This window comes from Eptesicus fuscus, chromosome 10 (genome assembly GCF_027574615.1).
Source record: "Eptesicus fuscus isolate TK198812 chromosome 10, DD_ASM_mEF_20220401, whole genome shotgun sequence".
NCBI classification, from domain to species: Eukaryota; Metazoa; Chordata; class Mammalia; order Chiroptera; family Vespertilionidae; genus Eptesicus; species Eptesicus fuscus.
The window spans coordinates 16,688,681-16,929,108 of NC_072482.1; the positions used below are offsets into that span (position 1 = coordinate 16,688,681).

The following is a 240,428-nucleotide window of genomic DNA, read 5'->3' on the forward strand; positions in this document are numbered from 1 at the left end:
TCCCTGGGTCCGGGTGAGACCATGTGTCCCTGGATCCGGGTGAGGCCGCGTGCACCTAGGCCCGGGTGAGCCCAAGTGGCCCTGGGTCTGGGAGAGGCCAAGCGTCCCTGGGTCCGGGTGCGACCATGTGTCCCTGGATCCGGATGAGGCCTCGTGCACCTAGGCCCGGGTGAGCCCAAGTGGCCCTGGGTCTGGGAGAGGCCAAGCGTCCCTGGGTCCGGGTGAGACCATGTGTCCCTGGATCCGGGTGAGACCGCAAGCCCCTAGACCCGGGTGAGCCCAAGTGGCCCTGGGTCTGGGAGAGGCCAAGCGTCCCTGGGTCCGGGTGAGACCATGTGTCCCTGGATCCGGATGAGGCCTTGTGCACCTAGGCCCGGGTGAGCCCAAGTGGCCCTGGGTCTGGGAGAGGCCAAGCGTCCCTGGGTCCGGGTGAGACCATGTGTCCCTGGATTCGGGTGAGGCCGCGTGCACCTAGGCCCGGGTGAGCCCAAGTGGCCCTGGGTCTGGGAGAGGCCAAGCGTCGCTGGGTACGGGTGAAGCCAGATCCTGGGTCCGGGTGAGGCCGTGCGCCCCTGGATCCATCCGGGTGAGGCTGGGTCCCAGGCCCGGATGAGACCACGCGCCCCTTGGGTATGGGTGAGGCCACGTGCCCCTTAGTCTGGGTGACGCCGTGCCCCTGGGTTCGGCCGAGACCAAACCAGAGGGAGTCGGATCTCCATTACCACCATTTGTCCACCATCCAGAGCTGAGAGGTCAGTGCTGACATGTACACATAAGGAACTACTGGACATTGAAATTGGGTCTCAAAAGAACTGTTGGTCCAGGGGGAAGCTCGCTACAGATTGATTCATTTGCCTGTCAGCATAACTATTATTGCTCGTCTCACATTCAGTTCTTATTAGTATATATCTAGTGACATATGATCTCGCTCATCTAGGGGAAATGATGAACAACATAGACTGAGGAACAAGAACAGAACCAGAAGCAAGGAGGCATCGATCGGACTATCGGGCCTCAGAGGGAGGATAGGGGAGGGTAGGGGGAGGGTGGGGGGAGGGGGAGAGTTCAACCAAAGGACCTGTATGCATGCATATAAGCCTATCCAACGGTTAAGTTCAACAGGGGATTGGGGCATGCGTGGGGAGAGGGGTGGGATGGAAATGGGGAGATGAGGACAAATATGTGACACCTTAATCAATAAAGAAATTAAAAAAAAAAAAAAAGAGTAAAGCAAAAAAAAAAAAAAAAAAGAAGAAATATATTACCTGAATAGCCTATATTAAAGATATTGTACTTGCAATGAAAAACTTTCCTACATTCTTCACCAAAGAAGATATACAGATGGCAAATAAGCATATGAAAAGGTTCTCCACATCATATGTCATCAGAGAAATGTAAATTAAAACAATGAGATATCACTACACACCTACTAGAATAGCCAAAATCCAGAATACTGATAATTCCAAATGCTAGCAAGAATGTGGAGCAATAGGAACTTATTCATTGCTGGTGAAGATGCAAAATGATACAGCCACTTTGGAAGACAGTTTGGCAGTTTCTTACAAAACTAAAGATACTCTTATCATACATTTCAGCAATTGCGCTTCTTGATAATTAACCCAAAGGAGTTACAAAAGTTATGTCCACACAAAAACCTGCACATGAGTGTTTATAGCAGCTTTATTCATAATTGCCAAAGCTTGGAAGCAACCAAGATGTCCTTCAATAGGTGAATGGATAATAAACTATGATGCATCCAGATAATGAAATATTATTCAACACTAAAAACAAATGAGCTGTCAGGCTATAAGAAGACATGGAGGAACCATAAGTACATATTTCTAAGTGAAAGAAGTCCATATGAAAATGTTACCTACTGTTTGATTCCACCTATAAGACATTCTGGAAAAGGCAAAACTATAGAGACAGTAAAAAGATCAGCGGTTACCAGGGGTTAGAGGGAGAGCAGGTGAATAGATCAAAAGAGCTCTTTCTCACAATAAAGGACTTAGGTTTGCTGAAGTGAATATAAAGAGTCATAAAACATAGTCCTGCCCAAACTGGTTTGGCTCAATAGATAGAGCATCGGCCTGTGGACTGAAGGGTCCAGGTTTGATTCCGGTCAAGGGCACATGCCCATGCCAGGTTGTGGGCTCAATTCCCAGTAGGAGTAGTGCAAGAGGCAGCCAATCAATGATTCTCTTTCATCATTATGTTTCTATCTCTGTCTCCCTCTCCCTTTCTCTCTGAAATCAATAATATATATATATATATATATATATATATATATATATATATATGTATATATATATATATATATATATATATATATATATATATATACATATATATATATATATATGTAGTCCTCTTTTTCTGCCATTATGAGATTCATTTTCTAATCATGGAAAAAGGAAAAATATTCAGCCCTAGCCTGGTGGCTCAGTTGATTGGAGTGTCAGCCATACACCAAAAGGTTGCAGGTTCGATTCCCAGTCAGGGCACTTACCGCGGTTTTGGGGTCAATCCCAGTTTAGGCACATAAGGGAGGCAACCAATTGATGTTTCTCTCTCACATCAATGTTTTTCTCTCTCTTTCTTTCTTTCCTTCTCTCTTTCTCTCTCTCTCCCTTCCTCTCTCTAAAAATAAATAAAAACATATGCTCAGGTGAGGGTTTAAAAATAAAAAGGAAAGAAAAAGGAAAAATACTAAATATGATAGATATATTTATACATGCACACAACAGTATGTAACAGCATCTACTGTGCAATGGTTAATTTTATGGTCAACTGGATCATGGGATGCCTAGATATTCAGCTAAACATTATGTCTGAGTGTGTGTGAGAGGGTATTTCCAGATCAAATTAGTATCTGAGTTAGTGGACTCAGTAAATTGGTTTGCCCTCCCCAGTGTGGGTGGGCATCACCTAATCTGTTGAGGGCCTGAACAGAACAGAGAGGCTGAGAAAGGAATTAATTGGTCTTTTTCCTGCCCAATTGAGCTGGAACATCAATCTTCTCTTGCTCTTGGTTGTCCTGGTTTTCAGGCCTTCGAACTCAGACCAAATTGCACCACTGGCTTTCCTGGGTCTCTGGCTTGCAGACTGCAGACTGTGAGACTTCTCAGCCCCCATGGGCCAATTCCTTACAACAAATATACTCCTGTAGATTTCCTATTGATTTTGTTTCTCAAGAGGACCCTAACTAATATCCACTAATAGCCAAGTAGTTTGTTTAGATGCTAAGTGCAAAACTGGTTCAGTGGGTGAACATTACAATGAATTGGGCTGTACAGGAAGGGTTACCAGATTCTAAAAATTAACAGAAGAGTGAATTTTTAGGAATTTTGTTCAGTGAGAATTTTGTGTCTCCTATGTGACAGATTACAACTAAGTCTGCTAGTAAGTGGTGAAGCCCAGATTTAAGTTCATGGTTGTCTGATTCCCTTGTTTATGCCCTTTTACATAAGCAGAGTTATTTAAACTCATCTACAGTATGCCCTTTCTAGTCCATTCTATGCCCTTTCTACTCCATATTGCATATTCTTTTCTTTAATATATATTTCACTCTAAAACTCCCATATTCACTTAACAGTAAACCACATCACCCCCAAATGGGGAAGTAATTGTTCTTCAGAGCATACCCTATTCACATCCGTGGGCCGCTGCAGAGGATGCTGGAGGCCAGCTCCCCCTAGAACATGTTGGCAGTAAGTGTCCAGCTGTCGGCCTGGACACTCGCCAGGTCCTGCCTCCTTGATCTCTGTAGCCTGTTCCCATTCATATTATGGTGAGAGGATGGCCCCTGGGCATGTTCTCCCTCACAGCTAAAAATCAAAGTCACTGTGGTTCCTCTGGATTCCAGCTTCCCACACTGCTATCCACCTGGATAAAAGCAAAAGAAGTTGCTAGGATAACAGGAAACAAGCAGAGGCATCTACGAGTGGGAGTATGGCATGCCATCATGGCCGTATTTTTAGGTTGGTAACTTAATGCTAGAAGGGATATCCTCTTGAGCTATGTTGCTTGTACCGACACCAGGAAAACAGTCATGGTCTGGGTAAGCACCTGGAGAAACAGGAGTCTTTGCCATGGACGTGGTTTGCTCGAGCTGGAAATTTTGACATAATTAAAACAAAAACAGAACTGTACTTAAAAATAGCTAACTTCATCAAGTATTACTAAGTTATACTAAGTCTGTTGACCAAAGTTTAAGAATAGAAACTACTAGACTCAGCCAGATTGTTGTCCTGAAAAACAAAAAGGTTGTAGTTTTGATTCCTAACCAATGAGCATATCTAGGTTTTGGGTTTGATCACCAATCACTGGAGGCAACCGCTTTCTCTCTCCCTTCCTCTCTCTCTAAATTAATAAACATATCCTCAGGTGATAATTGGGGGAAAAAAAGAATAGAAACAAATATTTATTTGTACCCAGCCAGTGTGGCTCAGTGGTTGATCAAGGACCCATGAACCAGGAGGTCACAGTTCGATTCCCAGTCAGGACACATACCTGGTTTGTGGGCTCGATCCCCAGTCAGGGAGTGCAGGAGGCAGTTGATCCATGATTCTCTCTCATTATTGATGTTTCTATCTCTCTCTTCCTCTTCCTTCCTCTCTCTGTAGTCAATAAAAATATATTTTAAAAAAACATTTACTTGGTCTTTTATTCACTTATTCTTACTAAATTCTTATGATCCTGAATCATTTTGCCCAGTCTTCTTTTCTCCTTTGTTTCCAAAGAGAAACCCTTAAACCTTTGTTGTCACTCACTTGACTCCATTCTCAGAATTTTGTCTGTTCATCCTTCAACTCTGTGGAAATTGGGAAGTAAAAACTCAGATTCTATGGAGAATGGCAATAAGCCAGACCTCCATCTCTTCTTCCCTTAGCCGGCAGGAGACTTGCTGGGATAAAGACATTGCCTCTTTATGTGCCTCTGTCTTAGCCTGTTCTTAGTTTTCCTTTTAATGACAGAAGGTTAAGAGCTAATAGACACGTGGAACCTGTAATGGAATACATTAGATCATCTTCCCTCTCCAAGATTTCCTGACAGTGGCACTTTGGGAAGAATCAAATGACTTCTCTTGCCTTAGATTTCTAGATGCCATTAAGAGTTTATTGGTCATATAAATACTATATTTTCCTTTGCTGACAAGTTTGGGCCTAGCAACCTACTTTCACATATCAACAAATATAGTTACTGTTTTATTATTATTACTAGTGGCCCAGTGCATGAAATTTGTGCATGGGAAGGGGGGGGTTTCCCTCAGCCTAGCCTGTACCCTCTCCAATTGGGGACCCCTTGGGAATCCCTTGTGGGATCAGGCCTAAACTGGCAGTCAGACATCCCTCTCGCAATCTGGGACCACTGGCTCCTAACTGTTCACCTGCCTGCCTGATCACCCCTAACTGCCTCTGCCTGCCTGCTTGATTGCCCCTAACCCCTCTGCCTGCCTGCCTGATTGCCCCTAAACTCTCTGCCTGCCTGCCTGATCTCCCCTAACTGCCTCTGCCTGCCTGCCTGCCTGATTGTCCCTAACTGCCCTTCCCTGATGGCCTGATCTCGCCCCCAACTGCCCTCCCCTGCCAGCTTGATCTCACCCCCAACTACCCTTCCCTGCCAGCCTGATTGCCCCTAACTGCCTTTGCCTGCCTGATCTCGCCCCCAACTGCCCTCCCCTGCCAGTCAATTTGGTTCTGATTGGTCGGTTTCTATGCCAGTCAGTGTCAAAAGCTCTGCCTCCTAGGCAGCCATTGGCTCCTCACAGTTCACCCAATTTTGGTTCTGATTGGTCAGTTTCTATGCCAGTCAGCATCTCCGGACCTATCTCTGGGCCTGATCAGAGAGGCAGGGCTGATCAACAGCCCCTGTGGAGGCCCAGAGAGAAACTGAGGTGCAGCTGCTGACGAAGCCCGAAAAGACAGAGGCAACAGCTGATCAACATGGGGACTGCAGATCAGACCCTGCCTCTCTCTCTGGGCCTCTCTCCAGGCCTGATCTGCAGCCCCCTCGGCAGTCAGTGCTGGGTCATCACGGCAAACAAGCATGGACTGTAGGGCTAACTTACAGTGTTCGGCCATTTTGGACATTATGGACCCTGGGTTTTTATATATTAGGAATTATTATTATTTTAATCCTCACCTGAGGATTTTTTTTTTCCCATTGATTTTTAGAGAGAGTGGAAGGGGGGAAAGAGGGAGAGAGAGAGAAACATTGACATGAAAGAGACAGATCAATTGGTTGCCTCCCACACTCACCCTGGCCAGGGCTGAGATTGAACCTGCCACTGAGGTAAATGCCCTTGACCAGGAATCAAACCTGTGACTGTTTGGTCCAAGGGCCAACACCCTAACCACTGAACAAACTGGCCAGGGCTAAAATCAAGTTAACACCAGGGATACCCTTTTAGAAGATAATTGAAGTAAAGTTTAACAAAGTGTCTTTAAAAAAAAAAAAAAAGTAACAGAGATGTCAGGGGTTTCTTTTTGCTGCCAAGTAGTTCCTTAGTAAATTGCCCTGAATTGTAAATCTGCATGCATATATGCAAGAATTAAGTAATATTTCTCCAGATTCCCTGAGTTTATGCTCTCCACCAACATCCACCCATGTGTTTCCACACAAATGTTATTCATACCCAAACTATAAGCAAGGCCACATGGTGAACTGTGAAGATGACCAGTTCAACAGGACAGATCTCACGCTATACGGAAACCTGTACAAGCTGCTGGGAAAATAAATATCCTGCAACTCACTATAAAAGTGGAGAGGTTCCATGATGAGAGTGTCTGGGTATGTCTGTGTGAAAGGAGCCTTAAGGCTCCTTTGTTAGACTGGATTACAAAATAGATAATAGGGTGTGTCTTCTTCTGGCTGTGAAATATTACATGAAATATGCAGATATACTTCTAGGAGTATTTAAACATGTTTTTGGAAAAGACCAGGCTATTGAAACATTGGTGCAGATTATCTTAGCTGTCCCTTTGGAAAGAGGGGAGAAGAGGCTGAGAAAGGGCAGCAGAAGAGAAAGGGCAGCGGTAGTCAGTGCTGGGTCATCACGGCAAACAAGCATGGACTCTAGGGCTAACTTACAGTGTTCGGCCATTGGAAGGTCTGGAAGAGAGGGATATAGAATCATCTGAAAACTGGACTCTTCACAGAAAGGCCAGGCAATGATGAGGCAGGAAGGGATGCCTGTATTAGCCAGGTCCCCAGAGACAGGCACCCAACTCAATTTAGTTTAAGAGGGGAAATAAAAGGGAAATGTATTAGCTTTGTTACCACATTGTGGCATATCTGACGCTCTTTGGTGTTCAATAAATGCTGCCTTCAGAGTTAATGCTCTCTTATTGATGTCTCTGGTTGCTATGAAGCCTTTACTCCAGAGTTCTCTGTAAGACTATGGGCATTATACCTTGTTCATAATTAGATTATGCTCTAGGGACCTATGGATGAAAGTAAGCCTGTCTCAAATGTCATGTTTCAGAATCCTAACTATAAAAATCTATAATTGACTGCCTCCTTAGGAACAAAGAGAATGATGGCTTGTCTGCCCCATGAAGGATATGCTAGAGGAACACAAAGAATTGTTGCTGCTGGGAAATGAGATTTTTTCAATGAGCTGGGGAAAACTGATGGTATGGCTCATGGGAGTAAACTCTGTGAATATAAAAACCAAGCTGGGGACGAGGCCAATCAGTGCTTATACAGAGCACTCTGAAACTAATGTTGGTTCCCTCAGGATGCTGGGAAGTTTGAAGGTAATTACCTGTGACACTCAGCCTTTCCTTGGGACACAATTTTAAACAACTGACCTAATTTCTGAGCTGAGTGAATGCCAACATTGAATTTCTGCTCAGTTGGAACCAATTTCATTTCTAGCCATCTCTCAAGTGAGTTGGCAGTACTTGCTTCGAATTCTTTATTCTACTTATGCAGAAGTAATTTGGGGTCATGTTTAAGTCTTTCTCCTTTGGGCTGGGAAGTGGTGAGGGAGGCGCAGTGTGTGGCATTGAGGTCCCTATTTACCTCTTTGGCTACGTGGCTGCTTGCGTTTCTTCTTCCACTGAAGTCCTGTTCACTTAATATGGTGAACAAGTCTGTACTTGGGTTCACCTCAATTCCATGAGCAGTTGTTGAGGAATCATCATGGGTTTGGGTACTCTGTTAAATGCTGGAGTGGCAGGTCTGGAGGAGGAACAGTATGGTTTAAAGAGAATGTGTGATTTCCCTGGCTGGTTTGGCTCAGTGGATAGAGCATCAGCCCTCAGACTGAAGGGACCTGGGTTATATTTTGGTCAAGAGCAAATACCTCAGTTGCAGGCTCAATCCCCGGTCCTGGTTGGGACATGGGTGGGAGGCAACCAATTGATGTGTCTCTCTTACATTGATGTTTCTCTCTCTCTGTCTCTCCTCCTCCATCCCACTCTCCCTAAAAATTAATGGAAAATATCCTCAGGTGAGGATTTAAAAGAATTCTCTCTGAAAAGAGTGTGTGATGGAGGAAAGAATCCTGGCACTGGAGTCAGACTGTCTTCTAGCCCTGGCTTCCCTACCTACCAGGAAGAAGAACTTGGGCAAGTTATATACACACTGTGAAGTCAGGGTCATAATTCCAAATTTGAGAAAATTGTATCTTTAAACAAACTCAAAACCATATATCCTATCTAATAAAGAGGAACTATGCTAATTGACCCTCAAACCATCACAAAGATGGCGGCTCCCACAGCCAATAAGGAGAGAATATGCTAATTGACTGTCCCACCCTCAAAGATGGCGGCTCCCACAGCCAATAAGGAGGGAATATGCTAATTGACTGCCCCACCCTCAAAGATGGCGGCTCCCACAGCCAATAAGGAGGGAATATGCTAATTGACTGCCATGCCCTCAAAGATGGCGGCACCCACAGCCACAAGATGGTGGTGCCCAACCACCCAGGGCTGGCCCGAGGTGCAGGCAAGCCTCGGGTGGCAGCTGCCCAGCCGCCCAGGGCCACCCGAAGCTCAGGTAACCAGGGCCAGCCGTGGCTTGTGCTACTGGCAGTGACAGCATCAGAGGTGTGATGGGGCGTCGCCTTCCCCTGATCACCAGGTGGCCTCCTGCCCTTGAGGGCTCCCAGACTGTGAGAGGGGGCAGGCCTGGCTGAGGGACACCTCCTCCAGTGCATGAATTTTCATGCACCGGGCCTCTAGTATTTCTATAATAGCAGAGCCTATAATCTTTAAAAAATTTTTAAAAGCACATCACAATGCCTGCCTAGATGTTCCCATCATCTATCATCCAAGCCTCGGTGCTCACCTAATTAGGAAATGCGGGGTGTTTGGTTCTCTCTGTGGTGCCTAGTTTAAGTTCCACTGCATTCTAGCCCACATGAAATCAACATATAAACTGAGAGCTGTTTGAATCTCTGAGATGAGGCAACTGTGGCTTTTCTATTTGAAGGAACAGTGTCATTGCTCCTCTATTAAATACCAAAAAAAGGTAAGTTTTCCCCCCTCTCCCTCATGAATTATGAAATCAAAAGGGAAAGCCATGCCCAAAATTTGACTGGTGAATAGTCTGTTTTCCCAATACAATTGCTCCTAGTAGTTGTAATAATGAATAGATGTGCATGCAATAGTAATACACACATATATAATGTATATGTATGTATATGTAAAAAAGGAATATGTGTGTAATGGTATACTGACATAGCAACCATCATCAGTGGCCAATCTATGTCACTTCTAGAGGATAGCTTTTTGCACCTGGGAGGTCTTCTAAGGTCAGTGATCCTCTAAATATAAAACAGAGCACATGAAACCCCACCTAGGGTTGTTCCCAGCTCCAGGAAACAGGTGACATGGGAGGGAAACTAAGATATTTAAGGCATCGACTGTCCTCCACAAGTGAGCCTTTCTGGTTTTCTGACTTGAAGATGTGGATATTTTCAACCTTTTAATTCTAGGCTGCCTTGCGCCTGTCTCCTCTGGTGGGGCCTGTTTTATCCCAGGAAAACAGTCTTTGACAGGCCACTTCCTCACAGCTCACCTGATGCACACCAGTTGGCCTGTCTTTGCCTGATGTCAACACATTTAAAGGTGCACAAATGGCCATTTTACTCCTAAAGTGTCCATTGAAGACTAATTTTATCTTAATTTGATAATACCAGTCTCTTTTAAAACCAGTTTCTGGCCAGTAAAACACTTGAGTCAAACAACTGTGTAATCAAATTCTTCCCATATCCGGCAAGCATAGCTTGATGATTTTAATGAGTGATAATTTTGTTGTTCTTAATCCTCTCACCTGGAGATATTTTTCCATTGCTTTTTTTTTTTTTTTTTAGAGAGAGAGAGGGAGAATGGAAGGGAGCGGTGGAGACAGAGAGAGAGAAATATCAATGTGAGAAAGACACATCAATTGGTTGCAGGGCCCGGGATAGAGCCTGCAACCAATGCTCCCTTTTTAAGGAAGTAGATTAATTGAAGGTGGGGAAAGTGTGGGTGTATAACCAGAAAATTGCCCTTGACTGGAATCAAACCTGGGACCCTTGGGTCCACAGGTCGACGCTCTATCCAATGAACCAAACCGGCTAGGGCTGATCATTTTTTTAACTATTTCATACAGACAGATTTTTTTCCCCCCTAAGTCATTTACGATGCCAAGATTTCAGATAGATATTGATCCTCCCAGCAGCTTTGGCAGACCATACATTTCCTTTCCAAGGCGAGCTTATGTTGGCTATATTTTCATAGTGTTGCTGATACAATGCTCCCTTTTTAAGGAAGTAGATTAATTGAAGGTGGGAAAAGTGTGGGTGTGTAACCAGAAAGTTGTTCTCTTTTTATAGAACTATTGAGTCATTTGGAAGACACTGTAGAAAGCATCTAGGTCTCCTCTGTAAAATGAGGGGCTGAATTGGATTTCCCTTGTGTCTTTCCCCGCTTTAGCATCCTGTGAGTCTATCACCCACTCGACTTTGAACTCCTGGAGAACATCACCAGGCCTTAATCACCTCCGTATTTCCAAAGGCCTAACACCCAAAAGGGCCTCTTTACTTATTTGTTAATGGATTAATTATCTTGCCTTTTTATGTGGTTCATTCTAATACCTTCTGAACAGAGCAAGAATCAAATATTTCCAGGAATGGCTCACAATATAAGATTTTCCCATTTTGTATTTTGTTCCTATGCTGTAAGGCACATACACAATATACCACTATCAGTGATGGTGATTTTGGTTGAGGTGAGTCAGTTCATTAACTCACACAAAAATATTTGCAGAACACCTACCAGATATGGGACCAAGGTGCTGAACTAGACTCAGTTTCCTCCCTCCTGGCACGTAGAGTATGATGAAGAAGACAGGCAGGTAGGTGTAAAATAATACAAGTGCCATGAAGGCTAAGCACAAGGAGCTGTGGGAACAGAGGAATGCAGGGAAGGTTTCCCAGAGGAAATAATAAACAAACTCAACCCTTACCGTTAAATAGGAGTTAGCCAAGTACAAGTGAGGAGAAGAGGGTGTGGGTGGCATTGGAGGAACTGAGAACTATTGGTTGCTGAGATAGTGTTTATTTAGACGACAATAAAGGACTTTGGAAAGAGTTCAAGCAGAGGAGTGATATGATCCGAATTGTGTTTTAATTGCACTTAGACAATTAAAAAGGGTCAAGATCCAGAGCTAGACGTGTAGGAAGCTTTGGGAGGAGTGGCAGTGAAGGTGAAGAGAGTGGCCGTGGATATGAAAAGAATTAAATGAATTCTGGAAATAACCAGGAAGATAGAGAATGGAGGTATATTTGTGCATGTTGGAGGGTGATGTAGGAAATAAGGAGTCGAGTCTGATACTTGCTTGGAGAACCGGGTGGATGGTGTGTCCCTCACGGGAGTAGACACGCCTGCTAAGGCTGCCGCACTCTGGGAGGGGAGGGAGGGGATGATGAATTCAACGGGATAGCCAAGGGACATCCAACAGGAGAGGCCTTCTAGCCTGTGGGTTATGTGGAACTAAACCTCAGGAGAGAGTTCTGGGTTGAAATTATAGAATTGATAATCATCAATATATGGATAGAATCTGAAGGTATTAGAATGAATATCCTGGGGAGGATAAGAGGGCTGAGAAACCCCAAGAAATGCCAGGCTTAAGGCATTTATTTTGCTTGCTGATTAGTATCACCTGCTTAGCCCTCACTGCTAAGGGCCAGGTTCAGTCGGTCATAAAGGACCCGACAAGGCCCTTTCCACTGTGGTCCCAACCAGGAGCTTCTGTGGAGGACAAAGCCAGGCCCTGAGCACTCAAGGACGCCTCACATAAATTATCAAGTTCGCAGTCAAAATGATTTGCAAATATTGCTTGCTCATGTGGGTGTGGAGAAGAGGAAATATGATTATGAAGTATACGGGAGCTAAGGCATGTTCCTGAGCTTAATGTAAGAATGCTTTTTGTAGATTGCATTGAGCAATACAGACAGAAGGTCCGATGTCATAAAAATCCATCCAGGATGGAGATCTCCATGTTTGTCACTGAGCTACCACTGGGGAGTGATGTGGAGCAGAAGCAACACAAGTCTCTGCTTTCACCATCTTCCCAAATCACAGACACAACTTGATCAAGGACGAGGAGCAGATGGAGCAGAGGGCAGCTGTGATGGTATTGGCAAGAATGAGGTCTGCAAAGAGCCACAACCCAAGGGAGCACTTGCATCCTTGATAACAAACTGAAATCAAGAGCTTTCGGCATAGTACCTGAGTCACACAGTTGGCCCTCTGTACCCGTGGGTTTCACATCAGCTGATTCAACCAACTGCAGATCCAAAATATTAGGCTTAGATGTTGCTGTACCAAACATGTACAGACTTTATTTTTTTGTCACTATTCCCTAAACAATACTGCGTAACAACTATTTTCATATCATTTACATTATATTCGGTGTTATAAATAATCTAGAGATGATTTCAGTATATGGGAGGATGTGTATAGGTTACATGCGAAAACTATGCCAGCTTATTTAAGGGACTTGAGCATCTGCAGATTTTGGCATCCGTGGGAAGTTGTGGAACAATTCCCAGTGGATACTGAGGAACAACTATAGACGTATGATGTCCCAGCCATCATAAGTGCTGGTCTCAGAAGGATGTCTGTAAACTAACTGGTTTAGGCAGAAATCCATAACTAAGCAAATAGTCGTTTATTTTATAATTTTATAAAACCCTGGAAAGATTATAGTTATTTTTTAAATTTCTTTTTGTTTTCTTTTGTTTTGTTTCACATAAGCTGACGTATCCCAGAGCTATTTAAAAATCCCATCTGTTGAAACCTTCCAAGCTGGTTGTCGACTTCAGGACAAATATTTTGATTTACTAAGGAGCTTAAATCAGATAAGACATCCTGGGGGATGTGGAACCATCTAAAAATTGTTATCTTAAGAGATTTAGTTATTTTTTTAGCCTTACATCTGCTACAAACTTCATGTCTTAAAAACTTAACTTTTTGCAGGCACTCCAGTTCTGAGGATACAGTGAATCCCTGGGATTAGACCTCTTGGTAAAAATAGACATGTGGATTAGTGGCAGATAACAGGGTACCCAAAATGGAATCACACATCCTGCTTAAAATCCTACCAACACTGTGGACTCTATGAACTTTGACAGGAAACTGGATATTATACATTGGCCCAAGATGATTTTATGAATAAAAATCCACCAGTTTTCATTTCCTTTGTAGTGGGGTGTTTTAACTAAAGGGAATCTCTATTTTGTTTAAATTATTTTTATTGTGGTATAATTGACATATAACATTGTATTTGCTTTAGGTGTACAACGATGATTTGATAGTTGTGTATTTTGCAAAATGATGACCACAATAAGTCTAGTTAACATCTGCCACCCTACATAGCTGCAAATAATTTCTTTCATGTGATGAGCACTTTTAAGATCTATTCTTTTAGGAACTTTCAGAAAAGCAATCCAGCGTTGTTACCTATGGTCATCATGCTCCACATTACATTCCCATGGCTTATCAGTTTTATAACTGGATGTCTGCACCTTTTGACCTCCACCCATGTTGCCCACCCCTCACCCCACCCCTACCTCTGCCTCCAGCAACCACCAGTCTGTTCTCTGTATCAATGAGTATTGGATGTTTGTTATAGTTCAAGCACTTTACATCTATCAACTCATCCAATCCTCACAACAGATCTAGAAAATGAGCACCATGGCCCTGGACAGCAGCACAGTGGTTAGAGCGCCGGCAGGTTTGATTCCCAGTCAAGGGCACTACCTGGGTTGGAGGTTCCATCCTCACCCCCCAGTCGGGATGCATGCAGGAGGCAACCAATTGATTTGTCTCTCTCACATCTATGTTTCTCTCTCTTTCCTTCCCCTCCTCCCCGTTTCCTTCCACTCTCTCTAAAAATCAATGGAAAACATATCTTCGGGTGAGGATTAACAACAACACAAAGACCCAATTCCTAAGGGAAAACTAACCCTCCATGCTCCGTCTGACAGGTGGCCCATCTTCCTTTCCCTTGGGGGCAGGGTGGGAAAGGAGAGTTACTTCAAATAAAGGCCAAGTTTCTTTGGAGCCTGACTGAAACATTCTAGAATTAGATTGTGGTGATGGTTGAATAACTTTGTAAATTTACTAAAAATCATTGACTTGTGCACTTAAATGAGTGAATTTTATTTCTGTAAATTTCAATAAATTTGTTTTAATAAAAAACAAACCTATAATCAGCAAAGTCTCTCTATTCCTACACTGAGCTCTGATCTCTCTCATGCCTTATAGAAGTCATTTGTGTTAGTTCTTGGTTTATCTTACCAATTTTCCGTTGACAAATATCAGCAAACACATCTGTATAAGTAATATTTTAATTGATTTTAAAATGTTGCCTTAAATACTGGTGATTGAGGAAAACAAATCTAACCTAATCTCTTTAAAGCTTACGGGGATTCTGAAAGATGGGCAATTCTGGGCGCCACAAAAGTTTTAGACTTTATTACATTGGTTTCAGTGTGTCTAATAATGCCTGAAAAATACAAATTTTATTAACTTGAGTGAGAGGTTCACAGATTAAGGGGGAGGGGGAATGAAAAAAAGAGAGGTTTTGGAAATGACAAAACTGCGTTGTGGGAAAACAGGAAGAATAGCAATAGTTGGAGGTTGTAAAGGTAGGGGGTGGGAGGAGAGAGAGGAGAGAGAGAGAGAGAGAGAGAGAGAGAGAGAGAGATTATCTTTAGTGGCATTTGCTGAGCTGTGAGTTGTGAATATCTGAAAGCAAGTCTGGTATATTACAAGTTTTCCTGACTGAAAAAGAAGGCAGTCTTGCGTTTGGTAGTTCCCCAAGATAGCCACTAGGTGGCAAAATCGATCCAAGACAGTTGTCGTCTGTAAAAGGAACTGCTGTGCAGGAGGTATAAGTGTACAATAGTTAAACATACAATACACTTTTAAAATATATATATGTTTTTATTGATTTTTTTTAGAGAGAGAGGAAGGGAAAGGGAGAGAAGATAGAAACATCGATAATAGAGAAACATTGATGGGCTGCCTCCTGCATACCTCCTACTGGGGATTGAGCCCCCAACAGGGCATATGCCCTGGTGGGAAATCAAACAAGCAACCTCTTGGTGCATTGAAAGATGCTCAATCCACTGAGCCACGCTGGCCAAGCCACATTTTAAAATATATATACTTTAATTTTTTTTTTTTTATTATATTTATTTATTTATTTATTTTCTGTGAATCCATTTACTGCTTTAAAGTTGTCAACTGTTCAGCAGGTACAAGAAAGTGTTTTTAATCAAGAAGAAAAATATTTACATTGCTAATACAAAGAACATTTGGAATTACTCCTGGCTGGCCTCAGGCCTGCCGCCCGCACACCCAGGACCCTGTGTCCGCGCACCATGTGCATCCTGTGTACTCACTGAGCAGTTAGCTGCACCTGCATTTTCTGCCGCTTTTACTTTGATGTGGGGTTTCTTTAAAAGCGCTCTGAGTTTGTCCAGCGAAAAACCTCACGTTTTTTGGAAAACCAATGCAGCCACACTGTTTCCAGACCGGCCTCCAAAGCTGAACGTGGGTGTTGGCCACACTTCGAAAAGTTCAAATCCTTCATGGAACTGGAACTCGTTCAGCAGCTCTTCCTTGGTCCAATTACAGGAGGTTATTAGAAAAAAGCCTTTCACTTTCAACACCCTGGAGAGAGAGTTCACATATTGCTTCCTCTTCTCAACTGCACTGTCAGGATTCAGGCTGATAGCATCAAAAGTCCCTTTGTCAATACAGACGTGAAAGTCAGACAGCTCTGTGGGAAGATTCAGGAAGTCTTCTACCTTCAACGTAATGTTAGATAACCCTTCTTTCTCTATAATACTTCCTGAAAGCTGTATTGCAGAAGGCGAGTAATCAATGCCAGTAATATTAGAGAAACCGAGCTTTGCAAGTTCAACCAGGAGAGCACCATTTCCGGTTCCAATATCAAGCACCGAAGCATCCAGTGGAATCTTGTGTTTCTGCATCCACCTTACGAGTCGATTCATACTCTCCTCCCCAAACCAGATTTCTTCTGTGTCTCCATATTCTTGGAAAGTGTGCAGTTCTCGCTCATACACAGCATCCCAATGCTCTCGGGTCAACCCGGAGGAGCCGCCCGCTCCGGGACTGCCCTCCCGGGATGGCGCCCTACTTTAATTTTTAAAGCAATTTTAGGTTCACAGCAGTATTGAGCAGAGGTAGATAGATTTCCCATATAACCTGTGTCCCTACGCATGCACTGCCTTGCCTGTTACCAACATCCCCCCTCAGAATGATGTCTGTTAAAACTGGTGAATCTATATTGGAACATCATTATCACCCAAAGTCCCTACTTACATTAGGGTTCACTCTTGGTGTTGAACATTCTATGGATTTGGACAAATGTATAATGACGTATATATACTATTATAATACATACAGTAGTCTCACTGCCCTAAAAATCCCTGTGTTCTGCCTATTCATCCCTTCCCACTCCCACCCCAAACCCTTGGCAACCACTGATCGCTTTACTGTCTCCATAGTTTTGCCTTTTCCAGAATATCATATTTGGAATCATACAGTCTGTAGCCTTTCCAGGTTGGCTTCTTGCACTTAGTAATATGCATTTAAGTTTCCTCCACGTCTTTTCATGGCTTAACAGCTCATACAGTATCCTTCTAAGCCAAGTATTCATGCCGCAGGAAGGGCAGGTATACATTTATTCATGTATAAATCTAAGAATACAAGCCGGGCAGGTAACTGAAAAGCAAAATTTCCTCAATGGGTAACATTCATGTCTCCTCTCACTAACTCTTCCAGCTGAGGAATTCCTTTACATAAAAATGGGTTTGGGCCTGACCAGTGTGGCTCAGTGGTTGAGCATCGACCTATGAACCAGGAGGTCGCGGTTCAATTTCCGGTCAGGGCACATGCCCAGGTTACTGGCTCGATCCCCAGTGGAGGGCGTGCAGGAGGCAGCGATCACTGATTCTCTCTCATCATTGATGTTTCTGTCTCCCTTCCTCTCTGAAATCAATAAAAATATATATTTTTACAAATGGGTTTGGCCCTAACCGGTTTGGCTCAGTGGATAGAGCGTCGGCCTGCAGACTGAAGGGTCCCAGGTTTGATTCCAGTCAAGGGCATGTACCTTGGTTGCAGGCACATCCCCAGTAGGGGTGTGCAGGACGCAGCTGATCGATGTTTCTCTCTCATCGATGTTTCTAACTCTGTAAAAATAAGTAAATAAATAAATAAAATATATATTTTTTTAAAGAAATGGGTTTGGCCCCCAAAGGGAGAAATGGTAAGACATTAGATCTTCAGACAAAACCTATTTAAACTGTACATTTACTGTCAGCATCTCAGAACCCAGCTCTCACATTTAAAAGTGTTTCCAGGTTTTGATTTCAACTTAATATCCCAAGAGACTTCTTGTCTCCCCACTTTCTCAGACAGCAAGGATTTCTTCAGCTTTAAGCCAGCGAGGCCACTTACTGTGGATGTTGTGGCTCCTTCATGCATCCCACCTCATTAGGACGGGACCATCGGCCCATCTTCAGTGGTGTCTCCACGAGGATTCTAATCCTGCCAGCGTCCCACACACCAGAAAAAATTTTTTGACCCATAACCACCTTGAAATCACATAACCTTTTGAAGGTTTTCCAAGGACTTTTTGTTTAGTGAGGTTTGGTTTTACTGTTAAATATAACAGGAAACAGGAAAAGGATGGAAACAGCAAAGAGAGAAAGTTGCAAAGTTGCAAACAATTCCACACACACACACACACAAAGTCTCACAAGGAGCGTTGTCCCTCGTGTTCATTGAAACATAAATGAAATTAAGCTTTGACCATTCTCTAGACAACTTAGCTTTGTTCTCCAAGAGATTTTTTTCACTATCTTTGCCTCCCCTTCCTCCCACAGGAAGAGCTGGAGATACATATGGACATTTTCGGATATAAAAATAACTACATGAGATTTAATAGCATTCAGAAGAACACTGCGATTTTTCACCCAAGTTTTCCTTCTTTAGAAGACTGTTGTGTGCTCTTCCGTACTTGAGCAGGGGATGAGGAGCAAATTGGGAAGCGAAGACTTGGACTGACGCTAAGGATGTAGACAGTTCAAAGACAGAGTTACAGGGACTGATGGGGTGCCTGGTAAATGCTTCCCATCCAGTAAGTCCTAAAGTATGTTATTAAACACCTTCCTAATAAAGAAACCTCTTCCAATTCAAATGAATTAATGTAATCCCATTTGAATTAGTAATAAAAGTCTGAATTAAATACATTGAGGCAGATACTGTCAGTGCCTCAGCCTTCACTATGTCTGGCTGCCAGCATTAGGGTCCCTTTGCCCAAGGACTTTATCTAGACACGGGAGCTCACTCTGCTGCACCTGGCTCACATAGACATCTAGGGAGCAGACCTTAAAAATGACTGATGGAAACTGGTAGAACAATATTCCATTGCTTCACTTCATCAGGGAGTTGGCTCTGAAGTTTGTGTTATACTGGATCCCAAGTCCCCAGCTGGATTAAGTCTCAGTTGTTCATAGCGGTTACTGTATCGATAACACAAATCATCTGGATTGCTTTTTCTTCCTTGCCTCTCTCTTTTCTTAATATAATTTTTTACTTATTTCAGAGAAGAAGGGAGAGAGAGGTAGAAACATCAATGGTGAGAGAGAATCTTTGTCAGCTGCCTCCTACACACCCCACGCTGGGGATCGAGCTCACAACCCAGCACGTGCCCTGACCAGGAATCGAACTGTGACCTTCTGGTTCATAGGTCGATGCTCAACCACTGAGCCAGGCCTGCCAAGCTTCCTTGCCTCTCTTCCCCACTTACTAATATTTCTTAGTTTCCCAAGTAAACCACATATTCTTTTTGGTTATTGTTGACACTATTACAGATTTCCACCACCACTCTTTTGCCCACCTCCACCCAGCCCTTGCCCCACCCTGGCCTGCCCACACTGCTGTCTGTGTCCGTGGGCTATGTATATATGTTCTTTGGCTAACCTCTTCACCTTCTTTAATCCAGTACCTCCTGTCCCCCTCCCTTCTAAGATCTGTCAGGCTGTTCCATGCTTCCGTGTCTTTGGACCTATTTTGTTCGTCAGTTTATGTTGTTCATTAGATTCCACATATTAGTGAGATCATATGGTATCTGTCTTTCTCTGGCTGTCTTATTTCACTTAGCATAACAATCTCCAAGTCCATTCATGCCATTGTAAAGGGTAAGAGTTTCTTCTTTTTTATAGTCAAATAGTATTCCATTGTGTAAACATACCACAGCTTTTTAAAAAATATAAATATATATATATATAAATATATGTGTATTTTTTATTGATTTCAGAAAGGAAGGAGAGAGAGATAGAAACATCAAGTATGAGAGATAATAATCCATCCGCTGCCTCTTGCATGCCCCTTACTGGGGATTGAGCCCTCAACCCAGGTATGTCACTTAACCCGGAATTGAACTGTGACCTCCTGGTTCATAGGTTGATGCTCAACCACTGAGCCATGCCTGGCAGGTATACCACAGCTTTTTTATCCACTCAACTGCTGATGGGCACTTGGGCTGTTTCCAGATCTTGATTATTATAAATTAGCTTCTATGAAGATAGAAGTGTATATATATTTTCTGATTGGTATTTTGGGATTCTTAGGATATATTCCTAGAAGTGTTATCACTGGGTCAAAAGCAGTTTATTTTTAATTTTTTGAGGAAACTCCATACCATTTTCCACAGTGGCTGCACCAGTCTGCATTCCCATCAGCAGTGTGCCAGGGTTCCTTTTTCTCTGCATCCTCTCCAGTACTTGTTGTTTGTTGATTTATTTATTTATTCATTCATTCTGGCAGGTGTGAGGTGCTGCCTCATTGTACTTCTAATTTGTATCTCTCTGATTATTAGTGACTAGTAGCCCGTTTGCACGAAGATTCGTGCAATAGACCTTCATTCACCTGGCTGCTGCACCAGTTTTCTGCCGGCACCGGGGACCCAGGCCTTGGCTGTGGCCACCGCCTTCTGCCTTCTTTCAGGGTCGGGGCTTGGCCCCTGGCGGTGGCCTTGGGCTCGGCTGCACCCAACATCCCTGCAACCCAATTGCAGGAGCCGACCCCCAGTGGTTTCCTGTGATCCGTGCAGGCTCCCCACTGGTGCCCAAGGCCGGGAAAGCCTTGGGCTCCGCCACACCCCAACGTCCCTGCAAAGGTTTTCTGGTGGGCGTGGTTGGTGGGCGTGGCTTGGTTGGTGGGCGTGGCTTGGGCGTAGCGAAGGTGCGGTCAATTTGCATATTTGTCTATTATAAGGTAAGATGTTGAGCATTTTTTCACATATCTACTGGCCATCTCTGTGTCCTCTTTGGAGAAGTGTCTAACTCATAAGGTTCTTTGCCCATTTTTTAATTGGATTGTTTGTCTTCCTGGTGTTGAGTTATATAAGTTCTTTATATATTTTGGAGATTAATCCCCTATCAGATGTATCATTGGTGAGTATGTTCTCCCATACAGTGGGCTCCCTTTTCATTTTGTTGATGGTTTCTTTTGCTGTAGAGAAGCTTTTTAGTTTGATGTAATAAAAAACATAGTGTTATAGTTTTAAGTCTTATGTTTCAGTCTTTGATTAATCTTTAGTTAAGTTCTTAAAAGTACATAATTAAGAGTTTTTTTAAATGATTTTTTAGAGAAAGAAAGGAAGGGAGAGAGAGAGAGAAACTACAATTTGTTGTTCCACTTACCTATGCATTCATTGGTTGACGCATATGTGTCCTGACCAGAGATCAAACCTACAAGCTTGGCCTATCGGGACAATGCTCTAACCAACTGAGCTATTCAGCCAGGGAGTTATTTCACTGGATTTTTTTTTGTTGTTGTTGTTATGTGATATAAGGTAAGGGTCTAACTTAATTTTTTGATAAATAATGTGGTAAATAATTTTTTAAATAAGCCTCAATTATTATGAATTAATATGAATAGTTTTACTAAAGGAGAGGGAGGACCATTTATTATCTTTAATAGTCCTCCTAAATTCTGTTTACATTGTGGATTTCTGGTCAATTGCCCATAATTGTAAGAGAACTAATTCAATGGCCGGTACAGAATGATAATTCTGAACTCTAGGTTGTTTGTTTAACATTTTTATTGTTTTCAGAGAAGAAGGGAGAGGGAGAAAGCAATAGAAACATCAATGGTGAGAGCCAAAACTGGTTTGGCTCAGTGGATAGAGCGTCGGTCTGCGGACTGAAGGGTCCCAGGTTCGATTCCAGTCAAAGGGCATGTACATTGGTTGCGGGCACATCCCCGGTAGGGGGTGTGCAGGAGGCAGCTGGTCGATGTTTCTCTCTCATTGATGTTTCTAGCTCTCTATCCCTCTCCCTTCCTCTCTGTAAAAAATCAATAAAATATATTTTTTTAAAAAACATCAATGATGAGAGTTATTAATCGGCTGCCTCCTACATGCCCCCCTCACTGGGGATCGAGCCCACAACCCAGTGCCCTGACTGGGAATCGAACTGTAACCTCCTGGTTCATAGATCAATGCTCAACCACTAAGACCCACTGGCTGGGATCTGACTGGCACACAAATGAGTGGTTAATGTCAATGTCTCTTTCCTGACTTTAGACGGGCAAATTGATTGTGATATTTAAGGAATAAGGACATACTTTATAAAAGATAGAAAGAAGCCAAATTAGATGACATCCATTCCCAGTTGAAAGCAGGCTTAACAATAACTTGAGATCAACAGAAGCATCCAGACAGAACCTGTTTCATCCCATTACATACACAAATGTACCCAATTTTATCCCAAATAGAATACTTCAGGCTACCAACAGAACCGCTGGAAGAGTCCCTGGTGGTATGCCAGTGTGTGAGGTAGGTTCTCAGGGAGTCACCAGGTATGGGTGAGTGGTGTTCACAGAGTTGATACGATTCAAATCCAGCTCCAGTGTTGGGTCTACGGCCTCTCAGGAGAAGTCTCAGGGTGCCCCAAGGCCAGCGCCATCCTCCTGGTGCCTACAGACCTTTGTGGCGGAGAGGGGCCCCAGGGAGTCGTCAAGGTGAGGCCAGTAGTATTTATTAGGCCAGTGGTCGGCAAACTCATTAGTCAACAGAGCCAGATATCAACAGTACAACGATTGAAATTTCTTTTGAGAGCCAAATTTTTTAAACTTAAACTTCTTCTAACGCCACTTCTTCAAAATAGACTCACCCAGGCCGTGGTATTTTGTAGAAGAGCCACACTCAAGGGGCCAAAGAGCCGCATGTGGCTCGCGAGCCGCAGTTTGCCGACCACGGCATTAGGCTAAAACAGACTGAGATGTGGCCATGTGGAGGGATGGTGCTGCACAGCCACCGTGGTGCCCAGTTGTGGTGCACGGAGTGGGGGGGGGCGGGGGAGGGTGGAGAATGGCCCTTGCTCTAGAGCCACACAACTCAGTCTCTCCCTGTGCATCTCTGTCACCCCCTGAGTCTGCCTGGTCCTCATCAAGAGCCTTCCAAGAAAGGCTGCAATGGACGCTGGCCCAAAGATCAAAGTTGTCTCGGATTCGATTCCCAATCAAGGGCCCTGGTCAGCCTGGGATTTCATGTGCATGTAGGAAGCAACCAATCCATTTGTCTCTCTCACACCTATGTTTTCTCTCTCTCCCCCTCTCCCTTCCACTCTTTCTAAACATCAATGGAAAAAAATATCCTCAGGTGAAGATTAACAACATCAAAAAAGACTGCCCAGGCTTCCCATGGCTAGTTGATGCCTCGACAGATCACAAGCTTGGCAGAGCCAGCCACAGGGTGTGGGATGGGGTCTGTGGATCTCTGAGGCCGACTCAATGTAGAGGCGAGTGCCTGAACCCAGGAAGATGGCCATCTGTGGGCAGCTTGGGAGAGGGACTCAGCACAGGGGCAATGGTGCTGTCCCTCTAGGCCTCTCTCAAAGCCATGCCACCCAATCTCTCCCTGTATGACTCCAGTCTGTTCTGAGTCACTGTCCTTTAGGGTGAGTGCCCGGGAACACAATTTTCTGTGCTGGCCCTTTAGGAGGGCACCTGGGTCTCTGGCAGACTCCTCTCTCTCCCTGGTGGGCAGGATCCCCGCTGATTTTCACAGCCAGATGGTATGTGAGCTCCTCTTCCGGGGGCTGGTGTTGCTGGCTGGGGAGCCCAGCAGGGGGTTGAAATCCCAGGCTCCTCAAGGGGAACCTTTGCAGCTGGGATATCCCTCCAGACCCTCACTAACTACATGTGGGTGCTAGGCCAGCCTTTTTCTCATCTCCACCCTTCCTGCCAGTCTTGACATGGCTTCTTCCATATGTTCTTAATGGTAATGCTTCTGTTCAGCTCGTCTTCAGTGGTTATTCAGGTTGATTCTTCTATAACTTAGTTGTCATTCTGACTTGGTCCTAGGAGAAGGTGAGAGTAACATCCACCTACTCCTCTGACACCTTGGATTCCCCCCAAACCACCTTATTTTAAACTTCAAATCATTCCTATGTCTTGTGAAAAACAAAACAAAATACTATAAAACACATTTAATTTTTTAGAACTTTGGGAAAAGAGCTTTACAAAACTAGTTTGGTTTTTTAAATCCTAAAGAAGGGAACAAAAAGCTTAGAAAACTGCCTTTCTGCATTAATAGGAAATACTAAAATATGTTTTCTAAGCCTAAGGTACCTTATGAAAAATGTGTATTACAACGAATCACTAAGAGGAAGATAACAATTTTAAAAAATTAAGTAGAAGGTCAAAAATAAACATTTCAGAACCGCACATGTTTAGTTTAAACAAAGTTGTCTCCTCATTAGCCGTTCTCTCCGTTCTAAAAGTTAAGAACAATAACGTTTCCTGCAAAGGAAATAAAGGGACAGGTACATGAAGGCAATTCACTTTTTAAGTGTCTTTTCTACATAAAGTATTACTAGGCTTTGCATCCAATTAAAGAAGAGGAAATCCCCCCAATTATCAGGCTCTTTGAAAGCACTTTGGCTGTTATTGTGTCCTGTGCTGAAATAGTTTGGGTCTGAATAAGCCTGGAAAACCCTCCTGCCCAGTGGGTAATCATTAACCAGCTTATCAAATCCCAATCATTTACAGTTAGATCACACGGACTCTCCCCTCCCAGAACCACAGCAAGTGTGTGTGTGTGTGTGTGTGTGTGGGGGGGGGGGGGGGGGGGGGGGAAGGAAGGAGGCAATGACTAGTAAAAAGCAAACTTAATTTCTTCTCATTTTCTAGAACTGGATAACTTCAGCTTTCTTCATCTTTTCCAAGAAATAGCCCAAATGATTGTACAATTAGGAATCACACTATTTTTAAAAAATAATAAGCTTCCCTTAGAGATCCTATGCCCAAATTGGATAAAAGACAGAACAAAAATAAACCAACACATATGTATTAGCTATGGTACTTAGTACAGTATGCTCAACTATGTTGCCAAAATTTTATCCTCTGTTAGCTGCATTTGGCTGGAAGCTTTGTACAGTGCAGCTCAGCTTCAGTATCTCCCGCTTTTGATCTTTGCAAATATTTTATCAACAAGCTGAAAAAACAAACAGCATCCCTGCCTCCGGCCCTCATCTTTCTCCTTCGTGTTTTGTCTGCTTTGCTCTGTCCTGTTAAAGAGCAAGCAGGTGAGATTCTTGACCTCTCCTTCTCCACCTCCACCCTCCACCAGCTCCGAAGCTGGAGGGCAGGTAGGAAGCAGCGTAGCTTCCAGGTATGATATCCGGTGCTCAATTAATCAGAACATCGGGATTAAAATATTTAGAATCGCCTGGAAATCACTTGTGTGTGGCTGAGACACCAACCTTATGAATTCTGAGTCATCTGGCTGGAATGGAATCCAGGGCAAATATGTTCACACCCACCCAATTTATCTCCACCTCTGGAAATTATCTTGAATAAAGCAGGCATTTTTCACTACATTGGCGCTTGGGCTTGCCCTCCTGGGAACAAATCTTTCTCGGTGGGAAGGATCAGACGTATTTGCCAAGAAAGCCGAACCACCAGGAATCCTGAAGGCAGGCCCGGTGCTCCTGCAGTCCACCCACTCTGTCGGAGGAAAGATGTAGTAGCTAAGCTCTAACTTAGAGTCTCTTTCAACCTGTTCAGCTGAATTGCAAAATGTAAGCTATGTTTCTTGGTGAGGAATTGACATACAGGAAGCTGGCATGCATAACTAACGCGCTATTATTTATGTGCAGAAACCTGCTTACTCTGACATTTCCGTAGCCCTTTGGCCCTGGTGAGAACAGCCCTCTACCATTTTATTTCTGAACCGTCTCTCGGTGGCATAACTGAACGTGTGCTCAAGGAATAAAATGCATTATAATGTTCATTTGAATGAGTAAAATAACATATATAATAAAATTATATTAAAAGCAAAGCATATGCATTATTAATCATTATTTTAAAATTGCTTCCTCCATTGAGTTCATTGCCTGTCAATTTAAATATATGTATTTACACTTCGCAACTACTTTTACTGATTCTTACCCTTAGTTTGGTATTACTATCTCAGTTCTAAGAGGTATTTAAATTAAAGGGGGGGAAAAGTGTGTGTGAAGGTAAAAAGATCAATGAAATTATACAAATAATCCATTCCAAAACTGGAATATGTTTTCCTCCTTCATTTTGCTTCTTAGTGCATACTAATCAAGGTAATTCATTACCCAAAGTACAATAAAACCACACACTCCATTCAAGGGGCATTTACTATTCTCCATTGCTGGTTATGCTCTCCCTCATCCCTCCCCAAAATGTAACATCACTGTCATTCATATGGCATTTCTTTGCATTTTTAAATTTTATTTATTGTCTAAAGTTTTACATATGTCTCTTTTTTCCCTGCTTGACCCTCCCCCTCCAGCCCCCACCGCCCCAGTGTCTGTGTCCATTGATTATGCTAATATGCATGCATACAAGTCCTTTGGTTGCTTTCTAACCACCCCCCTCCCCTGCCATTTGTCTCTGGATTTATTCTTGTTCATCAGATTATGTTGATCATTATATCCCACATATGAGTGAGATCATGTGATATTTATCTTTCTCCGACTGGCTTATTTTGCTTAGCATAATGCTCTCCAGTTCCATTCATGCTGTTGTAAATGGTAAAAGTTCCTTCCTTTTTATAGTGGCATAGTATTCCATTGTGTAGATGTACCACAGTTTTTTAATCCACTCATTTGCTGATGGGCATTTCTTTGCATTTTATAGCTGGGCCTGATTGGCTCTGCACATGGTTTTCTCTTCATGTTTACACAGTGGCAGCCTGGGAAAAATCCTTATCGTTAATGCTATTAAACTACACTGGAGCTTACTGCAAGGTGGCTTTGGGTCTGATGAAAGTCCGTGTATCATGTGTTCTGTACCAAGATCCATTGTTGAAAGACCTCGCTACTTGTAGCTCAGCGTATGCCCGAAGAACACATTAAAGAGAAGTTCCCTGAACTACTTATTAACTCATTTTGAGAACTGAATGTGCACCTCACCTAACCTCATCATGGAAAGGGAAGCAAAACTTTTCTAGGTATAAATTTCCTCATTTGTCACATAAGGGAGCTGGGCTAAATGACCTTAAGGTCACTTGAGCTCTGTGAATGCTTATTATTACTCTGTCATATTTTAAGACCTTACAGCCACTGAATGGGATATATCTTTAGAGATTTATTTTACATTTTTGCTCCTAATGAGATTTCTCCCTTTCAGAGAGCTTTTTTTGTTTTGCTTTTTGTTTTTTTAATCCTCTCCAGAGGATATTTTTCCCATTGATTTTTAGAGAGAGTTGGTGCGGTGTGGGGGGAGAGAAACATCAACATGAGAGACACACATTGATTGGTTGCCTCCCACATGCACCCTGACCTGGGCCGGGAGGGAACCCGAAACCCAGGTACGTGCCTTTGATTGGAAATCAAAACCGAGGCTCTTCGGTGCGAGGCCCAATGCTCTAACCACTGAACCACACCATCCAGGACTTCAGAAGAGCTTTTAATTTCTCACCTCTCAACCTTCTTACCAAGGTTAGTTAGGAATTGCTTTACATTAAGTAGATGGTGGGACAGCTCATTTATTATAAGATAAAATAGAACCCAGGCCCAGAAGTTAAATGTCTTTCTTTGGCCCTAGCCAGTTTGGCTCAGTGGATAGATTGGCCCTAGCTGTTTTGGCTCAGTGAATAGAGCGTCGGCCTGCGGACTGAATGGTCCCAGTTTCGATTCCAGTCAAGGGCATATGCCCGGGTTGCAGGCTGGATCCCCAATATAGGAGGTGCAGGAGGCAGCTGATCAATGACTCTATCTCATCATTGATGTTTCTCTCTCTCCCTCTCTGTTCCTCTCTGAAATCAATAAAAATATGTATTTTTAAAAAATGTCTTTCTTTGGCCTTCTGAAAAGGTCAGTTACAGTCCAAATGTGCAATAGATTCCAAGTCCAGTGTGGGAGGTTCTGTTTTTATTAGGAAATACGCTGCTCAGATAATTATTCTCCTTTATTTAGTGACTAGTGAACTGGATCCGGCTGGTCATTTCTATTTCCTGTTAAATGAAAATGCAAGAACTATGCCCCAGCATGAGTCAGTCTAAAATGTTTACTGAGTAAAAAATAGCTACAGCTCTCAAAGGCAGGAGTATGAGGAAATAGGATGGAAATAAAAGATACATATCTCTTCTGGGCAACTTTCAATCTTATAGAAAAAAATAGAGATACATACTTTTGTTTCCTCTGAACTTTTGAAATTCACACAAAGCATAGTATTGACATTATACAAAACCAATACTATGTGGCTGTGTGTGGTTATTGAGTAACTGAGACAGGTTGTGGTGAGGAAGAACACTTTTTCTGGAGCAGAATGAGTTTGCAAGTGAGGGAAGGACATGCTTCGGTGGGAGAAGGATGAGCCATCTGGGGCAGAACGATGGTATGTGTTACGCCGGCTCCTCCATAGTGAGAGCATGCAAAGAATAATAGGCAATTCAATTTAAAAGAGATAATAACTTTGCCTTCCCATATTTGGTATCTTAGTAACTCTCATTCAGGTACTCATATAGGAAGTATGGAGTGGCTATGATATAACATTCTTTGTGCTGGGTATTGTGTAATTACATATAAATGTCACTACTGTGATGATGAGCTCCAAATAAGTACCCTCCCTTTCCAACACTTCCAAGCTCTTTTTATGAGGCCAGCATTATCTTAATTCCAAAACCAGATAAAGACACAACAAAAAAAGAGAGAGAATTACAAGTCAATATCCCTGATGATCATAGATACTAAAATCCTCAACAAAATATTAGCAAATCAGATCCAGCAATATATTAAAAAGATCATCCACCATGACCACGTGGGATTTATTCCAGGGATGTAAGTACCCTCCCTTTCCAACTCCATTCTTGTCATCTCGCTGCACATTGGCTTAACCGATGCACCATGCCACCGAGGGGGAGCAGAGTTTGCTGCCCCCAAATATGCCTTTTGGGGGGTATTGGTTATTTTAAGCTGGTTACTTTCAAGAAACGGAAGACGCAGGAGAAACCTTTGACCTTTCCCCTAACTGCCTTGAAGAACTTAGCTAGAGGACCTTCTCCGGGAAGGGTGCTGCCGTCAGAGGTCACTGGACTTGAATGTGAACTACTCTGTGATAGACAGGGAGACTTAGCAAGGCCCCTTCCATCAAAGCCCTCTGGGTCCCACTGTTCCACTGTTAGAGCTGGCTCAGCAAACGTTTGTTTACCAAACATTTGGTTTTCCAGCTCCAGATTTATAACCTTTCTCCCCTTTGAAGTCCAAACCACAATGCCCTTTTCTTCTTAGCTCAACACGGCTTATAAACCTTAACTGCCTGACTTGTCCCAGGGGCCCCATATTCTTATGGAACCTGCATATGTACATACGTCATTAAATTTGGTTCTTTTCTCTGGTTAATCTGTCCCAGGTCATTTTGATTATTAGACCAGTCAGAAGACGTAGGAGGGAAAAGAGGGGCCATTTTCCCCCCACACACCCCCACCACCACCACTGTATCAGTCTTTCCGGTGTAATTCCTCCCAGAATCCCAGGGAATGGCTAATTAGCACTTCAGGTTCAGGTCTGCTGTTCTAAGCCTGGAGATTTAAGTTACTTCTTTAGGCCATTGTTTCACCATTCTCCCCTGTTGTGTATACAATGTGAGGCTTGTGTTCTGGAATCTCAAGGTGTACTCCAAGGCTATCCCCTGTCTCAAAAGACAGCACCCTTCAACTTCTGCTCTTCATATTTTTTTTTGTGCCATTTCTGCCCTCTCACACATGGTCTCACAGTTCCTTTTAACCCTTTAGCTCCTATATAAGATAGGGGGTGTGCTCAAATGTATACAACAAAAACCCAGGGCCCTGGCCAAGTAGCTCAGTTGGTTAGAGAATCGTCCAGTATATTAAAGTGGCAGGTTAGATCCCCAGTTAGGGCACATTGAGGAAGCAACCATATGATTACATAAATACATGGAAAAAACTAATTGATATCTCTCTCTCCGCCCCCCTTCCTTTCTCTCTCTCTTTTCAAATCAATTTTTTTAAAAACAATCTGTACATGAATATTTTGTTTAGTTAATCCTCATCAGAGGATGTTTCTTTCCATTGATATTTTTAGAGAGAGTGGAAGGGAGGGAGGGTGAGAGAGACACCTAGATTGGTTGCCTCAGATGGATTGCTTGCCTCCCACGCATTCCCCAACCTGCAACCCAGGTACGTGCCCTTGACTGGAATTGAACCTGCTACCCTTCTCAGTCGTTGCTCTAACCATTTAGCAACACAGGCCAAGGCTGTACATGAGTGTTAGCCTTGTAGGTCTATTCCTAATAACCACAAACTGAAAACAACCCAAATGTCCTTCAATGAGTGAATGTCTCAACAAGCTGTGGTACATCCACAAAATAAAATAATACAGCAGCTGCCGAAACCGGTTTGGCTCAGTGGATAGAGCATCGGCCTGAGGACTGAAGGGTCCCAGGTTTGATTCCGGTCAAGGGCATGTACCTTGGTTGCGGGCACATCCCCAGTAGTGGGTGTGCAGGAGGCAGCTAATCGATGCTTCTCTCTCATCGATGTTTCTAACTCTCTATCCCTCTCCCTTCCTCTCTGTAAAAAATCAATAAAATATATTTTAAAAAATAATACAGCAACATAAAGGAATAAACTATTGAAACATGCAGCAATTTGGATGAATCTCAACAGCAGCATGCTGGATGAAAAAAAAAAAGCCAGTTTTAAAAGCTTATGGACTATACAAACACATTTATACCATTCTCAAAAGGATAAAACTATACAGTTGAAGGATAGATCAGGAATTGCCAGTATAGGGATGGGAGGTGATATAACTATGAAAGAATAGCATGGGAAACTTTTGGGGGATAATGAAACTTTTCTGTATCTTAATTATGGTGGTGGTTATACTAATCTGTACAATATGTCAAAATTCATACAACTGTACACTTAAAAAGTCTATTTTTAATATGTCATTACTGTAACAAATACTCTTAACACAGACAATTCAATGGATGGGAGTAGAAAGTAGTGAATTAGCCATAAGCAATTTGCATGACAGTATGCCATGGGCATCTGCCAGGATGTCACAGTGAGAATGGAGAAGTTTGGCTGGCCTAGAGAGTTGGGTCAGTGGAGGTCTAAAAGATCCTCTACTGTACTTTCATAATTTCACTCTTTCTTTAATAAATCTATTCTGGTTGTTTGAAATCTCTAAATTTAAAGACGTCAGTGTAAATGTTCTTTTTTTTTTTTTTTAAGTAACATGATTAAGCATGTTTTCTCCCTCTTGTGTTTTTGTTTTGTTTTTAATCAATCCTCACCCAAGAATATTTTTTCCATTGATTTTTAGAGAGAATAAAAGGAAGGGGGAGAGAAAGAGGAACATCGATGTGAGAGAGACACATCGATTAGTTGCCTCTGGCACATGCCCCAACCAGGGCTGGGGATTGAGCTTGCAACCGAGGTAGGGGCGTGCCCTTGGCCAGAATCGAACCTATAACCCTTCAGTCCATGGGCCAATGCCGTAGCCACTGAGCCAAATCAGCTGGGGCTCCTTCTCCTTTTGATTACTGAAAATCAAAAACACTTTTTCCGAGCACATGAACTTTCATATGTACTTCCCACAAGAACTATCTCAAAGTTCTCAGTTCCTCTTCACTACCCTCACTTAACGTGGGTGACCTCTCTTACCCTCCTCAGGGAGGATGGCATCTGTAGTGTGAGGATGACTAAGATCTCCATTGACTGGGAGCAACCTGCCAACCCTGACGGTCACTCTCACAGGGGCTCGCTGATTTCACAAATGGATGACACACGACAGAATGAAATAGTAAATCTGTGGGAGCATTCACTTGCACTCAAAACATAATTTTGGATACAGGCTCTGCTGAGGCCAGACCTTGAGAATGTTCCTTTTGAGACAGATCAAGAAATACCTGTCATGGAAACTCTAGCTAACTTTCCACCTCAATATTTCCCTGAGTCCATCATCTTTTCCTTCTACAAAAATCTCAAAGAAAACGTGGACCCTTCTTAGAGGATAATAACCCCCCTCTGTTGTGATTCTATGAAGTTCTTGTAGTCAAATCTCCTTCTTTTTCCAATGGAACACATTTTTCTATGCTCCAAAACCAGTTACTCTTCTTTAATCATTCCTATGATCATTTAGATCATCTTATTGAGAAATATGGGGATATATTTTCATACCTCATCTGTAGACATCTGTTAAATCATTCTATTCCTTATAGTTGTTATTGCTTTACCTGGAAACTTTTCTGATCAATAGGTCGAAATCCCATCTAGGTCGAATGTGCTATTAAGAGTGTTTCTGGGAGAAACCAAGATGGCGGCATAGGTGAAACACCTAACCTGCAGCCGGGCACAACAATTTCAAAGGCACAACTAGAGGTCAGAACGGACATCGTCCAGAACCACAGGAGAGCTGGCGGACTGAAATGCCCACAGCTGGGGGGAAGGAGAGGGCCACGGGGACAATCGGGGGAGCCGTAAAAGCCTGAGGTATGGAGAAACTGGCGGAGACACGAGCGCGCGAGCCTGCGGGGAGGATGGAGCCGGAGAGGAAGGGGCGGCTGACGGCCTGGCCGGCGTTCACTGGCAGGAAGGAGATAAAGGCTCCGGAGTGCGCTAAGCGCCGGCTCCGACTGCACTGAGCGCCAGTTCCGGGCGAAACCCTGGGAAGCCAGGCGCACGCTGGGGGAATGAATCTGGGCTGTGGGGCGCAGGCACAGAGGAGCGGGGGAAGGCAGAGCTCCAGAGGCGCGCACGGGAAGGGGCGCAAAGGACGGACTGTTGCCTGCGCCACTGAACTGCCCTAGCGGGAAGGAGACATAAGCTCAGGACCGTGCTGAACCCCAGTTCCGACTGCACTGAACCCCAGTTCCGGGCGAAACCCTGGGAAGCCAGGCGCATGCTGGGGGAATGAATTTGGGCTGTGGTGGCGGAGGCACAGAGAAGCGGCGGCTCCAGACGCGCGCACTGGAAGGTGCGCAGAGGACGGACTTTTGCCTGCGCCACTGGGTGGCCCTGCTGGGAAGGAGACAGGGACGCCAGACTGCGCTGAGACCCAGTTCCAACTGCACTGAAACCCAGTTCCAGGCGAGAATCTGGGAGTCCAGATTCATTAGGGGAGGGACTGGACTGTTTGGCAGTGGGCGAAATTCAAGGGCGCGTTTCTCTCAGAGGTGTTTAAAAGGAATACAGAGGGACACAGACACAGGAGCCTCATAGGGCGGGGCTGACAGGAAGCCAAGGTTGTAGGCTCCACCCTGTAGCTCCGCCCCAGCCAAGCTGAGCAGAAGCTTTTTCCTGCTGAGTGCCTCAGGTAGTGGCTGACCCACACTGCATTGGAGACCCAGAAACGAGGGCATCTAGTGGTTGGTGGGAGATGACACCAGATTTCAATCACTTGCATAAGGGAGGCATTCTAGAGGCAGACTCAGTGAGCGCCAAGGCATTGCTGCATCAAGACCCGGCCTACAAACATGTCTCCTGCACAGCAACTCTTCCTATATGGACAAAGAGGGTCCTCACGGCCAATTGGCCTGGAGGACAATTCCTCCCAGTGACACCAACAACAATCAAGACTTAACTGTACAAAGGAGGACCAAGATGGAGACATAGGGCGGCAGCCTGATCGTTGCCTACCACAACAATATTGAGACTACGACGGGAGAGCAGAGCAGACACCAGCCAGAAAGACCGGGGGGCTGGCTGAGCAGATGCTCTACAACTAGAATAAAAGAGAGGGGTACGCAGGATGATGCTGATGCTGGTGACCCAAAGTCCACACTTTAAGAACTATGGCTCAGGCGACACAACGGTGGCCTGGAACGTGCTCGGCGCAGTTCCCCTGGCGGTCTCCGGCTGAGGGGACGGCTCCACTCGCTGCCGAGCACGGACAGACGAGCCCCTGGGAGACATGGGGTGGGAGACTCCGTGCTTGCTGACCTCCGAGTCCTTCAAGAATCTCAATGCCCCGAAGTGGCCAGGTGCGCACGCTCAGCGACTGGCCACCGTTGCAGACCCAAGGGCCGACGCAGCGACACCGGACCAGCCCACCGCCGAGCACCGGGCACACCGGAGCCTTGCCGAGCCCGCCGCCCAACGAGTTCTGCGGCAGCCGCCCTGGAGCTCTGAGAAAATGACCGAAGGAATTGCTGAGAGGGAATTGACCAACAGGAATTGGGATCAAGAAGACGAAACCCCGCTGAGACCCGAGTCCAGGCGAGCCTTCGAGCCTCTGGGCTCAGATGTGGTCACACGCCTCTGGGTCTAGGTGAGGCCTCACGCCCCTGGGTTTGGGTGAGGCCACACGCCCCTGGGTCCAGGTGAAGCTGGATTCCGGGTTCGGGTGAGGCCATGTGCCCCTGGGTCCGGGCGAATCTGAACCCTGGGTCCGGGTGAGGCCGTGGGCCCCTGGATCCGGGTAAGGCTGGGTCCCGAGTACGGGTGAGGCCGTGAGCCCCTGGATCCGGGTGAGACCACGCGACCAGGGGTCTGAGAGAGGTAACGCGCCCCTGGGTCCGGGTGGCTTCGTGCACCTAGGTCCAGGTGAGGCCACGTGCCCCTGGGTCTGAGAGAGGCCACGCACCCCTAGGTCCGGGCGAGACCATATGTCCCTGGATCCGGGTGGGGCCTCGTGCACCTAGGCCCGGGTGGTGCCGCGTGCCCCTGGGTCTGGGGGAGGCCAGGCGTCCCTGGGTCCGGGTGAGACCGTGTGTCCCTGGATCCGGGTGAGGCCTCGTGCGCCTAGGCCCGGGTGAGGCCACGTGCCCCTGGGTCTGGGGGAGGCCAGGCGTCCCTGGGTCTGGGTGAGACCGTGTGTCCCTGGATCCGGGTGAGACCTCGTGCACCTAGGCATGGGTGAGGTCACGTGCCCCGGGGTCTGAGAGGCCAAGCGTCCCTGGGTCCGGGTGAGAACATGTGTCCCTGGATCCAGGTGAGGCCGCGTGCACCTAGACCCGGGTGAGCCCAAGTGGCCCTGGGTCTGGGAGAGGCCAAGCGTCCCTGGGTCCGGGTGCGACCATGTGTCCCTGGAGCCAGATGAGGCCTCGTGCACCTAGGCCCAGGTGAGGCCACGTGCCCCTGGGTCTGGGAGAGGCCAAGCGTCCCTGGGTCCAGGTGAGACCATGTGTCCCTGGATCCGGGTGAGGCCTCGTGCACCCAGGCCCGGGTGAGCCCAAGTGGCCCTGGGTCTGGAAGAGGCCAGGCGTCCCTGGGTCCGGGAGAGACCATGTGTCCCTGGATCCGGGTGAGGCCTCGTGCACCTAGGCCCGGGTGAGGCCACGTGCCCCTGGGTCTGGGAGAGGCCAAGCGTCCCTGGGTCCGGGTGAGACCATGCGTCCCTGGATCCGGATGAGGCCTCATGCACCTAGGCCCGGGTGAGCCCAAGTGGCCCCGGGTCTGGGAGAGGCCAAGCGTCCCTGGGTCCGGGTGAGACCATGTGTCCCAGGATCCGGGTGAGGCCTCGTGCACCTAGGCCCAGGTGAGCCCAAGTGGCCCTGGGTCTGGGAGAGGCCAAGCGTCCCTGGGTCCGGGTGCGACCATGTGTCCCTGGAGCCAGATGAGGCCTCGTGCACCTAGGCCCGGGTGAGGCCACGTGCCCCTGGGTCTGGGAGAGGCCAAGCATCCCTGGGTCCAGGTGAGACCATGTGTCCCTGGATCCGGGTGAGGCCTCGTGCACCTAGGCCCGGGTGAGCCCAAGTGGCCCTGGGTCTGGGAGAGGCCAAGCGTCCCTGGGTCCGGGTGAGACCATGTGTCCCTGGATCCGGGTGAGGCCTCGTGCACCTAGGCCCGGGTGAGGCCACGTGCCCCTGGGTCTGGGAGAGGCCAAGCGTCCCTGGGTCCGGGTGAGACCATGCGTCCCTGGATCCGGATGAGGCCTCATGCACCTAGGCCCGGGTGAGCCCAAGTGGCCCCGGGTCTGGGAGAGGCCAAGCGTCCCTGGGTCCGGGTGAGACCATGTGTCCCAGGATCCGGGTGAGGCCTCGTGCACCTAGGCCCAGGTGAGCCCTAGTGGCACTGGGTCTGGGAGTGGCCAAGCATCCCTGAGTCCGGGCGAGACCATGTGTCCCTGGATCCGGGTGAGGCCGCGTGCACCTAGGCCCGGGTGAGCCCACGTGGCCCTGGGTCTGGGAGAGGCCAAGCGTCCCTGGGTCCGGGTGAGACCATGTGTCCCTGGATCCGGGTGAGGCCTCGTGCACCTAGGCCCGGGTGAGCCCAAGTGGCCCTGGGTCTGGGAGAGGCCAAGCATCCCTGGGTCCGGGTGAGACCATGTGTCCCTGGATCCGGGTGAGGCCTCGTGCACCTAGGCCCGGGTGAGCCCAAGTGGCCCTGGGTCTGGGAGAGGCCAAGCGTCCCTGGGTCCGGGTGAGACCATGTGTCCCTGGATCCGGGTGAGGCCTCGTGCACCTAGGCCCGGGTGAGCCCAAGTGGCCCTGGGTCTGGGAGAGGCCAAGCGTCCCTCGGTCCGGGTGAGACCATGTGTCCCTGGATCCGGGTGAGGCCTCGTGCACCTAGGCCCGGGTGAGCCCAAGTGGCCCTGGGTCTGGGAGAGGCCAAGCGTCCCTGGGTCAGGGTGCGACCATGTGTCCCTGGATCCGGATGAGGCCTCGTGCACCTAGGCCCGGGTGAGCCCAAGTGGCCCTGGGTCTGGGAGAGGCCAAGCGTCCCTGGGTCTGGGTGAGACCATGTGTCCCTGGATCCGGGTGAGGCCTCGTACACCTAGGCCCGGGTGAGCCCAAGTGGCCCTGGGTCTGGGAGAGGCCAAGCGTCCCTGGGTCCGGGTGCGACCATGTGTCCCTGGATCCGGATGAGGCCTCGTGCACCAGGCCCGGGTGAGGCCACGTGCCCCTGGGTCTGGGAGAGGCCAAGCGTCCCTGGGTACGGGTGAAGCCAGATCCTGGGTCCGGGTGAGGCCGTGCGCCCCTGGATCCATCCGGGTGAGGCTGGGTCCCAGGCCCGGGTGAGACCACGCGCCCCTTGGGTATGGGTGAGCCCACGTGCCCCTTAGTCCGGGTGACGCCGTGCCCCTGGGTTCGGCCGAGACCAAACCAGAGGGAGTCGGAACTCCATTACCACCATTTGTCCACCATCCAGAGCTGAGGGGTCAGTGCTGACATGTACACATAAGGAACTACTGGACATTGAAATTGGGTCTCAAAAGAACTGTTGGTCCAGGGGGAAGCTCGCTACAGATTGATTCATTTGCCTGTCAGCATAACTATTATTGCTCGTCTCACATTCAGTTCTTATTAGTATATATCTAGTGACATATGATCTCGCTCATCTAGGGGAAATGATGAACAACATAGACTGAGGAACAAGAACAGAACCAGAAGCAAGGAGGCATCGATCGGACTATCGGGCCTCAGAGGGAGGATAGGGGAGGATAGGGGGAGGGTGGGGGGAGGGGGAGAGTTCAACCAAAGGACCTGTATGCATGCATATAAGCCTATCCAACGGTTAAGTTCAACAGGGGATTGGGGCATGCGTGGGGAGAGGGGTGGGATGGGAATGGGGGGATGAGGACAAATATGTGACACCTTAATCAATAAAGAAATTTAAAAAAAAAAAAAAAAAAAAGAGTGTTTCTGTCTACATAAACCAACACATGGGAATCTTGTGCCATTTGAGATATATAGAAGAGGAGAACGAGGTATACAGAACACAGTGCAGCGTGAAATGCCCTTGAAGAACTTCGTATTGAATGTTTCCTCGCAGGACCATGGTACTTAAAGCATAAGGTTGAGAAATCAGTGAGCACCAGAGCATGACCGTGGCATTTCTTCTTTTTCTGTAGAACCATTTGAGGTTGTGACCCTTCATGAGAGGAAGCCACAGGAAAAAGTCTTGGGCTGGGGAAATAGAAAGAGGCCACAAGAAATGCCCACTGTCTTAACGATTTTCAGCTGTCCCAAGTCTGGCCTAAAAGGAACCCAATATTAGTCTGTTAGGAGGTCAGACATGGAGCCTGTCTGGCCACAAATGGATCCTCCTATGAAATGACTGAAAGCCACCGAACCTGTCTTCTCCCACACTTTACACCCACTCACAAGCTCTCCTCGGCTGTCAGGGCCTTGAGCTGCTCAGATTCAAGTCTGAGTTCATGCAGAAGATATAACATTACCTAAAGAAGGATATCGGGTAAGTAACATGAGAATAACAAGAAAATTCTGATGTACATGCTATGTGCCAGTTTTTATATTAGGCATATTTCACAGAGATAGCTAAATGTCAACACTAGCTAACGGTAACGGAGCAGCTTTCTGAAAAATAGAGAAGGTAACTTTGCTTCTGAGTGGTGACCTTGATAATTTACATATGTATTCTTAGCCCCACTTGCCAAGCTTCCTTCAGAAAAAAATTTCCTCTACATAATTCCCTTTCTTCAACTCTCCTTCCCCCTCCTTTAAAGGAATGACAGCACAATGTGGACCGTGACTGTCATGACTAAGGCAAATGAAGGGTTGATTCCTCAAAATACTTCTTATGCCTGTTCTTGGTACTACACATCGCTAGACACTAGGGCTACAATCTATAAGGATCTGCAGGTCCTGTCCTTCTGAAGCTTAACTCCTATAATAGTCCTTTTCTACCTTTTTTCGTTATTCCCCTCCATCAATGAAACTTTTTAGTGTTTTTACCTAACCACCTCCACCATGAAATGTTAATACCACAGACATACTGTGTATCTGTTTGTGTACTGTCTATGTATATATATATATAAAAAAAAACTAAGATTTTTTTTTTTTTTTTTGCCCTTTCAAGAACCACGTTGTATCCTATTGGGGGTGATATTATCCTTGTGAAAAACGCACGCTCTAGGAGAAAGACAGATAATTAGCAACTAAGTAAGAAAAGTAATTGTGATAAATAAAATGAAGGAAAATAAAGGGGCTAAAAACTGGGGCATGCTTACTTTGTACCCAGTTGCTTGCACCACCGATGGAGAAAAAGGAAACAGTTTATCTGCAGCCTCTCCTTATCTCTATTTCTTCTCTATCTCAGTTGTTCTGGGAACCCAGGGCTGTGTCTTTGCACCTGTGCAACCACATGCCTGCAGGCAAGCTCCCGAGGCCCATCTTGCCTGGAGCCCAGCTGCTCAAGTCCCCCATCTGAAAAACCTGAAAGGGAAAGCACGGCTGAATGTACTCCGTGGTGTAAAAATAATTTCTCTCTTGCAATTTTTCCGACAAATTCCGGTGAAGTTGTGCTGCCTCCCTTAAACAAGCTCTGCCAGGAATCCAAGCTGCTTGGTCATTTGTTTCTGTGCAACTCTGAATGGGCCATTGTTCCTTCGCGTGGGGTGAGACTATCAACGATAAATTTAACTTGCCAGGGTGGTGGGGGAACAAAGCATACATCTCTGCACCATGCTCTCTCAAAGAGGTGTGCTTCAGCAAAAATAATGAAGGCTGGATAGCTGAATGCTGGAAAGCAACATAATGCTCTGGTTTTAGAGTCCAGACCACTGTTGGTGAGTTGACAGGCAATTGAAACACTCTGAGACTCAGTTTACCCCATGTTCGTTGCAGCATGATTCACGGTAGCCAAGACGTGGAAACAACCTAAGTGTCCTTCAATGGATGGCAGAAGGAGATGAGACGATGGGTGAGCACACAATGCAACATACAGATGATGTACAATGCTATGTATATAATTTAATTTCAAAAAGAGTCTACCCATATGTAAGAGGAGAATAATGACACTAACGTATTGGGTTGTAATAAGGACTAATGAAAGTAATATGTATAAACAATTTGGCATAATACTTAGAGCATAGTAAGCCCTCTATAAATAGTTGCTCTTGTTATAACTGTTTCTGTAGGCCAACCATATTTTTTGTTTTGGTAATCATTCCTTCTTTTGCTATTTTTGAGAATGAAAAGTTAAAATTGGGTTAAAATCAAAGCAAGATCTCTGGTATTTAGTGTGGTATTTATAGGCATTGGCCTAACATGCCTCTCAGATACACTTGCCCTTCAGTTATATTTGTCGATACTCTTCTAAGTCAATTTATTACTTTATTTTCCTACTTTGGCTGTTAAATTACACTTTATAAATGTAATTTTTGCTACCCTTCATCCAGCACAATGAGATGGTGAATTAACAGTGGTAGATCTGCTAACTTTAGTTTTTACAGAGACTTATTCTGTAAAAATTTTAGTCCTAGAAAGTTCAAAAGCACAGTTCCTCCTTGAACCTGTATCAGCTGTGAGATCTCTACCTTGATTAGGAGCACCGCATTCCTGATCATTATCTATGCTAATCCTCAGAATCTCTTCTCATGCACAGTCCAGTTTCTTACCACATCCAGGCAATATTTCTGTTCTGTGTTCCTGCCTTTTCATTCCTTTTCCAAAACCTATCAAATTATATTTCCTCAAGAGAGGTGTTGTTTCCACAGGCCAGACAAATGTTCAAGCACTGTGGAAGGGACATTCATCATGTCTGGGGCCACCCCACATGTTTAAACACCCTTTTGATGTTTCGGGAATTTCCCACAGCTCTTAGCCTGTTTAGCGAGGGCTCATGGATTTGGCCAGGAGCAAAACCTAGTTGTGTGGGGCTTGAAGCTAATACAATTATGGGACTCTTTAAGAAAAAAAGCAACAAAATTATAAATTTAAAATTAGGTTACAAATTAAGTACTTATTTAGATTTAGAAAAAAATAAAACAAATTATAAATTTTTAAAAGTTGACCAGTATTACAACCATCACAAACCTAGGGGGAAAAAAAGTAATGTTAAGCCCGGTTGGCTTGGATCAGTGACTAAGCATCGAACCTATGAACCAAGAGGTCACTGATTTGATTCCCAGTCAGGGCACGGGCCTGGGTTGTGGCCTCAATCCCCATTGGGGGGTGTGCAGGAGGCAGCCAATCAATGATTCTCTCCTCAGTGATGTTTCAATCTCTCCGTCTCCCTTCCTCTGAAAATCGATTTAAAAAATATATTTTTTAAGGTAATGTTAAAAGTAATTGTCTAATACACCTCTTTAATACTTTCCTTTTTTATTTTAGCTGTGTACTCTCTGTGTCTTCACATACAATGATTTTGTATTATTTTTTAAAATTCTTTATTGTTTAAAGTATTACATATTTCTCCTTTTCTCCCCCATTGACCTCTCCCCGGACACTCCCACTCCCCAGCACAGTAATATTTTTTATTAAAAAAATAAATATATGCTTTCTTCTTTCCTTTAACAAGGTTGGTCTTTTATATATATATTATTGATATTGGTAGTTCAGTAAAGTTTCTTTAAACTTTCACAGCTTATGGTTGATAATATGTAAATTTAGTAAGTGGGACAGGGAAGGCAGATTTGTAGTTATAGTATCTTTTGTAAATTTTCCCAAACTTATGACATTTCTAGGACTCTTCCAGGTCTGGGGGAAGGGGTATGCAATTGAGGAGTCCTGAAGCTCCCCCTTCATTAGCTCTATGGCACCTCCATCTCTGCGTGCACTTAGCCTTCACCAATCATTCATAATCATAAAGATTCCACACCAGAGTGGAATAACTGGGGAAGCAGGAGCCCTTACAATCTTCCATTAAAATAATTTTCTAACCTTGGCCAGTGAGCTCAATGGTTAGAGCATTGACCCATGTGCTGAAGGTCTCATGTTCAATTCCCAGTCAAGGGCACATACCTCAGTTGCAGGTTCGGTCCCTGCCCTGGTTGGGCCCGTGGGGGAGGCAACCAATGGATGTGTGTCTCTCTCTCTCTCACATCGATGTTTCTTTCTTTCACTCTCTCCTACCCCCACCCCTAGCCCTCACTTCCACTCTCTCTAAAAAGCAATGGGGAAAAAAATCCTCTGGTGAGGATTTTAAAAATAATTTTTAAAGAGTTTTTATTGATTTTTTTTTTTTCTTGAGAGAAAGAGAGAAAGGGAGAGGGGAGAGAGAGAGAAACAACAACGTGAGAGCAAAACATTGATCAGCTGCCTCCTGCACAACCCCCACCAGGGATCGAACCCGCAACCTGGGCATGTGTTCCAACCAGGAATCCAACCCGCAACTCCTCAGTGCACAGGACAAGACCCAACGAACTGAGCCACACAGACCAGGGCCTTACAAACTTCCATTTCACAAGAATGACCACAGGGGCTCACTCTTCCAGGACCTCCTTGGGGACATTTCTTGGGTGGAGTCCCCCCAGTCACTGGCCGGGGCTGTGGCGCCGTGCTGAGCCCCAGTACTGCTCTCTCCCCTCCGCAGCCCTCACAACATGATGTGGGCGTGATCCTGGCTGCAGAGCCTCTCGCCTGACTCCCCAGCCCTCGTGGAGATTCCAGGAGATACCAGACATCCTTTATTAAATTAAAATTTTGTTTTCCTGCCAAAACTAGCTAGAGTAGTTTCTGTTTGCAACCGCGAACCCTCGCTGATACATGTGGGAGTGGCTCTGGGACTCGACAGGGCTGAGGCCCGGGCTGAGGCATCGGGAGATGATGGAATAACCCAAGGATGGAAACGTGAATCAGAGCCGAGTGCACGGGAGAAAGCTAGGGTCCAAATACCAGAGAAGTAAGGATGAAGGCCAAATGCTTGGGGCCCGGAGTTGAAGGTAAAAGTCAGGGAGCCAAGAATCTTAATTGATGAGAAGAGGTGAGGCAAAGGAGATTGGCGGGGGAAGCAAAGAGGTCTTGCATCTGGGTCACAGACATGCCATCCAGACTGAGGAAGACCCGGAAACTTCTGGGCCACGTGAGCCACAGCCATGGCCTCATCGCAAGCACGGGAAGGGGAGTGAGGGGGGTAAGGGGGGTGGGTGGGGGGGGGGCAGGTAATGCTGGTGGCTTGCATCATCCCAGGATGAACTTGGACATATATCACCCAGGCTACTTTGGGGAAGCTGGTGGGAGGCATCACCGCTTACTAGTAAAGAGGAAACAGAGCTTCTGCCCAACTGTCAACCTTGATAAACTGTTCACCCTGGTCAGTGAGCAGACACGGGGAAAGGCTGCCAAAAGCAAGACTGGAGCCGCTCCTTCCATGGATGTGGTGCCATCCGGCTACTGCAAAGGTCTGGGGAAGGGAAAGCTCCCAAGGCCGCCTGTCATTGTGAAGGCCAAGTTCTCCGGCAGAAGAGCTGAGGAGGAGATGAAGGGTGTTGGTGGGGCCTGTGTGCTGGTAGCCTGAAGCCACATGGAGGGAAGTTCATTAAAATGCCCACAAGTTAAAAAAAAAAAAAAAAAGGCAAAGAAGGGTAGGTCAAGATTCCATTTGCTGGGCTGGAAGAGAGACCAAAGTGAGAGGAAAGGCTTGGCATGCTCCAGTGAAAGAGAGAGAGCGGGTGTGGGGTTCCTATCTTACGGGCTTTTATCTGGAAGTTGCAGGGGAGTATTTCAATAGAATATTCATCGGCCTCCCAGGTGTGCCACCTCAAGGTCGTGGTCTCCACTGATTGGTTGGCACCAGAAGAGGGGGGTCATTAGTCAATGCAGCTGGTCTGGCAGCCATGGCATAGCTCTGTCTGATTTTGCTGCTTCTCTGGGTCTGGAGCTGAAACACAAGGGTTAATGCTTAAGGGAGTGGTCATGCAAGGGCTTGTCCTTTTGCCTGTTGCTAGGCACCTGGAGCTCTCTGCCCTGGTAACCCTCTGCACCTGACTTATCCTTCCCACTCTGCTCACGCCTGTCTGACTACCTACTACAACAGGGTATCTCAAGTGTGACCTGACCAGTTCATAGCACAGTGAGACTATTACTTGGCATGATCTGGAACCTATACTTCTATTTTTACAGTACAGGATAGCCATATCAGACGTTGACTAATTTTAAGCTTGTGATTAACTAAAATCTTCAGAGTTTTTGAAGAACAACCTACCTTCAGGTCACAAGTCCCTTTCATACTCGAAGCTAAATGCAAATGCTTACACTTATCTCTGTTATGTTTCAACTAATTTATTTAAGCCCAGAATTTTACTTTACCAAAACAACTTTCGGCCTTGGTTTTAATAATTTTTAAAAAGGCACGGCAGGGGGGGAGGTGGAGGCGGGGGGGGGGGGGGGGAAGGGGGAGGGAAGGAAGGTAATGGGAGTGACCCTATGCAATAACTTCAGAACATTCTCCTTAATCTTATTTAATTGCAAAATAAACACCTCCCACAGTGGTCTCTCATGCAAGCCAACATTTGTGAGTATGTGGAGAAAAAAATTAACTTCTATCTTTGCCTCTGCTAATCATAGCCATGTAAGTAATCAAACTTCAACAAAGTAATTGAATAATAGAAATATATTTTTTAGAGGTCAACTTAAGGAAAATGAAAAAGATGACATTCCTTTAATTTCTCAAATAGAAGAAATTATCCTGTGTTTTAATTAAACACTATATTCTTTCACCATCAGCACTGCCCCAAAACTTGATTATCAACAATATTCTTGCTCTATTGCACAAATTTAAGAAATTTAAAATTTCAGAGTCTGTGCAGATAAAATTACATTTTTCTTTGAGAACATGTAAAATAAACAAAACATATAAGTTTAAAACCTTTATCTTAGGTTCTTCTGGAAAACTGCTCCATAGAGAAACCATTAGTAATGTTTTTATTATTGGAAATTTATAGGAAATATTCTTGGGAGGCTTCCATTTTCCCTTATCAATGTAAATCCTACATACACCAAATGTATGTTTAGAGGGAAATATATTAAAAATAAAGAGAAACTTCTTCAACACAATTTCTAGAAAGTAAAATAACTTTAGTAGAGTGAAGAAGAAAAATTCTGATAAAATTTATTTTCAAATCTCTGCCACATTTTACAAGGAAATGAGATTAAAGTCTAAACCAACAAGAAGCTTACGGGATTCATGGAGTCTAGGGCCAATATTTTTTTAACATTAAGGACTATCTGGAACATTGAATTTATACTTAAAATATTTTTTAAAAAATTCTAACCCAAGGTCCAAACAAAATTAACCCAAGAAATCAGTCTTGGGATTTCAGTGCCAATAAAGTTAGAAGATAGGGAAGGTGGGACTGGGCATTGGAATGGGACCCATTTGAGCTAAGGAGAGAGGGTTTTTGGTAACCTCTAGGAAAAGAATAGTTCTTGTCTAAAGAGAGCAGCAGGAGAGATACTCTTTTTTCTTCTGGAAAACAGGGATGTGAAGCTTGTACATTCTGCATGCATTCTGTCATCAAGAGGGATGCTATCTTGAGAATGAGTCAGTACTCAGAGATGAGCATAGCCAGGAGGATTGTGAAAACAGGAGCTGCAGTTACTTAATTAAACCAACCTCAGAGCCTGCTCAACCTCTGAACTTCAGTTATGTGAGCCAATAAATCGGAGCTATGTTACCCACCCCTTCATTTTACAAAGAGAGACTGCATCCTCTTCGAATTTAAGTGACTTGTCTGATGAAGCAGAACATAGATTAGAAGGCCTGGGGCAGGGAGGAGGGGATGGGGGTGGGCTGGAGGGAGTCGATGGGGGAAAAAGCGGGACATATGTAATATTTTCAACAATAAAGAATTTAAAGAAGAAAAGAAAGAACATAAATTAAATAACTCAAAGCAATTTTCTTTCCTTACCACAGCCAGATTAAATATTGAGGGTTCATACATAATTGATAGGAACATTAAGAAGTATAGCCCTGACCGGTTTGGCTCAGTGGATAGAGCATCGGCCTGCGGACTGAAGGGTCCCAGGTTCGATTCCAGTCAAGGGCATGTACCTTGGTTGCGGGCACATCCTCAGTAGGAGGTGTGCAGGAGGCAGCTAATCGATGTTTCTCTCTCATCAATGTTTCTAACTCTCTATCCCTCTCCCTTCCTCCCTGTAAAAAAAAAAAAAGTATACAAGTGAAGTGTTTCATGATCAGGATGAAGAAAACATTCCCACTTATCTGATCAATCCAGGAAGGCTAAAGAAAGAATGGGAAGTATCGGAAAGGAGAAGAGATCTAAAAATGAGCCTTTTGCCCTAGCTGGTTTGGCTCAGTGCATAGAGCGTCAGCCCACAGACTGAAGGGTCCCAGGTTTGATTCCGGTCCAGAGCACATACCCTTGGATGCCAGCTCTATCCCAGCCCTGGTAGGGGCGCTTGCAGAAGCCAACCAATCAATGTGTCTCTCACATTGATATTTCTCTCTGTGTCTCTCCACCCCCCCTTACACTCTCTCTAAAAATCAACGGGAAAAATATCCTCGGGTGAGGATTAACCAAAAAATAAAATAAATAAAAACGAGCCTTTTTTATAAGTAAGTCAACTCTTATGTCTCAACTTTAGTCTCTTTAGTAGGCACTCTGCCCTACCCAACATTTACCCCCTCTATTTCTTTCATTGCCCTCCTGATTATGGGTCTCAAGATTTCTGTGCTGCTCCAAACATTTTTCCACCTGGGCATAACCCACCTGCACCTCTGCCCAGTTTTGAATACCTGAGCTCCTATATTTGTATCCTCTCCTATAATCTGTAAATCATAATTACGTTTTCAAAGTAGCTTCCATATTTTTAAGTGGTTAAGACATATGCTTTATGAAAATGCACTGTGTTAATTTTCTATATAAAGAAATCTCATTAACCAGTTGATAAGTAGAAACTTTACCATATTTGGCCCCTTTAAATTTTATTTTGTTGGAGAGAGAGAGAGAGAGAGAGAGAGAGAGAGAGAAACATCGATTTGTTGTTTCACTTATTTATGCATTCGTTGGTTGCTTCTTGTATGTTCCCTGACTGGGGATAGAACCCGAAAGGTTGGTGTATTGGGATGAAGCTCTAACCAACTGAGCTATCCAGCCAGGGCCATATTTGGCCACTTTAAACTTCGTGGCAGTTTCAAGCCACTCTATCTCACTAAGATTAACATTTCTATTCCAGAAAGTGGGTAATGTCACACTGAGATACTATCAATTTATACATTCTAGGTCATGCTTTTGTGATTAAAGTTTTTTCTTTTAAGTCTTGGCAAATTAAATTATGAATTGGGATGATCAATCAAATTTAAATTTTATTTTTAACAAGCATACTATAATTATAATGAGAGCAGGAAAATCTCTTCAGAGCTTAGAACTGTGCCTGGCATATAGTACATGACAAATAAATATTCATTGAATAAATATTTGAATGAATGATTTCTTTTTGTTCCTTTTGTTTTTGTTTCTAATTTTTGTGTTTGCTTGTGTGTTTACTCCCTTGACCCAAATGAATGATTTTGACACAACTTTGTGATATATTTATGCATTTCAAGTTACTGAATAATTTTATTTTAAAAATTACCTCTTGGGTCATTTTAATATCAAATCTTTAAAGTTTCACATCAATATATATGCTAGGAAATGGTAAGCTGTGCTATCAAGTTGTTGGGCTATACATGTGATGTTGTTATTTGAACCTGTCGATTAGTAATAGAGTTGAACAGACATCACAGAAAGCCTTGACTTAACGGGATATGATTATGCAAGGAACCATAGAAGGTAGCCTTTCCTCCCTGGGAGGGTACATAACAATTAGTGTTACAATTCATCTACTAGTAAATTGCTACATGTCCTCATCCACACGTGGGTATGTCACTTTCTTGCCACCCATTCGTATGCTGTAGCTCAAATCAATAACATCAATCTTGGTTTTTATAGTTGTCATGGATAGAGCATGATACCTTTGTCTTCTGAATGTTTCCAAGTTTGCTGTGGGGTAACACTATTGAGTATTTAAGGGAAACAGAAGTTGAAAGTACAGTTCTATACTAGAAAAATATGAGAAATTTTGTTTGTTTTTTAATAAATCAGGCATAGTCAAAATCCTGCTGCTGTTTTCATTTTGATAGTTTATATTCTTCTCATGGTTAATTCTTTTTTTTGTTGTTGTTCTTCTTTTAATGATTTCAAACTTTAAATTGCTTATTACCTTAAAGTACAATTGGGATTATATCTAAATGTATGGCTATATCCTCATTATTCAGGAAAAAATGGAAAAAGTATCATTTTATTCGTGTCCAATTATACCTTTCTAGAAACTCTAGTCTAAAACTTGGGTATGAATATCCTAGAAACTATGGTCCAGAATTTCTTCATTCATAATTTAAAATCCTAAATATCCAGAACACCAACCTTTGAAGTAAGCCATGAGTGGTCACTGATGCACAAGTTGATTTTGTATTTTAACATACTTTGCCTTCTTTTTTCATGAAAGAAACAAAATCATTCCTGAAACAAATGTTAACCTCTTGATCAAAGGCTGAAAAGGAAATGCATCTAAGTCTCATTCAACAGTGTCCATGCTTCATTGCCCCTAGCTCTGCCTACTTTCCCTAATTTTGTGTATCCAGGGCCACATTTGCATAGATATTTGAAGACAAGGTTTACAAAAAAAGTGTCCTGTTTTTTAAGAGAAACTGGCAAGGACTAAAAAGCGTGCCACTTGGCAGCCGATCACCTATCATTTTTCCCCCTTCATGCTCAGTGTTCACATAACAAGGTGAATTTAATCTCCTAGCCAAGTTTTACTAACTGCGGTGGTGAGCTCTTTCTGACCTTTGCTGTTCTAAGAACTATAGTCATGGAATCATTTCCTTACTAAATTACATGGTAAACAAGTTATCTTCAGTTTTAGGCTATCAAGGAGACTGACAAGTTACTACGTATTCCACTTGTTTGCCCAGGGCAATGATTTTCTGCTCAAACCACCATTGTTGTTTCCGATCACTGAGCTCCAAGATGTTAAATGAGACCAGAAGTGTCAATGACATTTGGGAACCCAACAATGGGCCACTAGAAGTCCTTGAAAGTGGGTGTTAATTTTCCTATAGACTCTAGAAAATAGCACTTGAAAAGAAATTTCCATCCAGGAGCATGAAAACACAAGCAAACAACTTTTCATTTGTGGCCTCCTTACTGGCTGCGGATTTAGGATTGAGTGAACATGCCAGAAGCTGCCAGCCAGGTCGTATGACTCACAGACACATGATGCTTCTGCTTGGGAGCACCGACAGGTGGATACAGACCTCACCTGTTCACCAACTTTGTTCTGAGATTTCAAATAGATCGCCCACTAGTTGGTGGAAAATGATTCCATCTGCATTTTTTTTTTCAACAAATGCTTGTAGACTCCAAGTAACTTTGAAAAAGGAAGAGAACAAACCTTAAAATCAAATAAGTTGTGTGACAGCAGCCTTAGTGTGAAGGGTTTTCTTTTAGGGGTGATTTAGGTCATTGTCCTTACCTTCTTTGTACCTCAAAATGGAGTATTCCTACAACAAACTGCTGCTGGGCTCCATCCCTAGAGACTCTAAATCATTGATCCAACAATCCCACTTCTAGAAGGGAGGCAGAAGAGATTTCACTTTCATTTTGTAACTTTTGTATACTGTTCGAGTGTTTCCATGCTTATATCGATTTTTTTATTTTAAAACTTAATTTGAAAAGCATTTGTGCTCAATGTGGCCTTTCCTGGCCAAACCCCACTGCTAGTGGTTCTAGTTCTTCTAGGTACTAAAAATACCTACCCAAACAGACTTCTATCTGTAGCTTTCAATACATTGGACTGGCGTTCTAAATTGTTACAATACAAAAAAGGATTTGAAAGTCTGGCTCTGCCAATGAGTAAATTTAGGCAAGGTCTATAACCTCTGAGCCTCAGATTGATCGACTGTGTGATGGGTACTTTGATTCTGTACTTAGTTCTCAAGGTTGAGTGGATATTAAATGATACAATACATGTAAATCAGTTTTATGTAGTAGGTGTTCAATAATGGTTTCTAGCCATTATCCATCCTAACCCCCATTCCCACCCCAACAATAAAAGGTAGTTTATGAATTCATTGATTCAGGTCATTTTTTCTTTTCTTTTTTTAAAAAACCCTTCCTTTTATTTATTTAGTTGGTTTTATTGAGTTCAGAGAGAGAGGAAGGGAGCGGGAGAGATAGAAACATCAATGATGAAAGAGAATCATTGATCAGCTGCCTCCTGCATGCCCAACCCGGGCGTGTGCCCTGACCAGGAATTGAACCCTGACCTCCTAGTTCATAGGTCGATGCTCAACCACTAGCCACACTGGCCGGGCACATATGGCTCTTTTAATTACAAGTGTAGAAAATACACAAACATTTCTTAAACAGAGTATCTCGTCTGAACCCAAAGGCAAATATGAGTTATTATATAAGATTTTTTTCCAGTTATAAAATGCTCTCTGATTCCTTTCTGTTAGCTTTTCCTCATCACCTGCCATTTGTAGACCTATCTTTTTCCATTGGTGTTTGTTTACATACAACCCCAGCTTTTACAGCTTCACAAAACCCAAGTAATGTTTCCGTGGGTGGTGTGTTTTTAGGTAGGGGACAGATGGATTGGGGGTATGAATGAGTCTTTGTTTTGTGGTGTTGATAGGAGCGTTTCATGCCTGCCAGGTAGACACACAGTTCAGGGACTGAAATGAAACAAGGAAACAGATAGGTTATACTAACATGCTATGTGGTCTGTATCTGGGCTTTATAGTTTTCCCCTATACTTTCCCTCATGGAACCAGTTTAATGTTGTTATTCCCCATTCTCCCCCTGAGGGTGGACCAGCGTCGGCATCACCTGGACACTTGGTAGAAATGCAGAATCTCAGCTGCCCCTCCCCCAGTTGCTGAATCAGAATCTGCGTTTCAGTAATATCCCCACGAGTACTTTTTCCTTTTATACTGGGCATTACAGTCACCCTCTGTGCATAGTCCCACTGCGCCATTTCTCTGGTCCCCCCGAGAAAAGGCCTGAGCCATCTGGAGGTCTGGACGCCTCGGTCCCAGGTGAGCGGCCCTTCTCCTGTTTCCCACAGTTCTTCCTGCTAAACATTTGAGATCGCATCTGACAGTGTGTGCAATGTTGTCCTTGGTGGAATCAGATTTCTGGTCACAGGTCAGCTCACTGCTTGGAGCAGTTTCTTCCGCCACACCCAGTGAATTCTCCAGGGAGTCGGTGAGGGGTGGAGGGGCCATGCAGATTTCTGGGGCCCGCCTGCTTGGATTGGTAATAAGGAGAGCAGCAGAGAATTGTCTTCCTGGTTCTAGTCAGTGATTAACTTTCTTTCTTTTTCTTTTTTTTTTTTTGTAGTGATTAACATTTGAAGGCAACTCTTCTACGGCTAGCCTAAGTGTGTGAGTGGGGTGTGTGTGTGTGTGTGTGTGTGTGTGTGTGTGTGTGTAAGCCATAGAGGACCTGCTTTAAGTGTTTTCACACAGAGTTACACTCCCCTTTTCCTTATCAATCAATGGCCCAGTTTCAAAGGGTTGTGACTACTATCATTGAGTCAGTAGTAATATGAGTAAATTCCAGGGATCTTCTGTACAAATTAGTGCCTGTGTTGTTAACAATAAGGTATTATGTACTTAAAAATGTGTTGAGACGATAGATGTTACCACAAGAAAAAAAAAAAGAAAAGGAGGGGCAGGGACATAAGGAAACTTTTGGAGGCAATTCATATGTGTATTACCTAGATTGTGGTGATGATAACACGAGTGTGTACGTATGTCCAGACTCACCATTAAATTATATACGTGTATTATGTGCAGTTTTTTTTTGAGTGTGTGTTTTTTGGTGTTTGGTTTTTTGTATGCCAATTATACCTCCATAAAGCTGGGAGTGGGGAAATAATAAAGTCCTGTTCTCTCAGAAATCTCTCAATTGCCATAGAAGGGAAATTGGCCTACGGTTTCCCTGATGGGGCACTGTAGTGATGTAGGGCTGACTAAACTTGTCTATGTAGCCTGTGGGAGTCCACAGGCCAATACAGTGGGAAGTGCCCAAAGGGTTCAACAATCTGATTGCAGTTATGCCCGTCTGCCACATTTCTAAGAGAGGAAGCCTCAGGTTACCATATCTACTCACTTCCTTTTGAAGTCATATGTGTTCATTTAATATTACTAAGAATGAGCACAGATCACTATGTATGTTGGAAACCTGTTTTCAACAGATTTCATCAAGACCTTCATAATGGTTTGGGTGATTATTGAATGCATATGTCCAGCAGGCTTGCCCTCTCTTAAATTTCAGTTCTTCATTTCAACAGACTGCCCAGACTCTGCTACTTGAAAGACCATCTCCAACTACCAACCCCAGTGCTGCATAAATCAACTCATTTTTCTTCCCCAGACAAAATACCACTTCCTCTGGATTCCCCATTTCGGTCCCCACTTCTTTAAATAAATCCTTTTTATACTCTTTCAAGCTCAGCATTATATGTAATTTACTCCTCAAAACACTTTTATAAAAGTTTAATAGGTTTTATTTTCGTAAGATGATCCTATAGAACTAGAGAACTGTTCGGTTTTGGCATCATGCCTGTAATCTTTTACAGGTACGAACAGTGGAATTGTGGTTCTCGGCTATGGAGTTCAGCCCAAATGGTTAGCCTTATTCAAGTGATGGGTAACTGAAACTAAGTCTTTTGTGTATATATTTGTTAACGAGTCACACTAAGAAAGGGCTAAGTAACAAGTGAGAGCAAAATGCAAGGTCAATAAAATATATAGAGATTACTTTTTACCTATCACTCATGTAAAAAATATATGAAACTGAATTCCAATAATGATCAATTATTGCTTCACCTATGTTCTTCCTCCACTAGACCAAATAGAAATATTTATTTTACCAAGTACTGGTGTGGTTACCCTGGTCTGTGGACCAGCTTTATCAGCATGATTGGAGATATTTTTATTTATTTTTAAGTTTACTTGGCTTCATTTTGCCCTATACCACTTAAAATTTATTTAATTGTGAATAACCAACATGTGCAAAGTACCAACTTCAGTGGTTACAAAGGATATACAATAGATATAAAGTGTCCCTCCATCCCATCCTGCAGCCACTCAGCTGCCCTCCTGAGCTACATCCACTCTACCAGCTTCTTGTGTTTCCTTACAGAAATATACCAGTGTGCTTCCAGCAGATATTTGGTTCATTTGTTTAATATCCATTCTCAACTTCCTGTCGGTATGCCTTCTGGTGTTGCAGACACTAGAAAGCTAAAAATAACATCTCCCAGACTCCACTATAACCAGAGTTCCTGCAGTGATTAAGGTTCCTCTAAACAGATACACTGTATGACACTCGCTTTTGAAACGGAGCTATATGAGTAGAGAGACAGGGCAAGCGACAACCACTTTGCTGGTAGAATCATGGCAGACGCTGCAAGATCAGCAGTGCAGTCTGGATTCCCAATTTAGCAGAGGCAGCTTTCTAATTGTAGTGGAGCTGATAGCTTTTACAGACAACGACCCCACCCACAGCTTCCAGATTCCATAGACACGTGTACCTGATTACATGTCAGCTCTCTGGTGGCCTAGTTCTGCACTGTGCTCTTTGGAAATGACTCCTGGAAGTTTAAATGAAGTCTAGTTAGTTATTCAACCAACAGTTCTAATGCCATTGAAATAGGTTCTAGAGTAGATTATGCTCTCTGCAACTGAATGTTGATTTGTAACATGTCCGTAAATGTATATGCTGCAGTAGGCAGAATAATGGCCCCTCCAAAATGTCCATGTCCTAATCCTTGGCACCTGTGCATAGACCAAAGGGAATTGGATGGAATTAATGTTGCTAATCAACTGATGCTAAAATAGGGAGAGTGTTTTATATTTATTCAGTGGGCCCAATGTAATTACAAGGATTCTTAAAAGTAAGAGAGAGAGGCAAAGAAAATAGTCAGAGGAGATATGACTACTGAAGAATGATCAGAGAGATGCAAAGTTGCTGGATTTGAGGATAGAGACAGGAGCCACTAGTCAAGGAATGAACTAAATTGAGAGTAAAAATTAATATCAAGAAAGACTTTGGGCCCTGGCCGGTTTGGCTCAGTGGATCAAGCGTCGGCCTGTGGACTGAAGGGTCCCACGTTCGATGCCAAACAAGGACATGTACCTTGGTTGCAGGCTCGATTCCTGGCCTCCATTGCGGCCCAACACAATCAATGTGTCTCTCTCTTGTTTCTCTCTCTCTCTGTCTCTCTCCCTCCCTTCCAATCTCTTTAAAAATCAATGGAAAAAATATCCTTGGGTAAGGATTAACAACAACCAACCACACACACACACACACACACACACACACACACACACACACACATATATATATATATATATATATATATATATATATATATATATATAGTGAAAGACTTTGGGAAGAACACTGTATCCTTTGTGTGCCATAAATGTTTATAAAGTTTTAAATAGCAATAGGAGGAATAAAAAAGAGATAGTCTTTTTAAATTACAATTTTTGTAGAAGTGTTGGAAATGCTGACAGTCACAGCATTAAAGAAAATGTTTATGAAGTATATTAATTTTTATTTATTTATTTACAATTAAACAATTGATCTTTCAAGATAAATTCTTTTTTTTAAAATATATTTTATTGATTTTTTACAGAGAAGAAGGGAGAGGGAGAGAGAGTTAGAAACATCGATCAGCTGCCTCTTGCACACTCCCCACTGGGGATGTGCCCGCAACCAAGGTATATGCCCTTGACCTGAATCGAACCTGGGACCCTTCAGTGCACAGGCTGACGCTCTATCCACTGAGTCAAACTAGTTAGGGCACAAGATAAATTCTTGTTTGGGAATCCTTTCCATTGTGTGAAAAGTAATTAAAGTCAGGCTGTCAATTCCACCATTTCAATGTTCTATGAAGAGGAAAAACTTCAAAATCACATACAATGGTATCCATATTAAATTATCTAGATTCAGACATAGTGAAGACTTTGAAAAAAAATTAAAAATAACAAACACAATTTTGCCACTAATCAAACAATAAAACAAGATTTTAAAAATGCTCTGAGGAGATAATTCCATATACTTTAAAGCTATGGAGACATTGTCCTAGTCCATTACCAATGGAGAAGGAAGAAAACTTGAAAACTTTGTGGTTGGCTAAAAGTAACTTGCCTACCCACTGATTACTGTTAAAATGAGCATATATTTAGCATCATAAAATATGCATAACAATGACCACAGGAGCAACTGAGCTGGCACGAGCACTGATACATTATTGTTCCTTCTCTATAAGGTCAAACTTAAAAATCTGACTTCTAAATTTTTAAATAAGATAATAATTTTAATGAAAAATTCAGATTTATTCTTGTATGCCAGAAATTCAGTCTGTGACCAGCTCTGATCACGAGTTCTGATAACGATTGATTTTAATACTCAATCAGTTGGAATTTAGCTAAAATGTGCAGTTGGTGTACTTTTTTCTGCTCAGCCAGGTTTGGAAACCACTTATTCACTTAATGTTTACATGTACCAAGTCCTGGCTAAATGGGCAATAGAAAGATAAATATCTGAATAGAGTTACACAAGACAATTTATTAACTATGTTAGCCGGTCTGGAGCTTGTGTTTGATATTAACTCATTCTTTCTTGCAGGGGCAAAGCCCTTCTGTAAACATTTAAAACAGTTCACATTCTGAGGCTATGTAACTAGGGTGAGGGAGGGTTATTTAGCACAATTTTACAATAAAACATTAAGAAATAGTGAAATAGGCCCAGCTGGTGTGGCTCAGTGGTTGAGTGTTGACCCATAAACCAAGAGATCATCGGTTCAATTCCTGGTCAGGGCACATGCTTGGGTTTCAGGCTCAGTCCTCACTAGGGAGCCTGCAGGAGGCAGTCAATTGATACTGATGTTTCTCTATCATCAATGTTTCTATTTCTCTATTCCTCTCCCTTCTTCTCTCTCTAAAAATCAATAAAAACATATTTTAATAAAAGAAATAGTGAAATACTAACATAGGTAAGATAGATCAGAGTCCAGAAATTGATCAAGTACATGCAGAATTAAGATTTGATAAAGATGGCATTGCAAATCCATAGGAGAAATATAGCTGACTGATCTCAATTATGAATTGCTAATTATTGAAGGGAAAATGAATCTGAATTTCAATCTTACTCTATACACCTCAAATCAATATCACTCTAAATATAAAACGTGAAATTATAACATGACTAGAAATTTATAGTTTATAAAAATTCAGCAAGCAGAACACCTCTGATACATACTTTTGTGATTGTATATTATTTATCAATAAACATTTTAAAACTATTTAAAAGTTTAATTACATGCAAATTTAAACTTTCTGAATGGCATAAAAGCACCATAAAAACACACACACACAAGCCCGGCTGGTGTGGTTCAGTGGTTGAGCATCAACCTATGAACCAGAAGGTCACAGTTTGATTCCCCATCAGGGCGCTTGCTCAGGTTTCTGGCTCAATCCCCAGTGTAGGGCATACAGGAGGCAGCTGATTAATGATTCTCTCTCATCATTGATGTTTCTATCTCTCTATCTCCCTCTCCCTTCCTCTCTGAAATCAATCAAAATATATTTTTTAAAAAAGAAAAGAAAATTCATCCTGAGTCATGGTTAAAATTCTCCTTCCAAAATGAATGAATGAATGAGTAAATAGAGATTTTTCCCTCAGGCCTCTTGTGGCTGGCATTTCTCTCAATAAATTTGTTTCGAAAGTTCCTCTTTCTCAGGGTTCTCCCCCCACAGATGAAACTGTCCCTATGTGCTTTCAATTCCTGTCTCTGCAAAGTGTCTGTCATGAAGTTCCTTTCCCTTTCATTCCTTTGGTTTAAGCAGTATTCAAATGCAATCATTAATTAATACTTTCATTTGGGAACGAGATCTGTATGTGAGCTTAAATTAGAAATGGTAATTCCTCTAAGACTGTTTCTCTTGGCACAGTATCCCTTTCCTGGGCCTTGGAAACCTGCTGGCCTTTTAACAAAACTGCTGTGTGGTGATCACAGCATCTTTCTCTTTTGCAAATGTTTTACTTAATTGTTTAATTGGATTCTGAAACATTGAACTCATCTCTTAATCCTGGATTCTCGTTTGTTACCTGATCTGAGGCAAAACGGTGCACACGGGTGAGTGACTAGTTTCCTTACCAGCAAGTCATGACTCTTTAATATGTTTGAACACAACTTTTTAGTGTTATAATAGCCTGGAGTTCTACATCCTTTATATACTTTTTAAGGGTGGGAGGTGATGTTTGAAGAACAAGGGGGGATTCCACAGTGGAAAGAGAGCATGCACATGTGTAGAAACACTAGGATGTGTCTACGCTGAGGTCGGACCCTGACATTTTTAGGCTAGAACTGATTATAAAATCTTTTATCTTTTCTTTTCTTTTTAATCCTCACCTGAGGATTAAACTGAGGCATCACCTGTCAGGAGTGGCTGCTCTGATGTGGACCGTAAAATAGATAAGATTGTTCCAGCATTTCTTTCTATCAGCATTTATTTCACTACTTTCTCCCACCTCCCACCCCATAATTCTTAGAAAAAAATATGATGTAATAAATGAATGTGTTTCTCTAAACATATTTCTTTAGATTTTTTGACATGATATTTTTAATAAAATTCAGGTATGCAAAAATGAACTTAAAATTATTATTTAATTGTTTAGGAAGGTCTGTCTTCACTATAAAAGATAAGGGGGCACTTAGCCAAGCATATGTCTTAGGTAATCTTGGCTTACCACTCCAAGAAGAGTTTACCACAAGGTGACAAAGATCTCATTTATAATAAGACAGTATTCATAAGAAGAATCTGATCCAAGCACTGAAATAACATTCTTTGATTTGAAATCTTGAGGACACAGAAATAATTTTACAGTGTCTTTCTATTGATACATGTGATACATAATTATTGAGAGCCTCCTACATGTTAATAACTGGCAAAAATGCAAAGATAGGGAGGAAATAGTCCCAATTTTCAAGGCCATCACTATCATGACAGGAAATGAAAGTTGTATGAAAATGACTATACTACGAGAGAAAATACATCAAATGTCCTAGGAGAGGTATAAACACAGTGTTTATGAGGAAAGGAGCCAAAGAAGGCATGTGAGAAATAACAGAGATGATTTATTTCGTGTACTTGAGAAATACAACTTCCTCCTTTAGACCATAAGCTCCATGAAGGTAGGGAGCATGTCTCCTTCATACACCCATCTTCTACAGTACCTGGCACAGAGTAGGTCCTCAATGAATGCTTAATGGTGGGAAAGAAATTAGCCTCAAGTATCTACTCTGTGTTAGGTCTTTTTCTGGTTGATCTACATAACAAGCCACTGAAGGAGAATTCCTTTAGGTGCTCCTCCTACCCTTTTCTCTCTTTCCCCCACCTTCTCTTTAAACAAAATGAGGAGGGAGCTGAAATCATGGCTCAAGGAGCAAATGGACTTGAGTTCGGCTGGAACATTAGCTGTAGAATTAGTGCTGCATTCAAGCATAGGCTCTGCTACTAATAGTTATGTGATCTTAGGCAGGGTAATTACTGGTTTCAGTTTCCTGCTCTTTAAAAAGTCGTTTAAAAAACCCCACAATAACACAAAAAACGACTCATAGAATTGTAATGAGGATCATATTAGATGAGGTCTATGAAGTGTGTAGTTCAGTGCTCAAGACTTAAAACGGTCAGATCGTGTTAGCTGTTAATCACGCTGCTTTGATGCTAATGTAAAACAAGAAGTAGTATGAGCTACTTCACTGATTTACTTTAAGGACTACATTGAGATTATGTGCTATTAATGTGTAAAAACCTTTGTTACCTTATAATAGATTCAGTAAGGTCCAAGATTATTCTGTGAGAAGGTTTGGGGTGGTGAAGGAGAGTTAGGAGATCAAAGAGGCTGCAAGTGTAGAGGTTACTAGACTGGGCAAACTGGATTGAGGATCAAAGGACAGTGTTAAAGAGTTAGTAGAGACATGCTGTAAGATAGCGAAAAAGGGTGGGAAGGAAGAATGAAAAAAGGAGGAAGAGGATACAATCTAGGAAATTAAGAGTGAAGAAAAGGAATAAAGTATAATGTATAAAGTTATGAGGGTGGGTCCAAATAAGAGATATGACTGTTCAGAGAACAAAAGGAGCCATCTTGATGTTGAAGAAGAATCAATTGTGTAGATCAGGTGTAGGGAGCGTCCGGCCTGAGGAAGGTATAATCATTTGGTCTGGCCCTGCCAAGGCATTAGGGGCGAGTTAATTAAATATTTGATCAAATATAGCAGGCTAACTTTTAAGTTGATAAATTTGTATGGACCTTGAATGTTGTTATAAATATTCAAATGGCCCTTGGCAGAAAGAAAGGTTCCCCATCCCTGGTGTAGACAGAGTATGCAGAAGATCATTTAGAATGCCTCCATTTACCTGGTTGTAAACTGGAGGTATTAGCATAAGCTTCAGGAATAAGGAAGTTGTACTGTACTAGGTTTCACTTGAATTCACCCTCAGATATTGAAGGAGATCAGAGAAAAGACAAAACTGGGCAAGGAGGTGTGGGCTGACAAGGAGGTTGAGGAGACCTGCTTAGGAGCCACATATGCAACGTGGTACAGTAGGGGGAGTGGTGAGATGTGGCCCGGAACCAGCAGAACGGAATGTGAAGTCTCAGGAATATGCAGAGAAGAACATCTTGGGTTATGAGCTTCTTTTGCTTTGGCAGGCATTTGATTTGAGGCATCAAAATAGTGGCAGAGCACACAGTTTAAAGGCTCCATTGTCAGATGGGACATAACCCACACTGTCATCTGTGCAGTTGGGGGAGTTACAGGGTTTGTAATAAAGTTTCCACTTCTTGTTTCAGAAGCACAGAAATATAATAATTTGATGAGTGCCTTTTAGTGTCACATTAGGCCAGATGTAGAAATGATAGTGCCCAAAGGATAATGATTATAGATGGAATCCTCTGTTGAGTATTCTCTTGGGTTATTTTTTTATTTCTTTTTTTGTCATCTATACAAATTCACAAAGGAAGAAAACACACATTACTAATATTTTTGTTTTTAAAAAGGCTATTTTGGGCTATTAACTTGTGATATGTTCAAGTATCTTCTGAATATTGGGCAACAGGTCATTTGTATTTACAGCTTAAAATTTGCAAAGTGATCTAAATAAGAATAGCGAAAATTCATGACTAAAATGAGAATGTGCCTAGTTTGGTAGTTGTGCCATGATGATTCTAAATGCAGACTCGCTGCATGAGGTGAATTTTACTTCAATAAGCATAAGTTCAGCCCTAACCGGTTTGGCTCAGTGGATAAAGCGTCGGCCTGCGGACTAAAGGGTCCCGGGTTCGATTCCTGTCAAGGGCATGTACCTGGGTTGCGGGCACATCCCCAGTGGGAGGTGTGCAGGAGGCAGCTGATCAATTTTTCTCTCTCATCGATGTTTCTAGCTCACTATCCCTCTCCCTTCCTCTCTGTAAAAAAATCAATAAAATATATTTTTAAAAATAAGCATAAGTTCAAAACAGTTAATCATATCTTAAACATCTTAGCTGGAAATCACATTCCTTAAAAGCAGAGGTTGTGTTTGCTGTGTTGAATCTCAGAATACATAGTGCCTTGTATATTATATTAGCTTAAATATTTTTATATTAGTAAAAACATATTTACTAATTGATCAAGAGTATGGGTGTTTAGTCAATGCTTATTGAACCAAATGTTTCATAACTAAATTTTTGAAAGGTATGATTTTTTTTCCTGTGACTGTAGACATGGTTGAAAGAGCAAATCCATTACCTACTTAAAATTTTTCATTAACTACCTATAACTTCTAGAATAACATCACAAATCATTCCCATAACTCATGGGGCCCTCTGTGTTAGACTCTCGTTCCCTGAGCCTGGCCCCCCAAAAGGCATCCTAGGGCTTTGATGGTACACCTGCCTGTTGTCCTGGCTGTCTGAATACACTTCCTTATCCTTATTGGGCAACTCCAATGTCCCTCAAAGACTCTCCAATACTTCCTGTTTTGGAGGCAGGGACTGTATTTTCTATCTCTATATTTATCACCGAGCAGGTGCTGACCTATACTGGGTGATCAGTTAATGTTTGTGGAGTTGAATGAATGTGTATGCATGACTGGAAATTCTTTACATAATATTGTGTGTATCATTGAATTGCCTGATATTTGAAAACGCAAATGTATTTGAGATTGCTTAAAATACTGACACTTCATCAGAGTCTAGCTTTAACATTTTGAAAAAGTAATCCTTCTTGAAAGAGACGCTCCTTGAGAACCTACAAAGCTCTATGACTTACCTGTCATATATCAACTCTATAATGACACTACAATCAGAATAAAGTGCCAATGCCATTATTAAAAAGGTCCTTTCAGTTGGCAAAGTGGTGAGACATTTGGCTGGCCTCATCATGTTTTTAATTAAACGTTTTCTTAATGTGCAATAATGAAAAGTGCTGGGAGTGGTTATCTGTTTGAGCACATCCCCAAAATTGCTAGCAGAGTAGCAGGATTTTGTTCCAAGATGATGGGTCAGTCTGAGTGGGGCTATTTTCCAGCTTTAATGACACCACAGTATAGGCATTGTGTTTGAGATGATTATTTTCTGCAATTGGTTTCTAAAGAATGATTTTTTAAAAATTCAGATTATACATTGATGTAATTTGTGCTTAAGTACAGTATACCGTAAACTAGCCAAGCCAAAACAAGATAATAAAAAAAAAATGTCTAGGAAATATCATACTGTGAAACTAAGACTAAAGACACAAAAAAACAATTAGTTACCTGTATATAGTTATAAGATTTGAGCTAAAAGAGTGTTTTAAAAATAACACATTTGAATTGATATTTAATTGAATTTTCTTCAGAATGATCTTCCTGGTTAGAATAGTTTTTACCAGAAGGAAAGAAAGTAGACAATGTTTTCAATATATTTATCTTCTGATAAATTTCTAAGGAAATATTAGGAAGAAATGATGGCAGTTTAACATGATTAGGTTGGTGTGAAATTGTATCATTTTCACAGAGATTGTAATATTATCTTTGATACCAGATTGACACATTAGCAGATTTTTTTTTAAAAAGAGAGAGTATTTGTCTACTTGTCTGGGAATACAAAGAAGATTGAGGCCAGATGAATGGAAAAAAATCTAATCTATACTAATAATAGAGGGATATGCAAATTGTCTGGGATGCCATCACAGTAACAGTAATGACCAGCAGGCTGCCAGGGGCAACCAGGCTGGCAGGGGGGTTAGTGAGGGACAACCAAACAGCTGAACAGCAGGCTGTGTGGGGCAACCAGGCCAGCAGAGGGGGGCATTTGGGGGTGACCAAGCCAGCAGGGGGGGCAGTAAGGGGCAACCAGGCTGGCAGGCAGAGGTGGTTAGAAGTGATCAGGCTGGTGTGTGTGTGTGTGTGGGGGCAGTTAGGGGCAATTAGGAAGGCAGGCAGGTGAGCAGTTAGCAGCCAGCAGTCCCAGATTGTGAGAGGGATGTCCGAGGGGTCCTGGATTGGAGAGGGTACAGGCTGGGCTGAGGGGACCCCCCCCACCCCCCCCATGCACGAATTTTGTGTACCAGGCTTCTAGTTCATTATAAGATAACAATAAAGGAAATAGAGGCCAAAAGAAAAATAATCTGTTTTTAGCTGAAAGGAATTTGAGGTTAAATCTAAAATGTGTGATAAATATGAGATTATCTTCTCACCATATTTTCTGATAGTTATTGCTGAGGAAAGCAGCATTTTGAGCTTAATAAAGTGCTAGCTATATAAAAGTGTATAAAATACTAGAGGCCTGGTGCATGGATTCGTGCACTGGAGGGGTCCTTTGGTGTGGCCTGTGGGGATCGGCCTGTGGGGATCGGGCAAGACCGGCAGTCCAATGCTGCCTGCCGCTCTCGCCTCTGCTCCCACTCCCACTCCCACTCCCACCGACCCCGCTGCGCCTGCCGTGTGCTAGTGCCCATCAGTCCCGATCCAGAGGCTCGCGCTGCTGCAGCAGCACTCACCAGCTGTGAGCCCTGCATCTGGCACCCGTTGATCAGCTGAGCAGCATTCCACTGTGGGAGTGCACTGACCACCAGGGGGCAGCTCCTGCATTGAGCGTCTGCTCCCTGGTGGTCAGTGCGCATCATAGCAACCGGTCATTCGGTCATTCGGTCGCTTAGGCTTTTATATATATAGATAGTGCATACTTTGAAGGTCTCATTGGGGAGGTAAGACAAGATGAAAAGAACTCCATGGAGTAATTAATAGGTAATATTTGCCTAGTACTTGGAATTTGGAATATAGTTTTACATACCATTTTGTAAATTTAAAAAATACATTTCTGGTTTCATTCTTCTATTGGGGTTTCCTTTGGCTTTACCTGTAGAAGATAGGATTAACTCTAGGATTGTGGTTATTTTATAGCTTTACTTCAGTTTTTTTTTTTAATTTTCATTTATTTATTTTTTCTGTTAATCCTCACCCGAGGATATTTTACCATTGATTTTTTTATTTTATTTTATTTTTTTAGGGAGAGTGGAAGAAAGAGGGAAAGACAGAGAGAAACATTGATGTGAGAGAAGCACATTGATTGGTTGCCTCCTGCAGGTGTTCCAACAAGGCCAGGGCCAGGCCAGGGAGGAGCCCGCAACCCGGCTAGGGCACTTTACTTCAGTTTTCTCAACCTTTCTTATGGGTCCTATTCCCCTGATCCTGTCAATTCTTTTATGATCCAATATTTCAGCAATACCTCATGGGATACTGTCCTCTGAATTTGCAATGATTTTGCTTATTTTAATTTTCTAACATCTAAAGTACATGACTTATTATGGAAATAATACAGATTCTGACATTTCTAGGCTAGAACTGATTGTAAATGTTTTATCTTTTCTTTTCTTTCTTTTTAAATCCTCACCCAAGGATATGCTTTAGAGTGAGAGAGAGAAAGAGAGAGGGAGAGAGATTAGTTGTCCCTTGAACACACCCCAACTGAGGATTGAACCTGAAACCTAGGTATGTGCCCTGACTGGGAATCGAAGCAACCACCTTTTGTTGTACAGGAGACACTTGGCCAGGGCTAAATGTTTTTTGTTAAAAAATATTTTCATTGATTTCAGAGAGGAAGGAAGAGGGAGAGAGATAGAAACATCAATGATGAGAGAAAATCATTGATCAGCTGCCTTCTGCATGTCCCACACTGGGGATCCAGCCCGCAACCCGGGCATCAGAATCCAACTGTTACCTCCTGGGTTCATGAGTCAACGCTCAACCACTGAGCCACGCCAGCTGGGGGCAGGGCTAAATGTTTTATCTGGTTGTCAGATCATATGACCTGACTTCTGGTTAAGAAAATATGGTCACCTTATCTCTTTGTGGCCTCCACTCCTTACCTCTCATTTAGTCACTAAAACCTTTAACTGACTTTTAACTTTTCTGTTACATATTCTATATATTCAGAATATATAGTTATATATTATATTCTGAAATTACACTTTTAAAGGTAACCTTATTGTCAAATCCAGTGGTCTTTTTTTTTTTTTTTCCAGAGGTTAGTTTTCATTAACCTCTATTCAATTCTATTCATTTGCCTTTCTTCTTGAAATGTCTAGGATTCTAGAGACCTGGGAATTTAGTTCTTTTCCAATATACTATTATTCTTTGTCTCCTTTCATGAATTTTCTTTTGCCTCCCACCATCCCATTCTTCTAAATCTGAAATTGTTTACTTTCTTAGGGGCAGCTGGAGCCACAAAGATTTCTTTAAGGCTCAGGAATGTTCTTTTTGTATGTCCACTTCGTCTTACTTCTAGGACTCCTCCAGGCCGAAATTATTGCCTTCTCCCAAGCTTTAGTTCTATTTATACCCTCTTCCTGAAACTTGCCTTGCCCATAGTAATTTATTTTCCTTTAAATTCTCAGGCATTTGACCCTCCCTACCCCATACTATTAATAAACTGTGTTAATGTGTCACTTCCTAGTTAGAGTGCAAAATCTTTGAGGATAAGGGCTGTACTTCAGGTTTTGTTTTGTTTTGTTTTTGGTTTGCTTGGTAGGGGACAATGAACATAATTCTCAAATATTTGATTGAAAAAGGCACAATATATTCTATGGTTTCAATACAACACAACTAATACATACATGTTGTTTAGGTGTGCATATTAAATTATTTTCTTTTCTCCTTTCTGGCTTCTGATTATAACTGGCAATCCTTTTTATAAAGGTACCATATGCAACATTTTAGAAGTCATAACGGAATTAAAAGTTCGCAAAAGCCGGCCTATAGGAAACAGCGGGAATTGATATTTACAAGGCTGCTACATTGTGCCAGACACTGCTTTGCATTGTGAAGATTTTTTTTTCAAAAGACTCAAGAAACTGAAGTCCAGGGAGGTTAGTTAATTTATCCAAGATTCCACAAAAAGTAAATGGCTGTGCTGAGTTTCTGAAACCTAGGTCTGTCTGGTTTCAAAGGGCAAGGCAGTTTTACTATTGGATGATTGCTAGAATTAGATGACACTATTTTTTTAAAAAAGCACTATGCACAGTACTTGGCATTCAACAAATGTTGCTGTCACACACTTCTGTCTGGGGGTTGGGTATACTTAAACAAGAAGGGAAAAAAGTTGGCTTTTATACTTTCCCCCTCCTGTTAGTTTTCCTTAACCTCTATTGAGAGTTTCTAATTCTAAGAAAGATTGTTTGAGCCCAGCCTCTGTGACTCTGTAGTTGAGCGTGGACCCATGCACCAGGTTAGTCAGAGGTTGTGCTTGGATTCTGGTGAGGGCACATGCCGGGTTGCCTGCGGGCTGGATTCCCTGTTGGGGGCATGCAGGAGGCAGACAATGGGTGTTTCTCTCTTTCCCTTACTCTCTCTGAAATCAATAAAAATCTTTCATAAACACAAAAACAAACACAAAAACACACTGGGATTTAGTGAAGGTGTAACTGCAACCAATGTTTCATTAAAAAAAAAGAAAAGAAACACTATTTGATTACAATAATCTTTTGCCCTTCTTCATGCTGCGGATAGAAAAATATACCTGGCAATATTTCAAATTATGAATATCATGTAACCAATTATACTTATAAAAGAAAAAAAGGGATTTAAAAATTGTCTTATAGGAAGCCACTAATTTATTCCTGTAAAATATAATTTATTTTGTGCTTCGGGGTTTTTTTTTCCCCCAGGAAGAAATGCGGCTTTGCAAGGAACTTTGCAAGGTAAATTGCGGAGTCCTGGTAGCAGCCGGGCCTCGGAAGGTGGAAAGCCAGGGGATCGCTACCTCGCCGCCTCTTTTCCTTGAGGTCCCCCAGAGCCTCTGCTCTGCAGCCCCGCCTCGCCGCCGCGGAAAGTGGGGCAACCAGGCTCACTTTGCCGGTCAGCAAACTCTTTGTATTCATCCGAGGCGCCCAACCAAACCAACCCCCTCCCAGCTGTCCCCAACTTGAGCGCGGAGGGTTAACCGCAGTCCCTCCGGCTTCCTCCGACATCCGCCCGCCGCACCTGGATGCGGGCGGCGCGCGACCTCCGGCCGTGACGTCACCGCACCTGGCACGGGCCCGCGGGCCGGGTGGCGAGCCGGCACCCGGCGGGGCGGGAGGGCCAGGGAGTGCGAGGGGATCTCGCGAGATTTGCCTCCTCCCGGGCCCAGCTCCCGACACCTTCCCGGCCTCGGTCCGCGTCTCCACCTCAGTCTTTGGCGTCGCGCTCGCACTGAACGGCGCGCATTGAAGGGGAGGCGCGGGGCGGGCTCCTCGGCTCGGCGGGTTGGAGCCAGCGGCCTAGAGGAGCCGGCCGGTCCCATCCCCCTGCGGGAGCCACGCCGGGTGGGAAAGCCGCCGAGTGGGCGGGCGGGGGCGGGCCAGGCGCCAGGAGCCGCCGCCGCCTCCCCCTCGCCGGCCGCGCCGACGGGACTGTCCGGGGAGCGCCGCGGGCAGATGGAGGCACCTCCTCGCCCCGCCTGAGCTCAGGAGGGGCAAGAGCGGGGCGCAGGGCCCGCCTCCGGCCGCCAGAGCGGCGGCGCGAGCAGCTGGAGGAGGAGCGGCAGCGCCGGGCTTCTCCCCGCGGGGGCCCCCAGCATGGGTAAGAAACGGGGGCGCTCCCCACCGGCCGCCGGCCCGGCCCGGCCCATTCGGGAGGGCGGTGTCCCGGCTCGGTCTCCGCGCGGAAGGGACGGGGGGCGGCCAGCCCCTGCGCGGCCACACCGAGCCTTTCCCCCGCCCCTGCGTCCTGCCGGCCACCTTGCTCTCCCCGGGGAGAGGCTAGTCGGAGGGCTCGCGGGTGCGCCTCGCGCCCCCCTTCCCGCCTTTTCCTGCTCAGGGCAAGGTGAGGGGGGAATGGGGCGCCCGGGCGCGTCTCCTCGCCCACCACCCCGCTTGGCTCAGCTCGAGCTGCCCTCTCTCCCCGGTCCCTTCCTCTCCCCCCATGGGGAAGGGTGATCGAAAAACCGGACAAAGTTACCCTTTCAACTTCTTTCTCTTCTGCGAGGCTTTTAAAGTTTGTTTTTGGTTGGGAAAGGCAATCATCCCCTCGGTAAAAACTCGCCAGGGATGCCTCAGGGCCCGGGAAGCTTGAGTTATTTGCTCCGTTTCTACCTAAGCGAGTGTGTTGGCATTTAAATATTAAATCCCCGAGGACTGGGTTGGGGTTTGGTAGGATTTCTGTGTTGAGCCCTGTGAGAAGCAGTTTCCTGTTTGGGAATTTAGACTTCCTCGCTAGAGGAGGGAAAAGGACAAGGCCTTATATGTTATTTACTGTGTATGCTTTCAAAGTTTTGTTCGGATCTAGGGAGAGCAGTGTGCGGTGCAGCCGGGTGTGAAAGGGAGTGTTGCTGAGCTGTGTGTGTAGCAACTCTGCTGATAACGAAGTGCCGCGATCTCCCTCAGTCCTTTAAAAATCAAAAACAGTTTGAAAGAGAACTGCTTCAAAAAAAAAAAATCAAAGTGTGCCACCTGAAAGCATAAGTTTGCGTCACCATAAGGCATAAGCATATTCTGCTGTCAGCGTCATCTTGATTTTGGTCTTGGACAGTAAATGAAAGAGAGTGCTATCACTTCTTGCTGTTGAGGAGAGTTGGAAACTGCTTCACACGGACACACTATTAACCCAAGTGAATAATTTATGAAACTAACAAATGATTTAGAAGCAGGACATCTACACAAAATACTGCTGATGTGGCTCCTCCTTGCCCACACATTGCTTTGTGGGAAATGCTCTAAGCATAGTGTTTATAGACACTCACCTTGCTCTTCTGTGTTTTCCGAGGCTTGCCACGTTCATGTTCCCCCACCTGCCTCTAACTTTCAGGTGACTTTTGTACACAAAGTGCTCTTAAACCCAGAAACAGTAAAGCCTTTGGTATTTGGAACTTTCAGATGAATTCCTTTCTAATGGTTTGGTTGAGCTTATTGGGTCATTGAGGGATTATTCCTTTAAGCACCAAATTATAAAATCACTTTAATTGCTTTGAATGAAAATCATACTGAAATCAAATATGTAATTCTTTTCTGTCTTGAGTGGGAGATGCAGAATGTAATTAATCTTCTTGATGACTTAGGGTCATAGTTTCAGGTCTGTCAGGTACTGTCATGCCTTGAGTATCTGTTGATTGTATATAGGCATGTTGATCAGATTCCTTTACATTTTGATGTTATTTAAGTACTTTTCTGCTTTGCTGTTGGGTGTGCTTGTCAGTGAGATCAATGTCCCCCTTCCCACCTCTGCTCTCTTAAATTTTCTACAAGTGTGGAGATCATGCTCATATTTGTAGTTCTGTATAAAGGAAAAGTAAAGTAGACCCTTAGGTAGTGTGTGAGATCCTCTCTTGAGAAAAGGAAATGAGTATTAATAATTGGGTATTGGAGTATCTATTTTGATTGTCCAGAGGTCTTTTCTTAGTGACTTTTTCATTGTGTTCTGGTTAGATGAGTTGCCAAATTATCTTGGTAAAGTGTGATTGCTGCATACTTTCACTTTGACAACCCAGAATGTGTTTCTCGAAGGTTGATTTATTGGGGCATATGTCATTAATTTTTTAAAGGTATTTGCCAGACATTTCCATATGAATGTATACTTTAAATTTATTGGTCCTGTAGTAATCATATTAAAATTATTAAAATCATTTAAAGGGCGTTTCCTCTTATAATAGAAATCTCATTTGCTTGGTTATCAGCAATCTTTTCTTATTCCTCATGCTTTAGGATATTTTTTACATTAATTCTAAAGAAGGTGGAAGGGAGAGGGAGGGGGAAAAGAGAGAGAAGGGAGGGAGAGAGAGAAACATTGATGTGACAGAGATATGTCCATTGGCTGCCTTCCACATGCGCCTCCTGCACACCCTGATTTGGGCGGGATTGGACCTGCCCTGCAACCCAGGTACATGCCCTTGATGGGAAAGTGAACCCTCGGGTGTACAGGCTGATGCTCTAACCATTGAACATGCCTACTAGGGCAGCAGTCTTTATTTCTTATGCTTTCAGATGACAGCTTAAAATATTTACATGGTATTTTATTTGGTTTGTCACAAAATGAAAAAATCTTTAATTTCTTTGTTTTGAATTTGAAAGCATTTAATATAAAAAATTATAAAACATGAATTACTTATGGTTCATTCCATATTACCAATCAAAAATACGTACAAGCCCTAGCATGTGTGGCTCAGCTGGTTGAGCGTCATCCCATGCACCAAGATGCATGCGTCCAGGAAGCAGCCCATCGATGTTTTTCTCATGGAATTCTCTCTCTTTTTCCCTTCCTCTCTAAAATTAATAAAAACATATTTTGAAAAATAAAACAATGCCAGTGTTCTAAAAAAATTTTTTTAAAATAATACAGCATGTGTTCTTGTTTTTTAAAAAATACCTTCAAATTTTTATTGCTACATAATCCAAATTTGTTATTTTTTTTCTCCCTTAATCATGGAACATCCTCCCCTATTAATTGTATTTTAAGTGTGATAACTGTTTAATTTTCTAATGTATATGAAGAAATGGTGTTTTGTAAAGGGCCTGAAGGTAGGCAAGGAAAGAGCTGTAATGATTCTTGATTTGGATGAAAATAGGACAGAACTGCAAATCTGCTTCCTAGGTAAACTGGTAAAGCAAGTTGTGAGAGATCTGAAAGTTTTCGTTTGTGTTCTGAAAAGAAAGGGTGAATAAAACCTAATATATGACTGAAAGTTAGGTAAATTGGGTAATCATGATGATTGAGCTATGACTTTAGTTGTAGAATTTGATATCCATTACTACTAGGCAGATTGACCTCAAATAGAACGTATGTCTTTTTAGATGGAGAAAACTGGTCTGGAAAGTCTGGATGGAGGTTCGTCCATATATATCTACAGTCAGCTTGTCAGCATGAGGGATATGTGTAGCAAAAGGTAGTGTGTAGACAGATAGATGAAGCAGGACAGCTTGGTGAGGGAGTGGGATGGTTGTTGGTAGCAGGCACTAAGTAGCAGTTCAGATTGGTATCTTGGGGGAAAGGGAAGGATGTGGGGTTTGGTAGTATATAGACCTTGAAGACCTAGCCACAGGGAAACAAAACCAGAGAGAGTCCAGGTTTCTTGTGAGAGATACAAGGTAGATATTTGTTTCCAGGATGAGCTTGGTTATTGGAATTATTTAAGATAGAGGCACAATGCACGAATTCTTGCCCCAGTGGGGTCCCTCGGCCTGGCCTGCAGGATTAGGCTGAAACCAGCTCTCTGACATCCCCCGAGAGGTCCCAGATTGTGAGAGGGCGCAGGCCAGGCCGAGGGACCCCACGGGTGCATGATCAGGGTCGGGGAGGGACGCAGGAGGTTGGCCAACAAGGGAGGGACCGCGGGAGGGCTCCAGGGCCTGTCCGGCACATCTTGCTCAGTCCCGATCGGCCAGACCCCAGCAGCAAGCTAACCTACTGGTCGAAGCGTCTGCCCCCTGGTGGTCAGTGCACGTCGTAGTGAGCGGTTGAGTGGCCTTAGCATATCATTAGCATATTATGCTTTGATTGGTTGAACCGACAACTGGACACTTAGCATATTAGGCTTTTATTATATAGGATGAGCCAAGCAGTAAAACTGACAGGATGTTGGACTCCTGTATTTTTTGTCTTGGGACCACATTAGTTGTCTATTAGTAGTTGGATCTATAAACATGGTATAAATTGTCCTAGGTAAGTGGAATGAAATGAGATCACCTATCTAAATGTTTGAGGATATTCCCTGGTCACAATTTGGCATTCCCTTTGTGCATTTGGTCCCAGGACTTAATGCCTGCTTTTTCTTTGCTGCTGTCTATTTTTCACATGAGTCAACTCCTTTCAGACCCAGTGCAAAGCAGATTACAAAGTTTCAGCATACCCTTCAGTTTCAGAAATAAGCACACAATCTTTAATAGTGTCAAGTATTCATAACTGCCAACATAATAAACAAGCAAGTGGGCATAAGAAACTTGAAAGTACTAATTGTTGGCCCCTTGATTTCACTGAAGTGGTGTTGACTGGGTATTAGAAAGACCTATTTGGTGTTTTTTTTGGTAGTATGTGCTTGTCCTTTTCAGTCCTTCCCCACGTCATTTCTTCCAGCTTTCTTTAGGTTTATGTTAAATATTCAAACTTAATAGAGTAATTTATTACCATTATTAAGCAGATAGAATCTCTTTCATAATCTTATGGGGCTTTTCTGTCCTGAGACCTTGCTATATGTAATACTTTTATTTTTCAGTCATAACTTTGGCTTTTAGCCCAAGTGAGGTAGGCCTTTTCCTTTGGGCTTCAAATGTTTCCTCCTTTGGAGTAAATTGACATTACTTCTGGTTTGTTTTGAATTTTGTTTTAGTTTCTGAAGGTCTCAGGTGTCTGGATGTTCCACTCCCTCACCGTTTTCATTCAGCCAAAATATAACTTACTAGTTGTTTGTATTTAAAGAAGCTATTACTCTAAGAAGAAACTCTCCTTTTAAAAAAGTAATTATTCTAAATTTCTATCTAGCCTAAGATGTTGATCTAGTGTCAGATATGGCAGTGTTATGGATTCATTCTTTCCTAAAACCTACTTGTGCTATGTCAGTCCTTCCCAATGCCTCCAAGTAGACTTTCATCTCATAATCTTTCAAATTTTTTATACTTTGTTAAACTTCCCATCATGATCACATTCTAGACTGAGATGGAATCCTAAATTCCAGTGTCTATTTTAGTGTCACTTAGTTCAGGTTCTTTTTTGATGGTTCAGTGTTCAGGTAATTGCAAGAGAGTGACTGTGTGGCATCTAACCACTAGGAGTTTCTAGTAGAAAAATACTTTAAGCATAGTAACATAACAAACAGTTACCACCAACACTAAGAGAAAGTTTCTATCACATCATTAAGAAAAGGAGCATTCGATGAGAGATTAATGAAGAAGAATTTGTGTTATTATGAGCAATGTGATTAATGCCATGCTAGACATTAAGGAACTTAGGACAAATTTAAAATTTTGGTGCATCACATGGTTTACAGAAGTATTGGGGGGTTGGGTATATTATTAGAATAATCTAGATTTTTAAAAAAAAATTTCCACAACCCCTGAAAACTGATATAAATGCTTTTGCCTCTCTTTCCCTCCATTTGTTGATGAGTGCCATGAATGTACGGGGATAGTTTACAGTGTTGAGATAGGAATAAAACTTAACAGGTGAATCATTGGAAATCCAAACAAGAGAGGAAATATATAGTACATTAACATATGCTAAGTCAGATATGTTAAAATGTACTAGGAGTAACATAAGGAAGATGAGGATATAGATTCCTACATTGAAAGGTAAGTAGGATTTGTTCATCTCTCTTTAGTTTGACCAGCCACATAGTGAGTACTTGGCATAGCCAAGATATCTTTTTTTTTCTACTCCTGTCACTGAATCTCTAGAGTGAAGCATACCTTTAGTTGAACTGATGTCTTTAAGATCCTTATACTTAACTATTCTAACTGTCTTAACTTTCTTAGTATCCATCAGTGCCCCAGAACTGAAGCCAAAAATTTACCCAGCATCTAGACTGACTTTATTAACTATAACAGTGTGATTCCTAGAGTATTAATTTATCATGATCATTATAATAATCAAGTGCCAAATTATTTGTTTTGGATCATAAGTTTAGAAGTTTATATATTTGTGAAATTAAGACTACATATTCATAATGTTTTTAGGAAACATTTAAAGTTGGTCTTTGAAATGTATAATCTTTCTGTATTTTGTAACTTAATTTATTGAGAAATGTGTTTTACTGATATCAAAGTTTTTGTATTAGATTTCCATTAAAATTTCTGCTCTGCTGCAGTGGGTTGTGCTCTGATGAGTATTTTATCTTGCTATATTGGAGTGTGTATGTGTGTTTGTGCACTTGTATGTGCTATTTAAGATGAAGATTCCATTTTACTTACCTACTAATTAGACCATTCTTATCAAGCACACTTTCTGAAGCAATTTAAGAAAATTACTTTAAATAATGAAAATAGGTCTGTTGAGAGTACAGAATTTTCAGAATGAATGTCAAATGGAAATGTAAAACCTTTGCCAAGAAAATTTCCTAAATTTCTTATCCTGTGTAATCCTATATAATAAAAGCCTAGTATGCTAAGTGTCCGACCATCCGTTCGACCAGTTGCTATGATGGGCACTGACCACCAGGGAGCAGATGATCTGACCAATAGGTTAGCTTGCTGCTGGGATCTGGCCAATCCGGACTGGGCGAGACAGGCCGGACATGCCCTGGAGCCCTCCCGCAGTCCCTTCCCCGCCCCAATTGTGCACCAGTGGGGTCCCTTGGCCTGGCCTGCGCCCTCTCACAATCTGGACCCCTCAGGGGATGTTGAAGAGCCAGTTCCGGCCTGATCCCCGCAGGCCAGGTAGAGGGACCCCACCGGTGCACGAATTTGTGCATTGGGTGCACTGGGCCTCTAATAGTCTATAAAATTCAGTTGAACTTACTTATTTTTTAATTTTATTTATTTTTAAAATTTTTAAATATTCAACACAAAATAATCCCTCCAACTTACTGAGGTGATTGACCACGTCCACAACGAAATCCTGGAATTTGGCTGCTAACCCAGCCCCAGCCTCAGCTTTCTTGTTAGCACCAGCAGGCACAGCACTCCTTCTGTAGTCTGTAGATGTCTCTGTTGGCTTCCTCTCATGTGACTCTTGCAGGTTGCATATCCTACAGACCTTCGAGTCTTGGCCTGTCAGTCTCAGGCCAGCTATAGGCAAAGTGGCAGGCAAAATCTCGAGGCAGGTGGAGATAACCAGGGAAATACTGGATGCCCTCATTGGTAAGGTAGCAGTAATAATGTCTCCAGGCAAACATTGTGATTTGAGAGACTGCATGACCTTCATGACATGAAGATTAGGCACATTCTTGTCTGCAAGCTGGGAGTATTTAAGCATGTGAACATCATTCTTCGCCACCATCACTTCCTCCTTAAAAAGGAGTTCATAGTCCTAGCCGGTTTGGCTCAGTGGATAGAGTGTTGTTGGCCTGTGCACTGAAGTTTCCTGAGTTCGATTCCTGTCAAGGGCATGTATCTCGGTTGCAGGCTTCTCCCCAGTCCAGCCCTGGTCGGGGCGCATGCAGGAGGCAACCAATTGATGTGTTTCTCTCACATCGATATTTCTCTCTCTCTCTTTCCCTCTCTCTTCCACTCTCCCTAAAAGTCAATGGAAAAAATATCCTCAGGTGAGGGTTAAAAAAATAAAAAACAAAATAAAATAAATAAATTTTTTTAAAAAAGGAGTTCATAAATGGCAATCTGGTTTTTTTGGGCATTAACTTTGCAATGATTCTAGTGTCTGGGGCCAGAGCTGAAAAGAAAGGGACCAAAACCCAATTGAATTTATAATTTAGAAGCTCATAGTTTAAAGCCAAAATAAAAACTCTTTTTAAAAAATATTTTTTTATTGATTTCCGAGGAAGGGAGAGGGAGAGAGACATAGAAACATCAGTGATGAGAGAGAATCATTGATCGGCTGCCTCCTGCACGCTCCACACTGGGGATTGAGTCCTGCAACCCGGGCATGTACCCTGACCAGGAATTGGGAATCTGTGACCTCCTGGTCCATAGGTCAATGCTCAACCACTGAGCCATGGCAGTCAGGCTAAAATCAAAACTCTTGTTGTTCTCTTCATTTCATATGTAATGACCTTACTTGCCCTGAGCCCATTGATGCCAGAAACTACATCACTTGTTTTATTCTATTTAAAAAATTTAACACCCTTAATAAATAACAAAAAATTGAGAGCCTACTATGCGTTCACTAAGTCAATATTACTTTCACTAATTTCAATAGTACTTTAATTTGAAATAGTTGGGAAGAGGGGATCAATTTAATGAATAATACAAAATTTAAATATATCGAAATATGTCCACCTAAACCAGATTAACAGAATGCTGCCTAAGTGGAGCTCCTGTTTCAAGTTGGTGGATGAGGTGTATCATTTTAAAAAGAAACTATTTAATCTTTCTGTCTGACTCATTGTGGCTCTTTAGTCCCTTTGGTAGAAAGTCAGTGATCTGGGACAGTGGTGAGCAAACCGCGGCTCTTGAGCCACATGCGGCTCTTTGGCCCCTTGAGTGTTGCTCTTCCACAAAATACCACGGCCTGGGTGAGTCTATTTTGAAGAAGTGGCGTTAGAAGAAGTTTAAGTTTAATAAATTTGGCTCTCAAAAGAAACTTCAATCGTTGTACTGTTGATATTTGACTCTGTTGACTAATGAGTTTGCCGACCACTAATCTGGGATACTAAGCATCTTGTCAGGTGGATCTGCTGATTGCCTACTCCATGTATGTTACATTGATGTTACATCTAGTAAGTAAAGTAAAAATTACTGATTTTGCAGATGAGACATTTCTATATGACTATTTTATCATGTTAAACAAATTTAGGCATAAGAATTAATTTGCTTAAAAATGTTTGTCTGATAACTTGAACAGTGTTGGTTGAACTATAAAATTATATTATCTTCAGTGGGTGCTGCAAAGCAAGTGTACATATGTTCTTTGAAGTATACTGAATTGATAAATTACATACCAATAAGTTTGCTAGTAGCTATGTTAAACAAAAAGGAATAGGTGAAATTAGTACATTATTTCAAAATATATGTAATATGTTATTAATGAGATAGTTTACTTTTTTTCCCCTGGTTTTGAAATCTGGTGTGTATTTTATAAAACATCTTGGTTTGGACTATTCACAGTTCAGGTACTCAGTAAACACCTGTGCTCGTGGTTAGCAGCTGAACAGTGCAGTTTTAGTTTTAGAGTGTAAACTTTATAGATTTGTTGTGAATCTAAGGAGCATTTATGAAAATATTTTTAAAGTATTATACAATTTTAAATTATTATAAGGAATTGTACTGTTTTAGGGTTTGTTAATGATAAGTCGTTTTTGTCCTTATTTGATTAATCCTGCATTACATATTTAATTAATGATAATTTATTATAATTAAATAGCAAGTGTATTTTCTAATGGAAAAAATGTTCAATTTAGTGTGTTACATATAATAAGCCTGGAGTTTATTTCATTCTGTTTTCTAAATAAAATGTGGTTTTGGGCACTTGGCCTACTTGTGTGAGAGAATTTGAGGCCTTTGAATGGCATTTGGATTGTTACTTGAAAGTATAATTTGGCCTTAATAATAAGAGAGCTGTTCTTTCAGTTTAGAATGCTTATCTTTAGAAATAAGTAAGATTAAGAGTCACATTTTACAAATAAATGAATGCTGTTGGCCAAAAACTCAAAAGGAGAACACAAATAATTATTGGAGTATGTTAGTCCTCAGAAATGATATGGGAAAACATGTGAGAAGCCTGTCAGTTGTAAACATAAAATTTTGGCCCAGCCAGCATGGCTCAGTGGTTGAGTGTTGACCTATGACCAGGAGGTCACAGTTCGATTTCGGTCAGGATAAATGCCCAGGTTGCGGGCTCGATCCCCATTGTGGGGTGTGCAGGAGGCAGCAGATCCATGGTTCTCTCTCTTCATTGATGTTTCTCTCTCCCTTTCCCTACCTCTCTAAAATCAATAAAAATATATTTAAAAATTTTTGAACAGATCTTTCTGATGGAATTGTTACAGCTAAAGGGTTTGTATCTTTTATTAGCTTTTCTGTGAGCTCTATGATATGAAAAAATTCTGAAGGACTGTTAATAGCTATTACGTGATTTCTTCCCCACAATCAAACATTTCTACTTCTTTTTAATCAGTCATAGCCCATATTAATTGTATTTTCCTCCAGGAAAATAGTTAAAATTTTATCTTCTTAGTAAATACTTTGGTTTAAATTTGGTAAATGTTTCTTTAAGTCTTTATCAGCAAAGACGAAAGCACTCAAAATAAAAAGGTGGGCAAGATTCTTGAAGAACTTCTATTAATATTTCTTTCATGGCAGGTCTGCTGGCAATGAGTTCTTGTGGTAAAATATCTATATATATAAAAGCCTAAGCAAACATCTGACTGGTAGCTATGATATGCACTGACCACCAGGGGGTAGACGCTCAGTGCAGGAGCTGCTGAGCTGTGGTGACTTGGCAGCTGCAGTTCTCGGGTGATGCACCCAGACCAGAGAGGAGGGAGTGCCGGGGTTCTTGTCCCAGCCTTACAAAGGGTTCAGTATTCTGGAGAAAGGCTATGCGTAGATGATTAAAGAGTCCAAAGACCAAAGATAAATTTGAAAGGCATTGGGGGTCAGAGGATCTTCAGCTAAAGGAGCTAGAAGACTACCCTTGACTAAGGACCCATGCTCTTATTAACACAATTTGTCCTAAGGCAAGGTGGAAATAATACACTTCAAAGGGTAGGGTACAGAAGCATTGTCAGTTTGGGGAATAGCCTACAGCTTTCAGGTGTTTGGCCAACAGGGGGCAATAAAATGCCCTGAGCTGTCTGGCAGCAAGCGATTATCCTATTCAGGTTTGGGGGAAGTGCCGTTTAGCCATTTCCAACAGGTAAACTACATATGTGGCTCAGCCATTGTTGAGTCCACCAAGCTTCACCAACCTTTTGATGAAACTCTTGTAATTATTACATTCTGGAATTGGTTCCCGGCAAGGGAGCCCGATTCTGGACTGTGTCACCTGAGAACTACCCTATCGCAATCTGGGACCCCTCGGGGGATGTCAGAGAGCTAGTTTCAGCCCGATCCCTGCAGGCCAGGCCAAGGGACCCCACCGGTGCACAAGTCCATGCACCAGGCCTCTAGTCTGACTATAAGAACAACTGATGGCATGAATTATACATTGTATTGAATCTACTACTTAAAACTCATACTATGTTTTATATAAGGTAATCAAGAAATTTATGAATATAGCCAAATATTTAAAACCACCGAGGTAAGCCTTAATGATATCTTTGTAATATTCATTATTGTTGCTAAACAGGTTCCTTAGTTTAGTAATAGGTTTAATAGTATTTTATGAATTAAGTTTTAGACATTAATCTATTGTTTCTTTTTTTAGTTGACTATATTGTGGAGTATGACTATGATGCTGTACATGATGATGAATTAACTATTCGAGTTGGGGAGATCATCAGGAATGTGAAAAAACTACAGGAGGAAGGATGGCTAGAAGGAGAACTAAATGGGAGAAGAGGAATGTTTCCTGATAATTTTGTTAAGGTAAGTATTTTCAGTTAAAACATCTATCTTTTGCTTTATAGAATTTAACCTTTAGCATTATTTCTTAACTAGAGGCCTGGTGCACAAATTCATACACTGGTGGGGTCCCTCAGCCTGGCCTGCGCCCTCTTCGCAATCCGGGACCCCTCGGGGAATGTCAGACTGCTGGTTTCAGCCTGATCCCCAGCATTCCAACATCCCCTGAGGGATGTAGTAGTGTGTCAAGTGGCAGGCAGCTGGGGAGGAGCCGGAGCCCAGGCCGGGTGCTGTGCCGCTCCCGCTCATCCCAGCTCTGCTGTGCCTGCTGCTGCCGCTCAGTAAGCTTGCTCTTTTGTTGAATGTCTGCCCCCTGGTGGTCAGTGCGCATCATAGTGACCAGTTAATCAGTTGACCGGTTGAACAGTCAATATGTAAAAGTTGCTTAGGCTTTTATATATATATAGATGTTACATATAAGTATAACCACAATGTTTTAGATAAATTTTTACTCTGCAGAATTTAAAAAACAAGTACCTCTGTAATGGATGTCATTGTTTCTTAGTGTCTTGGTAGATAACAAGACTGTGTGTTTCTGTATGTCTGTATGTATCTACCTGTCTGTCTTTTTAAATAAATAGTAGTTTGCATTTGGGTAGCACTTCATAATTTAAAAAGAAGTGTTACCATGAAATTCTTATTTGAGCCTTCAAAAGTCTTGTGAAATAAGTGGGATATAATAAAGAGGTAATATGCAGATTAACCCTCATGCCCTCACAAGATGGCTGCCTAGGACCAGGCCAGCAGGGGGGTTATTGAGGGATGACCAAACAACTGAAAAAGCAGGCTGCGTGGGGCGACCAGGCTGACGGGGGGATTAGTGAGGGACGACCAAACACTGAACAGCAGGCTGTGTGGGGCAACCAGGCCGGCAGGTGGGCTGTGAGAGGTTACCAGGTCGGCGGGGGTGGGCAGTTGGGGGCGATCAGGCCAGCAGGGGGGTGCAGTTAAGGACAACCAGGCAGGCAGGCAGGCAGGCGAGCAATTAGGAGCCAGCGGTCCAGGATTGTGAGAGGGATGTCCGACTGCTGTCCGGCAGTCAGACATCTCCCGAGGGGTCCCGGATTGGAGAGGGTGCAGGCTGGGCTGAGGGGATCCCCACCCCCACCCCCCTGTGCACAAATTTCGTGCACCGGGCCACTAGTTTTTCATAACAAGACACTGTGGCTGGGCCACAGAAATATTTGTTGTGGGCCACATGCAACCTGCGGGCCATGAGTTTGACATGGTTGCTCTAGAGCATTCATTTCTTCCTATGTAAGAGTGATATTCCACCTGTTTGGGTTATTGGTAGGAATTTGATTATGTGTCTTGCATGTAGATATATGATGGAATTTATTATTTCATCCATTTTGGAAAGGGGAAATGGGAGAAGAAAATCAGCTAAATTGTTAATTTAGTCAACATATATGTAGTTTTTTTTGTGTGTGTGTTTTTTTTTAGTGCCTGTAATAGTCCAGGTACTATTAAATGTTAATAATAAAAATAGGTAAATAAGGTAGAACTTTACTAATTGCCCTTTAGAAAAAGTGAATAGTTTTAAAGGAAGGACAAAAATAATGAAGAAAGTAATTAAAATGAGAAAATATGGAACAAGCAGTTAGCCTGGTTAGCCTATGTGCCTAGGGCCTTGGTCAGCAAACTGCGGCTCACGAGCCACATGTGGCTTTTTGGCCCCTTGAGTGTGGCTCTTCCACAAAATACCACGGCCTGGGCGAGTCTATTTTGAAGAAGTGGTGTTAGAAGAAGTTTAAGTTTAAAAAATTTGGCTCTCAAAAGAAATTTCAATCGTTGTACTATTGATATCTGGCTCTGTTGACTAATAAGTTTGCTGACCACTGGCTTAGGGAAATCATCTTGTCTCGGTGGTGGTAGTAGTGATAGAACAGATTAAGTTTATTTAAAAGTGGACCAAGTGGATGAAAAACTAGACACTAAAAAAAGCTTTTGGTGTGTTAGGATTTGGGTAAGCTCTAGTTCCTTAGGATAACACTAATTGTGACAGGTCTTTTCTGTGTAGCTAGTCTTATATTTATAGAAAAATAACCTGGTGGAAATTATCTTTTTTTGTTGTTATTGAGTCCTTTGGGGGAAAAAAGTTTGTTTTTTGAAGATGAGGGGGCTAAGATAAAATGCCTTTAGAAGGTTGCCTCAGTTATAAGAAGAGAAAGCAGACATCGGTGGTAAAAATATTTTTTAAAAAATCAGAATATTGGTTGAGGACCTGGGATCAAAATCTAAACTTTATTTAACTAAAGGGGAACCTGTGCTGGGGAAAAAAAAAAGTTACCTCCAATTCCGATTCCCTACTTGGTCTCCATTGACACTTGGAGCGGGAGGAGCTTCTTGTTAATTCTGAGTGAGTAGGAGTTCAGGCTCCAGTAGCCTCCACTGATACCCTCCTTGCTGGAGGGGCAGGTGTGCCTCAGTGTTGCCTTGTGGCCTGCCTTCACAGCAGGTGGGAGAGGAGGGCTCATTCCTACCTGGTTGGGAGGGGAATTCTGGCTCTGCATTTGGCCTTCTCTGATACTACCCTGGCTGGGGATATGGGGGAGGGGTGATAGTTGGGGTATCTCATTACAGCCTGCTAAGGATGGAAATGTAGGCTCCCTACTTGGCCTTTGCTGGTATGGGTGAGGAAGGGGCTGTATTTTTTCCCCTGTGATTATTTGACTGCAGTGTAGTGGCTATTGTCTAAGAGCTTTCTGTCTTGCTAGACTATCCTTTCCTTGGTCCTTTGGCTAAAGAGAGAAAGCTTTTCTTGGAGCTTTTTTTTCTCTCTGCCTATTTGCATTTCCAGGTTGCCAGCTTCTCCAGTACTCAGTCTGGAATATATGAGGCAAAAAGAAAATCCAGTGAACTCAGCAGGTTCAGAGGAACCTGGTCTCTTTGGCTTGTGTTACCTTCTTTCCTCCACTTTTCACAATACTTTTATCTATTTTTAAAAATATGTAATATCTAGAGTTTTTAACTGTACTTAATTGGAAGAATAGGGAAAAATACATCTATCTGTAAGGGGAAAGCAAGATGATGATGCCTTTAAGTAGAGATTGTAATGTACATCCTTAACAGTCTAAAATCTCACAATCTAGAAGAGTTTCTTCTTTTTTGAAGTGGTGTAGGAGTAGTGTTTTCTTAAGCCATTGTTATAAAGTGCTAAGAAAGATGTAATATTAGCTATTAACACAAGAATAGACTAGCATTCAGTAAAAAGGTAATAAGCGATACCTTTTTAAGCGATACCTAAAAAGGTAATAGTTGATACCTTTATTTTCTTTTATGACTTGCTTCTGAAGATTAAGATAACACATGAAAGTAGGTGATAGTGCAGTTGACTATTTATAGGCATTTAATAAATGTTAGTGAACTCTGCTCCTTGAGTTTCATATATGATAGAGTGCATAGTCTGATGACCTGAGTAAATGAGTCAGAGGAAGTTGGGGAGGGAAGAGGGTTGGGCATCAATGTAGAAGGCACATTGGGTAGTTTTACAAGTATTGGAACACAGAAGGTCATGGGGGAAAGCAGAAAAATATCAGTGAAATAAGATATCAAAAGAAGTCAGCAGAAACATTAGTTGTATTTAAAGCGTGTTAGGACAGTAGTTTTGGATTGGGCATGCCAGCTTCCAAGCAGCTTTCTTATGGGCTTTATACTGATCTTGGAGGTGCTACAAGTTTTTATAGGACCTGTTACTGTTATGGTGATTAAAGTGTTTTAAAAAACAAGTGGATATGTTTACAGAAGATGTCTCAGGTGTTGGTAAGTGAATTATTATATTTAACATTTTTAAATGCAAGTTTGATCCCCTTTGAAGAGTCCTTGGAACTTTATAAAGTATTTTAACCTTTTTGATATAATAAGAAACAAAAGTCATTCACATGTGCTACAGGAAGCTGACAAGTAAATAAAAATCATTTGGATATGTTTTGACCTAAATTTCTAGCAGTTTTTTTTTTTTTTTTCACATTTAGGAAAAAGATTTAAATTATCGAATCTGCTTTTTTTAAGATTAAAAAATAGGCAGTTTGACAACTTATCTTGCATTTTAAAATGTTATTTTATTTCTAGATTATATAGGTTACAGATGTATTTAAAAATCTTTTAAAAGGCTTCCTTCAAAATGCTAAGTAGCAAAATGGGGAATAAGATGATCTGATATACATGGCTACTTTGGAAAGGGTCTTAAAGATTTTTTTTGTTTTTTAAATACAACTTCTTTTTCTGGAAGAGTGCTGATATTGTGTTTTAATCTTATGGTATTCCACTGTTTCAACAAGAGGAATTATTATTTGAGTGAAGGAAGTGACAATTTTATTTTATTTTTTAAATCCCTTACTTTGTGAAAACTATTAATTTGCTTAGATAAACCTCAGTGATCTTGTTGAGCAGTACGAGATTTGTTGGTAGCTTTAATAAAATAGTTCAGAAAGCTAGCTTTAAATCAGGAGAAGAACACTTGGTGTTTGATTTATTTTCATAAATCAGAAACACAGGAGAGGAGAAAACAACTCTGTAGATGATAGAATATTAAATGGAAGACAATTTTTATTTGCTTATTGGGAATTACAATAAAAATAGCAGATATAATGTAAAAGTTGTGTATAGTTATTCATGACACTTCATAGTACATTTTCTGTTACATATTGTAAAACATTAACTATACTTTACACACTGATTAGAGCAATTTGTTTTGTGACTTGGGTTACTTTTGATAATATTTTGAATCCCATATGTACTATATTTACTGAGAGAAATAGTTTAATACAGGTAAGTGTTAGAAAAGAGGTATAAGGATTTAGATTTTGTAATGTGTGTTCACACACCTAAGATCTTTCTAAATGCTCTAAAACAATTTGACTTACAGTGCTATTATTTGTGGGCACACCAAGTTTTTTTAAATTAAATACTAGAGGCCCGGTGCATGAAATTCATGCACAGATAGGGTCCCTAGGCCTGGCCAGCGATCAGCGCAAATCAGTTTCCTCGCCTCCTCCTTCCCTCGCCGCCCACGTGCTGCCACCACGCGGTTCCCTGCCTCCCGAGCTCCCTGCCTGCTCCTTCCCTCGCTCCCTCAGCGCCCTGCCACTGCTGCTGGTCACCTGCCATGTTCCGCGCCAACTCCCTGGTGGTCAGCGCACATCATAGCGATCAATTGAACTCCCAGTCTGCCAGTAGAACTCCTGAGGGGACAATTTGCATGTTAGTCTTTTATTATATAGGACTAGAGGCCCGGTGCACGAAATTCGTGCACGGCAGGGTGGGGGGGGCTGTCCCTCAGCCCAGCCTGCACCCTCTCCAATCTGGGACCCCTTGAGGGATGTCTGACTGCCCGTTTAGGCCAGATCCCGGTGGGATTGGGCCTAAACGGGTAGTCGGACATCCCTCTCACAATCCAGGACTGCTGGCTCCCAACTGCTCGCCTGCCTGCCTTTCTGATTGCCCCTAACCGCTTCCACTTGCCAGTCTGATCACCCCCTAACCACTCCCCTGCCAGCCTGATTGATGCCTAACTGCTCCCCTGCCAGCCTGTTTGCCCTGAACTGCCCTCCCCTGCAGGCCTGGTCACCCCTAACTGCCCTCCCCTGCAGGCCTGGTCACCCATAACTGCCATCCCCTGCAGGCTTGGTCCCCCCCAATTGCCCTCCCCTGCAGGCCTGGTCCCCCCCAACTGCTCTCCCCTGCAGGCCTGGGTCACTTCCAACTGCCCTCCCCTGCTGCCCATCTTGTGGTGCCCATCTTGTGTCCACATAGGGGCAGGATCTTTGACCACATGGGGGCAGCCATCTTGTGTGTTGGAGTGATGGTCAATTTGCATATTAGTCTTTTATTAGATAGGATAAGTAATACAGCCCTAGTCGGTTTGGCTCAGTGGATAGAGCGTTGGCCTATAGACTGAAGGGTCTCAGATTCGATTCCGGCCAAGGGCACATGCCTGGGTTGCGGGCTCAATCCCCAGTGGGAGGCAGGAGGCAGCCAATCAATGATTCTCATCATTGATGTTTCTCTCTCTCTCCCCCTCTCCCTTCCTCTCTGAAATCAATAAAAGAAATTACTTTTGAAATAAAATAAGTAATATATGCTGAAACAAAATTCAAGCAGTATGGAAGTATTTATTGGGAAAAAATACATTTCTTAAAACCCTCCTTTAAAAACCTCCTTTTACATTTAGGAATTTGGTAGATATTTATTTTATAGACTGTTATCCCCTATTTTTCACACCTTAAATTTCAAGTTGAGACATTGTGATATAAATCATGTTAGTGTTTACCAGGAACTTACCTGGAAAGTTAAAATCTAATTTTTTCCCCTTAAACAGTTAATATATTTTGTTTCTGCAAAAGGTATTTCAAGCTGTAATGATTTAAACCAGGAAAGTTTGATTGGCAGAACGTGGGCTTCTGGGATATCTCCTGGTTTTGCTTTTTATTAGGTCAGTACTCATTGCCTGCTTGTCACTGTCATCTGTGGCCTCAAGGGAGTCTAGGAGCCTTGAGAGAAGGATCTACATGTAGGCTTGGTGTCTTTTGAGTCAGAGACTAGCTCTAATCCCCTGCTGTTCTTATCCTAAAACTCCTTTATCCTAGTGCTGAAAACACAAATAGCATTTTTTTAAACAAATAGCACTTTTTTTTTTTAAATTAATAAAAAGGGTGACCATTATAAACTATTGAGGTATTTTCAGTTCATTTCGATCAGTGTGGTATGTCTGAAAGAATATGGGTAGGAGAAGAGTTCTTTATTTAGTGTTTTTTCTAATCTACTTCACTTGGCTGTCATTAGCATTCTTGTGATTGGAAAAGGAAAGGAGTAGGATGCCAATAAATGTACATAAATCCTCCCACCCCTTTTCCTACTCTTCCCTTTTACAAATGGGGGAGGGACAGTTGAAATAGGGAGGCCCTTTGTCCAAATTGAAGAGACAGTGGTTTCATGGAGAATAGCTTATTTGGGGAAAGAGAAAAGTAAGTTTAGAAACTTTCAAAATGGCCTTCCTACATTATATTTTTACTGTTTTTCTTGATAATTCTGATATGCTAGCATTCAGAAGTACAAATAGATTTCATAGTAAGATTTTTAAGAATGGGGTTAATTATCTTGGTAGCTTGAACAGCATATGGTACCAAATAAACATTTAATTTTATTTTCCTTATTATTAATGTCACTTTTCCATACATTCTGATTTATGCTTCAGTAAAGTTAGAGGTCACATTCAGGATTTCCAACACTTTTTGCAAATCCTGAATGTAAACTTTAAAATAATTATGTATATTCCTTAATTTTATTTTATTTTTTATTATTTTTATTTATTTTTTTTTATTATTTTTTAAATTTCTTTATTGATTAAGGTATCACATATTTGTCCTCTTCCCCCCATTCCCATCCCACACCCCTCCCCACGCATGCCCCCACCCCCCTGTTGTCCTTAACCACTGGTTAAGCTCATATGCATGCACACAAGTCCTTTGGTTGATCTCTCCCCTATATCCCCACCCTCCCCTACCCTCCCTCTGAGGCCTGACAGTCTGATCCATTCCTCCTTGTTTCTGGATCTGTTCTTGTTCATCAGTCTATGTTGTTCATCATTTCCCCTAGATGAGTGAGATCATGTGCTACTAGAAATACACTTATAAGAACCAAAAATGAGACAAGCAATAATGGTTATGCTGAAAGGCAAATGAATCAGTCTGTTGTGAGTTTCTTTCTGGGCCAACAGTTCTTTTGAGGCCCAATTTCAATGTCAAACAGTTCCTTATGTGCTCATGTCAGCAATGATATTTCAGTTCTGGATGGTGCACAAATGGTGGTAATGCAGGTCCGACCCTCTGTGGTTTGGTCCTGGGCAACCTGCAGTGACGCACAGCTGCTGACTGCTAGTATGGCAATGCGACGTCAGCGTCTTCCATCTTTGGACTGCTTCTTTTCTGTCTTCATGGCTGGAGTAGTCCTGTCAATTCCTCTCTGTTGCCGGAATCCACATGGTCTCGGAGTTGTTTTCTGAAAATATACAAACATATTCTCGACCAAAAGTTAATAAAGGAATATTTCCTATAAATTTGACTTGGGATCCTTTTTCATTTTTTGCCCAAATGATTTTCCTCTGGCTTGTTCTGACACCATGTGTGTTTTTCATGGGTGTCTTGCTTTTAGCCTTACAATTAATTTTCTAAAGTATAAATTTTCTAGATGTAATTTACTTACAGGATATTTTACCTTACATGATATTCTTCTACTATCCCCCCTTTTTTTGATTTAAATATTAGGAGGCTTTTGAAAATTTCTAAATGTAGTCTTGATAGCTTTTAAATTTTATTTTTTGCACTATAATATGACTGCTTTAGGTTCATTACATGTTATGCAATTTTATCATGAGATGAACTATCAATAAAAATTTTAGTTAGCCGAAACCGGTTTGGCTCAGTGGATAAAGCATCGGTCTGCGGACTGAAAGGTCCCAGGTTTGATTCCGGTCAAGGGCATATACATTGGTTGCGGGCACGTCCCCAGTGGGGGACGTGCAGGAGGCAGCTGGTTGATGTTTCTCTCTCATCGATGTTTCTAGCTCTCTATCCTTCTCCCTTCCTCTCTGTAAAAAATCAATGAAATATATTTAAAAAAAAATTTTTAGTTAACACTTTAGGAACTGTTTTTTGTCCAGTACTATTAATTTTTCTAGAATATTCGCTTGTTTCAATTAGCCAATTTAAATTAGCCTGAAAACTTGACTACTATTTTACTGTCAAATTTTTTACTCTAACAACAATCTTATTTTACCCTATAAATATTAGTGGAAAGGATTATTTGCCTTCTTGAGTAGGCCCTGAGCATTCCTGGTGGTAGGCTGGATTTAGATATAAAAAACCCACTTCCCCTCACAATGGGTTCAAGACAACTCAAACAATTCTTGTTGCAGTGAGAGGGCAGCTGCTGTCCGCCAAGTCTCTGTCTGTTACCCGGGTCCCGATTTGAGCTGGGCATGGGACGTTAAGCAGCCATTGGGGCAGGAGACTTCCTTCAGAAGGGGTGAGGGTTCAGGCCCCTGCTAAGTTAGGGGGGTGAGGGTCTGTGCCCCACCTCTGTTGACCCCCAAGTTCTCTCCTGATGGCCCCTCTGCGACTGTGCCTGTCTTAGGTTGTTCCTTCCCTGAGGAATCTTACCCGTCTCTGGCTAACCATATTCCTTAATTTTAATTAACATAAACACATCTGTAACTGTTTAGGAATTTAGTGATTAGATATCCTCTCTTTCATTTAAGAAAAAAGAAGCTCTTACCTAGTTTTTATTCTTTGTGACCTTTGATTTTATAATATGGAACTTAAGTGATTTCTATTTTCAAATCATGATCATGGCACTGGCCATGATCAGAAAACCAAATTATTGTATAGATATATTGCAACATGAAGGAGAGGTTGTGAATTTTGGATTGATAATCTTTCAGGTTACCTGGTTTTGCTTAGTGCAATCACAGTTAAGTATCTTTGATTACCTTAATAGGTGAAGAATAACTATATTCTCTCCCATCTTTTTAGCTTCCTCATTTGCTTATATTTCTCAGGTTCCTTTAGTTCTACTTTTTACTTCCTTTAATTGTTACTTTTTACCCCTTATGAAATAAAATAAATCAGTATAATACATTCTTATCTGGAAATTATCCCTATCGTGTATTTTTTTCTTGGCCAATTTTGGATTGAAAAATTGGATTACTTGTTATGTAAGAGGCTTTCCTCATTTGTGGAATGAGATTCAGAGTTTTTCTGAGTGTACTTTGTCAAGACAGGATACTCTCTGAGTGAGGACTCTTTTTTTTTTTTTTTTACTGGATCTCCTGAAGTCATTTTCAAAATCAGGAAAAAAAGTGAAGTTGGTAGACAATGGATGCTACGGGATTAATATGTATTTTATTTACTGGCTAATTAAGTAAAGGCAGTAAAGGGAAAAGAAGGAAGAAACACTAGAAGCCTTACTAATAAATAAGTACTCAATAAAACTGCTGTTGAAGATGATAGCCAAAGAGTAATTTGGGGGCACTAGGTGTCCAGGAACTAGAAAAGAGAGTTAGGTTAGTACAGTAGTCGGCAAACCGCGGCTCGCAAGCCACATGCGGCTCTTTGGCCCCTTGAGTGTGGCTCTTCCACAAAATACTCTGCCTGCCTGCCTGATTGCCCCTAACCACTCTGCCTGCCTGATCACCCCTAATTGCTTGCCGGCCTACCTGACCACCCCTAACTGCTCACCTGCCTGCCTGATCGCCCCTAACTACTCTGCCTGCCTGCCTGATCGCCCCTAACCATTTTGACTGCCTGACTCAGCCCCTGCTGGGGCAGTTTCGTCCGGAAGGACGTCTGGAAAGTCATTTGGCTGTCCAGTCTAATCAGCATATTACACTTTTATTATTATAGATCACTTACCTGTGTTTTGGCATTTTACAATAGAGAATTTAATAAAATATAACTTAATTTGCCTATTTCCTAATTTTCCCTTTTATAGGAAATTAAGAGAGAAACAGAATCCAAGGATGACAATTTGCCCATCAGACGGGAAAGGCATGGGAATGTAGCAAGTCTTGTACAACGAATAAGCACCTATGGACTTCCAGCTGGAGGAATTCAGCCACATCCACCAACTAAAAACATTAAAAAAAGTATGTACATAATTCCTTTACTTTTAAATTGAATCAAAATAGAAGGATGTCTTGTAGCTGTTCATAAATTATGTTATGAAAAATTAGCTCAGTCTTTTGCAGCTGAGTGGAGAAACTTCCCACTTACTCTCATGTTACCAGTTACTGGCCCATGTATATTCAATTCTTTATATCAGTTGCTGACAACTATGTGTGGGAGTTGTTTTCTTATTATTGTTATAGGCTCTGTTGACTTGTTAACACTTTGCCTTAAATTTATTTTAATATCATTTATTTACTGAAATGCTTAAGTGTCTGCTTATCCTTAAGCAGTATAGGTAGATGCAAGAATTTTGATAGTATGTTTCTTTAGTGGTTAGACATCTGAACATAAATATTCAGTTTTCCAAGGTGATTGCCCCAAGAGAGTGCCTTTTAAATATTTGGTACTCTGCAAATGTTAGAACAGTTTAGCATAGAGGGACAGCACCACATTTGAAATCAGACATGAGTTGGAGTCCATCTTATTACCTTAGAATAGATCATTTAAACCAGTGGTGGGGAACCTTTTTTCTGCCAAGGGCCATTTGGATATTTATAATATCATTTGCAGGCCATACAAAATTATCAACTTGAAAATCAGCCTGCTATATTTGGTCAAACATTTAATTAATTCACCCCTAATGCCTTGGCAGGGCCAGACCAAGTGATTTCTTGGGCCTTATACAGCCCAAGATGTTCCCCACCCTGAAACTCTTGAGTTTTATTTTGTTGCTTGTGAGAAAGTGTTAGAAAAAGATGGATAATATTGCTGTTCTAAAAGAGCTTGACATCTTGAGAAAGACTGTACCAAAAAGTATTAAACATGTACAAAGAAGTGCAACATTTATGGGAGCAGATAGCATTTTATCGTAGTAAAACCAGAAACTCCTTGAGAGATTGATTACTAATTACTTTGTTCAATTTAATTTAATAAGTAGTAAATTAGTGTTCAACCACATTTATCTTAGTGTCTTTGATATTGTGGTCTTCAAATCTCTTGTAGTACCAAGTACTCTACTGTAAACAAATTATATTTACATACATTTCACAAATGTAAGAGAAATGTATGACTTTTATAGTCTCCTTATATCTCAACTTTTTACTTTCTATGCTACTGTCTGAAGTTTAGAGAAACCTGTACTTTCTGGGTTATATTACCTTTTGATTACTTTCATAAAATAAAACCAAATTTTCATAAAAATGCAACAGATTTTATGACACTGAGACAGATCAATAAAAGGGTTCTATGTGTTCTTTGTATCCCAGTAAATGCAACGTACAAACCATGTTTAGATATCACCTGTACTCTTTTCAGTGCACTAGCTGAAGATGGAGAGTTTCAGTAGTTTTAATTGTCCTGAATTCTGAAATTCTATTTGTTTGGAGATTGAGGAGAATTAACGGAGTGTCCACATCCTACAGGTGAAGCTCTATGTAGAATTTCTGTGCACAAGGAGAATTTTCAGGCCCACAGAAGGACTATTTATGACTTATGCCTACTCTAAAATTCACTTACCACTTTCTTTAGCTTTACTGAGCTATAAAGAGACAAGTTTCTTCTTAAGTGAAGGCTAAACAAAGGGCTTTAAAGTTATGAGTATTTTATTTTATCTCCTAATAGGAAAAGACACACTAAATTTTATCTTCCTCATATGGGTCGTAATTCCTTTTTTTTTTTTTTTTTTGTAAGAAAGAAAAAAACACACATTATGTCATTGGTGCCAGGAAGCTTAGGTTTTTTCCTAAGGATCTTCTATAACTAGTTTTTAAGTTCCTGTGCCAGAAGGACTAAATTGGTCATTTGGTGCTAGCTAACATTTAAAACAGGATGCAGGTTATTTTTGCTTTCAGATTACTTTTCCAGGAAAAGCAAGCTTATGTGTGTGTTTTTTTTTTAAATCTGATTTTTGTTATTGTTAGTTTGCATCATATCCTTCAATCACAAAATAGACTAGTTTTAAAAAGTGGTTCATTGCAATCTATATATATATAAAAGCTTAAGCAACTGTTACGGCTGAAGGACCAAACAACCAGAACGACTGGTTGCTATGACTCACACTGACCACCCCGATTGCCTGATCAGGGCCTGCTGGCCAACCTCCTGATGGGGAATGGGGAATCAGGGGTGGGTGGCAGGAGGCACCAGGCTAAGGTGGGTGCGGCCGGGGGGCAGGGCCAGCAGCTGGCAGCCAGGGGAAGGATGGCCCTGGCCAGCTAACCTCCTGGTCCCTGAAGGCTTTTAAAAAACCTCTTTCTGGGGAGGCTTTTCTTTCCCCCCAGAAGCATGCAATTTAAAGGTGCTAGCCGTGGAGCTGCCTGCTGCAGAGCCACCCAATCTCTCCCTACACCCAGTTGGATTGAGTCTGGCGCAGCGGGGCAGAACACCTTGAACTGCTGCCCACAGGCTGCCTCAGAGCTGGACCACCCGGCCCCCAGCACGCTCTCCACCTGGAGGCGTCCAGCTGCAGACCTCCGACCCCATTAACTGGATTAATGGTGGGGTAGAAAGCAACCCAGGAGGGTGAGGAAATGAAATTTGGGGCGATACCACGGGTGCAGTCCCCATGACCTTCCCCTCCGAGGATAATGCTGTGCTCCCTAACTTCCCATGCGCCAAGAGATAAATGTGGATTCACAAAGAGGCAAGCCCCCGAGGAGCTTCAGCTGGGGGGACGAGAGGAGTTACTCACTTCTTACACCCCCACCCTTTGCTTTAAGGCTGCATTCTTCTTCCCTAATACATGTTGCTTGAAGTACATGATGGTTTGTGTTTAGACATGTGATAAATATGGGGAAAGCTAAGTTTTGTGCTTTAGAACAAAAGAGTCTCGAGTCTTTGGGGGTGTGTGTGTGTCTCTCTCTCTCACACACACACACACACACACACACACACACACACGCATGCGCGCGCGCGCGCACACACACACACACACACACACGCACGCACTCTCACACAGTCGCTCCTTCCTCCCCTCTTCCCTGGCATGGCAAATCTTCACGCAGAAAGTTAACCCTAGCTCCTCAGAACCCAACCTTGCTGGAGTGGCCTCTGTTTTTTTTTTTTGTTTGTTTTCTTTATCTCACAAGGTTTTTTTTTCTAACCTCTAAACTGGCCATTGGACATCCCCTGAGGGGTACCAGATTGCGAGAAGGCACAGGCCAGGCTGAGGGACACCCCCCTCTTGCTCCCCCCCTAAACACACACACACACACACACACACACACACACACACACACACACACACACGAATTTCGTGCACTGGACCTCTAGTGTTAAATAACAGTTCACGCTGTTAACCAATAAAATGTAATTTAAAAAAAATCACACCTTAAGCCCTGGCCACTGTGGTTAAATGGTTAGAGTGTTGACCTGCACACCAAAGAGTCGCGCGTTTGATTCCCGGTCAAGGGCACATATCTGGGTTGTGGGTTCACTCTCCACCTCTGGTCTGGGCATATGCAAGAGGCAACCAGTTGCTCTGTCTCTCTCACATCGATGTTTCTCTCCCTGCACTTCTCCCCTTCACTCTCTGAAAAGCAATGGAACCCTGGTCGGTTTGGCTCAGTGGATAGTTGACCTGCGCACCAAAGGGTCAAAGGTTTGATTCTAGTTAAGGGCCCGTACCTCATTTGCAGGCTAGAATCCTGGCCTTGGTCAGGGCGTGTTTGGGAAGCAACCAATCAATGTGTCTCTTTCACTTGAATGTTTCTCTCTCTCTCCCTCTCCTTCTTCCCCTCCCCCTCCCTTCCACTCTCTCTGAAAATCAATGGAAAAGTATCCTCGGGTGAGCATTAACAACAACAACAAGAAAAATCGATGGAAAAAATATCCTCATGTGAGGATAACAAAAAAAACAACAACCCTTAAAACCATTTTGTGAAAGTTTATAGTGATAAACATTGCAGAGTGAATATTCTATTTAAATCTTGTGTGCCAAGACAAGTGAATTGGATGTGTTGAATTTTGAATAAGCAACTAAGGACAAGCTCAAATAGATAATATGATGTTAAATATCTGGAAGCTACTTGTTAGCTACTTTTTTTTATAGTCTCTAAAGCCAAAAAAGTATTGGCTTTTTTGTGAAGTCTAGTCATGAAGCTATTGAAACTTTTCTTTGTGCCCTGCCTGGTGTGGCTCAGTTGGTTGAGTGTCATCTTATGCACCAAGAGGTTGCCAGTTTTGTTTGGTTTTTAAATATATTTTATTGATTTTTTACAGAGAGGAAGGGAGAGGGATAGAGGGTTAGAAACATCGATGGGAGAGAAACATCGATCAGCTGCCTCCTGTACACTCCCCACTGGGTATGTGCCCGCAACCAAGGTACATGCCCTTGACCGGAATCGAACCTGGGAGCCTTCAGTCCTCAGGCCGACGCTCTATCCACTGAGCCAATCTGGTTAGGGCAAGAGGTTGGCAGTTTGATTCTGGTCATGGCACATGTCAGGGTTGTGGGCTCCATCCCCAGTAGGGGCCTGCAGAAGGCAGCTGATTGATGTTTCTCTCTCATCAATGTTTCTCTGTCTGTCTCCCTCTCCCTCTAAAAAAAATATATATCAATAAAAACATATTTAAAAATAGAAAGAAAGAAACTGCGTGTAAGTTAAGCATGATAACTTCTTCAGTCAAACAAACAGGTATTTTCTAGAACTAGTATTAAATAATGTTTTCCAGGACAAAGTTGACTGTTATAAGTTGCTGAAGTTATAGAAGAGCAAAACAGATACAAGTCTCACATTACTTCTGAGATCCTTGTAAAATCAGGCACAAAGATAGTGGATGGTGTAGAGTATTTTATTTAGAGAGTAAAGATTTGACATCTTTCAGCATCACAACTCTGTCTAACATTAATTGTGGAATATTAGTAGATATTTCACTTTATATGTGGAAGAAATGGGTGTCAGATGAGAATCTACACTTAGCATGTGTGAGGGAAGGTTATCAGTGCTTGTAAATTTCTATTCCTTATTAATGGGAACTCATGCTACAGAAGTGCTTTTTTTGCATGTAAACAGATACATTGAGGTTGATAGTGATAGATCACTAGTAGCTGTGCTGAAAGAAATGATGTTGCTACATGAAAAATTAGTTGACTAGAATGCCAATCTACACATTGTTTCATTCCCAGTAAACAGTTGGTAGTAAATGGTATGCCTCCTGATTTTGAGTAAGCACTGGAGAAAGTAATGAAAATTCTGAATACTATCAAAATATGGTCACTGACAATACATCTTGCAGTTTACATTTTTTAAAAAATGAGCATATTAGTTCAGGCTCTGCTCTTTGACACTAAAATATTCTGACTCATAAGGAGAAAAAGACCCATTCAGATGACTCCTCCCCAGCTACAGCCTCTCAGACGAATGGGGTAGGGTGTTCTGTCTCTTTTTTTACATCATATTTTATTTTATTTATTTATCTCTCATTGAACCCTTCCACCCTGCTCTTACCTGCTCCCCAGGCCTTCACTGCACTGTTGTCTGTGTCCATGAGTTATGTTGCACTATTATCTGGTCCATGAGTTATGCATATCCTATCTAATAAAAGAGTAATATGCAAATTAACCATCATCCCACTATGCCCACAAGCCACGCCCACCAGCCAATCAGAGCGAGTATGCAAATTAACCCCAGCCAAGATGGCTGCGGCCACAGAGAGCAGGAGGGAGGCTTGGGTTTCCCTGGCAATGGAGGAAGCCAAGCTTTCCACACACCCTGGCAGGCCCAGGCCTCCACTCAAGGGTACAAAGTTTCAATTATAGAAGGTAAATAAATTCCAACAGAAATGGCGGCAGCCACGGAGCTGGAAGAGCAGAAGGCTAGGGTTGCCCTGGGCGATTGAGGAAGCCAAGCTTCTGTAGCCTTGGCCAGCTCAGGCCTTCACTCCAGGCTACAAAGTTTCAATAATAGAAGATACATAAATTCCAACATAAATGGCTGCCGCCATGGAGCGAGCAGGAGGCTTGGCTCCGCTCCAGGTTACAAAGTTTCAGTTGTAGAAGATAAATAAATTCCAGATACCAGGGCCTCTGCTTGGGTCACCTGGGGGCGTGGCTGGCCTGAAAACCACCACAGGCCCCTCACCCAGGCCGCCCCACGCCCCACGCCCCAAGGGAACCCCCACCCTGATCCGGGACACCCTTCAGGGCAAACCAGCTGGCCTTCCACCCATGCATCAGGCCTCTATCCTATCTAATAAAAGGGTAATATGCAGATTGACCATCATTCCAACTCACAAGATGGCTGCCCCCATGTGGTCAAAGATCCTGCCCCCATGTGGACACAAGATGGCCACCACAAGATGGCCAGCAGAGGAGGGCAGTTGGGAGGCACCAGGCCTGCAAGGGAGGACAGTTGGGGGCGATCAAGCCTGCAGGGAAGGGCAGTTAGGAGTGACCAGGCCAGCAGAGGAGGCAAGTTGGGGGCAAACAGGCTGGCAGGGGAGCAGTTAGACATCAATCAGGCTGGCATGGGAGTGGTTAGGGAGTGATCAGGCTGGCAGGCAGAAGCAGTTAGGGGCAATCAGGAAGGCAGGCAAGCAAGCAGTTGGGAGCCAGCAGTCCTGTATTGTGAGAGGGATCCCAGATTGGAGAGGGTGCAGGCTGGGCTGAGGGACACCCCACCCCCCAACCCGTGCACTAATTTCGTGCACTGGGCCTCTAGTATGCATATAAGTTGTTTGGTTAATTTTTTCCCTACCCTCCCTCCCAACTTTCTATTTTATTTTGAAAATTTTAAAATTTTATGGAAACGTTGAAAGAATAATTGTGCAGTGAACATGGTATGCTCTGCACCTAAATTTGCTGTTTATATTTTGTCAAATTAGCTTTATACCTGTATGTATAAATAAACAAATACCTATTTTCAGCTGAGTCAGTTGAAAGTATATTGTAGACATGATACTGCATCCCTAATCATAAGAGTTTTTGCTTCATAATGGTGATAATGATAATATTTTCTAAGGTTTTGATTGTCTCAAATAAGGTGGTATATCTCAGCAATATAGCTAGAATCTTGAACAGCTTGAATCTTTCTTTAATGGCCTAGGTCAGTGGTCGGCAAACCGCAGCTTGCAAGCCACATGCGGCTCTTTGGCTCCTTGAGTGTGGCTCTTCCACAAAATACCACGGCCTGGGCGACTCTATTTTGAAGAAGTGGCATTAGAAGAAGTTTAAGTTTTACAAATTTGGCTCTCAAAAGAAATTTCAATTGATGTACTGTTGATATTTGGCTCTGTTGACTAATGAGTTTGCTGACCACTGGCCTAGGTGTTGTGATTTTTTATTAGATGAGGGTAAGAAAGAATTTTGCAGAAGATTCACCATATACATAACAAATAACTCAATCCATGTGTTTCTTAACTTTTGATGGTTTTCTTTGGGGGTTATGGAGTTCCAGGTAGAATTGCTACCTTTGTTAGACCGCTGGAGAGAAGCAAGTACATAGTATTTTCAGTGAATGAGGATCCAACATGACTGGACTGCATGAACTATGTTAAAGAACTGTTGTCAGTAAAGAAGACAACATAATGATATAGTAGAAAGATAAAAGACTTGAGTCAGAACTAGATGTAATTCTAGTTTTGCCTCTCTTTAGCTCTGCGGTCTTGGACAGGTTAATCTCTTGAGTTTCTGTTTCTCATTGGTAAAATGATGATAATACATTTTCTTTCTTCTTCTTCTTCTTTTTTTTTTTAATCCTCACACGAGGACACTATCCATTGATTTTTAGAGAGAGTGGAAGAGAGAGGGAAGGACAGAGAGAAACATCGATGTGAGAGAAACACATCGACTGGTTGCCTCCTACACATGCCCCAACCAGGGCTCAGGCCACGGAGGAGCCTGTGACCGAGGTACATGCCTTTGAATGGAATCGAACCTGAGACCCTGCACTCCGCAGGCCAGTGCTCTATCCACTGAGCCAAACTGGCCAGCGCTGATAATACATTTTTCATGGTCTGCTGTGTGGAAGATGTTTGTGAAAGACTTAGAATAGTAGTGGTACATAAAGTCATGGAATATGTCCCTGCCTTTGTTGTATCGCCTTTATTCTCTTCCTTGTTAATAGTTTTATTTATTAACTAGTGAGTAAGCACTGGATTAAAAGGGGATTAATTAGAGGAAATAATTTAATATTGCTATTTGCCCTTTCTCTATAATAGAAGTGTCAGAGATGAAAGAAAATTAGTAAAATGTATATGAAAACCTTCCTCCTGTCATAGTCTGGGGCTCACAATGGGACCCAGAGTCAAGTCCCCGCCCACCCACATGTACCTCAAAATCACGTGAGATGCAGACCTGGCCGGCCCCCCTCCCCTCATTGGGCTAGATCCAGACCTGGCCAGTCCCACCCTTGTCAAGCCCCGCCAGGTAGCGGGGCACAGCCTCAGGCCCCCGGCCCAGCACCGGCAGGGGGTGCAGCCTCAGGTCCCCCGTCACGCCCTTCTGGGCGGGGGCGCGGCCTGAGTTCCCCTGACCCAGCACTGGGGGTGCACCTTGAGGTCCCCTGTCAAGCCCCACCTGGTGGGGGATGCGGCCTGAGGTCCCCCGGCCTGCCGCTGGGGTGGGGGGAGCAGCCTGAGGTCCCCTAGCCCAGCACCAGGATGGGAAGCGCACCTTGAGGTCCCACACCAAGCCCTGCTGGGCAGGGGGCATGGCCTCAGGTCCCCTGGCCTGGCACTGGGGCGGGGGAGTGCGGCCTGAGGTCCCCCAGCCTGATGCCAGGGCGGGGGGCGCAGCCTGAAGTTCCCTGTCAAGCCCCACCAGGTAAGGGAGGGCATAGCCTCAGGTCCCTGCTGATTGCTCGTTAAGGCTCCTTATGGGAACGTGGCCTCAGCTGTGGGTGCAGCCATCTTTGTGACAGATTGATGGTCAATTAGCATATTCCCTCTTTATTAGATAGGATTGTCAATTTAAAAAACTTTCTTGACATTGTAGATATGAAAAGCTATGTAGAAATAACTTGTGATAAGAAAATACTGGTTACTACTTTCAGATAGTATTATGCAAAGTAAAATAAGCCAGTTGAAAGAAAAGTACCATATGATATCACTTATATGTAGAATCTAATGAACAAAATAAACTAAGAAAGTGGAGACAAACTCATGTATACAGAAAACAGACTAGCAGCTCCCAGAGGGGAGTGGTTGGGGGCTGGGTGAGAAGGGCCAGGGGATTAAGCAAAGCAAAAAATAAGAAGGAAGACTCATGGACACAGACAACAGTATAGAGATTGCCAGAGGGAAGTGGGGGAGAAAGGAGGTAAAAGAGGGTAAAGGGGGTATAAATGATGATGAAAGGAGACTTGACTTGGCATGGTAAACACACACAACAGTATACAAATTAATGTATAATTGTCTACCTGAAACCTATCTAATTTCACTAACAATGTCACCCCAATAAATTCAATTTAAAAAAAAGAGCACTGGCTGGTTAGCTCAGTTGGTTATAGTGTTGCCCCGATATGCCAAGATTGCTGGTTTGATCCCTGGTCATAATACATATAAGAATCCGCCAGTGGGAATTCCAAGATGGCAGCAGATTAAGTGGAAGCTACACTGACATTCCCCCCGCCCCCCCACTCCCAGTACCAAACTGGAATTACAACTGAAATATAGAAAAACCATCCTGAATTACCAATTGAAGCCTAGCTGGGAAGAACCCTTATAACCAAAGATGGAAAGTGGAGACCGCATAAAGACTGGTAGGAAGGGCAGAGGCGTTTGAGGGCTGGCTGGGCTTCAGTAGACAACAGCTGAAGTTTCGGCAGGATATCTCAGCTGCAGGGGCCTGAGGGGTTCCCTATTGAGAACTCTGGGGTCTAAACCCCAAGATGGGCCCAGGACACCAGAACTGAGAAATGTGCCCACATAACATCTGGTTGTGAAAAGCATCAGGGTTTCTATCTGCCAGGGAGAGATGGCTAGAAATGCAGACACCCTCTTAAAGGGCCAGTGTACAAAATTTTGTGTGCAGCCACTCACCTTGGGTTCCAGCAGATGGAGGATAGAGTGGACTAGAGCTGTGTAAGGAGAATTTACAGTTGGTGGCTCTGGGAATATTCTATATATATAAAAGGCTAAGTTGACGTGCGAATGCGCGATACATATAAAGCTCTCACTGGCACCAATCACACGCATGTGTTTCAATCTGTCATTGTCCATTGTGAATTTGGTTGACACTTCTATTATAGAGAAAGGATGAGTAGTGATATTAAAATATTTCTTCTAATTAATTTCCTTTCACTGTGCACAAATTCATGCACCAGGCCTCTAGTCAATAATAGCCTTACATGTAAATGAATTAAATGCTCCAATCAAAAGACAGAGCAGCTAAGTGGATACAAAAACATGACCCAGTTATATGCTGTCTACAAGAGACTCACCTCAGAACAGCAGAACAAAAGACTCATACAGGATGAGAAAATGTGCCATGCAGATGGAAAAGAAAAAAAAAGCTGGGGTAGTAATACTCATATCTGACAAAATAGACTTCAAAATGAAGGCCATCAGAAGAGACAATAAAGGTCACTACATAATAGTAAAGGGATTGATCCAAGGGAATGTAAACCTGGTAAACATATATGCACCCAATATAAGAGCACCTAAATATATTTAAAACAAACTTCTGGAGGACTTTAAGGGAGAGATTCACAGCAATACAGTCATAGTAGGGGACTTTTAACACCCCACTGACTTCACTAGATCTTCCAGACAAAGCATCAACAAGACAACAGTGACTTTAAATGACATACTAGGTCAGATGGATGTAATTGACATTTACAGAACATTTCATCCCAAATCTGCAGAATAAACATTCTTCTCAAGTGCTCATGGGACATTTTCAAAGATAGACCACATGTTAGAACCAAAAAAAAGTCTACAAGTTCAAGAGAATTGAAATTATATCAGGTGTCTTCATGGATCACAATGGCATAAAATTAGAAATCAACTACAGTAAAAACAGTCAAAAACATTCAAACAAATGGAGGCTAAATAGCATGTTATTAAACAATGAATGGGTTACCAATGAGATCAAGAAAGAAATAAAAAATTCCTGGAAACAAATGAAAATGAAGACACAACCCAAAATCTCTGGGAACACAGTAAAAGCAGTCCTGAGAGGCAAGTTTATAGCACTACAGGCCTACCTGAAGAAGAAACAAAAAGTAGTTAACCCTACAACTTAAAGAATTAGAGAATAAGAAAAGCACAGAGTAAGTAGAAGGAAGGAAATAGTAACATCACAGTGGAAATAACATTGAGACTAAACAAGAACAATATAAAAGATCAATGAAACGAAGAGCTGGTTCTTTGAAAAGACAAACAAAATTGATGAACCTTTAGCCAGACTCATCAAGAAACAAAGGGGGCAAAAAAGAAAGAAACAGAGAGGACCCAAATAAAATCAGAAACAAAAGAGGTGTAGTAACAGCTGACATCACAGAAATATAAAGGATTGTAAGAAAATACTATGAACAACTATATACCAACAAGATGGACACATGGGCGAAATGGACAAATTCTGAGAAAAATACAGTCTTCTAAAACTGAATCAGAAGAAGCAGAAAGCCTGAGTAGGCCAGTAATAACAGATGAAAGGGAAGCAGTAATAAAAAAACAAAAACACACACACACAAAAAAAAACCAGCAAAGAAAAGCCCTGATCCGAATGGCTTCATTAGGGGAATTTTACCAAACATTCAAAGAATTAATACATATCCTCCTCAAACTATTCAAAAAGATCCAAGTGAAGGGAGCTCTTTTTATGAGGCCACATTATCCTAATTCCAAAACCAGAAAAAGACACTACAAAGAAAGAATTATAGGCCAATATCCCTGATAAATATAGATGCTAAAATCCTGAATAAAATGTTAGCAAATTGGATCCAGCAAATATTAAAAAGATCATACACCATGACCAAGTGGGATTTATTCTAGTGATGCAAGCTGGTACAATATTTGCAAATCAATAAATGTGATACATCACATAAACAACTTGAAAGACAAATCACATTATATCAATAGATGCAGAAAAAGCATTCGACAAAATTCAACACCCATTTTTGATAAAACTCTCAGCAAAATGGGAATAGAGGGATCATACCTCAGTATAATAAAGGCCAGGTACTTGCAAGAAAACCCTAAAGATTCCACCAAAAAACTAAACTTACAGCCAACATCCTACTCAATAGGCAAAAACTAAAATCATTTTTCCTAAGAGCAGGAACGAGACAAGGATGTCTGCTTTCACCACACTTATTCAACATGGTTGTGGAAGTCCTGGCCACAGCCATCAGACAAGAAGAAAATGTAAAAAGCATCTAAATTGAAAAGGAGGAAGTAAAACTTATTATTCACAGATGACATGGTATTTTACATAGAAAACCCTAAAGATTCCACAAAAAAACTAAAGATTTAATAAATGAATTTAGCAATGTTGCAGGATGCAAAATTTCCCCCCAGAAACCGATGGCATTTAAAATATATATATATACATATATTTTATTGATTTTTACAGAGAGGAATGGAGAGGGCTAGAGAGTTAGAAACATCGATGAGAGAGCAAGATTGATCAGCTTCCTCCTGCACACCGCCTACTGGGGATGTGCCCCAAACCAAGGTACATGCCCTTGACCGGAATTGAACCTGGGACCCTTCAGTCCGCAGGCCGTCACTATCCACTGAGCCAAACCAGTTAGGGCTTGATGGCATTTTTATATACTAATAATATACTCTCAGAATAAAAACTAAAAAAAAAATCCCATTTACCATTGCAACAACAACAACAAAAAGATTTTTAGGAATAAACTTAACCAAGTAGGTAAAAGACCTCTATTGGGAAAACTACAGGATGTTGAAAAAGGGGATAGAGGAAGATACAAACTAATGGAAAAATGACTGTGTTCTTGGATTGGTAGAATTAACATGATTAAAATGTCCATACTACCCAAAGGAGTCTATAGATTCAATGCAATTCTGATTCAAATTCCAACAGCATATTTCACAGATTGAGAACAAATACTCCAAAAATTTACCTGAAACCGAAAAAGACTTCCAGTAGCCACAGCAATCTTAAGAAAGAAGAGCAAAGTTTGGAATCACAATACCAGATACCAAGTTTTACTACAGAACCACTGTAATCAAAACAGCCTGGTATTGGCCCAAGAAAAGGCATATAGATTAGTAGAGCAGAACAGAGAACCCATAAGTTGACCCTAGCTATTATGCTCAATTAATATTTGACGAAGCAAGAGCACACAATGGAGTAAAGATAATCTCTTCAATAAATGATGCTGGGAAAATTGGACAGGTACATACAAAAAAAAAAAAAAAAAAGAAGAAGAAGAAAGAAACTAGTCCACCAACTTACACCATACATAAGAATAAGCTCAAAATGGAGAAAAGACTTAAATGTTGGTCATGAATCAAAAATCCTAGAAGGAACCATAGGCAGGAAAATTTCAGACATCTCTTGCAGCACTGTGTTTGCCAATACATCTCCTAGGGCAAGGGAAACTAAGAGGAAATAAATTGTACTACATCAAAATAAAAAGCTTCTGCACTACAAAAGAAACCATCAACAAAATGAAAAGGGAGTCCTAACTTGTTTGGCTCAGTGAATAGGGCGTCAGCCTGTGTACTGAAGGGTCAAATAGTTGAATTTAAAAATGGGCAAAGGACCTACTAAATAGACACTTGTCCAAAGAGGACATACAGATAGATGACCAAGAGACATTTAAAAAAATGCTCAGTTACTAATCATCAAAGATGCAAATTAAAACAACAATGAAGTATCATATGTGTCAGAATGGCTACCATCAACAAATGATGGACACCAAGACTAAGATCACCCACACTCTCATATTCCCACTTACTATCTACAAATATGAAAGTTGGACAGTGAAAAAGGCGGAGAGAAAATTAAATCAATTCTTTTGAAATATGATGTTGCAGGAGAGCTGTATAATACCCTGAACCACCAGAAAAATGAACATGTGGGTCCTAGATCAAATTAAGCCTGAAACATTGCTGGGGTCAAAAATGACAAAACTGAAGCTGTACTATTTTGGGCACATCATAAGAAGGCAGTTACTTCAGCTCTGACATTCTGTGGATCTATGAAATTATCAACACAGGACATTTGAAAAAGACATAGGAAGATATTAATAAGTGGAAGAATATACTGTGTTCATGGAACAGTAGAATTAACATCAATGAAATGTCCACACTATCCAAAGCAATCTATAGATTCAATGCAATCCCTCTTAAAATACCAACAGCACATTTCACAGATCTAGAACAAATACTCCAAAAATTTATGTGGAACCAAAAAAGTCCCTGAATAGCCACAGCGATCTTGAGAAAGAAGAACAAAGTTAGAGGGATCACAATACCACATAAGTTATCCTACAAAGCCACTGTATTCTGAACAGCCTGGCAATGGCATAAGAACAGGCATATAGATCAATGGAACAGAACAGAGAACCTAGAAATCAATCCAAGTCATTACACTCAATATTTGACAAAGGAGGCAAGAGCATACAGTGGAGTAAAGACAGTCTCGTCAATAAATGGTGCTGGGGAAATTGTACAGGTACATGCATAAAAATGAAACTAGACCACCAACTTACACCATATACAAGAATAAACTCAAAATAGATAAAAGACTTAAATGTAAGTTGTGAAACCATAAAAATCTAGAAGAAACCATAGGCAGTCAAATCTCAGATCTCTCGTTGCAGATTTTTTTACTGTAAATTCTAGGCTCGTTATAAAAGTAAGGTCAGTTTAAAAATGATTTTTGTTGTTATCCTCACCTGAGGATATTTTTTCCTTATTTTTTAGAAAGAGGAAGGGAGGGGGAGAGGAGAGAGAGAAACATCGATGTGAGAGAGACACATCAATTGGTTGCCTCCCATATGGGACAGGGATTGATCTTGCAACAAGCTATGTTCTCTTGATTGGAATCAAACCCACGAACTTTCATTCCGCAGGCTGACGCTCTAACCACTGAGTAAACTAGCCAGGGCTAAAAATGTTTTGTCATGAAAAGAACCATTCCTTTAGGAAAGGGGAAAACTATTCCTGAAATGTAACTGTTTCTTTTTTTTTTTTTTTTAATTCGTTATTGTTTAACCCTTTGCACTCGCTTGCTTTTTCCTCGATTCCTTTATTCTACTCAGGATTTAATTTTTTAAATGCCCCAGATTTTACAAAGCGCGGCAGTAGAATAAAAAACTGGAGTTTCTTTTCATACAAACTTATTTATTTGGATTTTTTTATATTTCAAATTATTGATACATTCAATACAATTTGACATACGAGCTGCTACCGATGCTAACCATGTCGAGTCACACTTGACATCCGAGTGCAAAATTAAAGTATTACATAAGTCTCCTTTTTCCCTCATTGACCTCTTCCCAGCCGCCCCCACCCCCCAGACATGCTCTCATCCCCCTACTGTCTGTGTCCATTGGTTATGCTCATATGCATGCATACAAGTCCTTTGGTTGTTCTCTTACTCCCTCATCCCCCGCCTTCCCTCATGTGTTGGACAGTCTGTTCGATGCTTCTATGACACTTGTTCTATTTTTGTTCATCAGTTTATGTTGTTCATTATATTCCACAAATTAGTGAGATCATGTGATATTTATCTTTCTCAGACTGGCTTATTTCGCTTAGCATAATGCTCTCCAGTTCCATCCATGCTGTTGCAAATGGTAAGAATTCCTTCTTTTTTTACAGCAGTATAGTATTCCATTGTGTAGATGTACCACAGTTTTCTAATCCACTCATCTGCTGATGGGCACTTAGGCTGTTTCCAAATCTTAGCTATTGTAAATTGTGCTGCTATGAATATAGGGGTGCATATATCCTTTCTGATTGGTGTTTCTGTTTTCTTGGGATATATTCCTAGAAGTGGGATTACTGGGTCAAATGGAAGTTTCATTTTTAATTTTTTGAGGAAACGCCATACTGTTTTCCACAATGGCTGCACCAGTCTGCATTCCCACCAGCAGTGCAAGAGGGTTCCTTTTCCTCCGCATCCTCTCCAGCTCTTGTTGTCGTAACTGTTTCTTATTTGAGATTATAGATTCTTCTATCTACCTGATTGTCATGTCTGTTTTGCACCTCTTCACAATGTTGGTTATGATGTTCTTTTGTTGTTTTGATGGTTCAATTGGATTTACTTTTTGTGTTGATAATTTCATAGATACATAGAATGTGAGAGCTAAAGTAACTGCCTTCTCATGATGTGCCCAAAGTAGAACAGCTTCAGCTTTGTCATTTTTGCCCCCAGCATAGTAATCCATGGTGTAAATGTACCACAGCTTTTTTATCCACTCATCCGCTGATGGACACGTGGGCTGTTTCTGGTCTTAACTCTTGCACATTGCGCTGCTATGAACATAGAGGTGCATGTATTCTGTCTGATTGGTGTTTCGGGTTTCTTAGGATATATTTCTAGAAGTAGGACCACTGGGTCAAATGCCTGTCACATTTTTAAATTTTTGAGGAAACTCCATACTGTTTTCCATAGTGGCTGCATCATTCTGCATTCCCACCAGCAATGTACTAGGGTTCCCTTTTCTCCACATCCTCACTACCACTTGTTTTTCATGATTTCTCTGAATTCTTCCATTACAACTCTTCCAAGTCTTAGCCTCCTCTTGATTTCTTTGAGTAGCAAGAAGCAGTCCTTTAATTAACCATACCTGGTCACCTACCCATAGCTGCTTTAATGATTCACTGTTAAAGATGGGAGTGATTCTGAGTTCCCAGTTATTAAGAGTTTGAAAGAAGTTGAGAAACACAAACCTGGATGGTTATAAATTATCATTATTTGTCTGAATAAATGAACTTTATTTGAAAAGCTAATGCAAAAAATTTTTAAAAATATATGTTTTTAACCTTTTGCACTCGGATGTCGAGTGTGACTCAACACGGTTAGCATTAGAATAAAGGAATCGAGAAAAAAAGCAAGCGAGTGCAAAGGGTTAATGATTTTTAGAGAGAGGAAGTGAGAGGGAGAGATAAAATCATTGATGAGAGAGAAACATCATTGATCAGCTGCCTCCTGCATGCCCGCTACCAGGGATTGAGCCCACATGTGCCCTACTAGAATTAACCAGTGACCTCTTGGTTCATAGGTCAATGCTCCACCTCTGAGCCACACCAGCTGGGCTAAAAATAAAACTATTTTTATCTTTTCCTATACGAGTTTGATTTCTATCTGTCAAGATAAAGTACATTGTAGACTTGTGTATTTTATCTCTTTAAATAGGTACTCTTAAATTAGTGCATTTTAAGTATTCCTAGGATTTGATCAGTATGTAGTCTGAAAATCACTGGCTTGGAGGACTTGCATGTGATACATTTTTTGTGCCAATAGTATCTTTTATTATCTGTACTAGAGGCCCGGTGCATGAAAATTCATGCACTGGAGGGAACTCCCTCAGCCTGGCCTGCCCCCTTTCACAGTCTGGAAGCCCTCAGGGGCGGGAGGCGACCCGGCAATCAGGGGAAGGCGATGCTCCCATCACACCTCTGCTGCTGCCACTGCTGGCAGTGCAAGCCAATGGCTGGTCTTGGTTACCTGAGCCTTGGGCGGCCCTGGGCAGCTGTGCAACTGCCATCTGAGGCTTGCCTGTGCCTCAGGTGTTGGCTGGGCAGCCGCCATCCGAGGCTTGCCTGCACTTCAGGCAGGCCCTGGGCAGCTGGGGTCTGAGGGGACTGGGGAACTCCTGAGGCAGGCACTCAGAGCAGCTGGACCCGCCTGGGGGTGGGCCCGGCCATGCCACGCGCCTGCCGCCCCAGCGGGGCTGAGGTGACTGGGCGCTGCCATCTTGTGGCTGTGGGTGCCGCCATCTCTGAGGGGATGGCAGTCAATTAGCATATTCCTTCCTTATTGGCTGTGGGTGCCACCATCTTTGTGAGGGCATGATGGTCAATTTGCATATTCCCTCTTTATTGGATAGGATTTTTAGTCTCAAAAGTGGCATTTGGCATTTTACTTTTGTGTAATCAGTGGGATCAATTGTATAAATGATTTCATTGCTGTGATCCTTATATATTATTTGTAGTTGGTTTGAATTTATTTGGGGCTGAATAGATTGTAACTTGGGGGCAAGGTGGAAAGCCAACAAGAACTGATTGTGGTTAGTTGTTTAGAATGCTTACATGTTCTGTTTTTGTTCACGTATATAAATACTCTAACAACGAACATAGTATGTAAATAAAGGTGCTATTGCTTATTTTAATGATCTTTCTTAACCTAATTTTTTTAATATTACTTTTTTTAGAGATCAAGAAGCGGCAATGTAAGGTTCTCTTTGAGTACATTCCACAAAATGATGATGAACTGGAGTTGAAAGTGGGAGATATTATTGATATTAATGACGAGGTAAGGAAAACATGTTAGAGATAAAGCAGCAATAGGAATTGATGCTCTGGGTATCATAAAAATGCTTTGTAAGGATATTAAATTTTTTCAATTTTTTGCAAGTTTATTGGTTTTCTTTTTTAATAAATTTTTAAGATACAGACTTCAAAATGAATCTTTAATGACTTAATATCTCATTGTCTTATACGTAGAAATAAAATTTCACCCATCCTTGCTATATCTAATGTTTGTGTACTGTATTTGTTAACTTTAGGAAGTCAAAACCTTGTTAAACTAAAAATTAATGTAACATGAGTGGTTAAGAATATAAATAAACCTTGCCTTTGATTCTGAATTGACTTTAGGTACAAAGCAGTAAAATAGAAGGAATTTTCCCTTTTACATAGCAAAGGAATACTAAAGTAGAATCTTTAAAAAGCTTTGCATTGTTTGAATTATCACATTGAAATATTGCCCAAAAACATGTTTCCCTCATTTTAATGATTTGGAATGATATTTAAAAATATTTTAGCCCTAGCCAGTTTGGCTCAGTGGATAGAGCGTTGGCCCTTGGACTTAAGAGTCCCAGGTTGGATTCCGGTCAAGGGCACGTACCTCGGTTGCAGGCTCTATCCCTGGCCCTGGTCAGGGGCATGTGCGGGAGGCAACCAGTTGATGTGTCTAACATCGATGTTTCTCTCTCTGTCTCTTCCCCCTTCCTTCCACAAAAATTCAGTGGAAAGATATCCTCAGGGGAGGTTTAATGACAACAACAAAAATAATAATTTCACATCTTTGCTTTTACCATTAAAGGAATATTCAAGTTTTACTTGGCAGTTGAAATTCTCATTTTCAGAGTATATGTTTTCATATCATATAGTGCCATAGGGATTGATATTGTGTCCTAACATGTAATGTAGTTTATCACTTAGGTTTATGTTAAGTTCAATGTGTTTATACAAAGGGCAATTCTGTTTTATTTCTACTAGTTGGCAATGATAATATTTATTGAACCTATATTATGCCTGAAAAAATGTTTCATATGTATTATTTCCTTTAAAATTTTAAACAACCTAGAGATAGGCATTTTTATCCCAGTTTTACATATGAAGAGATTGAGTCATAGAAGGTAAGTGATTGGCTGTTCCATTTACTGTTGTGGTAAAGTCAGGTTCATGTGTGTGTGGGTCTGGAATTCAGATAGGGCACAGTAAGGATGACTTGTGTCTGTTCTTTGATGTCTTGGGGCCTCCTGGAAAGATTCAAGGTTGAGTGCTTATGGAATCATGAGAAGGCCTCTTCACTCACATGTCTGGTGCTTAGAAGACTTGAAGGTTAGGACTGCCTATGGAGAGTCTTTATGTAGCTTCTCCATCAGGCTTGGCTTTTTTACTGTAGTCGGGGGAGGTCTCACGATAGTTGGACTTAATACAAAGCAGTTCACAGCTCTTAAAGTGTAAGCATTTCAGCAAACATAACCTTTTATAATCTAACTTTCACCACATTCTGTTGGTTACAAGCAAGATTGAAGGGGGTGGGGACAAAGGCCACCACTTCTTGGTGGGAGGACTGTATCAAGTTTATTTTATAGGTGAGCATCTGGGGTAGATCTTGTTTCAGACATCTTTGCCCAAGTTCATATGCCTGGCATGCAGAGAAGCTGGAATCTGAATCCACACAGTTTATTTTTGAATCAGTGTTCTTTACCACCATACTACCTACCTCTTAAGAATTCCTTAATTAATAGGAACTATTAATAGGGTTATTTACCTAACTACCCAGTTGCTGCCAATTTGGGATTCCAGGTGTAGATAATAGTTTTTTTGATGTTTTCCTCTTTGTTGTGTCTGTTCAGTTTGGTCTACCTTCACAATTGAGTCCCCCTGAAAATGCTCAGGTTTTAAATTTTAGTTTATTTCTGAGAATTGTCTTCTCCTTATGTGCCTCTTAGTACCTAGTAGTTATAATGCACCAAGCCAACTTTCCCTTCTTTTGGGTGTATGGATGCCTTCGAGCAGGGATCCCAAGTTAATCTTTCAGCACTCACTCCTGCAATCAGGTAAAGAGATCGGCTACTCAAAATTATTCATCAACAGAATCAGGTGCCTTTATTGTTGGTATTTTTTCCTAGTCTTTTTTAAAAAATCTAAGTATAGTAAAGAAAAGGGTTCACTTTAACCAAACAGCTTGTTTCAAAATCTAATAAGGGATTGATTTTACTAGTGATATTCCCTTTAATGTGTTCCTATACATAATATTAAAAATTAACCTGAAAAATATAAATTATTCTAAAGAGTTTGGTTTCTGAAGATATTTTTGGTTGTGGTGGAGGGAGTGATTAGTAGAGCCTGAAATCTTGACTTTTTAAAAGTAAATGATTCTTTTTCATACTTGGGTTAAGACTTGCTATTCAAGTAAAAGGCTGAGGAATTTCATGTGTTAATTAGGAGGGCATATTCTAATATTCATCAAACTTTTTCCAAATCAAAAATTTACAAATACTTAAATATTATGTCATAATTATAAACCAAGGCTCAGTAGTCTTTAAAAGAGTAACATTCCAGAAGAAAACTATTTTCTTGCTATTAATACATTATTCTTGGTTATCTGATACTTTCATGAAAATTATTTCTTTATAGATTACAATTACAAGTTCTCATAGCAAATGTTTCAAAGTGCTGTTGATATGGTTAATCCAATCCATTTAGATTTAATCTACTTAAATATATTTTCCCATTGTATTTTTTTATAGGTTTAAAGGAATTATTTTGCCTTACTAACTTTGTGCTCATTCACTTCTGTAGCTTAAATTTTCCCATAGGGGAAGATTTTCATTTAGGAGAAAATTTTTAAAAATTTTTGAGTTGTGAACTCTTTCAGGTAGAAGAAGGCTGGTGGAGTGGAACCCTGAACAATAAGTTGGGACTGTTTCCCTCAAATTTTGTGAAAGAATTAGAGATAACAGATGATGGTGAAACTCATGAAGCCCAGGAGGATTCAGGTAAACTCTAAAAATGTTTAATAGATTTAAATAAACTTATATATCATCTAGTGTTTATACTAGAGGCCCAGTGCACAAAATTCGTGCATGGGGGGAGGAGGGGAGGGAGTATCCCTCAGCCCAACCTGCACCCTATCCAATCTGGGACCCCTCGAGGGATGTCCGACTACCCTCTCACAATCCAGGACTGCTGGCTCCCAACCGCTTGCCTGCCTGATTGCCCCTAACCACTTCTGCCTACCAGCCTGATCACCCCCTAACCACTCCCCTGCCAGCCTGTTTGATGCCTAACTGCTCCTCTGCTGGCCCAATTGCCCCTAACTGTCCTCCCCTGCAGGCCTGATTGCCCCCAACTGCCCTCCCCTGCTGGCCCGGTTACCCCTACCTGCCCTCCCCTGCTGGCCTGGTCACCCCCAACTGCCCTCCCCTGCAGGCCTGGTCACCCCCAACTGCCCTCCCCTGCTGGCCTGGTCACCCCCAACTGCCCTCCCCTGCTGGCCTGGTTGCCCCCAACTGCCTTCCCCTGTAGGCATGATTCCCCCCAACTGCCCTCTCCTGCAGGCCTGGTTGCCCCCAACTCCCCGCCCCTGCAGGCCTGGTCCCCGCCAACTGTCCCCTCCTGCAGGCCTGGTCCCCCCCCAACTGCCCTCCCCTGTAGGCATGGTTCCCCCCATCTGCCCTCCCCTGCAGGCCTGGTCCCCCCCAACTGCCCTCCCCTGTAGGCCTGGTTGCCCCCAACTCCCCTCCCCTGCAGGCCTGGTCCCCCCCAGCTGCCCTCCTCTGCCAGCCCGGTCACCCCTAACTGCCCTCCCCTGCAGGCCTGGTCCCCCCCAACTGCCTTCCCCTGCAGGCCTGGGTCCCCCCCAGCTGTCCTCCCCTGCAGGCCCGGTCCCCCCAGCTGTCCTCCCCTGCAGGCCCATTCCCCCCCAACTGCCCTCCCCTATAGGCCTGGTCACCCCAACTGCCCTCCTCTGCCAGCCCGCTCACCCCTAACTGCCCTCCCCTGCAGGCCTGGTCCCTTCCAACTCTCCTCTCCTGCTGGTCTGATCGCCCACAACTGCCCTCCCCTGCTGGCCATCTTGTGTGTTGGAGTGATGGTCAATTTGCATATTACCTCTTTATTATATGGGATTTTTAGAAACTCTTTTCTTACTTTTGAACTGTGAGCTTTGGTTTATCTACTTTAAGAAAAACCCCCACTAACAACAACTTATGACAGGGTCTCAAAATGAGCGAAGTAGGCAAAATAACTTAATGTTTTTTTTCCTCTGATGTCTGCTTTAGCCTGAAGTAAACCAGTAGTACCGTACTCTGATTGTGAAGTGATAATACTTATGTTATTGTATTTCTTCCTACTTAAGATATGCTTACGTACAGTTTTTTTTAAATACATATTTTTATTGATTTTAGAGAGGAAGGGAGAGGGAGAGAAAGAAACATCAATGAAAAGAATCATTGATTGCCTGCCTCCTGCATGCCCCTCATTTGGGAATCTAGCCTGTAACCCAAGTATGTGGCCTGATGGATGAATCAAACCATGACCTCCTGGTTCATTGGTGGATGCTCAACCACTGAGCCACACTGGCCAGGATTTACATACAGTTTTGATCTGATTTTGCAAATATCCTATCCACAATTTTAGAAATTCCTCAAGTCAAAGATGCTGAAGTCAGTCTTCAGTGTGGATACTGATTCCATTGAAAGGCAGAAAATCTTTGAGATAGGAATAAATAGAGGAGTCATAACAAATAGACTTAGTATTTTATGTTACACTTATTTGAGAATGTTCGGTACCAGTTCTGAAGTCAAAACTTATGTTTTAAGGATGTATAGTTACCATTAAAGAACAAACAAGTACTGAAAACATCTGGCTTAAATTTAATGGTACATTTACTCCTTAGCAGACTGTCCCCTAATTTACTTCTGTTCCATATTGGTATTTCTTATGTTTTATAGTTATTGGGTTCTCTGATATTTGTTCTTAACATTAGAATTTGGTATTAAAACTTATCATGAAATGATTTTTATAATGCTATATAAATTGAGCCCTTAAAATATGTACAAAATTTAAAGTTCATGTGGGACCACTAGCAAAAGAAATCAAATTTAAATTTGGATGTAAATAATTGTAAATATTTTGGGCATTTTTCTCACATTGTTTAGCCTTATTTGAATTTTGGTAACCTTGCAGTTATATCTGTTAAAAATACACTTCCTTGCTTGTTTAACCTGTTTACAATAACAAGCATTCTAAATGTGGAGCTTTGTGATTATGGGGTGGTAAGTCAGCAGTTTAAGTGCACTATAATTCCTTTTTTTTAAACTTTTAAGTTTTAGGCAGAGGGCATTTGTTTGAATATTGCTTTAAATGCCAGGAAGTGAGTGTGCTATAAAGATTTTAGAACTTTAGTGATAAAAGTATATAATCTTTTAAGTTTTAATTTAAGAGTTTGATCTTATTCATTAAAGAATTGACCTTCACTCTTCTTGTGTCCTAACAAAGTGTAATAGCCTCCGTTGATAATCAATATTTTGACAGTCTTTTTAGGTAGTAGTGTGTATTTCTAATAGCTGTTATAAGAATTATAGTTGACTATATATTATGAAATGTTATTTTTTACTTATAGTATTATAATGCCATATCCACCACAATTTGATTATTTTACATAGTTTCTCCTTACCCTCTTTTCATTTAGTAGAGCTCTTCTGTTCTTTTAATCAATAAACTGAAATAAATGGGGTAATGTTCTTGGTTTCACCAGTTAAACTCTGGCTGTCATGTTAAGGAGATAATTCTGATTCTAAACAAAAGCTAGACAATATTTCCTGATCCTTCAGGGTAATTTATTTTTATACCCTCAGTTTTTATTGAAGGACCATAGAATAAAAGTTATAAGAGCCACTATTACATTTTTATAGGAATGTGGTAAATTCATATTTTGTTCTGTTCTGTTCTGATTGGTTTCTATATAAAATCTCAAGATAAAAATCTTTTTTAGTATTTTCATGAAAATTAAATTCTCAAGGGAAGTGTTATACTTCCATTTTTATAATGAATATATGTAACCTTTTTTGTTTAGAGTGCCCTTTTGCCACTTACAGATTCCACTTATTTGCTAACACTTGCTTTCAATTTCCCCCTTATTCTATAAAGCCCGTGACTATATCTGCTGGAATTTTTCTCCCTTGTATATATAATCTTTTCCCCATCCTAAACCTATCAAAATCTCCATTTATGTCTAATAAGTATCTTAAACTTAAGATGGTCAAAACTGGTCATCTGTTCTTTTCTTGGCACCCAAATCTGCTCTATACAGTCTTTTTTATCCAAGTTAATGACAACTCCATCTCTTTTTTACTTAGACCAGTGGTCGGCAAACCGTGGCTCGCGAGCCACATGCGGCTCTTTGGCCCCTTGAGTGTGGCTTTTTCACAAAATACCACGGCCTGAGCAAGTCTATTTTGAAGAAGTGGCATTAGAAGAAGTTTAAGTTTAAAAAATTTGGCTCTCAAAAGAAATTTCAATCGTTGTACTGTTGATATTTGGCTCTGTTGACTAATGAGTTTGCTAACCACTGACTTAGACCAAAGACTTGGATTCACCTTTTACTCTTCTTTTTAATCTCATACTCTACTTTTCACCTACTAAATAAATGTGCAGAATCTGTTTTCATTTACTATCTCCACTGCTGCTACCCTGGTGTAAGTTTTATTTTGCTGTATATTTGTAGCGGCCTGTTATTGCCATTTCCCTTCTGAACGTTCAAGTGTTCACCTCTAGTAGTTACGCGTTTTAGGAAGTCAGGAACATTTTGGTCTCACAGCCTTTATACTTGCTGTATATCTTTGAGAATGTTCTTTGAGATCTCCTTATGGCTTTTGGTCTGATTTCAGTAGTCTGCTCAGAAGTCACCTTTTCAGTTAGGCCTTTCCTGATAGCTCTGGATAAAACAGCAAAAAGCTCCCATCCTCCACTCTAATTTCCTTTTCTTCTTTGATAATATTTGTTATTGCTCCTTATTAATTTTCTTATTGTTTGTCTACCCCTGTGTTAAATATACATTATGTTTTGTTCATTGCTGCATACCCAGTTTCTAGAACATTGGCACATTGATAGCTCAATGAATGAATGGTCTTTTGTGGTTTACAGAGAACTTTTCAAACACTTTGTCATGTTAAAGTCTCATAACTTTGGAGGAGATTAGTTCACTCCTATTTTAAAGGTGAAGATATTGTAACTCTGAGATCATTTATCCATGGAGTGGTAAAAATCACAATTGGAATTCTGTTCTGATCTTTTTAATTCACTATGCTATTTTAACATGTGAGGGTATGGATATTAGATGATTCTCACTCTTTTATCGCTTTTGTTTGCCAGTTGTCTTTTAATTAAAAAAAAAAATCATGCCTGTAGAATTGTCTTCTTATGTACTTTTATTCCTATGCAAGTTATGGGCAGTGATATCAGTGGCATTTCCTATGGAGTCAATGTATTCTTAAATCTAAATTTAAAAGTCAAAGCAAGTGAAGGAAAATTCCTAATATAAATACTACTATTTAATTAATTCAAAATTCATATATTTGTTTATTCAATATATTGAGTGCTTATTGGTGAGCATATTATGCAAGGTTCTGAGGATACAGTAGTGAGCAACATAGGCAAGATTCTTCTCCATATTTGAAGCTTTTGGTCCTTTGGGAAAGAAGACTTAAACGAGTGATTATAATTCCACATGAGAACTGTTTGTGACAGGAAACTTTAGGGTGCTATAGATGTATGTTAGAGAAACCAAATTTAGCAGGATATGAGGGAATGTGCCTTAGAGGAAGTTACAGATTGAGATCCCAAAATAGGTGGGAGATCCCTAGGCAAGTTTGTGTCAGAGGATAAAGAAAGAGCATAGTATTTTCAAGATCCTGAAAGAGATTCAATTCAGAGGGATTGTAGAGTGTATAGTTGTATGTGGTGAGTGTTGAAGCTGGAGAAATTATTGGGTCAGGTTAAGAAAGCATTGCAAAAATGCTAAATCCAGGCACCAAGAATGAAATGATTAGATTGTTTTTAGATAGATCGGTTTGGTTGCATTCTTGAAAGTGGTTTAGAGAAGAGTAAAGACTAGATAAAGGAGATTAGCTGAGAATGTTTTGATAATTAAGGTAGAAATAGTATCAGCTTAAACTAGAGGAGTGATCATAGGAATGAAGAAACATGGGTAGAATAGGAGCTAAATAGGTGATATAAAGAACTGCACCGTGTGATGATGGGAAATGTGAATGATTGAGAAGGAAGAGCCAGTGGCTACCTGGTTTGGGGCTCAAGAAGCTTTGTTATTGAATCATTATACTAAAATGTTTAAAATGGTTTTGGGCTCATCTAGAATTACATTCAAATGTTGGCTTTGTTACCGTGGTCTTGGGAAAGTTCTTAACATCTCTTTGCCTAGTTTACTTATTTTCAAAATGAGGAGTAATAGTGCTAATGTTAAGCCTATGGGTAGTTATACAAATTAGATATAATTCATGTATAGTGCTTAGAAAGTGCCTGGTACAGATTAAGCCAGGAGTAAATGGTACTACCATTTTAATTATTACTCATTTATTTCTTACTGTTAAATATCAATGAGCTGATCATCACAGATTTTTAGGGAAATGATTTTTTAATTTTCTTTGATGATTGACTTTAGAACTTAATTTCTTAGATTATAAGGCCCTTTGAGAATCTGTTATGAGCTGTGCTTTTACCCAGAAAAATGAACTGAAAAAATACCCACACAGTTTTCCTTGGGATTGGTCATGGACTCATTGAGGCCTCTGAATAAGAACCTTTGCTACTGAGGAAGCATGTAGAAACAACTTTCTTACCCATATAACATTAGGCTTTCTTTAATATTTTTACCATTATAATGTAAAATTTCATGGACTTACATTACTTTATCCATGAGTTAAAAGGACAGATCTTGAACTGTTGACTTTTTAAGATAAAAATTTTCTAATATTACCAGTTTTTGTATTTGGAAACTTACCCTAACTTTGATTAGATTAATACACTTTTAAAAATGATTAACTTTATCTCTTTTAATGCTTCAGTCTTACATTTCATATCTTTGCCCAAAGCTGTAAATTTAAAAAATATATATATTTGTTGATTTCAGGGAGGAAGGGAGAGGGAGAGAGAGATAGGAACATTAATGGTGAGAGAGAATCATTGACTGGCTGCCTCCTGCACACCCCACCCTGGGGATTGAGCCCATAACTCCTACATGTGTCCTGCCTGGCAATCGAACCCTGACTTCCTGGTTCATGGGTTAATGCTCAACCACTGAGCCACACTGGCTGGACACAGAGCTGTAAATTTGACATGCTCTTGTTAAGGATTTTGTATATTATGATTTCTTGGATTTCTTAATTAGCATTTCACTAATTGAAAATACCTAAATTGTTATTGTTTCACACAACATCCAGAAAAATATCAGGATAAAGTACATCTTACTCTTTTGAATATGTTAGTACTCAGTAATTTAATTTATTATTTTTATTTGACATTTTTTATTAGGAGGCATAGAATGTAAACACTATGGAAGGGGAGTATCAAGATTTTCATGTCATGCTTCAAAAACGAATTATTCTTTCAGAAACTGTTTGGACTGGGCCCACCTTGTCTTTCCCGTCTCAGGGGAATGGGAATGAAACTTCGCCTGGATCAGTGACACAGCCAAAGAAAATTCGAGGGATTGGGTTTGGAGATATTTTTAAAGAAGGCTCTGTGAAACTTAGGACAAGAGCATCCAGTAGTGAAACAGAAGAGAAAAAATCAGAAAAGGTAATATCGATAAACTTTACTTAGATTAATATTATCATTTCTCTCATTAAGCATTTTTTTTTTAAATTTCTTTATTGATTAAGGTGTCACATATTTGTCCTCATCCCCCCATTCCCATCCCACCCCTCTCCCCAAGCATGCCCCAATCCCCTGTTGAACTTAACCGTTGGATAGGCTTATATGCATGCATACAGGTCCTTTGGTTGAACTCTCCCCCTCCCCCCACCCTCCCCCTACCCTCCCCTATCCTCCCTCTGAGGCCCGATAGTCCGATCGATGCCTCCTTGCTTCTGGTTCTGTTCTTGTTCCTCAGTCTATGTTGTTCATCATTTCCCCTAGATGAGCGAGATCATATGTCACTAGATATATACTAATAAGAACTGAATGTGAGACGAGCAATAATAGTTATGCTGACAGGCAAATGAATCAATCTGTAGCGAGCTTCCCCCTGGACCAACAGTTCTTTTGAGACCCAATTTCAATGTCCAGTAGTTCCTTATGTGTACATGTCAGCACTGACCCCTCAGCTCTGGATGGTGGACAAATGGTGGTAATGGAGGTCCGACTCCCTCTGGTTTGGTCTCGGCCGAACCCAGGGGCACGGCGTCACCCGGACTAAGGGGCACGTGGCCTCACCCATACCCAAGGGGCGCGTGGTCTCACCCGGGCCTGGGACCCAGCTTCACCCGGATGGATCCAGGGGCGCACGGCCTCACCCGGACCCAGGATCTGGCTTCACCCGTACCCAGGGACGCTTGGCCTCTCCCAGACCCAGGGGCACGTGGCCTCACCCGGGCTTAGTTGCACAAGGCCTCACCTGGTTCTAGGGACACATGGTCTCTCCCGGACCCAGGGACGCTTGGCCTCTCCCAGACCCAGGGCCACTTGGGCTCACCCGGGCCTAGGTGCACGAGGCCTCAGCCGGATCCTGGGACACATTGTCGCACCCGGACCCAGGGACGCTTGGCCTCTCCCAGACCCAGGGCCACTTGGGCTCACCCGGGCCTAGGTGCACGAGGCCTCATCCGGATCCAGGGACAAATGGTCTCACCCGGATCCAGGGACGCATGGCCTCTCCCAGACCCAGGGCCACTTGGGCTCACCCGGGCCTAGGTGCACGAGGCCCCACCTGGATCCAGGGACACATGGTCTCACCCGGACCCAGGGACGCTTGGCCTCTCCCAGACCCAGGGCCACTTGGGCTCACCCGGGCCTAGGTGCGCGAGGCCTCACCCGGATCCTGGGACACATGGTCTCACCCGGACCCAGGGACGCTTGGCCTCTCCCAGACCCAGGGCCACTTGGGCTCACCCGGGCCTAGGTGCACGAGGCCTCACCTGGATCCAGGGACACATGGTCTCACCCGGATCCAGGGACGCTTGGCCTCTCCCAGACCCAGGGGCACGAGGCCTCCCCCGGATCCAGGGACACATGGACTCACCCGGACCCAGGGACGCTTGGCCTCTCCCAGACCCAGGGCCACTTGGGCTCACCCGGGCCTAGGTGCACGAGGCCTCACTCAGATCCGGGGACACATGGTCTCACCCGGACCCAGGGACGCTTGGCCTCTCCCAGACCCAGGGGCACGTGGCCTCACCCGGGCCTAGGTGCACGAGGCCTCATCCGGCTCCAGGGACACATGGTCGCACCCGGACCCAGGGACGCTTGGCCTCTCAGACCCCGGGGCACGTGACCTCACCCATGCCTAGGTGCACGAGGTCTCACCCGGATCCAGGGACACACGGTCTCACCCGGACCCAGGGACGCCTGGCCTCCCCCAGACCCAGGGGCACGTGGCCTCACCCGGGCCTAGGCGCACGAGGCCTCACCCGGATCCAGGGACACACGGTCTCACCCGGACCCAGTGACGCCTGGCCTCCCCCAGACCCAGGGGCACGTGGCCTCACCTGGGCCTAGGCGCACGAGGCCTCACCCGGATCCAGGGACTCACGGTCTCACCCGGACCCAGGGACGCCTGGCCTCCCCCAGACCCAGGGGCACGCGGCCCCACCCGGGCCTAGGTGCACGAGGCCCCACCCGGATCCAGGGACACATGGTCTCGCCCGGACCTAGGGGTGCGTGGCCTCTCTCAGACCCAGGGGCACGTGGCCTCACCTGGACCTAGGTGCATGAAGCCACCCGTACCCAGGGGCGCGTTACCTCTCTCAGACCCCTGGTCGCGTGGTCTCACCCGGATCCAGGGGCTCACGGCCTCACCTGTACTCGGGACCCAGCCTTACCCGGATCCAGGGGCCCACGGCCTCACCCGGACCCAGGGTTCAGATTCGCCCGGACCCAGGGGCACATGGCCTCACCCGAACCCGGAATCCAGCTTCACCTGGACCCAGGGGCGCGTGGCCTCACCCAAACCCAGGGGCGTGAGGCCTCACCTAGACCCAGAGGCGTGTGACCACATCTGAGCCCAGAGGCTCACAGGCTCGCCTGGACTCGGGTCTCAGCGGGGTTTCGTCTTCTTGATCCCAATTCCTGTTGGTCAATTCCCTCTCAGCAATTCCTTCGGTCATTTTCTCAGAGCTCCAGGGCGGCTGCCGCAGAACTCGTTGGGCGGCGGGCTCGGCAAGGCTCTGGTGTGCCCGGTGCCCGGCGGTGGGCTGGTCCGGTGTCGCTGCGTCGGCCCTTGGGTCTGCAACGGTGGCCAGTCGCTGAGCGTGCGCACCTGGCCACTTCGGGGCATTGAGATTCTTGAAGGACTCGGAGGTCAGCAAGCACGGAGTCTCCCTCCCCATGTCTCCCAGGGGCTCGTCTGTCCGTGCTCAGCATCGAGTGGAGCCATCCCCTCAGCCGGAGACCGCCGGGGGAACTGCGCCGAGCACGTTCCAGGCCACCATTGTGTCGCCTGAGCCATAGTTCTTAAAGTGTGGACTTTGGGTCACCGGCATCAGCATCATCCTGCGTACCCCTCTCTTTTATTCTAGTTGTAGAGCATCTGCTCAGCCAGCCCCCCGGTCTTTCTGGCTGGTGTCTGCTCTGCTCTCCCGTCGTAGTCTCAATATTGTGGTAGGCAACGATCAGGCTGCCGCCCTATGTCTCCATCTTGGTCCTCCTTTGTACAGTTAAGTCTTGATTGTTGTTGGTGTCACTGGGAGGAATTGTCCTCTAGGCCAATTGGCCGTGAGGACCCTCTTTGTCTATATAGGAAGAGTTGCTGTGCAGGAGACATGTTTGTGGGCCGGGTCTTGATGCAGCAATGCCTTGGTGCTCACTGAGTCTGCCTCTAGAATGCCTCCCTTATGCAAGTGATTGAAATCTGGTGTCATCTCCCACCAACCACTAGATGCCCTCGTTTCTGGGTCTCCAATGTAGTGTGGGTCAGCCACTACCTGAGGCACTCAGCAGGAAAAAGCTTCTGCTCAGCTTGGCTGGGGCGGAGCTACAGGGTGGAGCCTACAACCTTGGCTTCCTGTCAGCCCCGCCCTATGAGGCTCCTGTGTCTGTGTCCCTCTGTATTCCTTGCAAACACCTCTGAGAGAAACGCGCCCTGGAGTTTCGCCCACTGCCAAACAGTCCAGTCCCTCCCCTAATGAATCTGGACTCCCAGATTCTCGCCTGGAACTGGGTTTCAGTGTAGTTGGAACTGGGTCTCAGCGCAGTCTGGCGTCCCTGTCTCCTTCCCAGCAGGGCCACCCAGTGGCGCAGGCAAAAGTCCGTCCTCTGCGCACCTTCCAGTGCGCGCGTCTGGAGCCGCCGCTTCTCTGTGCCTCCGCCACCACAGCCCAAATTCATTCCCCCAGCGTGCGCCTGGCTTCCCAGGGTTTCGCCTGGCTTCCCAGGGTTTCGCCCGGAACTGGGGTTCAGTGCAGTCGGAACTGGGGTTCAGCACGGTCCTGAGCTTATGTCTCCTTCCCGCTAGGGCAGTTCAGTGGCGCAGGCAACAGTCCGTCCTTTGCGCCCCTTCCCGTGCGCGCCTCTGGAGCTCTGCCTTCCCCCGCTCCTCTGTGCCTGTGCCCCACAGCCCAGATTCATTCCCCCAGCCTGCGCCTGGCTTCCCAGGGTTTCGCCCGGAACTGGCGCTCAGTGCAGTCGGAGCCGGCGCTTAGCACACTCCGGAGCCTTTATCTCCTTCCTGCCAGTGAACGCCGGCCAGGCCATCAGCCGCCCCTTCCTCTCCGGCTCCATCCTCCCCGCAGGCGCGCGTGCTCCTGTCTCCGCCAGTTTCTCCATACCTCAGGCTTTTACGGCTCCCCCGATTGTCCCCGTGGCCTTCTCCTTCCCCCCAGCTGTGGGCATTTCAGTCCGCCAGCTCTCCTGTGGTTCTGGACGATGTCCGTTCTGACCTCTAGTTGTGCCTTTGAAATTGTTGTGCCCGGCTGCAGGTTAGGTGTTTCACCTATGCCGCCATCTTGGTTTCTCATTAAGCATTTTTTAAAATGCAAAAATCACTTTGCAACTCGTAAATTTTTTTTTTTTTTTTGAGATCGCTGGTCATTGGTTAAGAAGACTGGGACTCTTAAGTTTACAGTGATTAATGTTTACATTTGATTTTTATTAAATTAGAATGTTTTGTGGTAAATTTAACACAAACTCTCCTTAGTGGAAGCCTTAGAGTTTTAGTTATCACAGTTTAAAAATAGAAAAGGCAAGTCTTTTTTTTTCCTTTTAAAACTAAAATTATATATTTAATTTGAAGTAGGCCTCAACTGGACCATTTTAAAATGGCTTTAAAATGAGATATGAAGTGTATTAGGCACTGCTTAACTTTTCTCTGGCATTGTAAAATAGGTCAAAGTGAATTTAACATACATTATAAGCTCTAATAAGAGATTTAAAACTAAATCTTTATTTTTTGGGGAAAATAGCTACAATCTGAAGGGCATTTATTTCAAAGCTGTCGTTCCTGGTGTTAATATCTAGTAGCTTCAGATCAAGTACTTGTTTCAGATAGATGTTTACGGCATTGTTTCCTTTTTAGTTCTCATTTGTATGTCTATTTAACTCTTAAGAGTTTAAAATATTTCACTCTTTACTTGCCTTGTTTAGCTGTATTTCACTTTAAGACTGTTTTGGTTGGTGAAATATATATTTAAGTTTTCTCCTAACATGTTTAGTTACAACTTTTTTTTTTTCTTTCTTTCTTAGCTTGTTACATATTTTCTCATGTAATTGTGATTTGGGTTCAGGAAAGAAAACGTGTATTTTGTATCTTATCTTCTCCTAGCTATGAGACTTCTAGCCTTAAGATTATGGGGCCTAATTGATTCTTGGTTTTCAAGATAAAGATTGGAATTCTTGTGGATTTTGGAGTGGCACTGTAGCCATTACAGCTAGTAATGTTGGAGAGGCAATGTCTGCATTGGAGAGCCATTAGAATAGATGATATGGGGCCTCTTTCCAACTCTACAGTTTAGGATTATATTGAAACACTTCATTTGATTAGTGATGACACTAACATTTTTTAATTATTAAGAATATTTTTATTAAACAAAGTAAAACTGCAAAAATAAATATGTGCCTTTTCCCTAAAGGCCACTGTTTCAAAGTGCCATTTTATCCCTGGCTTGAGAATCGTCTATTTTGCTTTGGAAGGTCTTTCAGGAAAACTTGAACACTCTTGTCAGGTGGGAGTAGTAAAGGTGAATATGTATGCAAAACATTAGCAATGGCACTTAGAAGATGATGCCCAGGACCACCAGTTGCAGGTCCAGGTGGATTAATAAGAGAAACAGCTGTAGAACAGGGATTCACACCTGTTTTTGGGTGTGGCTCCTCGGGAAGGTTGAATAGTGGCACATTTTTAGCTTGTTTTATCTTTCCTGTTGAATCTCAAGGCTTCCTATCACAAAGCGGAGTGTTTTGCTGTTGGAAAAGCTGAATGAAATTTTGCTTCTAGGTATTTAACAAAAAGTTCTGAAAAAGAACCTTCATGCACAACTGCTGTATTGGTCTCAGAGCTGAATCAGTTTGTTCACATTTTCTTTCTGGTTCAGAGGTGGCAGCAATTGAATCAATCTCTGGTGATCTTTCTCTCTTTCTCGGTGGTTCTAATTGTTTCTCCTTTTTCCTGCATTGATTTTCTCAGCCCTTGAAGCCCTTCTGGGAGCAATTTAGAAGACTCACTGAGTTCATCAGATTCCGTTGCCTTCAGAGAGACTGCATTCTGTGGTCATTGACCCAGTGGAGGGCTGTGGTGAAATAAGCTCAGACTGACCTAAAAGAGCAGAGCTACCTTACACTGAGCTGAATTAATGCTGGTTCCTTTTCCAAACGTTGGTTGTTTTCAATGAGATTGTTACCTTGGTTTAAGCTACTCCGTCTCATTATTTTATTTTCAGCAGCAGACAGTGCTTGTTGCACTCAGTGATTCTTCCACAAATGTACTTTGGGGAAAAACTTTTTTCTTTTTTGTCACACTATTTTGCTTTGTAACATCAGGCTTCAATTCATATTCTTCAGCTGTTTTCCTTTTCCTCATTCTTCTCGTCTTGTTCTCTTCTTGAAACATCTCTCATTTTGTACAGAAAGTAATTTTTTCTTGAGGGATTTAATTCTGATTTAAAGTCCTTTGGTCTTTTTCGTGAACTGTTTTGTTGTTTTTTTTTTTTTCTGTTTGTAGAACTTGAATAGATTTTTGCATATCATGAATTTTAGATTTTGTGATATTTAGAGAACTTTCTCAGATTCCCCAGTCACCCTGCTGTAACAGATTTTAAAGTTATTCAACTTTTTCTTCATATTTATTTATGATACCTATCCCTTACTTATTCTACTTTTTGTTTGTAAACATTCTGCAGTATTGCCATTTCAAATTGATGTTCATCAGTATACTTGTTTTGCTTCTGTTTAAGTTTCTTGATGGTTTATTGGAATTTGTAGAATTCATGGTGATCATAGCTTTTGGCTGTGGAAGTCTGAACAAAGCACCTCCAATGACTAACTTCAGCCTCAAGTATTACAGTTTTATTTGACGGTTTATTTCCTTGTGATGAAATCAGGTTAGGAAAGTCCATGTCATCTCCATTGTAAGCTGAACCATGAAGGTTGATGTCATCACCACTGAAGGTGATGCAGGGGTGATGGTACAAGGCCAGCTCCAGAATTTCTCACTGAGTGGCTGACTGCAGCTTCTGCACCTTGTTCTTTAACACGACCTGTCTTCCTTCCAAAAGTTTGATTTCCAAGTCTTTTTGTTGTAGTTGATGTCAGAAAAGAGCATTTTTGTTGCTTTATTTGAAGCTCTCACGTTTCATATTCCTGTTCTAGTCACCACAGAGAGTTTCAGGTCTCTCATTCTCTGCTCTTGAAATTTAACTTCAGAGAGGAAGAGAGAGATGGAAACATCAATGATAAGAGAGAAGCATTGATTGGCTGCCTCGTGCATGCCCCACACTGGGGATCTAGCCCGAAACCTGGGCATGTGCCCTGACTGGGAATCGAACCGTGACCTCCTGGCTCATAGGTTGATGTTCAACCATCTGAGCCACGCCAGCCAGGCTCTTCCTCTTCTTTTTTATTTTATTATTTCATCAACACCTCTTTTGTGAAGTTAGAGATATGTCTCTGAATGGAGCCACGGTGCTGCCCACTTGCCCCAGGGAATGGCCTTAGCCAGAGCCAAGGTTACCAAACATAGGACTGACCTGATCCGCCTGCCAAAGGGGGCTCCTCTGTCCCAGTAACTATTTCCACTCCACAAACATAGACTCTACTGCCACTATGGCCACTACGAAGGCATTGCCTTTAAACACTCCCTACACGAAGGCAAACAGAAAATACACATTCCCTTCGACTTTTTTGTCACACAGCTCATGTTGTCCTGCAGCTTGTGATTTCCACACCATTTTTATTTTTTATTTTTATGTTTACATTTGCGGTAGAATTCACACAGTGACACATTCATCTTAAGAGCACAAATGGGTGATATTGGATAGATATCTGTGCCTGCGTATTGAATCCTACACTATTGATGTTTTAATTGCCATTTATAATGTCCACTACTCCAGAGTTGTGATTATGATAGTAGTCTCAGGGTCACCCTACATGATGGGCTTGCGAGGCTTGCTTAGATCACTGACCTAGGAATTGATAAAGTAGGGAGCACATTTGCTATGTTTGTAGATGACACCAGATTGGAAGATATGGTGGTTAGAATTGGGAGGAATTAAAGTGAGTGTCTTAAAATTTAAACAGAACAGCCCTGGCCGGGTGGGTTTGATTCTCATTCAGGACACATACCTAGATTGTTGGTTCGATCCCTGGTCAGGGCATGTATGAGAGGCAAACCCTTTTTTTTATTTTTACATTTTTAAAAATATATTTTTATTGATTTCAGAGAGGAAGGGAGAGGGGAAAAGAGAGATAGAAACATCAATGATGAGAGAGAGTCATTGATTGGCTGCTTCCTGCATATCCCCTACTGGGGATCAAGCCCGCAAACCAGACATGTGCCCTTGACTGGAATCGAACCTGGGACCCTTCAGTCCACAGGCCGACGCTCTATTCACTGAGCCAAACCAGCTAGGGCAAGGCAAACCTATTGATGTTTTTATCTCACATAGATGTTTCTCTCTCTGCCTCCCTCCCCCTTCCTCTCTCTAAAGTCAGTGGGTAAGTTAGCAGTGTGTTCAGATTTTTAACTGAAGCAATGAAATCTAAGGTCAAATAGAATGTTATTTCTGGCAATAGGACTCAAGGAATTGGTATAAAATGGCAAAGGACTTAAATGTGTAAATTATAGTGGAAAATTGTCTACTAGACTATAGTTATATTAAGACTAGAGGCCCAGTGCATGATTGAATCATGCACGTGTAGGGTCCCCTACACGCTTTCGCTTTCGATCACGGGGGAGCTGGGTGCCTGTCTGCTGGTGCACCAGGCCTTTCAGAAGCCTCCGACATGGTGAAGGCTTCTGAAAGGCCTGGTGCCTGAGCAGACAAGCACACAGCTCCCCCTCTTTTGATGGTCCGCGGTGGGACGTGAGCTCGCTGCCCCAGAGGCCCCTCCTGTGCTGCAGCACAGCCATGGCGCAGATGCTGAGCTCCAGCTGCTGCTTGTGTCGCGAGCTCAGCGTCCTGCCGGCCCAATCAGCCACCCCGGCCACCCCGAGTCCCGCCCCCCCGCGCCTCCTGGCCAATTTCGGGCATAGCGAAGGTACGGTCAATTTGCATATTTGTCTATTATTAGGTAGGACTATAGTTATAATGACCTTAATGGTATTTTCATTTCGATAGGAGCAATGAAGTACCAAGACTCTTTTTTTTTTTTTAGCCTCTGTCTCATTGTAAGGAAGTTTAATGATGTTTAAGAGCTCACTTTCTGGAGTTATACTTTCTGGGTTTCAATCTGGGTTCTACTAACTTACTCTTCTCATGGTCGCACTATGTAACTGTTTCCTAGTCTATAAAAGGAATAAATGATAGTGCCTGCCTTATGCAGGGTGTTCTGCAGACTAAGTTATAATGAATGTAAAGTTCTTAGCTCAGGGATTGGCCCATAGTAAGTATTTAAATGCTGTTGTTATTTTAGAGGTTCTAAAATTAGGGTAATGTGTTACGGGTATCAGAATATTTTTTATCATAAAACCAGGAAGTTTTAAAAGTTAGATGTTCTGAGCTATCATTTCAGTCACTTTTGAAATCTTTCTCTTTCATATGGCAGAATTTTCAGTCACGTTACTGAGTACTATTAGTGAAAACTGGATACCTGTAAATGGAAACTTTGTTTAACAGCGTTTTCTTTATTCTAAATTAAAATAGTTGATTTCATCCTTTTCTGTTGTAGCCCTCAATCATACAATCACTAGGATCCAGAACTCAGAACACGGAGATAACAAAATCAGACACTGAAGGTAAAACAAAATGTAAGTGTTTCAATAAAATCTTCATATTAGGAATGAAACATATTCAGAATTTTATTATTATATTTGTTGAAGGCATTTGTCAACACCATACCACTTGATCATTGTATTAAATCCTGCTAGCTATAGGTATCATGAGGTCAAAGATTTTAATATGCTTTGTTCACTGATGTTCTACCCTGACAGATAGAACTGTGCCTAGAGCATAACAGGAACTTTGTAAGCAGTTGAATGAATGATTAATGAAATTGTTACTTAATTTCACATATGGTATTGGCTGAAATTATTAAATTCATTTTTATAGTTTCTAGTATACATTTCTTTGCACTAGATAGAAACAAGTATTTGTGGAAAGAATCAATGTATATAAGTTATATTATTTACATTCTTTATTTTAGCTAAGGAATATTGTAGAGCATTATTTGCCTATGAAGGTACTAATGAAGATGAACTTACTTTTAAAGAGGGGGACATAATCCACTTGATAAGTAAGGTAAGATCTTTCTCTGGTTTGAAAATCATGTGTAATTTATTCATAGAAACATTTTTTCAGTATTCTTATATTCCCCCTGGCAGCGCGCGCGCGCGCGTGTGTGTGTGTGTGTGTGTGTGTGTGTGTGTGTATTTAGGAAACTTTGTCTTTGTTATAATTGATATTATTGGGATTTATTTTTACTGTCATGTTGCGTTTTTCTTTAACCTTAACCCACCTTCACGTTTTTTGTTCTTACTTTCTCTTTTACCTCATCCCATTTTATTTGAACCTACTGTTTGTTGTATTGTTTTTAATATATATTAAAAAAAAAAACCCACAAGGAATAATGAGGAAACAATTTAAATGTCCCTCAACATGTAAAAATTATACAGTGAAAAGTTGTGCAGCTAAACAGTATTATTGGGATGTAGGCAAAATCCTATAATTAGTCTTTGTAAGAGAGCAAAATTATAAATATTTTGTTTTTGGTGTAATATCTTTGAATCATTTTTGAAATTTATTTCTATTGTTTTAAATTAATGACCAGCTGGTTCACTGTATGCCATTTTGAATATTCATACAGTTTGGACTAATTTCTCATGGAAGGATAGCATTTGGAAGGAATTGAAGAAGAGCTTGTTAATTTCTAAACCAAATGAATAATGTGATTGATATTAAGTATTAAAATGTTAGGAAGAATGTTTAGTAAGATACAGTTTGGAAATTCATATTCTCTTTTTCACCCTCCTCTCCTACTTTTCTTTTTCCTTTCTCCTCCCCAAGAACTTTTTATCCTTGTAAATTAAATTTAAAACACTTAACTTATAAACCCAACTTTATAACTACTGCTAGAAGCAATATTGAGGAATATACTTTATTAGGATGATCTCATGATGTGTTTAGGTATTTCTTTCTCTTGTAAAAATAATGGGATTCAATAATTTCTATAATTTTTTACTTATTTAAAGATAACCCTTATTATCTTAATTATTCTTCATGTTGAATTTTAGGAGACTGGAGAAACTGGCTGGTGGAAGGGTGAACTTAATGGTAAAGAAGGAGTATTTCCGGACAATTTTGCTGTTCAGATAAATGAACTGGATAAGGACTTTCCAGTAAGCTTTATTTTTCAATGATGATATAGTATAAAGAACCTTTTATCAATATTTTTTAAAAAAACAGGATTTTTACATTGTTACTGAATACTGTTATGAGGATATTTTAGATTCATATCTTCAAGTAACTTATTTGAATTATAGTAAAAACAAAACAATATTTCAGTTCTGTGCTTTATTCCTGGTTTTCTTTCCCCACTGATAATATTGGAGAGTAATCTTTGACTCATTACTTTTTTTTATTTTTAATATTTTCTATTGATTTCGGAGGGGAAGGGAGAGAGAGAGAGAAACATTAATGATGAGAGAGAATCATTGATCGGCCGCCTCCTGCATTCCCCTGCTAGGGAACGAGCCTGCAACCTAGGCATGTGCCCTGACTGGGAATCAAACCGAGACCTCCTCGTTCATAGGTGAATGCTCAACCTCTGAGCCATACCAGCTGGGCTTATTACTTTATTATAATTAAGTGGGAAGGGAGTCAGAGGTGGTGGAGATGGGAAAAGCGGTGGGGGGAGAGGGATACCTGTAATAATGTCAACATTAAAAGTTTTTTTTAAAGGACAGAAAAGTAACACCAACACACACACATCTTTTAATGTGGAAACAGATACCCTTAATAAATTATTTAAAAAAATATTACATGCAGTGGAAAAAGAAAAAGACAGAAAGCTGTCCATACTAGTTAGATAAATTAGCACTTAGCTGGAAGGCATTATATTTTTATTTAATTTGTTGAGAATAAGGCAATGTAGATCTTACTGTTCCTCTGTCAGTTCATTTTTTGGTAGGATAAAAAGCAGTCTTGGCCTCCTTATAGGATTTAATATATCTATTTTATTTCTCACGGTGAATAAAGTGAATCTGAGTTTCATCAGTCATCTTTTGTTTTTGTGCACCTTGATCCCTTCTTCCCCCCATGGAGTGATGGACCTAATTGAGTTTTAAAAATATATAGGGAGAAAGGGAGTTAGAGTGCAGATACACAGCAAGGCAGTCTACCACATTTGATTTAAGCAATGCAGAACTCTCTGATCTTTTCAGTCTTTCATTTAGTTAAGTAAATTACCAGAGGTTACTCTGTGGAGGCTCACACTGTTTGAGACCCTTCCTTAGCTGGATTTGATTCACTATTGATTCAGCCTCCAGTGTGCTTTATTTTTATACTTTTTTTTCCTGCTTACTGAATTTAGGGAGAGAAAGAAACATCGATTTGTTGTTCGATTAATTTATGCATTTATTGGTTGACCCTTGTATGTGCCCTGACTGGGGATTGAACTTGCAACCTTAGTGGAGATAATGCTCTGATCCACTGAACTACCTAGCCAGGGCCTTTTCTTAATGAATACCTTTTTTTTTTTTTTTTTTTTTTTGGTCTTTTATTGGATGCTTATACCCTGTTGATTATTAGTTATTTTAAATTTGGAAAAACCAAATTCACATACTTAGAAAGGTGCCTCGAGTTTTTTAACTTATTAGGTAAATCCTTCTAAATCTAAGAGAATTTTAATAAATTAAGGAAAGACATACCTTTGCTGTTGTCTCCTTTTTTTTTTTTTCTTTTTTTTTTTTAATATATTTTATTGATTTTTTACAGAGAGGAAGGGAGAGGGATAGAGAGCTAGAAACATCGATGAGAGAGAAACATCGACCAGCTGCCTCCTGCACACCCTCTACCAGGGATGTGCCCGCAGCCAATGTACATGCCCTTGACCGGAATCGAACCTGGGACCTTTCAGTCCGCAGACCGACGCTCTATCCTTTGAGCCAAACCGGTTTCGGCTGCTGTTGTCTCCTTTTTGAGCGTTCTGAAGAATCAAGAATGAAAGCTACATATATTTACTAGCTGCTCTTTTTTGTTGTTTAAACAATGAGTATTTCTTTCCCTTCCCCTGCCACTCCTCCCCACCCAAGTGTCAACTGCTACACACAGTGAAATGGTTCATAGGACTCTTAAACTACCGGAAGCAGGACAGAACAGTTTTGCTCTTCAAGGATTTGTAGGTTTATCTAACACTGATAAATTTTGAATTTTGATCAAGGAGGTATTATAATAGAATAAAATTTTCTCCATGACCTTTTGTGTCATTGTTAGGATTTTATTTTATAATTTGCAGGTAGGGGTTGAGAGATGTTCATATAATTTTGATTTTTAATGATCAGAATTTATTTTAAGTATATTTAATATGTAAGTATTTAACTGTTTTCACCATTATTATTTTAATAGAAACCAAAGAAACCACCACCTCCTGCTAAGGGTCCAGGTATGTAAGAAAACTGTTTTTTAGTTTGCTATTCTCATATCTTTAAATTCTAAAATGGTGAAATTTGGTTTTCTGTACACCATTTATTTTTATTAGCATAAAAAGTATGTGCTCTGTATCAATTTTTAGAAATACATAGAAACTGAGTGTTCACATGCATTAATATCTGTTAGTATTTTTCAACAGATAGTAATACAAGGTATATGAAATAGGAATGTTGAAAAATAATTTATATAGTTTAGTTCTATGTCATTTTTATTAAGAGACTTGACTAAGTTAACCCTTTGCACTCGCTTGCTTTTTTCTCGATTCCTGCTACCGATGCTAACCGTGTTGAGTCACACTCGACATCTGAGTGCAAAAGGTTAAGATCTGCTGAAAAACTTAATATATTGACCTGACAAATTATTTTTTCTGTCTATTCAAATGAAATCCATTTTTTTAAGTCTCAAACAAATACTGATTTTTTTATGTACTCTTCCTTAAGAGAGTGTGTTAGGGATTAAAGAAACTAGAAGAGTTTATTTTTTTAAACTGTTGAATTAAACAAACCTAGAAGCATTTTCCAGAGTTGATGTTTTATAATCTGGATCTTTGTCTATGTCTGTGAATTTCAAAGCATCCAACTTCTGATGTTGATAAATACAGTACAATTTTTTTCTGAAAGATCTGCTCTTTTTAGAATAATGCAAGTCCTTTCCTGCTCAATAGTTTTAGCTTTGTATCTGCTGACCTAATCCCAGACCATGGAAAACACAAAAATAACTTTTATATAAGATAGTGTTGGAGGCTTTTTAGACACTAGTTAAATTGGTCCTACAAAGTTAATTAAAATCTTCTATGTATATAAAAGGCTAATATTCCAAGTGTCCCCTTGGGAGTTCAACCAGGAGTTCGATCGCTCCCTATGACGTTCACTGACCAGCAGGGGGCGGTGCGGAATGAAGGAAGGGCCTGGCCGGCAGCTGGAAGGCCCCGATCGGCCCTGATTGCCGGCCAGGCCTAGGGAACCTACCTGTGCACAAGTTTTGTGCACCGGGCCTCTAGTTATCTATAGATATAATAGAGAAATATGCTAATTAACTGGGACGCCATAACGGGTCAACTGGACAGAAGGAGGTTGGGAGCGGGGCGGCAGGGGCCTCCATGCATCTGTGCTGGGGAAGGGCCTGATCAGCAGCAGCCGCGGCTGCTTCCAGGGCCGGAGAGGGAGGCAGGGCCAGACCGGCAGCGGCCACGGCTGCTGCGGGGCCTGGAGAGCGAGGCAGGGCCAGACTGGCGACTTGAGGGTGGGCGACACCGCACGATTTCGAATCACGCGCTGGGCTCCTAGTATAAAATAAAACACTTTAATTCCACAGTTGCATTAGCAGCATTTCAAGTCTCAACAGTCAATATCAGACAGCACAGCAATAGAATATTTCCATCATTGTAGTTCTCTGGACAATGGTGGTGTAGAGGACATAAATACCTTCATTTGACAAAAAAAAAGAACTGAGATTACAGAGTTATTACTCATGCTAACAGTGGGAGGTTTAGCATTAAATTGAGCCTAGTGATTCTGCTTTATTGTTCTTTCTGTTGAACCATGTTTTCATATGATATTATTTTTAAATGAACCCTTACTTTACTAAAATTGTTTTTGTGCTCTAAAATGATTTTTTTTAAGGTATGAACTTTGTTTTTTTTCCTTAGCCCCAAAGCCTGAGCTGATATCTACAGAGAAAAAGTATTTTCCTGGAAAGCCTGAAGAAAGAGGTGTGCTTAATATTTCCACTTCAAAAAAATATAGCTTTCTTTTGTTGTCGCTCCACACTGAGCCATTTACATTGATATTTAATAAATGTTTAGTATTTACTTTGCAATGTTTAGTGTTTTCTGGGAGGAATAGTTTGTCAAGATCCATAAGAAGTTAAGATTTTACTCAAACTGACCCCAATTTATATCCATTAAAATGTTAAACCATTTTTTAGTAAGGGTATAGTATTTATTCATAGTTATTTCAAATAATGTATAAGAAAACTAAGCATAAACATTCATACTTTTATTATTTTTATATTGCCCCAGTTGAGAAACATTTTTAAAATATATCTTAGGGTTATTTAAAACATGGAATTGATTAATTATGTATTGTTCAATTTTCACTTCACTTGTCATGTAATCTTGAACATTATTTAGGATACCTGTATGTATTTTGTTAAAAAACATTACTTTAACTCAGCCAGTGTGTCTCAGTGGTTGTGCATCCACCTATGAACCAGGAGGTCCCAGTCAGGACACATGTCCAGGTTGCAGGCTCAATCCACAGTGTGGGTCATGCAGGAGGCAGCCGATCAATGATTCTCTCTCATCATTGATGTTTCTATTCCCCCTCCTTCTCTAATATCAATAAAAATATATTTTTTAAAAAACAAACAAAAAACATTACTTCATTACTTACTTTGTATGGTTACTATTAGTTTGTAGAATATAACTCCTTTGTACAGAAAGATCTGGAATGGTTATGGTTATATCTAGTAGATGAGGCTATATGTACCTGCAAAAACATGAATACTGTTTTAGAATGGTTTTGTTTCTACTGCCTTTCTTTGTTTCTTACCTAATGTGTGACTGACCTCTTTTAACTGATTTCACCTACTTTAGATCCTTGTCTTGCTTATATTTTACATCTTTACAGAATTCATTTTTTTAGTAGACTATTTTTTAAAACAGTTTTTTTTTTAATTTATTGATTTGGAAGAGAGAAAGAAAATTGATTTGAGAGAGAGAAAGAGAATTGATTTGTTGTTCTACTTATTTATGCATTCATTGATTGATACTTGTATGTGCCCTGTCTTGGGATTGAACCTGAAACCTTGGCTTATTGGGACAATGCTCTAACCAACTGAGCAACCCATCCAGGGCTTAGCACAGTTTTAGAGTTGAGCAAAATTGAATAGAAGGCACAGAGTTCCCATATACTAATTACCTGCACACATGTACAAACTTCCCCACTATCAACATCTCCATCAGAGTGGTACGGTACTACATTTGTTATAATCATTTCACCTCCATTGACACATCATTGTCATCCAAAGATTATAGTTTTCATTAGGGTTCATTCCTGGTGTACATTTTACAAATTTTGACAAGTGTGTAATTTGGTAAATGTACATTTTTAATATCATACAAAATAGTCTCGCTGCCCTAAAAATCCTGTGGGAGAGGCCTTTTCATTTCTTCCTGCTCCAAATTCCTGACAACCACTGATCTTTTCATTTTCTCCATAGTTTTGCTTTTTTCAGAATGTCATATAGTTATAATCATACAGTGTGTAGCTTTTCACATTGGCTTCTTTTATTTTGTAATATGTCTTTAAAGCTCCTTCAAGTCTTTCAGAGTTTAATTGCTCATTTCTTTTTAGTGCTGATTAATATTCTATTATCCGGGGCTGTTTACCTACTAAAGGGTTGCTTCCAGCTTTGGCAGTTATGAATAAAGCTGCCCTTCACATCTCCTTGAAGGTTTTTGTGTATATATATGTTTTCATTACACCAGGTTAAATACCAAGGAGTGTGATTGTTAGATCATATGGTAAGAGTACACTGAGTGGCCAGATTATTATGATCTCTGAACGCATAATAATCTGGCTACTCAGTGTATATCCTATATCAGGGGTCCTCAAACTTTTTAAACAGGGGGCCAGTTCACTGTCCCTCAGACCGTTGGAGGGCCGGACTATAGTTTAAAAAAAACTATGAACAAATTCCTATGCACACTGCACATATCTTATTTTGAAGTAAAAAAACAAAATGGCAAAAACACCCACATGTGGCCCGCGGGCCGTAGTTTGAGGATGCCTGTCCTATATAATAAAAGGCTAATATGCAAATTGTCCCCTCGACCAGGAGTTCAACCAGCAGGCAGGCCGGCCAACCCCCCATGTCCCCTCCCCCTGGCCAGGCTGGCTGGACCACACCCATGCACGAATTCATGCACCAGGCCTCTAATATACAAACACACACACACACACACACACACATATATATATATATATTCTGAGTGGCCAGATTATTATGCATTCAGAGATCATAATAATCTGGCCACTCGGTATATGTTTTGTTTTATAAGAAACCACTAAACTGTCTTCCAAAGTGTGTACCATTTTGCATTCCCACCAACAGTGATTGAGAGCTTCTATTGCTCAATATTCTGTCCAGTATTTGGTATTGTTGAGAACTGATTCCAAATTATATATATATTTTAAAAAATATATATATATTTTATTGATTTTTTCCAGAGAGGAAGGGAGAGAGATAGAGAGTTAGAAACACCAATGAGAGAGAAACATGATCAGCTGCTTCCTGCACATCTCCTACTGGGGATGTGCCCGCAACCCAGGTACATGCCCTTGACCGGAATTGAACCTGGGACCTTTCAGTCCGCAGGCCGACACTCTATCCACTGAGCCAAACCAGTTAGGGCCCAAATTATATTTTTGTTACCATCTTCTACTACTGTTTTCACTCACTAAATGCAACAACCAAAATCTTTTCCCTGAATATGTTATGCATCTTCATAGCTTTATCTCTTATTTAGTAATTGAGTTCTGTGTGTGTAATGCAAAGCGCTGAGGTTTGGCAAAACCTCAGGGTAACGCTTGCCGATTCCAAAGAAATAACCTGGAGGACTGGCTGTGAAAGAAATGGATTTATTAGGACTACTGGTACGTGCACACTGGGGTTGGCCATGCGGTAAAGTTTTTCCCACTGCACCAGCTACCACTTGTGAAGTTGAGCCCTTAAGTCCCATCTGGCCTACAGATAGGCCACACAGGGGGCGGGCGGCCAGTACTATTGTTTTGCTGCCAACCAGACTTTGCCAACACAAGATTTTATAGAGCAAAGAAAAAAGAGAAAAACAGAGCCTGCAAGGGGAGGAGGACAGCCACTGTGTGAGATCAAAATACTAGCTGTTTTCTTGATTGAGGACCTGGCTCATCTCCCAAGGTCTCACAGTCCACTTACTGATGACCTTCACTATATTCCCCACAGGGTGGGAGGGGGAGGGGGAGCATGGGAAGGGGCCCATGTTCCCATTTACCATAAAATGTGTAAGATTTCTGTATTCCTTTTTTTTTACATTTGAGAATTTTATTTATGATGTAAAAGTAATTTATCCTATATAATAAAAGGATAATATGCAAATCGACCAAGTGGCAGAACGACCAGTTGCTATTACGCGCACTGACCACCAGGGGTCGGGCAGACAACGCAGGAGCTGCCCCCAGTGTTCAGTGTGTTCCCACAGGGGGAGCGCCGCTCAGCCAGAAGCTGGGCTCACAGCTGGCGAGCACAGTGGCAGTGGCGGGAGCCTCTCTTGCCTTCCCAGCAGTGCTAAGAATGTCCGACTGACGGCTTAGGGGGAGTGGGCCTAAGCTGTCAGTTGGACATCCCCCTAAGGCTCCTGGACTAAGAGAGGTACAGGAGAGGCTGATGGACCTCCCTTCCCCACCCTGAGTGCACAAAGTTCATGCACCGGGACTCTAGTACTTAATAAAAGCATTTCTTTCTTTTTTTTTTATTGATTTTAGAGAGGAAGGGAAAGGAAGAGGGGGATAGAAACATCAATGATGAGAGAGAATCATTGATCGGCTGCCTCCTGCATACCCCCAACTGGGGATCGAGCCTGCATCCCAGACATGTGCCCTTGGCCGGAATCAAACCTGGCACCCTTCAGTCCGCAGGCCCACGCTCTATCCATTGAGCCAAACCAACCAGGGCAATAAAAGCATTTCTTAATCTCAGATTAGTTTTTTGTGGTATCACTATTATTAGGTATGATTTTTGGATCAGTTCATTATAGTACTTGGTTATAATATCTGTCCCTCATGAAACTCATGTACAGATATGTAGAAGTGTGTTGCTGGTTTCATCTACATTATAATATTCCTTTTATAGTCCTCTCCATCAAATAGCAGTTTGTTAAAATTCAGATACCTACTTCTCATATTTTCTGAGATCAGAGAGTTGATGTTATAAACAAAATCAAAGATATTGCTTTTTTACATTTATTTCCTCAGAATCCTGACCACAATGAAGTAGCAAAGACTGAATTTTCTCTCCTGAGTTAAACAACTAGGAAACAACAAAATATTTGACAGTTTCAGATACTGAACAACAAGTAGCATAGGATTGTTATACTGAGAAAAATTTCCACTGAAACAAGTAAGGCAAGCCCTGAAATTATTGCCAGCTTATTGTCTAGAAGCATCTTATAAGCAACAGAAAAGAGGAAGCAGACAGAGCTTAGTTTTTCTGCAGAGTTGAGGAGATTGGAGTTTAGGTAGGCCAAGGCAGCTACAGTGTGGGGGCAGAGTGCCAGATGGCTGTAACTGCATAAGAGAGAGCACTCAGAGATCCTGTAGAACTTACCATGAGGCTTGCTTTGGCTGAGTACTGAATTACACACATGTGTAAGAGAACTTGGATAGCTGGAGAAATAAGTGCTGAAAAGCATTTGGTGAAGCAATTTCTGGAGCTCACAAAAATTTTGTTCCTACAAGCCATAGTGGAAAGAACTAACAAGGCATTAGATAGAATTTCTAAAAGATTATCTCACCTTAGACTAAAGGCTTCTCTGCACCTATCTTGGAAACAGATGAAACTAATTTTAGAACAAAATTCAATAGAATGTTAAAAAAAAAAACCTACAGGCATACCTTTTTTATTATTATTATTGTGCTTGGCTTTATTGTGTTTCACAGATGTTGCGTTCTTTTACAAATTGAAGGCAAACTCCTCCACCAGCAAAGATTACAGCTTGCTTTATTGTGATTCTTGCTTTATTGTGGCAGTTTGGAACTGAACCCACAATATCACCAAAGAGTGTAAAATTCACAATGTCCATTATCTGATTTTTAAAAAATTTACCAGATATGGGGGAAAAAACAGGAGAAAATAGTGACCAATAACTCAAAGAAAAATCATTCCATTTAAGGAGACCCAGAAATGATAAGATATAATGGAAAAAGCAGCAAGGACCTTAAAAGAGCTATTGTAAATGTATCCAATGTATTCAAGAAAGTGGAAGAAATTTGAACATGATGGTGACAGAAATGGAAAATATAAAAAGAAACCCCAAATTGAACTTTGTGGGTGAAGAATACAATATCTGAAATGAAAACCACTGGATGGAATTACCAGGAGATTGGAGAATAGAGAAGAAAATATTAATGAATTGGAAGATAAAGCAATAGAAACCATCTAAAATGTATAGGAAAGACTAGGGGGGGAAATGAACAGAGCATCAGTGACCTGAGAGACAATATCAGTTGGTTTTACTTATTGATAAAATAAGTAATGGAGAGAAAGTGGGGACAGGAAAAAATATTTGAAGAAGTAGTAGTTGAAAAAATTTTAGATCTGGTGAAAACTATAATCCTTCAGATCCAAGAAGCTTAATGAATGCCAAGCAGAAGAAACGTAAAAGAAACCACCTTAAGAGGTGGGGGAGATAAGAGATCAATCAAAGGACTTGTATGCATGCATATAAGCATAACCAACGGATGCAAAACTCTGGGGGGTGAGGGCATATATGGGAGTGGGGTGGAGGGTGGCAATGGTAAGATATGTACACATATAATACCTTAATAAAAAAAATTGGGAAAAAAAAAGACATAATACATTTGACTAAAGCAGTGACAAAGAAGAGCATAAAATTGGAAAGAAAATAACTGTCAACCTTGAGTTGTCGCCCAGCAAAAATACCTTTCAGGAAATGGAGGCAAAATAAAAACTTTAACACAAAATCTGAGGGAACGCATACCCAGCAGACTGTATGCTACATAGAAAATGTTAAAAGTTATTTTTTGGAGAAGGAAAATGATGCCATGTAGACATTTGGATGTACACCAAGTAATGAGGGAAGCCAGAAATGGTAAATCTATACTGATAAAAGGGTAATATGCTAATTAGGGTGGATGTCTTCCGGACGACCATCTGGATGTCCTTATGGACAAAGCTGCAACGGCTGCCCAAGGCTCAGGCAAGCCGCGGATGGCGGCTGCCACTGCAAGGGCCAGCCCGAGACTCAGGCAGCCATGGTGGCTGTCAGTGGCAGCAGCAGCGGGGTGATGGGGGTGGCACCTTACCCTGATCGGCCAGTTTGCCTCCAGCAGAGGGAGGCCAGACTGCGGCTTAGGCTGGGGGCCGAGGCAGAGGCAGTTAGGGGTGATCAGGCCAGCAGAGGGGCAAGGTAGGGGTGATCAAGCTGGCAGGGGGGGCAAGGTAGGGGCGATCAGGCCAGCAGGCATGCAGGGGCAGTTAGGGGCGATCAGGCAGGCAGGCAGAGGGATTAGGGGCATCAGGCAGGCAGGCAGAGGGATTAGGGGCCATCAAGCAGGCAGGCAGAGTGGTTAAGGGCCATCAGGCAGGCAGGCGGTTAGGAGCCAGCAGTCCCGGATTGCGAGACGGACATCCCCCGAGGGGTCCCAGATTGGAAAGGGTGCAGACCGGCTGAGGGACACACCCCCATGCACGAATTTTGTGCACCGGGCCTCTAGTATGTAAATAAATAGAAAAGACATTTGTTCTCTTAAAGTCTTAATACCAAAATTTCACTGAAAAGATTTTTTCTTTTTTAAGAGAGTGAAAGGGAGCGAGGTAGAGAAACATCTATGTGAGAGATACATTTATTGGTTGCCTCTTGCACACACTTCGACCGGTGTCAGGATTAAACCTGCAACTAAAACACTTGCCCTTGACTGGGAATTAAACCCATGGCTCGTTGATGGGCTGGCCGATGCTCTAATAACTGTGCAACACAAGTCAGGGCTTCACTGAAAAGATTTTAAAACTTATTTTAATGTGTTGGTTTCAAAGTTTACTTGCAACTATAAGAATTGTTTTATAAGTGAAGTAAGACTAATGTATAACAAGAGACAAAACTCTTAATATTTTTCAAAATGTTTTTATTAACTTGACATGACTTTGATAGATTTGGTGCAAAGAATAGGGAAAATGGACTAGGGAAGAGAGCCAGTTTCAATCTGATATTAAATATTGGTATAGGTTAATTAACCCTTTTTAAATAGAAATAGGCATACGTTAAAGTTCTATCCTTGTTCCACAGTCAACAGAGCAAGCCTTTTCAAGCCATGCCAAGTGCCACGTTAGGAGCCTTAGCTTTCTGACAGGAAATACAGTATATTTCACCAGTAAGTGTGTTCCTGACTTTTATCTCTCATGATCCTAATTACAGAGAAGATATTTTTTGAAAAGCTCTGCTGTGTTGGGGAGGGGTGAAAAGGAGCCACTAGAAGACATGCATCTGATCATCCTACATTTGACTCTTAAGTGAGGATGTTTTTTTCCTTGAGATACTTCTTCAAATCTTAAGAATGGAGTTTAAATCTTCACTGTCTACTCCTTACCCCAAGACACCATGTGTATCTTCTCAGACCTACGTAGCAGTTTTATGCCGCTGATTTTCTCAGAGGTCCCTTGAATGCCAGTAATGCTGTGGCTCAGAAGACTAGTACTATCAGCACTTTGGAGTTTAACCTTTTGCACTCGGATGTCGAGTGTGACTCGACACGGTTAGCATCGGTAGCAGGAATCGAGAAAAAAGCAAGCGAGTGCAAAGGGTTAAGTTTTTCTCTTGCTTTTTGGAAAAGCTTTCCTAGACATATCTATCAGTAGTTTATTTCATTCTTGGTGTACTTTCTCATTGTTGGCATGAAATATGTATGACAGGAAGGGATGAACTGATGTTATTTTGGGGTGCCAGGCAGGGAGGTGTATGATAGGATACAACAAAAGCTTTATCCTATATAATAAAAGGGTAATATGCAAATTGACCAAACGGCGGAACGACTGGTCACTATGATGCGCACTGACCACTAGGGTCAGATGCTCAATGTAGGATCTGCCCCCTAGTGGTCAGTGTGCTCCACAGGGGGAGCACCGCTCAGCTACAAGCTGGGCTGAGGGCTGCTGAGCGCAGCAGCGGTGGCAGGAGCCTCTCCCACCTCCACGGCAGTGCTAAGGATGTCGGATAAGCCCTCAGTAGGACTTCCCCTGAGGGCTCCCAGACTGCTAAAGGGTGTAGGCCGGGCTGAGGGCCCCCCGAGTGCATGAATGTCATGCACCAGGCCTCTAGCCAGGCTTATAAAAATCAGTTAAATGGTAACCTTTAACATGTCCTCCCCAAGGCCCCAGGCACATCCACAGCAAGAACAGAATAGGCTGCTGAAGCTTTGCCTGTTTCCACATTTTTATTATTAGAGGCAGTGAATCTGCTCGCTTTTCCTTGAGGAGCATTTCTTCACTGTTTGAGAAGTTGGGGTTAGCCTTCTTATTTTTCAGTTGATTCTAAACAGAACATAACCAGACTCATTTAAGGTCATTTATTATTGGAGGTGTCTTTTAATCTGTGACACAATCTGTAGTACATACTAGTAGACATTGAGTTGAGAGCTGTGGCAGGACTCTATTGTATTTTATATTTAGCATGCTTACCAAAAAGGAAATGATACTTATCTCTAATGTTTTACAAAGAACATTTTGATAACTAATTTCTTTCTCCAGATTGAACCTAAAAATAATCTTGACCTCTTAGGAAGTGTCAAGCTATATTCTTCATTTATAAGCATACCTGAAACAGACTTAACGAATGCTAAACGTATAACATAAATTCAATCAGTTATGTATGAGGCAACTTGCTTCTGCTAATGACTACAAAGATTTAAAAGTTTCTTTTTTAAAATATTCTGACCATTGCTAGTTGAATAGTTAATAGACATTAACTACTGTATTGTGATTATACAGAGACTTGGAAAATGAGCAGAATGTGTTGGCTAAGAAAGCAAAGGTTTGTACAGAAAGAGAATATGAAAAGAATGAGCGAAACCATAGCATATTCAGGAAATGGCTACGGGCACCTAGGAGGAGTTTTGAGGAACTAAGCTAGAAAGGTAGCTTTGGTACAGTTGTCCTCAATCCTGGTCACATGTGAGAATACTTGGGTATCTAAAAAATATGTTGATGCCTAGGTTCCTCTACAGAATTTTATAGAGTAGGACAGTTAGGGACAACTAGGCTGGCAAGGGAGGGCAGTTAGGAGCAATTGGGCTGGCAGGGGAGCAGTTAGGCATTGATCAGGCTGGCAGGGGAGTGGTTAGGGGGTGATCAGACTGGCAGGCAGCAGCGGTTAGGGGCAATCAGGTAGGCAGGCAGGCAGGCAGGCAAGCGGTTAGGAGCCAGCAGTCCTGGATTGTGAGAGGGATGTCTGACTGCCTGTTTAGGCCCGATCCCACCGGGGTCCCAGATTGGAGAGTGTACAGGCTAGGCTGAGGGACACACACACACCCCTGCATGAATTTCGTGCACTGGGCCTCTATAATAATAAAAGTGTAATATGCTAATTAGACTGGACAGCCAGACAACCTTCCGGACGAAGCTGGGGCTGCGAGGGCCGAGCACCTTGCACAAATTTTGTGCATCAGGCTTCTAATTTGTTTATATCTTGTCCTGCTCCAAAAAGGATTTAAAGTAGTGATAAGGGTTTCAGAATTTAAATAGTGTATGTGTATTTTCCTTCGAATATGTGTATGTTATATATAACACATCAACTTAATGTGTTTGAATGCATCCTATTGCATTTGGGAGAAATATCCAGTTTATAATATTTTTTCTCAAAGGCAGACTTTCTTGATTACTTTAGCCTTAGCCTAGCCTTGCAAGTTCTGAGTGAACTGGCTTCTGTTGACTTTTCTAATATTTCTCATAATTTTCTTGATCACTGTGTGTAGTACAGGCCCCCCACTATATCATGTTTATAGAATACCAGTATTTTTTTTTTCATAATTACATGGTATAGTACTCTTTCCCTGGAATCCTATCTCTCTTATATTCCTTTCAGAAACTTTTTATGGCTATTCCTTTTTATTTGCCAGGTTTCAGTTATAATATTCAGCTATTCACCTTGAATTAGTTTTTTTTTAATTACCCTTATCTAAAAGTACATATAACTCAATTGTCGTATGTCACCTATTAGTTTAGTTTTTTTTTTCCTCACGTGACTAAACTTCATAAGGGCACAGGTTTAGGGAGTGTGTGTGTGTGTGTCTAAACCTTATTTGACATTGGTTCTTTTGTTCCATGTACAGTAGGTATATAATGTATATGGATACCCAGTACAATATTTATTGTATAATTTAAACACTGGTGTGACCTGTTTAGATATATGTTTTTCTGAAACTTTGTTCTCATGCTATTTAGGTAGATGTAGTGATGGTATGGATAAAAAAAGTTGGACGATTGAAAAGCAAAGACAATAAAATCCTCATTCAAACTTACGTAAACAATAGGGAGACAGTCTTAGGTAATTAGAAGTCCAGAAGTAGGGGTCATCCGACCTCCCTCACCCCGAACTCTATAATTTATGATGAACTTGGATTATCTCTCTCTCTCTCCATTCTGCCGGCCTTAGTGTCTACTTTATCTTCTAAATTGGTTCCCCTTGTGTGGTTACAACAATGTTGACAGTGACAGGGTAACATGGCATTTTTCTAAAGGAGACACACAAATGGCTTACAAGCACATGACAAGATGTTCAATGTCATTAGTCATTAGGGAAATGAAAACTAAACCACAACAAGCTACCACTTCACATTTACAGGGATGGCTATAATATTAAAAATGGAAAAAGCAATATTAGCAAGGATGTGCTGAAATTAAACCCCTCGTATATTGCTGATACGAATATAAAATGTTACAGTTGCTGTGAAAATTTTTGGTAGTTCCTCGAAAAGTTAAACAAAATTACCATATGTTTCAGCCATTCCTCTTAGATATATACCAAAAAGAATTGGAAACATGTATTCAAACAAATACTTGTACACAGATGTTCATAGCAGCACAATTCACAATAGCCAAAAGGTGGAAACAACCCAAACGTCTTTCAATAAATGAATGGATTGTGCTATATTCATGGATACTATTCAGTCAGAAAAAGAAAGAAAATAGTGACACCTGCTATAATGAGGATGAACCTCGAAAACATTATTATGCTACATGAACTAAGCCATACATAAAAGGTCACGTACTGTATGATTCCGTGTATATATAGAATAAGTAAATCTATAGAGGTAGAAGGCAGCTTGGTGGTTTCCAGGGTCTGGGTAGAGGGAAAGGAGTAAATGATTAAGGAGAACAGTTTTCTTTTGGGAGATCGAAGGGTTTTAGAGGTAGGTAGACGTGGTGGTTGTAAAACATTGTGAATATACTAAATGGCCCTGACTTGTTCACTTTAAAATGGTTAATTTTATGTAAGTTTTACCTGAATTAAAATCTAGTACACAAATACATTGCCCATCATATATTAATTATATAGTGTGTCCCCAAAAAATGTGTACACATTTTAAAAGCAGCTAACTCACTTACTTTTCATTCCTTTCAGGGTTTAACTAATTTGAAATAATGGGTGAAGCCAGACTAAGCTTTGAACAAAGAAAATTTATCCTAAAGTGCCACTAGACTTTTTTTTTTATGGGGATACATAAAAGATAAAGTTTACGGTACAAAACCAGCAACAGTCGATGAATTGAGGGTGCACAAATACCAAAGGAAATGATTTTTGATGTCTGTGATTTCATTGCTTCGTGTTATCAGCAGTGCCTGGATCAGAATGGTCATCAGTTTGAAAACAGGCATTGACAAAAAAATTTCTGTAAATTTTTTAAATTTTTGAAAATGGACTCTATATTAATAAACACTGACTTTATAATCATTCAAATTATGTACTAGTATACATTTTTGGGACATCCTATATAATAAATCAGTATACTATAGTTGATTTAATCACAGATATACCAGGGATGATGAGTCTTATTTTTGTTACATTTGCTTTCCATGAATATTATCTGTTAAAAGAAGTATGTATATTCAATTAATCAGTGAACTTCTATTTGCTGTCCTTTAACATTTTCCTGATTTTTTTATTAAACATCTATTTAACGGTTTTATAGAAATTTAAGTTTGGATGACCAGGATTTTAATAGACTAAGCTATATTTCAAATGATCCAAGGAAGTGTGTTAATACCATGCACTTTTAGTGATAAAATTGTTTTTCTTAACATTCTTTAAAAATGTCCTCAATGTTGTTTTGTCCAAAAAATATTTTCACGTTTATTTCATAGAGTTAGTAAATGAAATGTTAATAAAATTTCTAATACCAAGGTGAGAATTATAAATATAGCATGTAATTTTCTTATCTTTGCTTAATCAGCCTAGCATCAGTTTCTCTTAACATTTGATTTTTTTTCTTTGTCATTGTGATTATTTCAAAATAATTATGTTAAATGGCACTAGGATTCCTACTCATTTTCAGCTCCCTCTACTTTATTTTTACTAAGTGATCTGATGGACTTAAGTCTAGATAATCTTGTTCTCAGCGTAAAATTATATTTGAGTGGAATACCACCCCTAAGAGCAAAGGATGCTGAGAAGACAATAAGAACCAGGCAGCATTTATATATCAGAGTTTATTTGGGGGCCCTCCACCCCACCAAAGTAAACTTTTTTTTAGATATTTAGGCTTATTATAACTTTAAAACATAAAACAGTGTGCACGCGCTCTGTTTCACACTTTTCCAGCCTGGCATTAGCTTTAAGCCATAGAAAAACCTAAGCAGTTCCCATTGTTAACTATTTTGTTAACTTGTTAACTATTTTTAAATAATCAGATGAGAAATCCATTCTGGACCAGAAACCTTCTAAACCAGCTGCTCCACAAGTTCCACCCAAGAAGCCTACTCCACCTACCAAAGCCAATAATTTATTGAGATCTTCTGGAACAATGTACCCAAAGCGACCTGAGAAACCAGTTCCTCCACTACCACCTGTAGCCAGGTAAGTTTTACGTTAGTTTATTAATTTACCTGCCTTTGACATCAATGCCTTTCTAAATCTCAAAGAAAATTTTAAAGTATTTGGTTTCCATGTTTTTTCTATAGATTTTAATAATTCTCTATTAAATATTAATCTTATATTCATACTTATATTCAGTGAATATACTCATATTAAACTGTTTTTACATTTCTGATTTTATTGGGATTAGTTTTAAGGTTGAAGTCAATATTTATGGAAATCATTTTATAGAACAGAAAGAAAAATCAGTGTTATAACATCTTTAGTGTCATTAAATTAAAATGTTACAAAATGGTCATATTTCACATACAAGTGATTTTTGCCTCTGTTTGATTTTCTCATTTCAGAATTAATGGGGAAGTGCCTGCCATTTCATCAAAATTTGAAACTGAGCCAGTATCAAAACCAAAGTTAGATTCTGAACAGTCACCACTTAGACCAAAATCAGTAGATCTAGATTCATTTACAGTTAGGAGCTTTAAAGAAACAGGTAAGTTAACATGTAGAAAGATGGTACATTTTAAAAGTTGCCAATATAGTTTTCAGAAACGATTTAAATAAATTTTTATATACAATATGTGTGTGGACAGATAGAGTGGAATTTAATTAAAATTTGTTTTAAATCTATGAAGCCAAAATAGAAAAACATAAAAGAAGATAAATGGGCAGAATATTTATGATTCACATAAACTTTCTTATTGGTCAGAGGACTGAGATGGCGATTAAGAGTTCATCCATTTATCATTCTGTCTCTTCAGAATAGAATGACCACACCACCTAAGTCACACAGATCTGAAGATGTTTTAGTTTTAGAAGATTAAAAATAAAGAGGTGATGTAGACTTTAATGCCAGCACTAGATTACATTTAAGAATATTATTTTCTACTTAATACCAATATACTTTTCTATTCAGACAAATAGGCTTTTTGTGACTTACTCTCTTTCTACATATCCGCAGGCTTTACTTCTTTAGGTAAATGTTGTTCATTAAGTTTTAGACTGATTTTTTCAGCCTATTAATCATCTTTATTAGTTTGTAGTCTTTTATCCATTTTAGTTCTAAAATGGAACACTTGAAACAGAGGAAGTCTTGATACAAGTCAAAGGTGTCACTATTAAAGCGTTGTACACTTGTAATGGTTTTTGTATAGTACTTTGAATTTGTTTTTAGTTTTTATACATTTTCAAAGCACTTTCTCATATATATTCTTATTTTATCTTTACAGTAATTGTAAGAGGCAAATACTAATTTTTCTATGGTACATCTAAACAGAGTAAGCTAAAGGAACATCAGATGTTCAAGATCACATAAACCAGAAGGGAACTTTTCAAATCACCTTTATACTAAATGTTCTGTGAAATATTTTTTTTAAATTTTAATATTTTAAATATATTTTTAGTTTCAGTGTTAATGTAAACTCAAGGTCAGTTACACTTAGATTTTTTTTTGTCACTATATTGGAAAATGTACTATTTATTAACTTTCAAAATTCTTCAGATGATTTTATTTGTCTTTCCTCTTCAGTTTGCCAATACCAAAGCTCTGACCTAACATGGCCTCCCACAATTTTTTAATTTGAGTGCCTTATCGATCCTTTTATCATGTATTTTGGATCCTGCCTGTGCTGGATGAAGCCATATTCATTAATAATTTCTGGAATTTGAGATGTTAGTTATATTTTAGAGGCATTCACTCAAATATGTTCAGTATGTTTTATCTGATGAAAATTATTCATATTCACTGTTAGTTAAATAAAATAAAATTCTCTGTTTTTCAAAATACTCCTTTCTGTTGAGGTTAGTGGTGAAAATATGATTCTACCAGTTCTGACTTGTTTTCTGTTTGATGTAAAATACAGCTGGAAATGTGTTTTTAAAAGTCATAGTTGGAGAAATAAAGATTAAGTGCACAGTTTTAACTCTGGAAATCAAAACTCCATGGACATTACCTTTTTAATTTCCACAATTATCTTCGATCTTTATCAGAAATCTTAAATTTTAATGAGTCATTTTGGGAGCTGAAGAAGTAATATTTAGAGCTTCTATATTCTGCATTTTTCTGTTACTTTGTATCATTCTTACATATTTTTCATCATTTGGTTGTCTCAAGGTCATAAAAATTGCAAAAAAAAATTTTTTTAAGTAGATAAAAACCATTTTTAGTTTTCCAAACTTTTTCTATATACGATCACCAGTAAATTTTGTTTTCTTTGCTACATTTCTAATAAAAATGATGTGTAATAGTGGGAAAGTATTGGTGGTTGAAAAGTTCTACTTTTTGCCTTGTTTTTGGTCCCAATTCTTACCTTACATCCATAGCCATTATTCAGTCTTCATTAAGAACCAAAGAGGCTTTGTGGAACAGGGTTTTGAAATTTTCTGATTTCTTTCTTTATAGGGAGTAACTTAGAGATGCTGAGATTTATATGTGGTCAAGAAACTAACAGCTGACTTTCAAGCTGCTGTCCTTTATTCTTTTAGGGATAAAATATCAGGCTGCCCTAGGTGTACCACACTTATACCCTGTAAAGTTCAGAAAAATATAAATTTTAGAAATTGAGCTCATCTTAAGTGGCAGATATTTACTAAGAAGTGTTGTCTCTTCAGTACTGTTGTAGGCATAAGTAGTGTATCAACGTAAAAGGCATAGCTGCTGACAGTAGCTTATGGTCTCAGACCATAACTCAGGCTATTCCTTATTTTCTTTTTATTAAAATATCAGATGTCCTTAGTATGTGTAGTCAAAGGTGTTTTATTAATGAAGTGTTTGTTGACCACTTTCTTCTTCAGAAACTATGTTCTGCATCAAATACAGCCTCAAATTTGGCATATTTTAAATTATATTTTTGACTCAGTTTGAAGTTTTAAAATTTTTAAGCAGCATATCAATATAGCCCTTTAACAAGTTTTAGACGGTTTTAAAAAATACAAAAATCTTAGAGTTTCATTATGATGTAAAGTAATAAATAATTTCAAGTGAAATAACAGAGTAGAAAGTACACTGACCTTGCTATTAAAAAATGTGGGTTGTAAATTACTAGCTGATGGTCATTATTGGCATATTTCTTCTATAAATCTATTTTCTTGCTTAAGTAACAATTAGCCCAAAATTTCTATGATACTTACTAGAATGCCTGACATGGAAGTTGGTGTAAAAAGTTATTTCCTTTCTGCTCCCCTCCTCCATTGTTAATCTCCCATTTCCTTCTGTTTCTGCTCCTATCTAGGAAGGATGTAAATTCCTGATCCTCCTCTCAGATAGGATTTTCCTGTATATAATCCTGTATATTAAAGGCATATAAAACACATGTATGTATATAAGTACAGACTCTGACTTTTGTACATGTAAGGAAAACATTCCTAGAGCAGCCAATTAGGTTTTATTTTTCTTTTGAAAAGTTTATATATATCCTCATATATGATATAAAGTAGTACTACAAATTGTAGAGCTGTTACAACCATGTTTTAATTGCTTTTTCAAACACTTCATTAAAAAATTGGTTTGGATAATCTCGCTGCCACTACTGGTTAATAATAAACTTTATGTGATCTAAATAGTTAATTTTCCAGACAGTTTACAATTAGTTTTAAAATAGAAAATTTAGTGGTAATGTAATTATGTCAAAAGCACAGATGATGTATTCTTAGAGTGTAGCATTTTATCCTTTTTTTGTGGTTGTTAATCTGCACCCCATGATATTTTTTTCATTGATTTTTCGATAGACTGGAAGAGAGGGGGAAAGATAGAGTGAGAGAGAGAGAGAGACAGTGAGGGAGAGAGAGATGTAAGAGAGACACAGTGATTGGTTGCCTCCTGCACATGCCCCAACTGGGGATGGGGATCGAAACTGCAACCCTTTTGTATCCAGGGCCACTCTCTAACCACTGAGATACATGGGCCACGGTGTATTTTATCTTTTTAAATTGCTTTTCTGTGGTAAATTCTTCTTGGGTTAAAGCTTGTATTTTCTAATAATTTCCTTGATGTCATTCTAGAGAGTATAAGATAATATTGCATTTTCATTTATATATATATATGAGATTTCAAGTGTTATACTAAGTTGCATTTTTATATTGAAATATTTTAAAAGAATAATATAGTTTTTATTAGATCATAGAATTAAAATTTTCTCATATTTACTATATGCTGAAGACTAAAACTTGACTAAAAGGTAGTTTAATTTTTCTTTAATTATTCTTTTAAGACTAGTAACAGCTATATTAATGAGTTGTTAATATATTGATTTATTACTCTGACCACTTATTTTAGTATTAAAACATCCTTTTAGAAACTGCCTTGGTGTTCAGTGAGTAATAAAAAAAATGCTTTTTAAAAATATATATATTGAAGTTTATACCCATAATAATTTTCCCTTTGAAAAACAAAAGAAAAAATCTAAAATCCAGGACACATCTTATCTAAGTTTAGATTATTTGTTATAGGTATATGCTAAATATTGAACTGATTCTATTCGTTCTACAACTGTTCCTTTTTCCTGCTTTGTAAAATAATTTTTTTGGTTTAGTCTTTTTTCTAGACATTTCTATCCTTGACTTTTCTTTCCAGATTTTGTTTCCTAGCCTGTTTGCCATGTTTCCCTTCTTACGTGTCAGAAAATTATTCTACCTTTCTCCATTTTGGTAAGATAACAATTTATAAAAGAAATCAAAATATTATATTCAGTATAAATAGGTGGTGCACATTGATTTTTTTTTTTTTTTTGGTAACTTTACTAAAAGTGTACATGTTTGTCTGTCTATTCTAACCCTTTGGTTTTCCATTTTAAAATAAAATGAAATTCGTGTTGGAAAAATTTTCCTGGTCAGTTTAAGATATTTTTTGATAAAAGTTTTTTGTTTACTTGAAAACAATAAAAATCAGTTTACTTTCTCCCTCAATTTGATATTTCATTGTGATTTTTAAAAACTCCATGTCTTCTTAGGCAGTATTTAGAAATTTAAATGGCTGGCAGAATGACAATATAATTGCAAGAGTTAAGTGGTTGTCATGCCTTTTATGCCACATGGACAGTCTACATCTATTGTTATTACTCAGGGAAATTGAAAAGTGTTTAATATATCATGAGTCCAAGATGTGCACTCTTTCATTTTACTAACCGAATGGCTTAATGGAGGACCTGAGAGAGTTTTAGAATAGTAAAATCATTTATCTTGGTGTTGTAGCCCAAAATTGGACACATAAAAGGCCTTTTTTTACATGAGCATGATGTATAATTTACCTTTTATTTACCCTTTCAGTTTCATTTATCTTCATCCCTTTCTATGCTTTTCTGTTTATTTCTTTTTCTTTCTGCAAGTTGCTTCAATATGCATTTGAAAATAATCTCTAGGGGCCAAAATGATTGGATTGTACTTTTCAAGGTGGGGTTTTTTTTAGGTTATCAATAAACATCAGTGTAAAAAATATTTTTTCACCCTTTAAACTACAGTATATTTTTAACATTTAAAAAATATTGATTTACTTTGTTGGTGACATTTGCAGATAAAGTGATACACACACACACACACACAATGTATAATGACTTTTACATTAAATCTACTGTGTTTATTATGATTTGTTTTATTTTATAATTACTTATAGACAATTATTTTACTCAAGACAATAATTAAACCAAGCACATTAGATTGCTTGTTGTGACCTGTTAACCTAATGACTAGATGTAAAATAGAATCCAGAATAGAATCCCAGAATGTGAAGGTGGAGAGGAATAAAGTGGTCAACAGACATTTAAAGATGTCACAAATTGCATATTGCCAAAGAGTGATACCTAACTTCTGCCTTACCCCTTTTTTCTTCATCCTTTAAAAAAATCTAAATGAATTACTTTGAATATGAAAATTGATGAATAAGCTGAAGGCAGTAATGATTAGAATCTTTAGATTCTTTTATAAAATAGTATAACTGAGGTGGGGCATCTAAATATTTGACAGAAAGTGTATAAACATTCAGGTAACGATAACATGAAGAATGATTCTATACCTGGAAGACTAGACCAAAGAAATCTGCCATTTCAAGAATCTTGACTGTGGTTAATATCCCTAGTTTATAATTTGGGTTTAAGGAAGATAATATTGACAGTGGAAGTATCTGGAATTACCCTTAAGATTTTTTTATACTTATAGATACCTGTGCTTCAAAATTAAAGACCAAGCTCCTTTAGGAAGGTTTTCTGGATCATGTAGAAAAAGGCATTGTACACTATTGTTTCAGAAATACGAATTACTAGATTTCTCTTTACACCTGTTATTGGATCGAAGGTCAGCTAGACTTTGATGGTGGGGAAACAAGTGGATGATCTATGTAGGATTTTGCCTTAATCTCCCATCTGCCTTAGATTTATAACCACCTTGTAACTTCTAAACATGGTGATGTCTCAGCAGAAGTGCAGTAAACTATAAACTGTGCATCCCAGCTATAGTATACTGTGTACATACATACCTATATAAAACACATTAAATTGTGCTTTCACTTTACATTGAGAAAAGCAACTGGAAAGCAACAGTGTGGGTCCCAGATATAGTTGAGTGAGTCCTTAAAATCTGAATATCAGGATACTACCTGAAGTTTAAAACAAAATTTTTGTTTTTATTATATGATACAGTAATTATGAGTTGAAATAAATTATTTTTTATAAGGAAGAACTTAAGATGATAGCTTTTTTTATGCAACAACAGCTTGTGACAAGTACAGATTTATATCTTTCAAGAACTTTTTGCTCTGGTCTAAGTCTATTAAAAGCATGAACTTTATATTGTTATTAAAGTCTTATGCTATAAAATGTATCAGGTGAAGAGGATGTTTGTTTTCTAAGGGTGAGTGTTGTTTTCTAAATGCATATGAAAAGCACAGGTCAACTTGTGAGTCCTTTAATTTAAAGTTTGCTAAAAATCCAGAAATATTTTTTACTTTTCAAAATGCACAGTTATCTCTTAGTGTATACATTGAATTTTATTCTCCAGATATTGTGAATTTTGATGACATAGCTTCCTCAGAAAACTTACTACATCTCACTGCAAACAGACCGAAGATGCCTGGAAGAAGGTTGCCTGGCCGCTTCAATGGCGGGCATTCTGTGAGTTACACTTACTGTTGTAAAACGAGGAATTTAGCAGCTCCAGAGTCCTTCTGAAGATAAGATTGAGGGAGGCTCTATAGCTTTACTAAAGTTTAAAAAACAGGAAGATAGCTGTTGCACTCAAGTGGTACATGGTTGTATTTAAGGAGATGTGGGGAATGTGTCCTGCTCATTTAAAGAGCTGGGAATGGAAGGTTCCAGAATCAGAAATAGAGTGTCCTGAGACCATAACCACAGAGCACTCAAAAGAGGACAACGGTGTATTGTATAATCTGCCTGACCAACAACAATAATTAGAGTTGAGTGGTACATATACATTTTAGGAAAGATGGAAAACATCTTTCTCCTTGAAGTAGGAAGTGATTTATGTAGTACTAATCCTGGTATATAAATGTGGAACTTCCTTTTATGCTTTTTATACATTACCTGGGATACTAGTAATACTTTAGTGCTAATATATTAGTTTTTAAGCACGTATCTTTAACTAGAGAAAATTTTCACCACTGAGAGGGAACCTGTTTTTCCCTCAAGCTATGCAAGTGTCTTATTCAGCTTGAAATTATGTAACATCCTGTTAATAATAATGGAACATTAGGTGCTGAGAACAGAGATAAAAGTTATTTATTTTTATTATCAAGTACTAACTTTTCCTGCTTTGGTGTTTTCTGTTTCTTGATTTTAAAAAAATCATGTAGCCAACTCAAAGCCCAGAAAAAATCTTGAAGTCACCCAAAGAAGAAGATAGTGCCAACATAAAGCCATCTGAATTTAAAAAGGATTCTTGCAACTCTCCAAAGGTGAGGTGTGGTCCAAGATTTATATACTGTATAAGATTCTTTTTAAACGTTATAGCTGTGTAATTTGACGTGTCCTTTAAGAAATGTCTCTTCTGCCAAGAAATAAAATAATACCTGCTAAAAAATTAAATTGTTAAAGTTGTCACACTATTCTCTGCAGATCTTTTTTTTAGAAGACCTCACATTTATTTTAAATGAGTAATATAAGAATGTTATGTTTACTACTTGTTAAGGCATGAATCTATACATTTATTTTACTTTCATGAAACATAAACTCATTAGGGCAGAAGCATTCACGTGTTTACTTCTTATCTAGCTTGATGCTTGGTACCGTAATAAGCACTGGAATGAGTGGTAGAATATATGGTTTCTCCCATCTATTTTATGATGTTAAGACCTTTTTCTAAACTCCTGCCATCCTATCTATCCTATCCAATAAAGAGGGGATATGCTAATGGGCCCTCACACCATCACAAAGATGGCGGCGCTCACAGCCAATAAGGAGGGAATATGCTAATTGACTGCCCTGCCCTCAAAGATGGTGGTGCTGCCCTGACTGGTTTGGCTCAGTGGATGGAGCGTCGGCCTGCAGACTGAAGGGTCCCAGGTTTGATTCTGGTCAAGGGCATGTACCTTGGTTGTGGGCACATCCTCAGTGGGGGATGTGCAGGAGGCAGCTGATCGATGTCTCTCTCTCACCGATATTTCTAACTCTATCCCTCTCCCTTCCTCTCTGTAAAAAATCAATAAAAATCTATTTAAAAAAATAAAAATAAAACAAAGATGCGGTGCCCACAGCCAATAAGGAGGGAATATGCTAATTGACTGCTCCCCCTCAAAGATGGCAGTGCCTACACCAATAGGAAGGAATATGCTAATTGACTGTCACGCCTTCAAAGATGGCGGCGCCCACTCCCCTCAGCCCCGCTGGGGCAGCATATACATGGCAAGGCTGGGCCCTGCCACTCCACGCCTGCCTCCGGAGTCCCCCAGTCCCTTCAGCCTCCCAGCCACCCAGCACTGGCCTAAGGCGCAGGCAAGCCTCAGATGGCAGCTGCCCGAGGCTCAGGTAACCAGGGCCAGCCAAGGCTTGCGCTGCTGGCAGTGGCAGCAGCAGAGGTGTGATGGGGAGTCGCCTTCCCCTGATCGCTGGGTCGCCTCCCACCCCTGAGGGCTCCCGGACTGTTAGAGGGGGCAGGCTGGGCTGAGGGACGCCCCCTCCAGTGCATGAATTTTCATGCACCGGGCCTCTAGTTTTTATTTAAAGGAGTATTACCACTATGGAATATTTAAGAAGGTCATCTTTCTTCCTTACATTCATTCCAGGGCATTTGGCTGCTGTTCCAGTATATCAGATACAAATAATCAGGTTCTCAGAGCTGTTAGCAGTCCATTGAAATTTTATTTGCTGTTATTTTAGTAAAATAGTAAAAAAGGTTGTCAGACCATGTATTCATTTTAATGCCTCTATATGTACTTAATAATTACTTGTAAGCGAAGCTCTTTGGGTATTCTAAATAATAATTTTAATATGGAGGATCAAAACAATATTGTAATGGTGATACAGTATTCTCCCATTATCTGTGGCGATTCTGTTTCCAGACCCCCCAATATATATAATTTTATTTTTAATACGTACATGCATACATACCTTTTTCCTTTGGGGAAGCATCAGTGGCTTCTCTTTAGCGTATCATTTGCCAGGACAAGTTGATCTGATAACCAAGATGGCTACTAAGTGACTAACAGTCAAGTAGTCTGTATGCCTCTTGGACACCAGGACAAACAGATGATTCCCATTCTGGCAGGACAGAATGAGACAACTTGAGATTTAATCGCACTACTCAGAATGGCCTGCAATTTAATACAGGAATTGTTATCTCTGGAATTGTTTATTTAATATTTTAAGACGGAAAAGAAATATTTTCAGACCGAGGTTGACTACAGGTAACTGAAAGTGCATAAAGGGAAACTGCAGATAAGGGAGGGACTGTATATTCTTGCTTCTAGATATTCCACTAGGCAAACTATTCATAATGTAAACCTGATGTATTTTCTTTTTTTTTTTTAAGAGAACAAAATTCTTGATATTTATCACAAAAATACCTTAGTGATTTGCAAGTTCATTCTTTAGAGTAGTGTTTTCCAGTTGTGAACACCAGACTGCTTTTAGTATTCCAAATTTACTATTTATCTTGCCATATTGCTTTATTCATCTCCTTGCTATAAAAACCTTTTGGACTTAAATGTAATATTAAATCTGAATACAAATAAAATCACAATAATTTCTATTGTATTTTCAGCCATCTCTGTACCTTTCAACACCTTCAAGTCCTTCAAAACCAAATGCAGCTAGTTTTTTAACTCCATTAGAAATCAAAGCTAAATTAGAAGCAGACGATGGGAAAAAAAATTCCCTGGATGAAATTAAAGCTGAGATGATTGAGCTGCTGTGCATTGTGGAAGCACTGAAAAAGGAGCACGGGTAAGGAGCCCTTATTCGCATCCTTGAATGCTACTTGACACTTGTGTAAAGAGTTCTTCCAAATCAGATGAAGTACAGATGTAGTATTCCAAGTTATTGGTATCAACAAGTATGTTTTCAAAGAAATTTCCATTAATAGTGCTTATCTCCTCTTGGCAAAAAACTTGAATTAGAAAACTTGTCCAAGTAGCCCAATTATAGGAAAGGTACAAACATACCTATCATTTAAAGCTAGAAATTTACTGGCCAAACTCAGGAGTTAATTAAACTTAAAAAATTAGGAAAACCATATTGTATGTTGGATCTGGGTATATCTTTTTGTATGTTTATTTCTCAGAGGACTTTGATCGCTGTTTCTGCTAGAGTCAAGCTGCATGTTTATAAAACAAATGGGTTGGGATAGTGGTCTCTAAGACCCATCTGTTACCTCTGAAAGTTTTTGATAATGGTATATGTTGACACATACCCTCAGTGAAAGTTAAGAACGTTTTCAGCAAAAGCCCAGTAGTTAGATCAAAGATCAGCTATCTAACTGAAGTGAGGGTAGAAGGTCAGGTGCTCTTTTCCTTTCTCACTATCTCCTGTAGCCTCTACAAGTATTTCCTGGAATCTGGAATCTGGTATAAAAGTCCCTACCAGATACCATGTTACCTCTGAGCTTGAATGTACCATTTCTCCCCCAATACTCAGTTGGCATTTTGTTCTTTAATAAAAACAATATTAAGATGAATAATAGGATGTATGTAGTTTGCAGAGCATTTTTGTAAACATCTCTTGGATACAAATAAAAATTTATCTTGAGCGACTACTTAAATAATACTTTATGCATATATAATCATATAGGGAGAGTATTTGTAATTTGATATATGATGGCTCTTTCTTGAATCCTTTAGTTTATCTCTTCTGAGTTCAGCAATTTTTTCACAGATTCTGTAATATGCACATTATTAACTGTAAGTTATTTCATCTAGGAGTACCACCCATGTACCTAAGAACCCTCCTGATTTGTTGATTTTGACATTTTACGTTTTGGATGCCACGTGTGCTTAATGAACTAATAATTACATATACAAATTTCCTGTAGATGCTCTTAAATTAGCTGTAAAATGAATAAAATATTTATGATGTATATTTATTTTTAAACATGACGTGTTTTAGAAGTCTTTACTTCCTCTGGAAAAATTAAATGAATGGCAGTGACTTAAACTGAAGAAGAGCATCACAGGAGAGTATATATACATATATATCCCATATATGTATGTATAATGATACAGAGAAATACTGTACAGTGTACAGTGATAAAAATAAATGAATTATGGCTACATGTGTCAACATGAATTAATCTAAGAAATGTTGGGGCGGGAAAAGTAAATTAGAGACATACAGTATTATTTTATTTATGTAAAGTTGAAAAACATACAACAGCAAATAGTATTTTGTTTCATGATACATTTGTATGCATAACAGAATTAGAAAAAAGAAAAAGAACAATCCTATATAATAAAAGCCTAATATGCAAATTGACCATCACTCCAACAAACAAGATGGCTGCCCCCATGTGGACACAAGATGGCTGCCACAAGATGGTCAGCAGGGGAGGGCAGTTGTGGGAGATCAGGCCTGCAGGGGAGGGCAGTTTTGGGCAATCAGGCCTTCAAGGGAGGGCAGTTGGGGGTGACCGGGCTGGCAGAGGAGGGCATTTGGGGGCAACCAGGCCGGCAGGGGAGTGGTTAGGGGGTGATCAAGCTGGCAGGCAGGCAGGTGAGTGGTTGGGAGCCAGCAGTCCTGGATTGTGAGAGGGATGTCCGACTGCCCATTTAGGCCTGATCCCACTGCCCTCCCCTCCCCCGTGCATGCATTTTGTGCACCGGGCCTCTAGTAAATACTATAAAACTCATCCTATAAAGGGGAGGGGAGAAATGGGATTGAGGAGGGGGGGGCACTTTTGGGTATCAGAGGTACTGTATTACATATTTTATTTCCTAAGCTTACTTGGAGTTCTTAGCTTTTTGCTTTGTTAATTATATCTTTACTAGAGGCCCGGTGCATGAAATTCGTGCATGGGGGGGGGTGTCCCTCAGCCCAGCCTGCACCCTCTCCAATCTGGGACCCCTCGAGAGATGTCCAACTGTCCGTTTAGGCCTGATCCCAGTGGGTTCGGGCCTAAACGGGCAGTCAGACATCCCTCTCACAATCCAGGACTGCTGGCTCCCAATTGCTCGCCTGCCTGCCTTCCTGATTGCCCCTAACCACTTCTGCCTGCCAGCCTGATCACCCCCTAACCACTTCCCTGCCAGCCTGATTGATGCCTAACTGCTCCCCTGCCAGCCTGTTTGCCCCCAACTTCCCTCCTCTGCCTGCCTGGTCACCCCTAACTGCCCTCCCCTGCAGGGTTGATCGCCTCCAACTGCCCTCCCTTGCAGGCCTGGTCCCTCTCAACTGCCCTCCCCTTGCAGGCCTGGTGCCTCCCAACTGCCCTCCCCTGGTGGCCATCTTGTGTCCACATGGGGGCAGGATCTTTGACCACATGGGGGCAGCCATATTGTGTGTTGGAGTGATGGTCAATCTGCATATTACTCGTTTATTAGATAGGATAGGTGGGGGCCAGCTGGTTTGCCCTGAAGGGTGTCCTGGATCAGGGTGGAGGTTCCCTTGGGGCATGGGGCGGCCTGAGTGAGGGGCCTGTGTTGGTTTGCAGGCCAGCCACGCTCCCTGGCGACCCAAGCAGAGGCCTTGGTATATGGAATTTATTTACCTTCTACAATTGAAACTTTGTAGCCTGGAGTGGAGCCAAGCCTTCTGCTCACTCTGTGGATGCAACCATTTCTGTTGGGACTTATGTATCTAATATAATTGAAACTTTGTAGCCTTAAGCGGAGGCCTGGGCTGGCCAGGGCTGCAGAAGCTTAGCTTCCTCCATTGCCGGGGGCAACCCTTGCCTCCATTCTTTCCAGCTCAGTGGCTGCTGCCATTTCTGTTTGGATTTGTTTACCTTCTATAATTGAAACTTTGTAGCCTTGAGTGGAGGCCTAGGCCAGCAAGGGCAGGTGGAAAGCTTGTCTTCCTCTGTTGCCGGGGAAACCCAAGCCTCCCTCCTGCTCTCTGTGGCTGCAGCCATCTTGGTTGGGTTTATTTGCATATTTGCTCCTGATTGGCTGGTGGGTGTGGCTTATGGGTGTAGCGAAGGTATGGTCAATTTGCATATTATTCTTTTATTAGGTAGGATAGTTTATAAAAACATAAATAGACTTGATGCATTTAGTATTAAAACCTCAAATGCATAGAACAAGTCATTAAAAAACTGAGGGAGATTGCCATGCAAAGAGTGATGGAGGAATACATCAGTAATTTAATTTTTCAATAGAAAAGTTACAGGACAAGATGTGTAGTTTGATCTTATTCTTGTAAAGAGAAAACAATGCTATGTAAAAAGCTTATATTTATAAATCTGTTTTTGAAAGGCAATAAAGATGTGAAAGTGGTACTAAATTATCAAAACAAAAAGCAAATAGAATAATGTAACAGTATTATAAGTATAAATATAGAGAACAGGATAAATATTCTAGGAGTAGATCCTAATTTAGATATAAATTAAGTGTATAATAAATTCAGAATAATTGGACAAAAGCATTATTTTATTTAATGAAAACTATCAAAATAGGAAGTTAAATAGCTTAGAAGTACATTTTATATCATATATCAAACTTAACTCGAGATAAATATGAGTTAAATATTTTAAAAATTAGTAGAAAATTTAATCACAATATACCTTTATAATCATTGAAACCACAGAAGAAATTAGTTTTGACATTATATAATTTAAAACTTCCTTTTTTTCTCATATATTCTTCATGAAAATTTTCACAGTTTTCTCAAGCTATTTCTACAATACTCTTGAAGATAATTTTCCTAGTATGTCAAGAGGCTGATAATGTCCACTTTTTTTGGTTTAGAAATTTGATCTATTGATGTGTTCATGATGTTAAATAAAGTTCCTATTCCTCCCATTTCTTTGTTCCCCCCAAAACCAACTATAGCCAAATAAAAAACCTGAATATTTGAATACCGAACAGCAGTCATCAGAAATATGAAAATTTTAGCAACATGGAAATGTTGTGTAAAATACTTTGTGAAAAAGACACATATACAATATATACTGAGATGTGTGGAAGGAAAAATGACTATAAAGAGGTAGATAGAACATAGCAAAATGAACACATGAGTTAAAGAAGAGGGATTGTTGGCTGAAGTTATTTTGTATATTTGGTTTTGGGATTTTAATGTAACGTTTAATTTAAAAATAGAGAAGAGAAATGATTATCTTATTTAATAAACTATAATTTGCCTTATACTGGGGCATATTTTGACATTTGTTTTACCAAATTGTTTAGGCCTGGGAAATGCATGTTAACTGAATGTGGGAGATTGCTTCTAAAAACAAGTTGTTATTTATTTTGTCATGAGCTGTTCTGTATTCACTTAAAATTTTTTTTTTATTCTCAGGTACTTGTGCCATGTTTTGTTGAGTATTACCTCTTATGCTGAGCCATTCCACATAGAAATTTTGAAATTTTTCTCAGTTAACATGGCTCTTTCCTTTAAAAAGTTTCCCCATGTTGTGGGATGTCAGGCAACACAGAGACTGGTAACATTTGTCAAATATATATTTTAATTGAAAGCCTCAACAGTAATAAAGACTTTGTTTTTAGGAAAGAACTGGAAAAACTACGAAAAGATTTGGAAGAAGAGAAGGCAATGAGAAGTAATCTAGAGGTAACTCATTTCTGCCAGCCTTGAGATTGCAGGCAGAACAAAGTAGATGTGTTTTTTTCCATCCCAACTTGGTGATTGATTCCACTACAGTGATGCTATCCTACTTCAGCTGGACACTCCCTGCTGCTTGTAGCCATTTAATTAACCTCTTGTTGACTCCCTGTGTGAGTTGACTCCCTCCTTGTTGACATTCCATTGTGTGATTGAGCGCATGCTGTTTGTGCACTACCTCTCATTGGCGGTGCATGAGGCACGTGGGTAAAGCATGGTTCTGGCCTCTTAAGAGTGTCTACTTCTAGATCTTTTGCACTCAACATTGCTTCTTACTGGAGCTAAGTTCTCTTTTTTTTTTTCCAACTTACTTTTGCTGGGGGCAAAGCTGGTGGTGGTGGTGGTGGTGGTAATGGGATGGCTATTGATTTGCTGACTTGAATTTCTCACTGAGAGTTTATAACTGTAATGTCATAGTCTTCACTGTGCTGATGACTGACAATTTCACTTGTTTTCTTTGTCTTCCTTAACTTTTTCCCCATCCTCACTGACTTTGGCCTTCATTTGTCTTTTTTTCTGCATATGTCAGAGAAAGTGTGTCCTGCCTTTTTTCAGAGGCTCATTCCATTCTCTATTTATACTTTTCCCTTGCCTCATTACACTTACCCATTTCTTCTGTTAGCACTGAGACATGGAGAGGACGTGGACTTGCCATTAAAAACTTGAGCTTCTCTTTTGGCTTCCACTCATGACTTCCAGTTCTAAACCATGGGTCAGTCAGGCTTAACGCTTCCTGTACATTATCTCATTAGACACACATAACAACTTGTAGGATTAATGTTCTCATTTTAAGGATGAAGAAACAGGATTAGAATGATTAAGTCACCAGTGGAGCTGAAATTGTTAACAAAAGCAGCCAGACTTCAGAACCTTTCCTCATAGGGATTAAGTTATACAGTTTGAACTTGAGGAAGTCACTTAGCCTTATTTGGTTTTGGTTGTTGAGGTGTTATATGTGAAGGTATTTAGTCAATTATCAAAACTCTGTTCTTACTCTTATATGACACTAGATGATCGGGGCTGGGGAGGGACCATGGGAGGACTCCAGGACGTGTTCAGCCTGTCTTGCCCAATCCCAGTCAGTCGGACCCCAGCAACAAGCTAACCTACCGGTCGGAGCATCTGCCCTCTGGTGGTCAGTGCATGTCATAGCGACTAGTCAAACAAATGCTTGGACACTTAGCATACTAGGCTTTTATATATTTATATATCCCCTTTACTGGCTCTTCCATGAAAACACTTTTTTTCTTTTTTTTTTTTTTTTAGTCTAAGTAAAACAAAGAAAAGCCCCCTTTCATGTCCAGATGCCCTCTGGATCTACTGTAGTTTTCTCTTTTCATTTGGGATTCATTTATTGAAGAAAAAGAAAATAAAGCATGTGTTAGCAGTCTCTAATTCTTCACCTTTAATTCAGTCCTGGCATTGAATTCACCCCTGGCATTTTTGGTTTACTGATGGCAACTCCGAAGTGTCTGCAGTTTCCATGGCATTTCCCATTTTGTCATTGCCACTCTTTCAAGGATTTGCTTGGTTTTTATGATCCTGCATTTTTATCTTTAACTTTCCCATCTCTTCCTTTCTTGTGGCGTAAGTGAGGTGCTCCCTCAGTACTGTCCTTGATTCTCCTTTCTGTGCATTCCCTCTTGCTTCTCTGAGCCCATGAATATCATGATTAGCTCTAGTGCATCGCCATCTAAATCTAATAATCCTTCCTGTCCCATCTTCTATCTTGTGTTTCTAGCTATTAGTTTTCCTGGATGTTCCACTTGAACGTAGACTTAGCATGACCCCTATGAAATTTATCATCTTTCTTTCCTACTCTTGTGATTCTTTGTTTCTGTCAATGGTTTTGTTGCCCTTCTAGGCATTTGGACATGGTACTTCTGTTCTCTTCTGATTCTCTTCCATTCAGGCCTGTTAGCTTCACATCCTAACCTTCATCTCCTTATTCCCACTATTTCTCATGCTCTTTGTCTTCTGTTTGGTTTGGTGAAGTTTCTCTCATTCTTATCTCAAATTTCCTTACTCAGTACTTTTCAGAACTTTCTCTTAATTGCTGAATAAAGTTTAACCTTCTTGACTCGGCATATGTCTTTTATGACCTGATCCTAGTTTATCTCTCTTTCCTCACTTGCTGATCCTCCATAGTCCCTTACACTTAATCATCTCAACTTTTATGCCTGTTGTATTTTCCTTTGGTCTCATCTTCTCATGCCCAAGTTCTATGGATTCTCAGGGCCAAGCTCAGTCACCTTAAGTTGGTACAAGTCTTTTCTGATTAAGATTAATTTATGTTTCTCCAAGTTCATATACTTTAGTTTTATAAGAGATTAATTTTATCTTATCATTGTTGCATTATGTACTTCTTTTTGCCTACCTTTTAGCTAAAAGACTGTTGGAGACAGGATCTATGTCTGTTTCATCTTTGCCCATAGCTTCTAGCACAGTGCTATGTACATATTAGATAGCTAGTCAACTTTTGTCAAATTGATAAATGTTAGAGGATACATGCTAAAAAGGTCTTAAATTCCCAGTGTGTAACATGTAGAAATTGAGAAATTTTAAAATGTTTTTCTTGATTTTTATTCCTTACATTTTATACATACACATTTATATTCATATATGAAAATAAGATAATAGGTAAGAGGAACTAATACAGTGTCGAGTCTCAATTTATGATTTGTCAAAAAAAATTACAAAAATCAAATGAACTGTTGAGGTTGTTTTTTTAATTGATTTGAGAGAGAGAGAGAGAGAGAGAGAGAGAGAGAGATGTTTATTTGTTGTTCACTTATTTATTAGTTGCTTCTTGTATGTGCCCTGACCGGAAATCTAACCTGCAAGATTGGTGTATTGGAGTGACGCTGTAACCAACTGAGCTACCCGGCCAGGGCCTGAACTGTTTGTTTTTTGAAGAAAGTTCTTTGACTCAATATTTTTAGCCAAATGAGCTATTAGCCGCTCAGTGACTTATACTGTTTGTTTTTTTTCCCTAATGGGGAAAATTTGACTTTTATTTGTAAAAGCACTCTTCTTTAGGCATTTGAGTTTTAGAACATCTGTTTAGAGGAGAAATTTTATTTCCCCAATAATTAAAAGTAGTACTTTGAGCTACTATGAAGTTATCATTATATAGGACTATATATGAATAATGAACATAAAAGAACTAGACGACAGAAACTACAGCAATATAAGTATTTGCCTAATATCTAAACTTATGCACTCTTTCAGGAGTATTACTGACTGCATTTGGGATTATTTTTTCCACCCCCTACTCTCTCTTCCATCAGTGTTTTTTTTTTTTCCTATTTCTGTGTATCCTCTCCCATTAAAATTGGTATGGTTGGTTAATGTATCTTTGGACTAGAGACAATAATAGCATATTAGGCAGACCATTGAGCAATTTTGTCTTCATCCAGTCTGAAGACTAAGAATTGTCCCAATCCAATGCTGCTAAAATATTTAATAATCATATTAGTCGAATAATAATATCAAGAAAGATCCTGGAATTAACAAACCATTCTTTTTCTTTTCTTCTTTTAAACATATTTTTATTGACTTCAGAGAGGAAGGGAGAGGGAGGGAGAGAGAAACATCAATGATGAGAGAGAATCATGAATCAACTGCCTCCTGCCCATTCCACCCCCCCACCCCCTCCCTGGGGATCGATCCCACAACCCAGGCATGTGCCCTGACCGGGAATCAAACTGTGACCTCCTGATGCTCAACCACTGAGCCACATGGTTTGGGCAACAAACCATTCTTGAATGGTTAGAATTCCTTGGAGATACTGAATTACAGTTTTTTACTGACAAAAAACGCTCATCATATATAATAAAAGCCTAATATGCTAAATGTCTGGTTGTCCAGTTGGCCATTCAACCAATCAAAATGTAATATGCTAATAATATGCTAAGGCCACTCAACCGCTCACTATAATGTGCACTGACAACAAGGGGCAGACAGTCCACTGGTCAGCCAGTTGTTATGATGTGCACTGACCACCAGGGGGCAGACAGTTGATGGGTCAACCAGTTCCTATGACGTGCACTGACCACCAGGGGGCAGACGCTCTGCTACGGTCCGGCTAATTGGGACTGAGCAAGATGGGCCAGACACGCCCCGGAGCCCTCCCGTGGTTCCTCCCGTGGTCCCTCCCGTGGTCCCTCCCCTGCTGGCCAACCTCCCGTGTCCCTCCCCAGCCCCGATCGTGCACCCCATAGGGTTCCTTGGCCTGGCCTGCACCCTCTCGCAATCCAGGACCCCTCAGGGGATGTTGGAGAGCTGGTTTTAGCCCTATCCCACAGGTCAGGCCGAGGAACCCCACTGGTGCACGAGTTCATGCATTGGGCCTCTAGTTGTTTAATAATGAACTATTTGTCAGAGGTTAGTCGTAGCATGTATGGACTTTTGGGTAGAGGGATGATGCTGTCAGGAGATGGTGAGGCCTAAATATTTCCACATGCCAAGAAAGGTCAAAGATGATCAAAATATATCAGTGTAAAGAGAATATAAAAACGGTGCTTTAGGGCCTTAGACTTTATCAGTACAAGTTCTCTGTCACTTACTAGCACGGAACCATTGGCATGGTATTTAATCTCTTTGAGCTTCAACTTAGTTGTAATACATCAAAATTACATAGCTGTAGTTATTGAGATAATTTAATGAAGTTTTCGAATTTTCTTAAGTTTCTGAATTGTGAACTTCTGTTAATGTAAGGATAGAGTCTGCCTACAGGTCAAAATATTTCCAATACATTGAATCTTAAATGCATTTTGGGGGTTTAAAGATAACAATCTAGAAGATGTTATTTGCAGATACAGAAATTGAGACCAAGTAAAGGTTAAGTGATTTACCAATATCACATTGGTTGTACATGAAAAAGAGAACTAAACTGGTGCTTTATGTATATATTTTTATTATTTTTTTGCTGTTCTGTACTGTCCCTTTTGTTTAGTTAAAGATCTGTATATAAATTCTTAATTTGGTTTCAAAGATCCTTGTTCTTTGTGGAGCTGATTTTCTTACAGTTCTTCTAAATGTTCACATGGCTTAACCTTTTTCTGCCTGAAACAACTGTAGTTGCCTTTGTGTTGTTGTTGCCTGCCATTTAGGAACTTGCATGGTGACATTTTCTTCTGTTGAACTTTGTAAACACCATTGGAAATTGGATTTAGACTGGAAATCAGCATCTGTAGGCTTGAAAGTATGACCAGATCTTAATGACATATGATAAAATGAAAAAACTTGACTAGGGTAAAGATATTGTCTCTGCTGCTCAATTTATGTTTTGTATTTTAGGTAGAAATAGAGAAGCTGAAAAAAGCTGTCCTGTCTTCTTGAAGAGGCACAGACCCAGTATTTATAATGAAATGGGGACTCAGAGGCAACACTATGAACTTCAATTGACTGGTTACTTAAAAATAACAAATGCTGATGTTGTGGTAAAGAAATACGAGTATATGAACTATAATATCTATAGAAAAGTAGGGGGAGGGTGAATTTTTTTATATATTTTGCTTTGCCAATATGAGGGGGAAAAGAGGCCTTACTTATGTGCTGGGATTGCAAACTTCTTTTTTAGTTTGCTTGAAAATACTACTGAATCTGTATAAAAAGGAAAATTCACAATAGTTATTTTTATTGAAACGTATTATTTTTAAAGAGATCTATACTATAAATATGGTGATATCTTTACAAATAATCTGTAAAATATACTATTTGAGAGGGACAAATTAGCTTTATAGTAACTATAGTCACTACGTTATACTTAGGGGATATGTACTTTGTGTGTATATATATATATAAATGTGTATTTTTTCTTTCACTTTTAGCTTCTTACCCAGGATGACACTGTTGTGCCTTTTTGTTTGCAGTGCTGTTTATATTCTGGGCGATGTAATAGGAGTTTTCTAGCTGTATCCAGATTACTCACCCATGCATATAGTAATATCTAATGAATTAATCAAAATAATTTCTTCTGCTTTTAGAATATTTTATATTGCTTGCACTATAGGATTTATAAAAGGAATTTAGTTAAGATATATTGGATTGTTAAATATATTTGGAAAATACGAGCTGTATTTTAAATTCATTGGGTGTAAAGAACTAAAAATGTCATTTTAACCCTTAACGTATTGTGCCTAGAAACTATAGCACATACATGATATGCAAACACCAGCCTTATTGCTGTGCTTTTCTGCTAATTTTACAGGCTTCTCTGTTACCCATTTCATAATCTTGTGGTTTAATCCTTTATTGCCCCTTCCTCTGATTGTTAATAATTGTAAACAAAACTTTCAGAAGTTCAGTGTGAGGTTTCATACTTTGACAAGTTATCATTATGTAAATGCTAGATTTTACCATGTTTAATTGACCTAATAGACTAAACTAAGTGGTGGAGATATTTTGGACTGTGATTTAGGAAGCAACTTCATAAAGAGAAGTTAATATATCATTAAATTGTAGCTTATTTAAAACCAAATATAGTTGACCATATCAAAAATGCATTTTCACAAAATGGATGAATTAGCAGTTCCCTCAGAGTCATTTATGAACAGTTGGATATTTTAAAGTGTTATATGTGTAGTCTGAAAATGTCCGTTTTTATAATAAAAGTGGAAATTTGACATTCTTCATTTGCAAAATAACTTAGATTTTAAGGTTTTTTAATTGCAAATGACTTAGATTTTGAGTACCCTCTATCATGCTTCCTCTTTGTGTTATTTTAAAGCACCAAACCAATATTTTTCCTTTAAAGTTTTGATCTTATAATTCTGAAATCTTGTATTAATTTTGTCACATTTCAAATAAAATAACTAAAGCTGAAAATAGAAATTCCAATTCATAATTACTTCATATTAGATTCACAACTTACATGAGTGTGTGGAGCAAACCTGATTGTGTTGAATATGTATGTTTTAACTCTTTAAAGTCCTTGGGCTCTTCTGATGAGGTTCATTACTGAACAAAATTGTTTACTCCTGTTCTAAAGTTTTTAAATGACTTGTCAAATGAATGACTTCCTTCTTGTTAAATAAGTTACACATTATTTTCTTTTAATGAAAGTCCTCAAGTAGAAATATAAACAGTGTGTCCTAGAAATCATCCTCAGCTTTCTGTCAGAAAAAAAATCTGTAAGTGACCCCTCCTCCCCCTAATAATGGGGTGGGGAAGTTTCCAGCAGACTTCAGGCTATTGTTAAAGTTTCTGTTGGTCATTTTCTCACTAGCACATAAAGGCAAGATGGTCATGAGTCCAGAAATACATTTCAAGTGTTTGCTTATAAACTTCCTCAATCAGAATAGAAAAATAATTAAAGTACTGTCTCTATTTTTCTACCTTTGACCAAAAAGTAAAGAAAACCAAACTCATACTCAAAGGGAAAACTGGTTACTTAAATCTAGTAATTTACCAGTATTTGTCCTTGATATGGGAATTTTGTTCATTCCTATTCATAAAGTTTATAACACAAAATGGTGTGTAATCATAACAGCCTTTACTTGGGGGTAAATCATTATTATTTGCTCTGAGAGCATAAATGACAGACGGGTGAGTAGCACAGAATCTGTCATTGCCAAGTTATTTGTGAATGTATCATTCAAGTTGCTGTTCTTTGAAACACACAATATTACTAATTTCCTAATTGTGCTTCAATATTAGAAATAGTATGTGTGTGCACGCATGTGTGACCACAAAGCTCCTTTACAGAATTTAATTCTGAAGCTTCTTCGGAAAATCTAAGTCTGAAGATAGGAGAAAGGAAAGTGGGCCTGGAGTAACAGATAATTCTTTGTTATATGCTTCTTACTGTGATCATTGAAACCAAACTCAAGTGTTCTCTAGGTGTTGGTAAACATTTTATGCTTGCATTTAAACTTGAAATGTATAAGCAGAATGAGACAATCAGTTGAAACCAGAAATGAGAAGTGTTACAAACTTCATGGCCTTGTTTTGCTATAGCAATAAAATGACCAAGTGCAATGACTTGATTTAATAAAATCATCTTTTAGAAGTTGCTGCTATGAATATTTTTAACCATGAAATTTTACCCTTGTTTTTGCCCAACTTGCCTTTAGTAACTATTGCCTACATAACTATTATGTAATGTAATGCAGTTTGGTGGTGTGGTATGCTAACATTCCGTGGAGGGTGGGAAAAAATATATATATATAAAAACTCAGAAACTCAAAACTCACTGACTTGTTTACAGGTGCTGTAAAAAAAAGAAAAAAAGCATGCTTCTCCTTTAAAAAGAAAAATTAATAATAAAAAATACTATTGCCAGTTGTGTAGTCTCTTGGTTATTTTTTAATTAACTTCAGCATATGCTTAGTGCAGAGTACAGTGAAAATTATTTTATATTTCTTTCAGTTTTGTAAATAAAAGAAACAATATAAATAGTAAAATGAAAGCATTAAAAGTTCTAGATCTGTGTGATGTTTACTAAACATTTGTGAGTCTGTTTTTTCATCTAGAACTGTAAAATAATGTTTTCTTTGTCACAGGAATATTGGGGGAATTTGAATGATTTATATAAATTACCTTATAGAGTGCTTGGCATGGAGTCTTTTTTTAATGGGAACCTCTCCAAACTCTTCTCAAAAGCATTTTACAGAGATGGATACGGTTAAGGGAAAGGAGGCCTAGTACTGCCTTTTGGGGGAAATAGCCCTTTCATTTGTATTTTCACAACAGAGCTGCTTCCATCTCACAGATCCCACCTTTCTGGCCACCCAGTGATTGGCAGAAGGGAGAGGACTGTGCCCAAATTGTGTTATTGACTTAGAGACTTTGAAATTTAAAACATTTGAAACATAAAGAGCTAGACTCAGCCTGGGAGCTCTCTGCAGTTACATTCTGCCACCTGGAAAAAGATGATTTGAAAGAATCTACTTAATAAAGCATACAGAGATGCAAACAATCCACAAGGATTTTTAAACTGATTACAAATCATTCCTGAGCCCCAGCTACACATGCATTGCTAGGTTCCCTAAGCATAAACATGCTCATCAACGTGGGTTTCTGAACTTACAACTGGAAATCCTGGTAAATACGACACAGGGAGAGTCCGGAAGACATCAGGACTATGTACTCTTGTTGAAAATATGCCACGTACATGGCCCAGGCTTTCTAGAAATGCACTGTGAGACCTGAATCTCAGAAAAGGAGTAAGACGCCACTGTGAAGCTCCCAGGCCTTGGTGCAACACAGGTCAAATCAGTTTGGGGGGAAAAGTCAAGATCACTGGAATGGCTGGCAGCCGAGGTAGAAATGGGGGGAGTCGAAGTGGGGGGCGGCGGTGCTGTGCCTGCCCTGAGCGTAGTCAAAAGGTGATCCTGGGCGCCTCTGCGTTCCGCCTGCCTTCTCCGTGCCACATCCTGGCGCTGTGCGCGGGGTCCACCGCTGTTGCGCGCCTGGCGCGTGACCAGCCACCCCACTAGCCCTGCTCTCAGGCGGGCACGTGCCAGCCACAGCTGTTGCCCAACCGCTACTGCGGCTCCCATAGGATGGCGGAGAGCCGGGTGGGTGCAGCGAGTTGAAGTGGCGGAGCCAGGGACATCGCTGCGGGTGGCGGTGCTATGCCTACTCTAGCAGCCATTGCCTGACCCCTGCCAGTGACCAGGCAGGATGGCAGGGGTTCAGGGCGGGGGGGAGGGAACGCAGGTGCAGGTGTGGAAGCACAGAACGGGGCAGCTCAGGTGCGGTGCTGTGCCTGCTCTAGTACGTGCTCAGCTGGCCGGTTAGGTTGCCCCCACTCCCACCCCCTCCCCCGCGCCACGAATTTTCTGACTGAGTGGCTGACTGCAGCTTCTGCAACTTATTGTTTAGAACCATCTGTCTTCCTCTCAGAAGTTTGGTGTCTAAGTCTTTGTAAGCAGCAGTAGCCTGAGGGTTGATGTCATCACCAGTGAAGGTGATGCAGGGGTGATGGTACAACCCAGCTCCAGAATTTCCTGACTAAGGGCTGGCTGCAGCTTCTGCACCTTAAGCCTTAGCTCTGTCTGTCTTCCTCTCAGAAGTTTGATCTCCAAGTCTTTCTGTTGAAGTCTGTCAGCAAGGAGCAGTTTGCTGCTGCCTTTGGAGCTCTGACGCTTCATGCTTCTGTTCTAGTCACCACAGAGTTCCAGGTCCCTCATTCTCTGCTCTTAACATTGCCTGAGTGGCTTCCACCTCCTTCCCTCAAGTCAGGTGTCTTCCTCTTTTCCTGATCCTCCACCAGCCCCTCTTCTGTGAAGTTAGAGCTGTGTCTGTGAAGGAAGCCGCTCAGCCGCCCACTTGCCCCAGGGAATGGCCATCCCTGCGGGTCATAGGACTGACCTGGTGGCTCTGCCCAAAGCGTCCAGCGCCATCGGACAACCCGGCCAACTGTGCAGGAATCACTATGTGGGCGGAGCTGAGGATCAGAGCGCAGTGAGCTGTTGCTAGGCAACGCCTGAGTGGGGGCTTCCAGGTGGGGACACCTGGGGAGGAGGCGGCCTGGGGAGGGGCTCTTCTCCAGTGACACCTTCCTGAGGGCCTCTCTGTTTCCTCTGTCTCAGAAAACACACCTTGCCTTTGGCTTTGTGATTTCCACGCCGCCATTTATTTTACATTTGAGGTAGAATTCGCACAGTGATGCGCATCCATGTTTAGAGCACAGGTGGGCGCGTTTGCGCCAGTGCCCACACTGATGTTCCCATCGCCCCCGGCTCCAGAGCTGTCGTTAGTGAGAGTGGTCTCAGTCCCTGTGATGGGCTTGAGGCTCGCTCTGATCACTGATCCAGGAGTTGATAAACTGGTAAACATTTGCTATGTTTGCAGGTGACATCAGATTGGAAGATAGGTGGTTAGAATTGGAAAGCTTAGCAAGGAGTAAGACTTAGAGCAGAGTCAGTAGAAACTAAGGGATACTCTTGGTTTTGGTTTTGTTTGAAGAAGGAAGCTATTTGAACATATTTGAATGTTAATGGAATGATGCCTTGTCGAGGGAGAAAGTGATGAAGCAAGGAGTAGGAAGTCTTAAGGAATGCTGTCCTTGAAGTGTGGGGAGAAGGGGACAGCTCCTGGGAAGGGACGAGTTTTGACAGGAAGACAGACAGTTCCTCTAAGATGACAGGAGGGAAGGCAGAGAAGGTGGGAATGCATGCAGGTAGGTATGTGGGTCTGAAGGTGCGAGTGGATAGAGTTTACATCGGATGGTATCTATTTTCTCTGCAAAATGTCAAGTGACGTTGATAATGTGAGTGGGGAGTTCTATCAGCACTTTGAAGAGATCAAATGTATGCCTTCAGTCATCCAGGATCGTGGAAAAACGAGCCTGCCAGTGAATCACAGCAGGATTGCCCAACTGCATGGAGGGCTCTGGAATTCTGTATTAATTTAAAAAACACCCAAATGACCATGTTTTATATTGGTCAAATCTAAGACGTACGCTGAAATTGGAATACCTTCTAATATTGTTCCAGTTTTCTAGCATTGTTTCAGAGTTTGTCAGCATTTTTTTAAACCAATGGTCCATAAAACAATGAGCATCTTATAATCAATGAAATATGGTAATTGTGTCTTTGCCAAGTTCAGCTGCCTGTGTGAAGTCATGGAAAAGGCATTTTTTTCAGGATCAGGTTTCAAAAACAAGATGAATAGATAACAGCTTGACAATAGCTGCCTATCACAAAGAGGCCTATTATATTTTATTGATTTTTTACAGAGAAGAAGAGAGAGGGATAGAGAGTTAGAAACATCGATGAGAGAGAAACATCGATCAGCTGCCTCCTGCACAGATGTGCCTGCAACCAAGGTACATGCCCTTGACCGGAATTGAACCCGGGACCCTTCAGTCCACAGGCTGACGCTCTATCCACTGAGCCAAACCGGTCAGGGCCCCACTCGCATTTTTAAAAATATATTTATTGTTGAAAGTATCCCCAGGGTGGAGCCATCAGTGTGGGCCACACTGATGGAAACTCAGAGGTGGCTACCAGTCAGCCCTATGATGGGGGAGGTCCCAGCACAGGAAAAATGACCCCTGTGCGATCCCTGTGTGGGAGAAAGCTGCCCCTGAGTTCCTGCCTGCATGTCCCTGGACTCCCCCAGAGCTGCCACCTGGAGCTGGAGTTTAGGGGAAGTGAAACTGTGTAAGTTCATATGTGGACCCTTTAAGAAGAACACCTGGTACTTCAGCAGTTTACATGTCACTCAGCCACAATCCCCGCTGGTTTTTAGAGCCCACATTTACAGGGACTTCTCTTCCCTGCTCTGGAACCCTGGGCTGGGGGGCTGGTGTTCAGCTGGCACCCCTGCTTCTTACAGGGGGCTTTGGCAATATCCCTCCCAATTAAAAAATGTCGCACATGGGTGTCAGACCAGCCGTTGCGGGTCTTTGCCCCTCCTACAAGGGAAGAATATGCTTTCTTCTTTACTTCTCTAGTTGTAGGACTTCCAGTCAGCCAGATGTCAGGTGGTTCTAGATGGTGATTGTTCTGTTTTTTAGTTGTAATTTTGATGTGGTTGTGGGAGGCAGTGAGTACAGGCGTTTAGCTATGCTGCCATCTTGGTTCTCTGAGCCCACTCATATTTTATGTATTTCCAACCTCATTCTAAGCCCATTCTCCTGAGGTGATCAGCTCTATGTTACTGGAAGTGTTTCATTTAGACGTTTGGTCTACAATGCCAATCTCTGTGATCTTTTGCCAATTTAAGACTCTATCATAAACATTTCTTGTAAGTTTAACTCTCATGAAATGATAGTTCAGAATTCCTTTGCCAAGGTTTTCAGTATTGGATGCTCAGAAGTTGTATCTTAAGTAGAAAGGTGGTTATTGAAGAAGGGATCCAGAAATCATGTGTATTCATTCATAAAATATTATTTGCCTACTATATGCCAAGCAGTCTGTTAGGTTTGGGGGAAATAAAATAATGAAATCTGGGTCTCTGACCTATAGGAGCTCACAATCTGTTATGAGATGGACAAGAACCAGAGTTGTCACCAGAGGTATTCATTCCTCTGAGCACTTATATAGCACATTTATTGAGCTCCCTCAAGGTGTCAGGCACTAATCTAGGTCCTGGAAATACAGCAGTAATGAAATTGACTAAATTCCTGCCCCCATAATCCATGGGGAATACAATTAACCAATAACCTTTCCAAGCATGATCATTTTGACCAGTTACATAGGTAAAAAGTAAGTGGATGTGAGAGAGAATGACTGGGGTGCTGCTATTGATAGGGTGTTAGAAGTATCAATTAAGCTACTTTGGCCACAAGTAATAGAAGACCTCACCGTGGCACAAGTCTTAGGAGCATTAATTTTTTATTTTAAAAGCCCAGAGGTTATTGATCCCAAGGTGGGCTTAGTCATTTAGTGGTGTCATTAAGGACCAAGGCTTTTCATCCTTCTGTTCCCCTACCCTCAACATTTTGGCATTTTCCTCAGGCTTGATGCTTCATGGTTGCAAGATGGTTGCTGTAGCTGCAGATATTACATTCTTTTACAGATTTGAAAGCCAGAAACGAGAAAGAAATAGGTGAAGAGGGTCAAGGTAACCTTTTTTCTAGAGCTGGTCTCTCATTTTATCAGGGAAAAAATTTTCCTAGCAGCTCAGTCCTCTCCAGCCAACTTCTCCCTAAAATTCATCGAACACAAATGGTCACATTTCTGTATCTAATTCGATAACCAGAAAAGAAAAGTGGCCACAATGGGTGAAAAAAATCATTATGAATCATTAAATGTAGACTTTTGGCAACAAAGAAGATAGAATGACCGTGGGTAGGTAAATGGTGGCTGCCAAATTAGGGAACGCTTCTCTGAAGAGGTGACATTTGAACTCAATTCTAAATGACTAGAGGCCCGATGCACAAAGATTCATGCAAGAACGGGCCTTCCTTCCCCTGGCTGCCGGCACCGCCTTCGCTCTGGCCAAAGCCGCCTTTCCACCTTCCCACACTGCCCAGAGGCCTGGAGCAGCTGGGGTGGTGCGGAACACCTGTGCCATCGCCATGGCGACGACACAAGCTTCCCGCCCCGCCCCCAGCCACTCGGCGCCTGTATATGCAAATTAACCCGCCATCTTTGTTGGGTTAATTTGCATACTCTTGATTGGCTGGTGAGTGTCTCAAAGGTACAGTCAATTTGCATCTTACTCTTTTATTAGTGTAGATGAGCTGATAGTTGCTAAAGGGGTGGAGATGGGGGGAAAGGAATAAAAATAAGTGACGAGATGGTGTCAGACTCGTGTACCATGTACCATGGTGGTCTGGGCCAGGGTGGTTGGTCATGGAAGGTGAGACGGTGGAGGAGACACTTGAAGACAAGGATGAGTCAGCCAGGGGAAGCTCTGGGTAGAGGTGGGCGGAGTCCGTTCAGGCTGCAGTGGAGGCCAATGGAAAAGAAAAAGGATGTGAACCAATTTGACATTAGGCTAGAGCAAGATGGACAAGACAGAGCAGATTTCCACCCTGGTGAAGATGACGTCTTCTTCACCCTGGTGAAGATGACGAGGGGAAGATTCAGCTTCCAGCATTACAGCATGAGCGCTAGGGGAATGTGTGCAGAAGGAGGGGTACTCAGTTTCACCTCAGGCTTTGGAGGAGACTTTCTCAGGAGACAGTTGGGTTGAACCATGACTGAGGACAAAGAGTTGGCCAGCAAATGAGATGGAAGGTTGACCTAAGCATAAGGCATACTGTGTGCAGAGGCCTGGAGACGTGAAATGACACAGTGAAACCTCCAGTGCAGAAGCCTATGCAGGGCCTGGCATCCTGAACAGGGAAGAGACAAGGCAGAGCAGGGCCCCGGGGCAGGATTCTAGGAGGAGTGGAGCCCAGTGACCAGGGCCAGGCCATCCCAGGCCTGCTCTGTGACCACAAGGACAGGGAGACAGGAGTGTGTCTGATGAGTTAGATCAGTGGTCAGCAAACTCATTAGTCAACAGAGCCAAATATCAACAGTACAACGATTGAAATTTCTTTTGAGAGCCAAATTTTTTAAACTTAAACTTCTTCTAATGCCACTTCTTCAAAATAGACTCGCCCAGGCCGTGGTATTTTGTGGAAGAGCCACACTCAAGGGGCCAAAGAGCCACATGTGGCTCGCGAGCCTCGGTTTGCCGACCACTGAGTTAGATCATCTAGGAGGCAGGGGGCTGTCTAGCCAGGTTGGGAAGGCAGGGTGAGAACTGAGAACAAAGGCCCGGAGGCTGGAGAGAGCTGGCATGTTCCCAGACTGCGGAGCTTGTGTGTGTGTGTGTGTGTGTGTGTGTGTGTGTGTGTGTGTGTGGTGGTGGTGGTGGGGATGGGGTGGGAGGTAGGGATGACAGGACAGAAGTTCCATGGGGCCCAGGAGCTTAGATTCCATCCAGTGGGCAAAAGGAAGCCTTTGAGGCTACAGCGAATCCCTCTTGGGAAGACCCAGGACTCAGCGCTCTGGGCAGGAGGGAGTCCCCTGGATGAAAGAGGACGGCGCTGACTGGACCAAGCCCTGCACAGACCACTTCCACCCACTTGGACCCTGGGATCTGTCGCTCCCCCGTCATAAGGGACAGGAGGACAGGAGTGATGTTCATCCACCATTTAGGAATGAAGGACTTCTGCTTCTGGCGTCCTTGGCCTTCTGCGCCTGCCCCATCTCCAGGCACTGGTGAAGGCTGCCATCCTAGGGTGTGGGGACCAGAGGAGACTTACCCCCAGCTTCAGGGCCATCAGGGGCCCCAGAGCTCTGCGGACTCGGACACAGCACAGGCCATTCAGGGCGGCCACATCCCAAAGCTGACCCAGCTCCTCGTCATTGAGCTGCCACTGTGACAGGGACAAGGTGCTGTCCTGCTCTTTCCAGAGCAGTGAGCCCCCTTCCAGAAGTGGGTGTTGTCATCTCTCTGAAATGACCACTCCAGCAGCCCCAGGCACCACAGCCCTGGGCCCCACACAATGGACCACAACTACTGCCCCGCACCCAGCTGGGGGCTGTGGCAACACCAGCAAGAACAGACACCCCCTACCCCTCCGAGGAGCAGTGCAGTCACCCCCAGGCCTGCCACTGCCATTTCACCCCTGGTAAGTACTGTGTGTGTGTTTTTTTTAATGAATATTATTTTTTAAATTATATTTATTTTGAAATTAAATTTAGTGGGCCCTGGCCGGGTTGTTTGGTTGGTTGAAGCGTTGTCCGGTGCACAAAAGGGTGCAGGTTAAATTCCTGGTCGGGGCATGTACCCAGGTTTCAGATTCGATCCCTGGTCATGCTGCGTACCAGAGGCAACCAACTGATTGGTGTTTCTTCCTTCTCTCTCTCTCTCTCTCTCTGTCTCTCTCTCTCAAATCAATAAAAATATCCTCTAAAGGTGAGAATTTTAACAAGTTTGTATTTCTTTCTCTTGCTGATGGGTCTGGCTAGGACTCTAGAGCTATTTTGAATAAGAGTTGTGAGAGTGGGCATCCTTGTCTTATTCCTGATTTTAGGGGAATAGCTCTCAGTTTTCCACCATTGAGTATGATATTGCCTGAGGGATTGTCATATATGGTCTTTATTATGTTGAGGAACTTTTCTTCTATATCCATTTTCTTGAGTGTTTTGATCATAAATGGATGTTGTATCTTACCAAATGCTTTTTCTGCATCTGCATCTATTGATAAGATCATGTGATTTTTATCCTTTCTTTTGTTAATGTGGTGTATTTCATTGATAGATTTGTGTATGTTGAACCATCCTTGTGCCCCTGGAATGAACTCCACTTGATCGTGATGAAATATTTTTAAAATGTATTGTTGTACTCAATTTGCTTACAAATTGTATCTTGTTTAGGATTTTTGCATCTGTATTCATCAGAGATACTGGTCTGTAGCTTTCTTTTCTAATGTTATCCTTGCAATTTAGTAACAGGGTTATATTGGCCTCATAAAATGTTAGGAAGTATTTCCTCTTCTTAAAAATTTTGGAAGAGTTTGAGAAGGATGGGTATCCACTATTCTTTGAACATTTGGTAGAATTCACTGGTGAGGCCCACTGGTCCTGGATTTTTATTTTTTGGGAGGTTTTTGATGGTGTTTCAATTTCCTCATTGCTGATTAGTCTACTTAGATTTTTCATTTCTTCATGATTCAGTCTAGGAGGAAGGGTATTATATATTTCTAGGAACTTATCCATTTCTTCTAGATTATTGAATTTGGTAACATATACTCTTTCATAGTATTCTAGTATGATCCTTTATATATCTGTGATGTCTGTAGTAACTTCTCTCTCATTTCTGATTTTGTTTACATGGGTCTTTTATTTTTTCCTTTGTGAGTCTAGCCAGGGGTTTGTCAATTTCATTAACCTTTTCAAAGAACCAGCTCTTTGTTTATTAATTTTTTTGTATAGCGTTTTGTTTCTCTATTTCATTTAATTCTGGTCTAGTTTTTATTATTTCCTTTCTTCTGCTGACTTTGGGTTGCTTTTGTTCTTCTTTTTCTAGTTCTTTAAGATGTAATGTTATGTTGTTAACTTGGGATTTCTCTTGTTCCTGGAGATAGGCCTGCAATGATATCTCCACATATTTGTGGGTTTCTTTACTTCCTATTTGTAGTTGATTTCTAATTCCAAAGAGAATATGCTTGGTGGTATAATTTCAAAATTCTTGAATTTGTTGAGGCTAGTTTTGTGACCTAGCTTATGGCCTATGGGAGTGTTCCATGTGCACTGGAGAAGAATGTGTATAATCTGATGTTCTGGGATGAAAGGCTCTGTAGGTGTCAATTATGTCCAGTTGGTCTAGTGTGTCATTTAAGGCCAATATTTGCTGATTTTCTGTTTGGATATCTGTCAAGAGCTGTCCATGGAGTGCTAAGGTCCCCCGCTATGACTGTGCTTTGGTCGGTTTCTCCTTTTAATTCTGTTAGTAGTTGCTTTACACATTTTGGTGCTCCATGATTTGGTGCATATTTAAGAAGTGTTATGTCTTCTTGATGTAGTGTTCCCTTTATCCTTATAAAATGTCCATCTTTGTCTCTCATTAATTTTGTTATCTTGAAAGCTATTTTGTTAGATATACGTATGGCTACACCTGCTTTTCTGTGGATGTTATTTGCTTGGTGAATCATTTTCCACCCTTTTACTTTGAATCTACCTTTGTCTTTGCAGCTTAGATGTGTCTCCTGAAGGCAGCCATATGTTTGGGGTTTTGTTGTGTGTTTTGTTTTGTTTTTTTTTATCCAATCTTCCCTGTGCCTCTTTATTGGTGAATTCAGTCCATTTATATTTAGGGTAATTATTGATGTATGAGGATTCCTCTAGCCATTTTAACTTTTGTTTTCTGGTAGCTTTGTGCCTCCATTTGTTCTTTTCCTTTGTGTTTTGTCTGCTATTTTTGTTTGATGGTGTTCCATACTTCTTTCTTCTGTTTCCTCTTTTCTATGCCAAGTTTCTCAGTTTTGTCTTTGTGTGTGTGTAGTTACCATTAGATTTATAAAAAAGAAAGTTTCACATATACAGTAGTCCTTTTTATTTTGAATGATCTGGCCTCCACCCTCCTTTGCAAATTCAGACTTTTATCCCTTCCCTTTTATGTTTTTGTTGTCAGAAATTATCGCTGTTTATGCTGTAAGTCTGATGGCGATCATACTCATAGTGTTATGACCTTTTGTTCTTTGTTTCAGGTAGAATAACGTCCTTGAGTATTTCCTGCAATGGAAGTCTTTTGGTGACAAATTCCCCCAGCTTCTGTATGTCTGGAAAAGTCTTTATTTCTCCTACATACTTACAGGTAACCTTATTGGATATATTATTCATGGCTGGTAATTTCTTTCTTTCAGTAATTTGAATATTTGGTTCCACTCTCTTCTGACTTGTAGAGTTTCCACTGAGAAGTCGGATGATAACCTGATTGGCTTTTCTTTGTTGGTCACTTCCTTCTTTTCCCTGGCTACCTTGAGAATTCTTTCTTTGTCATTAATTTTTTGACAATTTTAATGCAATATGCCTTAGAGAAGGCCTCTTTGGGTATTGAGTTATTCTCCAGAATTTGTTTGGTTCTTTTTTAAAAAAAATCCTAACTGAGGATATTTTCCATTGATTTTTAGAAAAAGTGGAAGGGAGGGAGGGAGGTAGGGAGGGAGGGAAAGAGAGAGATGTGAGAGAGACACATCAATTGGTTGCCTCCCACACGCGTTCTGGGGATCCAACCTGCAACCCAGGTACATGCCCTTGACTGGGAATCGAACCATGACCCTTCAGTGCACAGGCCGGCGCTCTAACCACTGGGAAACACCAACCAGGGCTCTGTTTGGTTCTTTTTAAAGTTTCAATCTGTTTGGTAAAGTACTCATTTTGTTCATTAATTTGTTTTCTGAAAGCATTAACTTGCCTGTCTGTATTTTCTCTCATCTTGAGTATTTTCAGAACTGCGATCTTGAATTCTGTCACTTATATATTTCCATGTCCTTAAGCATGTTTTCTGGAGATTCATATTCTTTCTGAGCTGCCTGGCTACCTTGTTTATTCTTGGTAATTGATGAGTTCCTTGTCTGGGCACTTCTCTAGCAGATTAATACAAAGGTGTCTTTCTATTATTCTCCAGTAGGTGGCGCCAAATAACAAGTTTTTAGCTCTGTGAAATCCCAGCGAGTCCCTGCAGCCAGACGCTGCTATCAGTGCAACAGAGATGTCTGGGGATGGGATAGGCGGGAGGAACTGAACAGCTTCTTTGTCATTTTGCCCTTCAGTAATGGCGACCTCAGACCTCCCTGGGGTCCCCCCGGAGCCCGGACCCTGGCACCGGTCACAGAGTGCACCCTTTGCTCAGGGGAACATGTGATTCTGTAGTACCAGTTCGCAGGTTTGCAGATAATGTGCTGCAATTCCAGGAGGCTGCAGGCCAGCAGGGCTTTATGCGCTGTTCCTCTGTCTGGAATGCGCACTACCCAACAACCGCAGCGGCACCCTGGTGCTGTGTCCATGCCCAAGTCTCTGGGTCAGCCGCAGCTCAGGCTGCTCACTCCTGCAGGAGTGCCCACCAAATCTCTCTGCTCCTCCCTGCTGAAGGAAGCGCCGACCACAACCGAATTCCTGCCCTCTCAGGACTGAGCCCCTCCGAGGGCTCTGGGCCATAGGGCTGCGTCCCTGGATCATCTCAGCCTTTCTCCCGTCTCACCTCCACTCTCAGCCCTTCTCCCTTCTTGCCTCCCCCATGTGTTCCCATGTGACCACCTTTGGATGTTTCAATGGGCGGATCTCTCTGATCCCTCAGGTGCGTCTGTGGGTTGCTTTTGTTGAGTAGCTAGCTGTTCAAATTGTTGAAACTTCCAGAAGAGAGATCAAGGGGCTCTCTCATGCAGCCATTCCTCGGACTTCACTTTAGTACTGTTTTTATTCTTTCCCACTGTTATTCTTACTGACAAACTTCAACTGACTCTCAGTTTAATGAACTGATATTCTGTAATTTTTCCCATTCCTCACCCCCACTCTGAAATGGTACTGGAATTTTTGTGGATGATTTACTCAATAACTTAATTGTTTAGATTACAAGGCCCTTTGAGAATCTGGTACGAGCTGTGCTTCTTTTACCCAGAAAAATGAACTGAAAAAATGCCCACACAGTTTTCCCTGGGGCTGTTCATGGACTCATTGAGGCCTCTGAATAAGAACCTTTGCTACTGAGCAAGAATGTAGAAACAACTTTCTTACTCCTCTAATGTTCAAGTTTTAGAAATATTTTTTTACCATTATAATGTAAAATTTCATGGACTGCTTCAAATTTAGGCTTACGTCACTTCATCCATGATTTAAAATGACAGATCTTGAACTGTTGACTTTTTAAATTAAAAAACATTTGCTAATATTATCAGTTCTCATATTTGGAAACTCACCCTAACTTTGATCAGATTGAGTCATTCAACTTTTAAAAATGGTCAACTTTACCTCTTTAATGCTTCAGTCTCCTATTTCATATTTTCTTTGTCCAAAGCTGTAAATTGGACCAGCTGCCATAAGGATCTTATATAATATGACTTCTTGGATTTCTTAATTAGCATTTACTAATTAAAAATACCTAAATTGTTCTTGTTTTACACAGCATCCACAAAAACATTGGTATAAAGTGCATCTTACTCTTTTGGATATGTTAGTACTCATTTAATTTAATTTATTATTTTTATTTGACATTTTTTATTAGGAGGGATAGAATAGAAACACTATGGAAAGGGGAGTATCAAGATTTTCAGGATGTTAGATGTCATTCTTCAAAAACAAATTATTCTTGCCCTAGACAGTTTGGCTCAGTGGATAGAGTGCTGGCCTGCAAACCGAAGGGTCCAGGGTTCAATTCCAATCAAGGACACTTACTCTGCTCAACGCTGGCCCCAGTTGGGGTACATGCAGGAGGCAACCAATCGATGTGTCACATCGCTGTTTCTCTCTTTCTCTCTCTCTCCTTGCCCTCCCACTCTCTCTAAAAATTAATGGAAAAATATCCTTGGTGAGGATTAATTAAAAACAAAAACAAGTTATTCTTTCAGAAACTGTTTGTTTTGGGCCCACCTTGTCTTACCCCTCTCAGGGGGATGGGAATGAAACTGCACTCGGATCGGTGACACAGCCAAAGAAAATTCGAGGAATTGGGTTTGGAGATGTTTTTAAAGAAGGCTCTGTGACACTTAGGACAAGAGCATCCAGTAGTGAAACAGAAGAGAAAAATCAGAAAATGTAATATTGATAAATTTTACTTAAATTAACTCCATTTCTCATTAAGCATTTTTTAAAATATAAAAAGTCATATTGACTGCAGCTTCTGCACCTAATTCCTTAGCTCTGTCTGTCTTCCTCTCAGAAGTTTGATCTCCAAGTCTTTCTGTTGAAGTCTGTCAGCAAGGAGCAGTTTGCTGCTGCCTTTGGAGCTCTGACGCTTCATGCTTCTGTTCTAGTCACCACAGAGAGTTCCAGGTCCCTCATTCCCTGCTCTTAACATTGCCTGAGTGGCTTCCACCTCCTTCCTTCAAGTCAGGTGTCTTCCTCTTTTCCTGATCCTCCACCAGCCCCTCTTCTGTGAAGTTAGAGCTGTGTCTGTGAAGGAAGCCGCTCAGCCGCCCACTTGCCCCAGGGAATGGCCATCCCTGCGGGTCATAGGACTGACCTGGTGGCTCTGCCCAAAGCGTCCAGCGCCATCGGACAACCCGGCCAACTGTGCAGGAATCACTATGTGGGCGGAGCTGAGGATCAGATGGCAGTGAGCTGTTGCTAGGCAACGCCTGAGTGGGGGCTTCCAGGTGGGGACACCTGGGGAGGAGGCGGCCTGGGGAGGGGCTCTTCTCCAGTGACACCTTCCTGAGGGCCTCTCTGTTTCCTCTGTCTCAGAAAACACACCTTGCCTTTGGCTTTCTTGTCACACAGCGGTCAGTTATTTATCTGGTTATTTATTTGTTACATTTGAGGTAGAATTCGCACAGTGATGCGCATCCATGTTTAGAGCACAGGTGGGCGCGTTTGCGCCAGTGCCCACACTGATGTTCCCATCGCCCCCGGCTCCAGAGCTGTCGTTAGTGAGAGTGGTCTCAGTCCCTGTGATGGGCTTGAGGCTCGCTCTGATCACTGACCCAGGAGTTGATAAACTGGTAAACATTTGCTATGTTTGCAGGTGAGACCAGAGTGGAAGATAATGGTGTTTAGAATTGAGAGAAATTAAAGTGAATATCTTAAAAGTTATACAGAACACACAAGGATAGGTAAGTTAGCAGAATGTTCAGATTTTTAACTAACAGTGGAAAATTGTCTACTAGAGTAGTTATAATAAGGGTTATAACGTTCCCCAAATATTTTCATTTCAATAGGAGCAATGAAGTACCAAGACACTCTCTCGCTCTCTCTCTCTCTCACTCTCTCTCTCTCTTACCCTCTTACCTTTGTCTCATTGTAAGGAAGTTTAATGATGTTTAAGAGCTCACTTTCTGGAGTTATACTTTCTGGGTTTCAATCTGGGTTCTACTAACTTACTCTTCTCATGGTCGGATTATGTAACTGTTTCCTAGTCTATAAAAGGAATAAATGACAGTGCCTGCCTTATGCAGGGTGCTCGGCAGACTAAGTTACAATGAATGTAAAGTTTTAGCTCAGGGATTGGCCCATAGTAAGTATTTAAATGCTGTTGTTATTTTAGAGGCTCTAAAATTAGGGTAATGTGTTATGGGTATCAGAGTATTTTCTGTCATAAAACTGGGAATTTTTAAAAGTTGGGCATTCTGAGCTATCATTTAAGTCGCTTTTAAGATCTTTGTTTCATGGAAGAGTTTTCAGTCACATTACTAACCTGGCCCTAAGTACCCCTAGGGAAAGCTGCATAACTGTAATTGGAGACTTTGTTTAACAGTATTATCTTCATTCTAGCTTAAAATAGCTGATCTCTTTCTCCTCTATTCTAGCCCTTAATTGTACCATACAGTCACTAGGATCTAGAATTCAGAGTGTGGAGATAACAAAATCAGACACTGAAGTAAAATTAAAGGTAAGTTTTTCAATAAAATTTTTATACTAGGAATGAAAAATCTATAATAATAAAATCTATAATGATAAAAGCATAATATGCTAATTAGACCAGACAGCCGAACGACCTTCCAGATGTCCTTCCGGACCAAGCCGGGGCTGAGAGGGCTGAGGCAGCCCCCACCATTGCATCGGGCCTCTAGTATATTAACCTTTTGCACTTGGATGTCCAGTGTGACTCGACACGGTTAGCATTTTATAGAGATTAAAATTTCTCTTTGAATGTATCAATAATTTGAAATATAAAAAAATCCAAATAAATAAGTTTGTATGAAAAGAAACTCCAGTTTTTTATTCTACTGCCGCACTTTGTAAAATCTGGGGTATTTAAAAAATTAAATCCCGAGTAGAATAAAGGAATCGAGAAAAAAGCAAGTGAGTGCAAAGGGTTAATAGATTTGTTGGAGACATTTGTCAACACTGCACTACTGAGATGGGATAGTAAGAAGCAAGGAAAATTCCTGGGCAAGTGGAATAGGGAAACTGAGGCTAGATAAGTAAACAAGGCCAAATAACTTGAGCAGTTTACAGCTAGTAAATCTCAAGACCTTATCTTCCCTAATCTAGGGCACTTGAGAGCAAATGGTTTATACCTCTCCTCCCTCAGCAGAGAGTACCTAGCTTAAATCTCCCTGGCCTGGGAAAATAGAGAACAAAGGCCCAATTAATGCCATTTAAACCCAAAGATGGATGAAGTCAGGGGAACAAATAACAAAAACACAATGAGAAGCAGACACCCAAGATGAAAGTGCAGCAATGAAACTGCCCAGAGAATAATTCTAAACTTCCCTGTACACTCATTTTGATGCATCAGCATATTAAAAATGCACTTGGAAAGCTGATGAATATTCTGCTGAAACACTGAGTCTCCCCGACAGAAGATTAAAACCCTCAAGACAAAGAATACCAGTGAGGGCTCACTCTCTCTGGAGCACCCATGCCTTTTCTCGGGCAGGAACTTTTCACTTTCTTTTTCCTAAACTCTAAGGAAAAGACTTGCAACCAAAGGAGCAGCAGGCAGCAACAGCTTGTCTGGGACTACCCCCCTACACTTGTCTCCAAGCCTCCTCTTTCTCTGACTTCCCAGTGAGCTAACAGCAGCCCTGCCTAGGCTCTCTCCTGTTGCCTTTTCTATCCTAAGCCCTTCCTTTGTTTCACTGTCCCCAGCTTTAATAAACATACCCTTAAAATCATCTGAACTTGTGTTGTGGAATCTTTCCTACATGAAGTCATGAATCCACACAGTACCCTCTAGCCTGAAGCAGACCCACTGGTCCCCATCTGGTAATACCAGGACCTATAACCAAGATAACTCTACCCAGTAAAGCTACCATTTAGAATCGAAGGACAGATAAAGAGCTGCCCACACAAGAAAAAGCTAAAGGAGTTTATCAAACCAGTATTATATAAAAATGTAGAAAAAAAGGATAAAAATATGAATAAAATGGCAATAAATATATACCATCAACAATTGAATCTAAAAAACAAAATAAACAAGCAGAATAGAAACAGACACATAGATACAGAGAACATTTTGATGGTTGCCAGATGAGAGGGAGTTTGAGAGGATGAGTGAAAAAGTGAAGGGATAAAGAAGTACAAATTGGTTGTTACAGAATCATCATGGGGGTGTAAAGTGCAGCATAGGACAGTGATGGCGAACTTATGACGTGTGTCAGCACTGACACGCGTAGCCATTTCTGATGACACGTGGCCGCATGCCGAGGATGAAACATTTGCTGCTCCTGAGGATGAAACATTTGCGACTAGAGTCTTGGAGTTAGTTTTTTCCTCCAAGTGACACACTACCTGAGTTATGCTGTTTTTTGGCGAAGTTTGACACACCAAGCTCAAAAGGTTGCCCATCGCTGGCATAGGGAATATAGCCAATAATCCTAATATATAAAAAGCCAGGGGCCGTCACGACCTAAATGACCAGATGGATGACCAAACAGCAGGCTGCTGGCGGGAGGGAGCTCCCTCCCGGCCCCGGCCTGGGTGCGGCGGCAGCAGGAGGGAGCTCTGGGCCCTGGATGGGGCGCAGCAGAACTCTGGGTCTCGTGCGATTGGGGGCGTTGCCGGCCTTCAAACCGGACCCTAACAGGAGGGAGGAGGGAGCCCCATTCCTCATAGAATCAGCCATTGGACATCTTGCTGTCAGCAGCCTGCCATCCAGGAATCCTATTCCCCTACACCCTGGACCCTGATTGGACACTGGCCTCCCATTAAAATTAATTTGAAGACAGTTTCCCATGAGGCCAGCATTTGCGATGACTATTAATAAATCACAAAGACAAACTCTAGATGGAGTAGAAACATTCCTACCTGAACCCATTTTCACACATGGTCAGTTATATGTTGCTTTCTCTTGAGTTTGAAGAGCTTGTGATATTAAAGTTAAAGTTGTAGATACTTCATCACAAGGGAAATTAGTCAAGCACTCTGAAAGTGTTTTCACTCTTAATGTGGTATATAGGGAGATATTAGAATAAGTTTAATCAATTTATCAGTCATTGTTTGTATCAGTGTTGTTTTGACATCATGTTTTTGTTGTTTTTATATCATGTCTTTGTTGTTGTTATATCATGTTGTGATTGTTTATTAATAAATTTATATATTCTTTTCATATACATTTTACTAATTTTCTTTCATCTCTGACACTTCTATTATAGAGAAAGGGCAAATAGCAATATTAAAATATTTCCTCTAATTAATTCCCTTTTAATGTGCACAAATATCGTGCACCGGGCCACTAGTATTCTAATAACTATGTATGGTGTCAGATGGGTACTAGATTTATCAGAATGATCACCTAGTAAGTTCAGTAATGTCTAATCATTGAGGTATATACCTGACAGAAATATAATAATGTATGTCATCTTTAATTGAAAAATAAAAATGATTTACTTTAAAGCATTACTTTAATTATTTATCTCCATGTTACAGAAATCTTTTGAACTTAAATGAATACAAATAAAATCAGAAAAATCTTTTCATCTACCTTTCAATACTGTCAAATGTCTCAAGTGCTTCTAAACCAAATGTGTTTTTAAAAAGAGCAATAAAAATGTGAGAGTGATACTAAGTTATCAGATCAAAAAGCAATTAATTAGAATAATGTAACATTATTTTAAGTATAGATAAAGAGAGAAGGATAAATATTCTAGGTGTAGATCCTAATTTAGATATAAATGAAATATATATTAAATCCAGAATAATAGAATAATTGGACAAAGGAAGCATTAGTTTATTTAGTAATAACCTTTTATAAAAAGGAAGTTAAATAGCTTAGAAGTACATTTTATATCACATAGGAAAATAAGCTCTAGATAAATTTGAGTTAAATACCACTTAACTATAATCAGTTAAAACAGAAAATTTACTCCCAATACAGAATTTTAAAAATTTTTCTTTTATTCTCATATATTCCTTCTCCATGAGAGTTTTCACAGATTTCTTAAGCTATTTCTACAATACTCTTGAAGATAATTTTACTAGTATATTGACTGAAAATGTCCACACTTTTTATTTAGAAACTTAATCTACTGATGTGTTAAGTAAACTTCCTATTCCTCCCATTTCCTTTGTCCCTCTCCACAAACCAACTAACCAAACAAAAAAACTGGTTGTTTGAATACAATCAGCAGTCGTCAGAATTACGAAAATTTTAGCAGCATGGAATGTCTTAAAATACTTTGTAAAAAGACACAATAGGAGAGGAGGGGGTGACTCTATAAAGAGGTAGATGCAACACAGAAAAATGAACACATGAGTTAAAAAGAGGGATTGTTGGGTGAAGTTTTTTGTTTATTGGTTTGGTTTGGGGATTTTAATGTAACGTTTGGCTCAGTGGATGGAGCGTTGGCCTGTGGACTGGAGGGTCCCAGGTTCGATTCTAGTCAAGGACACATGCCTGGGTTTCGGGCTCGATCCCCAGTAGGGGACGTGCAGGAGGCAGCCAATCAATGATTCCCTCTCATCATTGATATTTCTATCTCTCTTTCTCTCTCCCTTCCTCTCTGAAATTAATCAAAAATATATATTAAAATTAAAAAAAAGTTTTCCCCATGTTCTGGGACGTCAGACAACACAGAAACTGGTAACATTAGTCCATTTATTAAGAGTTAACAGTAGTAGCCCTGGCTGTGTAGCTCAGTTGGTTAGAGCATTGTTCTGATATGCCAAGGTTATACGTTCGATCCCTGGTCAGGGCACAGACGGGAAGCAACCAATGAATGCTTAAATACACAACAAGTTGATGTTTCTCTCTCTTTAAAATCAATGAATAAATAAAAAATTTAAAAATGTTTTGAAAGCCTCAACAGTAATAAAGACTTTGTTTTTTAGGAAAAAACTGAGAAAACTATGAAAAGATTTGGAAGAAGAGAAGGCAATGAGAAGTAATCTAGAGGTAACTCATTTCAGCCAGCCTTGAGATTGCAGGCAGCATAAAGTAGATGTGTTTTTTTCCATCCCAACTTGGTGATTGATTCCACTACAGTGATGCTATCCTACTTCAGCTGGACACTCCCTGCTACTTGCAGCCATTTAATTAACCTCTTGTTGACTCCCAGTCACATTCCATTGTGTGTTTGCCAAGTTGAATTCAGGATATAATTTTTCCACTTGCCCATGGACCTAGTGGGCCTTCAAAATAAATCTTCACAAGATTTTTTTGAAAGAAGGACATGAGCCTAATGATGATCCAGTGGGCACACAAATTAGCTTTGACACTCGGGGTTTTGTGCCTGGGGCAGGTTGTGCAACAAACCAGCTTTAAGATGAAGTTTATGCACTCAGTAACCTCAGTGATCACTGAGGAACACTCTGCTCAGGTGGACTCTGTACAGATCTTACTCTACTCTCAGTAAGGTGCCATCAATCCATTAGAGAGCATCTTGGGTGCCACAGTCAGGGCTGAACTATGTCAAAGCATAGTAAAAGGAACTACTTGCCATGCTGCATTCTGGACGTTTCTAAGAAATAAATGAAAAATATGTGATAATCTCCCCCCACCCCCAAAGAAAATACTGTGACTGTGTCTTCTGGTTACCAACTCTGTCTTTTAAGATAATCCTGTAATTAATGATTAAGTATATAGATGGACAATGTCCACACCACATATAATAAGTGGGGAGGAAACAAAGAAGAGTATTAGTTAAAAACCTTGGGTTGTGTTTGACATGATTTCTTGTGTTGTATGCCTTCTGCTCTTTTTTTTAAAAAAAATTATCTACACTAATAAAAAAGTAACATGCAAATTGACTGTACCTTTGCGACATCCACCAGCCAATCAGGAGTGAGTATGAAAATCAACCTAAAAATATGGCAGATTTAATTTGCATATGCATGGTGACAACACAGGTGTTCCTCACTGCCCCAGCCGCTCTGGGCCTCTGGGCAGCATGGGAAGGTGGAAAGGCAGCTCTGGGCCAGAGCAAAAAGGCGGCTCCGGCCCGAGTGAAGGCGGTGCCGGCATCCAGGGGAAGGAAGGCCCATTCTTGCATGAATCTTCGTGCATCAGGCCTTTAGTTATTATATAAAAGACCAGGCCCTGGCCAGGTAGCTCAGTTGGAGCATCCTCCCGATGCACCAGGTTTGCAGTTTGATCCCTGGTCAGGGTGCATACAGGGATCAACCAATGAATGCATACGTGGGTGGAACAACAAATTGATGTTTCTCTCTCTCTCCCTTCCTCTCTCTCTAAAAAAATCAATCAATAAATTAAAAAATTAAAAGACTAAAGCCTGGTTAGAATGAAAAGTGAACTAAACAACAATAATCACAGCTAAGTTTGAATATTTCTTGTATGCCAGGCATTGTATTTTTAACGTACTCCTAGAGGAAAACCCTACGAGATTGATACTATTTGTCATGTTGTAGAACTCTGACCTACAGAGTAACATGCAAACTAGCCTGGGAAGCCAAACTATAGCCTCTGCTGCAATCAGCCCAGAGAGATTAGGATGTGGTTAATGCCAGCTTCCCTCTTTGATTGCCAGCTTCCCTATTTGATTGCCAGCTTCCCTATTTGACTGCACCCTTCCAACTCAGGACCCACTGGAGAAAGCCCCAAACAAACCATATAAGAAGCCCCTCTACATAGTCGACCTCCAGCTTCCCCATACTATCAGAGCATACAGGAAGCCAGCCTTTTTTCACTATTGTCAAAGGAAAATTGCACCAGAGTTAAACAGGTAAGACTTTATTCAAGACTACGCAATAGGAGAGAGTGAACTCAACCCCTTTGAAACAAAAGGTGGGAGGGTTTTGAGGCACTGGAGTGAGCTCGTGGAAGAGTACTGGAAAGCCATTAGGGGAGGTTGGTCAGTGTCAGTAAGCCATCTGTTTGCTAACTAATGCTTAAGAAGATTGGGCCCCTGTGTGGTTAGGGGTATGGGCTTTCTTTCTTTTTAAAAATACATTTTATTGATTTTTTACAGAGAGGAAGAGAGAGGGATAGAGAGTTAGAAACATTGATCAGAGAGAAACATCGATTAGCTGCCTCCTGCACACCCCCTACTGGGGATGTGCCTGCAACCAAGGTACATGCCCTTGACCGGAATCGAACCCGGGACCCTTCAATCTGCAGGCCAATGCTCTACCCACTGAGCCAAACTGGTTAGGGCTAGGGGTATGATCTTTCTTGATTACCTTTCAAAGGGATGGCTCCCAGGACCTTAAGAAAGACACTTCTAGGTTGTAGACACTCTTAAGAGGTTGGGAGATTTACATCTCAAAGGGCAGAGAAAGAATTTATACTTGCAAGTTTTCTCAAGTAAATGCTGTAGGAAAAAGGGAGGTCAGGGGCCTACAGACTAAGACCCCTGTCTAACTTTAAGTCAAGCTGAGGATAATGTGGTCATTTCAGTCACTCTAGAGTTTTCCCACGGCCCTGCCCGCCTTTGCTCCCTGCCAAGCACCAGTGATGCCGACCGACTCCCTTCCTATATCAGGCTCTGAATATTTTTGTCCTTGGTGGTGAAGGCTGCAGTCTCCTACAAGCTCTCAGAAGTCCATTTTACACGGAGTTAGAATGTAAAGTTAAAGCCTTGCTTTGAAGTAACCAAATCTTGTTTTGTTACCTACTGTCTGCCTGATGCCTGAGAGCTGGTTATAATTCCTTATGTCTTTCCAAAGTACACGGAACTCTCTCTTTTCTTATCTAAAGAAGCTACAAAGCCTTTTGCTCGAACAAAAGAGGAAAGTAGAGCTGTAAGATGTCCAGATGTTCAGCAGTCACAGCCTTTGTTTTCTTATCTGAATCAGTTGATTAAAATTCAGGTTCCACCTTTCCCCCACCTCCTAGCAATTTACCACAGGTGCTGACAAGTCCTGGCTGGCCTGCTGAACTGTGGCAACTGTGCTCTCATTAGCGACTTGTCATCCTCCTTCCCTAAGGGTGTTTTTGTTTGTGTGTATTGTTTCACATTTTTAGATAATGAAAGAACCACATTTCTGAAATACAGTCATGTGCCGCAGAAAGATATTCCGTCAAGAGGGACCACATATAAGTTGGTGGTCCTGTAAGGTTATTATGGAGCACAGAAACTCCTATCGGCTGGTGACTGGGTAACCATCCTGAAGTCATACTGCAATGCATTACTCACGGGTTTGTGATGTTGCTCATGCAATCAAACCTCTCGCACTGCCAACTGCACAAAAGTACAGCACATACAATTATGTCCACTACGTAATATTTGATAATGATAATACGGACTATGTTACTTATTTTTGTGTTTACTATACTTCTTAAAAATTTTTTTTAAATGTATTTTATTGATTTTTTACAGAAAGGAAGGGAGAGGGATAGAGAGTTAGAAACATTGATGAGAGAAACATCGATCAGCTGCCTCCTGCACACTCCCCTACTGGGGATGTGCCCGCAACCAAGGTACATGCCCTTGACCGGAATCGAACCTGGGACCCTTACAGTCCGCAGGCTGACGCTCTATCCACTGAGCCAAACCGGTTTCGGCTTAAATTTTTTTGTTAATCCTCATCCGGGTATATTTTTCCCATTGGTTTTTAGAGAGTGGAAGGGGGCGGGGGGGGGTGGGGGAGAGAAAAACATCGGTGTGAGAGACACATTGATTGGTTGCCTCCCGCATGCACCTGCCCCAACAGGGGCCAGGGATTGCACCTGCAACCGAGGTACATGCCCTTGACCCTTTAGTCCATGGGCCGACACTCTAAACACTGAGCTAAACTGGCTATGGTTATATACTATACTTTTTATCATTATTTTATAGCATACTCTTTCTACTTATAATGAAAAGCCTCATCATACATCTTGTGTTTAGCATGTCTCTTGATTGCATTATTTTCTCTTGTGCTTGACTTCGTCTCATTTTGTTTTATAAATGTAGTGTAGCCTGAGTGTACAGCGCTGTTAAAAGCTACAATAGTGTACAGTATTGTCCTAGGCCCGTGGTCGGCAAACTGCGGCTCGCGAGCCCCATGCGGCTCTTTGGCCCCTTGAGTGTGGCTCTTCCACAATATACCACTGCCTGGGCGAGTCTATTTTGAAGAAGTGGCGTTAGAAGAAGTTTAAGTTTAAAAAATTTGGCTCTCAAAAGAAATTTCAATCATTGTACTGTTGACATTTGGCTCTGTTGACTAATGAGTTTGCCGACCACTGGTCTAGGCTTTTGCACTCACTCACCATTCATTCTGATTCACCCAGGGCCAATTCCAGTCCTGCAAGCTCCATTCATGGTGAGTGCCCTATACAGGTGTACCATCTTTTATATTTTATACTGTATATTTATTGTTCTATGCTTAAATACACAAATACCTAGCATTGTGTTACAACTGCCGACAGTATTCAGTACCGTAACAAGCTGCACAGGTGTGCAGCCTGGGAGCAATAGGCTATACCACAGAGCCTGGGTGTGTGGTAGGCTGACCATGTAGGTTTGTGAGCACACTTCATGACGTTCACACAAAGATGAAAATGCCTACAATGCAAAAATGCATTTTCTGCCGAAACCGGTTTGGCTCAGTGGATAGAGCGTCGGCCTGCAGACTCAAGGGTCCCGGGTTTGATTCCGGTCAAGGGCATGTACCTTGGTTGCGGGCACATCCCCAGTGGGAGGTATGCAGGAGGCAGCTGATCGATGGTTCTCTCTCATCGATGTTTTTAACTCTCTATCCCTCTCTCTTCCTCTCTGTAAAAAATCAATAAAATATATATATATATTTTTTAAAAATGCATTTTCTCAGAACGTATGTATCTGTCTTTAAGCCCCACATGGCTGTCGTTCTAACTCCCATCATCAATCAATGTTTAATTAGGAAAAAATTTAGAATAATAAGGCCTTTTTAAAAATTACAAGGCTTTTTAGAGCTTTCTTTGCCAAGTCACAAATCAGTATCTACCAGACTTCACTTTTTTGTAATCTCTGAATGTTTTCATAATTCTATAAAGTATTATTTACACAGCATTGTTAACCAGGGGGAATGAATACAGGAAAAAAAATGAAAACTTTTTGCAAGTGACAAAGTGGGATACAGAAATACATACATTGTAATGTCAATCTCTAACATTTAGAGATTACAAAAGAGTGAAGTCTGGTATATATTGATTTGTGACTTCTCAAACTTTAATGTGAATCACCTAGGGATTTGGTCAGCTGCATATTCTGATTCGGCAGATCGGGGGTGGGGCCTGACATGCCACATTTCTAAACTTTCTTGAGAATGTCCAGGCTGCAGGCTCACAGACTACACCTTGAGAAGCATCAGCATACATTTAGTTTGGGAAAAGATAATACTCAGATTTGATATATATATAGTTTATGCTCAGAAAAGTGTACATATACATATATAAAAACAGAATGAAAGCAAAAAAACCAGACTGGAAACATACCAACTATGAAAAGAGATGTGGGGTCATGGGTAAGTGTTTTCTTTCATTCTATTTTTCTTTTCCCTAGCAAACTATTTCCTCAAATTTTTCTGCAGGGGACATACTTTTTATTTTCATAGAAAGCTTTCGCTCTCTTTCTCAGTAGCAAGTCATGTATTGAATCTCAAAAGGGATGGAGGTTGTGGACAGAGGTTCTGAGAGAGGTTGACAATTGCCTGACCCATGGTGGTTATGTGACTATGATACTGTCTTATGGTCTCTCTCTCTCTTTTTTTTGTGATAGAAATATTTTTTCTTTTTTTTTTATTGTTTAAAGTATTACATATAGTAGTACATATATCTCCATCCCCCCCCACAGACCTTCCCCCAGCCTCCCCTACCCCGTCACATGCCCTCATCCCACCCCCCCAGTGTCTTGTGCCCATTTGTTGTGCTTATATGCATGCATACAAGTCCTTCGGTTGATCTCTTCCCCCCCCTCCCCAACCCTCCCCAGCCTTCCTGCTGTAATTTGACAGTCTGTTCGGTGCTTTACTGCCTCTGTGTCTATCTTTTTGTTCATCAGGTTATAATGTTCTTTATTTTCCATAAATGAGTGAGATCATGTGGTATTTTTCTTTCATTGCCTGGCTTATTTCACTTAACATAATCTTGAGTGGCCAGTGGCTTCGGGAAGTCCTTGCTGGGATTCATCCACCTAAGACAATTTTAGAGGATCACATTTCTCGGTGAGGTGGAGGTGAGGCCAAAGAGTCAAGACCCCGACACTCTCAGAGACATCTTAGCACTGATGATGGCCACGTTCCACTTGATTCACTCCCAGGTCTCTGTGAATGGCAAGACTCGACCGGCTCCTCCCAGGACAAAGTTCTGCTGGGATCAGGAAAATCTGTGGAGCAAATTCAACAGCACTTCAACTTTCTACTTTTCCTATCAGCGAGACATCTGTCAAAAGGAAATCTGTAAGTACATTGCAGGCATTTAACAGGGAGGTTGGTAAGCGCTTTAAAAAGAATTTTTACTTAAAAAGAGTTAAAAATAACCAACATATTTGGATGAAAGTGTTGGGGGGAGGTGCACTATTTGGGGCGCTCCACTAGACATGGTTGTCATTAGTTTTATTTTTTAAATTTATTTTTATTGTTACCATGACAGGTGTCCCCATTTCTCCCCACCTCATCCTTTGCCCACCTCCACCCAGCCCTCGAACCCCCTTCCCTCTGGCCATCGCCACACTGTTGTCTGTGTCTATGGGTTATGCATACACAGGCAGTCCTCGGGTTACGTTGGACTCGATGTACCGTTTTGTGGTTACGTTGCCATCTCCCATTTATTTATAAAAAAAAAAAAGTTCCATCATTTCGACGTATGTATATATGTGCTTTATGTTTTTTATTATTTATTTACCACAAGTAAAGGTCAGGAATTATCTTTTCTATTTTTTTACAGTCTCACTTCATTACTGCTGTGTATGTGCTCCATGTGAGTGACATAGGTGCTTATGCAGGTGGGTTCCGACTTACGGCGAAAATCGCTACATCGGGCTGTAGGAACGGATCTCCGACGTAACCCGAGGACCTACTCTACTGTATGTTCTTGGGCTGATCCCTTCAGTCATTAGGTAGTTGTATTTACTTGTACCAAGTACAGGAAATGGGGCTTAGCCATTGCTTATAGCCACTGTTTGGTTAATCACATATTGCTTTGTTCTTTGCAGCTGGCTGCACTTATCAGGTTGGGTTCCTGTCAAGCTCATCGTATTGACAGCTCTTCCCACAAAATACTGTGCTCCATTTTAACAGTCAGCAAGAACAGCATTTAGAAAGAACTGCCCAGACCTTGAGACCCTTATCCTAACAAATGGAGTTTAGCTGACTTGAATAAATACGTTTTAAAAGAAAGGAGATACTGTAAAATGGAAACTTAATTGTGCCCATTCTGTTTTTTCTCTTACAACAGAGCATCAGATTTTGAATCCCAGAGGGAAAACAAAACTAACCTGACAGGTCCTAAAGAAAGAATTCAAAGCTCCTACCAGCCCCCAGGAACTAAGCAGCGTGTGAAACCCCTTCAAAGACACAAGCATGGTGCACAGTAGGTCTCTGAACCTTAGGGTGAATCCTTATTACATTTCTAAGGAATGTAAGGAATGTATTTACTGATACTTTAAGTGTTGGAAAAAGCTAGAAATAAGTCTTCTTTCAGCAATGGAGAAAAGAGTGAATAAAAACCACTGGTTTTGAGTTCGATATGATTTCTTGGGCTGTATGCCTTCAGCTGATTTTATTAAACCAAAGACTGACACCTGATTAGGATGAAAGTGAACTAAAAATAACAATAACACGAATGCCCAACTGGTGTTGCTCAGTAGTAGAGTGTGGACCCAGGAATCAGGAGGTCGCCAGTTCGATTCCTGGTCAGGGCACATGCCAGGGTTGCAGGCTCAATCCCCAGTGAGGGCCTGCAGGAGGCAGCTGATCAATGATGTTCCTCTCCCATCAATGTTTCTATCTCTCTATCCCTCTCTATTCCTCTATCTCTAAAAATCAATAAGAACATACTTTAAAAAAATAACACTAATAATAATAATAATGCCTAACTTTGAGCATTCACTACATGCCAAGCGTTGTTCTAAGTATTTTTCTTTTTTTAAAAAAAACCCTTTGAGGTTGACAGAATCTATTATCCCTATTTAACAAATAAGGACACAGGCACACAGAGATCAAGCTGAACTCCACAGAGAAGGCAACCAAATGATGCTGTTTTTGATCAATGTTAAAAAGGCTTTTCTTGTTGACTAGTCAATGCTCTATCACGTGGGGCATACGATGACTCACAACCAAATTTACTAACTCAGGTTTGAAATCTGTCAGCCAAATTTAACCTCATAGGCAGGCTGGGTTGTTGAAGGTGGGGGTGGGGGGAGGAAATGATGGGTTCTTTTAATTAAAAATATATATTCTTATTGATTTTTTTTTTTTTTTTAAAGAGGGGAACGGAGAGGGATAGAGAGTTAGAAACATCATGAGAGAGAAACTGATCAGCTGCCTCCTGCACCTCCCCACTGGGGATGTGCCCGAACCAAGGTACTTGCCCTTGACCGGGATCGAACCTGGGACCCTTCAGTCCGAAGGCCGACGCTCTATCCACTGAGCCAAACCAGTTAGGGATATGGGATCTTTATTACCTTTTCTACCCACCAGGCACTTTTGAACACAGAGGAGCTCAGGTCCTGAATTCCTCTCTCAAGTGAGGGGCTCATGGGCCTGAGAACTGTTAGTGGCCTTTTCAGCCAGCAGGCCGTGCAGGACTCAGGGACATCAAGGTGACCCTAGTACTTCTCATGAACGTGAGTTGGAAAACCCAAGATCACGTTGACTCCCTAGAAGTAAGACCTGCTAAAGGCCATTCCCAGCCTTTAGGCGAGAGATGATCCTATCCTTGCCCACCTTAGTGCAGTTGGTTTTATCTGGAATTACTGAAATAGCACCTAGATATAAGGAAAGTGCGTGCTAGTTTACATTTCCATCCTATTTACCCATAAATGCTTCACCATTTCAGTAGAAATTTTGCCCTGAATATCCTGACCACATGCCAGGGACTGCTACACATCAAAGAGTGAAAGAAAGCCCTTTATAATTTGAATTTTATGACCAGTCATAACAAGGTTCAGCAAACAATGGCCCACAGGTCAAATCAGGCCATCACGGTTTTGTACGGCGAGCGTGCTAACAATGTCTTTTCATTTTTAAATAGATGAAAAGAAATGATAAGAATAATATTTCATGACATTGGGAAATTATATGGAATTCAAATTTTCGTGTCCATGAATAGTTTTATTGGGGCACAGCCACCTGTATTATTTGGTAAGAAGATGCTTTACTAGCTGTGTGACCTACACAAGCCACATGACCTCTAGGCCTCGGCTGGCTCAGCTATAAAATAGGGACATACTTTACCAATCTTGTCTGCCAGGAGGCAAGACGTGGATCAGAGGATATCTGAGGGCATTTCAAGCTCTAAACTGAAAACAAGGGGCAGAGAGGGAGGAGCCGGTAAGGTAGGGGACACTGTGAACAGCTTATCCCTCAAAAGCCAAGTCCCCTTGTCTGGTTAATTCTTTTGGTAACCAAATACCTGCCCTTCAGTCCTGCCAGTCAGCAGTCTATTTCCAGAGGGGGTGCCTGGCTCCTCAGATTCCCAAACCACGTCACGCTACTAAAGGGATAATAAAGATGGAATTTAATAAAAAGAGGAATAAGAAAAATTAAAAAATAATTCTTTCCATAGCACCAGAAGACGTATGTCTTCAACAGCATCAGAAGTATTTTCAATACGGTCTTGACTACATATCTTATTCATAAAATAACCAAGGACAAGGAAAATAAATATAGTCATTTTATGGCAAACTATACATTTCCACCTTTAGATCAGAAGATTTATCTGGGTATTTTAAACATTAAGATAATTAAAGTTTTCAGATGAAAAGCATTTTTACTGGACTAAAGTAGACACTTTGGGGTAAAGCTCTTTTAAGCGGCATTTCACTGTGGGAGCTCCATTCCCAGCTCCTCTGCGTTCTTCCTAACACCTAAATGTGAAAGAAGAAGAAAGTGCACACCAGCAGAAAGTCAACGCTGTTTGCTTGCTGCTCTGTTTTACTTTTTCAGCCTTTAAAACGCTCTGCTTTGAAGTCTTACAGAGGAAGTGGGTTAGCAGAAAACAGATGAGAGAGAGGTATTGCAAAATGGGAATTAACAACAGATTGTCTTATTTCAAAAGTCCCACATTCTGTTAATTTCCAAATACCCACTCCTCCTGAACGACGCGGGTCTCTAAGGCCCTCACAGTAATTAAGTCACCAAAGAGGTAGGACGTTGCTTACGATTCTCCCTTCCGTCCGGCGCCGCCCGCTGCCCTCCGAGCGCCGCCGCGCCAGCCTCCCGGCGAGTCCGCGCCGTCGGTCCGTTGCGGGCGGGGGTTCCGGGAAGAGCGTTTTCGGTTCTCGAGGATTTTCGCTCACCCCGCAGCCCGGCACCTCGCTCCGGCTGCTGCTCCCTGGTTCACCTCCTCGGGGAATCGGGGCCTCGCGGCCGAGAAAAGAGCGTCTCTCCGCAGCGTGGGCTCGGGGCGCCTCTCCCGGCGCCCAGGGGTCCCCGCGCCCCACAGCCCGCTTCGCCGTTGGTGCGGAACGTGACCACGGTCATGGCGCGCTCCTCGGTGCGGGTGGCCAGGCAGCCCTTCGTCCACTCGGTCAGCTGGACCTCCTGCGTCGCCCGGTAATCCTCCACCCGCACCAGCACGCGCTTGGGCGGCCGGGCGGCGGGGGGAGCGTCCGCGCGGCCGCCCGGAGCCCGCTTTTCCCGAGGTAAGTGAGGAGAAGGGCACCCCCGGTCCTCCCCGCCCGCCCCCTCCTCCCGCGCCGGGTCCCCGCGAGGCCGCAGCCCTCGCTCTGGGTGGAGAAGAAAGAGCACTTTCTCTCGGACCCAGGACTCAGAGTCCAGATCCTCCCCGGCCCCGCGGGCCTCGGGGGCGCCGCCCGCGCTTCCGCTCGCCCCCGCCGCCGCTGCGGGACCCGGGGTGCCCGCTTCCAGGGGGGGCCCGTGCCCCACCTCGCGCGGAAAGAGCCCGGCTCGCCCCAGGCGGAGGGGGGCGTGCGCGAGGGGCGCAGCTCCGCGGAGACGCGGGGCCCCCATCCCGGCAGGAGGGTCATTCATTCGCCGGCTCCTTCCCCGGTTCGCGCAGCAAACGCCGTCCGAGCCCCGGAAAGCGCGGGACCGGCCGCCCGGGTGTGGTCACGCCGCCCCCGCCCCGCCCCCCCCCGGGGCGTCCCGCCCGCGGAGCTGGGGGTGATCGTCTCGGGCCGACCTGGGACAGGACCCGCCCCCTCCCTCCTCTCCCCTCTCGCCTCCCCCCGCGGCGTGCAGCCATTGAAAGACCGAAAGCCTGACCTCCCGAGGTCGTAGCTTCGGCTCTGCCCCCTCTTTCCTCGCATCTCCGTCCGGCTCTCCGCGCTCCCCCGGAGCCCAGGCGCCGGACACCCCCGCTCTGCGCACCTCTGCGTTGGCCAACGGAGTATCTCCCGGGACGCGCCCCCTAGTGCAGGAACAAGGAAGTTCCCCGAAAGCTATCTGACCTGATCAAATTCCTCTGAAAAAGGGTTCCCCGTCCACTCGGGACCCACCCCACGCTGCTGCCTAGGCGACCGGATGTCGTTCCAAGGGTCAGACTGGGAAAGGGGGCGCCGGTGGGAAAAGGGCCTTGGTTTGCTGGTCTCCCTTCGGAAAGCCTGGTCTGTGGGACGGGGTCGCACCTGTCTCCCTTCTGGTGAGAATCAGCGTGCTTCCCAGGAAGGGCCTTGGTGCCTTTGACCAAATGGAAACAAAGCGCTAAACGAACTTCTTTTTTTTTTTTTAAATTACTTTATTGATTAAGGTATCCCATATTTGTCATCAACCCCACCCCCCCATTCCCATCCCAACCCCCCCCCCCACACACACACACGCATGCCCCCCTCCCCCTGTTGTCCGTGATCACTGGTTAGGCTCATATGCAAGCACACAAGTCCTTTGGTTGATCTATCTCCCTTGTCCCCACCCTCCCCTACCTTCCCTCTGAGGTCTGACAGTCTGATCAATGCTGTTCTTGTTCTTCAGTCTATGCTGTTCATCATTTCCCCTAGATGAGTGAGCTCATGTGATACTAGGAATACACTTACAGGAACCGAAAATGAGACAAGCAATAATGGTTATGCTGAGAGGCAAATGAATCAGTCTATAGTGAGTTTCTTTCTGGGCCAACAGTTCTTTTGAGTCCCGATTTCTATGTCCAACAGTTGTTTATGTGTACATAACAGCAATGACATTTCAGTTCTGGATGGTGGACAAATGGTGGTAATGCAGGTCCGACCCTCTCTGGTTTGGTCCTGGGCAATCTGCAGTGACGCACATCTGCTGACTGCTAGTATGGCAAGGCATCGTCAGCGTCTTCCATCTCTGGACTTAAACGAACTTCTTGATTTAAAATGTGTTCATGTCATTCCCCCCGCCCCGTCACCCATCCCTCCTTCCCTCCCCCCCACGTCCCTCTCCCCCAGTCCCCTCTCTTTAACGCCAGAGGTTGAAAATAGATGTGTCTCGTGTGTTCTTGGCATCTACTTAGTGCGAGCCCCCCTGCCACACTAATCTTTGCAGGAGGTTTAACGGGAAAGCTAGCTAACAGGAAAATAGGATGTCCTGTCCATTCTTAGTATCAGGTACTTGTTTTATTAGGAACTGCTCAGTTTTCCTCTCTGCCTTAGAAAAATGACTGCAGTGGTAGAAATGTTTGCCCGTATATGAAGGACCAAGTAGTCTGCCAGGTCTTAGAATGAAGAAAAGTGTGGCAGGAGTGAGAATACGTGGGTCGGGGGATCTGGCGGATTTGAGGCCTGGCCTTGGGCTGGTTTCTGGTAAATCATAGCTCCCTGAAGTTGTTGAGGGTTTTAGATTTAAAACTCATTTACTCTTTGCAACAAACTAAGGAAGGAGTGATACTGTTGTAATTCACTAGTTACGAATAGCAGGAAAGGAGCCAAGGGAAGGCCAGACACTATAGGCTTGCCTATTGGGCAGCTTCACCAGGAAGCTACCACTGCACACGCCCCGGGGGTCCAACAAAGGGGCGCTAGAGCATGCCCAGTCAAGTTGGGGTAACATAAGGAAGGTGCTTGCTGTCAAGAAGGTCGTTGGCCAGAGTGGGCGTGGCCACTGCAAGGGCAGGAAATTTGGGATATTTTAATCCCCAGAATGAAGGAGTACATGCTCTTCGTTCCTCTTGCTGCTCTGGGGACTTTTGTGATTTTTGGCTTGTGGGGCTCCCTTGTGCTCCCCGACATGGCCCATGGTCATGTGGCCCCACACACAATGGACTAATGGACTGCAACTAGCCATGGTCATGTGGCCCCACACACAATGGACTAATGGACTGCAACTAGCCATGGTCATGTGGCCCCACACACAATGGACTAATGGACTGCAACTAGCCATGGTCATGTGGCCCCACACACAACGGACTAATGGACTGCAACTAGCCATGGTCATGTGGCCCCACACACAACGGACTAATGGACTGCAACTAGCCATGGTCATGTGGCCCCACACACAACGGACTAATGGACTGCAACTAGCCATGGTCATGTGGCCCCACACACAACGGACTAATGGACTGCCACTAGCCATGGTCATGTGGCCCCACACACAACGGACTAATGGACTGCAGCTAATGGGCTCCAACATGGAAAGGGAACTCTGGACTCTGATCTGCTTCTAGCTTTGTGGGAAGGATATAATTCCATGGAAATAGCGTTCTACCATATCTCATCCTCTGCAATGCTTATCCCAGTGGTACTCCAAGAAACCCACTTGGACCGATAACAGAAGTGTTACTCCAATCTCCTTGAAAACTTGGAAGGACAGGGAGGTTATGTATTTGCCCAAGGTCAAGCACTAATAAAGAGTGGAGCCAGAAATTACCTGCCTATTTTAAGCCTATGACTTCATGTTCTTTCCTGTTCATTTACTTGACCAGTAATTACTGAGTGTGTGCTGAATGTCAGCCGCTATTCTAGGTGACAGGGACGTGGGGGGGGGGGGGGGGGGGGGAGGACAGACCAAATTGCTTGTCCTCTTGAAGTATTCTTCTTTATATGTAGTAACATAACTCAAGTTCTCTATCCAGAAATAAGAGATAATAAATGAACTTGGATGTACATGAAAATCACCTGCAAATTAATGCCCTAACCTACTCTCAGATTCTGTTCTTATAAGTTTGGGGTAGGGTTTAGAATATGGGGTTTTAGCAAGACCCTCAGTAATTCTGATCCTAGTAGTCCCTGGACAACTTTATGAGAAACATCACCAAAAATCAGCTTAGATAAACTCGAGGCCTTTTTTTTTTTTCCCTGCTTTCAATTGGCAACAAGAACAATGCATTTTCCTTCTTTACAGGAATATTGGGGAAATTCCAATGAAGAGGTCTGTATTCTGAGGGAAGCCTAACGTAAACCACAAGATTTATTGCTTCCAATATTTCAGTATTCAGCATTTCGATATTGGAGAATGAGAAAAACCCATTTGTTGAGAAATGAGAGACACCCATCACATAGCACCTGCATTTCCAGATGTCAAGAAGTTGTATGTAAATGCATAGAAGAACATGAGGAGGAAATGCTAAGTAAATTGAGCTTCAGTGAGACAAAGCCTAAAAAGAATGTAAACCAGAGAAACAGGTGGCTTTCCTCCAGGGTGGTGGTGTCTGCTGTGCTTTACCGTCTCCAAGTGCCTAAAAGGCTGAGAAAGGTTGTAAAGGGACCCCACTGGCTCTCTGAATTGCTTATTATAGTTTTGGGCCGGCCAGGTAGTGACATAATTTATATCCCTGAGGCCCGAAAAGTCACAGCAGACATTGCACCCTGGTAGTGTCAGGGGAAGCCTGTCATTTGGAGGTAGCCCAACCTCTCAAGGACCTGGCCCTCTCGTTTGCCTATTAGATTCAGACGTTATTTTAAATTCTTCTACTATACTCTCATTCTCAGTTATTCTAGTGCCTTTGCCTGTAGGAGGTTTACCCCCTACTTGCAGGCCTCTGGCTTTGTTTTATAGCCATGGCGATATTTTATAGCTTTCTTCTCCTATCAGATCTAAAATTCTTGACTTGGGAAACTGGCCTAGTAAACATTTTTTTTTTTTTTTACTTGTGGAAAAGTAAAAATAAAGCAGCCCTGGCAATGAACACTCACATAGATAAACATTGTCCGTGTGAAGGACACGCTGTGACCAGAGACAAGGCCACTACAAAACCATGACAAAGATCCAGCATCTCCCCCTCCCACTCCCCTGTGGCTAACAGGATCGGCCCTGCTGCGTTAGCAGTGATGCCGCTCTTCCGCTCCTGCTTGAATTCTCTGGTTTGCTAGATAAAAATCGCCAAGGCACCCTTCCTCTGCATTGCCCCCTCCTTGACGAGATCTAGTCAAGACCAGCTCCCGCTTCCTTAGAATCAGCTCACTTGAGTCTGAATCCCCTGAGATGTGCCTCCCAACTCCACTTAATGACACGTCCCAGAATTTCTCGGAGGTGCATTCTGACTTGCTGAAGCGTCTGGCTGAAGCGAGATACATCAGCCTAATTAGATTTTTAGTGCAGGAGTGTTCCTGCTGGTCTCTGGCTGCCGTGGTTGTGGTTTACCATTTGCTAATTTGGAAAGTTTACAGTGCCACGCCCTGAAGCGGAATAGGAATATTGTTGGGGCAGGGAGAGGCTGGGGTGAAAAGGGAGGGCAAAAACTGCCGCCAGAATGGATTTCTAGTGGTTTGGCTACAAGCAGCTTGGGGTGGCTCTGGCATTAGGAAATGAATCAATACCTCTCTTGAATCAGTACATTAATCAAGCAAAGTAATACGGTAATAGGGCTTCACTTTTAAAACTCAGGAAATGCAAAGAGTTGTGGCAAATGGAATGGTCAAGAAATGTGTATTTCAGCGTATTGGCTCCAGTTCGCATTTCTACACCTGGGCTGAAAGTTTCCGTGACACTTTTACTGGGGCCCTTGGCACACTGGCCGAGTGAGAGCTTCTCCGTGCCTTTGGCCGCGGCATTCACAATTCAGACAGGAGTCTTTCAGCAAAGACTCTGTGGCTCCCTTACTCCTACTGGGTCTGTCGGTAAATAAATTTGTTCAGATGTTTTTCATCTTTAGAAATAAATGAGCCTGTCACATTATGACAGGTCGTGCTCATGCACACGTCACTTTTATGGGGAAATATCAGGGTTTTCCCGAGGATAGCTGTTCATGAAGCTCAGGCCTCCCTTAAGCAAATAAATCAGACCAGGTGCAGGCAGGTGTATTGTTTTAGCCGCCCTGTCTGAAAGGACTAATGGGTCACTAGATAATGGAGCTTCTTTATTGTTTGCTAGATAAGCCTCCACCACAAATAACTCTTTTTTTTTTTTTTTTGCTAAGTAAATGCAAGAATTCCTGTTTGGAGGAATTTACAATCACATTGGGGAGATAAAAACCAATAGACATGAAACAGCCAAATTTTCCAATCTGAATGAACTTGAACTACCTCGTTACTTTTCAAACTTATAACACATTGGAATCACCTGGAGAGTATTTTTTAAAAAATGTTATCTTCACCCTGGCCGGCCGGCTCAGTTGGTTGGAGCGCCGTGGTCCCGTACACCAAAGAGTGGTGAGTTCGATTCCCCTTCACGGCGTGTAAGGGAGGTTACCAATCTCTCTCTCTCTCTCTTCCTTCCTCTCTCTATTTAAAAAAAAAAAGTATTATCTGGTCCACTCTAAGAGATTTGGTTCCGTTGGCCTGGGGCAGCTTGGGGCACTGGCCAGCTGATGAATACCTTCCCAGCTGATTCTAACAGCCACGAAGTAGGAGAACCACTGGAGTAGATTATCTTTAAGACTATGACACCAGGAGAAGGAAAATTAAGAACAATATGTATATTAGGCGCCACAATTACTGGAAAGAAGTTAAAGAAATCCAGTGCAGGGGGGGCGGGGGAGTGGGTGACAGCTAGAGCAGTTAAAAGCTTCATGGAATGAGTGGAATTCTATCGGTGCTGGTTCGGGTAGGTACTCTGGTTGGAAGCTGCATGATGTTGGGTTAAAAGACAAAAATACTAAGTTTGCCAGTTAACTGTGACAGGGACCAGAGTTTGCCATTGCAAAATATGTCTTTTGCCTGGCCGGCGTGGCTCAGTGGTTGAGCATCGATCTATGAACCAGGAGGTCTCGGTTTGATTCCAGGTCAGGGCACATGCCCAGGTTGCGGGCTCGATCCCCACTGTGGGGCGTGCAGGAGGCAGCAAATCAATGATTCTCTCTCATCATTGATATTTCTGTCTCTCCCCCTCTCCCTTCCTCTCTGAAATCAATAAAAACATTTTTAAAAAAAAAAAAGTTTTTTTTTTTAATATGCCTTTAGGGATATTGATTAATTTAAGCTGGTTATTTTTAAGAAACAAAAGACTCAGAAAGAACCTTACCTGCCTAAAGGAATACCTGCTTGAAGGAAGGGAGCTATTCACCTTCGCTATTCACCCTAGCACACTCACCTTAGCACACTCACCTTAGCACACTCACCTTAGCACACTCACCTAGCACACTCACCTTAGCACACTCACCTTAGCACACTCACCCAGCACACTCACCCAGCACACTCACCTTAGCACACTCACCTAGCACACTCACCTAGCACACTCACCTTAGCACACTCACCTAGCACACTCACCTTAGCACACTCACCTTAGCACACTCACCTTAGCACACTCACCTAGCACACTCACCTTAGCACACTCACCTTAGCACACTCACGTAGCACACCTAGCACACTCACCTTAGCACACTCACCTTAGCACACTCACCTAGCACACTCACCTTAGCACACTCACCCAGCACACTCACCTAGCATATAAACTGTGTGGCAGACGAGGAGAGATCTGGCAAAGCCTGCTTGTTGGATTCCTCTGTGTGCCCCATTGTTTCCGGGTAGCCCAGCAAGAATTTGTCTGTCACATGCTTGCTCTTTCTCATCTGCCTGTGAACTGCCTACTTGCCCTTTGAAATCCCAGACCCCTGCCCCCCTCTCCTTACTCCAGAAAGGCCAATAAGTTTCAGCTGCCCAATGTGTCCTGGGGGCTCATACTCTTATGCTACCGCCATATGCACGCATGTGATAAAGTTGGAGGTTTTCTCCTATTAATCTGTCTCATGTTAATTTGATTATGATTCTGGCCAGAAGAATTTATAAAGGTGGGAGAAAAAATTATTTTTCCACCCATGGCAACTGCAAAAGATGGCTCACGTGGCACTCAGTAATAGCTGCTTAAATGAGGTTTTAAAATTGTCAGTCAGTGTCAGCTGCCTGCATTACCCCAAGTTTTAAAGTATATTCATCATCGTCCTCTCGTGGTAGAGGCCAGGATGTAAGCCCGGGCCCTCTCCTTGAGTATGATGACTAAGTGACTTATTAAACAGGAAATGGCATCATTAGTGACTGAGTCAGCATTTAGTGATAAGAAAGAACCCTACACTCATCTTCAGCATAAACAAAAGTCCAGCAGCAGCAGCAGGTAATGTTATTCCAGAGATCATTTTATCTGTGACTCAACATGGGTGTATTAATATTCATTAAATATGTTAAATAAAATAATCACTTGGGTAGTAAAATAAAGGTCATGATCTTAATACCCAGTCTTGATTAGGTTATAATGAAAAATTTTAAGGGGCAAGGTACTTTTTCTTTCCATTGCATTATTATATTAATCAGTGTGCATGTATGTGATCAGGTGGGGATGACAGCTGTGGAAATCCTTCGTAAGACTTCATTTCCCAAGTAGCTCAGGGTTATAATGTGCTAACATTATAGCAACGAAGGAAAGAGTGGGTGGAAAAGAATGAGTCTCTTGTTTAGCAAGTTTGCAAACTAGTTGATCTGGAATGTCCATGAACTCTAAGAAACTGTTAGTAATAATCCCTCTTTTCCTCTTACACATACTTCATAATTCACCCCCTCAAGGGCAAGGCTTAGCCAAAATGGTATAATACATTGACTTGGCCCCACTGTCTCTCTCAACTTACTCCTCTTTCTCAACTTTTATATTAAGGACACTCTTATGTTATTTTCTTATTTTCCATACTATAAATTAATTAAGAAATGTATGGAATCTAGTCCTTCTTTAGTTTAATACTCCTAATAGCTATCCTTTCCTCTGACCATAATTTGTGTCTCTTCTACTGTTTTTCTGAACTTTCTTCTCCTCAAACCCTCTCTCCTCCCCCTCCCCTTTTTTTTTTGCAGTTCCTTCCCTACTTATGTGATATAGTGCAGAATTTAAGAGTGTAAGTGGTGGAGCCAAACTCCCTGGATTTACTTTCTACCCTGCCATATATTAGCTGCATGGCTTTAGGCAGTGTACTTTCTTTGTCTTAGTTGACTCATCTGAAAAGTGAGGTTAAGAATAGCACCAATGCCTGTCTTCTAATACACTGATCCATTCCTCAGTTTTTCCTAATCTGCTGTGTATTCCTTCCAGTGTGATCTTTATTAGTGCCATGTCAACCTATATTTGTGACTGTTCATTTTCATAGTTACTATATCTTTTCTCATGCTGTTGAGCATCTTTACCATCATTATTCTAAACTCTATATCAGGTAAATTACTTATCTCCATTTCATTTCTATTTCTTCTGGCGAATTCTCTTGTTCTTTCATTTAGGGGGGTGTTTTTGTCCGCCCATTTTGGCTGTCTGTTTGGGTTTGTGACTAAGTATTAGGTATATCTGCTACGCCTCTCAATCTCCAGTATTGGATAGTGTCAAATGCTGTTTCTGACTAATGAGATCAGGCAAATACCCAAAGCCTCCAGAGACCAGCCTCTGCCTGTAGACTGATTGGATTAACTCTTAAGTAGCACTCAGACAATCATCCTCAGGTGTGGTGAGAGATGTTCCAATAGGGTGGGGCAATTGCTGCTGCCTGGAGGCTAGTTGTCATTCTCAGTCTCTTAATGGGCCTCAGAGACTCCACACCAAGGGACAACTGTCTCCCCCCTTAGACAAAAGCTGCCTGCATAGCAAAAGTCTGCCTGAGAAAGATAGCCTCCTAAGCGTGAAGGAATGACTCAGCACAGAAAAGCGTGGTGTCTGCCTTCTGAGCTCTAACTTCAGGAAATATTTTGGTAATTTAGTTGTAATTACAGTTTGGTTCTGGGAACTTGTCTGTGTAGCATCCACTTACTCTGTGGCAATATTTAATCTTCCTTCTTATGGGCATTCAGAGAACAGCACCCTAGTGAGGGATTTGGTTCAATAGTGTCCCCTGGTGGGCATTCTGAGAAGAACACCATAGTAAGGGATTAGACTCAATAGCACCTTCTTTCATGCTTTTGGAGACCGGCACTCTAGTAAGGGATTAGGTTCAATAGTGTCAAAAAAAGAAAAAAAAAGAAAAAAAGAATAGCACCAATGCTATAGGTTGTTGGGGTGGAGTTTTTAAGTCCCAAGAGCAGTACCTGCCCCATAATAAATGCCATTTCCTCTAGAATAAATAAAGGCGGGATATTTTTTAAATTTTGTGCACTGTAATGTAACTATCACTGCTGCATCCCCAATACTTAGATCAGTGCCAGACATCATTGTTGAATTAATCAGTTTTCTATTTCTACTATATTTGTCTTTCAGTTCTTTTCTTTGGAGCCCTGCTTCCTCTTTCTTTCCTTCTTGAGACCTCTTTGTTTCAAGTTCTACATTCTTTGCCTCTCATGGTTTCATAATCTGTTGCTGACCTAAATTGTCTCCTGCCTTGCTGAAACCGGTTTGGCTCAGTGGATAGAGCGTCGGCCTTCGGACTGAGGGTCCCAGGTTCGATTCCGGTCAAGGGCATGTACCTTGGTTGCGGGCGCGTCCCCAGTGGGGGTTGTGCAGGAGGCAGCTGATAGATGTCTCTCTCATTGATGTTTCTAACTCTCTGTCCCTCTCCCTTCCTCTCTGTAAAAGATCAATAAAATATATTAAAAACAAACAAACAAACAAAAAACAAGACTGTCAAGTCATGCAATTGAAAATTAAATAAATAAATAAGTAAATAAATAAATAAATAAATAAATACATAAAATTGTCTCCTGCCTGGGTTTAAGGTATTTTGGTTTTCTTAAATCCTATACTCGCCCGTACTGGGGATCAAACCTGCAACCTTTTGGTGTATGGGACAACACTCCAACCAATGGAGCCACCAGGCCAGAGCTGGGTTTAAGTTTTTTTATTGGAATAAAATATAGCACTTCAATATTTATTAAAAATTATTAGTCATGCCCAGCCAGCGTGGCTCAGTGGTTGAGTGTCGACCTATGGGCCAGGAGGTCACAGTTCAATTCCCGGTCAGAGCGTATGCCTGGGTTGTGGGCTTGATCCCCAGTGTGGGGGCATGCAGGAGGCAGCTGATCAGTGATTCTCTGTCATCATTGATGTTTCTATCTCTCCTTTCCTCTCTGAAATCAATTTAAAAAATTATTAATCATGAGGTTACCAATGAAAAGATAAAGCAGAACTCATTGCAGGAAAAGTGAGAATAAAATAACATTTAAAATAAAATATTTTACATTAAATATTTTAAAAAGTCCTCACCTGAGGATATTTTTTCCCATTGATTTTTTTTAGAGTTGAAAGGGCAGGGAGAGGAGAGAAAGAAGAAAGAAGCATCGATGTGAGAGAGACACATTGATTGGTTGCCTCCCCCACGGGCTCCGACCAGATCAGGGATTGAACCTGAAACCCAGGTACATGCCCTTGACAGGAATCAAACCCTAGACCTTCCAGTTTTCGGGCCGACCCTGTAACCACTGAGCTACGCCGGCCAGGGATACATTAAATTTGTGGTGATTTGTGTATGTCATTTGTACACAGTTTGAGCCTGTAAATCTGCAACCTTTACCAATAGTTTTATTTTTATTCAAACATAAAAATAGTTGAAAGAACAGTATAATAAATAGCTGCTGTACCCTTCACCTAGATCCACTAATGGACAGACATACAAATGGGAAAAGTATGGATGTATGTATTTATTTATATCTTGGATCAGTTTGGAGGTTATTCTGGTATAGGGTATGAGGTATGAATCCAACTTTTTTATTTCAAATTGTTACCTAGTTGTCTCATTGCATTCAACATTATTTTGTATTGGTTTCAGGTTTTATATTAGTTACAGAATAGGGTTAGACAATCATATACTTTACAAAGGTTCCCCGATATTTCTAGTACCCACCTGGCATCATACCATCATTACAACACTATTGACTATATTCCCTATTTAAGTGACAATGGGTTTACAGGTTCCTTTCAGTCTTTTATGTTTTTTGTCCTTCCTTTTCTTTCTCACTTCTTCCCTCATTTTCTTTATATGTATCTCAATTGGCCTCAAAGCTCAGTGAAGGCACTGGGACACGCTTCATCCATTTTACAGATCAGGAAACTGAGGCCAATTCCAGTTGGCTGTGGAACTTGACTCAGCACACAGGAAGCCCTCAGAGCCATGCTCTTTGCGCTTCCTGAGGGGCAGCGGCCCAGCAAACAGAACAAACCTTCCAATCAGGCTTCCCAGCCTCTTTCTCAAGCACCTCTTCATTGCGGATGCTCCACATTCTTTCCTCTCCCCCTATTCTTTACTGCCCCCCCTTCTCCGAAGCAGGTGGAAGGCTTCCCACTCACTGCCTAGGCATGCTCTGCTATGAGGCAGGGTGTAGCGAGCTTGCTTTTGGGTGAAGGCAGGAGCAATAGTCACTGCCTCTGAAGTGTGAAGGCCGCCTGAGCGAGGCCCATTAGCACTGGGAGCTTCTCTGAATCATGTCAGTCAGTCCAGTACCCTGCAGTACAGCACCCCTTCACTGAGGTGGCTCCACCCCTCAACCCCCGCCTCAGGGGTGAGGGTCCTTGCCCCTCTGCCAGGAGTCCTTCCATGCCCCTTGATCCCTGGCTGGGCCCACCCACGTCTTGGGGGCACTGCAGAACCTCTGTCTCTCTGCAGATGAGGCAGATCCCTGCCCTAGGTCTCTGCAAAGCTATGAATCTGTGGCCAGAGGCCTGGTCTGGGTCTCAGCAACCACATGCCTGAAATGTTCACAGGGACCTTGGGAGGGGCTGGGCGAGTCCTGCCAAATGCCATCTTTGCTCAGTGGTTAGAGCATCGGCCCTCAGACGGAAGGGCCTCGAATTCGATTCCCTGTCAAGGGCATGTACCTCCATTGCAGGTTCAATCCTCAGCCCCAGTTGGGGCTCGAGCAGGAGGCAACCAGTTGATGTGTCACTCTCATATGGATGCTTCTCTCTCTCCCCCTCTCCCTCCTCCCTTCCACTCTCTAAAATTCAATGGAAAAAATATCCTCATTCCTGGAGTGAGGATTAAAATAATAATAATAATAAAATGCCATCTTTACCCCAGGGATTTGAAATACCACTTTGGTTTCATTTAAACTTTCGTAAGTACTTGTAATTCTGGACCTTTCTTTTCTGTCTCATTGTTTGGGTAATTATGTAGCATTGCTCTACTCTAAATGATGTAATCCTTACAGTATGTTTTAATATTGATAGGTTAATCTCTCCTTTTACACTGTTTGGTTTTTCTTTCAGAATTTGTGTTGCTATCTTTTTGTATTTATTTTCCTCAAAAGCCCTAGAATAAATCTGTGTAGGCTCAGGAATCTGCTGCAAAGAAATAGTGCAAAATGTAGCAAAAATTCTGATGTAACAACAAGAAACAATTCAAGGCCCTCTCTTTGGGAAAGAATCTGGAACTAAAATCTGACCTCTGCTGTTCACTGCAATAACTGCATGGCATTAACTAAACGTCTGACAGTCTTATAAGCAGTGCCTTTCAATAGTGTTTAAAACCTAGAGCATATTTTTCCTCGGAGAAACATAGATTTGTTAGCGAAGAGAAAGCTGCAAATAATTCAGTATGAGGATGTTAGCTGTTCTTATACTTTTTTTAAACGCAAGGACAGGAATAAGGGAAAATGAAAAAAAAAAATTCATCCCAGAAAAAGACAAGTTCACTCAACAAGTGGACAGAATTGGAACAGGGCTGGGAACATACATGACGCCAGCACTGCTGAGGCAGGAGGGGGTGGACAGGAGAGGTGGGAGGGGCTATCCTCTCCTCCGTCTCATTCTTCAGGGACGGTAAGTGTCAACATTAGAAAAAGCAAAGGGCCACAGCAGTTGGGTTTTATAGTTGGGGCGGAGAGTTCCATCAGATTGAGAAACGTGGGCTATTAGAAATTGGGAAAAGGGAACCAGGCTGTTCGTTCTAGCTATAGAACACACCTCCTTCTGTATTCTATCCCTTTATTATTTTCTTTATCCCCTTTGAAATAATTGTAATGCAATCGTCCCAGGCTGGAAGGAAGAAGTAATCTTTGCAGTTAGTGCTCTGCTATTCCATCTGTTATAGGCACCTCCCACCGACACCAGAGAAATATTACTAGACAGGCTAGCCCCCTGAGTCCGTAGAGAGAGCTGTCCCCAACCTCGATCCTTGTCTTCTCATATAAATGAATGTATAGGAGAGACCTTGACTGCGTTGTGAAAAGCCAACTTATTAAAGCAGTTAAAGCATGCACCTTTATTGAAAAAGCAAAGCAAGCAAACCTACACATCTGGCTTAGGAAGCACAGATGGGCTCTCAGCTAACCTGAAGAGCAGGTTGGGTGGGGTCCAAGGCGTTATGTACCCTCCTGTCTATAGGCTGCAAACTTCCTCCGCTGACTATTTGGATACAGATTCATTCTCAAGGTCCCTTTTTTTTTTTAAATTTTGTTGTGGCCTTCCCAGAATTCACAGAAGGCACCTGGCAACTTTATCTTGCCAAGCCTTGAGGCTGCTGGCTTCTCTGCTTAGGGAGTAAAACTGCCCGTTTTTCCTTTCCCCTTTCTCCCTCCCTCTCTGCATTCTCTCATTAAGTGTTTTTTTGTTTGTTTATTTTGTTTTGTTTTTTTAATCATTTGTTCTCTGCCCCTGGCTGGAGAAGATAATGGCTTGTTAATTACAAGCTGGCTGCAAAGTACCCACACTGTTGGCCTTGTTTTTCCTTTCCTGTCTCAGTTTCCCTATTTCTCCTGCCCTGGAATCCGGTTACACATCTGCTGTTTTCCGCTCAGTTTTATTGTGCCCTGCCCCCAGTGTTGCCTGAAGTGAGGGACAGTTGATAACAAAACTTTAGGGATTGTTGTGGACAACTTAAGGACATTTAATTCATAGTGATTTCATTTCTTTCTCAAAATTCAAACCACCAAACAAATCTTTTGATTAAAAAGGCAAAATGAAGAGAATCAAAACTGGTGACATTAGATGGGATTCTCTTTTAGACGATGCACAAATATGCAACCCCCCACCCCCACCCCCAATGACACTGCCTTATCTGGCTCCCAAAGAGTGAGCAGGTTGAATTCTCAATTGTCCTGTATGTTTCCTCTCAGTGGGTCTGGGGCAGAGTGAATAGTCATTCTTGCTCAAATACACAGACACTTAACCTGCCGAACCTGGTCAGCATCCACCCCGAGCTGAGCATGCTCATTGTATCAACTCCTTTTGTAACCGGATGACCGAGGGGTCCGGGCTGAGACAGGGTTGAATCATATATGAGCATTTATTCCAATACTGCCAGCAGTATGGAAGAGCAGTTGATCACCCACAAAAAACTGCTCTGACCCCCCTTGCCAGTTGGCTGGTTATACACACACGAGGGAGAAGATAGCTATGTGCAGCTGCGAGCCACAAATCTAACATGGACAGGGGAGGGGAGGGTCTGCAGACCAGCCTTCCGGAGCTCCAAGTCTGATAACAAGGTGGCTAATCTTCTATGATGTTACAAATGGCACAGCCTGTTCCTGGGACCTGAGAATGGTCAGCGTTCCTGAGAAAAACTCCCGGAGGGGGGCAGGGTCCAGGTGATAACCGGAACGGTGAGCCGAGGTGTTTTCCGGGGTTGTGTCTCATGACGCCAAAGAATGAGCTACGCGGACCAGAAGGCTTAAGCACAGCGTGGGAAATTTATTACAAGCAGGTTCAGACTCCCCGCAGGGGAGGGGGGCCCAAGAATGCGCTGCCCATTAAAGCCTTGTGGTCCAGGGTATATATTTGCTACCGGCCTGCTGTGTGCCTACCTGCGCCGTCACCTGATTGATTCCCTCATTTGTTCTTGCCCAGCCACGGACCTCTGTGTTCTTTCCCTGTTTCTACGTGTTCTTTCTCTGTTCTTACGCTGAACTTTCTGTTTCTATGTGCTCATACACCTTGTTTACTGCAGGCCCTCCCTTGGTTTCCCAGGCCTCCCCTTTGAGTCCAGAAACAGTTTATTATTTCTGCTTGGTTGGTTCCTGTGGTTAGGCCGGCTCAGACGGCCGGGTCTGCCCCTGCCTATGTCCTGCCTTTGTTTTCCACTGGAGCCCTGCCCTGTCTGCCTGCGTTTCAAGTTAACCCTCTCACAGGCACAGCAACCAAATCAAAGCCTTGTCCTGTCCTTGGTCTGTTCTCAAATGTATTTCTTCTCTGAGTAATGGACCCATTGAGGCATCTTATCTTCTTACAGCCTTGTTTCATCCGCCAGTTTCCCAGAGTCTGTAAGAAAACTTCTTATCTATAGTTAGTAAGGTGGATAATTATTAAACAACTGTGGCTCTGTTCTCATTACATGTCCTTCCCCACTCTCACTTTCATCATCGTATCTAAGCCATGACCACACCGTGAAATGCTTACTGCCTCTTACCAAGCGCTCCTGTCTTCCCGGGAAGAGCCATTAGACTGCTTTCAGAAGTGTCTACCTCTCTGCTTACTCATTCCTTACCTTCGCAATTGAATCTTAGATGGTGCATAACTTTCCATTTACCTATCTGCTTACTCCCTCCTTATCTTCACAGTTGAATTTAAAATAGGTGATTCATAACTTTTCTGTAATTGCTTTGCATTTAGCATCATCACATACATATTTTCCATGTCAGCAGTCTTCGTTTCCTAGTGTCCCGTAGGGTTCCGTCCAATGGTTGTACTATATTTAACCCGTGAGTTACTTACACTATTTAGTTCATTTTCAGTCTTTACAATTTGCATACTTGTTTTTATACCAGTAGGATAAACTTTAAGAAGGAGAATTGTTGGGTCAAAATCCAATTTCCCCCTCTCCTGTTTTCTGTTCATGGATGTGACATTTTGCAGAGTAACATACATACCGAGAAGTGCATAATGATTCTGCAGCTTAATGAGCTTTCACAGAGTGAACACACCTGGTGACCCACCAGGTCAGGAATCGGAATTATCACCAGAAACCAGAAGCCGCATCTCACCTCCCTTCTAGATCCTGTCCTTCCGAAGGGCCCCTACTGCATGACTTCTCAGCTGGAGATGAGTTTTGCCTGGTTTTGAACTTTATATGAACGGAATCATACAGTGTGGATCCTTGTTTCAGGCTTCATCTTGGTCCATGTCTAAAATATTTGATAGGGCAATGGACAAGTTTCATCTCCTTCGTATTCTTGGCCTCCATGTAATATGACACGATGGACCATCCCCCAGTCTTGAATTTTGTCTCCTTTCTCTTCTGTGATAGTCATCTCCTGGCTTCCCTCTTATCTTCCCGCTGTTCCTTCTCCCATTCCAGAGCCTCTCCGTCACTCAACCTTAAATCACTGTGCGTGCGAGTTCCAGCCCAAGGCCATTTCAGCCAGATGCGTGCATGGCTTTGTTACCATCTGTGTGCCTCGGCGCTACATGCATATTTCTACCGCAGACAACTTCTCTGAGATTCAGATATCCAACTTGATCTCATTATTTGTATATTTCAAAACTCAACAACCCAAAACTGAACAGTTCCTCTGCTCCAATTGCCCCAGACCTGGCACTCTTCTGGTGTTTCCTGTCTCAGAGGAAAGCACCACCAGCCACAGGGTTCCCAACAGTGAAACCCAGGACTCATCCTGATGCTTCTCTCTCATCACACCCGGCAGCCACTACGTGCGGACAGCTTCTCCTCCTAAATAGCTCTGGTAAATGGCTCCCTTCTCGTCGTCATCGCTGCCAGCATTCAGATCCAAGTTAAACTTAATCCAAGCTATTGCAATAGTTTTCCCAAACTGATTTCCAAACAGATTGATACTTTGCTTAAGACTCTTCACCAATTTATACGTTATACTGAAAAAGTTACTGACATCAGCACTTTATCAGACTGTCTGCTGATCTAGCTCCTTACTACGCTGAGTCTCTCTCTTCTCCTTATTCAGAAATTGCTCCACAGAGTCCTTAACAGGTCAGAAACAGGATTGAAATTTGGGCAATTATGTCTAACTAGAGGCCCGTTGCGTGAAATTCATGCAAGAGTAGGCCTGCCTCCCCCCCTCCCCCCTCCGGCTGCCAGCACGTGGGACCTGGAGCGACCTCGGCTGGTCTAATTAGCATATCACCCTTTTATTATTATTATAGATTAGTTATCTGGAAGATAAAAGTTAAAAACAAAGTATGGGTATCATTTGGAGTACATTGTTCAGAAAGCAATGAGAGAAAGGAATAATTGTCCCCAAGGAATTCCAAGCTGCTTAAGAGGCCAATTAGCCTAATGACTTCAGGCTTCAGAGTCCCACAAACCCCGGTTCTGATCATGACTCCGCCACTTTTAAAACCTGCATAACTTTTGGTGAGTCATACTACTTCTGAGCCAGAATTCAACATCTTTTCCTTCACAGGGATTACGTTATATATCTCTGCTATTTGGCACAATTGTCAGCACATAGTCAAACGTTAAACAAACGGTAGGCATGTTAACTATTAGGAAGAAAATAAGGGTATAATATTATTCCCATAGATCAGGTAGTAGTCACCCAGGCTTAATTAATGCCAAAGATAATGAGTATCCTGGGGCAGGGACGAGACCATATTGTCCTGAGAGCTTTCTGGACTCTGTTCCTTGGTGCTGCCCGCCTCCCCTGGCACCAAGGAGACATTTATTTCCAGGTAACCAGGAACTCTGGACGACCTAAGCAAGAGTCTTATTTTTTTATTCAAATGATGCTCTCCTCAGCCAGCTGGTTTACTTTTCTCAGGACAAACACCTAACATTGGGTTTCCCCTTATCTTTGTAGGTGGAATTTTGGGAACCTCTGTGAGATAAGAAACCAGTATTTTCTGCATGGCTAAGTGAATGTTATCCAGACTAGACAGATGCAACCATTGTGCGGTGCCTGCTTTTACTGGAAATGGGAGGCTACCGTCTACACAAACAATTGGAACCCACATTAAAAAAAAATACGGACAAGGATAAAATTTTGATTTAATTATTTAAGCATTTAAATTTCCTTTGCAAAAAAGATACATGATTGCGTGAAAAGCAAATAGATTGAAATCAAAATGACATCAATCTGGCTCGGCCTCCAGCACTGATTATCTGTGTAATCTTGAAGTCATTTGTTTTCCTGGGTCCTCAAATTCTTCATATGCAACGAGAGAATTAAAATGTATTATCTCATCACAATGCTGAGTTTATATGCAGAAACTATGAAAGAAAAATACTTACATATTTATGAGTGTGTGTGTATATGTATGTTTATATGTGCATCTGCGTATCCACATTCACATCTATATATGCATCTTAGTTTCTTAAGAGAAAGCAAATTATAGGCAAGGAGGCTGGAATAGATGATAGGTAAGGTCCAGTCCTATGCTGCATCATTGACTAGTATTTCTGGCATTAAAATGCCTATATCTACCTTCCCCCATCCGAGGCAACTAAGCAGTGGGATTTGTTAGAAGGGAGAGGCTGTGTTGTAACCAGCCCTGCAGGTGACTCCGAAGTATATCAGATGTGAGAACCACTGCCTCCCAATACTCCCAGGGAAGGACTCTAGGCTAGAGTCATAGGCAGAAGTAAAGAGCCAAGAATTAAAGACGAAAAAACAGAACAGTCCACAGGGAACCGGGGTCAGAGGTGGTAGGCACTGCGTTTGGGGAGACTGAGCAGTGTGGGCCCAGGTTAATGTTACTTAGGGTAGCAGGGAACTGGTGTGGTTGTGAGACTTCAGAGCGGAAGCCCAGGCAGGTAGAAAGCAGTAGCCACACGCTCCCCTGTTAAATCATTGTCCTCCTGCTGTCATTTCCGCTACTGTGCTGAGAACTGCTGGCTGCAGGACCTGTTTCCTGCGGTGGATCCCACAGGAGGGTCATTCCCTCTGTTACAGCCACAGCGACCCCTGATCCCTGCTATCTATCTATCTATCTATCTATCTATCTATCTATCTATCTACCTACCTACCTATCAATCTATTTATTTATTTTCTGGTTATTGATTGTAAAAACCTGAGACAGGGCTGGTTAAGGCTTCTCAGGCTGAGCCTGCATGTTTTCTCCAGGATTCTCCTGATCCCAGTTTTCATTTTCTCTCCACTGGCCGTTAAGGGGGATGTGAATCCTCAGGGGACGGAAGATGATGCCTGCCGCTTCGCTGGACTAGAGGTGAACTTGGCTGGACAAAGCTGCCGGGGTGAGGATGAGCCGGTGGAAGCGACAAGGCAAGAACTCGGCTTTGATCGTCTTCAGGAGGCTTATGGAGGCCACGTTGTCATCGAGGACGTTGCCCTGCATGGGGAAGCCCCGGCTGTGCAGCTTCCTGGCCAGGGTGAGGGCCACCAGCTGGCTGTACCCTTTCCTGCGATGCTCTGGCAGGGTGTAGCCGTGGCACATGGTGGCAAACTGGTCTGTGATAGACCAAGAGACCGGGCGTCCGTTCTCATCGCGGACACACACGCTGGGGAAGCAGGAGATGAGGTTGGCGATGTACCGGAGACACTGCTCATTGCCGCCCCGCGACCAGGTCCGGTTGAGCAGATCAGCATCAGCTACACTCAGGTAGGTGAGTCGCGGGGGAGAACTCCTTCTAGAAGGAAAGGACAGCAGAAGAGATGGGAACTCAGGGTCATGTGACTCCCAACAACTCCTCCTCTTTGTAGACTGAGTTAAGGGGAGTTGCCATCCCAGAGATAGGGCCTAACCAATACAAAGACATTGTCAATGAATTAGATTCCATCTCTCTCCTCCATTCACAGACATCTTGCAGAATTTCATTTCTGATAGGACAAAATACTCATTATTTCAAATTGATGTCTTTCCTTCTAATTTTATGCCCATTTCTTATCATCCTCAGTATAGATTAAGGCAAGTGGAACAACTCTCAGACTTCTAAGTCCTGATTTTATTGACACCTTCCCTGAAGCCTTGAAAAGACCTGATTCTTAGGCTCCGAATCTTTTGGTTTACAAAAAAGCCCAGCTGGTGTGGCTCAGTGGTTGAGTGTCGACCTATGAACCAGGAGGTCCTGGTTTGATTCCCATCAGGGCACATGCCCAGGTTGTGGGCTCGATCCCCAGTGTGGGGTGTGTAGAAGGCGGCCGATCAACAATTCTCTATCATTATTGATGTTTCTCTCTCTCTTTCTCCCTCTCCCTTCCCCTCTGAAATCAATAAAAGTATATTTTAAAAAATGTTTTAGGATAGAACTTCTATCTTGATGCATCCATGCCCAGAAAACAAACACAACCTTAACATTCCAGGCATACGTAGATGCTCAAACAACGCTAGCTGTGCCCTGGCCGGATGGCTCAGTTGGTTGGAGCATCGTCCTGTGCACCAAAAGGTGGCGGCTTAAATTCCCTGTCAGGGCACATCCCCAGGTGGCGGGTTCGGTCCCCAGGAGGGGAGCACATGGGGAGCAACCAATCGGTGATGTTTCTCTCTCTCTCCCTTCCTGTCTCTAAAAATCAATAATAATAAAAAAAAATTCTACTTCTTCCAGACCTTCCCCTAAAAGGTTTGGAAGAAGGTCTACCATCTCATGGCACTAAGGTAAAGAAAAAAGATAAGAATTGGTGCCATTTCTAAGAGCCAAGGTGGGTTATTTGGTTGAAAGCATATGGGGCTGGTTGTGTTTCAGGATTTGCTTTAGTTCTTGAAGGCACCAGTGTGGTGAGGCCATCCCCAGTGACTGCTGAGAGACTGGTAACATCATCCTAGCTAAGACCTTCTTTATAAAGCTTGTGCTTTCTTTTCATTAGTTCTGCAGTGTTAGCTCCCATCCCAGGCATCCTGTGGGCCCTGGCACTGGGACAATTACCTAAGCAGGGGTAGAAAAATAAATAAATACAAGCAGTAACTGGCTTAATAGAATTTTTATATTTAAGTTTCAAAAGGAACTTGAAATAAAAACATTGCTGAGACTAGCCAAGTGCTTCAGTGGTTATACTAGAGGCTATGACCTTGTATCTGAAGGGCAGGGTACCCTAAAGACAGCGCACACATTTGGGTGATGACTCTGTTAAAAGACAAATTGTCTAACTTCCCATGCAGAAGGGAGCAATTTAACTCAAAAACTGATTTTAAAAGGCCTGATTGGGGATAGAGGAAAATTTTAAATAACACCTCGGGGATATGACATTAAACAGACTGTGGAAAACCCTAACACTCTAAAGGACAAATAGCCTGTTTTTTGTTTGTTTGTTTTTTTTAAAAAAAAGTAATGTAAGAAATATAAAATGAAATGAAAGGGGAACCTATATGTTAAGAGAGATATTAACCAGTTGCAATGTATGAACCTTATTTGGATGCTTATTCAAAACAAATTGCTAAACATCGTGGTAATTTGGGAAATGTGACCACTAACTGGTTATTTGACTTTAAGGAAATATTGTTAACAAAATGCCAGGTGTTGTGCAGGCAGAGTTCAGACGGCAGGCTTGAGGCACTACCGATAGGATGATAGGTTGCCAGGTTGGCCCTTGGCTGGTGTCGGGCAATGTGAATTTCTGGAGGGGCCTTGCCATTCCCGGAACTGATATGCATGGCTTGCTGTGCCTGGCTGTTTGCACAGTCAGTGTGGTTTATGCTGAACACCTGCTTTCTGCTGGGATTCTAGGAAATGGGCATACTAGGCCAATGGTCAGCAAACTGCAGCTCGCGAGCCACATGTGGCTCTTTGGCCCCTTGAGTGTGGCTCTTCCACAAAATACCACGTGCGGGCGCGCACGTACAGTGCGATTGAAACTTCATGGCCCATGCACAGAAGTCAGTTTTCAGCCTGGGCGAGTCTATTTTGAAGAAGTGGTTCTAACGCCGAGCCACTCTCAAGGGGCCATAGAGCCTCATGTGGCTCGCGAGCCGCAGTTTGCCGACCACTGCTCTAGGCAGAGGGTGCCTCTAATAACAGTCCGATCACACGCTATCACAACTCATTGCTGGGGAAATTACGCATTTCATGGGATTCCACCAGGAAAGGACTCTGGGAAGCTTGTGCCTGGTTTCCTCCGGACTTAGCCAAAGCATCTTAGTCCTTTGCTGATTTTGGTATGTATCCTTTCATTGTGATAAATGACAATATATATTGGGTCCTGTGAGTCTTCCTAGTCTATCACTGTCCTGTCACACAAGTGATATTAGTAAATTTTTAAGAATCCTTATCTTTTCACTGTATACATATAAAAATCATTCTTTGATATCCTCTTCCCCCAAATAATTCCAAATAGCCTCTGTTGTCTGAGCCCAGACAGACATATATATCTTTTGGAGATATATATATCAGAATGTTTAAGAATAATGGATAATATCTGGAAAATTTCCTTCAGAATAATCCAAGGGTGGAAAGAATAGAAAGGGATATGGATAAAACAAGACAGCTCACATATTGATGGGAAGGTTTATTATACTACTCTCTGTACCTTTTGTATGTGTTTGAAAATCTTCATAACTGGGGAAAAATAAGTAAAGTCCAGCCTGGCTGGTGTTTCTCAGTGGTTGAGCATCAATCTATGAACCAGGAGGTCACAGTTCAATTCCCGGTCGCCCGGGTTGCGAGTTCGATCCCCAGTAGGGGGCGTGCAGGAGGCAGCCGATTGATGATTCTTTCTCATCATTGATGTTTGTTTCTATCTCTCTCTCCTCTCTTAAATCAATTTTTTAAAAGTATATATATTTTTAAAAAGTAAAGTCCAGTTGCTTTATGTAACTTAAAGCGTCCATTCTTGTTTAGGCTTAGTCTTGTTCTGTTCAATAATTCCTTCAGCATATTTCATACAAGTGAAGAAAACTAACATTCACCAAGCTGGGTACTTTTCAAGTATCATGTTTCATTTGCTTAAGAAAAACAGATAAGGAAGATATTATAAATTAATTTTCAAGAAGAAGAACTTGATTGAGGCTCAGAAAGAGGAAGCAAAAGGGAAGGTTACCGGTAAATGACAGAACAGGGACTCCAAAGCAAGAAGAAAATAAGAATGCAGATATGAACCAACACGTGTTTGGAAGGGTTGGACTCGGATCCGGCTTTGTGGGATTTGTTTCCTGGCTCTACAGTTCACTCCTGTGTGTTACTTTGTTCAAAGGGAATGATAATAGCGCTACTTCATAGGGTTGTAGAAAGGGTTCACGTGGTCATCTATTGAAAACATCTAGTGCCTGGCCTATAGAGCTCCACACGGCTCAGTTACACACCCTCATCCCTGAAGCAACAAAACAACCACCACCACCACCTGGGGCTCAGACAACAGAGGCTGTTTAGGATTATTTGGGGAAGGAGGATATCAAAGAATGATTTTTATATGTATACAGTGAAAATGCAGGACTCCTGAGTTCATTTGTTTCTATGGACAAAGACACTGATTCGATTTTGTAGGAAATTATGAGCAGGCAAGCACAGCAGAAAGGAAAGGTGTACACACACACACACACACACACACACATTTAGACTCAATAGCCCCAATTCAAGGTACCTAAATATTCCTTACTGATACTAAGTACTCCAGGTACCACTCTTGGTACTTCCATAGCACTAAGTCCTATCCCAAACGCAGAAACTGGATTTACATACAGGAGACTGGTGTCTGGCGGAGCTGAGACCAGGGACAAACGGACCGCCTTGCTGGAAGTTAGCTTCACATCCAACTGCTTGGAGCTGGCAACAGCTTTGGAAACGTCATACAGCTCACTCTGCAGCCCTGTATGTGGAAAGACATCAGGAAAATCGCGGCATTTTATCTGAGACCACAAAAAGGAAATTCGTTGCAGTGTTTTTGAACCTATTATCATCAATAACTCCGTGCGCGATCCTAACCACTGTGTATTTAGATATGAACCATTATAACTACTCCCTATCTGATTTTCAAACTTAGTGCGGGGTTTTCAAATTCCCATCATGTTGCCCATGGTCAGTGGTCGGCAAACTGCGGCTCTGTTGACTAATGAGTTTGCCGACCACTGGGATAGGGGCTTAATCACAAGGAACAAAAACAGCCTGTAATTATTGGAATCGAGAGTCTAGGTCAGTGGTTGGCAAACTTATTAGTCAACAGAGCGGCAAACCGTGGCTCGCAAGCCGCATGTGGCTCGCGAGCCGCATGTGGCTTGCGAGCCGCAGTTTGCTGGCCACTGCCCATGGTGATCATGAATGTCCATGGAATCTTCTGATGGAGACATCCCCTAGGCATTTGGAATGTCTTGTGGGCATTTGGATGTCTCTGACTTCTCAGGCTGATCGGGGAAGAGACGTTACGGCAGCTGGGGGTGTAAAGAGCTTAGATTCATTTGGCATGGAATTCTCTCTTCCAGCCTCGTGGCGTCATGCTCGCTGCAGAAATATCCAGGTATAAACTCTGTTGGTGAGAGTTACCCGGAGCTTAACTCAGCCGATCCCTTACGTTGGCCATAGCTATACTCTGTGATCTGCAACTCTCTAGTCAGTGCTTGTCCTGGGCACTGCTTCCCAGTGGGAAGGAAGAGTGGCCGGCCTGTTCTGACAGAGCTCACAGCGTGGCAGCCTCGCTTCTGCTTACTAGGCCTGACTTGCTCTGCTTCTCCAAATCCCCACCGCTCTGTCCTTTCCCGTCAGCGTCCTGATGGATGGAGTCCTCTGGACATGGACTTTCCCGCTCCCTTCCACTCTAACAGCTTGTTTCCGCCTCTCAGTAAGTCACTTCCTCTTGACGAAGACACGACTGTTAAGTCTTGTTGAACTCAGTCTGATACCTAAGCCTTGGCTCCACCCTCAGGGAGTTAAGTCTAAGAAAAGATAAGGAAGTCTTCAAGTTAATACCATCAACTTTATAGATGCTGTGGCTAGCATCCCACGTGATAACACTGAATTAGATCGAAGTGACTCAAAATACTATCTGAGGGGAAATAAGAGTAGGGCTGACTAAAGGTAGGGATGGTAGTTCAAACAGAATTTCTTTCTCCTGAGGTAGACTGAACCAGTTCTTTCCAAAAGTCAGATTAGCCCTGGCCAGGTAGCTCAGTTGATTACAGCATCACCCCAATCCACCAAGGTTGTGGGTTTCATCCCCAGTCAGGACACATACAAGAATTAACCAATGAATGCATCAATAAGTGGAACAAAAAATCAATGTTTCTTTTTCTCTCTCCCCCTCACTCGCTCCCCTCTCTCTCATTAACCATTTGTACGCCATAACCATCTATAAACGCAAGCGGTGGACTAAATTCAATTCAATATATTGTGGCAGTTTACTGGTTAATAAATAAAATTTTTAAAGTCAGATTAACATTTATTTAAAAAACATAAAAACATTTAAAATGATAACATATACAGAAAATTGCAAAAAACAAATGCATAGCTTAATAATTATTACATATTTTAACCATGTACTGCTAAAGCCTCAGCTACCTTCTATTTACCACTCTCCCAATCACAACTCCTTCTCTTGCCTCTAAAAATAACCACTATCATCGTTTTTATGATAATCACTGTTTTCTTTATAGCTTTATTATCCAAGTGTGCATCCTTAAACACTATAGTTTGATTTTTACCCATTTTTTTTTTTGGTCTTGTAAGTCTTTTGATCTAAAGGTTTTCTTTTAATTCCCACTTCCTCTTTAAAAATTATTTCAATTTATTTGTTAAAGAACCCAGTTGTTTGCTGGGTAGCGTTTCCCTAGTCTGGACTTTGCTGATTGTCTCTCCACAGTGTTGACCATGTTCTTCTGTCCGCTTTTAACAAATAATTCTTTCCTTTCTCACTGAAGACAGGAACTGCCACGGATTGTTCTGCCTTTGTCCACCCACCTCCACAGACGGGAGGGATTGCTAACCGGATGAGCCAGATTCAGGACATTCATTGGACCACAGTTACCCGTGGACAGGCTTTCAAGTTAGTGTTCACGTAGACAAGCTCTCTCTCGCCCACGCAGCTAACAGTGAGCCAAAAGCCTGGCCTGTCTGGGTGTCTGTATACTTTTTCCTCACTTGCCCTCGCATGGCAGACACAAGGAGTTGGGCTCCTCTGAGTAGGTTAGTGGCTTAACCCTGGTTTAATATTGTTTGTGCTGCTGCTCTGAACACCCAGCACTGAAGCAGCGTGATCTGTCCAGGCAGCCAGCTTGTCGCTCTGACAGAGCCTGCCCTGTGGCAAAAGATGGGACACGTATGTCAGCAGATAGGCTTTGGAGTTGTTCAAAAGATGGAACGCATATGGCAGTAGACAGGATTTGGGAATGTTATGAAAACAGCATCGTTTTGGGTGCTCTGATTAAGATAGGGAACGTACTGGTGGCCTCTTAGAAGCTCTTCAGTATTCCAAGCAGGTTCTAGCTTTTGTCACAGAAGCCTACAGCCAGGAGACCACGTCAGAAGCCACGGATAACCCCTGCTCTGACTTACATGCTGAGTGAGGGGCCTTCGCCACTCCAGCTATATTAGGTGCTACTAATTCACATCTGTCCCCACCAAGCCTCCAGGAAGAGGGGATGAGTCCATCTAAATGACTGTAACTGACTCATGGCTATCAACTTAGCCTGTTGGAAAAAGAATATTGGCAATTGGTAATGCTGGATTCAGGTGATTTGAAGATTGTAGGCCTATAGCACCAATATCCACCCAATTACAGCCATGATTTCTCACACCAAGGAAGAGGTGTACTCATCTCCACATTGAAGTAATACTGGTGAGAACATTTTTCTGAATTGTCTAGACAGTTGGTAAAACCATGTGTCCCTTCTAACCAGCGTAAGTGGGGTAAATCTATAAAGGCGAGGGATGGTTAGAACGTCCTCCATAAGGTCTTTCTGAGCATTTGCAAATGGATTTTATACAACATCCCACCTCCTTAGATTATGAATATGCATTGGTCATTGTTCATAGATGGACAAAAGGAAACCTCATGAGAGGGCATCAGCTGTATGTGACCAAAAAAAAATGACCAGACTTCATATTTCTAACATGGGAATTCCTGCCTTCAGTGTCAAAGGATCAAGGAACTCATTCCACTGGAACGGTTACAAACAGTAACTTCATCGCCTGTATTAACCCCCAAACATTATGAAAAATTAAAAACAGTAAGTGACACACTGAAGCATAAACTATCCATCCGAACTATCAGAAATTTTTAACCTGCTTCTTCTACCTTGGCCTACAGTTCTTCCAGTAGCATTGGTGGCCACACAATTATATCCTGGGAGTTCACATGTATTCTTTCCTTATAAAGTCACTTCAGGATATACGAGGCAGATTAGCTGATTAGCCCTTTCTAGAATTATTTGCTTCAGAAAGAAGAAAAGCTTACCTGTTGGCTTAGATTGAAGTTAGAGTTATTTTAAAAGGCTGTAACAGCAAAGGGTTAAGAGTAATAAGGAAAAATATGCTGATACTTACTGATATCCCTATTACATAACAGTAAAAAAATCACTTAAACACAGCCCATTTCAATGGCCTCTACGCACCCCCAAAGCCACGCCTCCTTAGGAGTAAAGTAAGTGTTCTTATAAAACTACTAGAGGCCCAGTGCATGATAATTCATGCACTGGAGGGGTGGTCCCTCAGCCCGGCCTGCCCCCTCTCATAGTCTGGGAGCCCTCAGGAGCGGGAGGCGACCCGGTGATCAAGGGAAGGTGATGCCCCCATCACACCTCTGCTGCTGCGACTGCCGGCAGCGCAAGCCTTGGCAGGCCCTGGTTACCTGAGCCGTGGGCTGGCCCTGGGCGGCTGGGCAGCCACCATCCGAGGCTTGCCCGTACCTCGGCCGGCCCTGCTTGCCTGAGCCTCAGTCAGTGGAGGATGCAGGAGGACCCGAGGTCCCCGGCGGGGCTGAGGGGACTCCGGTGGCAGGCGCATGGAGTGGCTGGCCCTGGCTGAGGAATGGAGGATACTCTCAATGACATGAGTTATAATTTCCAATTTGTTGGACACCACAGTCAGGCTTCAGCTTCGGGGGAGGGAGGAAGAGAGGGATGGGCAGCTCGTTGGAGGAGCCTGGGCGAGCTGTCAGTGGGGGGTGCAGGAGGTGGGGCTGAGGGGACTCCAGCAGCAGGCGCGCGGAGCTGAGGGGACGTCTTGTGATGGTGTGATGGTCAATTTACATATTACCTCTTTATTATATAGGATAATACATGAATTGTAAAACATATAAAATGCATAGACATGTGTTTGTGCATATGTGTATATATATATAGTGTATATATGAAATATGCATATCTGTCTATCTGATATATGTAACTAAAAGGATTTAACAATGACCTAGTGTCTTGCCCTTGACCTCACCTTGTATGTGAAAAACCTGGTCCCAGTTGATAACGTCAGGTTCTTCCAGCAGCCGTTGGTAAGCTCTCACATCCTTGTAGAACACAGCATAGCCGTTTGTGTAATGGTCCAGGTTGTCTGTCTCAGCCTGGGTCAGAAGACACATCATAAATACGCATCCTCTATCAGCGGTCGCCAACCGGTGGTCCATGGACCACTGGTGGTCCGTGAGGTCCGAAAGGTTGGCGACCACTGGTTAAAGGAAACCTTTGGACTAGCTAACTGCAATCCTAGATGGCGTGGATACCATTAGCTGTGCGTGTCCAGGTAATTTCCATTAGCAAACTCAGTCACCTGCACACAGTGGCTACGTGGGAATGTGGCTAATACCCTGCAGTGAGGGAAAGCACAGACACTCGGAGCCTTTGCTTGACTATCTCTTCTAGTGTTAGGGAGCTTTTACATTTATTAGTTCCAGGATTTGTAGTTTATTTGTAAAAATATAAAGGGTGTGACTCAAGGGACCCACCAATAAGAATTAAATAGAACTCTCACTATGTGGTCACGGCAGCACATCTTTGATGACTTGAGCCTCTCTTTGGTCCCAGAGGCAGAAGTGGGCAGATGCTGCCTTTTTCAGTGTTCTTCCATATTCACACTCGTGACCAAAGTCCCCAATGTCATGGAATCATCAACCCAGTAAAAACACTGGTATGTGCAAGTATGCATGCTTTCTGCTTCTAGAGATTATGAAACACTAAAGATATAGTTTATTCAATGTATTTAGGCTAGAGGTTTTCCGTACGTCCGATATTCCAAAGACAGTCAAATTAAAAGCCAAGGATGAAATATGTAGCTTTGTAAGCTAAAGTTTTTGGCTATGATGGTTATAATATCCCCTATACCTAATCTTTTCTTTCTAGTTGATGCCAACTCTTATTTTTTTGCCTTTCAACACTGTACCTCTCTCTGACGCCGAGTGATGACAGCTTTGAAGTCTGGCCATGAGTCCAATACCACTTCCTTTTGAAAGGGGTTCCCACGATTTATGTTCATCACTGCTCCATACACCTGAGCCAGAGAACCCAGAGAGACAAGCCAGCGGCATCACCAGCTGTTGCAGTTGCACATTACCCTTTCACCTCTTGTTCTACCGAAGGATTATGGCCCTCAAAGCAGATATTATAATTATACACACAACATACACACATACAAACTCCCCCCCTTGTTCCTTCATCAGTGCACATGAAAACTGCTAAAAAGTCTATGAAAGCCTAAGAAAACTCTCCCTAAACTTAGTGCTTCACAGTACAACTAGCAGAGGTACTAAATCAATAGGCTTACTAGGTGGTTGCTAGGTACATAGGTTAGCAATAAACATTATTGAATGAATCAGGATCTCTAGTATGGATTTGGGACTCATACATCTTTTAGAAGTCCCACAGGTGATTTTGATGCTCCCTGCTTTTGAAGGTATTATACTATCTAAAAACAACCTGTGAAATGCAACTACTCCTTCTGCCCTGAGTTCCAATTAAACATCACAAGATAGTGAAATACACCCCCCCCCAAAATAAGCCCAAAACACACCCCTGTATTTCAGATTTGATGGAGCAAGGCTCTGCAAGTATTCCCAGAGGATTGTAACTTCGTCTCATTCACTATTACATCTATGGAGCCTGACACAGCTGATCAAATGCTTTTTAAAAAGTATATATTTTTATTGATTTTAGAGAGGAAGGGAGAAGGAGAGAGTGATAGAAACATCAATGATGAGAGAGAATCATTGATTGGCTGCCTCCTGCATGCCCCCTACTGGGGATTGAGCCCGCAACCCAGGCATGTGCCCCTGGCCAGAATTGAACCTGGGACCCTTCAGTCTGCAGGCTGATGCTCTATCCACTGAGCCAAACTGGCTAGGGCTCAAATGCTTTTTGACTAAACAATACTAAATAATAGTATTGGAATTCTCTGTGGCCTTTCACATTTTTTTCTCCACTAAGAATCAACGATGTCTGTCCTACAAAACAACTCCCATGTGTCATCTGTGTGCTTCTAAAGTAGGAAAAGTGTGGTGGTAATGAGGAGAGCTGAGCTCTAGGCCAGTGTTCATCGATAAAAACTGGAAACAGTCTGTTCACCAGAAGTGGATAGATAAATCAATTGTGGCATATTCATACTCTGGATTACAAAACAGCAACACAATGCTGAGCAAAGGAAACTAGATACAAAAAGATAATTCCTCTGTGATCCAATGTATATTAAAAAACACGCAAAACTAAATGATGGCTTTAGACGTCAGGATAGTGGTTACCCTGGGGGAGCAGGGAAAGGTAGGATTGGAGAGGAGCATTGGTGGTGGGAGGGGCAGCCTCTCAAGTCATGTTCTTTCTTGGAGTGGAGGTTAGTCAGGTAATCCTTTGTGAAAATTCACTGAGCTGTGTAAGTATGTATGTGCACTTTTTTTTTTTTTAAATCCTCACCCGAGGATATTTTCTCTGAGAGAGTGGAAGGAAGGGAGGGAGGGGGAGAGAGAGAGACACCAGCGTCTCTCACATAGATTGGTTGCCTTCCGCACCCACCCCGACCAGGGCTGGGGATCAAACCTGCTACCCAGGTACATGTCCTTGACCAGGAATCAAACCCACGGCCCTTTGGTGTGCAGGTCAATGCTCTAACCACTGAGCTACACCGGCCAAGGCTCTTGAGTGCACTTTCTAGTATATGCTTTACTTCAGTGAAAAAATTTAAATTATAAGGGCATTAGTACCTATGTTTTACCTCCTTTATCACTTAGGTCAAATTACCTCAACACCTAGAACATTTTCCAACTAACTCTCTTTTGGTTTACCCAATCTGGGATTTCACTCAAATCTCAAGGAACGTATTTTTCCCAGTGTAGTCTGGCTGATACCAGTGTGTAACATGGATCACACTTAGTGAAAATCCAAGAACTGAAGTAAACTGGAAGGGTAATGGCTTTTTCTGCTAATCATTTCATCTGACTTGTTCTGTTAACCATTCAATGCTGGTCTGCTGATCTTACATATACTACAGAGTAATAAGTTTATCAAAATGGTTTCCCAGAGGAAGCCAACCACCCTTATTCAAGAATGGAGCTTAAGTATGCTTGGAAGGCTTCTTGAAGGGTTAAAGGGAAAACTTGTTGCAGTATTTAGATTCTGCAAGAAAAAAAAAAAAAAACATAGCTTGCCTGCCAAATATTTGGAACCAACTGCAAGATTTCTCATTGACTGAAAACAAACCAACCCTTCCAATAGTTATTTCAAAGGGTGAGGATTGAGAGGAGATGGGAAGTGGCTGGGGAAAGTAAAGATGCTGGAGGAGTGAGCAGTTGGAGCTTGTGATGGAAGTTTGGAGAGATGTTGAATTACTTTAACGCTAACATCAGATTGTAAAGTGCAGAGTCATAAACTCCAAAGAATGGGAGAAGGGTGCCCTGGCTGGTGTTTCTGTGTTTAGAGCATTGGCCTGCACACTGAAGGGTTGAGAGTTCCATGCAGGTCGAGGTACATACCTGGTTGCAGGTTCGATCCCCAGCCTTGGTCTGGGTGTGTGTAGGAGGCAACCAATTGAGGTGTCTCTCTCACATTGATGCTTCTCTCTCTCTCTCTTTCCCTCCCTTCTACTCTCTCTAAACAGTCAATGGAAAAATATCCTCGGGTGAGGATTAACAACAATAACAACTGAAATCCTATGTAATAAAAGCCTAAAATGCTAAGTGTCTGGTCATCTGTTCAACCATAATATGCTAATGATATCCTAAGGTCGCTCAATTGCTCCCTATGACATGCACTGACCACCAGGGGGCAGACGCTCCGACCGGTAGGTTAGCTTGCTGCTGGGGTCTGGCTGATCGTGACTGAGTGAGATGGGCCAGACATGCCCTGGAGCCCTCCCACAGTCCCTCCCTGGCTGGACAACCTCCCGCATCCCTCCCCGGCCCTGATCATGCACCAGTAGGGTCCCTTGGCCTGGCCTGTTCCCTCTCACAATCCTGGACCCCTCGGAGGATGTCAGAGAGCCGGTTTTGGCCCAATCTCGCAGGCCAGGCCGAGGGACCCCCGGGCCTCTAGTAATAAAATAAAAAGCAATGGAAAAATCCTTGGGTGAGGATTTAAAAAGATAGCATATATGCACAACTCATGGACACAGACAATAGTGTGGTGAAGGCCTGGGGGTGTGTGGAGGGGGTCAGTGGGAGAAAAAAAGGGGACATCTGTAATACTTTCAACAATAAAGATAAAATTTTAAAAAGACAATGGAAGAAGAGTAAACAACAAAACTCCTTTATCTTTTTTATCTCTAAAGGACTTAGGGTAACATATCCTTGGTGAGGATTAAAAAAAAGTGTTAGGAAGTTGTTGGGAGGCTAAAAAAAATTGAAATTCTCTGTGTGCTAAAGTATTATACAAATATAATAATTATAATTCAAGGGCCCATCATTTGTCTTGATGATTATAACGTCCTTCATGACCCTGTGAAGGTCACTGAAACCTTTTCAGTTCTCTCTGGTAAAAGCGTTAGTCAAACACGTTGTCAAAGAAATGTAGGCGATCCTCTCATTCCATTTATTCACCTCAGTGCAGCATTCAAAACGGGAAAATTTAGGTCAGCTGGTCCATTTGGCACTTTTTCAGCTGCATGCTTCCACTTGATCTCTCTGATTTTCCCTGCCACATACAGTTTAAGCACAATCAATACGGCAAGGTGACTAGATTTAATCAACCCAGTAGAGGGCACGAGGACTTTCTTTAGGTCATTTTTGTTCCAATTTTAGTGTAAATAAGGATTATCGGAGGTTTTTGTTAAACATAGAGGTCCTTGGTCTCTGTCCTTAGAAACTCTGATTCATTATATCTCTTCTAGGTTATTAGCAGCCACACATTTGAAAACCATTGTTGTCAGGCTCTTGGCTCAAGAAACTCAACCCTCAAAGACAATGTTCGTGCATTCTACATTTTTTCTTCGAGTGTTTGAAATATTTCTAATCTTACATTGAATTGTGATCTTTGATTAACGTCATCCACAGTAACACCGAGTTACCAGTAAGCCCTCAGGGACTTTTAGAAGATTTCAACAGATAGAGGCTAGATGACCAAGAAAACCACTGAAAATACTTCAAAAATAAAGCTTTTGAAATAAACAGGGAAGGGATTTATAACAAACCCTAAACTTCAGTTCCACTGTGTACCTAGTACACATTCTTACCAGCATTGCCAACCAGTGCATACCCATTTGCTATTTAAAAACATTTAGAACTCGAATTGACCTTAAAAACAATCTAGTCCAGCATGACCTAAATTTTCCCAGGAGTCATCTAAAGTGACTGTCAGGAATATAATTATCTGGGTCATACCCACAACCCATTGAATCAGTCTCTAGCCAGTGGGGAGCAGGAGCTGTGTATTTAACAAGTTGCCCCAGAGTCTTATCACTGGCAACTTTGGGAAACAGCCACCATTTGGACGTTATTTTCACAGATCAACACAATAGAGAAAATAAAACTCAAATGCACAGTACCTTGAGTGATTCGGGAAAGTGACTCTTGAGCACTTTTTCCAGTGTCAGTAATTTGGTAGCACAGTTTAGCACCAGCATCTTCTCCAGAGCTCTAGCAGCTCCACACCTGGTAAAACGTGAAGGTATACATTTAACTTTTTTTTTTAAATATTTTTATTGAGGTATTATATGTGTACATATCTTACTATTACCCCCCCACCCCACACCCACACATGCCCTCCCTCCCCAGAGTTTTGCGTCCATTGGTTATGCTTATATGCATGCATACAAGTCCTTCGTTTGATTTCAAAACTCCCCCACCTTTCCCAAACTTTCCCCCTGTACTTTGAAAGTCTGTTTGATGCTTTACTGTCTCTGTATCTATCTTTTTGTTCACCACTTTATAATGTTCTTTACTATCCCTAAATGAGTGAGATCATGTGGTATTGTTCTTTCATTGACTGGCTTATTTCACTTAGCATAATGTTCTCCAATTCCATCCAGGTTGCTGCAAATGATGAGAATTCCTTCTTTTTTATGGCAGCATAGTATTCCATTGTGTAGATGTACCACAGTTTTCCGATCCAGTCATCTGCTGATGGGCACCTAGGCTGTTTCCAAATCTTAGCTATTGTAAATTGTGCTGCTATGAACATAGTGGTGCATATATCCTTTCTGATTGGTGTTTCTAGTTTCTTCGGATATATTCCCAGGAGTGGGATTACTGGGTCAAATGGGAGTTCCATTTTCAGTTTTTTGAGGAAACTCCATACTGTTCTCCACAGTGGCTGCACCAGTCTGCATTCCCACCAGCAGTGCACGAGGGTTCCTTTTACTCCGCATCCTCGCCAACACTTGTTGTTTGTTGATTTGTTGATGATAGCCATTCTGACAGGTGTGAGATGGTATCTCATTGTTGTCATACATTTAACTTTTGCCTGTTAGCCTATGAATCCACCTGGGAACATCCTGGGAAGCCTCTTTTCCCTGGCTGTGATTCTCAATGCCATTGCTCTCTGTGAAGAGGGAAGGAGGAGGAGAGGGAGGCCCTGGGATGGGTAAATCAGAGAACACCTAGAAATGGAAAGTGTTAATGACCTGATTCTGGAAAGATGTATCTCCACTGGGTAGAGCCTTCATCATGTACACATGCATGGTACTCTGAACTCCTCCTTCAGGATGCAATAGCAGTTGTAAATTTACATGTATGTGTGTTTCTTTTGATTGAAGTCTTTCTCAAGTAGACTGTGAGATACATGAAGGAAGGGACCAGGTCTGCTTTGTGCTGCACCGTCTCCCCAGCACCTACCACAGGGCCCGGCACATAGTAAAGGACATTCCAAGTAGTTGTTGAATGGCTGATGTGAAGCTCAGGGTAAGACTCTTCACAATGTGGGACAAAGACCTGAGGGGCTCAGCTATCGGGTGTTTCGGAGGAACAATTTGGAGAGGAACAGCTAGATTGCAGATGAAGAATCCCGTGTGAGCAAAGGCTCCTTTCAGTCATGTAAAATTAAGGAACAATAACAACCAGAAAAGCCTACAAATAATGTATACAGCTTCACCCATTCTGATGCAATTATATTTTCTAGATTTGGGGGCTCCAATCTCCTGCTCTTTTGCCCCAAGAAAACTTTTCCCTCAACATTCCAGTCAAGTCTTGACTAGATTAAAGATATTATATATATATATAATATATATGATATTATATATTATATATATATATAGTATTCAACTAGAGTCCCGATGCATGAAATTCGTGCAAGGGGCTCGGCCCTTGCAGCTCCGGCTTCGTCCGGAAGGTCGTCTGGATGGTCGTACCGAATTTTGGCCATCGGGTCTAATTAGCATATTACGCTTTTATTATTATAGATGTAGCAGAACTTTTGCACCTCATCTTCACAGCCAGGCACTCAGAAGGCAAAGAAAGCTCAGGAGACTTGGGAACCGGGGTCTTCTGGATTGTGGTGGATTATTCCCTCACAACACATTTCCCATGGGGCATCTCTGTGTGGCCATAAGATACTCAGAGTGTTCGATTGTGATTTACTTAAATCCACTGTATAAAACCCTGTCATATTGTTTACGTGAATCTGAACTTTTAAAGGGCATGTTTGTGATGACTGAGCTGGCTCAAGGTCAGTGAGGGGGGCACGTGAGGTGTTTGCATTCTCTGCAGGAGTCCGAAGAGAACTAAAGGTCAAGGCAGCATCAGATAATAGTCTGGGCCACATTAGAAACTTTGACAAAAATCAAGTTTCCAGAGTTCAGGTTGAACAAAGAAAGAAGTGTAGCCACTACCTCCTCATCCTTGTACCTGCTCACATTTTCACTCCCTGGGTCACCTCTACATAAAACTTTAACTTCTTCATTAAACACATTAATTTATTTTAATTCGAGTCATTTTGGGAGAAAATGAAATATTATTTCACAGGGAAGTTGATCATGCATCTCTTATTAGGTTTGATGCCTAGATCATGCATCTCTTATTAGGTTTGATCCTAATATACAGCACAGTAGCTAGTGCAAAGAGGAGGAATCCTAAGCTGACTTTTTGCCTGGTCTGTTCCCCGAAGGATTTAAAACCACTTATAAGCATAGGTAAAATATAAAATAAAATTCAGGCACGGGGGAAAATAGAGGTACCAAAGTAACATGAATGCCAAGCCGGTGTTGCTCAGTGTTTGAGCATCCACCCATGAACCAAGAGGTCACTGGTTCAATTCCCAGTCAGGGCACATGCCTGGGTTGGGGGTTAGAGCCCAGTATGGGGGTACAGGAGGCAGCTGACCGATGATGTTCCTCTCATCAGTGTTTCATCAGTGTTTCTCTCTATCCTTTTCCCTTCCTCTCTCTCTAAAAATCAATAAAAACATATTCAAGCCCTAGCCAGTTTGGCTCAGTGGATAGAGCGTCGGCCTGTGGACTGTAGAGTCCCTGGTTTGATTCCAGTCAGGGGTGCATGCCTGGGTTGCGGGCTCGACCCCAGTGGGGGTGTGCAGGAAGCAGCCGATCAGTGATCCTCTCTCATCATTGATGTTTCTATCTCTCTCTCCCTCTCCCTTCCTCTCTGAAATCGATAAAAATATATTTAAAAAAAAATTTTTTTTTTTAAAAAGTAACATGGAGTCAGACAAGAGAGAGGCAAAGCATGTGGAGAACGTTCACTACACGTAGAGTTGATCCTTTTTGTATGTGGAGTCCATATTTGTAAGTTCACCTGCTTGCTCATGTATGTGTATCCCCCCAAATCAATACTGACAGTGCTTTAGCAGTCAATTGTGCAGAGCAGTAAAACATTTCAGCCACCTAATAACCACATTTCCAGCTAACGTTGAAGAAGGTGACTTTTTGTTCCAGCTCTCATGTTGTACAAAAGTCTTTTTTTTTTTTTTTGCCGGTTTTCACATTTTATTGGGGCCACAGGGGAGGGGACCTCCTCCCTGTCAGCGGGGGGGTCACAGTTTCTTCAGCCACTCCAGGCTTCGGCCCTGGGGGTCCTGGGGGTGGCTGGGCACGTCGGGCATGTTCCCATCGTCTCGGACGGGCACTGGGTAGTTGTAGGGTGTGACCTCGTTGATCATGATGGCGTACTTGGTGTAGGGGCTGATGAAGGGCAGAAGCAAAGAGAGGCTCCCGAAGGCGCAGGACGCGACCAGCACCGGCTCCTTGGCCCAGGCATCCCTGATGAAGGTGGCGATTCTCCCGGCCATCTTGGTCTCGGCGGCTACAAAAGTCTTTTATGTGTCTATTGAGTGCCAAGGTTTTCTTTGCATTTTTTTTTTTTTTTTGCTTTTTTGTTGGTGATTTCACTGTTTAAAATGGCCCCTATGCCCTGACCAGTGTGACTCAGTTGGTTGGAGCATCATCCCCGTGCACTGAAGGGTCGTGCGCTCGATTGCTGGTCAGGACACATGCCCAGGTTATGGGTTTGATCCCTGGTCAGGGTGCTTTATGGGAGGCCGCCAATATATGTTTCTTTCTCACATCCATGATTCTCTCTTTCTCTCTCCCCCCCCCCCTCCTCCTTCCTCTCTCTCAAATCAATTTTTAAACATTAAAATCATAAAATAAAATGGAGCCCACGTATAGTGAAGTACTGGTTAGTGTTCCTAAGTGCAAAAAGGCTGTAATGTGTCTTATGGAGAAAATACGTGTATTAGAGAAGCTTCTTTCAGGCGTGAGTTATAATGCTCCTGACTGTGAGTTCAATGATAATGAATCAACAATCTATATTAAATCACATGGCTTTAAACAGAAATATACATAAACAAGGTTACCGGTTGATCTGCTGATGTACACGTTGGGACCGGAGGTTTGTAGGAACCTAACCCTGTCTATATTTTCCCTGGGAGCATTGGTTCAAAATTCGCCAAGACAGTATTGTTGCCTTTGATGTTATTGAACACAAGGACTGTGGAGAATGAGAATTAACTACTTGCAGGAGGTGAGAGCCCATTTTTTTACTCTGAACTTTCTGGCGGCTAATACCAAGAGAAAAAGATGGGTAGTTACATGACTCAGTTTCCCATAGAATTATCCTTCTGGTCTTTACCACAGCATTTGCTTGACTTTTCACTTGTGCCATCTCTAAATGAAGTCCAGATCTCTAGCTTCTAAATATTCAAAACCCTCCTTGATCTGCCTTTAATCTACCTTTCTAGACTAAGCAGCTATTTCAACTCACAAACAAATGACTCAGGATGACAAATACTGATGACATTAAAATCAGGGACATTTCTCCCAGGAGTTCACACAGAGAAAAGATACTATAATTAATGAGCAACATTAAAAAATATCCTTTCAGTAAACTGTGATGAACTTCATAAGGATATTTATTTTATTAAATGAAAAAATAGTTTTTTAAAAATTAAAATAATTTTTTTTGTGTTAATCCTAAACTGAGGATATTTTTCCCATTGATTTTTAGAGAGAGTGGGGTGGGGGGGAGAGAAAGAGAAGGATAAAGATCAATGTGAGAGACCTCAACCAGTTGCCTCCCATACTCACCCTAACTGGGGGCCAGGGATCAAACCTGCAACCCAGGTACATGCCCTTGACCAGGAATTGAAACCCAAACCCTTCTGTGTGTGGGCTGGTACTCAAACCACTGAGCAACACTGGCCAGAACTAAAAAGATAGCTTTTTTTTTTATACCCCTAACCTATTGACCATCATATTAACCTAGCCTACCTTAAACATGCTCAGAACACAGCATCCAAAAACCACTGACAACAGAGTACACTGTAGAGTATTGGTTGTTTACCCTCATGATCACTGTGGCTCACTGCCACTACCCAGCATTAGGAGAGAGTATCCTACCACACATAGCAAGCTTGGGAAAGGTAAAAATTCAGAATTTGAAGTATAGTTTCTACTGAATGCTCACTGCTTAAAAAGATAGCTTTTGAAGGTCACAAGAACATACAGAAATTCTCATAAGTGCAGAAAATATTTTTTACACATTATTGAATTATATCCGAAAGTCATAATGGCAACTATTAACTCTGAAAGCTGCAAGATTAGGATATCATATTCTCACCACTCAATTATAAAGTCTCCATAATTAATATGGGGCCCAAAATTGGAAGGTAAATGTTTGTAAATCCCTTAGCCAAACTCTTATCAACAGAGTCACTAAATGAAGTCTTTGTGAAGGAAATTATCATGCCCATATAACTTTATTTATTGTTAAAATAGATTTTTATTGATTTTTTTTTTTTTTACAGAGAGGAAGGGAGAGGGATAGAGAGCTAGAAACATCAATGAGAGAGAAACATTGATCAGCTGCCTCCTGCACACCTCCTACTGGGGATGTGCCTGCAACCAAGGTACATGAACTAGACCGGAATCGAACCTGGGACCTTTCCGTCTGCAGGCTGATGCTCTATCCACTGAGCCAAACTGGTTAGGGCTCATATAACTTTTAGAAACTGAAGTTTCTTTGGGGCACCTAAAGTATTTTATTCATATTAACTAGACAATAAAAGCACGGTACTCTCCTGGAAGACTTTTAATTCTCACAAATAAAGAAAACAGAAGGTCCCTGTGTTTATGGAGTAAGGCACCATTTGTAATAAAATAGTCATTATTTTTTTCAGACGATAGATTTTTCTGTTTACAAAGATTCCTGTCTTATCTGTTCAGGAAGAAACCTGTCTTACGTGTTCAGGAAGATTCCCGTCTTATTTGTTTGCAAAAACTTATATATTTCATAGTGCTTATTTTCCCCATATCAAAATTTAAGAGTAAAAAAACAAAAATAAAAACACCCAAAAAACAACTTTCCCTCCGAATCTAATTAAATTTATTCTTCCTATACAATGTTGAATTTCATCTCTCCTTGTTCTATTTCCCCATTTATTCTTGCATTAAAATTAATGATTTGA

General features: G+C 41.9%; 6 protein-coding genes and 1 long non-coding RNA gene across 8 annotated transcripts; 3 read left to right on the top strand and 4 right to left on the bottom strand.

Moving 5' to 3' along the window:
- Positions 1 to 15,997: 15,997 nt before the first annotated feature.
- Positions 15,998 to 18,052, bottom strand: LOC103296668 (EEF1A lysine methyltransferase 2-like). Its single transcript, XM_054722332.1, has 2 exons — positions 17,994 to 18,052; positions 15,998 to 16,664 (listed from the first exon to the last, which is right to left on the bottom strand). The coding sequence occupies exons 1-2, from the start codon at positions 18,050 to 18,052 to the stop codon at positions 15,998 to 16,000; spliced, it is 726 nt and encodes a 241-aa protein (XP_054578307.1).
- Positions 18,053 to 42,711: 24,659 nt separating this feature from the next.
- Positions 42,712 to 43,188, top strand: LOC129150578 (60S ribosomal protein L27a-like). Its single transcript, XM_054722430.1, has one exon. The coding sequence runs from the start codon at positions 42,712 to 42,714 to the stop codon at positions 43,186 to 43,188; it is 477 nt and encodes a 158-aa protein (XP_054578405.1).
- Positions 43,189 to 66,784: 23,596 nt separating this feature from the next.
- Positions 66,785 to 169,350, top strand: CD2AP (CD2 associated protein). The gene is made up of 18 exons (XM_054722611.1): positions 66,785 to 66,843; positions 78,226 to 78,386; positions 88,911 to 89,064; positions 107,386 to 107,486; positions 110,346 to 110,466; positions 117,099 to 117,286; positions 127,022 to 127,100; positions 127,496 to 127,590; positions 128,583 to 128,687; positions 130,915 to 130,951; positions 132,647 to 132,709; positions 145,678 to 145,843; positions 146,209 to 146,351; positions 152,843 to 152,955; positions 153,654 to 153,755; positions 156,059 to 156,240; positions 160,950 to 161,013; positions 166,366 to 169,350. Exons 1-18 carry the CDS (start codon positions 66,840 to 66,842, stop codon positions 166,405 to 166,407), a joined length of 1,920 nt encoding a protein of 639 aa, XP_054578586.1. The 5' UTR covers positions 66,785 to 66,839; the 3' UTR covers positions 166,408 to 169,350.
- Positions 169,351 to 183,639: 14,289 nt separating this feature from the next.
- On the top strand, positions 183,640 to 196,334 carry LOC129150608 (uncharacterized). The gene is made up of 5 exons (XR_008557329.1): positions 183,640 to 183,733; positions 184,427 to 184,509; positions 188,895 to 188,958; positions 195,242 to 195,380; positions 196,136 to 196,334. It is a non-coding gene; the product is annotated as an uncharacterized LOC129150608 (long non-coding RNA).
- Positions 194,844 to 200,185, bottom strand: C10H6orf141 (chromosome 10 C6orf141 homolog). 2 transcript variants are annotated; one of them, XM_054722537.1, is made up of 2 exons: positions 199,304 to 200,185; positions 194,844 to 195,307 (listed from the first exon to the last, which is right to left on the bottom strand). In XM_054722537.1, the coding sequence occupies exon 1, from the start codon at positions 200,133 to 200,135 to the stop codon at positions 199,482 to 199,484; it is 654 nt and encodes a 217-aa protein (XP_054578512.1). In that variant the 5' UTR covers positions 200,136 to 200,185; the 3' UTR covers positions 194,844 to 195,307; positions 199,304 to 199,481. The 2 variants fall into 2 exon arrangements, with proteins under 2 accessions (XP_054578512.1, XP_054578513.1); XM_054722538.1 differs by lacking the exon at positions 194,844 to 195,307 and adding an exon at positions 198,828 to 199,009.
- Positions 200,186 to 219,455: 19,270 nt separating this feature from the next.
- On the bottom strand, positions 219,456 to 234,138 carry GLYATL3 (glycine-N-acyltransferase like 3). The gene is made up of 5 exons (XM_008153303.3): positions 234,061 to 234,138; positions 229,480 to 229,587; positions 228,538 to 228,664; positions 223,861 to 223,987; positions 219,456 to 219,882 (listed from the first exon to the last, which is right to left on the bottom strand). The coding sequence occupies exons 1-5, from the start codon at positions 234,136 to 234,138 to the stop codon at positions 219,456 to 219,458; spliced, it is 867 nt and encodes a 288-aa protein (XP_008151525.2).
- A 3,295-nt stretch (positions 234,139 to 237,433) lies between these two features.
- On the bottom strand, positions 237,434 to 237,762 carry LOC129150516 (NADH dehydrogenase [ubiquinone] 1 alpha subcomplex subunit 3-like). The gene has a single exon (XM_054722295.1). It carries the CDS (start codon positions 237,750 to 237,752, stop codon positions 237,498 to 237,500), a length of 255 nt encoding a protein of 84 aa, XP_054578270.1. The 5' UTR covers positions 237,753 to 237,762; the 3' UTR covers positions 237,434 to 237,497.
- Positions 237,763 to 240,428: the final 2,666 nt, after the last annotated feature.

Excerpts from the sequence above, each read along its gene's own strand:
- LOC103296668 (XM_054722332.1), bottom strand. The coding sequence starts at position 18,052 with ATGGGCCGATGGTCCCGTCCTAATGAGGTGGGATGCATGAAGGAGCCA. Across the intron at positions 16,665-17,993 it reads AAGGAGCCACAACATCCACA|GGCGCCATCCCGGGAGGGCA; the intron begins GTAAGTGGCCTC and ends AAATTAAAGTAG.
- C10H6orf141 (XM_054722537.1), bottom strand. The coding sequence starts at position 200,135 with ATGAATGACCCTCCTGCCGGGATGGGGGCCCCGCGTCTCCGCGGAGCT.
- LOC129150578 (XM_054722430.1), top strand. The coding sequence starts at position 42,712 with ATGCCATCCAGACTGAGGAAGACCCGGAAACTTCTGGGCCACGTGAGC.
- LOC129150516 (XM_054722295.1), bottom strand. The coding sequence starts at position 237,752 with ATGGCCGGGAGAATCGCCACCTTCATCAGGGATGCCTGGGCCAAGGAG.
- GLYATL3 (XM_008153303.3), bottom strand. The coding sequence starts at position 234,138 with ATGCTGGTGCTAAACTGTGCTACCAAATTACTGACACTGGAAAAAGTG. Across the intron at positions 228,665-229,479 it reads TCACTCGGCGTCAGAGAGAG|GCTGAGACAGACAACCTGGA; the intron begins GTACAGTGTTGA and ends CTTCTGACCCAG. Across the intron at positions 219,883-223,860 it reads CCGCCAGACACCAGTCTCCT|AAGGAGTTCTCCCCCGCGAC; the intron begins GTATGTAAATCC and ends CTTTCCTTCTAG.
- CD2AP (XM_054722611.1), top strand. Across the intron at positions 110,467-117,098 it reads TGAAGCCCAGGAGGATTCAG|AAACTGTTTGGACTGGGCCC; the intron begins GTAAACTCTAAA and ends TTATTCTTTCAG. Across the intron at positions 130,952-132,646 it reads ACCTCCTGCTAAGGGTCCAG|CCCCAAAGCCTGAGCTGATA; the intron begins GTATGTAAGAAA and ends TTTTTTCCTTAG.